This window comes from Heterocephalus glaber, unplaced genomic scaffold, assembly GCF_053883595.1.
Source record: "Heterocephalus glaber isolate CG9 unplaced genomic scaffold, H.glaber_assembly_v1.0 deba00001613, whole genome shotgun sequence".
NCBI classification, from domain to species: domain Eukaryota; kingdom Metazoa; phylum Chordata; class Mammalia; order Rodentia; family Bathyergidae; genus Heterocephalus; species Heterocephalus glaber.
In genome coordinates this window covers 36,069,264-36,341,382 of record NW_028258384.1, presented here as the reverse complement: position 1 = coordinate 36,341,382, position 272,119 = coordinate 36,069,264, and the positions used below count along the sequence as shown (strand labels likewise).

At 37.0% G+C, this 272,119-nt stretch overlaps 1 protein-coding gene and 2 pseudogenes across 1 annotated transcript; 1 reads left to right on the top strand and 2 right to left on the bottom strand.

Annotated features, from left to right (window-relative positions):
* The first annotated feature begins 59,049 nt into the window (after positions 1–59,049).
* Gucy2f (guanylate cyclase 2F, retinal) lies at positions 59,050–259,307 on the top strand. The gene is given in 21 exon segments (XM_087196753.1): positions 59,050–59,406; positions 59,408–59,825; positions 77,190–77,491; positions 124,995–125,349; positions 126,751–126,835; positions 130,734–130,774; positions 130,777–130,829; positions 135,614–135,751; positions 179,263–179,352; positions 212,763–212,951; positions 222,880–223,050; positions 227,997–228,144; positions 231,065–231,213; positions 233,470–233,654; positions 234,422–234,614; positions 240,761–240,935; positions 244,612–244,710; positions 247,880–247,973; positions 259,037–259,073; positions 259,075–259,126; positions 259,219–259,307. Coding segments are annotated over 21 exon segments (3,357 nt in total). The 5' UTR covers positions 59,050–59,112.
* Positions 121,565–122,230, bottom strand: LOC101718970 (eukaryotic translation initiation factor 4E pseudogene; annotated as a pseudogene).
* Positions 178,061–179,069, bottom strand: LOC106010759 (V-type proton ATPase subunit D-like; annotated as a pseudogene).
* Positions 259,308–272,119: the final 12,812 nt, after the last annotated feature.

The following is a 272,119-nucleotide window of genomic DNA, read 5'->3' as shown; positions in this document are numbered from 1 at the left end:
GTAAATTCTATTATTTTATCATCATTGTATTACACCTAAGATGGGATTAACCTGCATAGGTGTTGTCACAAACTAATGGCTTCGCTCCCCTCACCATTCCTCAAAATCTTTTATCTCAAATCCACCAGGGACTTTCAGGCTGTCAAATCAGATATCTATAGTTTGTTTGTATTCTTACTGTGTGTAGCTGGCCCATGGATCCTCATTGTAATAATACTCGTTCCTTCTATGTTATCTTTCTCTGTCTCCCTGAAACCAAATCTCTTCTAAACCTACTCATATTTCTTATTCTTTCTTTGGCTCGCTCAGTGTAGCTTCGCTCTGAGAGTAACGGCTTCTCAGCACTATCCTCTTTCCGCTTCTGCTGTACTGTGCCTGATGTCACTTCTGGGGCGGAGCATAACCCTTCCACCTGATCTCAGTTGCTATTCATATGGGTCACAGTAGTGACCCATTTCCAGCCCCAACCTCTTATCTGAGCTACAATTACACAAACAAATTTTACCAAACATGAACTCTAAAATACACTACAGGTTTCTCAAACTATTAAGTCTATAATTTAAAATCATTATTTCCTGTGCACTTCTCTTTTTTTTTTTGAGACAGGGTCTCACTGTGCAGTTCATGCTGGCTTGAACTCACTATGTAGCCCAGGCTGGCTTCGAACTCAAGGCGATCTTCCTGCCTCATCCTCCAGAGAGCTGGAATTACAGTGAGCCACCACGCCTGGCTTTCCTGTGCACTTCTAACCTTTTGCATTCAATGTCATCTATGTTTGAATTCTTGAAATCTTCTTTTGTCCCCCTCTTCCCTTCCCCACCGTTTATTCCTTCAACAAATATTTATTTTCAATATGTGTTTTGTGTCAGTGTATATTAATTTTGTAAAATATTGGGCTTCATTGTGGCATTTTCTTACATGCCTATAACATACTTTGATCATATTCATTCCCCCTATTATTTTCCCTTCCCCTGCCTCTCCTACTTATTCCCTTTCCTTTATTAATATTCTCCCTCCTAGTATTTTTTTTTTTTTTTGGTACCGACAATCGAACTTGGGACCTGGCACTTGTGAGGCAGGCGCCAGAAACATTGAGCTAAATCCCCGGTCCCTCCCTCCTAGTTTCATGTCATCATGTTTATTTAGGTTCCACATACTAGGGAAAACATGTAATACTTGTCTTTCAGGGTCTGGCTTATTTTGATTAATGTGATGATTGTCAGTTCCATCCATTTTTCCTGAAATTAGATAATTTTGTTCTTTCATGGTGTATATGTAATACATTTTCTTTATCTGATCATCTGCTAATGGGCACCTAGGCTGGTCTCAGATCTTGAATCTTGTCAATTGCACTGAAATAAACATGAGTATGGCGGTATCTTTATAGTAGGTTGATTTTTAGTTCCTTTGGATATTTACTAAGGAGTAGCATAGCTGGATCATATGACAGTTGTATTACTTTATTTATTTTATTTTTGTGGTGCCGGTGATTGAACCAGCGTCTTTTCAGTGAGCTATATACTTAGCCTTTAAGTTTTTTTTTTTTTTTGAGATAGAGTCTTTCTAAGTCACCAAGTTGTCCAGGCTGGGTTTGAATTTGTAATCCTCCTGTCTCAACCTCTCAGAGTGCTGCGATTATTGGCGATGACCACCACACCAGGGTTTTTATTTATAGATATTTGGGGAACCTCCATTCTGGTTTTCATAGTGGCTGTACTAATATACATTCCCAGCATAGAAGGTTTTTTTTTCCCAGTGCACCTTCACTAGCATTTATTGTTTTTTGCATTCTTGATGATATCCACTGTGACAGGGGTGAGATGGCATCTCAGTGGAGTTTTGATTTGCATTTTCCTGAATGCTAAAGATTCGACAAATATTTATTAAACACTTACCATGTGCCAAGCATTGTGTAAGACACTGGATATAGACTGGTGAACATAATAGGATAAATACCCTCATGAAACTGGTAGTGTAACTGGAGTGCCAGACAATAAATGAAACATTAATGAGTTGCAAAGTAATTCCAAATAACTAATTCTAAGTAAATTGCCTAGCTCTGACTATTCTCTAAAACTTTGACTTTAATCACTCTATTCTCCATTAAGTCCCAAATTCTCCTTATCTTTAAATACCTACTTTGGTCTGGTTTCAATTTACTTTTCCAAAGCTTTCTCCCAAATTCAAGAACACTAGCAAAGTTAACTACTATAGTTTGCAAAACATAACTCCCATTTACTGCTGTACTGGCGATTCATTTTCTTCATTAAGAGATGTTTTATATTATTTAATTGAATCCTCAAAACCTCTAGTGTATTAGTCAGCTTTCTGTTGCTGAGACACAATACCTGACATCCAATTTAAAGGAGGAGAGGTTTAATATGGCTCATGGTTGCTGGGGATTCAGTACACGATATGCTTATTCTAAGGCAGAAACATCATGGCAGAAGAGCATAGCAGAGTAAAGCTTCTTAGTTCTTGGTGCCTGGTATGGAGATCAGGGAAACTGTCAGAGAGTAAGGAACGAGGTACCAGACATATACCCAGGGCCACGCCTCCATTACCAATGCACACATACCCAGAAAGATGTTCCATCAATCCTCTGGGTGGATCCCAAAGGCAGTGAAATTTACACTACATCCTAACCAGCACACCCAGAGAGGCACACACTATTAATTCAATTTTCTGCATGTATTTATTTATTATTTTGTAGCACTGGGGATTAAACCCAGGGCCTTCACACTGAGCTACATTTTCAGCCTTATTTATTTATTTTGAGACAGGGTCAGACTAAGTCACTAAGCTGCCCAGACTGGACTCAAACTTGTGATCCTAAACTGAAGTTCAACGAAGTTAACTAAATTGACCAACATAACATAGCTAGCATAGCAGACCGGGGATTACAACCCTAAACTTTCTGATCCTAGACATTCTGTGGCTCATGTGTTTACATATACTTTTCTTATTTACAATGTTTGTTTGTTCCATGAGGGTAGAGTCTCGTCTGTTGTGATGGGTAAACTTGATTCTGTCCAATTAATTGACTTGGGAACCACCCATGGGATTGGTGGGGCACACTTCCGGGTGTGTTGGGTGGCATACCTTAGGTGCTATATCTGGTCCTTGCCCCTTCCTCTCAGGCACTGTTCCCCTGCTGTGCTTCTTGGTGGCCACGAACTAAGCAGCTTTGTACCACCATGCCCTTCCACTATGAAGTTTCTGCCTTGGAGCCTGCTGACCATGTACTGAATTCCCTGAAACTGTGAGCTGAATTAAACCTCTCCTCCTTTAATTTGTGGGTGTTGAGTATTGCGTCCCAGCAACAGAAATGTTAATGCATCTGTGAAGACTTCCTTCATTTCATGTCCCCTAAACTCCAGCAGATGAGACTTTCCTATGGCTCTGGGGGTGCCCATGGTTATGGGCAGTAGTGTTGCAAAATAGGGGATCACTGAGAGTACTAGAAAGGGACAACAAAGTAGAGGTGGAAGGATGGCTGAGAGTTTTGCACTGAATTGTTTTTACAGAATTTTGTGCTACTATATGCAAATTGCTACACAGATATGCTGCAAACCTGGGATTCTTGGTAAACTGAAAATACGAAAACAAATGTTGGGCTCTGATGGTCAGAGCAGTGAATTTCAACCTTGCAAAAACTACTCTGGTTCAGGGGAGGACAAAAGGGAGAATAAGATACAGAGTTACTCTTCACTAAATAACTGAATGTGTATTAAAAGTAGAGAAAGTAACTAGGAAGGGTATAAAAGAACTTTTCTTGAAACAGAGAATGATGTTTTGACTAAGCACATTTATTTTTGGCACCAGTCTGGTTTCAAATGCTAGCCATACTACTGACTAGCTCTGGGACATTTACGAAATTACTTAGCTTCAATCAGGACTCAGCCTTTAAATTCATAAAATGGAAATAATATTAGGATATTTTTCATAACATTGTTGTTAGAATTAAATGAATTACTAATTGCCATATAGTCTCTACTTGCAAAATGTTATTTTCATACCCATAAAGGTAGCAGATGAGATTAGGCTGCTGACTATTTGAGTTTATGAAGGTGGAAGAGATTAGATAATTTGGAAAATACTGAGAAGCATCAGTACAGTTCAAGAAAGAAAGAGTTAGCAACCTTGGAATAATAGACTGTGGGAGGAATAACTTGGGTTGCTTGTGACTTGTATGTGTAGGGCGCTCTCCCAGTCAAGTGTGGATGTAGTAGAACTAAAGTTGTTGGGATTTATCAACATCCTTATCTGAATATTTGTCTTATTCTGGACTTGAGCAGGACTAATCTAAAAACAAGAAAGTGATCTGAGCAATCTGCACTCTTCTTCTCAGGTCTCTAGCAAGCATTTTGTTTATATTAAGTAGTGCTTTTTACAAAACTAGCTGTATTGAGATATGCTTCATATATAGTTAATCCATTTAAAGTATACAGTTCTGTGGTTTTTGGTATAGTTACAGACTTATTCAATCATCAGAAAACTCAAGAACATTTTGAGGAGTTCCTTTTTTATCAGTTAATTCCTATTTCTCTTCTACTCCAACTCCTGAGAACCACCAATTTACTTCCTATCTTTATGGATTTACCTATTCTGGACATTTCAGAAAATAGAATCATACAATCTGTCCTTTGTGTCTGGCTTCCTTTACTTAATAGAATGTTTTCAAGGTTCATTTGTGTTGTAATGTGTATCAGTAATTTTTTTTTGACACAGGGTCTCACTATGTAGTTTAGGCTTGCCTTGAACTCACTATGTAGTCCAGGTTGGCCTTCAACTTACAGCGATCCTCCTGCCTCAGCCTCCTGAGTGCTGGGATTATAGGAATCAGCCGCCATACCCGTTTCTTTTCCTTTTTATGACAAGTAAATTTCCAATTATATGGATGTAACACATTTTATTCATCCATCAGTTAATGGATATTTGAGTTGTTTCCACCTGGTATTTATTATGAATTATGCTTCTATGAACATTTGTGTACAAATTTTTGTGTAGACGTATCTTGTATACCTAGAAATCAAATTGGAGGCTCAATACAGCAGCTTATTTTTAATGTTGTAAGGAACTTCCAGCCTGATTTCCACAGTGATTATGTTTTACATTCCCATATGCAATGCATGCAAGTTCCAAATTTTCTACATCCTCACCAATACTTACATGTATGAAGTAATAATGATTGTGATTTGCATTTCTCTGATGCTTAATGATGTTGAGTACCTTTTCGTGAGCTTAGTGGCCATTTTTATGTCTTCTTTGGAGAAATGTCTATTCAGATCCTTTGTTCACCATATATATATATATAATTTATTTAAACAGATTCATTAAAAGACAAAAATAGTACATATTAATGGGTACATATTAATGGGGTACTAAGTAATGTGATTCATGTAAGCATTGTATAACATTTAAATCAGGTTAAACATATTTATTTCCAACCTTTATCATTTCTTTGTGGTAACAACTTTTAAAATCCTTTCTTCTAGCTTTTTGAAATATACAGTACATCATTATTATCTGTAGTCACTCTACTGTACAGTAGCACACCAGGAATTCTTGTTTCTATCTCCCCATTGATCGTCCTTTCTCCATCCTTCCTCCACTTTTACTCTTCCCACCTTCTGGTCACCACTATTCTACTGTTAATCTCAACTTTTAAATTTGAATAATTTGGCTTTTTATAAGTTAATTTTTTTTTTTGGTACCGGGGATCAAACTCGGGACCTTGCGCTTGCGCAGCAGGAGCCTGAACCACTGAGCTAAATCTCCAGCCCTATAACTTAATTTTAAGTATTCTTTATATATTCTAGTTACAAGCCCTTGATCAGATACATGATCTGCAAATATTTTATCTTATTCTGTGAGTTACTTTTTTTTTTTTTTACCACTGCTGAATTGTGGAGAAGAGTATGGGAGTAGTAAATTAAGTTGCAACACTAAAAGGCCTGTTATCTTCATAGATGTTCAGCAGTTCTTGAGTAAATGCTGCTCAGATATTTGCAAGTATTTGCTTAACTTGTAGAGTTTTGCAAAAGCTCATTTTGACCATTTTTTCAGTGTTTTCATTTCTTTTATGGAAAGGTAAATTTAGAGGTCCTTACTCTCTCTTATCTAGATAGTATTTTTGTACATCTTTTAAAATTAAATTTTATTTTATTTTGTCCCATTCGCCCCTCAAGGCCCCTCCATCGTTAAACAAATATTATTACACACATTCCTTGTTTAATGACCTGGTTCTGTTCCTGTGCTTAGGTCGTTAATAGCTTTGGTTGCTAAATGAGGAATTGTATATAGTATGTACATTAAAATATTCAGAGAAGAGAAATAGTCAAAGGAAACTCCAAATTCACGACTTTGCCTTTATTGCAGAACTCTTACGTGCAGCACTATAATGTGTAAAAGAACATAAAACTATAGTGCTGTACTATACAGTACAATCAGCAAAAATTACAGTAATGTATAAACAAGGTGTACTGTATGAAAAAAGACATTGAGGCTCTACAAACAAGATGTACAGAACTGTACAAAAAAGAGATGTGTCATAAGTCTGAGCAGCGGCTCATAAGTTCAAACAGCACACTTCAATTGTAAGTCCAGACAGTCATTAAACAGGTGGGTCACTAAATGAGGAATATTTGTATATATAGTATTGCAATGAACCTGGGAGTGCAGATAGCTTTATGAGTCAATGATTTTTTTCTCTTGGTATGTGGCAGAATTTACAATAACCAAGATATGAAAACAATCGAGGTATTGATTAGTGGATGAATAGATAGAGAAAATGTTGCGTCTAAGTTCAATGGAATATCACTCAGCTTTAAAAAAAGAAATTCTGCCATTTGCACAGAATGGGTGAATCTGAAGGATATTCTGCTAAGCTAAATAAACTAGAAACAGAAAAATAGTGTATGATATCACTTATATGTGGAATCTATAAAAAGTCAAATATACAGAGAGAATAAAAGAGTAGTTGCTAGGGGTAGGTGATGAAAGTAATGGGGAGATGTAAGTCAAAGGTTACAAACTAGTGAATGTGGGATGAACAAGTCTAGATTGCTAATGTACAGCATGAGGTCTATAGTTACTAGTAGGATATTTACTCAAGGTTTTTTGCTAAATTATAGCTGCTTTTATACAGTGGGAAAATGGGTAACGATATGAGAAGGATATGTTAATTTGATCCAACATATTAACTATTTTACTCTACATATATTTATCTCATAACATCACGCTGTATAGTTAAACATACACAACAGAACTTATTTGAAGAAGATATCATTATGATCTGCCTTTTATTATTTATATACTTATATTTTTATAAGTTTTTGAGTAACATTTGAGTAACATAATATTTTGGGATAACATTATATATTTTCACATAATAAACACTAGCTCAGTGGTTTCGCCACCTGCTGCGCAAGCGCAAGGACCCGAGTTCAATCCCCGGTACCAAAAAAAAAAACCCCAAAAAACACTTACCCAAACTACTGACACTGAGTAAAACTTACACAAAATAAGTGATTAAAATTGAGTGACCAAATAAACTTTCTCCTTCTTTGAGCTTACCCATATCCTCATTCTGAATCCATTCTAAAGGAAGTGAATGTGTGAATTAATTTCCTGTAAAGAGAACTTTTTCTTCCTGTGACATAGAAGTGAGAATAGAATCCATTTTCACCTCATTACATTTCAATTGCCTCCTCTACAGGTGTATTCACAAGTCTTATCTTCAAGGGAGAATAATTATTTCAACTCCCTGATGGAAACTTTTTCTTCAAGTAATTATTTTCAATAGCAAAACATACAATAAAGCTTTGTATTGGTTGAGCTCTCAGGTTTAGTGAAGTCCTACTAAGACTCTGGTTCATTCAGTCTGCAAATTTCTTAGAAAAATAGGATTATGTGAAGACATTGAAATGAAGGGTTCTCACACAGACATACATTTAATTAACAAGATGAGAAAATAAAATCTGCAAGTTTTCTTACCTTACTTGACTGTACTTGTGAAATTTTCATAGTAAACACCTATTTCTTTATCTTGCTCACCCCATCTAGACTCAAACTTCTTCCTACTTCCATGAACTCAGTCAAAACAAAACAAAACAAAATAGCCAAAACAAAACTGACTCCCTACATCTCCCCAAAAAAGAAAATGTTGTTATGAGTTTAATAGAGTGACTCAGCTTTTCTCTATTACCTTTAAGTATATTTTTCTTGTAGTAACATAGCTCTATCACCATATTTTAGCTAGTATTCACCTGATATAATTTTTGCCTATCACTTTACTTTCAATTTTTTGAGTCCTTTTGTTGATGTATTGTCTTCTGTAAATACAGACTATCACCATATTTTAGCTAATATTTGTCTGACATAATTTTTGTCTATCACTTTACTTTTAATCTTTTTGAATCCTTACATTGATGTATTGTCCTTTGTAAGTGGCATAAGTGAATTTTTTAAAGACTGGAATATGCTTTTTTAAAAAAAATGATGAATATTTACCTATAGTAATGTTCAAAAAGTTTAAGTGTATTGCTTGATGGATTATAATGAAGTATATACCCATGTGACCACTAATTACATCAAAACAAGAAAGCTCCTTCCTATGCTCTCTTAGTTAATACTCCCCAAAGGTAACCACTCATAGTGACATCTCTGGTTATTGTTAGTTGTGTCAGCTGTTAAGCTTCATATAAGTAGTATCATATGCTATGTACTCTTTAATATCTGTTTTTTTATTTTCAATTTTTATTTTTAATTATGTGTGGTATATAACAGGGATGGCGAACCTTTTAGAGTTTTCAATGATAACAAATGATCCTCTGTGGCACGTATCCCATGGGTTTGCCATCACTGTTATGTAATATCACGTCTTGATATATATATACATTGTGAAATGATTATATAAAGCTGATTAATATATTTATCATTTCACATTTATCATTTTGTGTGGTGAGAATATTTAACATCTATTCTTTTAGGAATATTGAAATATACAGTACATTATGTATTATTAACTCTTGTCACCTTACTGTGCAACAGATCTTGGAAAACATTTGTACTTTTTTCTTTCAACATTAATGTTAGATTCATCCATGTTGTTGCTTTGTAGTCAATTCATTTTCATTGCTGTGAAATATTTGTTTATATACACATACCACAGTTTATTTGACCATTCTGCAAGTATTAGTCTGTCATTGTTTTCAGATCGAGGATGTTTTAATAAAGATGCTATGAATATTCTCTTTTTTTTTTTGATACCAGGGATTGAACTTAGGACCTTGTGCTTGTGAGGCAGGCGCGACACCACTGAGCTACATCCCTGGCCCACTATGAATATTCTTGTATGTGTCTTCAAGGTGGATAAGAATGCTCATTTCTTTTACACACACACACACACACACACACACAAATACACACACACATATGAATGAAATGCTTGCATTGTAGCATACACATGTGATCAACTTGTTAGATTCTAGCAAATGGTTTTCCAATTGACACTTTCACCAACAACCCATAAAAATTCCACTTATTTAACATTCTTGCCACTGTTTGCTATTGTCAGTACTTTTATTTTTAGCTATTTTAGCAGATGTGTACTTGTATCTCATCATGGTTTTAACTTACCTGTCCTGATAGCTAAAGTGTTAAGTCCCTTATACTTATTGGCCATGCATATTTCCTTTATAGTACAAGGGATGTTTGAGTGTTTTACTTTTAAAAAATGATTTGTCAGTCTTTTTCAGATTGATTTGTAGTACTGTATTCTTTTTATATTCTGGAAATTAGTCTTTTTCATATATATGTATTATGACTTTCTTCTCTACATTTGTGGCTTTTCTTTTATTCAATTAATGGTGTTTTTTGATGGACAGAAGTTTTTAATTTTTGAGAAGTAAAACTTGGCAATTTTTTTATTTTTGAGATAGGGTTTTTTGTGTCTTGATTAAGAAAACTTTGCCTGCATGAAGGTCCTTAAGATATTTTTCTATGTCTTATTACTTCATTTTTATATCCATATTCATTTTAAATAAATTATTTTTGTGCATGGTATGAAACATAGATTAAGTGACCCAGAATCATTTATTGAAAATATCATCCTTTCCCTTAGTAAATTACAGTGCAAGCCTTGTTGCAATTCAGGTAATTATTTTGATGTTTCTCAACTCTCCATTCTTTTCCACTGATTTATTTTTCTGTTTTAGCGTCACATCTTTTTTTTAACTTTATGGTCAGCTGCTTCCAAGGCAGAAACCAGATGGCAGAGATGCATAGGAGAGGATAAGGTGCTCAATACATGGCAGCCAGGAAAGCAGAGAAAGAGAAGGGAGAAGCTGATGACAAGAACACACTCTTCCAAGTCAAGCCCCCAGTTACCCAACTCCAACCTGGACTCACTTCCCAACATCACATTCAGTTACTGAACTCGTCAATGGTTGAATTCACTGATGAGTATAGCACCCCCACTCTCCAATCAACTTTCAAGCACACGAGGCTTTTGGGGTACATTTAGATCTAAACCTAACATCCATTCATCTATTGATGGACACTTGGGTTCTTCCCACATTTTAACTACTATGAATAGTGCTGCTGTGAACATGTATTTCTACGTATTTGTTTAGCAGTAGTTTTCAATTGTTTTCAATATAGTGTGTAGTTTTCCTTTATTCTGATTACTTTGCTGTTGGTATCACAGTAATAACAGCCTCAAAATGAGTTAGGAAGTGTTCCTAGCACTTAGACATCATGGAGAGTTTGGGAAAGATTGGCATTAAATGTTCAAGTGTTCAATATAAGCTTCATCACTGAAACCATGTGCTTCAGAGCTTTTTTATTAAGAAGTTTTTGATTACTGATTCAATCTCTTAACTTTGTACAGGTCTGTTCAGATTTTCTATTTCTTTTTAGTTGGTTTTAGAAATTTGTGTGTTTCTAAGAATTTGTCTATTTTATCTAGGTTATCTAATTTGTTGGACTACAATTGTTCTTAGTACTATCTTATCCTCCATTTTATTTAGTATTATCAATAGAAAGATTTCCCCTTTCATTTCTGATTTTAGCTATTGTATTTTCTCTTTTTACTTTGTCACTCTTGCTAAAAGTTAGTCAGTTCTGCTAATCATTTCAGAATATCAACTTTTTATTTCATTGATGTTCTCAATTACTTTTATTAGCTATTTCATATATCCACTATAATCTTTATTGTTGCCTTGCTGGATTTGGGTTTATTTTGCTCTTCATTTTCTAGTTCCTTAATGTGTAATGTTGTTGATCTCAGATATCTCTTTTTTAATGTAGACATTTACTGGAATAAATTTCACTGCTTTTACTGTATCTCATGTGTTTTAGTACTGGCCATTGAACCCAGGGCCTTCATACTGAACTACATCCTAGCCTATATATATATAGGCTACATGTAAAATTTTGAGACAGGTTCTAGCTAAGTTGTTAAGTTCTCCAGGCTGTGCTCAGACTTGTGATCCTCTTGCCTCATCTTCCCAGAGTTCTGGGATTAGAAACTTGAACCACTGTATCTGGCTCAAGCGTTTTTAAAAAAATATTTATCTCTCAAGTATTTTCTAATTTCCTTTTTGTTTCTTTGTTCTATTGGTTCTTCAAGAGCATGCTGTTTAATTTCCACGTGTTTGTGAATTTTCTAATTTTCCTTCTGCTATTGATTTCTAGCTCCACTATATGGTGGTCAGAGATGACACTTTGTATGACAAAGTTTTAAAAATTTATTAACACAATTTTTGAGGCTTAACAGATAATCTATTTTGGATATGGTTCTGTGTGTTCTTGAGATGATTATATACTCTGTTGTTTGAGTGGAGTGGTCTATGTCCATTAGGTCTAGTTGGTTTATATTGCTGTTGTAGTCCTCTACATTGACCTTCAATCCATATGTTCTTCCTATTATTAAAAGTGGGCTATTGAAATAACCAACTTTTTATTTTATAAAACTATTTCCTCCTTAAATTCTGACAATTTTTATTTCATATATTTTGGGGCCCTGTTGTTCACCCATGTGTTTATAATCACTATATCTTCTTGATAAATTGAACCTTTTCAATGTTTTTCTTTTCTAAAGAAATTCTCTACTCAACTTTTCCTCCCAGGGTTTCAGTGCAATATTATAGGCCCCAACCATAATGTTTCCTCTGGCAGCTGCATGTTGTTCATTTTAAAAAATTTTTCTTAGTACATGTTTTTTATTAGTACATGTACATAGCACTTCTTAACTCCTTTTTTCATCCTCTTCCTGCCTCTCCCTCCCTCCATCTCCTGATCGCCTTTCCAGTTAGGAAAACTCTTTCTCCCTACTTTCTATTATCCATCTTTTATTTTGTTCTTTATTTATATTTTAGGTTTCTCATATGAGAGAAATTATGAGATATTTAAGTTGTGTGTCTGATTTATTTTACTTAACATTATGGTCTCAAGGTGCATCCACTTTCCTACAAATAACTCAAATTTTTCCTTCTTTATGGAAAAGCAGTACTCCACTGTGTGTGTAAATACCACGTTTTTTAAAATCTATTTATCTGTTGATGGACATATAGGTTGCTTCCAAGATTTAGCTATTATGAATTGTGCTGTTATAAACATGGGTATGCATGTATCGCTGTAATATGATGTCTTTCACTCTTTCAGGAAGATGCCTAGAAGGGGAATAGCTGGGTCAAATGGAATTTCTATTTTTAGTTTTTGAGGAATCTCCACATCGATTTCAGTAGTGTATGTATTTTAAAGCTGGATTTTTGTTGTTTCTGTTGATTTGTAGTATATTCCGGATACCTCCTCCTTATCAGATATATGATTTACTAATATTATTTCCTATTTATGGGTTACATTTGATTCTCGTCTTCTCTGCTGTGCAGAAATTTAACATTTTGATATAATGCCTTTTGTCTATTTTTATTCTATTGCCTGTAGTTTTATCCAAGAATTCATTGCTAAATTCAATGTCATGGAAATTTTTACCTATGTTTTTTTCTAGCAATTTCATAATTTTGGATCTTACATTTAAATGCAGATCTTTAATTCATTTTGAGTTATTGTTTATAGTGTAAGGTAAGATTTCACTTTCATTCTTTTGCACATGGGTAGTTTTACCAGCACTGATTGCTGAAGAAACTTTCCTTTCCCCATTGTGTTGCCTTGAAACATTTGACAAAGAAGATTTGGCTATAAGCATGAGGGTTTATTTATGAATTACCTATTCTATTTTTCTGTATGTCTATCCTTATGGCACTACCATATTATTTTGATTATTGAAGCTTTACAATGTATTTTGAAATCAGGAAATATAGTATCACCAACTTTGTTTTTCTTTCTCAAGAATGGTTTGACAATCTGAAGACCTTATGAGTTTTAGGATTTTGGTTTTTCTGAAAAATGCCATTAGGATTTTGATAGAGGTTGCATTAATCTGTAGTTCACTTTTTATAGTGTGGACATTTTAACAATACCAAGTCCTCCAGATTTGAACATTGATCTTTTTCCATTGATTTGTGATTTTTAAGTTTTTTGCAACAATAATGTATTGTTTTCACTGTACAACTCTTTTTCCTCATGGTTTTTTGTTAGTAATTTATTTTCTTTGATGATAATGCAAATGGGATTATTTTCTTAATTTCCTTTTTGAATTGCTTATTATTAGTGTATGCAAGTGCAACTGACTGCTACAAATGTTGCAAATGACAAGATTTCATGGTTTTTATAGCTGAATAGTATATTACATTGTATGCATATACTACATTCTGTTTATCTATTTATCTGATGATGGACTTTTAGGTTGGTTGCAATCCATGGCTATTATGGATAGTAGTGCAAAAAACATGAAAGTGTCTCTCAGACATGCTGTTTTTATTTCTTTTGGGGTACATATCCAGTAGCAGGATTGCTGGATCATACGGTACTAATACATTCAACTTTTTTTTTTCCCCATTGAGTTTATTGGTACATTTTAAGTATAAAATACATTTACATACATCATTGGGATCTTGTACCATTACATGAGTATCTTGGTTCTTATTTTTTTCCCCTTCCCCTGCCCTCCCTTTACCCCCTCCAGCCTTCCCTATTTGCAAAGACTTTGTTTCCATTTATTTCATTTTATCATATTTTTTTCCTTCTTTCCTTTCCCCTACCTTTCCCACTTCCCCTGCTCCTTTAGACCTTTTCTTCCTATTACACAATATCAATTATAAATTTTAAAAATTGAAATATCAAAACCTAGGAGACATTAACACAGAGTTTATAGAATTTAAAAGGATATAGAAAGCATATTTCAAGAATCTGTTTTGAAATAAATTTGACAACTTCTAAGAAGTACCTTGGAAGACAAATTAATGAAACTAACTCTGGAGGAAATATAAAATTTGAATAGCACCTATTAAAGAAAGTATATTCCTAGCTTGAAAACTTACCCATATGACAACAACAGGCTTGTATACATTTTAACTGATAAATTATATCAAACATTTAAAGCAGAATAAAAAGGAACACTTCTCCCCTCATTTTAGGAACTCAACATTGTGCTAATCCTAAAACTGGATAAAGATAATAGAAGAAAAAAGTATGAACATAGATTAAAAATTTGTTTAACAAAACAAACTATTAGAAGTCAGATCTGGCAGGATGTAGAAAGTGGTTTTGTTATAGGGATGGCAGTGTTGGTTCAGTATTGGAAGATCCACCCCCAAAAGTCATCATTTTAACAGAGGAGAGGAAAAAGCCATATGATCCTGTCACTAGTTGGAGAAAAAGTATTGGACTAAATTCTACAGCTATTCATAGTAAAAGCTATCAGGAGACTAGAAGTAGAACAGAACTTTCTCAACAGATTAAAGACATGTACTCCATACTTCCAGGGAGAATGCCTTATATGAATGGAGAAGATACAGTGCTTTCTCCTTAAGGTGAGAAACAAGGACAGATATGCTTACTCTTTATCTGTCCATTAAACTTTGAAACCTAGTCCCCATCAAAACAGTCTGGCAATAAAATGACCCAATTAGGATAGGATTGGCCAGGTAGAAGCTAAATCTTTATATGTAGATGAAATGATCATCTACAGAGAGAATACTAAGAAATCTCTAGGAGCCCCTAGAACTTATATTTGAATTTAGCAGGATTAGAAAACACAAGGAATATATGAAAATTCAGGTCTATGTATACTTGCTATAAATGAAGAATTGGATATTGAAATTTAAAAGTTATGTAGGAGTACAAAGGACCTAGAAAAGTAAAAAGAAAAAAAAAACAGTGCTGGAAGATGTTTAGTACCTAATTTTAAGACTTCTTCTAAAGCTACAGTAATCAAGGCAGTGTTGGTGTAAGGAAAGACATATAGATCATTGGAATAAAATAGAGAATCTAGAAATAGAACCACATATATGGTCCACTGAGTTTTGGAAGATTATTTAACATTAACATTTTATAGAATATAAACTCAGTTCAAGAGCTGAGGAAGAGATAGTGTTTTCAGCGAACAGCACTAGAACACCTGGTACCCATATATAAAAAATTACCCTCAACCCTTTATTTCCATACATGAAAATAACTTGAAAGGATCTATGAACCTAAATAAGAAAGCCTAAAAGTATAAAACTTTAAGAAGAAATTATAAGGGAAAATGTTTATGAATTTAGGGTAGGCAAGAACTACCTAGGATACAAAAAACATGACGTATAAATGAAAAAAATTGATAAATAAGATTCCATCAAAATTTAGAACTTTAAATGACATCATTAAAATGAAAAGTAGTCCTTAAACAGACCATATTTACAATGCCTATAACATATGAGCACAATATATAAAGAACTCATACAGCTCGTTAATAGACAACCCAATTAAAAAGTAGACATAAAAAGATGATAAACAGACAGTACAGCACAAGGAAAGGGGTGCAACGCTAGAATCAGAAAAATACTAATCAGTACAATAATAAGATTGAATTATACACTCATTAGGGAGATGAAGTTAAAAGTTTTCAAAGCCTTGTTATGACTTTTTCTTTTTGTTGGATTCTCCCCCTTTGCATTTAATTTGTCATGCCAAATAGATTCATTCTGCTGAGCTTCTTGGGGTTGTGATCCTCATTTTCTTTTCCTAGGGTATTGTCTAAAATTTTTTGGAGTGCTGGTTTGGTATTCATGAAGGTCCTGAGGTGCTCTTTATCATGAAAGTATCTTATTTCTCCATCAATTTTGAAAGATAGTTTTGCAGGGTACATCAATCTGGGTTGGAGGCTGTTTTCCTTTAGGGCTTGAAATACATCATTCCAAGCTCTTCTTGCCTTGAGGGTTTGCATTGAGAAGTCTGCTGTGATTCTGATGGGCTTTCCTTTGTATGTGATTTGATTCTTTTCTCTCACTGCTTGTAGAATTTTATTCTTCTGTTGGATTTCTGTAATCCTAACTATTATATGCCTATGTGTAGATTTTTTTTGATTAAGGCTAGCTGGAGTCTTATATGCCTCACTTATCTGTATGTCAAGATCTTTCCCCCTGCTTGGGAAGTTTTCTGCCATCACTTCTGTGAACAGTTTTTTTATGTCATCTGCACTCTCTCTTCTTTCTTCATTGACTCCAGTCAGTCTTATGTTATTCTTCTTTGGATCATCTAGCAGCTGCTGGATTGATTTCTCATGTTCCCTTACAATTTTAAAGCAATTTTTCTTTTCCTGGTCACTAATTGCAATCTTATCTTCTATATGTGAAATTCTATCCTCACATTGGTTCATTCTGCTGCACAGACTTTCAATGGAGTTTTTAATCTCCTGGAAATCTGTTTGCATCTGTTTTATGGATTCCATTTGTTTCCTATGTTGGGATTCCATCATATTCCTCAGATCCTCTATTTTTTTAATCTGTGTCCTCTCTAGATTTATTAATCATTTCTTGCACTATGAGCACAATCTTTGCTGTTATCTGAGAAATTATTTCTGATTTCATTTTTCCCAGATCCTCTTTTGTTGCCAGTTCAGAGAGTCCAGGTCGTTGAGTATCAGATTTTTCCATCTTGTTTCCTTTTGGGGTTGCTTTAGGTGATCTGGAAGTCTGTTTTTGAGGCTTGTTTACGTGTCTTCTGATTTCCATGGGGATGGGGCTTGCTTCTGGTGCCCACATGGCTCACCTTCCCTGCCCCAGGAGCATGGAATGGCGGCGGGGGAGCTTCCTTCCGGGTGCTGGGACCAGCTCACCTTCTCTCCATACATTCAACTTTTTGAGAAACCTCCATATTGTTTTCCATAATGTTTGTACTAATTTACATTCTCACCAACAATATATAAGACTTCTTTCTCTGTGGCCTCATGGCATTTGTTACATTTTGTCCTTTTGAGAGTAACTGTTTTAATGAGGTAGTACTCATTGTAGGTTGATTTGGATTTCTAGGGTGATTACTGATCTTAAACATTGTTCCATGCATTTGTTAATTATTCTGAGAAATGTCTCTTTAAGTCTCTAGCCCATTTAAATATTGGATTATTTGGGGATTCTAGCTATTGAGTTGTTTGCATTCCTTATAAATTCTTAATATTAACCCCTTGTCAAATGTAGAGTTTGCACATATTTTTGCCCATAATGAAGGTTGTTTCTGTCCTCTAGTGATGATTTTCCTTTGATGTGCAGAAGCTTTTTACTTTTATATAATATCATTTGTCAATTTTTACTTTCCTTGCCTGTACTCTCAGGGTCATATCTAAAAAATCCTTGCCTATTTTAATGTCCTGAAATGTTTTCTCTATATTTTTTTATTCTCACATGTTTATAGTTTTGGGTCTTATTTTTAATTCTTTAATTCACTTTGAGTTGCTAGTTTTTCAATTTTTATCTTTCACTAGTACATGTTTGTAGTACATAATTTGTAATTGGTGAGAAATAGTGGCCTAATTTCATTTTTCTGCATGTAGCTAGCCAGTTTCCCATTTGTTGAAGAAAGCATCTTTTCCCCACTGTATGTTTTTAGTTCCTTTTTCAAAAACCAGTTGGCTCTAAATGCATGAGATTGTTTTGGGTATAAGTATTCTGTTCCATTGGTCTGTGTCTCTGTTTTTATGCCAGTACTATACTGTTTAGTTATATGTATTATAACATATAAGGATATATACTAGATTTTGGTATGTTTTGTATTCAAGTAGTGTGATAACTACAGCTTTGTCCTTTTTGCTCAAGATTGCTTTGGCTATTCAGGGTATTTTGTCATTCCATATGAATTTAAGGAATAGATTTTCTAATTTATGTGAAGAATGACATTGATATTTTGATGGAAACTGTAGGGAATTTGTAGAATTACTTGGATAAATGGCCATTTTAACAATACTAACTCTTTCAGATCAGGAATACAGAATATCTCTCCATTTATTTGTATCCTTTTTTATTTCTTTCAATAATTTTGTAGTTTTCATAGTAGGGATTCACTGAATTATTTCTTATACTTTGTTTGTGCCAAAAAATTGGTCAAATGGAAAATGGGGCAAGTCAAGAATATACATAAGACTGCAAATAACTCACATCTTGAAATACTTATATAATAAGAGTTTGTTTTTCCTACCAGTTTAAGAACTGTATTTAACCTGGATGCTAGTAGAAGGTAAGAGGTAGAAGGGAAGAATGAAATGGGTAGGAGAAGAAGGCAGGTTTGATTATTTAGGCAAACCACAAAAAATGGAGATTGTAGAAGCTAAATTTGATGTTACCTTCTTTGGTCTTACTTTTAACTCTATTGCCTATGTGAAGAGTTCTACTAGTGACTGTTATTTTAAGTTTTAGGTGGTGATAAAATTGAATTGATATCACTCCATAATCATATAGTAGTTGTTGGTCCTCGTGTGACCTTGTGCTTGGGAAGCAAATGCTTTACTTGGATCAAAGACAAGAGGAACACTGAGAAAGATACAAAGATGGACTGAGTTGAATTTGCTCCTCCAGATCTACTCTCTTTTTTTTTCACCCTGGTCTTATCCTAGAGAGGGTGACCTTTGTGGATTATGCCAACAGGCTCCTTTGTCCTTCAATTAGTTTCTAGTTAAGTTTGTCCATGAGGAAGAGTGAGGTTTGACTATTTATTATCACCAGTTTCTTTTTTGTAGAGTCAACTAGAGCTAATTGTGTTCATTAACAAAAAAAACCCTCAATTCTTTTCAGAGTGGTCTTCTCTACATAACTGGTGGCCACTGTTTTGAGTTCTGGTAAAAAATCACTTCCTTCATTTTTTCCAATCTAGGAGTTTTAATAGTTCTGCTATGCAGTAATATCTCTTGAGGTTTTACTATATCCTACCCACACATTTGTAAATAATTCCTTTATTAAACCTTCCTTGAAAATTTCTCTTTTAAATGTGTATTCTATTTCCTGCTGGGGCTCTAATATATCTCTTTTTGTTCCTTCCTACTCGATGTTGCTCCACTCCTCTTCCAATTTCTTTGACTACAGTCTTATTTAGGGTCTGTTAGTAGAATTTCAATTATTATTTGTAAATCAATAACATCCAAATCTATAGCTTCAGCTCAGCTTTCTCATTTCAGCTTCAACTCTGCTTTTACCACTCCATACCGAACCACTTAAAAGATTTCATTTCCAAAAATATAATTTGTCCCCTCCTCCCCTAGCCTATGTACATCTTGCTGTCTCCCTAAGTTAGTTTTAAAATATCCCAGGCATAAAAGTCTTCTTTTCATGAACAAAAGAGTCCATTATATTCGGGGAAAGACATTTTAAATTTATTTTGTAATTAATTAAATTTACCGACATATTTTAGATACACAGAATGATCATATTCATCATAGGATATCATAGGGTATGGAGGCCTATCAATCCTCTGACTGCCTAGAAAGGCGGACAGCAAAGGCTAAAGAAAAAAACAACAGAGACTTGCATAATTTGAAGGTATATGGAGGGCCTGGAGGTCAGTGCCTCAGAGTGGGCAAAGACAAAGACTCTTCCACCTAGCCATTATTTATTGCGTACACACAATAATTGGAGAGAGTATCGGGTGACTTAGGGGGCAGCTGTGATCCTATATCAATGTGAATGGTGAATCTCATGCCGATGAGGGCAGAAAGGAGAGCATTCCTACAGCAGTAGGTGGGATGAGTTAAGATGATAAGGAATTTGTCTCTCACCAGATGAAAGCTTTCTCTTTTTGTATTACGACGGGTTTTCAGAGAACCAGGATGTCTTCAGCTGATGTAATCTTGCCCTTGAGCACCACAGCATCAGGGGACCATTGAGGCCTCAGCTATGACCGGAGGCGAAACAGAGTTGTTTCTGCATGCCCTAGCTGGCTTGAGGGCAAGGCAACATTAGGCCTTAGACAGCTATAGTCATACTTTAATTATGAAATGATTTCCCCCCAAAGTTATATAGAATGGCTCTTGACAATAGGGAAGTTTTATCTGTACATGATGTATTTTGCTTCTTCTTTTTTTCTCCATTCCCCTCACCTCCTTTCATGCCCTCTTCCCCTCCTTATTTACAAAAGCTTTGTTTGCATTTTTTTCTTCTTTGCTTGTTTTTTTCTTTTTCCTTTCTTTCTCCCTCCCCTCTCTGTAGTTCCCCTTCCCATTTGAACATTTTCCTCCTAGTTCACAATATCTTTTATATGTTTTGGCCCTTATTTACACTTTCAGTTTCTCACACCAGAGAAACAAGGCAATATTTATACATGTGTTTCTGAGATATTTCACTTAAGCATATGACCTAAAGGTGCATCCATTTACATAGAAATGTCTCAAGTTTATCTTTCTTTATGGCTGAGTAGTAATCCACTGCATAAAAAAAATCTTTGTCCATTCATCAGTTGATGGGCATTTGGGCTGTTTCTAAGATTTAGCTGTTACAAACTGTGCTGTTATAAACATGGGTGTGTGGCGAAGCCCAACTGACCTCCATTGCTGCTTGACAAAGTTCCATCTGGGGGAAAGAAAGGGTGGAACACATCGTACCCTCATGTTTTATTTTTTCTTGCCATAATGTTTATAATTGTTACTCTGATCATAGGAGTCATTGTGTTTGTGACTAACAACAAACTCTCCATGAGGCAAATTGGTAATGATATATTGAAATCTGATCTGGCTCACAAGTCCCAAATTCCAGTTTCTCTTAGTTCTATTGCCACAATCCACTTCTAAAGAAACCTCTCCTAAAACCCCCTCTGTTTCCCCACTATTATGACTACCCCTCTTATTGCTGACATTCTTTTCACTAAAGGGGTCTTATGAAGAGATTGAAAGGACAGACTTTAGATGTAAGAAATAGTGGAAAATGGGAAAAAGAAAGAAAGTTAAGACAGGTAAATGCATTAAGGAAGCAAGTTACTCAATATTTCTCAAAGTGCTGTAAATATCTCCTGCTCACGGACAATGAACCCAAATGACATTTAGTTAAGATGAATAGAGGTAAACAAAAACAGAGAGCTAATAGCAAACTATATTAACCATTGTGCAGTTTCTCAAGGGCCAGCTGGTGACCACAAGTTTGACACTTAGTTGATTAAATCTTGCTTGTATCCCCGCTGATATAAAGATTTTGATTAAGTTACCTTCTGTTCTGCTTAGGTGTGGATAAATAAGGGGACAATTGTAATTTTTAAATATGTATTCATGAGGTTCAATGAAATGAAACAGCTTAGAAAAATTGTACTTTGTTTAGCAAAAAATAACCTTTACTTCAATAGAAATTGCTAAGGCAACTTAAAATGTAAACATGTTAGGCCCAATGCCTCGCAGCTATTGCTTAAAGATATAAAAATAAATCAGACCCTGAGACTTATCAGAGGGAACCTGAACATTGCTTGTGAAGGTTCTTTTCTCATCGCCGGCCCAGGACATCTCCCATTCCTACCCTACATCGACATCGACTGCAGCTGGTCTGTCATATGATGCTTTAATTCTTTCAGGAAGATACCAAAAAGGGGAGTAACTATGTAAAATGGAACCTCTAGTTTTAGTTTTCTGAGGAATCTCCACACTGACTTCTACAGTGGTTACTCAAGTGTACACTCCCAGCAACATTGGAAAAGGGTTTCTTTTTTCCCAAACCCTGCCAGCATTTGTTATTGGTTGATTTCTTAATAACAGCCATTCTTTCTGGAGTGAGATAGAATCTCAGCATTGTTTTAATTTGCATCTCTCAAATGACCAGTGAGATTGAGCATTTTTTCATATATTTATTTTCTATTTGTACTTCTTTATCTGAGAAGTATATATATATTTCAGATGCCCATTTTTGGATTGGGTCTTTAAATTTGAGGGGTATGATTTCAATGAAATTGAAGATGTAATTAAAAACCTACCAATAACAAAAAAAGCCCAGGTCCTGATGGATTTCCTGCTGAATTCTACAAGAAATTTAGAGATCTGATGCCACTGGTCCTCAAACTTTTTAATGAAACTGAAAGGGAAACAATTCATTCAACAATTCAACTTCCAAATTCATTCCTGAAAGCAAGTACTACCCTGATACCAAAACCAGAGAAGGATCCAACAGAAAAAGAGAACTACAGGCCAATCTTACTAATGAACATAGATGCAAAAATTCTCAATAAGATACTGGCAAGCACATTGCAGTAAATCATTAAGAAGATCATACATCATGGCCAAGTAGGATTCATCTCAGGGATGCAGGGATGGTTCAACATATGCAAATCAATAAATGTAATACACTATATCAACAGAGCCAAGGACAAAAATCACATGATTATGTCAATAGACACAGAAAAAGCATTTGACAAGTCTAACACCCATTCATGATAAAAACCCTATAGAAAATTGGAATAGATTGCCTTTATCTCAACCTGATAAAAGCCATCTATGATAAACCAACAAGCAACATCATACTAAATGGTCAAAAACTGAAAGCTTTCTGTGTAAAATTAGGAACATGACAAGGATGTCCACTCTCACCACTCCTATTCAAAATAGTTCTGGAAACATTAGCCATAGCAATTAAGCAAGAGAAAGAAATAAAGAGAATAAAGATAGGAAATGAAGATGCTAAATTATCATTAGGTGCAGAGGACATGATACTCTACATAGAAGGCCTCAAAAATTCCACCAAAAGATTTCTAGATTTAATAATCAAAAGAAGTCGTGTAGCTGGAAACAAAGTCAACACTCAAATCTCAATCCTAAAATTCATTTGGAACCAGAAGAGACCTAGAATAGTAAAAACAATTCTGGGCAACACAGGAAAGGCATCGCAATGCCTGACATGAAATTATACTACAAAGCTACTGTGATAAAAACAGCATGGTAATGGCAAAAAATAAACAGGCCTGAGGATCAAGGGAACAGATTGGAAGATACAGAAACAACTTCAAACACCTTCAGCCATCTTCAACAAGAGGGCCAAACACCTTCACTGAAAAAAAGATACTCTCTTTAATAAAAGGTGCTGGATAAACTGGCTTTCAATATCCCAAAGACTAAAACTAGACCCATGTCTCTCACCATGCACTAAACTAAAATCAAAATGGATCAAAGATCTAAATATTAAAACAGAAACACTAAATCTGCTGGATTGTAGAACAGGTAGACGTAGGTATAGGCAAAGACTTTATGAACAAACCCCCAATTGGATGGGAAATATTACAAAGAATCAAGAACTGGGATCTCATCTTATTAAAAAGCTTTTTCCCAGAAAAAGAAATCACCAACAGAGTGAAGAGATAAACCATAATGTGGGGCAAAAATTTGCTAGCTATTCCTCAGACAAAGGATTATATCTGGCATATATAAAGAACTAAAAAAAAAGGGAAAGGATATTTAAAAACACTGCTTTTACTGTCTTCCAATCTTAAATCTCAAAATCATATTTGACTCACAACTCTCCCACACTTTCAATCCAGTGCCATCAAATCAGTTGCTATTGTCAATTCTACCTCTTAATTCTTTAACCCATTATTTCCTGTCTATTTTCATGGTTACTACACTATTCAGCATGGTGGGGAAGGACATATACATTGATCCCAGTCAGACCTGGGACTCAATTCTTTATCTGCTGCTATTTGAATAAGTTCAACCCCTCATTCAATAAATATTTATCAGGTGCCTACTTTGTGTGAGGTTCTATCCTAGACCCTGAGGATTCAGCAACTAACAAGACTAAGTCTATCTACATGAAATGTAGGTTTCAATTCAGAAGGCAGGTTATAAATTAACAAAATAATAAAAACAATACTTTCAGATTGTACACTGGTGAAAATAAATGACATTAGTGAGAACATATGTACAATGGAAGAAAAAAAATCCTTAGATACAGTCATGAGTAGGAGTGTGGTTAGAGAAGAAAAGAAGGTTCTGGACAAGGCCCTGGAACATGGCAAAATTTAGGGGCTGGAAAAAATAATAGTAAATGTGTTTATGGCCCTTAATAAGTGCCAGGCAATGTCCTATGTACATTACATATAGTATCATTTTGATCTTTATCACCATGCTGCTAATAAGAATACTGAAGCATAGTGAAGTTCAGTAACTGCCCAAGGATGTGTAGAAAGCAGACAGTAAAACTGGAATTTGGACATAGATGGTCTTGTTCTGGAATTCATGTTCTTTATGGAATATTACCTTCTAAGGGAAAGGAGAGGAGGGAAAGTCCAAAGCGACTGAGAAGTAATATAATATCCATGATCTTCAGTTTTCTCATCTGTAAAATGTAAGTAAAAATATTGTGTGTTTCAGCAGGTAGTTGTAAAGATAAAATCTTACAATGCTTGCAAAATTCATTTCACAGTGCCTGTCAAATAGTGGCCACTCAATTAATGGTAGCTACTGTTATTATTTCTTAGATTATAATATTATTTTCCTAACTATTTTGTCTAACCATTCTCTCTCTAGCCACCCCTAAACCCAAAACAAACAAGTGGCTTACTCATTCCAGTGAACTCCTATGTAGTGGTATCATTGTAATTTTACATATTGTGCACCTGCTTAATATCTTTCAGTGGATCTAAGTTGCCTAAAGGTGGGATTGATGAGTTTTTCTGCAAAGTTCAGATAGTAAATATGCTTAGGCTTTGTAGACTATCCGTTCTCTGTTGCAATCACTCAATCCTGCCATTGAATACTGGCAGAATCCATAATTAAATAGGCATGAATGTGTTGCAACAAAATTTACTTAAAAACTAAGGGGCAGGCTGGTTTGGCCCACTATGCAGTTTGAGTAGTGTGATGAAATCTTGTGGCATCTTGTTTTGTTCTGCTTCAGACCTGAATGGTCTCATTGTCAAGTGTATCCATTCTATACTTGCTAGTCTCTCCTTAGTCACTTAGTAGCCCTTTAGTTATTACATCAATTGTTACAGTATTACTGTGCTTATATTTAGGTAATGCTTATTTGACTTAATAATAACCCCAAAGTAGGAGAGTAGTGATACTGCTAATTTAATTACAGTAATTATAATTGTTCTATTTTATTGTTAGTTGTTGATAGTATCTCACTGTGACTAATTTACTAATTAAAATTTATCATAAGTATGGATATAGGTAAAATTAGCGTATACTATAAGATTCAGTACTATCTATGATTTCAGGCATCCACTGGGAGTCTTGAAATGTATCCACCATGTTTGGGGAAACTAATGTATGAAAGTTCTCTTCTTTCTGGATAGCAATCTAGATTATATTTCCTGGTCTACCTTTCTACAAAGCACACCCATGTATCTGAGTTTATCCCTGTATCTGGAACGTGAATAGTAGTGATACATATATTTTCAATAAAAACTTACTACATTTGATTCTGTCTGTTGAATGCAGAAGACTCTTAGGACTGAAATTAGAGCCAAAAATGTAATGAGGCTAAGTTCCTGGATAACCATGGAATATAGTCATCCTGATGATCTGCTTTAGATAGGATATGAGAGAATAGACATTATTTGTTTTAAAATGTTTTTATTAGTATATGTTTGCAGTACATGTTTATATTCCTTGTGTGGAGTTGGTACATATATAACACATCTTAGTTACTTTTTTCTTCCTATTTCCCTCCCCTTCCTTCCTCCTTCCTCCATTTCTTGATACCCTTTCTATTTGAGAAAGATCTATCTCCCTACTTCTAGTTATATTTTATTTTGTTCTTTATTTGTAATTCAGTTTTTTTATATACCATGCAACATTTAAATTTGTGTGTCTGATTTATTTAACTTAACATTATGGTCTCAAGTTGATTCTATTTTCCTATAAATAACTCACCCATGTTTGTAGCAGCACAATTCATAACTAAATCTTGGAAGCAGCCTATACGTCAATCAGCATTTGAATGGATAAAGAAAATGTGGTATTTACACACAATGGAATACTACTCTGCCGTATAGACATTGTATTTTTAAGTCAGTGATATTTAGGGATTATACTATTTATTTATTTTTGTACCAGAGATTGAACTCGGGACCTTGCGCTTGCAAGGAGGGGATTGTTTTATTACTTACTCAGACTAATATATTGGCTACCCAAGGATTTATTTGGAAGACAATGAGTTAGTTCACTGAAGGAAAACATAAACCGTGGATCCTCAGGAGACAAAAACTAAGGCATCTTCCAAGACCTCAATAGAGAAAACAAATGGATCACTTTTACAGGGTGTCATTGCACTAAAAAACAACTATGTTTTCCATCTGTGCATTGCATGGGTCAATGTTCAAACTACTAGAATAATACAATTGATTTGGCTAGGACTGTGTACCTACCCTTGATTAGAAGACTGCAAAGCATATTGACTGGCAGTTGCCAAATGTTACACACAATGGAGGAATGCAGTCTTCTAAAGAGTGTAGTATAACTTACACTTGGCATATTATACAAGGTAGTAGTAAATCTCAGGCTTTGTGCTGTCCATCTATTGAACTTGTGATTTCAGCTATTGTATTCTTCAGTTTTAGAGAATCTATTTGAATTTCTTTCCTAGATTCTAGTTTTCTGATGAAAACTGTGTTGTTTTCTGATGAAAACTGTGTTGTTTTCATCACGTTGTCTTTCATTTTCTTTTTTTTCCCCCCTAAGGTCTCAAATTTTATTTTATTTTTTTCCCATTAAGTTTATTGGTACATTTTAGGTATACAATACAGTTACATTCATCATTGGGATCTTGTACCTGTACATAATGCATTATGATTCTTATTTTTTCCCCATCCCCTGCCCTCTCTTCACTTCCTCCACCCTTCCCTGTTTACAAAGATTTTGTTTCCATTTTTTCCTTTTCTCATATTTTTTATTTTCCCTACTTTCCTTTTCCCTGCTCCTCCAATTTTCCCTACCCCTTTAGAGCTTTTCTTCCTATTTCACAATATCAATTATACATTTTGATCCTTATTTACACTTTCAGTTTTTCACACCAGAGAAACTATTCAGTATTTACATGTGTGTCCTATTTATTTATTTATTTATTTATTTTCCCATTAAGTTTACTGGTACATTTTTGGAATAAAATACAGTTACATTCATCATTGGGATCTTGTACCTTTACATGAGTATCTTGGTTCTTGTTTTTTCCCCTTCCCTTGCACTCCCTTCACCCCCTCCGCCCTGCCTTATTTGCAAAGACATTGTTTCCATTTTTTCCTCTTTTCATATTTTTTCCTTTCCCTTTTTTCCCTTCCCCTACCACTCCCAATTCCTCTGCTCTTTTAGACCTTTTCTTCCTGTTACACAATATCAGTTATACATTTTTAAAATTATAATATTAAGATCTAGGAGACATTACCACAGATTTTACAGAATTTAAAAGGATATAGAAAGCATATTACAAAAATCTATTTTGAAATAAATTTGACAACTTCTAAGAAGTACCTTGGAAGACAAATTAATGAAACTAACTCTGGAGGAAATATAAAATTTGAATAGCACTATTAAAGAAAGTATATTCCTAGCTTGAAAACCTACTTGTATGACAACAGCAGGCTCATAAACATTTTAACTGATAAATTATATCAAACATTTAAAGCAGAAAAAAGAAGGAACACTTCTCCCCTCATTTTAGGAACTCAACATTGTGCTAATCCTAAAACTGGATAAAGATAATAGAAGAAAAAAGTATGAACATAGATAGAAATTTGTTTCACAAAACAAACTATTGGAAGTCAGATCTGGCAGGATGTAGAAAGTGGTTTTATTATAGGGCTGGCAGTGTTGGTTCAGCATTGGAAGATCCACCCCCAAAAGTCATCATTTTAACAGAGGAAAGGAAAAAGCCATATGATCCTGTCACTAGTTGGAGAAAAAGTATTGGACTAAATTCTACAGCTATTCATAGTAAAAGCTATCAGGAGACTAGAAGTAGAACAGAACTTTCTCAACAGTTTAAAGACATGTACTCCATACTTCCAGAGAGAATGCCTTATATAAATGGAGAAGATACAATGCTTTCTCCTTAAGGTGGGGAACAAGGGCAGATATGCTTACTCTTTATCTGTCCATTAAACTTTGAAACCTAGTCCCCACCAAAATAGTCTGGCAATAAAATGACACAACTAGAATAGGATTGGCACAGCAGAAGCAAAATCTTTATATGTAGATGAAATGATTATCTACAGAGAAAATACTAAGAAATCTCTAGGAGCCCCTAGAACTTGTACTTGAATTTAGCAGGATTAGAAAACACAAGGTATATATAAAAATTCAGGTCTGTGTATACTTGCTATAAATGAAGAATTGGATATTGAAATCTAAAAGTTATGTAGGAGTACAAAGGAACTGGAAAAGTAAAGAAAACAAAACAAAACTAAACAAAACAAAATGACAGTGTTGGAAGACGTTTAGTACCTAATTTTAAGACTTCTTCTAAAGCTACAGTAAGCAAGGCAGTGTTGGTGTAAGGAAAGACATATAGATCATTTGAATAAAACAGAGAATCTAGAAATAGAACCACATGTATATGGTCCACTGAGTTTTGAAAAGTTATTTAACATTAGCATTTTATAGAATATAAACTCAATTCAAGAGCTGAGGAAGAGATAGTGTTTGCAGCAAACGACACTAGAACACCTGGTATCCGTATATAAAAAACTAACCTCAACCCTTTTTTTGCAAACATGAAAATAACTTGAAGGGATCTGTAAACCTAAATAAGAAAGCGTAAAAGTGTAAAACTTTAAGAAGAAATTATAAGGGAAAATATTTATGAATTCAGGGTAGGCAAGAACTACCTAGGATACAAAAAACATGATGTATAAAAGAAAAACTTGATAAATGGGATTCCATCAAAATTTAGAACTTTAAATGACATCATTAAAATGAAAAGTAGTCCTTAAACAGACCATATTTACAATACATATAACCTATGACCAGAATATATAAAGAATTCTTAGAGCTCATTAATAGACAACCCAATTAAAATGTAGAGGTAAGAAGATGATAAATAGCCAGTAAAGCACAAGGAATGGTGTGCAACTCTAGAATCAGAAAAATACTAATCAGTACAATAATAAGATTGAATTATACACTCATTAGGGAGATGAAGTTAAAAGTTTTAAAAGGCTTGTCATGACTTTTTCTTTTTGTTGAATTCTCCCCCTTTGCATTTAATTTCTTGTCATGCCCAATGAAATCATTCTACTGGGATTCCTGGGGTTGTGATCCTCATTGTCTTTTCCTAGGGTATTGTCTAAAATTTTTTGGAGTGCCGGTTTGATATTCATGAAGGTCCTGAGGTGCTCTTTATCATGAAAGTATCTTATTTCTCCATCAATTTTGAAAGATAGTTTTGCAGGGTACATCAATCTGGGTTGGAGGCTGTTTTCCTTTAGGGCTTGAAATACATCACTCCAAGCTCTTCTTGCCTTGAGGGTTTGCATTGAGAAGTCTGCTGTGATTCGGATGGACTTTCCTTTGTATGTGATTTGTTTCTTTTCTCTCACTGCTTGTAGAATTTTGTTCTTCTGTTGGGTTTCTGGAATCCTAGCTATTATATGTCTATGTGCAGATTTTTTTTGATTAAGGCTAGCTGGAGTCCTATATGCCTCACTTATCTGTATGTCAAGTTCTTTTCCCCTCCTTGGGAAGTTTTCTGCCATCATTTCTGTGAACAGGTTTTTTATGTCATCTACACTCTCTCCTCTTTCTTCATTGACTCCAATCAGTCTTATGTTATTCTTCTTTGGATCATCTAGCAGCTGTTGGATTGATTTCTCGTGTTCCTTTACAATTTTAAAGCAATTTTTCTTTTCCTCCTCACTAATTGCAATCTTATCTTCTATATGTGAAATTCTATCCTCACATTGGTTCATTCTGCTGTGCAGACTTTTGATGGAGTTTTTAATCTCTTGGAAATCTGTTTGTATCTGTTTTATGGATTCCATTTGTTTCCTATGTTGTGATTCCATCATGTTCCTCAGATCCTCTATTTTTTAATTTGTGTCCTCTCTAGATTTATTAATCACGTCTTGCACCATGAGCAAAATCTTTGCTGTTATCTGAGAAATTATTTCTGATTTCATTTTTCCCAGATCCTCTTTTGTTGCCAGTTCTGGGATTCCAGGTGGTTGAGTATCAGAGTGTTCCATCTCGTTTCCCTTTGGGGTTGCTGTAGGTGATCCAGAGGTCTGTTTTTGAGGCTTGTTTATGTGTCTTCTCATTTCCATGGGAGGGGATGCTTCTGGCACCCACATGGCTCACCTTCTCTGCCTTAGGAGCTTGAGATGGCAGCGGGGGAGCTTCCTTTGGGGTTCTGGGACCGGCTGAGCTTCTCTGCCCAGCAGAATTTTAATGTTGAGAAAATATTTAATATGCCATAACATCCTCATTGTTCATCTATGTTGCAACGTGTGTAAGAATTTCATTCCTTTGTAAGCCTTATCCATAAACATTTCCAGAACTTGGTTCCAATATTTATTAAACAGGCTTATCTTAGTACTGATATTCTTCTCTGCCGCTGCACTTCCTTAACTTTGTCCCAAGCTTAGTTTGCCCAAGAAATGCAGGTACCAGAATGGGTCTCTTTTTCTTTGATCTATCACGTATCCCTCATTAACATTTCATATAATATATAACATCATCTCTAGGACTTCAAAAGTTAACCTGGAAATTTCCTTTTTCAATTAACACATCAAATTGAGGGTCAAACATTAAGGCAAAGTTCACAAGCTTTGGGATAAGAAATTGTGGAGTAGCTTTGGAGTTTGATCCAGAAGAGGTAATGAAGAATCTTTGAGGAAAATGTTCTTTATCTTGATCTTGCAGTTGTAGTTGCCTGACTCCCAGGCTGAGGGACGTGGTGGAGGACAGCTGCTCAAAGCATGGTGGACTGGAAGCAGCAGATGGGAAGGGAGAAGCCAGGGAAGATAAACTCTTCCAGGCCACAACCCCTGGGGACAACCTCTTCCAACAATGTGTGTCCTATTTATTTCACTTAAGAGTATGGCCTCAATGTGCATCCACTTAGCCATAAATGTCTCTAGTTTCTCATTCTTTATGGGTGAGTAGTGCTCCATTTTATAAAAAATGGGCTGTTTCCAAGTTTTAGCTATTACAAACAGTGCCACTATAAATATAGGTGAGCATATATCACTGTGGTATGATAATTTTAATTCTTTTTTTTTTGCTTAAATTCTTTTATTGGTACATTTTAGGTATAAAATACATTTACATTTATCAGTGGGTGTTTGTACCTGTACATGATGTATCTTGGTTCTTATTTTTTTCCCATTCCCTGTCCTCCCCTTACGCCCTCCACCCTTCCCTATTTACAAAGACTTTGATTCCTTTTTTTGCCTTTTCTTATAATTTTGCCTTTCCCTTATTTCCTTTCCCCTTAATTCTTTTGGGAAGATACCTAGCAGGGGAATAGCTGGGTCAAATGGGACCTCTAGTCCTAGTTGTTTGAGGTATCTCCATATTGATTTCCACAGTGATTGCACCAGTCTGCACAACAATGGAGAAGGGTTCCTCTTTCTCCACAGCCCCACCATCATTTGTTATTGGTTGATTTCTGGATAGCAGCCATTCTTTCTGGGGTGAAGTGGAATTTCAGTGTTGTTTTCATTTGCATCTCTCGAATGACCAGTGATGTTGAACATTTTTTCCTATGTTTATTTGCTACTTTGTCTTTCATTTTCTTGAATATTTATAGTCCATGCCATACAGTTGTAATAACTTGGTGATTATGAATTTGCTTATATTTCCTGTTTTTAAAATTCATGATTGGTTTCTTCATACTCCAGATAAGTTTTTACTGAGTGCCAGACTATGTCTCTGAAAAAATATATAGATGTTATATAATCTTATTACTCTCAAAAGAGAATTCACACTATTTTCTGCCAGGTAACAGATGTTCAAATAATTTTAACCCATTCAGCCACAGAGCTGACTGAAGGCTGGATTGCATTGTTTGCTAGATTTAGCCTATTTGTAGTTTATTCAATTCCTAGGATATACCTCCTAGGGGGTCCCAAATGATAGCCAGGGGTGGATATTTCCCAGAAGCATTACTCATTGAGATGTTCCAAACTCCAGTGTTTTTCTTCCTCAGCTCTGTGAAACTTCCACAAACTGCACTTTACTTTTAAGCCCCGCTGCTTGGTTTCTAACCTTTTCCCCTGTGCACCTTAACTGAAAATTTCCTAGGAGTGAATGCCTCTGCTGAATATCAAGCTCACTTTTTTCTTCCCTCCCATTTCTTTCCTTCCCTCTCCTTCTCCTCCTCCTCCTCCTCCTCCTCCTCCTCCTCCTCCTCCTCCTCCTCCTCCTCTTCTTCTTCTTCTTCTTCTTCTTCTTCTTCTTCTTCTTCTTCTTCTTTCTTCTTCTTTGAATTTTATTGGTACATTTTAGGTATACAATATAATGACATTCATCATTGGAAATTTGAACCTTTACATAATCTCTCTTGATTCTAATTTTTCCCCATTCCCCTGCCCTCCCTTCAACCCCTCCACCCCCCATCTACAAAGACTTTCTTTCCATTTTTTCTTTTTCTCATATTAATTCCATTCCTTTCTTTCTTTTCCTCTACCTCTCCCACTGCCCCCTCCCCTTTGTACCTTTTCTTCCTATTTCACATTATCCATTTCATCTGTTAGTTCTTATTTACACTTTCAGTTTCTCACACTAGAGAAACTATTCGGTATTTACACATGTGTGTCCAATTTATTTCACTTAAGAGTATTGCCTCAATGTGCACCCTTTTAGCTATAAATGTCTCTAATTTCTCATTTTTGATGGCTGAGTAGTACTCCATTTTATAAAAAAAACACATTCTCTTTATTCAGTCTCCAGTTGATGGGCAATTGGGCTGCTTCCAAGTTTTAGCTATTAGAAATTGTGCTACAATGAGCATGGTTACACATATATCACTGTGGTACGATTCGTTTAATTCTTTGCAGAAGATACCCAGAGGGGAATAGCTAGGCCAAATGGGACTTCCAATCCTAGTTCTTTGAGGTATCTTCATACTGATTTCCACAGTGTTTTCACCAGTCTACACTTCCACCAGCAGTGCAGCAGTGTTCCTCTGTCCCCACAGCCCCACCAGCATTTGTTATTGGTTGATTTCATGATAGCAGCCATTCTTTCTGGGGTGAGGTGGAATCTCAGCATTGTTTTCATTTGCATCTATCAAATGACCAGTGATGTTGAACATATTTTCATATGTTTATTTGCTATTTCTACTTCTTTATCTGAGAAATGTCTGTTCATTTCAGATAGCCATTTTTGGATTGGGTCTTTAAGTTTGGGAGGTCTGATCTTTTTAAGTTCTTTATAGATTCTAGATAGCAGACCTTTGTCTGAGGAAGAGCAGGTGAAAATTTTTTCCGAGATTGTGAGTTGTCTCTTCACATTGTTGGTGGTTTCTCTTGGTGTGCAGAAGCTTTTTCATAAGAAGAGGTCCCACTTGTTGATTGTTTGTGCTAGTTCACGGGCAACTGAGGTTTAGTTCATAAAATCTTTTCCTACACCAATGTCTTCAAGAGTTCTGCCTAACCTCTGTTCCAACTGGTTCAGCATTTCTGCTTTAATATTTAGATCATTAATCCATTTTGATTTTAGTTTAGTGAATGGTGAGAGATACAGGTCTAGTTTTAATCTCTGGCAAGATGAAACCAAATTTTTCCAGCACCATTTATTAAAGAGGCTATTTTTCCTCCTGTGAGGTTGTTTGGCTCCTTTGTCAAAGATGAGCTGACTGAGTGTGTCTGGAGTTGTTTCTGCATTTTTTTTTTGCACTTTATTAAATTCTTCTATTGGTTCATTGTAGGTATACAACACAATTACATTTCTCATTGGGAATTGTACCTTTACATAATGCATCTTGGTTCTTATTTTTTCCCCATTCCTAGCCCTCCCTTCACCCCCTTCACCCTTCCCTATTTGTTTCTGCATCTTCTAATCTGTTCCACAGGTCCTCAGGTCTGTTTATTTGCCAGTATCATGCTGTTTTTTTTTCTTATCACAGTGCCTTTGTAGTATAGTTTGAAGTTGGGGTTCGTGATACCTCCTATTTTGTCTTTATTGCCTAGTATTGCTTTTGCTATTCTAGGTCTCTTGTTGTACCAAATGAATTTTTGGATTGTTTTCTCAAGGTCCATGAAGTATGCTGCTGGAATTTCAAGTGGGATTGCATTGAATCTGTATAGCAGTTTTGGAAATATGGCCATTTTCACTATGCTGATTCTTCCTACCCAGGACCAAGAGTTGTCTTTCCATTTTCTGATATCATGTTCAATTACTCTTTTCAGAGTTATATAGTTTTCAGAGTAGAGGTCTTTGATTTCTTTTGTTAGGTAGATTCCTAGGTATTTCAGTTTCTTAGATGCTATTGTGAAAGGAATTGTTTGCCCTATTTCTCTCTCAGTGAGTCTGTTGTTTGTGTAGAGGAAAGCTATTGATTATTGTGTGTTGACCTTGTATCCAGCTACTTAACTGAATTTGGTTATTAAGTCTAGAAGACTTTTGGTGGAGTTCTTGGGGTCTTTCATATAGAGTATCATGTTATCTGCAATTAATGACAACTTGACTTCTTCATTTCCTAACTTCATTCCTGTTATTTCTTTCTTTTGTTTAATTGTTGTGGCTAATGTTACCAAAACTATACTTAACAGGAGTGGTGATAGTGGACATCCTTGTCTTGTTCCTGATTTTAGTGTGAAAGATTTCAGTTTTTGACCATTTAGTATGATATTGGTTGTTGGTTTTTATAGATGGCTTTTATCAGATTGAGGCAGAGACCATCTATTCCAAGTTGTTGTAGGGTTTTTATCATAAATCTGTGTTGGATTTTGTTGAATGCTTTTTCTGCATCTGTGGAGATGATCATATGGTTTTTGTCCTTGGCTCTATTGATATAGAGTATTACATTTCTTGATTTGCACATGTTGAATCATCTCTGGATCCCTGGGTTGAATCCCACATGGTCAGGGTGTATGCCATTCTTGATGATCTTCTGCATTCTATTTGCCAGAATCTCATTAAGGATTTTTGCATCTATGTTCATTGGTGAGATTGGCCTACAGTTCTCTTTTTCAGTTGGGTCTTTCTCTGCTTTGGGCATCAAGGTGATGCTTGCTTCCAGGAAGGAATTCGGGAGTATTGCTTCCCTTTCAATTTCATTGAAGGGTTTAAACAGTAGTGGCAGTAGTTCCTTTCTAAATGTCTTGAGCATTCAGCAGTGAAGCCATGAGGAACTGGGGTTTTCTTAGGTGGTAAGTATTTAATTACATTTTCAATTTCATTGATTGATATTGAGTTGTTTAGAATTTTAAGGTCTTCTTTGTTCAACTTTGGTAATTCATACATACCTATGAATCTGTCCATTTCTTCTGTGTTTTCCATCTTATGGGTATGTAGATTCTCAAAGCAAGTATTGATGATCCTCTGGATTTCTGCTGGTTCCGTTGTAATTTCATCCTTTTCATTGCTAATTGCATGGGTTTGGGCATGGATTTTTCTGATAAGCTTGGCTAAGGGTTTGTCAATTTTGTTTATTCTTTTGAAGAACCAACTCTTGGCTTCATTGATTTTTTGTATCGTTCTCTTAGTCTCCATTGCATTAATTTCTGCTCTGATGTTTATAATTTCCTCCCTTGTATGAGCTTTGGGTTTGTCCTGCTCTTCTGTTTCTAGAAGCTTGAGCTTTAGCATGAGGTTGTTTAATTGGGGATGTTCTGTTTTCCCAATATGAGTATTCACTGCTGTGAATTTCCCTCACAAGACTGCTTTCATTGTGTCCCATAGATTCTGATATGTTGTATTGTCATCGTCATTGAATTGTAGGAACTGTCTGATTTCTTCTTTAATTTCCTCTGTGACCTATTGTTTATTTGGAAATGTGTTGTTCAATTTTCATGTGTTTATGAAATTCTTGAGGTTTCTTTTGCTATTGATCTCCAATTTCATCACATTATGGCCTGACAATATACAGGGGATAACTTCAATTCCTTTGCACTTACTTAAACATGTTCTATAAGCGAGTATGTGGTCTGTTTTAGGGCACAACCCATGTGCAGCTGAAAAGAATGTGTATTCTGATTTTGTGTGGTGGAACACTGTGCAAACATCTGTTAAGTTCATTTGTTCAAGAGTTTGAGTTTGAGTATTTTGCTGCTTTTTTTTTGTCTAGTTGATCTATCTATTTGTGACAGTGGGCATTGAGGTCCCTTAATAATATTGTATTAGTTCTTATTTGATTTTTCATGTCCATTAGTATTTGTTTTATATAGTTGGGTGCACTAGTGTTTGGTGCATAAATATTAATGATTGTCATTTCTTCTTTTTGGATTGTTCCCTTTATAAGGATGTAGTGTCCTTCTTTGTCTCTCTTAATGAGTGTTGGTTTGAAATCCACTTGATCTGCAAAGAGGATAGCTACTCCTGCTCTTTTTAGGGTCCCTGTCACATGGAGTATTGCATTCCACTCTTTAACTTTCAGTCTATGAGTTTACTTTTGAATTGTGTTTCTTGTATGCAGCATATTGTTGGATCTTGCTTCTTGACCCATCCTGCCAGTCTATTTCTTTTGATTGGTGAATTGAGAGCATTAACATTGTTGATTATAACCGATACATATTGACTTATCATTGTCATGACTTTTTCTTTTTGTTGGATACTTCCCCTTTGCATTTAATTTCTTATCATTCCCAATGGATTCATTCTGCTGGGCTTCATTGGATTGTGATCCCTGTTGTCTTTTCCTAGGATATTGTTTAAAATTTTTTGGAGTGACGGTTTGGTATTCATGAAGTTCCTAAGGTGCTCTCTGTCATCTCTCTATCAATTTTGAAAGATAGTTTTGCAGGGTGCATCAATCTGGGTTGGAGGCTGTTTTCCTTTAGGGCTTGAAATACATCACTCCAAGCTCTTCTTGCCTTGAGTGTTTGCATTGAGAAGTCTGCTGTGATTCTGATGGGCTTTCCTTTGTATGTGATTTGTTTCTTTTCTCTAACTGCTTGTAGAAATTTTTTCTTCTGTTTGGTTTCTGGAATCTTAACTATTATATATCTATGTGTAGATTTTTTTTGATCAAGGCTAGTTGGAGTCCTATATGCCTCACTTATCTATATATCAAGTTCTTTCCCCCTGCTTGGGAGTTTTCTGCCATCACTTCTGTGAACATATTTTTTATGTCATCTGTACTCTCTCCTATTTCTTCATTGACTCTGATCAGTCTTTTGTCATTCTTCTTTGCATTGTCTAGCAACTGCTGGATTGATTTTTCATGGTCTCTTACGATTTTAAAGAAATTTTTCTTTTCCTGGTCACTAAATGCAATCTTATCTTCTATATCTGATATTCTGTCTTCACATTGGTTCATTCTGCTGTGTAAACTTTCAGTGGAGTTTTTAATCTTCTGGAAATCTGTTTGCATCTGTTTTATGGATTCCATTTGTTTCCTTTGTTGGGATTCCATTATGTTCCTCAGCTCCTCTATTTTTTTATCTGTGTGCTCTCTAGATTTACTAATCATGTCTTGCACTATGGGCACAATCTCTGCTGTTATTTGAGAAATTATATCTGATTTCATTTTTTCCAGATCCTCTTTTATTGCCGGTGCAGGGAGACCAGGTTGTTGAGTATCAGATTGTTCCATCTCATTTCCATTTGGGGTTGCTTTAGGTGATCTGGAAGCCTGGTATTAAGACTTATTTACATGGCTTCTCATTTCAAAGGGGTGTGTGTGTGCTGCTGGAACCCTCTGCTCAACTCCTAGGCAGTCGAGGTGGTGGTAAGGTGGCCCAGAAGGCTTCCCTCCTTCTCAGCCCTGGGGGAAGATTTCCAACACAGTCTTGAATAATCAGTGGGTCATAGAAAAAATTAAAGAAGAAATAAGTTGGTTCTGCAACAACTGGGATAAAAGATGCTTCCCTCCACAGGCCCTCCAGCACCCAGTGCCCCAGGGAAACCTCTCCTCTTCCTCTTCCTTCTTCCTCCTCTTCCTCCTTCTTCCTCCTCCTCTTCCTCCTCCTGCTCCTCCTCCTCTTCCTTCTCCTCATTTCTCTCTCTCTCTCTCTCTCTCTCTCTCTCTCTCTGATCATGATTGGTCAAACCCAAGCTGACCTTGGCAGACCTTACACACAAATTTTTGTTCCCTGAGACCTGTTATATTATTAAAAACTCTACAGGTTTTTCTGCCTTTTCAGAACCACTGTCTACCTATGTCTGGGAGAAGAATTGAGAAATATCATGAGGGACAAAACAACTTGGAGATAGTTGGGTTTACTTTGATGAACTTTGTTTCTTTCTGAGTTCTCACCTCTCAAGCCTTAGCTTTCTGGTATTTTAAAAAAGCAATTTTAGGGGGGTATTTGAAGTGTTTTTTCTACTTGTTCTCAGCATCTGCACTGGTCTGCTATAAGTTACTCCACCTCAAAGCAAAAGTCCTTTTTAATAAGTATTAATATTTTAATAAATATTGGACATCTACCAAGATTCATATATATTTATCTTTTTTATGTAGTCCATAACTTGACTGGAAACCAGACCTTTTCAATATCTCAGATATAAAAATTTGATAATGACATTAACAGTAAAGTTTGATGATTATGATGATAGTGTGTGTAGCACTCAGGTTCAAGGTAGGAAACAATCCACTTTGAATATTATAAACAGAAAAGGGTGCCACTTGTCTCTTTAATTACAAAAATGGAAGTGTACAACCTAAGTATTTCATGGCATACTTTTGAGGCAATATATATACAGCCTTTCTTGTTTTCTTTGTTTCTAAAATATTCCAAAATATGAAAGTTCTGTAACAAATTTAATCATTCTCCTACTGGTAGGCATTCAAGTTGTCTCCAGGTTGGTTTCTGTTATTAAAAATAATTATGATAAATGTCTTTGTGACATGAGTATTAGGGATTTTATTTCTGTGAAATATAATTTCCCAAGCAAGATTACTGGGTCAAAGGGGATGTATATTTTAAAACCACAATATATACAATAAAACTTCATTCCAAAAAGTTCATAACAATTTAGATGATGGAATTTAAAACAGAAAAAAATACTTACAGGGTTGGAAGATTTAAAGGAGTAGAATATAGGCTGGAACTATTTTATAATCATAATTCTAGCAAAATATAGAACTGAAACTTCAAAAGAACTATGACATCATCACAGAACTCTGCCAGAATCAATATACTGCAGCTATTTCTAAATATTGAGAGATCTATATGAAGAACAGCCATAGGTGTGATCCCAGAATTACAAACCAGATCAAGAAGCTGTTCTTACTGACTTTGCTGGACATAGCTACTCAATTCCTCTTGATACCCAGCACAACTGAGAGTGAACACTGCAGGAAAACCTCATACATAAGGTAAGAATACTCTAGCTTTTCAGCTGATTTTTGCCTGTCAAATGTACATAAGTGCATCTACTTAGTGATATCTAATTCATATCACAACTCATAGCTATAGGAGATTCTGAGTGGAATGGAATTAGAGTAAATCAATCCATAGAATTATCACAATCTATAGATATTATGTAGTATTTTAACCATATATTCTAAATAAGGATGTGCAAAACACTACTTTGGGAGTATTCCTTGCCTACTCTGGGAACTTTCAAGCAGAGAAAGAGACAAAAGTATGATTTATAAAACAGACAAGTGTTTGGCTTACAAATCATTGTAAAAGAAAATGTAAATTACTCATTAGTAATAAAAATGTACATTAAAACAAAATATCATCTTTTGCTTATAAAGTTGACAAATACAAATTTGAGTCACCCTAAAGCTTGTTATAAGGCAATAAAATGGGCACATTTATTTCATTCATTATCAATAGGAATACAAATTGTTCTAAATATTTTGGAAAATATTTACATCACATATGTTAAGAAACATACTGATGTTCATTCAATTTGTATTAGTCACTTTCCAGTCATTGTGACAAAATACCTGACAACCACAACTTAAAGCAGGAGAGGTTTAATTTGGCTCCTAGTGTGACTGTTAATGCTGATATGTGAAGTTCATTGGATTAAGAAATGCCTAGCAATATGCATCCATTTTGAAAATAATAAATAAAAGATAAAAATGAAGGGCCCCCTTCAGGGTATGTCATTGCTGTCACAATAGACAACATGGGCAGCAGTGTGCAGTTATAAGTCAATGAGTCTCAGTAAGCCAATCACCGACAGGAGAGATTCAGGCAGAATTCTGGCTGTAAGTCTCAAGTTGAGCTCCCTGTTCTCCTGAAGGGTTGAACTCTGCAAGGTTCTATTGCAGGTTCCAGCTGCCCTTCCCCTGAAGGTAGTCCAGGTTCCAGTGGGAGGGGATGATCCCTCCAACTTACCAAGTATGGTGGTCTGGTGTGCCTTTACTGCAGAGATTCTCTTCACTTTTCCAGTGGGCTTCAGTTTTCATCAGGGAGCCTGAGAGAGGCCCTCTCTCTCTTGTTCACTTCTGCAGCTCAGGACAATGGTCTTTATGTCCCCCTGTGCCTCTGTAGTGTGGAACCAAGTAGCTGCCATATTCTTAAGTGAAATAAATAGGACACACATGTGTAAATACCAAATAGTTTCTCTAGTGTGAGAAACTGAAATTGTAAGTAAGGATTAAAAGGATTAAAATGAATAATTGATCATTTGAAATAGCAAGAAAAGGTCCAAAGGGATAGGGGTGGTGGGAGGGGAAGGGGAAAGGAAAGAAGGGAAAAGAAAAATTATGAGAAAAGAAAAGAAATGGAAACAAAGTCTTTGTAAATAGGGAAGGGTGGAGGGGGTGAAGGGTGCACATGTAATGGGGAAAAATAAGAACCAAGATACATCATGTACAGGTACAAACACCCAATTGTAAATGTAAACGAATTGTATACCTAAAATGTACCAATAAAAGAATTTAAGGGAAAAAAAAGAAATGGCTAGCAGATTAGCAAAGTATGTTCCTGCTCCTGGGTGTGTCCAGGTGGCTCATGGAGGCATGACTTTGGGTATTGTATATATGGTCTTTGACCCATTCTTATCTGGCACTGTCCCCCTGCTTTGCTTAACTGCCACCATAAACTAAGCAACTTTCTTCCATCATGCATTTCCACTATGATGTTTCTGCCTTGGGGCCTGTCAACCATGTACTAAATCTCCTGAAATTGTGAGTTAAACTGAAACCTTTTCTCCTTTAAGTTGTAGGTATTGTGTATTGTGTCTCAGCAATGGGAAAGCTGACTAAAATAGCTTCCTCCTCCAAAGGAGTGCTAACTAATACACAGCTGTCAAGAGATTCAGTCTCTTATCAGCTGGCTCCAAGGCAGAAACATGATGGTAGAAGGGGATGGCATAACAAAGCTTTTTAGTTCACGGAAGCCTGTGGGGGGAACAGTGGCAGAGAGGCTAGAGGCCAGGGACATAGACTCCAGGGTCATGCTTCCATGGCCCATTCAGACATATCCAAAAGTGTGCCTTACTAATCTGATAAGCAGTTTTTAATTTAGACAAGCTGACATGTCATGATTCAAAATCACATTATGATGTAGTAATTTCACTTCTGGGAATGTATTCTAAAGTAACCTCCTAAAGAGGTAATATTTAAAGATGTATGTTGGAGCATTGTTTATAATAGAAGAAAATTAGGAACAGCCTTAATATATAATAATAATATTCTATAGCCATAAAAATAATGCATGAGTGACATGATAATAATCTTAGAAGTTTTAATTTCAATTCATCAAGCACCATAGATAATGTCTAAGGCCTATGAACTTTACAAAGACCTACAAAGTTATTTGCTTCAATGCGGAGGACTGTAATATTGATTATGCCCAAAGCAGGCTGTGAAGAGTTAACCCCACAACTGGCTTGTTTATAGGAGTCCAGCTGGAGGCTACGTGCAGAGGTGAGAGTAACTTGCACTCAAATTCTGCTCCGACAACTAAAACCTTCTGACTAGAAGGACAATGTTCTAATTATAACCATATATTTTCTCTAGTCTGTTTCTAATTCGAGAATGCTTTGTCTTATTCTTTATGAGTCTTGTTTACCTTAATTTCCGTAGAAACTGCATGTAGCTTGCCTTTATGCCAATTGATTGCTGATAAAATCAGTGCCTTTCCATGTTCATAGCAGCACAGTTTATGATAGCTAAAACTTGGAAGCAACACAATTGCCCATCAACTGGAGACTGGATAAAGAAAATGTGTTTTTTTAAATAAAATGGAGTATTACTCAGCTATAAAGAATGAGAAACTAGAGACATTTATAGCTAAGTGGATGCACATTGAGGCTATACTCTTAAGTGAAATAAATAGGACACACGTGTAAATACCGAATATTTTCTCTAGTGTGAGAAACTGAAAGTGTAAATAAGGACTAACAGATATAGTGGATAATGTGAAATAGGAAGAAAAGATGCAAAGGGGAGGGAGAAGTGGGAGAGTTAGAGGAAAAGAAAGAAAGGAATGGAATATGAGAAAAAGAAAAAATGGAAAGTCTTTGTAGATAGGGAGGGGTGGAGGGGTTGAAAGGAGGGGAGGGGAATGGGGAAAAAATAAGAGCCAAGATGGATTGTGTAAAGGTGCAAATTTTCAATGATGAATGCCATTATATTGTATACCTAAAATGTACCAATAAAATTAATTTTAAAAAAGTCAGTGCCTGGCACTTGCCAGAGCCTTTGTTGGTTGCACCAGCATTGGTCGTCCTGGCATCCCGCTTTCTCTCTTAGTTCTGTCTCTTAGTGTATTTTTTTTCTCAGGCCTGCATTGTATACTGGGCAAGTGGATACTGGAACTTAACTGCAGTGGTCTCCAGTACTTCAAAATATGAAAATTACTAAAAAATCAAATTCAATGTTTAAATAAATGTCAAATAATGTAACACATCAGTTTTATAATTATTATATTTTGAATTCAGTAAAATTTTAGTATATTGGAAAAACTGTTGGTTAGGTTATATGAGCTTATAAGAATACCTTAGTATACGAAATATATGCTAAGAAGAATAATTTATAATAAATTTCAAAATCAAAGCTTTAATATTACTTCAGATTTTCAGCAAAATATGTATTTAACATAGGATATATATATATAAGATGTGGGATGGGAGCTCCAAAAGCAAAAATGCTGTGAGGGCTTAGCATGGTCCTAAAATGGTCTGGTTAGGGAACTGTGTTTTGATCATCTACTGTGTACTTGTGAATCATGGTAAGCAGATCATCTTCTCTAACACCTACAACCATGCTGAGATGTAGATTTGTTTATCACCCTTTCTTTCATTTGAGGAAACCTAACCTTTAGGAAAATTAATGAAAACAGGGCACACAGCTAAGAAAGTTAGAGCTGGAGTGTGAAAGCAGGTTAATCTGACTCCAAATCCTATGTTGTTAATGAGAACATATGCATGTTATAACGTCACTTTTCTAACATTACAAAACTATACTTGGTTTGACTATTATTTTGGAAAAATCTGTTCAGTGAAAACAAAAATATTTCCTGCTTTTACTATTCTTCATTTAAAATATTCTTACATTGCTCATGCAACACTTGTAATTTAAAAGATTGATTTTAGAGGCATTTGATAATACATAATGGTATAAGAGCGACATCCTGTGGTTATATAAGGTCATTATTGCCTTGGCTTTAATTTCAATTTTGGAGCTGACTGCTAGAAGGCAGCACTGAGTTTTATTTTTGTCATGTTTTCTGAGATGAATATGACAGAAAGCTGGATCAGGATTTCACGTATTCACTTAAAACTGTAAAAAAAAAGCCATTCATAATGGCATAAATATATACATACATATATGTAAATAAAATAATATATAAGTAAATATCTTCTGATAAATTTCTTTGCAACGCAAATATAGCAAAGTTATTAAGTGCCAGGGTGTGGAATTACACTGCCTGAATCTACCGTTTCCTAACTATATAATCTTGGCCAAGTTAAATCCTCAATGGGCTGTATCTTTTTCTCTATATGTAAAATAAGGATAAATATTGTTAGTACTTCTTAGGGTTCCTGAGAGAAATAAATGAAATAATACACTTATAGTGCAAATTGAGAGGAAGTGCTCAGTAGTTGGCCTGTTGCCCCAAACTCTGAACCTTCTAAGTATATATTTCCTGTTGAGCAGAGAGAGAGACAGAGAAGGAGAGACAGAGAGAGAGAGAGAGAGAGAGAGAGAGAGAGAGAGAGAGAGAAAACAGAGAGACACAGAGAGATTTGTTATTACTACTGAATTTGCAAAGGAACTTTCAGTGCGATAGATTTTTAAAAAACATTTGAAAAATGTTAAGAATTGTGGGTCAGAGCCTTCACTAGAAATAGGTAAAATATAGAAATTTGTCTAATAAATCTTATTGTAGTTTTCCTCTTTCATAGTCATTTGACTTCCCCCACCTTCCTTGCTCCACAGGTTTTCACATGGCTTTCTGATTGCAAAGACCTATTTATCTAAGTCACGTTCTGGATAATTAACTAGTAATGCACCATTCTGATCCTATTTTTATAGCACATGCCCAGGCCTGCATATCAGTCTCAAGCGGGATCCCAGATTCATGTCATCTACGGCTTTTCAACTTTCCCATGATCTATGTAAGTGGAGAGTTCTCTGTAATGTTTATTAAGTGTAAAAGGACTCTGCTTTTGTCTTTGCAAGTAAAGTTAAGAGAGAAGCTAGAGTGATGGATCTGTCTTCATAGTATCATGGAAGGAGAGTGCTATTTTGGATTCGTTCATTCTGTAGCTCCTCAGGAAATAATGATCATCCAGACATGCTCAAATTCCAAAAGTTGTTAGACATTGATATTAGGAAGATAGATCATGAACTGATGTCAGTTTCAACAAAATCTAGTAGAATCCCCTAGATACTGTGATGCTATAGGTCAATGAAAATACTGAAGATAATACTTAACCAGACAGTATAGCCAATATTGCTGATATTATGGTTCTAACACATTCTGTAGGAATGTTTCCCAAGTTTGTACTAATATATAGATTTGATACCATATCTCTCTTAAACTGATAAAGACACTGTATGGCTCTGGAATTCTGTTCTGAATTCATCATTAATTATACTGTAATTAACATTTAGAGATACAATGGGAATTATTGAACGTATGGATAAATCCAATGGAGCCCACCAAGTGATTTCTTTGAGAGACAGTAATTTAAAGCTCTGACTCCAAAGCTAGATTATTTGTTATCATGGTGTGACTCCACTATGTATTAGTTGTATGCCCTTGAGCAAGTTATGTAACTTCTCTGTGCCTGAGTTTTCTTATCTATAAAATGTGGGTGATAATCTAGCCAAGAGAACAAATGTAATGATTCAATGTAGTAGTATAAAGACAATAGAATTGTGTCTAGCACATGGTAGACCCTCAGTAACTTTTATATATTATTATTAATACAGAACCAAACTCTTAATCACGTGAAATAAATTCACTTTAGATATTTTATTTGTCTGCTAATTAAGTAGACATTTCCACCTGCAAATTTGGAATTTCATGTCTATTCAGGATTTTGGAGCTTTCCTTGAATGATGTCCCAGCCCCTTATCATTTTAGTCCTCATTTGAATCATCTTGTGAGATACCTGCTAGGATTTACATATGACACCATACATAAGAGGGTAGAAAGTATAGGAGGACCTCAGTTGCACCAGTATTTCCATCAGGTCACCTAAAATCCAATAATTAGACACTGTTTCCTTTGGGTAGTCATTATGTTTTCCTGGAAAATTCATAAAAGTGCCGGCAGATTTTGGAGGGATACCACAAGAGGTGCATTAGTGAAATATAATAAGGATAAGCATGGACTTTGTTGGAACTAAATGGCTTTGGGTTTGAATTCTAACTCCACTACTTACTAGAATCAGATTGGGTTCTAATTTTGACTTCAATTACTAGTTGGCTGAGTGACTTTGGGTAAGTTACTGTAACCTCTTTAGACTTCTGAAAATTCAAGTAGTATCTGCCTCATGGAATTACTGTGAGGATCACAGGAGATAGGGTTTCTGAAAATGCCTATCAATCATCAGCACTAAATGTTACAGCTTATTACCTTATTATCTCAGTGTTGGTATCCTCATTTATAAAATGAGGAGAATATTATCCACTTTCCCGATTGTTATAAATATAAAATGAAATACTGTAAATACAAAAATATCTACCAAACTAAAATAAAAAGACAGAGAGATAATAACAAGCATTGACAGAAATGTGGAGAAGTGAGAATGCTTGTATATCACTTACAGGAACATAAAATGGTGCAATGACTTTATGAAACAGTTTAGCAATTCTAAAATTTTTAGAGTTTTCAATGTGCCCAGGAATTTCCTACGTACACACCCAAGAGAAATGAAAACAAAATGTCCATGCAAAGCTTTTGCTGACAGGCAATGGAAGCATTATTTATAATAGCCCAAAAGTGGAAACAACCCAAATGAATATAAGCAGACAAGTAGATAAAGAAAATATAGTACGGTCAATAAGGTGGAATATTATTTGGCCATAAAAGAGAATGAAGTACTGATGCTTGATAGAACATGCATGAACCTTGAAAATAGTGTGCTAAGTGGAAGAAGTCAGTCACAAAAGACCAAATATTGTATGATTCCATTTACAAGAAATTTTCTGAACAGGGAAATCCATAGAGATAGAAAATAGATTAGTGGTTGCCTGGGGTTAAGAATGAAGTGTGGGGTTGTTTGTTGCTTGTTGCTTGTTGCTTATTGCTGCTGCTGCCGCTGCTGCTGGTTTTCTGCTGCCTGCTCTTCGATGCTCCTCTGCCATGACACCCTGCCTTGGAGCCAGCCAATTATGGACTGGAATCTACAAACTAAATCTTCCATTTCATTTCGCGCTCGTAGGGCAGAGAAGCTGAGCCAGTCCCAGCACTCAGGAGGCTCCCCTGCCGCCATTCCACGCTCCTAGGGCAGAGAAGGTGAGCCAGTCCCAGTGCCCAGGAGGCTGCCCCGCTACCATTCCACGCTCTTAGGGCAGAGAAAGTGAGCCACGTGGTCGCCAGAAGCACTGCCCTCTCTGTGTAAGTAAGCCTCAAAAACAGACTTCCAGATCACCTACAGCAACCCAAAAGGGAAACGAGATGGAACACTCTGTTACTCAACCACCTGGACTCCCTGAACTGGCAACAAAAGAGGTTCTGGAAAAAATGAAATCAGAAATAATTTCTCAGATAACAGCAAAGATTGTACCCATAATGCAAGACATGATTAATAAATCTAGAGAGGACACAGATTAAAAAAATAGAGGATCTGAGGGACATGATGGAATCCCAATATAGGAAACAAAAGGAATCCATAAAACAGATGCAAACAGATTTCTAGGAGATTAAAAACTCCATTGAAAGTCTACACAGCAGAATGAACCAATGTGAGGACAGAATTTCAAATACAGAAGATAAGATTGCAATTAGTGACCAGGAAAAGAAAAATTGCTTTAAAATTGTAAGGGACCACGAGAAATCAATCCAGCAGCTGCTAGACAATGCAAAGAATAACATAAGACTGATTGGAGTCAACAAAGAAACAGGAGAGAGTGCAGATGTCATAAAAAAACTGTTCACAGAAGTGATGGTAGAAAACTTCCCAAGGAGGGGAAAAGAACTTGACATACAGATAAGTGAGGCATATAGGACTCCAAATAGCCTTGATCAAAAAAAATCTACACATAGGCATATAATAGTTAGGATTCCAGAAACCCAACAAAGAACAAAATTCTACAAGCAGGTAGAGAAAAGAAACAAATCACATACAAAGGAAAGCCCATCAGAATCACAGCAGACTTCTCCGTGCAAACCCTCAAGGCAAGAAGAGCTTGGAGTGATGTATTTCAAGCCCTAAAGGAAAACAGCCTCCAACCCAGATTGATGTACCCTGCAAAACTATCTTTCAAAATTGATGGAGAAATAAGATACTTTCATGATAAAGAGCACCTCAGGACCTTCATGAATACCAAACCAGCACTCCAAAAAATTTTAGACTATACCCTAGGAAAAGACAATGAGGATCACAACCCCAGGAAGCCCAGCAGAATGAATCCATTGGATGTGACAAATTAAACGCAAAGGGGGAGAATCCAACAAAAAGAAAAAGTCATGACAAGGCTTTTAAAACTTTTAACTTCATCTCCCTCATGAGTGTATAATTCAATCTTGTTATTGTACTGATTAGTTTTTTTCTGATTCTAGTGTTGCACACCTTTCCTTGTGCTGTATTTATCATCTATTTATCATCTTCTTATGTCTACTTTGTAATTGGATTGTCTATTAATGAGCTGTAAGTTCTTTATATATTCTGGTCATAGGTTATATGCATTGAAAATATGGTCTCTTTAAGGACTACTTTTCATTTTAATGATGTCATTTAAAGTTCTAAATTTTGAGGGAATCTTATTTATCAATTTTTTCTTTTACATATCATGTTTTTTGTATCCTGGGAAGTTCTTGCCTACCCTAAATTCATAAAATTTTATAGTTTTAGTCTTTCATATTTAGGTTCATAGATCCTTTCAAGTTATTTTTATGTATGGAAATAAAGGGTTGAGGTTAATTTTTTATATATGGATGCCAGGTATTCTAGTGCCATTTGCTGAAAACACTATCTTTTCCTCGGTTCTTGAATTGAGTTTATATTCTATAAAATGTTACTGTTAAATAATCTTTCAGAACTCAGTGGACCATCTATGTGTGGTCCTATTTCTAGATTCTCTGTTTTATTCAAATGATCTATATGTCTTTCCTTATACCAACACTGCCTTGATTACTGTAGCTTTAGAGGAAGTCTTAAAATTAGGTACTATACATCTTCCAACACTGTTTTTTTTTTCTTTTTCTTTTTCCTTTTCTGGATCCTTTGTACTCCTACATAACTTTTAAATTTCAATATCCAATTCTTCATTTATAGCAAGTATACACAGACCTGAATTTTTAAATATACCTTGTGTTTTCTAATCTTGCTAAATTCAAATACAAGTTCTAGGGGCTCCTAGAGATTTCTTAATATTTTATCTGTAGAAGATCATTTCATCTACATATAAAGATTTTGCTTCTACCTTGCCAATCCTATCCTAATTGTGTCATTTTATTGCCAGACTATTTTGGTTTGGGCCTAGGTTTCAAAGTTTAATGGACAGATGAAGAGTATGCATATCTGCCCTTGTTCCCCACCTTAGGGAGAAAGCATTGTATCTTCTCCATTCATATAAGGTGGTCTTGTTGGAAGTATGTAGTACATGTCTTTGATCTGTTGAGAAAGTTCTGTTCTACTTCTAGTCTCCTGATAGCTTTTACTATGAATAGCTGTAAAATTTAGTCCAATACTTTTTCTCCAACTAGTGACAGGATCATATGGCTTTTTCTTTCCTCTGTTAAAATGATGACTTTTGGAGGTGGATCTTCCAATGCTGAACCAACACTGCCATCCCTATAATAAAACCACTTTCTGCATCCTGCTAGATCTGACTTCCAATAGTTTGTTTTGTTAAACAAATTTCTATTTATGTTCATACTTTTTTCTTCTATTATCTTTATCCAGTTTTAGGATTAGCACAATGTTGAGTTCCTAAAATGAGGGGAGAAGTGTTCCTTCTTTTTTCTGCTTTAAATATTTGATATAATTTATCAGTTAAAATGTTTGTGAGCCTGCTGTTGTCATATAGGTAAGTTTTCAAGCTAGGAATATACTTTCTTTAATAGGTGCTATTCAAATTTTATATTTCCTCCACAGTTAGTTTCATTAATTTGTCTTCTGAGTTACTTCTTAGAAGTTGTCAAATTTATTTCAAAACAGATTTTTGTAATATGCTTTCTATATCCTTTTAAATGCTGTAAAATCTGTGGTAATATCTCCTAGATCTTGACATTGTAATTTTAAAAAATGTATAATTGATACTGTGTAATAGGAAGTAAAGGTCTAAAGAAGCAGGGGAAGTGGGAGGTGTAGGGGAAAGGAAAGCAGGGAAAAGAAAAAATATGAAAAAAGGAAAAAAATGGAAACAAGTCTTTGCAAATAGGGAAGGGTTGAGGGGGTGAAGGGAGGGCAGGGGAAGGGGAAAAAAGATAAGAACCAAGATACTCATATAATGGTACAAGATCCCAAGGATGTATTTAACTGTATTTTTATACCTAAAATGTACCAATAAACTTAATGGGGGGGGGATTGAATAGTGATTTTTAAACAGGCACAGAATTTCTTTGTGAGTGAAAGTATTCTAGAATTGGAAAGCAGTAATGGTTGTATAACCTTGTGAATATACTAAAAATCTCCAAACTGTACACTTTAGGAAGGTTAATTTTCTGCTAGATAAATTATATCTCAATTATGGTGTTGCAAAAATATCTGCAATATAGTAACCCTCACTTAATAGAAGTCACTTTTAGCCATTAACACCTCAGCTCTTAACATTGGCAGAGCAGGGTCCTGAATAGATGGTACTCAGAACAGATTATAAAGGAAAAAGATAGATCTAAAGTCTGGGTGATGAGAAGGTGTGTGTGTGTGTGTGTGTGTGTGTGTGTGTGTGTGTGTGTGTGTGAGTGTCTGTGCACAGAAGTATGTGGGGGAAGATTGGGGTCTCTCTTGGAAGGAAAGGAAGTGCAGGCACTTAAGATGAATAGAAGAATGAGACAAATTTCATCTCTTTTGAATTTTTCAGAGAGCCAGCCTGGATGATTTTTTATATCCTGGGCTACAATCATAGCTGATGGCATTTACAGCTGTCCAGGAGAAAGGGAGATTTGTGGTATTAGACAGAAGGGAAAAAGGAAGAACACAGAGGCAAAATCCAAAGTTATGTGAGTCTGACTTTGAAAGGTAGAAGGCAGTAGTCTGTGGAGGATAGGTGCATTTAATCTTTGGGTCAACACATTTAGGTCAGCTCTAACTCGGCTACAGGTGGGATCAATTTAAAGGATTAGAAGTGTCACTCTAAATCCTAATCCAGGTCTTGGGCTGGGGATGCTGAAGAGTGATTTTGCAAAGGTTTACTATCCCTCTCAATTATTTGCCATATTAATGGGATTTCTCAACAGACTGGAGTCCTTGGCAGGATCATGACGATTATAGGATGTATGGAAATGGACACACTGAGTAGCTGTGCTAGAGATTTGCATCCACAGGCAGCAAATTGAAGACATTTGAGCGGCAAATTGCATGGTAAGCAGTTGACAGCTCATGTATATAAGAAAGATTGTAATGGGAAGAAAACCATAGCCTATTTGTGAGCTCAGACTCTGACTGAGATACATTAGTTTCACTGCAGTATAAAGTTTTAAAAAAGTTTAAAAGGAATGAAAGAGAACAAAAGGAGGAATGAAAGAAGAAAAAGAGCCTTTCACTTTTAAATCAAGATTTGCTCTTAAAGGCCTTCCTTCAAGCTTTCATTTAGCTTGTCTCGTTATTCTTTTTTTTTTTTTTCTTGATGTCTTACACAAGCAGTTAACTTACTTCAGGCTGTAACTGCAAAGATCAATCTTCCATAGAAGTCCTCCACTTGACAAGATAGGATGAGAAGTCATTTTCCTCAGAGTTATTTGTCATAGTCTTTCTTTGTATATGATTAAAGAAGAGTGTTTTCCTTGTGAAATCAGGCTTTCCACCAGTTTGTGAGAGTTACCTGAAATGAAATGTTGCATCCTTATGCGCTAGCCAATTTCCAATGGAAGGCTGATCCTATGCAGGTGTTCATACCTGAGTTATCTAGGTAATGACCCAGAATAAATGTGGGTGAATAGTATTCTATTTTAAAAATTTCACACCTTCAGATTTCATTTTAGTTATACCTATATTTCTCATTAACCCCAGGGAAACCTTCAGCTGGCATGTTTTGAAGGTAGTACACAATGTCTTTTACACAAGAGCTTTATAATTTTCTCTTTAAATCCATACCAGCAGGTGAAGGCTTAGGAAATCCTTCCTTCCTCCCTCCTTTCCTTCCTTCCTTTTTAAAAAAAGTAAGTTTCCTTCTGTAAAATCTTTGGTTGGGGAATCAAGACTAAATCCTACAGCAACATAGAACTTTCTGATTCTCCAGGGAGTCCTAGCAGAGTTAGAAGTGCCATCTAATGCAGTACATAGAATAAAGAGTGTAAAGCCAAACCCAGCTTGAAGGATTGTTTATCTTGCATTTAACAAAGAAGAGCAATAACAACTGAGAATGAATGCCAAAGGGCATTTTCTTACATACATTTGAGGAAGAACCTATGTAATAAATATGTAAACTTGGGAAATGCTTTTAAAAAGCAAACATTTTAGAATTTGAGATGTGGCTTGCACTGTGCTCTGGAAGAATGACCTGGACTGTAACATTAAAATGCCAGGCTTATACTTAGAATAGACAGCCTATCACTTTGATCTGGGTGGTGTGGTTTAAAAGTCCCTTCATTTTTCTATTCAAAAAATGGCTCCTCTCCCTTGGCCGACCTGTACCTTATACTTGAAATTATTATAATATCAGAAACTAATTATTCTGAAATAAATGTGCCCCTACTCCATTAGAAACAAACACTTTGTTGGGGAGGCATAGAGGAAGGAATATTACCATTCATTTACATTTCAGTGCAGAGCTTTTTTTTTTTTTTTCTACAGTTGTTTTTCACTTCACTGATGAAGAGAGCAGAGAGAACTGGGTAGGCTAGAAGTCTGAAGGCAAACTTTACGTACTGGATAATTTTCTGTACTTTTTTTTTTTTTGGTACCGGGGATCGAACTCGGGTCCTTGTGCTTGCAAGGCAGGTAGCAGAACCACTGAGCTAAATCCCCGGCCCCCTACTGGATAATTTTGCTAGAAGTGCTTCTTGACTAATGCCTAAGATAGAGCCTTTTCAAGAACATAGCAATATAAAAAATTTCACTTATGCTCCACATTTTCTCTTATTTATTCAACAAATATTTATTGAGCCATTACTATGTGTCAGGTACTGTGCAGGGCCCTGTAGATCGAATCATGAGCAAATGCAAGCAGAAGACTTACAAACTTGGACTTGCATATGCATGTACATTGTTGCTTTCTACATGATTGCTTTTTCTGCTGAGTTTTCTTGTCAAAGTCCCTATATTCCCCTTCATTTTTAGTTTCAGTCCTAGCACAAACCAAGTCTTTAATGTGTATTTGTTAATAATGATGATAACTAGTGGCTTTAGCCATACAGGTTTTCAGTATATCATAACTCCAGCATTGAAAGAGAGAGGGGACTTCATATCGTAATTACTTGAAAGTGGATTCTAGATCAAAATTTAAAAAAATCAGGAACTGGATCTTCCAGAGAGGAGTAAATAGAAACCACTTGTGGATATCCAACTCTAGTAAAAAGTTAATTGGAACAGCAAAGATGGGGAAATGTTGAATGAACTCAGAAAGCAGTTTAACAGTACAGAGGTTTAAAAAAGCACTTGCCTAGAATACAGAAGCACAGGATCAATGTATGTCAGAGAAGAAAGAGACTTGCAGATCTTATAGTCCAATTTAGGGGGAACCAAAGTGAGACTGAGAGGAAAGGTCTAAAGTCACAGGGTGAGTCAATAGCAAAGTTTGATCCAGGACCCTAGCTTTCTGATTTCCAATGCAATGTGTCTTCTTTCTAAACAGCAAAGAAGAACTGAAATTTATTAAAAGACTAATATGTGCTTAGCAGTTTTACTTATATAAATCCTTATCTCATAAGGATTAAACTAAACTTACCCCTGCTTTTCAGATTGGGCAATTGAGAATTGGAGATATTTTTGCTAAGGATGTAACTCCAAGACTTGCATTTATATAGAATACAATGTGATTAGTGGCTCCATTTCCAGTTGTGCAAGATGGTGTCAGGGATAAGTGGGCTGTCCCAGGGCTAGGCTTAAACACTACATAGTGGCAAATCCCTTCTAGCTGGATAATGAACTTCTGGTTACTGTTCTAAATTTATTCTGTCCCTCACCTTCTTTACATAATTTATTCTTTTTGTTTTGTTTAATTTAATTAATTTATTTATTTAGTCTTTTAGACAGGGTCTTTCTATATAGCCCAGGCTTGTTTTAAACTCACCATGGAGCCCAGGCAAGCCTTAAACTCATGACAGTCTTCCTGCCTGAGATTATAGGCATGAACCACCACGCCCAGCCATAGTTTGTTCTCTTATGGGCAACAAAGGACTTTTCTCACAACACAACCAAATCATTCAAATTCAATTTGAGTACCATAGAAGATGTAGTAATGATGGTTTCAATAATTTTATAGATTAGAGGCTGTCTACAAACCTCCTAGTACATTGCTCAGTCAGCTGAGGTACAATCCCTATTCTATCATGATGCATCCTCGGGCAAGTTACTTTATCTCTGAGTACCAGTTTCTTCATCTGTTAATAATGATGATAATACCTATGTTTAAGGGCTATGAAGAGTTTTTTAAAATGACAAATCCACATGTATTTCAAGTGTTTTTTCTGTCATATATATTTATTTGAGCTTGTCAACAGAAAAGGTCACATAATGACCAACACAGTAGCAATGATCAACTCTAATGGCCACAATGTACTTTTTTTTTTTTTTAGCAATGGGAATTGAACCCAGGACCTTTAGTCTGAGCTACATTCCTCACCCTTTTTATTTATGTATTTACTTTTTAAATTTTTTATTAGTACATGTTTGCCGTATATAATGTTTCCATTTCTTCTGTGGAGTTGGCACATATACATAACACATCCCAATTTCATTTTTCATCCCTTTTTCTCCCCTTCCTCCTCCTCCCTCCACTTCTTGATTACCTTCCCATTTGAGAAAGATCTATCTCCCTACTTCCTATTATCTATCTTCTATTTTGCTCTTTATTTATAATTTGAATTTCTCATGTAAGCAGAAACCATGTGATATTTAAGCTTGTGTATCTGATTTATTTCATACAAACAGTGTATCTCAGTGTTTGATACATAGCAAGAACTCAGTATATTTTACCCATTGTTTTTTGTTTTTGTTTTTTGAGACAGAGTCTCACTCTGTAGTTTAGGCTGACCTTCAACTCACTATGTAGTAGTATGGCCTCAAACTCATGACAATCCTCCTGCCTCAGCCTCCTGAGTGCTGGGATTACAGCCATGCACCACCACACCCAGCTCATTTTATCCTTTGTTATCCCAAGTGATAATTTATAATTTAAATGTACAGATTCTGGGAAAGAAACTATCAAACTGGTGTATTTAGGGGAGATGAAGGAGTTGATTGACTTCTATTTTAGTCCATCTTACATTGCTGTAACAAAGTAGGGCACTGAGACTGGGTAATTTATAAAGAAAGAGGATTCTTAAGCTCATAGTTTTAGAGGCAGGGAAGTTTGAGGTCACACAACTACATCTGGTGAGAGCCTCATACTACATCATAACACAGCAGATGACATCCCATGGCAGGAACACATGTAAGAGCAAGGAGAGAATGTGTGTGGAAGGGAGGTCACATGAAAAGAGAGACTGAGGAGAGAGGCCAGGCTCACTTAATAAGAACATACACTCTTAAGAAATAATCTATATCTGTGACAGTGAGAAGTCATTCCTTTGAGACAAAAATGTTAATCCTTCTTAAAGGCCTAATACCCCTTAAAGGTCTCACTACTTTCTACTGCCATTTTATTGGAGACCAACTCAACATGAGTTTTGGCAGGCACAAGCCACATCCAAACTATAGCAGCTCATTTGCCTTACTGCTATGAATAGGACTCTGTTACACATATAGATTTTCTGTCATTGTTGCTCATTCCTATGGTTGAAAGACTGAGGTCCTGTGAGGACAGAGATATCATGCAGTTTAATATCTTTGACACACAACAGACCAGAACCATGTCCCTCTCATACTACTCCAGAGAAGAGGTTGCTCCTGGAGTGTTCTGGCTCTCCAATCTTGCTATGACAGAGAAAGATTGGGGCTGGAGGAAGTGAGAAGAGAAGCATGAGGCTCTTGATGATGGCTCAGCTTATAGCCCATACTTTACACTTCATTATGTGTCTTACCTTTGTGCCTTCTACAACACACACAGAATAGATTATTTTTGAAAAAGTTTGGACTTTATTATCTTTGAGAGTATAGGAATAAATTTGAGGTGTTTATGCATATCAGCCCAGAACCACCTTTCTGCTGTGCCCAAAACAAAGTTGGAAGTCCCCCCACTTCCATCGGACACATTCGGTGGCTCATGTTATTTTGTGTGATGTCTCATTTCCCAAGTCTTTCTTGACCCTCATTTAGATCCGCTTTCACCTGTGAATGAATGTAGGCATACTTTTATGATGAGTGTTAAGATCCATCAGGTGTGCTGTAGATTGGTCTCTTAAGCAGCCAGGAAAATCAGGAGTGACAGTCAAGATCACAATAAATAAGGCTGGCCCAGGCAGATATGTTGCTGGCAACAAATAACCAGTTGGGACTGACCAGTGCACACCAGTGCTGATTATTACCTCGAAGAGAGCCATGATATTATTTTGATATTTGATTAGAATTAAAGATTTACTAAGGATTTTTTTCATTAACATCTCTCCCAGGCAAGTAATTATCACTATGTCTACTGAGGTTATTCCTGATGTTGGGTCAACTTGTTATTCACTCATTTCACAAACATTTATTTGATACCTGCTATGTGTTGGACATTTGGTTCTCTAGAGTCTCTAGGGGCTCCCAGTCCACTGGGCTCTTTTCTCCATGGAGAGCTGCCTTCATTCTTGCTCACTTCTTATGGTTGAAAGTATGAGGTTCTATAAATAAGGGATATTGAACAGTTCCGTGTCCTCGTCACAACATAGACCAGAAATAGAGACACTTTATAATCACAACGATACCTTTTCTAGTGAGCATAAATATGAGGCACAGGTGCAGACACAATGAAGTCACCCTGGAGGTGTTAACAGGGGCTGCACAGAGAACATCTCAATTGGGGTTTGAAGGTAGAATTCATCAGCAGGACCTGGAAAAGGAATGTTGGAGGATTGAGGGGGTGTTTCAGGCAGAGGGGATGAAATAGTCCAGCTCTTTGGCTTCACAGATGATGGGGCACATGCTTGAAGAACTACATGAAATTTACTATAGCATGAAGAAAGAATACTGGGAGATGAGATTGTAGAGAATGTCATGAACCAGAAAGGCAAAGCTTTGCTTTTGTCATCTTGAGAAAGTTCTCTACATGTGCTGACTCTGTTTCATTAATTGCTATTTCCTTTTTGCTCATTGTAGTCTATCAACTTGCATCTTACTCTGTGACTCTAAATCAAATGCACACCTCCATAGCTTTAGCTTACTTGGCGTATCAGCAGAGTATCATTTTGAAACACATTTTCCATCTTCAAAATTTCATTTTCCCAAAATTATAAAGTACCAGTATCTTGTGGATTTTGCTATTTTTCTTGGCTTGTCTTTATGATCTCTTTCTCTCTGACTGATCCTTAAGTGTTGTGCATCCTCAGAGTTTGTCCTTGATATTTTTAATCTTGGAGGAATTAATCTTCATTTTCAAGCTCTTCACAGCTACTCTCTTCATCTTTCATTATTTCTCACAAGGATCATTACATCCATATGCACAAAATGCTCTCCTTGCTTCTAGTTTTCCCCCTTCCCATTCTTCACATTGCTGCTACAGTGATCCTTTTAAATGGAAATCTGATAATACCATTTCTTCACTTGAAACCATAAGGATTGAATTGTGGCATATAGAACTCTTGGTGATCTGACCCTTGCCTTGGCTATCACAGACCCAAGTAGAACAAGCGCTTTGCAATTCTGAAAATCTGACATTATATACATAGTTTAATTTCTGAATCTTTCTGAATATTGCTTCTTCTGTCTGGAAGCCTCTTAGCACCAACTCCCCTTGCAACTGAATTCACTTGTCTACCTTTTGTTATTTAATTTTTTATTAGTAAATGTTTGCGATATGTAAAAACTACACTCAACATGAGGAATTGGTGGATATACATATCATATCGTGAACCTTTGTTATCCCCCCACATCTCCTCCATCCCCATATCTCTTTCCCATCTCCACAAAATCTATCTCCATTTCCTATCATCTATTATTTATTTTCCTCTTTGAATTATTTATACCTTTTTCCTAATATTCAATCTAGAGATACCTTCTTCCTCCTCCTCCTCCTCTCTCCTCTCCTTAAATCTAGGTGATTCTTCCCGTTTCTTGCTATCTGGGTTACCTCAATCAGAGCACATTTAACTCTGCATTGCCAGTATCTGTTTACATCTGTCTGTCTCCAGGAAGGCAGTGTGGGGGAGAAAATAATAATGATAATGTGACTAATATAATGCTAATGGCATGGCAGGCCCTGATGGAAGCATTTGCTATATGTTAATTCATGGAATCTTCACAACATACTGGGAAGTAGATAGCTATTACTGAAGTTAAATCAGCAGGAGTTGGTGATGGATTGAATGTGGGGGCAGAGAAGAAGGAGTCTCAGTAGTTCCAAGGTTTCTGATTGTAACAAGTGGGCAAAACAGTGGATAGAAGTGACATCTACTGAGATAAAGAGTACAAGTACAGGAGTTCTAGTTGGAGTGAAAGGAAGGAAATTTTTCAATTTGAAGGCTTGCCTTTCTTTTATAACTGATATTTCCAGAAGCTTCAGAAATAATGTGAGTAACAAACCTTTTCCTCTGATTGACAGGCATTTGGAAACACCACTGTTTGTCTCAGGAGAGCAGAATAACCCTCCAGTGTCTCATTATTGGCTTGCTGGAAACAGGAGGGCTACGTTCATGGGATCTTGCCTTATGCTTCGGTTTGTGATTCCCAGAAGATTTGCAGGATGTCACGGCCTTGCATCTTCCAAACTCCAGTGGTGCTTGTGTCTGCTGACCCTTACATCTCTTCTGCAGCAGGTCTGGACAGTCCCCTACAATATGGGGGTTGTAGGCCCTTGGACTTGTGATCCATTGTTCTCAAAGGCTTTGCCTGAGGTTGCTGCTCGACTAGCAATTGAACGAATCAATCGGGATCCTTGCTTTGACCTCGGTTACTCTTTTGACTATGTTATTCTCAATGAAGACTGGTCAGACTTCAAAGGCTCTCTCCAGTTTCATTTCCCACCACCAGATGGCCTCAGGATTTATTGGACCTGCCAACCCTGGCTACTGCGAGGCAGCCTCGCTCCTGGGAAACAGCTGGGACAAAGAGATTTTCTCTTGGGCTTGTGTGAATTATGAATTAGACAATAAAAACAGCTACCAGACCTTTTCTCTGACACTCCCTGTTCCCATTCGGGTACTCGTAACTGTCATGAAATATTTCCAGTGGGCTCACGCTGGAATCATTTCCTCAGATGAAGATATTTGGGTGCACACAGCCTATCGAGTCGCAAGTGCTCTTCGGAGCCACGGCCTACCTGTAGGGGTCGTCCTGACCGCAGGACAAGACAGCCAAAGCATTCGGAAAGCTCTCCAGCAGATTCGCCAGGCAGACAGAATTCGCAGTGAGTGCTTGTTCGCTCCTGGCTAGGGTTTAAACGTGGCTTCAGTGAAAGATAAGACAACAAAGGTTTTCTGCCCTCACACCTAGGTTAGCACATTCCTCCCTAGTTATTTATGCCTTTACCCTCTTTCACTCACTCTCAAACCCCAAGACTCCCGTTTCCACCCGTTTCCATAGAGCCTTATGGACTCAACAGAGGTACAAATACTCTGTGGCTTATATTGCTTGCTCTCAGCACGGGGATAGGGATGAATGGCATCAGAGTACTTTAGCCACACACCTTCTCTGTTTTTAGGACTGTGATAGTTTCACAGGAGCCAAAGGAGGGTGTTCTTATGGCTTTGTTTTTATCTGTTGTAGTCACTGAGAGATTTGCCTTAGACTTCCTTCTAGGCGCTTTCCTTCATAGGTACCTAGTGCCCTTGTGTTATCACATTTCACTTAGAAACTACCTGCTTTGGACTTTCAAATATTTCCCTTCCTCCAAACCAGGGCTTTTCTCCCTGCAGCATGAAGCTAATTGACAGGGAAGGCACCTAGCTGATAAATGAAAGCATATCAAAATAAGAAGATCACTTAACGATTAACAGGTTTTCTCTTACAAAGTAAATTTTATGATCAAAGATGATTCTTGCAGAGACAATAGGAAATAGAGCAAAGGACCAAGGCAAGCTGGATGGATATTTATCTTTTTGGAGAGGGGAGTTTCTTGCCCTCTGGAATCACATCTTTTTCTTGCACTTACAGCAAGCCCTTGTGATCCTTGGTTTTGATTTCTTTTTCTATTCCAATTTTTAAATCTCCACTTTACCTTGCTCTGGAAGTGGCAGTGATTTGTGGGAACACTGCTCATTCCCCTATTACAGCCACTCCACCACTTTAGGACAGATAGCTCAGAAACTACTTGTCAACTGATTACTTCTAGCATTAGTCTTGGTCCTAGTCATTTCCTTAACATAACAATGGACTTCTTAGAAAATGGCCCAGCTTAGTCCTGGTTTATAACCAGAAGCCTATTTTAAGTTTCAAGTGTCTCCAGTATTGGACCTTAATTATGATCATTATGGGAGGATGAGGGCAAAAGGTTTTAGTTTCATGAGCTACAATAGTCTGCTTCCAGCTCTAGTCTACAAGATTCTATAATGTTAAGCAACCAGTGTGGATTTGATTACTTCATAATAAAGCTTGATATTTTCAACACAGAACACTGAATTATTTTTAAAGTTATAAAACCTTTTCTAAGGAGGAACCCTGCCAGAAACAAGGTAACATATTTAGTATCATAACTTTATAATATGTTACAAAACTTCCTGAAGCCTAATGTCTCTTGCAAGTTTACATTCCATAAATGTTTCACATCCCACCCATTCTAAACAGTATACTTTGCAACCACATTTTGGCCTCTACCGTGAAATGTTAGCTAAATCTAGGCCCTGAAGCTCTTTGGGCTGTCAAACTGAGAGGAATTAGATTATCAGACTGAGAGGAATGAGGACTGAGCACTCACTATCCACAAGTCCTTTGAGGCAGGGAGGTAGCAAACATACATATTATTGCCCTATCATTAGGCATCTATTTATTTAAATCAAGCGTTCTCTAGATGCATCCTGGAATTGCCAGGATGTGTTTCCAAAATGCCTAGTGCCAAAGCACCATTACCAGAAGTTCTGATTGAGTTGGTTTGTAGTGAGGCCCCAGCAAAGTTATTTTAAATAGCTTCTCAGATGCTTTTTAAGTACAGCCAGAGTTGAGGACCACTGCTTTAAGTTAAGGAAAATGTAAACAAATGTCTTTTACTTGAAGTGACCTGTCATTTTTTGTCTTAATATGATTATGGTTAGTTGGATTGTTTTCACTGTAACAGTATGGATCAGTCTACTGAAAAAATGAGAATTTTAAGATTTGGGGGGAAATCCAAAAAAGAATGGTTTTGGAGCATATATATATATATATATATATATATATATCTCCTGAGTAGTGAGGACAGCAAAAGAACATGGAGGAGAGACTCAGAAAGAGACAGAAAGGTAGTTAGAACAAAGCTCTTCAGTCCAGGATTTTTTCTTCTGATTTCTAAACATAAGTGGATTTAGATGAGGCATACTGGGACCTCAGTGACATGAGTCAGAATGTGAGTGGGGATAGGAACAGGGAAGGTGAGTTGTCAGTTGGGCTGTGGACTGAGTATGACCCCAGGCTGCTCAATGTATGATATGTGATTGAAAACTATGGCGAATGTTTAAATTTAAAAAAAAAGAACAGTAAAAGACACATTGTCATTAATCCCCCTCACAATACTCTCCCTTTCTTTGAGCACACTTATCCTATTATTCTTGTCCCTTTCTGAAGCAGTTCAGGAAGTCCTCTTTTGTGTCTTTAGTTGCAGTGTTGTGGCTAACTTGACGTCCTGAATCAATTTAAAATATTTACTTTTGCTAGTCATTTTGACTTTGGGGAAGAGCTAGAAGTTCCACAGTGCCAGAGCCAATGAATAAAGGTGGATGAGGATATACCATAATGTTTTTATGAACCTGCTTTTCTGTTGGATGGCATTTTGGCAGCATTATTCACTGAATTTTTATTATATCTCATAAAGACACTCATGAGGACTTTCAGACTGCTTCAGAAAGTGTCAAGAATGATGTGATAAGTATGTCCAAACTGAGGGGGAGTACTTTGAAGGCATTAGTGGCAATGTCTTTTACTGAAATAAATTTTAAAATTTAAGCATTCATTGTATGTTTTGATCATCCCTTGTACAATTTTCAAAGGAGTGTGTTGGGGCCAGGGATTTATCTCAGTGGTGCCTCCGCCTGCCTTGCAAGGACAAGGTCCTGAGTTCGAGTCCCAGTACCAAAAAAAAAGAGTGTATTATACCCACAATTGGTATATCCAGGTGTTAGTATCTGAGGGGATGCACATTGGTGGGTGAGGTGTGGCAGTACGACCTGTGGAAGGGGAATGAATGTTAAAATAAAATAGTCCTTGTGCTTGTTGTCCATTCGATCATTAATTGAGAACAGTGTCTTAGACAGTGGGAGCATGAGAAGCAGGACCCAGAGAATGAATAAAAATAGAATGATTTGGGCTATAGTCAAGTGGCCTAGGATTCAGAGTGTATCTCTGGTCAAAGTAGAAAACTAGAGATCAGATGTGAAATAACCAGAAGCCAGTGAGTATGGATCAGACCAACTTTGCAGTGAAGAAGGTTGCAACACATCAGACAGAGCACATGCCAGATCAAATCTCTAGCTAACTTTTCAGTTCCTCTCAGCTGGTGGGACTGAGCTTGGCATGTACTCCTGGCTGTTACCTATCTTGACTGAGAAGAACTAAAAAGGCACTGGAATTTTTGTGTGAGCGCAGCTCAGAAGGACTGGTGAAGGCAGAATTTGCCTATTTTGCTGCCTATGAAGCTACTTCTTTTGTTTTTCCCCCATTTACTTTATTGGTACATTTTAGGTATAAAATACAGTTACAGTCATCATTGGGATCTTGTACCATTACATGAGTCTCTTGGTTCTTACTTTTTTTCCCCTTCCCTTGCCCTCCCTTCACCGCCTCCACCCTTCCCTATTTGCAAAGACCTTGTTTCCATTTTTTTCCTCTTCTCATATGTTTTCCTTTACTTTTTTTTCCCTTCCCCTACCCCTTCCAATTCCCCTGCTCTTTTAGACCTTTTCTTCCTGTTACACAATATCAGTTATACATTTTTTAAATTACAATATTAAGATCTAGGAGACATTACCACAGATTTAACAGAATTTAAAAGGATATAGAAAGCATATTTCAAAAGTCTTTTTGGAAATAAATTTGACAACTTCTAAGAAGTAACTCAGAAGACAAATTAATGAAACTAACTCTGGAGGAAATATAAAATTTGAATAGCACTATTAAAGAAAGTATATTCCTAGCTTGAAAACCTAGCTATATGACAACAGCAGGCTCATAAACATTTTAACTGATGAATTATATCAAACATTTAAAGCAGAAAAAAGAAGGAACACTTCTCCCCTCATTTTAGGAACTCAACATTGTGCTAATCCTAAGACTGGATAAAGATAATAGAAGAAAAAAGTATGAACATAGATAGAAATTTGTTTAAAAAACAAACTATTAGAAGTCAGATCTGGCAGTATGTGGAAAGTGGTTTTATTATAGGCATGACAGTGTTGGTTCAGCATTGGAAAATCCACCCCCAAAAGTAATCATGAGGAAAGGAGAAAGCCATATGATCCTGTCACTAGTTGGAGAAAGAGTATTGGACTAAATTCTACAGCTGTTCATGGTAAAAGCTATCAGGACACTAGAAGTAGAACTCCCAATTAAACCTTCAGGAAAGAACTCCATGATATACAGAGTACAGTTTAAAGGGACCCTTTTCTTTAGAGGGGCCTGGGAATATTTGGAAGTAATAGAAATATTTGGAAGTTTGGTTTTGTTGGATCTGTTCACAGTAATGATGGCATTGGCATGTGACAGTAGTAGTGATGATGGTAGTGATGGTGGTGAAAGGGGAGGAAGGGAAGAGAAGATCAGGCCATAACTGGCTGGCCGGCCGGCCACTTCTGTTTTTATAAATTAATGTTTCCAATTAGGAAATATCACTGGTACCTTATTGGTGTTAGAGGCAATGTCTTGCTTTTTTTAAATAGAACAACAAACACCTTTATTACATGATCTATGCCAGGAGAGAGGACTTATTTTGTCTTTTAGGGCCTTGATTTTCCCTAAATAGAACTTCAGCTCCTTGCCCTCTAGCAGAGGTAATGTCTTTCATAGAGATAGATCTAAGAAATGGTTACACAGTATCAAGGCAATGGCAAATTTAATAGTGAAGTAAGAGTAATGATAATAATAATAAATAATAATAATAGCTTCAGACTCCTGGAAGGGACAACAACGGAGGAGTTATTAAATATTATTCAGAGAGACAATAAAAGCAACCATAATACTACTTTACATGTAAACAGCACTCTACAGTTTGTAAGGCATTTACATATCATCACCTATTTCTCAGCATTATCCAGGAGATACATTTTTTCAAGTTTTATAATATGCATGAGTCAGGAAGAAATAGATAGGTGTAGGCATTATTGACACCAAAGAAAGGGGTAAATAAAGTCTCAGAGGAGGGAGATTCAGCGTATTCCAGATTCTCATTTCCCTCGATCCTTGGGAGAGAATGTGGTTATCTTTATATAGAACAAAGGGAAGTAGGAGAGATATTAATCAAACACAAAATCCTCAACTTACAGTCAGGGCTTCTGTGTAGGCTGTGCCCTGCACAGAGGAACTGAACTAAGTGAACATGATATCCAAAGTCCAGTCCATTCTCTGCTCCTCAAACCAGGAATTCTTTCTGACGTTTTTCATCAAACAGCACAAAAGAACATTCTCTCATGGAGCAGAGCAGCTGTAGGATTACATTCTCCTTGGAGGCAATCTTTTCCTCATTTCTGTAAAGGTGGCAGGAGGCCCTAACTATGGCTCTTTAGAGAACTTTTCAAATGGCTATTTCAAACTCTCCTTTTTTCTCCTCACCCTTTTGCCTATCAGCCTTAATCTTTGTTGATTGTGACCTTTTTTGCTGTTGTTGTTCGAGCTTACTTGGCTGTTGGAGTATTTGGGGCTTCCTTTAAATCCTTTCAAATTGAGAACTATACATTACAGTATGACACAGTCAGAACGGCCTTTAGCTCTTCCAAAATTAGATACATCATTGCTTGTATGTTTATTGTCAGAGAGTTGGCTACATTCTTTCCATCAAAGATTCTTGTATACAAAGTAAGAATAATAGCAAAGCAATGATGATAACAGTTAATATTTATTGATAGTTTATTATGTGGTAATCATTTTGCAAGGGATTTGTATGCACAATTTCAATTCTTATATTGCTCCTATAAGTAAGGCCAATTATTGTTTATCAACTTTATGGATTAGAATTCTGGGGCTGAGGAGTTAAATAATATATTCAATGTCACATAGCTACTGAATGGAAAAGCCAGGATATGTATTCATGTTAGTCTAAAGCAGTGATTCTCAAATCTAAGTGTGCACCAGAATCTCCAAAAGGTCTTATTAAGACACAGATCACTGGGACTCTTCCTCAGAGTTCCTGATTCAAGAAAGCTAGGGTTGGGTCCCAGAATGTGCATTTCTAACAAATTCCCAAATGATACTGATGGTCTAGGGACCACACTTTAAGAACTTGTCTAATGAAAGATCTATGGTCTAATGTTTGCTGTCCACTTGAGGTATGATCTTACAGTGTACCTAATAGAGATCCTCTGTTCTTTATATGATGTACAATTCAGTCCTTCTATTTTTCTTGTATTAAATTCTTTTATTGGTAGATTGTAGGTATACAACACAATTACATTTCTCATTGGGAATTGTACCTTTACATAATGCATCTTGGTTCTTATTTTTCCCCATTCCTAGCCCTCCCTTCACGCCCTCCACCCTTCCCTATTTACAAAGACTTTATTTCCATTTTTTCCATTTCTCATCATTTCTTCCTTTCCCTTCTTTCCTTTCCCCTGTGCCTCCCACTACCCCTACTCCTTTGGACCTTTTCTTCCTATTTTATATTATCGATTATTCATTCTAATAATTGGTACATTTTAGGTATACAATATAATGACATTCATCATTGGAAATTTTCACCTTTACATAGTCTCTCTTGGTTCTTGTTTTTCACCTTTGCCCAGCCCTCCCTTCAACCCCTCCAGCCCTCCCTATTTACAAAGATTTTGTTCTTATTTTTCCATTTTCTCATATTAATCCCATTCCCTTCTATCCTTTCCCTTAGCCCTCCCACTTCCTTCCCCTTTGCCCCTTTTCTTCCTATTTCACATGACTTATTATACATTTAATCCTTATTTACACTTTCAGTTTCTCACACCAGAGAAACTATTTGGAATTTATACATGTATGTCCTATTTATTTCACTTAAAAGTATCACCTCAATGTGCATCCACTAAGCTATAAATGTCTCTAATTTCTCATTTTTTATGGCTGAGTAGTACTCCATTTTATAAAAAAACCACATTTTCTTTATCCAGTCTCCAGTTGATGGGCATTTGGGCTGTTTCCAAGTTTTAGCTCTTACAAACTGCGCTGCTATGAACATGGGTGCACATATATCACTGTGGTATGATTCTTTTAATTCTTTGGGGAAGATCCCCAGCAGTGGAATAGGGGGATCAAATGGGACATCCAGTCCTAGTTCTTTGAGGTATCTCCATACTTATTTCCACAGTGGTTGCACAAGTCTACACTCCCACCAGCAGTGGAGCAGGGTTCCTCTTTCCCCACAGCCCCACCAGCATTTGTTATTGGTTGATTTCATGATAGCAGCCATTCTTTCTGGAGTGAAGTGGGATCTCAGCATTGTTTTCATTTGCATCTCTCGAATGACCAGTGATGTTGAATATTTTTTCATGTATTTATTTGCTATTTCTACTTCTTTGTCTGAGAAATGTCTGTTCATTTCAGATGCCCATTTTCGGATTGGTTCTTTAAATTTGGGAGGTCTGATCTTTTTAAGTTCTTTGTAGATTCGAGATAGTAGACCTTTGTCTGAGGAAGAGCAGGTGAAGATTTTTTCCCACATTGTGGGTTGTCTCTTCACACTGCTGGTGGTTTCTCTTGCTGTGCAGAAGCCATTTAATAAGAAGAGATCCCATTTGTTGATTGTTTGTGCTAGTTCACAGGCAGCTGAGGTTTTGTTCATAAAATCTTTTCCTACACCAATGTGTTCAAGGGTTCTACCTAACCTCTGTTCCAACTGGTTCAGAGTTTCTATTTTAATATTTAGATCTTTAATCCATTTTAATTTTAGTTTAGTGCATGGTGAGAGATACAGGTCTAGTTTTAATCTTTGGCAAGTTGAAGCCCAATTTTTCCAGCACCATTTATTAAAGAGGCTATCTTTCCTCCAGTGAGGGTGTTTGGCTCCTTTGTCGAAGATGAGATGGCTGAGTGTGTCTGGCGTTGTTTCAGCATCTTCTAATCTGTTCCACTGGTCCTCAAGCCTGTTTCTTTGCCAGTACCATGCTGTTTTTATCACAGTAGCTTTGTAGTAGAGTTGCAGGTTGGGGATTGTGATACCCCCTGCCATGTCTCTGTTACCTAGAATTGCTTTTGCTATTCTGGGTCTCTTCTTATTCCAAATGAATTTTTGGATTGTTTTCTCGAGGTCTATGAAGTATGCTGCTGGGATCTCAATTGGAATTGCATTAAATCTATATAGCAGTTTTGGAAGTATGGCCATTTTCACTATATTAATCCTTCCTCCCCAGGAGCAGGGGATGTCTGTCCATTTTCTGATATCATCTTCAATCTCTCTTTTCAGAGTGCCATAGTTTTCAGAGAAGAGGTCTTTGATTTCTTTTGTTAGGATGATTCCTAGGTATTTCAGTTTTTTGGATGCTATTGTGAAAGGAATTATTTGCCCTATTTCTCTCTCAGTGAGTCTGTCATTCGTGTAGAGGAAAGCTATTGATTTTTGTGTGTTGACCTTGTAACCAGCTACTTGACTGAATTTGGTTATTAAGTCTAGAAGACTTTTGGTGGAGTTCTTGGGGCTCTTCTATATAGAGTATCATGTCATCTGCAAATAATGACAGTTTGACTTCTTCATTTCCTATCTTTATTCCTTTTATTTCTTTCTCTTGTCTAATTGCCATGGCTAATGTTTCCACAACTATATTGAACAAGAGTGGTGATAGTGAACATCCTTGTCTTGTTCCTGATTTGAATGTGAAGGATTTCAGTTTTTGACCATTTAGTATGATATTGGCTGTTGGTTTTTCATAGATGGCTTCTATCAGTTTGAGGTAGAGACCATCTTTTCCAATTTTTGGTAGGGTTTTTATCATAAATGCATGTTGGATTTTGTCAAATGCTTTTTCTGCATCTATGGAGATAATCATATGGTTTTTGTCCTTGGCTCTATTGATATAGTGTATTACATTAATTGATTTGCATATATTGAACCATCCCTGCATCCCTGGGCTGAATCCCACTTGATCAGGGTGTATGATCTTCTTGATGATCTTCTGCATTCTGTTTGCCAGTATCTTATTAAGGATTTTTGCCTCTATGTTCATTAGTGAGATTGGCCTATAGTTCTCCTTTTCGGTTGGGTCTTTCTCTGCTTTGGGGATCACGGTGATGCTTGTTTCCAGGAATGAATTTGGGAGTATTGCTTCCCTTTCAATTTCATTGAAGAGTTTCAACAGTAGTGGCAGCAGTTCCTCTCTAAATGTCTTGAAGAATTCAGCAGTGAAGCCATCAGGGCCCGGGCTTTTCTTAGGTGATAAGTTTTTACTTACATTTTCAATTTCATTGGTTGATATTGGGTTGTTCAGAATTTTTAGGCCTTCTTCATTCAACTTTGGTAATTCATATGTATCTAGGAATCTGTCCATTTCTTCTGTGTTGTCCATCTTATTGGCGTATAGGTTCTGGAAGTAGGTATTGATGATCATCTGGATTTTGGCTGGGTCTGTTGTATTTTCACCCTTTTCTTTCCTAATTGCATGGATTTGGGCCTTTTCTTTCCTTTTTCTGACAAGGTTGACTAAAGGTTTATCAATTTTGTTGATTTTTTCAAAGAACCAACTCTCGGCTTCATTTATTTTTTGTATCATTCTCTTAGTCTCCATTGCATTGATTTCTCCTCTGATCTTTATAATTTCCTCCCTTGTATGAGCTTTGGGGTTGTCTTGCTCTTCTTTTTCTAGAAGCTTGAGGATCAGCATCAGGTTGTTTAATTGGGCTCATTCTGTTTTCCTAATATGCATATTCACTGCTATGAATTTCCCTCGTAAGACTGCTTTCATTGTGTCCCATAGATTCTGATATGTTGTGTTGTCATTGTCATTTAATTGAAGGAACTGTCTGATTTCTTCTTTAATTTCCTCTGTGACCCATTGGTTATTCTGTAGTGTGTTGTTCAATTTCCACATGTTTATGAAATTTTTTGAGTTTCTTTTGCTATGGATCTCCAATTTCATTGCACTATGGTCTGATAATATACAGGGAATAAGTTCAGTTCCTTTGCACTTACTTAAACATGTTCTATGTGTGAGTATGTGGTCTATTTTGGAGAATGACCCATGTGCAGCTGAGAAGAATGTGTATTCTGATTTTGTGGGGTGGAAGACTCTGTAAACATCTGTTAAGTTCATTTGTTCAAGAGTTCGATTGAGTTGTAGTATTTCATTACTTATTTTTAGTCTAGTTGATCTATCTATTTGTGACAGTGGGGTGTTGAGGTCCCCCACTACAATTGTATTAGTGCGTATATGACTTTTCATGTCTGTTAGTGTTTGTTTTATATAGTTGGGTGCACTAGTGTTTGGTGCATAGATATTTATGATTGTCATCTCTTCCTCTTGGATTCTTCCCTTTACAAGGATGGAGTGTCCTTCTTCATCTCTCTTAATTAGTGTTGGTTTGAAATCTACTTGATCTGCCAAGAGGATAGCTACTCCTGCTTTTTTGGGGGTTCCTGTTGCATGCAGTATTGTTTTCCACCCTTTAACTTTCAGTCTATGAGTTTCTTTTTGAATTAAGTGTGTTTCTTGTATGCAGCATATTGTTGGATTTTGCTTCTTGACCCATTCTGCCAGTCTATTTCTTTTGATTGTTGAATTGAGACCATTAACATTGATGATTATAACTGGAATGTATTGACTTGTCATTGCCATGATTTTTTCTTTTTGTTGGGTTCTCCCCCTTTACATTTAATTTCTTGTCATGCCAGATGGGTTCACTCTGCTTTGCTTCCTGGGGTTGTGATCCTCAATGTCTGTTTCTAGGCTATTGTGTAAAATTCTTTGGAGTGCTGGTTTGGTATTCACGAAGTTCCTAAGGTGCTCTTTGTCATGAAAGTATCTTATTTCTCCATCCATTTTGAAAGATAGTTTTGCAGGGTACATCAATCTGGGTTGGAGGCTGTTTTCTTTTAGGGCTTGGAATATGTCACTCCAAGCTCTTCTTGCCTTGATGGTTTGTGTTGAGAACTCTGCTGTCATTCTGATGGGCTTTCCTTTGTATGTGATTTGTTTCTTTTCTCTGACTGCTTGGAGAACTTTGTTCTTCTGTTGTGTTTCTGGAATCTTAACAATTATATGCCTATGTGTAGATTTTGTTTGATCAAGGCTATTTGGAGTCCTATATGCCTCACTTATCTGTATGTCAAGCTCTTTTCCCCTGCTTGGGAAGTTTTCTGCCATTATTTCTGTGAAGAGATTTTTTATGTCATCTGCACTCTCTCCTGTTTCTTCATTGAGCCCAATCAGTCTTATGTTATTCTTTTTTGCATCATCTAGCAGCTGCTCGATTGATTTCTCATGTTCCCTTATAATTTTGCAGCAATTTTTCTTTTCCTGGTCACTGATTGCAATCTTATCTTCTATATCTGAAATTCTGTCCTCACACTGGCTCATTCTGCTGTGTAGACTTTCAATGGAGTTTTTCATGTCCTGGAAATCTATTTGCATCTGTTTTATGGATTCCATTTGTTTCTTATGTTGGGATTCCATCATGTTCCTCAGCTCCTCTCTAGATTTATTAATCATGTCTTGCACTAAGGGCACAATTTCTCCTGTTATCTGAGAAATTATTTCTGATTTCATTTTTTCCAGATCCCCTTTTGTTGCCAGTTCAGTGGGTCCAGGTGGTTGAGTATCAGAGTGTTCCATCTCATTTCCCTTTGGGGTTGCTCTAGGTGATCTGGAAGTTCTGGTTTTGAGACTTCTTTATGTGTTTTCTCATTTCGACTGGAGCGGGGGGCTGTTAGCGCCTGAGTGGATTACCTCCTCTGAGCTGGGTGAGGTGGGACAGGGGCCGGGAGCAGCGGTAGGGATGGTGACCCAAAAGCCCTTTCCTGTGGCCTGGGAGCAGCCGGAGGGATGGTGGCCAGGAAACCCCTTCCTCTGGGCCAGGAGCAGCGGGACAGAAGGTGGCCCAAAAGCCCTTTCCTCTGGGCTGGGAGCAGAGGGAGGGATGGTGACCAGGAAGCCCCTTCCTCTGGACCAGAAGCAGTGGGACGATGGCTCAGAAGCCCCTACCTCTGGGCAGGGAGCAGCGGGACTCAGTACCTTGGTCCGGTGGTCTGGTGTCCTCTGTGCCTTGGTAATGTGGAATCAGGTGGCTGCCTGTCTGCGGTGGGGTGATTCGGTGTCTTCCGCGTGACTCAGGACCTCGGTAGGGCGTGCACAGACCTGCCTGCCTGCAGCGGGCTGATTCAGCGTGTGTTCCGCGGGACTGGGGACCTCGATAGGGTGTGGGCAGACCTGCCTGTCTGCAGCGGGGTGATTCGGAGTCTTCTGCGTGACCAGTCCTTCTATTTTTCTTCCTTACCTTTTGGCCCTACTGATAAAATTCTTTTAAATGCCACAAGGTGTTATCAGGTGTATTTTTCCACAGTGATGATAATAGCTATACTGATAATACTATGGCCAAGGGCTCATGCTGATAGGAAATTTGGCATAGGGTTTGCTATTGATATATGTAAGTAAATATAAATGGTAAAAGGATGGCTTGCTTTTATGAATGGGTTCACTATCAGTAATGACCGAATAATTGAAGACCCAACATAAGAGGAAACTTCTGAATACTTAGGCTATCTGCACTTAAGAGGTCTTATTAATATAGCAGGTTAGGAAAATCTGGAGAAAACACACATTGTATTTTTTTTTTTTTTTGGTTTTTTGAGACAAGGTCTTGCTCTGTAATTCCAGCTGGCCTCGAACTCACTATGTAGCCCAGGCTGCCTCAGCCTTCCGAGTGCTGGGATTACAGGCCTTTGCCACCACACCTGGCCTATGCATTGTAAATTATGGAGAAATATTTAAAACTTTTTCTCAAGATGGGCCACAATGTTAAAGCACTTGAAATACAAGTTTAGGTATATGTGAAAAAAATGAGTATGGTCTGTTGCAGACAGAATAGTCATTGAATGTATATGTGTCTTCTGTCATGCTGGGCTACTTGGACCAGTTCTACATTGGTAGAAATGAAGTGGTGACTTCAGCACTTAAGGCACAACATTTTCAGGGTTTCCTTAGTGGATAGAAATAACCATCCATCACATTATTGCTTGTATGTTCATTGTTAGAGAGTTGGCTACATTCTTTCCATCAAATATTCTTGTACACAAAATGAGAATAATAAGAAAGCATAGTGTTCTTAAAGTGTATTGACAAATACTTGTAGGTGAGGCCTCCTGTATTGAATCATACTTGGGCATGGGAGCCAGAACACATTCACAGAGCCTCCTGCTCTCTTCTTACACAGCCATTTCATAGACTGGGTTGGAGAAAGCTGAGGGGAAGAGAGTATGAACCTATGCTTCTACAATATGGCCAGGTGGGGTAAATTATGGGGAAATATGAAACTTGGGATAAATCTGTATGTCCTTCACCTTCTCTGATCTGCCATCTCCTTTCAACAATTGTTAAAGTTATAGGTTAAAATAACTGTCAGTTACAGGAACTGTCCAAAGAGTTAAAATGAAAAAGGAGCACAGCAGAATGGGGGTGGGTTTCTGTGCAGTGGGAGCAATATATTAAGGTCTCACAAATATGCATATGGCTCCTAAGGACTTCTTCAGCACTAATTAGTGGAATTATTTCCATCTCATGAGGTGTAAAATTAGATTCAATTTCCTCCATGGAGGCTCTATAGTCAGTAATCTTTGAGGGAGAAAGTGAGCTTTTATATTTGAGAAATGCAGGTCTTCTAGCTCAAGAAATTATTGGCTAGAGTATTTCAATAAGGAATGGGACTTGGAAATTGTTTTTTTCCTGAAGTTTTTTTTTGACATTTCCTGTTGGTAGCATTGAGGGTGAGAGCCCGCTATAGTCAGCCCCACTGTGTGAAGACAGCTGTCAGCTCCAGCGAGATTCAAGTAGCCCAGAAAAAATGCTAATATCATATCCTGGGGAGATGTGATCTTAGGAGGGTGTATTTCTTGGTCCTTGTTTTGGCTATAGAATGGCTTGACTTGTTAACAATCATAATGGAAACTTACAAATTAGTATTATTTGGTGACTATCTGTTGACCCAGGCCTTATCTAAGATTTAAGGTTTCTGTATACAGATTCTTTGCTGACAACAACTTACAGGTCAAATCACATTTTAATGAATGTAATTTTAAGATAATAAAGCTATTTAGCAAAATCATTTTGTAGAATAGATGTGTCCATAAATCCCTGTTCATAAAACATTCAATCTATTAAATTAAGATGTTGTTTTTTGAATTCAGTATTTATGCTTTCTACTTTGTATTTAATGGCAAGGTCTTGTCATGAAAGATTAGAGAATCTTGTGATCATTCCCTTTCCAACTTCCACTTTTTTCATCTAAAACATGAGGAGGACAAGTTGTGCTAGATGATATAGAGGTATCTGTTTGGTTATACCAATTTGGACCCTTTATATGAAATGTCATCAGTGTGGACAAATGAAAGGAAAAAGAAGAGGATGAAATCAGGCTGAGGAGTAAGGTCTTGGGACAGTTAATGACCCTAGGCATTAAAGAGAAGCCTGGTAGTGTCTACCTGCCAAGGAGTGTCATTTCCAATTATTCCTTCATTTTAACAATCCAAATATGGTTATATCTTACGTCTCAAGGAACCCATGAAGAATACACAAGTGCACACCTACTCCTCCCCAAAAATCTGTTAGTATGGAAACATTCATCTAAACAACAATCACTGTGTACATAATATATACCAGGACACAGAGATAAATAAGACACAGTTTCTCACCACAAGAAACCTACAGTTTCATAGTAGAAGCTGACACAAGTAATAAGGGCAATAAATCTTATAAGTGCCATGATGAGTCAGTTTCAGGTAGAGCAGGAGCTCTAATCCTTTATCATAGGTCAGTTTCCCTGGAAAACAATCTGTCAGATGGAGCTTTGAGTGGAGGAAGCTTATTGGGTGAGTGTTTTCAAGGATAATACTGCCAGGGGAAAAGAAAGGATGGGGTTGGGCAGAGATATTTGAACAGCACTGCAATCAACAAAAAGCTCATGCAGTCTTGAGGCATGCTCTGGTGCTAGGATAACCCTCAGTATTGTCCAGGATTGAAATAAGTCTGGAATGTTCTACCTCCATGTTGACCAGTCATTAGGTGCATGCTAACTCAGAAAAAAGGCTACAATGTGATAAAGATTGCTAAGAACCATCTCACCAGCAAAAAAATACCTCATTTGTTGTGTTTGCTGATTTTCATAGTGTAATCTTTCCTGCTTTATGGCCAATTTCAAGCTACCAACATGACATTCATTCCTTATCGAAAATTTAAACATAGGCTCATGTGGTTCAGCCCAGGCCAGCTATCTCCAGCACACTGCCAAAGGGATGTAACCTTGGGAGAGGTAGATCTCAACTGAGGACAATTATCAATGAGGGATTAGTTATTGTTTGGTAACATTCCCAGCAAGTAGGGGAATGAGTGCTTCATTCTTGAAGGGTGTACTGTATCTTGGTGGCACAGCATAATAGCACCTGCTACATCCACTAAAGTATTTGTTGTACTTCACCCAACACAGAACACTTAGTTCTAGTCAACATTTTCCATGCAGCAGAGTCATTTTAATGTTCCTTAAGGAAATCAAATGGAATTGTATTGCATAACCTTGATCAAATCATTTAATCTCTGTGTAGAAGAAAGATGCTAATACTTACTTGCCTGGAATACTGTTGAATGAAATGGCTGATTAGCTGAAGCACATGATTTAGCTAATTTTTTCCCCTCTCAAGAGACCTGCATCTGTATTATTTTGACCAAACTGGTTCATGTTTAATGGTGTAGGCAAATATAGAAAAGGTGATGCCTTCAATTCTAGTTTCTGTTTCTAACTCTTGCCTTGTCAATCTTCTCTGGTACTGTATCTTTCCATTTTACAATGTGGGATTATGAACAGTTGAGGCTGAATTCCTTGTGTTGCTCATGAAGTACCTCCAAAGAATCTTGAAATAATTCTACAGAAGAACTGAGCATCAGAATACATGTAGCTACTCAGGGTAATTATTTTGAAGGAGCTAATTTTCATTTGAAAACTGAAATGATGCTGTATTGTGTGTGTGTGTGGGTGGTATGGTATCTTTAAATCAACTTCGTAACTTACTAGTTACACTTTTAAAATGAAGGATATCAACTGTAATTTGGAAGGGAAACTTTCTGGGGATATTTAACAAGTTTAAAGAGGCATTTGAAAATAGATGAAGCAATATGTAAATGCCAAAGACCAGTCATTGAACATAGTTAAGCACACTTAGTTCCTGAGATTAAAGGTTCCGTATAAGCATGTGTAATTAATATTTACTAAGGCAATAGGATTTTTGCCTTTCTTCAAGGAGCTCAGACTACTTGCCAAGCATTATCTAATTAAACTATTCAGTGTACCTGTAAAATGCATTGGAATCTACATTTTAAAGATATAGGCATTGAAGCACAAATGGGCTTAAACTAAACTCATTTAGCATGTCAAGGATGAAATTGGATATGGCTTTCAGTCTCATGGTCTACCCACTATTCTTCAAACATGGCTCCCTTTAATCCACACTATTGTAGCATAGCCTTGCCAAACAACATAGTTTCATAAGTCTAGGAAGTATCAAATTGAGTGCAAAGTAATTCCAATTATAACAAAGTTAGATTTAAAAAGTTGAATGTATCACCTATAATTTTAGCATTTATAGATGAATCTGTGTTAGTGGCATTCATTGTGTATAATGGCCTTGGTAAAGGGGAGAATAGTTGGTCAAAATGGACTGGAGTACATGTTTGTAGGAGTTGGACAAAAAAAAATGGCTGTGGAAATATCTCCCATCCCCTCCTTCTAGTCTTTTTATTCTTAGGTATGAGAGTAACTACTGTTTATTGAGGACTATGTACTAAACCAATTATATGAGTTGTCTCCTTCAATCATCACTACTTCTCCATGAAGTGCATATTGTTACCTCTGCTTTGTGGATGAGACAGAGTGAGGTTAAGTAATTTACCCAAAGGCGTACAGCTCATAACTGTCAGGATATAAACCTATCACTTCCAACTCCAAAGTTTCTTTGTGATGCTGTCTCCTTTTTATTATGGTACTTCTTATTCCTGTCTTACATTAGGCTCTTTAGCCTGTAGGTAAATCGCTCTTGTCCCTGCACCCAGTCCAAAGCCCTGCACATATCCTAGCCTTAGCTCAGGACCTCAGTATCTCGCTCATCTGGTAGTTATAGGAAAGAAATCACTTACAAATTCATTAGAACACATTTATGTTTGTCTCTCTCATCTATAGTTTTTGGTACTATATTTTATTAACCTAGCTTTGTTTGTTTCAGTAATCATCATGTGTATGCATTCAGCCTTGATTGGAGGAGAGACCCAGATGCACTTCTTGGAATGGGCTCATGATCTGAAAATGACAGAAGGAATTTATGTCTTTGTTCCTTATGATGCCCTACTTTACAGCTTACCTTATAAGCACGCCCAATACCAGGTCCTGAGGAACAACCCAAAGCTCCAGGAAGCTTATGATATGGTGTTGACTATTACAATGGAGTCCCAAGAAAAGACCTTCTATCAAGCCTATACAGAAGCAGCAGCCAGAGGTGAAATTCCTGAGAAACTGGAATCTGATCAAGTAAGTGCAGATTAACAAGTTTTTCTTGAGCTGAGAATCTCAAAATTGGATAAAGTAAATGTTTTATTACCTATCAATAACTCCTACTCCATAAGAAACCAACAGTAGGCAATCCCACATAAATTTAAAACACCTTTTGTTTGCAGAAAACACCATAAAACAAAGACACATTGTTGAGATTTTCTTTTGCAAATGTAAGCAACTCACAATAACAGCATACAGTCATGAAGAATAAATACACATTTAAGAACAGGGAAGCAAAACTTTAATATATGCCAGTGCTGTTCAAAGAGGCCTAATAAAACAGAAGTTTTATATATTATCTAAATTCTAAACTAATGTGACAATAAGACAAAATAGCTGGCATAGAAGAAAATATCATCATCATTATTAACAATGTTAGTATTAGAGGAAGTGGATTCTATCTGTAGGCATTTGAGCTTCTAAATACTGAACCTGAGGATTAAACAGATTTATTTGCATAGTCACTAGCATTGCTGGACCACTGGACTTCTGCTTCATGAGACAGGGCTTTTGTAACATGTATAGTCTGAAGGAACATAGCAGAACACATGCTTCCTGTTGATAACCCACTCCAAAGCAGAAAGAAGATAGGAGAAGCTGACATATACATACTTAGTTCTCCTCCAAAATAACCAGTTAGATTAAGTCATCCTTCCTTTATGGAGAATGAGTAAGTGAGTGAAGAGAGAGGCCAGGAGTTTTTTTGCTGGTAAGGCCATCCTTATATGAAAGGAATAATTTGGAATGGGAAAGAAGTCTTCCTTTTTAACTTACAAGGAATTAAATTTATACATGTATAGATGCATGTATGCATAGGCATATTTCAGGTTCAAATAATAGCCACATAAAGCCCAAAATAAGAGTGGGGAGGGGAAGAAAGCAAAGAAAAGAATGGAGAACAAAGACAAAAGCAAGTAGGAAGAATACAAGGAAGAAAAGCAATTTAAGAGGAAGATGGGGAGGTAAAAGGAGTCAGTTAAATTAGAAAAAAGACATATGGACATTTCTATAGAGTTCTGATGTAGACAGTAGATACTTTTAGAAGTATTTAGAATTACACACAAATAAGTTTAAAAATTCAAACATTTGCTGTCATACTCTACCAATACAATTTATTCTGGTTATAAGTAACAGATAACCCAGTACAAATTAGCCTAAATAAAATTCAATTTGAAAGTGTGAAGCTGGGGAACCTGGGTCAGTTAATTCACCAGCACAATGATGTTATCAATGAACTAGGTTCTTTTAATATTTACAGTTTACAGGCCACAGTATGCTAGCTTTCTCTCATGAGCTGATTCCTATTCTGATCTCAAGATGGCTACTACCATTCCTGACATTACATAAAGGTGAAAATGTCCAGAGGTGAAAATGGGAATGTATCTCTCTTGTGTCTCTGTCAAAGAGTAAGGAAATTTTTATCAGAGGTTCCTGAACCACATTTCTCCCCCACACCTTCTTGGTCACAATTGTATCCCATGCTCATACCTAAATGAATATTCTTGAAAGAGGAATGAAACCACTGTCATTATGTCTATAGCTCCTGGAAAACTGAGATTCTGTTAGCAAGGAAGAAGGCTGCCAGGTAGGCAACAAATTGTATCTAATACTCTCACAATTCATAGTGTTCTCCTTTCTATCTACCCTTTATTTCTTCATGCTGTGGGTTGCTTCTTTCTCTGAATAAGGAACTTAGATGAAACTTATGTATGCAAACATCTCTTCCTGACTTAATAGGAGTGACTTTGTTGATTCTAGTTCTAGTAAGAAAAGTGACTCACAGAGATATTAACAATACTACGTTTGAACTTTATTACCAATGATATGTCTATATAAGTCTCTCTTTTTGGACACATGCACACATATAAATGAAAACAACTATTTAATTTAGTTGAGAATTGCAAAAGTTCATCAAGTTGCTAAGAATAGTTAGTCAAACTGGTGTTTGTGTTGTATTTGTAGGCAAGCAATCAGGTGGTGAATTTTTGTACATTTTATCTGATGATATGACATCACATACATATAATCTAAGTCATTTTTCTGCTTTAATCATAGAATGGAGGGAAGGAGGTGTATCTGTGTGTGTATGTATGACAGATATATTGATATAAAAAGTTCAGACCTTGTCCTCTTGATATTTGATTCAGTCCCTTTGAGATTGTAGAAAACATAAGGTAATTAAGGCAAAAAAAGGATGCCATTAGCTTGGTTGCTAGGCAGCCTGCATTCTGCTTTAGACAAGGAAATAGGGAGAGCTACAACGAAGAACACAGAGCTTGTTTTTAAAAAAGCCAGCTTGGATGAATTTCTATCCCTACTTGGAAGGTGCCTAGGCTAGACCTTCATAACCAAAGAATGATAGAAGGTGAGACAATTATCTTCATTATCTTCATGTCTCTGGTAAACAAAATTCTCATTTTTCTAAATTACTCTGCTCAAACCTATTTTTGAGAGCAGCTGGTACAGCAGAAAAGCGTATGATAAGGAGTTAGACAAAATTAAGTTTAAATTCTAGCTGTCTGGGGAAATATTGATCAATGGGTGCTAACTTACAGTTATATAGAAGGAAGATGTTCTGGTGAGCTAGTGCACAGCAGAATGGCTAAAGATAGCAATTATGTACTGTACATTTGCAAAACGTAGGGGAAAGAACTTTAAATGTTTTCATCATTAAGAAATGATGGATATTGAAGCTATAGATATATTTACCCTGATTAAAATTGTACAATGTATGCATGTATCAGAATATCACATAGTACCTGAAGAAATGTATAATTTTATGTTTTATGAATCAGTTAAAAGTAAGTTAAAAAAGTAAATCCTTGCTCTTAGTCTTACTAGTTTGTATAAATTGCTTGGAGTTATTTCTTATTTTCCTCATCTGTAAAATGGGAAGCTATATCTTCTGCAATTATTGTGAAGATTAAACAAATTAGTATGTATAAAATAACTAGCAGAGTACCCTGGACAGCTACCTTCTTTTCCACTTATTCTCCCTTGAGGCCAGGATGACTTTCTTGGTTTGATGGTGACCCAGCATCTAAGTTACAATATGATTTCAGCTCACTATAGTCTTGTCTTCTGATTACTGTCAGAGGGTCTCTTAAAATTTCCAGTTTTCAAAATTATTTTGCTTTCAGAATTTTAAATATTTTTTTCAAATGAAATTATATCACCCCATATTTTCTTATCCCCAGTTTCTGTTTTTTTTCCTTTTCAGTGAGCAGGTAAAAACCTATTTATTGAGCATCTGTCATGTGCTAAGGCACTATGCTAAACTCCAGATAGAAGAGTAAACAAGACAGACAAATTTTCTGTCAGTGGTATACTGGATTCAATTCACAAAAGCCATTGAGGGAATATTTTACCAACTTTGCACTCAACGATGTCATCCTACTAGCTTGAAATCACACATGGTAGGAGTATATATGTGACTGAAATTGGCAAATACTAGAAAAATGAGCTTTTCTCCTGTCCATAGAGGCATTCCTAAACATTTACTAGTACACCACTTGTTCCTGCACTTTATGGGGCAAGAGAGATAGATAATAAACAAATAAGCAAATGTATTACCAAAATGGCTGCATTATTCTCTTGCCCAATAACTTTCAAAGAAAAATTGAAATTTCTATGTATAGACAACATTGCCTACAGCACTGATTTGTAACCTATCTTAATTTATATGCTTGCTTCTTTAAAAAGTAAAAAGAAACCAAAGAAACACACAAAGAACCCATTAAAAAGATGCATGCACCACGTAATTTTAAAAGTCAAGAAATGCTGAAAGGTTTATATCAACAACAGAGCAGTCTCCAGGTCTCCCTCCAACCCTTTTGCAAAAACATCTGTTTTCATGTCTTTTAGCTCTTTATTCTAATATTTACCTATATGTTTCTAAATACAACATTCCTATCAGTATATCTTGATGAATTAATTTTGGACATTTCAGAAGAAATTTTATTTATTTCATTGCCCTCCTTCAAACCCTCAATATGATTATGTCACAATTTAGAGTTAAATTAATATCGAATATTTTAACAGTGCTATTTAAGTATCATTCAGTACTGATCCATGCAGTGAATTATGATTATAATTTATGTTACATATACCTTTTGATTTTTTTATATCCTTTTATTGGTACATTTTAGTTGTACAATATAATGACATTCATCATTGGAGATATGCACCTTTACATACTCTCTTGGTTCTTATTTTTTTCCCCCTTCCGCTGCCCTCCCTTCAACTCCTCCATCCCTCCCTATTTACAAAGACTTTGTTTCCATTGTTTCATTTTCTCATATTAATTCCATTCCCTTCTTTCCTTTCCCCTACCCCTCCCACTTCCCCCTCCCTTTTGTCCCTTTTCTTCCTATTTCACATTATCTATTATACCTTTTAGTCCTTACTTACACTTTCAGTTTCTCACACTAGAGAAAATATTCGGTATTTACACATGTGTGTCCTATTTATTTCACTTAAGAGTATTGCCTCAATGTGCATCCATTTAGCAATAAATGTCTCTAATTTCTCATTTTTGATGGCTGAGAGGTACTCCATTTTATTAAAAAACCCCCACATTTTCTTGATCCAGTCGCCAGTTGATGGGCATTTGGGCTTTTTCCAAGTTTTAGCTATTACAAACTGTGCTGCTATGAACATGGGTGCACATATATCACTGGGGTATGATTCTTTTAATTCTTTGGGGAAGATACCCAGCAGGGGAATAGCTGAGTCAAGTGGGACTTCTGGTCCTAGTTCTTTGAGGTATCTCCATACTGATTTCCACAGTGGTTGCACCAGTCTACACTGCCACCAGCAGTGCATCAGTGTTCCTCTTTCCCCACAGCCCTGCCAGCATTTGTTGTTGGTTGATTGCATGATGGCAGCCATTCTTTCTGGAGTGAGATGGAATCTCAGCATTGTTTTCATTTGCATCTCTCAAATGACAGTGATATTGAACATTTTTTCATATGTTTATTTGCCATGTCTACTTCTTTGTGTGAGAAATGTCTGTTCATTTCAGATGCCCATTTTTGGATTGGGTCTTTAAATTTGGGAGGTCTGATTTTTGTAAGTTCTTCATAGATTTGAGATAGTAGACCTTTGTCTGAGGGATCGCTGGTGAAAATTTTTTCCCACATTGTGGGTTGTCTCTTCACACTGCTGGTGGTTTCTCTTGCTGTGCAGAAACATTTTAATAAAAAGAGATCCCAATTGTTGATTTGACTAGTTCACGGGCGACTGAGGTTTTGTTCATAAAGTCTTTTCCTACCCCAATGTCTTCAAGATTTCGACCTTACCTCTGTTCCAGCTGGTTCAGTGTTTCTGTTTTTATATTTAGATCTTTAATCCATTTCAATTTTAGCTTAGTGCATGGTGAGAAATAGAGGTCTAGTTTTAGTCTTTGGCAAGTTGAAACCCAATTTCTCCAGCACCATTTATTAAAGAGACTATCTTTCCTCCAGCAAGGGTGTTTGGCTCCTTTGTTAAAGATGAGACGGCTGAGTGTGTCTGGCATTGTTTCTGCATCTTCTAATCTGTTCCACTGGTCTTCAGGTCTGTTTCTTTGCCAGTACCATGCTGTTTTTATCACAGTAGCTTTGTAGTAGAGTTGCAGGTTGGGATTGTGATACCCCCTCCCATGTCTCTGTTACCTAGAATTGCTTTTGCCATTCTGGGTCTCTTCTTGTTCCAAATGAATTTTTGAATTGTTTTCTCAAGGTCTATGAAGTATGTGGATTGGATTTCAATTGGGATTGCATTGAATACATATAGCAATTTTGGATGCATAGCCATTTTCACTATGTTGATCCTTCCTACTCAGGAGCAAGGGATGTCTTTCCATTTTCTGATATCATCTTCAATCTCTATTTTCAGAGTGCTATAGTTTTCAGAGAAGAGGTCTTTGATTTCTTTTGTTAGGTTGATTCCTACGTACTTCGGTTTTTTGGATGCTATTGTGAAAGGAATGGTTTGCCCTATTTCTCTCTCAGTGTCTCTGTTGTTCATGTAGAGGTAGAGGAAAGCTATTGATTTTTGTGTGTTAATCTTGTATCCAGCTACTCTACTGAATTTGGTTATTAAGTCTAGAAGACTTTTGGTGGAGTTCTTGGGGTCTTCTATATAGAGTATCATGGCATCTGCAAATAATGACAATTTGACTTCTTCATTTCCTATCTTTATTCCTTTTATTTCTTTCTCTTGTCTAATTGTCATGGTTAATGTTTCCAAAACTATATTGAAAAGGAGTGGTGATAGTGGACATCTTTGTCTTGTTCCTGATTTTAGTATGAAGGCTTTCAGTTTTTGACCTTTTAGTACGATATTGGCTGTTGCTTTTTCATAGATGGCTTTTATCAGATTGAGGCAGAGACCATCTATTCTGATTTTTTGTAGGGTTTTTATCATAAATGCATGTTGGATTTTGTCAAATGATTTTTCTGCGTCTATTGAGATGATCATATGGTTTTTGTCCCTGGCTCTATTGATATAGTGTATTACATTGATTGATTTGCGTATGTTGAACCATCCCTGCATCCCTGGGATGAATCCCACTTGTTCAGGGTTTATGATCTTCTTGATGATCTTCTGCATTCTGTTTGTCAATATCTTATTAAGGATTTTTGCATCTATGTTCATTAGTGAGATTGGTCTATAGCTCTCTTTTTCGTTTGGGTCTTTCTCTGCTTTGGGGATCAAGGTGATGTTTGTTTCCAGGAATAATGTTCGGAGTATAGTGCTTCCCTTTCAATTCCGTTGAAGAGTGTAAACAGTAGTGGCAGTAGTTCCTCTCTAAATGTCTTATAGAGTTCAGTGGTGAAGCCATTAGGACCTGGGCTTTTCTTGGTTGGTAAGGTTTTAATTATGCTTTCAATTTCATTGATTGATATTGGGTTGTTTAGAATTTTTAGGTCTTCTTCATTCAACTTTGGTAATTCATACATGTCTAGTAATCTGTCTGTCCATTTCTTCTGTGTTTTCCATCTTATTGGCATATAGGTTCTGGAAGTAGGTATTGATGATCCCCTGGATTTCTGCTGGGTCTGTTGTAGTTTCACCCTTTTCATTCCTAATTGCCTGGATTTGGGCCTTTTCTTTCCTTTTTCTGATAAGGTTGGCTAAGGGTTTGTCCATTTTTTTGATTCTTTCGAAGAACCAACTCTTGGCTTCATTGATTTTTTTTGTATCATTCTGTTAGTCTCCATTGCATTGATTTCTGCCCTGATCTTTATAATTTCCTCCCTTGTGTGAGCTTTGGGTTTGTCCTTCTCTTCTCTTTCTAGAATCTTCAGGTTCAGCATCAGGTTGTTAATTGGGCTCGCTCTGTTTTCCTAATTTGATTACTCACTGCTATGAATTTCCCTTGTAAGACTGCTTTCATTGTGTCCCATAGATTCTGATATGTTGTATTGTCATTGTCATTTATTTGAAGGAACTGTCTGATTTCTTCTTTAATTTTCTGTGTGATCCATTGGTTATTCAGAAGTGTGTTGTTCAATTTCCATGTGTTTATACAGTTTTTGTGTAACTTTTGCTGTTGATCTCCAATTTCATTGCACTATGGTCTGATAATATATAGGGGATAACTTCTATTCCTTTGAACTTACCTAAATATTTTCTATGAGTGAGTATGTGGTCTATTTGGGAGAATGACCCATGTGCAGCCGAAAAGAATGTGTTTTCTGATTTTGTGGGGTGGAACACTCTGTAAACATCTGTTAGGTTCATATGTTCAAGAGTTTCATTGAGTTCTAGGATTTCATTGCTTGTTTTTTGTCTAGTTGATCTATCTATCTGTGACAATGGGGTATTGAGGTCCCCCACTACTATTGTATTAGTGTTTATATGGTTTTTCATGTCCATTAGTATTTGTTTTATATATTTGGGTGCACTAGTGTTTGGTGCATAGATATTTATGATTGTCATCTCTTCCTCTTGGATTGTTCCCTTTACAAGGATATAGTGTCCTTCTTTGTCTCTCTTAATCAGTATGTTTTTGAAATCCATTTTTTCTGCAAAGAGGATAGCTACTCCTGCTTTCTTTTGGGTTCCCCTTGCATGAAGTATTTTTTTCCACCCTTTAACTTTCAGTCTATGAGTTTCTTTTTCAGTTAAGTGTGTTTCTTGTATGCAACACATTGTTGGATCTTGCTTCTTGACCCATTCTGCCAGTCTATTTCTTTTGATTGGTGAGTTGAGACCATTAACATTGATGGTTATAACTGATATGTATTGGCTTATTGTTGTCATGACGTTTTCTTTTTGTTTGATCCTCCCCCTTTGCTTTTATTTCTTGTCATGCCTGGTGGATTCATTCTGCTGGGCTTCCTGGGGTTGTGATCCTCATTGTCTTTTCCTAGGATTTTGTCTAAAATTTTTTTGGAGTGCTGGTTTGGTATTCATGAAGTTCCTAAGATGCTCTTTGTAATGCAAGTATCTTATTTCACCATGAATTTTGAAAGATAGTTTTGCAGGGTACATCAATCTAGGTTGGATGTTGTTTTCCTTTAGGGCTTGAAACACATCACTCCAAGCTCTTCTTGCCTTGATGGTTTGCACTGAGAAGTCTGTTGTGATTCTGATGGGCTTTCCTTTGTATGTGATCTGTTTCTTTTCTCTAACTGCTTGCAGAACTTTGTTCTTCTGTTGGGTTTCTGGAATCTTAACAATTATATGCCTATGTGTAGATTTTTTTTGATCAAGGCTATTTGGAGTCCTATATGCCTCACTTATCTGTATGTCAAATTCTTTCCCCCTTCTTGGGAAGTTTTCTGCCATCACTTCTGTAAACAGTTCTTTTATATCATCTGCACTCTCTCTTGTTTCTTCATTGACTCCAATCAGTCTTATGTTATTCTTCTTTGCATCGTCTAGCAGCTGCTGGATTGATTTCTCATGGTCCCTTAAAATTTTAAAGAATTTTTTCATTTCCTGGTCACTATTGGCAATCTTATCTTCTATACCTGAAATTCTGTCTTCACATTGGTTCATTCTGCTGCATAGACTTTTAATGGAGTTTTTAATCTCCTGGAAATCTGTTTGCATCTGTTTTATGGATTCCTTTTGTTTCCTATGTTGCCATTCCATCATGTTCCTCAGCTCCTCTATTTTCTTATCTGTATCCTCTCTAGATTTATTAATCATGTCTTGCACTATGGGCACAATCTTTGCTGTTATGTGAGAAATTATTTCTGGTTTCATTTTTTCCTGATCCTCTTGAGTTGCTAGTTCAGGGAGTCCAGGTGGTTGAGTATCAGAGTGTTCCATGTCGTTTCCCTTCGGGGTTGCTGTAGGTGATCTGGAAGTCTGGTTCTGTGGCTTGTTTGCCTGTCTTCTCATTTTGACGCTGGTGTGGGGGGGTGTTCCTGGCACCTGCCTGGCTCACCTCCTCTGTGCTGGGAGCCACGGCATGCCTACCCAGAAGCCTTCTCTTGCCTGGGAGCCATGGCACTCCGATCTGGAGGTCTCCTCTTGGCTGGGAACTGTGGCATGCCTACCCGGAAGCTTCCTCCTGCCTGGGAGCTGTGGCACGCTGATCTGGAGGTCTCTCAGGATGCTTTCTCTCTTACTGTCTCCTGAAACAGGAGAGCCCAGAGTGGATGTGATGCTCCTAGTATCAATCCTCTGAAAATTCCTTAAGAGTCCCCTGCCTCCCCTGAAACCAGAACTAGAGAGCTGCTCCTTGATCTCTTCTCTGTGCCTACCTCTTGATTTTATTAGTTCATAATTGCTTTATTTTTAAATTTGTTCACTTTAATTTCAGTTTCTAAATTTACCTATATTTTTGAAGAAATCTATAAAATCCCTTCAAAAATTTTATGAATAATACAACTTGTTACATCCGTTTTCGATTTTGTTTTTGCCAAGGCTCTCTGCATTCCTCTTTCAATCTAAACTTGCTTTCTTTTAAGACTGTTGCACAACTGTTATGCTGGGTTCTCCATTTTCATCATTATGGAAATTCCTCTCCTGTACTGGATCCTCTATTCTGTGACTCTCATGACTCCCATTTTTCTTGAATTATTCTGTTGTTTTGCAGTGCAAATCCTCTAGTATCTTGTGAGAAAGGTACACAGTAGGTAAATTTTTGACATTTTGAATGTCTGAAAAGTCATTTTACTATCTTCACTATCTACAGTATAGCTAAGTATATAAATCTAGATGGAAATTTATTTTTCCTCAATCCTTGAAGACATGGCACATTGTCTTCTAATTTCCACTATTGGAATTGAATATACCATTGTGATTTTTATTCCTAATCCTTTAATTAAATCTGTTTTAATTTCTCTTCATCCCCCAAGAAGTTTTAAAGTTGTTTTTCTTTATTTCTCATGCTATGAAATGTCATGTTGATGTTTGTTTTGACACAGTTCACACTGTACACTTGGTGTGCCTTTTGATCAAAAGCTCATTACGTGTGAAAAATTTTCGTGTATTACTTATTTCATAATTTCTTTAATTACTTGCCTTCATTATTTTGTTTGTACTATTAGATGTAAGAGTTCCCAAGTTTATCCTTTTATTTTCCTATTATTTCTCTTGTATTGTCCTTATCTTTGTTCTAAGTTTCCCTTCCTTCCTGAGTTTCTTGACTTTATGCTCTAAATCCTCTACTAATTAAAAAATTAACTATCACAATTTTAATATGAGTCTATTCCATGGCACCCTGCATTTGTTACATCAATATAGTTCAGGTGTTCCACTTAATTTGTAAGACACTGATTTCAGGAATCCCCCACCCCCTGCAAGATACCAAAATCCATGGATACTCAAGTCCCTTAGGTAAAATGGTGTAGCATTTGCATGTAACCTATGTGAATCTCCCATATGTTTTAAATCATCTCAAGATAACTTATAATATATAATACAATAAACATAGCATGCAAATAGTTGTATTTTTTGGAATTAATGACAAGAAAGGCAACTCGGTACATGTTCAGTACAGAGAATTTTTTTCCACAAATATTTTTGATCTGTAATTGATTGAATCCATGGATGTGGAACCTGCACATATAGAGGGATGACTACATTTTCTCTTATTTCCCTGAAGATAGTCATAGTAGATTATTTACTTTGAATTTTTAAAATTTTTATTTTTCTATTAGTATATGTTTGCAATATATAATGATTACAATCCTTGTAGGGGGTTGGTACATATACATAACAGATCTTAGTTATTTTTTTATCACATTTACCTCCCATCCACCCCCTCCGTCTCTTAGTCCCCTTCCCTTTTGTGAAAGATCTATTTCTGTATTTCCTATTATCTGTCTTTTATTTTGCTCTCCGTTTATATTTGGGTTTCTCACATAAAAGAAACTGTGTGATATTTAAGCTTGTGTGTCTGATTTAATTCACTTAACTTTATTGTCTCAAGATGAAATCATTTTACTATAATTGACTCAAGTTTCTCCAATTTTATCGCAGAGTAGTACTCCACCATGTACAAATTACCACACTTTATCCTTTTATCTGCTGATGGACACAGGCTGCCTCCAAGATTTAGCTATTATGAGTTGTGCTACTACAAATATGTGCGTGCATGTATCACTGTAACGTGATATCATTAACTCTTTCAGGAAGATACCTAGAAGGGGAATAGCTGGGCCAAATGGAATTTCTATTTTTAGTTCTTTCAGAAACCTCCATACTGATTTTTGCTATGGTCGTGCTAGATTACACTGGATTTCTAGTAAACATATAGAAGGATTCTTTTTTTTCTTTCAGCCTCTGCACGATTTGTTATTATTTGATTGCTTGAGGATAGCCATTCTCTCTGGAGTAAGATGGAATCTCAATGTTGATTTAATGTGGATTTCTTTAGTGGCCAGAGATATTGAATATGTTTTCATCTTCACTTCTGAGAAGTGTCTATTCACTTCAGTCACCTATTTTTTGATTGGGTTTTTATTTTTGGTGCTCTAATGTTTTTGAAGTCTTTCTATATTCTAGATATTAGTCCTTTGTCTGAGGAATAGTGGCAAAATATTTTTTCCATTTTGCAGGTTGTCTCTTCCCTCTATTGGTTGTTTCCTTTGCTGTGCAGAAGCTTTTAATTTGATATGATTCCATTTGTTGATTCTTGATGTTATTTCTTGTGCAATTGGGGTTGTGTTTAGAAAGTCCTTGCCTGCACCTATGTCTTCAAGAATTTTACCTATTTTATCTCCCAGTGGACTTTTTCTTTTTTAATATTTAGATTTTTGATCCATTTATATTTTAGTTTAGTACATGATGAGAGATAGAGTTCTAGATTCAGTCTTCCACATGTGGATGTCAATTTTCCAGGAACATTTGATAAAGATGCTATACAGCATATATTCTTGGCTCTTTTGTCAAAATAAGATAGCTGAATGTGCCTGCAGTTGTTTCTGCAACCTCTATTCTGTTCCATTGATATACATATCTGTTTTTGTGCCAGTGCCATGATGTTTATATCATGTAATTTTGTAATATAATTTGAAGTCTGGGATTGTGATGCCTCCTGTTTTGCTCTTGTTGCCCAGGATTTCTCTTGCTATTCTGGGTCTCTTCTGATTTCCATAATTTTTAGGACTGTTCTCTCAAATTCTGTGAGAAATGCTATTCATATTTTGATGGGGATTGTGTTAAATTTGTATACCAGTTTTGGAATTGCAGCCATTTTGACAATACTGGTTGTACCTATTCTGGAACAAGGGATATCATTCCATTTTCTGATATCTTCTTCAATCTCCTTTTCAGAGTATTACAGTTTCAGAGCATTATAGTTGCTTGGTTAGGTTAATTCCTAAGTATTTTATTTTTCTTGATGCTACTGTGCATGGTATTGTTTTCCTAATTTTGTTCTAGGAGAGTTCATTAGGGTGTACAGGAATGCTATTAATTTTTATGTGTTGATTTTTTTTTCTTTTTTCATTTCTGAGTCAGGATTTCACTATGTAGTTCAGGCTGGCCTTGAACTAAGTACATAGCCTAGGCTGGTCTCAAACTCTCAGTAATCTTCTTGCCTCAGCCTCCCATGTGCTGGGATTACAGGCATGCAATTCAACACCTGGCTGCTTGTGTATTGATTTTGTATCCTACTACAGTATTGAATTTGGTTATTAATTCTAGGAATCTTTTGGCATAATTTTTGGGCCTTCTATGTGGAGGATCATGCTATTTACCAATAATGATAATATGACTTTCCTTTCCTATACATATCTGTTTATTTTGTTCTCTGGACAGATTGCTCTGGCTATCTTGAGTACCATATTGAATAGGAGTGTTGACAGTGGACATCTTTGTCTTGTTCCTGATTTTATTTTTTGTTTTGTATTTTTATTGTGTGTTTTAAAAAACTAATTCTATTGGCACACTTTAGATATACATAATGATCACATTCACCATAGGGAATTAGTACCTGGACATAATATATTTTGATTCTTCTTTTCTCACCAACCATCTCCCCTACCTTCAAGCCCTCTCCTCTTCCTTATTTATAAAAACCTTATTTCCATTTTTCTATTTGCTCTTTTTGTCTTTTCCTTTACTTCCTCCCCTACTTGTTCTCCTTCTCACTTGAATATTTTTTTTCCTATTTTCTAACATCTATTATATATTTTAATTCTCATTTACACTTTTGCTTCCTCACACCAGAGAAACAATATGATATTTAAACATGTATGTCCAATTCATTTCACTTAAGAGTATGGTCTCAAAGTGCACCCATTTACCTAGAAATGTCTCAAGTTTATCTTTCTTAATGGCAGAGTAATACTCCATTGTATAAAAAACCACATCTTCTTTATCCATTCATCTGTTTATGGGCATTTGGCTTTTCCCAAGATTTAGCTATTACAAACCGTGCTCCTATAAACATGGGTGTACATATATCATTGTGGTATCATTGTGGTATGATGCTTTTAATTCTTTTGGGGAGATATCAAAAAAGAAAATAGAAATAGAAAAAGAGCCTGGACAAATGGAACCTCTAGGTTTAGTTTTTTGAAAAATCTGCACACTGAAATACATAGTACATCAGTCTACACTTTCAGCAACAGTGGAGAAGGGTTCCTTTTTCCCCACAGCCCTTGTAGCATTGGTTATTGGTTGATTTCTTGATAATAGCCATTCTTTCTGAAGTGAGATCAAATCTCAGTGTTGCTTTAATTTGCAACTCTTTATTTATTTATTTATTTATTTATTTATTTATTTATTTTTTCCCCCATTAAATTTATTGGTACATTTTAGGTATAAAATACAGTTACAGTCATCATTGGGATCTTGTACCATTACATGAGTCTCTTGGTTCTTATTTTTTTTACCCCTTCCCTTGCACTCCCTTCACCCCCTCCACCCTTCCCTATTTGCAAAGACCTTCTTTCCATTTTTTTCCTCTTCTCATATTTTTTCCTTTCCCTTTTTTCCCTTCCCTACCCCTCCCAATTCCCTGGTCTTTTAGACCTTTTCTTCCTGTTACACAATATCAGTTATACATTTTTAAAATTGCAATATTAAGATCTAGGAGACATTACCACAGATTTAACAGAATTTAAAAGGATATAGAAAGCATATTACAAAAATCTTTTTGGAAATAAATTTGACAACTTCTAAGAAGTAACTCAGAAGACAAATTAATGAAACTAACTGTGGAGGAAATATAAAATTTGAATAGCACCTATTAAAGAAAGTATATTCCTAGCTTGAAAACCTACCTATGTGACAACAGCAGGCTCATAAACATCTTAACTGATGAATTATATCAAACAATTAAAGCAGAAAAAAGAAGGAACACTTCTCCCCTCATTTTAGGAACTCAACATTGTGCTAATCCTAAAACTGGATAAAGATAAGAGAAGAAAAAAGTATGAACATAGATAGAAATTTGTTTAACAAATACTATTAGAAGTCAGATCTGGCAGGATGTAGAAAGTGGTTTTGTAATAGGGCTGGCAGTGTTGGTTCAGCATTGGAAGATCCACCTCCAAAAGTCAGCATTTTAACAGAGGAAAGGAAAAAGCCATATGATCTTTTCCCTAGTTGGAGAAAAAGTATTGGACCAAATTCTACAGCTGTTCATGATAAAAGGTATCAGGACACTAGAAGTAGAACAGAAACTTCTCTACAAATTAAAGACATGTACTCCATACTTCCAGTGAGAACCCCTTGTATGAATGGAGAAGATACAATGCTTTCTCCTTAAGGTGGGGAACAAGGACAGATATGCTTACTCTTTATCTGTCCATTAAACTTTGAAACCTAGCCCTCACCAAAATAGTCTGGCAATAAAATGACACAACTAGAATAGGATTGGCACGGCAGAAGCAAAATCTTTATATGGAGATGAAATGATCATCTACAGAGAAAATACTAAGAAATCTCTAGGAGCCCCTAGAACTTGTACTTGAATTTAGCAGGATTAGAAAACACAAGGTATATATAAAAATTCAGGTCTGTGTATACTTGCTATAAATGAAGAACTGGATATTGAAATCTAAAAGTTATGTAGGAGTACAAAGGACTCAGAAAAGCCAAAAACAAAAACAAAAACAGAAACAAAAACAGTGTTGTAAGACGTTTAGCACCCAATTTTAAGACATCCTCTAAAGCTACAGTAATCAAGGCAGTGTTGGTGTAAGGAAAGACATATAGATCATTGGACTAAAACAGAGAATCTAGAAATAGAACCACACATATATGGTCCACTGAGTTTTGAAAGATTATTTAATCTTAGCATTTTATAGAATATAAACTCGATTCAAGAGCCGAGGAAGAGATAGTGTCTTCAGCAAATGCCAATAGAACACCTGGTATCCGAATATAAAAAATTAACCTCAACCCTTTATTTCCATACATGAAAATAACTTGAAGGGATCTATGAACCTAAATAAGAAAGCCTAAAAGTATAAAACTTTAAGAAGAAATTATAAGGGGAAATATTTTTGAATTCAGGGTAGGCAAGAACTACCTAGGATACAAAAAACATGATGTATAAAAGAAAAAAATTGATAAATGGGATTCCGTCAAAATTTAGAACTTTAAATGACATCATTAAAATGAAAAGTAGTCCTTAAACAGACCATATTTACAATGCATATAACCTATGAGCTGAATATATAAAGAATTCTTAGAGCTCATTAATAGACAACCCAATTAAAATGTAGACATAAGAAGATGATAAATAGCCAGTATAGCACAAGGAATGGTGTGCAACTCTAGAATCAGAAAAATACTAATCAGTACGATTGAATATATAAGATTGAATTATACACTCATTAGGGAGATGAAGTCAAAAGTTTTAAAAGCCTCGTCATGACTTTTTCTTTTTGTTGGATTCTCCCCCTTTGCGTTTAATTTGTCACGCCCAATGGATTCATTCTGCTGGGTTTCCTGGGGTTGTGATCCTCATTGTCTTTTCCTAGGGTATTGTCTAAAATTTTTTGGAGTGCCGGTTTGGTATTCATGAAGTTCCTGAGGTACTCTTTATCATGAAAGTATCGTATTTCTCCATCAATTCTGAACGATAGTTTTGCAGGGTACATCAATCTGGGTTGGAGGCTGTTTTCCTTTAGGGCTCAAAATACATCACTCCAAGCTCTTCTTGCCTTGAGGGTTTGCATTGAGAAGTCTGCTGCGATTCTGATGGACTTTCCTTTGTATGTGATTTGTTTCTTTTCTCTCACTGCTTGTAGAATTTTATTCTTCTGTTGGATTTCTGTAATCCTAACTATTATATACCTATGTGTAGATTTTTTTTGATTGAGGCTAGCTGGAGTCCTATATGCCTCACTTATCTGTATGTCAAGGTCTTTTCTCCTGCTTGGGAAGTTTTCTGCCATCACTTCTGTGAACAGTTTTTTTATGTCATCTGCACTCTCTCCTGTTTCTTCATTGACTCCAATCAGTCTTATGTTATTCTTTGCATCATCTAGCAGCTGCTGGATTGATTTCTCATGTTCCCTTACAATTTTAAAGCAATTTTTCTTTTCCTCCTCACTAATTGCAATCTTATCTTCTATATCTGAAATTCTATCCTCACATTGGTTCATTTTGCAGCGCAGACTTTTGATGGAGTTTTTAATCTCTTGGAAATCTATGTGTATCTGTTTTATGGATTCCATTTGTTTCCTATGTTGGGATTCCATCATATTCCTCAGATCCTCTATTTTTTTAATCTGTGTCCTCTCTAGATTTATTAATCATGTCTTGCACCATGAGCAAAATCTTTGCTGTTACCTGAGTAATTATTTCTGATTTCATTTTTCCCAGATCCTCTTTTGTTGCCAGTTCAGAGAATCCAGGTGGTTGAGTATCAGATTGTTCCATCTCGTTTCCCTTTGGGGTTGCTGTAGTTGATCTGGAAGTCTGTTTTTGAGGCTTATGTGTCTTCTCATTTCCACGGGGGGTGGGTGCTTCTGGTGCCCATGTGGCTCACCTTCTCTGCCTTAGGAGCTTGGGATGGCAGCGGGGGAGCTTGCTTTCGGGTGCTGGGACCAGCTCAGCTTCTCTGCCCTAGGAGCTTGGGATGGTGGCAGGGGAGCTTCCTTCCGGTTGCTGGGACCGGTTGAGCTTCACTGCCCTAGGAGCCTGGGATGGCTGTGGGGGAGCTTCCTTCCGGGCCAATTTGCAACTCTTGAATGACCAGTGATGTTGAACATTTTTTTCATGTTTATTGGCTATTTGTACTTCCTACTCTGAGAAGTGTCTATTCATTTCAGGTACCCACTTTTGGATTGGGTCTTTAAATTTGGAGAGTCTGATTTTTTTTGAGTTCTTTATATATTCTAGATAGTAGTCCTTTGTCTGAGGAACAGCTGGTAAAATATTTTTCCACTCTATGGCTTGTATTTCCATTTTGTTGGTGGTTTATTTTGCTGTGCAAAAGCTTTTTAATAAGATGAGGCCCCACTTGTTGCTTCTTTGTAATATTTCCTTTGAGATTGAGGTTTTGTTCATAAATTCTTGGTCTACACCTATGTCTTCAAGAGTTCTACCTCTTATATCTTCCAGCAGATTTAGTGTTTCTGTTTTAATATTTGGACCTTTGATCTATTTCAATTTTAGTTTAGCATGTGGTGAGAGATATGGGTCTAGGTTTAATCTTTGGCATGTGCAAAGACAGGTTGCCCAGCGCTACATATTAAAGAGGCCATCTTTCTTCCAGTGAAGGTGTTTGGCCCCTTTGTCAAAGATAAGGTGGCTGAGTACATTTCGAGTTACTTCCACATCTTCTGAGCTGTTTCACTGATCCTCAGGTCTGCTTTGTTTTGTTTTAGGTTTTTTGCCAGTATCATGTTTTTAATCAAGGTAGCTTTGTAGTATAATTTGAAGTCAGAGATTGTGATGTCCTCTGCCTTGTCTTTGTTGCCCAGAATTACTTTTGTTATTCTAGGTCTCTTCTGGTTCCAAATGCATTTTAGGATTGTTTTCTCTAATTCTATGAGGTATGCTATTGGTATTTTGATTGGGATTGCATTAAATTTGTATAATAATTTTGGGAGTATGACTATTTTCAGTATATTTGTTCTTTTTACTCAAGAACAAAGGACATTTTTCCATTTTCTGATACTGTCTTCAATCTCCTTTTTCAGATTACTGTAGTTTGCAATGTAAAGATCTTTTACGTCCTTAGATTGATTGCTAAGTATTTCCTTTTTTTGGTTGCTATGGTGAAAGATGTGGTTTCCCTAATTTCTCTCTCAGTGAGTTTGTTATTTGTGTACAGGAATGCTATTGATTTTTGAGTGTTGACTTTGTATCCAGCTACACTACTGAATTGGGTTATTAAATCAAGAAGTCTTTTGGTGGAGTTTTTGGGGTCTTCTATGTAGAGTATCATGTCATCCACAAATAATGATAATTTAACTTCTTTTCCTACACTTATTCCTTTTATTTCTTTCTGTTGTCCAACTGCTCTGGCTCATTTTTCCAATTAAGAGTGGTGATAGTGGGCATCCATGTCTTGTTCTGATTTTAGAGTGAAAGGTTCCAGTTTTCGACCATTTATTATGATGTTGAATGTTGGTGTGTCATAGATAGATTCTATGAAGTTGAGATAAAGACCTTCTATTACAATTTTCTGTAGGGTTTTTTATTTTAATTTTCTTTTTTTGCCATGAATGGGTGTTGGATTTTGTTAAATGCTTTTTCTGTGTCTATTGAGATGATCATGTGGTTTTTGTCCTTGGTTCTGTAAATATGGCGTATTACACTTATTAATTTGTGTATGTTGAACCATCCCTGCATCCCTGGAAGGAATCCCATTTGGTCATGTTGTATGATCTTTTTGATGATTTGCTGCAATCTGTTGGCCAGTGTCTTATTGAGGAGTTTTGCATTTATGTTCATTAGGGAGATTGGCCCGTAGTTCTCTTTTTTGGTGGATCCTTCTCTGGTTACAGTATTAGGGTAATGCTTGCTTTCAGGAATGAATTTGGAAGTGTTGCTTTCCCTTCAATTTTATTAAAGAATTTGAGGAGTAGTCACCTTAGACCTTCTCTAAATTTCTTTGTAGAGTTCAACAGTCAATCCATCAAGACTTGGGCAAAAAAAAAAAGAAAAAAAGATGGGCTTTTCTTTGTTGGTAGGTTTTTAATTACACCTTCAAATTCATTGGCAAATATTGGGTTATTTAGAATTTTTATATCATCTTGATTCAGCTTTGGTAATTCATATGTATCTGGGACTCTGTCTATTTCTTCTGGGTTTTCCATCTTATTAGAATACAAGTTCTCGAAGCAGGTATTGATGATCTTCTGGATTTCTGCAGGATATGTTGTGCTTTCACCTTTTTCTTTCCTTATTGCATGGAACTGAGTCTTTTCTTTCCTTTTTTTGATAAGGTTGGCTAAGGGTTTATTTATTTTATTTAATCTTTTAAAGAAGCAACTCTTTGATTCATTGATTTCTTGTATTGTTGTTTTCTTACTTTCAATTGCATCAGTTTCTGCTCCGATTTTTATAATTTCATCCCTCATACATGTTTTGGGTTTAATTTGCTCTTCTATTACTATTATGTTGTGGTTCAACATTAGGTTCTTTATTGGAGCTCACTCTGTTTTTCTGATGGAATTTTCCACTCTAAATTTTCCTCATAAAACTGCTTTCATTGTGTCTCATAAGTTCTGGTATGCTGTATTGGCATTATCATTTAATTATACAAACTGTCTAATTTCTCCTTTAATTTTATCTGTGGCCCATTGGTTGTTCAGGAGGGTGTAATTTACTTTCCATGTGTTTATTCAGGTTTTGTGGTGTCTTTTGCCATTGATTTCCAATTTCATTACACTATAGTCTGATAATATGCATAGGATAATTTCAGTTCCTTTGCATTTACTTAAGAATGTTCTATGAGCTAGCATGTGGTATGTTTTGGAGAAAGTTCCACATGCAGCTGAGAATCTGTATTCTGATGTTATGAGGTGGATCACTCTGTAAACATCTATTGTTCCTGATTTTAGAGGAAAAACTTTTAGTTTTTGCCTTTGAATATGATGTTCCCGGTAGGTTTGTCATAACTAGCTTTCATCAAATTGAGATAAGGACCTTCTGTACCTATTTTTTTCAGGGCTTTTATCATGAATTGGTAGTGGATTTCATCAAAGGCTTTTTCTGCATCTATTGAAATTGGCCTGTAGTTTTGATGGGTCCATGTCTGATGTTTGGAATCAGGATAATAATTTCCCGGAATGAATTTGGGAGTGCTCTTTCAATTTCAATTTCATTAATGAGTTTGAAGAGTATTGGCATTATGTAGTCCCAGAAAGTTTTGCAGAATTCAGAGGTGAATCCATCAGATCCTTGGCTTTTCTTAGTTGGTAGGTGTTTTTATATTATTTTACTAATATACATTTGTAATTCAAGCAGCTTTTAATCATATTGAGCAGTGTTTATATATACATTCTACAGCTTGTTTTTTTAATCCCCTTCCCTGTCCTTCCTTCCTCCTCCTATGGTTCCTCAATCTCTTTTTTTGTACCTGTTGATGCTATTTGTTTTAGCACATGTTATGGCTTATAATGCTTACATTGATTATGATTATTAAGTTTCTGTACAAGTCATATCTTTATTCCTCTCATTTTCCCTTACTGTACCCCTTCTACCTTTCCTTGTTCTGGTGGTCCACTACCCTATTGGATGAGCTCTATCTATCCCCTTGTCCCTCCTGATCCATCTTTTATCATTTTCTTTGTACTATGCCTCACTCAAATGAGGGATACCATACGGTATTCATGCTTGTGTGTCTGATGTATTTCTCTCAGGATTATATTTTCTAGGTGTATCCATTTTCCTAAAAATGCCTCAAATTTGTCATTCTTTATAGATGAGTAGCATTCCATTATATTTAGATACCACATTTTGTTTATCCAGTCATTTGTTAATGAGTGTACAGGCTGCTTCCAGGATTTAGCTATTTTTTTTTTCATAATGCACCTTGGCTCTTATTTTTTCCCCTTTCCTAGGCCTCCCTTCACCCCCTCCACCCTTCCAGATTTACAAAGACTTTATTTCCATTTTTTCCATTTCTCACCATTTTTCCTTTCCCTGCTTTCTTTTCCCCTGCCCCTCCCACTACCCCTACCCCATTGGACCTTTTCTTCCTATTTTCCATTATTGATTATTAATTCTAATCATTGGTACATTTTAGGTATACAGTATAATGACATTCATCATTGGAAATTTGCACCTTTACATAGTCTCTCTTGGTTCTTATTTTTCACCCTTGCCCAGCCCTCCCTTCAACCCCTCCAGTCCTCCCTATTTACAAAGATTTTGCTCCTATTTTTCCATTTTCTCATCTTAATCCCATTCCCTTCTATCCTTTCCCCTAGCCCTCCCACTTCCTTCCCCTTTGCCCCTTTTCTTCCTATTTCACATTACCTATTATACATTTAGTCCTTATTTACACTTTCAGTTTCTCCCACCAGAGAAACTATTTGGTATTTACACATGTGTGTCCTATTTATTTCACTTAAGAGTATTGCCTCAATGTGCATCCACTTAGCTATAAATGTCTCTAATTTCTCATCCTTTATGGCTGAGTAGAACTCCATTTTATAAAAAAACCCACATTTTCTTTATCCAGTCTCCAGTTGATGGGCATTTGGGCTGTTTCCAAGGTTGAGCTATCACAAAGTGTGCTGCTGTGAACATGGGCGAACATATATCTCTGTGGTATGATTCTTTTAATTCTTTGGGGAAGATCCCCAGCAGTGGAATAGCGTGGTCAAATGGGACATCCAGTTCTAGTTCTTTGAGGCATCCCCATACTGATTTTCACCGTCGTTGCACCAGTCTACACTCCCACCAGCAGTGGAGCAGGGTTCCTCTTTCCCCACAGCCCCACCAGCATTTGTTATTGGTTGATTTCATGATAGCAGCCATTCTTTCTGGAGTGAAGTGGGATCTCAGCGTTGTTTTCTTTTGCAACTCTCGAATGACCAGTGATGTTGAAAAATTTTTCATGTATTTATTTGCTATTTCTACTTCTTTGTCTGAGAAATGTCTGTTCATTTCAGATGCCCATTTTCGGATTGGGTCTTTAAATTTGGGAAGTCTTATCTTTTTAAGTTCTTTATAGATTCGAGATAGTAGACCTCTGTCTGAGGAAGAGCCAGTGAATACTTTTTCCCACATTGTGGGTTGTCTCTTCACACTGCTGGTGGTTTCTCTTGCTGTGCAGAAGCCTTTTAATAAGAAGAGATCCTACTTGTTGATTTGGCTGGTTGACGGGCAACTTAGGTTTTGTTCATAAAATCTTTTCGTACACCAATGTGTTCAAGGGTTCTACCTAACCTCTCTTCCAACTGGTTCAGAGTTTCTATTTTAATATTTAGATCTTTAATCCATTTTGATTTTAGTTTAGTGCATCGCGAGAGATACAGGTCTAGTTTTAATCTTTGGCAAGTTGAAGCCCAATTTTTCCAGCCCCATTTATTAAAGGGGCTATCTTTCCTCCAGTGAGGGTGTTTGGCTTCTTTGTCAAAGATGAGAGGGCTGAGTGTGTCTGGCATTGTTTCTGCATCTTCTAATCTGTTCCACTGGTCCTCAAGCCTGTTTCTTTGCCAGTACCATGCTGTTTTTTTCACAGTAGCTTTGTAGTAGTGCTGCAGGTTGGGGATTGTGATACCCCCTGCCATGTCTCTGTTACCTAGAATTGCTTTTGCTATTCTGGGTCTTTTCTTGTTCCAAATGAATTTTTCGTTTGTTTTCTCGAGGTCTATGAGGTATGCTGCTGGGATCTCAATTGGAATTGCATTAAATCTATATAGCAGTTTTGCAAGTATGGCCACTTTCACTATATTAATCCTTCCTCCCCAGGAGCAGGGGATGTCTGTCCATTTTCTGATATCATCTTCAATCTCTCTTTTCAGAGTGCCATAGTTTTCAGAGAAGAGGTCTTTGATTTCTTTCGTTAGGATGATTCCTAGGTGTTTCAGTTTTTTGGATGCTATTGTGAAAGGAATTATTTGCCCTATTTCTCTCTCAGTGAGTCTGTCATTCGTGTAGAGGAAAGCTATTAATTTTTGTGTGTTGACCTTATAACCAGCTACTTGACTGAATTTGGTTATTAAGTCTAGAAGACTTTTGGTGGAGTTCTTGAGGTCTTCTATATATGGTATCATGTCATCTGCAAATAATGACAATTTGACTTCTTCATTACCTATCTTTATTCCTTGTATTTCTTTCTCTTGTCTAAATTTCATGGCTAATGTTTCCACAACTATATTGCACAAGAGTGGTGATAGTGGACATCCTTGTCTTGTTCCTGATTTGAGTTTGAAGGATTTCAGTTTTTGACCATTTAGTATGATATTGGCTCTTGGTTTTTCATAGATAGCTTTTATCAGATTGAGGTAGAGACCATCTATTCAATTTTTTGTATTGTTTTTATCATAAATGCATGTTGGATTTTGTCAAATGCTTTTTCTGTGTCTATGGAGATAATCATATGTTTTTTTTCCTTGGCTCTATTGATATAGTGTATTACATTGATTGATTTGCATATATTGAAACACCCCTGCATCCCTGGGATGAATCCCACTTGATCAGGTTGTATGATCTTCTTGATGATCTTCTGCATTCTATTCGCCCATATCTTATTAAGGATTTTTGCATCTACGTTCATTAGTGAGATTGGCCTATAGTTCTCTTTTTCGGTTGGGTCTTTCTCTGCTTTGGGGATCAAGGTGATGCTTGCTTCCAGGACCGAATTTGGGAGTATTGCTTCCCTTTCAATTTCATTGAAGAGTTTAAACAGCACTGGCAGCAGTTCCTCTCTAAATGTCTTGTAGATTTTGGCAGTGAAATCATCAGTAACCAGGCTTTTCTTAGTTGGTAAGTTTTTAATTACATTTTCAATTGCACTGATTGATATTGAATTGTTGAGAATTTTTAGGTCTTCTTCGGTCAACTTTGGTAATTTACATGTAATTAGGAATCTGTCCATTTCTTCTGTGTTGCCCATCTTATTGGTATATAGATTCTGGAAGTAGGTATTGATGATCCTCTGGATTTCTGCTGGGTCTGTTGTAATTTCACCCTTTTCATTCCTAATTGCATGGATTTGGACCTTTTCTTTCCTTTTTCTCATAAGGTTAGCTAAGGGTTTGTCAATTTTGTTGATTCTTTCGAAGAACCAACTCTTGACTTCATCGATTTTTTTGTATCATTCTCTTAGTCTCCATTGCATTGATTTCTCCTCTGATCTTTATAATTTCCTCCCTTGTATGAGCTTTGGGGTTGTCCTGCTCTTTTCCTAGAAGCTTGAGGTTCAGCATCAGGTTGTTTAATTGGGCTCATTCTGTTTCCTAATATGCATATTCACTGCTATGAATTTCCCTCGTAAGACTGCTTTCATTGTGTCCCATAGATTCTGATACATTGTTTTGGCATTGTCATTTAATTGAAGGAACTGTCTGATTTCTTCTTTAATTTCCTCTGTGACCCATTGGTTATTCAGAAGTGTGTTGTTCAATTTCCATATGTTTATGAAATTTTTTGAGTTTCTTTTGCTATGGATGTCCAATTTCATTGCACTGTGGTCTGATAATATACAGGGGATAACTTCAATTCCTTTGCACTTACTTAAACATGTTCTATGTGTGAGTATGTGGTCTATTTTGGAGAATGACCCATGTGCAGCTGAGAAGAATATGTATTCTGCTTTTGTGGGGTAGAAGACTCTGTAAACATCTGTTAAGTTCATTTGTTCAAGAGTTTGATGGAGTTCTAGTATTTCATTGCTTATTCTTTGTCTAGTTGATCTATCTATTCGTGACAGTGGGGTGTTGAGGTCCCCCACTACAATTGTATTAGTGCATATATGACTTTTCATGCCTGTTAGTATTTGTTTTATATGGTTGGGTGCAGTAGTGTTTGGTACATAGATATTTCTGATTGTCATCTCTTCCTCTTGGATTGTTCCCTTTACAAGGATGTAGTGTCCTTCTTCATCTCTCTTAATCAGTGTTGGTTTGAAATCTACTTGATCTGCAATGGGATAGCTACTTCTGCTTTTTTTCAGTTTCCCGTCACATGGAGTATTGTTTTCCACCCTTTAACTTTCAGTCTATGAGTTTCCTTTTGAATTAAGTGTGTTTCTTGTATGCAGCATATTGTTGGATTTTGCTTCTTGCTCCATTCTCCCAGTCTATTCCTTTTGATTCATGGATTGAGACCATTAACATTGATGGTTATTACTGAAATGTATTGACTTGTCATTGCCATGACTTTTTCTTTTTGTTGGGTTCTCCCCCTTTACATTTAATTTCTTGTCATGCCAGATGGGTTCATTCTGCTTTGCTTCCTGGGGTAGTGATCCTCAATATCTGTTCCTAGGCTATTGTGTAAAATTCATTCCAGTGCTGGTTTTGTATTCACGAAGTTCCTAATGTGTTCTTTGTCATGAAAATATGTTATTTCTCCATCAATTTTGGAAGACAGGTTTGCAGGGTATATCAATCTAGGTTGAAGGCTGTTTTCTTTCAGGGCAGGAATATGTCACTCCAAGCTCTTCTTGCCTTGATGATTTGTGTTGAGAAGTCTTCTGTGATTCTCATGGGCTTTCCTTTGTATGTGATTTGTTTCTTTTCTCTAACTGCTTGCAGAACTTTGTTCTTCTGTTGAGTTTCTTTAATCTTAACAATTATATGCCTATGTGTAGATTTTTTTTGATCAAGGCTATTTGGAGTCCTATATGCGTCACTTATCTGTATGTCAAGCTCTTTTCCCCTGCTTGGGAAGTTTTCTGCCATTATTTCTGTGAAGAGATTGTTTATGTCATCTGCACTCTGTCCTCTTTTTTCATTTACTCCAATCAGTCTTCTGTTATTCTTATTTGCATCATCTAGCAGCTGCTTGATTGATTTCTCATGTTTCCTTATAATTTTGAAGCAATTTTTCTTTTCCTGGTCACTAATTGCAATCTTATCTTGTATATCTGAAATTCTGTCCTCACATTGGCTCATTCTGCTTTGGAGACTTTCAATGGAGTTTTTCATCTCCTGGAAATCTATTTGCATCTCTTTTATGGATTCCATTTGTTTCCTATGTTGGGATTCCATTATGTTCCTGAGCCCCTCTCTAGAGTTATTAATCATGTCTTGCACTAGGAGCACAATTTCTCCTGTTATCTGAGAAATTATTTCTGATGTCATTTTTTCCAGATCCCCTTTTGTTTCCAGTTCAGTGGGTTCAGTTGGTTGAGTATCAGAGTGTTCCATCTCATTTCCCTTTGGTGTTGCTAGGTCATCTGGAAGGCCGGTTTTGAGACTTATTTACATGTTTTCTCATTTCGACTGGTGGGGGGTGCTCTTGTTGCCTGCACGGATTACCTTCTCTGAGCTGGGAGAGGTGGGACAGGGGCCAGGAACAGTGGTAGGGATGGTGACCCAAAAGCCCTTTCCTGTGGGCTGGGAGCAGCGGGAAGGATGGTGGGCAGGCAGCCCCTTCCTCTGGACCAGGAGCAGTGGGATGAAGGCTCAGAAGCCCCTACCTCTGGGCCTGGAGCAGCGGGACTCAGTACCATGGTCTGGAGGTCCGGTGTCCTCTCTGTCTTTGTAGTGTAGAACCAGGTGGCTGTACAGAGAAGCCGGGGTGGGGGGATCCAGTCTATTGTTGCCAGGGCCTCTGCTGATTCGGTGTGTTCCCGTGACTCGCCACCTCAGTAGGGCGTGTGCAGACCTGCCTGTCTGCAGTGGGCTCATTTGGTATGTTCCGCATGATTCGGGACCTCGGTAGGGCATGCTCAGCATTTAGCTGTTATAAATTGTGCTGCTATGAACATTGGTATTCAAAAGTACAGTGATGGTTGCTGTAGTATGATGACTTAAGTTATTTGGGGAAGATACCTAGCAGGGGCATAGCTGGGTCCTAAGTAATTTCTAATTTCAGTTCTCTGAGGAATTTCCATACTTATTTCCACAGTGGTTGTACTAGTTTGCATTCCCACCAACAATGTAGAAGAGTTCCTTTTTAGCCACAGCCAGGTCAGCATTTGTTATTGCTTGATTTTCTAATGATTGCCATCTTTCTGGAATAAGATAGAATCTTAGTGTTGTTTTAATATGCATTTCTTTAATAGCCAGAAATGTTCAACCTTTTTCATATATTTGTTATCCGTGTGTATTTCTTCCTCTGTGAAGTGTCTGTTCATTTCTGTAGCCCATTTATTGACTGTCTTGAATTTTAGGTGGTTTAAAAATTTTTTTTAGGTGGTTTAATGTTTTGTATATTCTAGATATTAGTCCTCTGTCTGAGGAGTAGCTGGCAAATTTTCTTCCCATTCTGTAGGTTGCCTTTTCACTTCACTGATTGATTTCTTTGCTGTACAGAAGCTTTTTAATCTGACATAGTAGCATTTGTTGATTCTTGCAGCTATTTCCTGTGCAGTTGATGTTCTGTTTAGAAAATCCTTCCCTATTCCTATGTCTTCAAGTGTTTTACCTAGTTTGTCTTCCAGAAGGTTTAATGTTTCTGTCTTCATGTTTAGATCTTTGATCCATTTTGATTTTAATTTAGTATATGGTGAGGGATAAGGATCCAGTTTCATCCTTCTACAGATAACCAGTTTTCCCAGCACCACTTGTTGAATATGTCTAGGGAGGTTTCCATATCCTCACTTCTGTTCCATTGATCTACATGTCTGTTTTTGTTCCAGCACCATTCTGTTTTTGCAGTATAGCTTGAAGTCTGGTATTGCTATAACACTTGCTTTGCTCCTATTGCCCAAAATTACTTTTGCTATTCGTGGTCTCTTCTGGTTCCATATGAATTTATAATTGGTTTCTCTAGATCTGTAAAGTATGCTGTTGGTATTTTGGTTGGAACTGTACTGAATTTGTATAACAGTTTTGGAAGTATGGCCATTTTGACAATATTGGTTCTGCCTATCCAGAAGCAAGGGACATCTTTCCATTTTCTGATGTCCTTTGTATTCTTCTTTGGAGTATTGTATTTTTCTTTGCAGAGGTCTTTCCCTTCTTTGGTTAGGTCTATTACTAAGTATTTCATTTTTCTTGAAGCAACTATGAATGGTATTGTCTTCATAATTTCCTTCTCATCTCATTAATTGTTGATATACACAATTGCTAATGATTTTTGTGTGTTGATCTTGTATCCCACTACTTTGTTGAAATTGGTTATTAACTCTAAGAGTTACTTTGTGGAGTTCTTTGGGTCTTCCATGTAGAGTATCATGCCATGTGCAACTAGTGATAATTTTAGTTCTTACTTTCCTATATGTATTGCTTTTATTTCTTTCTCTTGTCTAATTGGTCTGGTTAATATATTGCATACTATGTAGAATAGCAGAGGTGATAGTGGACATCCTTGTCTTGTTCCTGATTTTAGGGGGAGTGCTTTTAGTTTTTCCCCATTTAATATAATGCTAGCTATTGCTCTTGTTACAGGTAGCTTTTATCATATTCAGATATGGTCCTTCTATTCCTTTTTTTTAAGGGTTTTTATCATGAAGGTGTGTTAGATTTTGTTAAAAGCCTTTTCTGCATCTATTGGTATCATCATATGGTTGTTGACCTTGCTCCTGTTTATTTGCTGTTACATTTATGGACTTATGTAAGTTGAATCATCCTTGAATCTCTGGGATGAAACCTACTTGATCACGGTATATTAGATTTTATATTATATGCTGCATCCTGTTTATTACTATCTTTATGAGGATTTTTGCATCTATATGAATTAAAGACATTAGCTTATACTTCTTTTTAAGTTGGGTATTTATCTGGTTTTGTGATCAGCCTGATAGTGGATTTCCTAAATGAATTTGGTAGCACTCTTTCCCTTTCAATTTCTTTCAACAGCTTGAGGAGTATTGGTGATATAACATATTTAAAGTTTTTGTAGAATTCAGCTGTGACTCCATCAGGACCTGGCCTTTTTTTATTTGGTAGATTCTTTATTATTGTATCAATTTTGTTACTTGTGTTTGGGTTGTTAAATATATTTGTGTATTCTCAGGTTAGTTTTGGTAGTTTATATGTGTCTAGGAATCTGTTCATTTCTTCAAAATTTGCTAATTTGTTGGAATATAATTTTTCAAAGTAGTTACTATCTGAAAATATCTTTCTTTTGAAAATATCTGTTTTGATTTCAGCTTTGACTTTTTTTTTTTGTACCGGGGATCAGACTCGGGACCTCGTGCTTGCCTGGCAGGCAGCAGAACAACTGAGCTAAACACCCGGCCCCCACCTTTGACATTCTTAATTGCATTTATGTGAGTCTTTTCTCTCTGTTAGTGAGTCTTGTTAAGGACTTGCCTATTTATTCTTTTTTTATTCATTAAGTTTATTGGTACATTTTAAGTATACAATATGATGACATTCATCATTGGAAATTTGTGACTTTACATGATATATCTTGGTTCTTATTTTTTTTACAATTCTGCTGCCCTTTCTTCAACCCCTTCACACCTCCATGTTTACAAAGACGTTTTTCCATTTCTTCCTTTTCTCATATTTACTACTTTCCCTTCTTTCATTTCCTCTACCCCTCCAATGTCCACTTCCCCTTTGGACCCTTTCTTCCCATTTCACATTATCTGTTATACATTTTTATTTTTATTTATACTTTCAGTTTCTCACACCAGAGAAACTACTCAGTATTTACACATGTGTCCTAATTATTTCACTAAAGAGTATGGTCTTGGGGCCGCCATTCCACTGCTCCTAGCCCAGAGGAAGGGACTTCTGGGCTGCTGTTCCACCTCTCCCAGCAAAGAGAAGGTGAGCCACACAGGCACTAACAGCAGCCCCCCCCCCCGAAATAAGAAGACACACAAATAAGTCTCAAAACCAGACTTCCAGATCACCTACAGCAACCCCAAAGGGAAATGAGATGGAACAATCTAATACTCAACCACTGAGACTCCCTGAACTGGCAGCAAAAGAGGATCTGGAAAAAATGAAATCAGAAATAATTTCTCAGATAACATCAGAGATTGTGTTCATAGTGCAAGACATGATTGATACATCTAGAGAGGAGCTGAGGAATATGATGGAATCCCAACATAGGAAACAAATGGAATCCATAAAACAGATGCAAACAGATTTCCAGGAGATTAAAAACTCCACTGAAAGTCTGTGCAGCAGAATGAACCAATGTGAGGAAAGAATTTCAGATATGGAAGAAAAGATTGCGATTAGTGACCAGGAAAAGAAAAATTGCTTTAAAATCGTAAGGGAACATGAGAAATCAATCCAACAGCTGCTAGATGATGCAAAGAAGAATAGCATAAGACTGATTGTGGTCAACAAATAAACAGGAGAGAGTGCAGATGACATAAAAAAACCGTTCACAGAAGTGATGGCAGAAAACTTCCCAAGCAGGGGAAAAGAGCTTGACATACAGATAAGTGAGGCATATAGGACTCCAAATAGCCTTGATCAAACAAAATCTACACATAGACATATAATTGTTAAGATTCCAGAAACCCAACAGAAGAACAAAGTTCTCCAAGCAGTCAGAGAAAAGAAACAAATCACATACAAAGGAAAGCCCATCAGAATGACAGCAGACGTCTCAACACAAACCATCAAGGCAAGAAGAGCTTGGAGTGATGCATTCCAAACCCTAAAGGAAAACAGCCTCCAACCCAGATTGATGTACACTGCAAAACTATGTTTCAAAGTTGATGGAGAAATAAGATACTTTCATGACAAAGAGCATTTTAGGAACTTCGTGAATACAAAACCAGAACTCCAAAAAATTTTAGACAATATCCTTGGAAAAGACAATGAGGATCACAACCCCAGGAAGCACAGCAGAATGAATTCCTTGGGTGCAACAAAAAATTAAATGTCAAGGGGGAGAATCCAACAAAAAGAAAAAAAAAGTCATGACAATGACAAGTGAATACATATCAGTTATAACCATCAATGTTAATGGTCTCAACTCACCAATCAAAAGAAAGAGACTGGCAGCATGGGTCAAGAAGCAAGATCTAACAATGTGCTGCATACAAGAAACATACTTTATTGAAAAAGAAACTCATAGACTGAAAGTTAAGGGGTGGAAAACAATAACCCATGTGATGGGAACCTGAAAAAAAGCAGGAGTAGTTATCCTCTTTGCAGATCAAGTGGATTTCAAAACAACACTGATTAAGAGAGGCAAAGAAGGACACTTCATCCTTGTAAAGGGAAGAATCCAAGAGGAAGACATGGCAATCATAAATATCTATGCAACAAATGCTATTTCGCCCAACTATATAAAACAAATACTAACAGAAATGAAAAGTCGTTTATGCACTAATACAATAGTAGTGGGAGATCTCAGTACTCCACTGTCACAAATAGATAGATCAACTACACAAAAAATAAGCAATGAAATACTAGAACTCAATCAAAATCTTGAACAAATGAACTTAACAGATGTTTACAGAGTGTTCCATCCCACAAAATCAGAATACACATGCTTTTCAGCTGCACATGTGTCCTTCTCCAAAATAGACCACCCACTTGCTCATAGAACATGTCTATATAAGTGCAAAGGAATTGACGTTATCCCCTGTATATTATCAGGCCATAGTGCGATGAAATTGGAGATCAATAGCAAAATAAACCACAAGAATTTTATAAACACATGGAAATTGAAAAACATACTTCTGAATAACCAATGGGTCACAGAGGAAATTAAAGAAGAAATTAGATTGTTCCTTCAATTAAATGACAATGACAATACAATACTGCAATCTATGGGACACAATGAAAGCAGCCTTATGAGGGAAATTCATAGGAGTGAATATTCATATTAGGAAAACAGAATGAGCCCACTTAAACAACCTGATGCTGAACCTCAACCTTCTAGAAAAAGAAGAGCACAAAAAACCCGAAGCACATACAAGGGAAGAAATTATAAAGATGAGAGCAGAAATTAATGCAATGGAGACTAAGAGAAGGATACAAAAAATTAATGAAGCCAAGAGTTGGTTCTTTGAAAGAATAATACAAAATTGACAAACCCTTAGCTAACCTTATCAGAAAAAGGAAAGAAAAGGCCCAAATCCATGCAATTAGGAAGGAAAGGGTGAAATTACAACAGACCCAGAAGAAATACAGGGGATCATTCATACCTGCCTTGAGAACCTATATGGCCAATAAGATGGAAAACACAGAAGAAATGGACAGATTAATAGCTATGTATGAATTATCAAAGTTGAATGGAGAAGACCTAAAAATTTTGAATGACCCAATATCAACCAATGAAATTGAAAATGTAATTAAAAACTTACCAACTAAGAAAAGCCCAGGTGCTGATGGCTTCACTGCTGAATTCTACAAGACATTTAGAAAGGAAGTACTGCCACTGCTGTTTAAACTCTTCAATGAAATTGAAAGGGAAGCAATCCTCCTGAATTCATTCCTAGAAGCAAGTACCTCCTTGATCCCCAAAGCAGAGAAAGACCCAACCGAAAAGGAGAACTATAGGCCAATCTCACTAATGAACATAGATGCAAAAATCCTTAGTAAGATACGACAAACACAATGCAGAAGATCATCAAGAAGATCATAAACCCTGAACAAGTGGGATTCATCCCAGGGATGCAGGGGTGGTTCAACATACGCAAATCAATCAATGTAACACACTATATCAATAGAGCCAAGGACAAAACCATATGATCATCTCGGTAGATACAGATAAAGCATTTGACAAAATCCAACATGCATTTATGATAAAAACAATACAAAAAATTGGAATAGATGGTCTCTACCTCAATCTGATAAAAGCTATCTATGAAAAACCAACAGCCAATATCATACTAAATGGTCAAAAACTGAAATCCTTCACACTAAAATCAGGAATAAGACAAGGATGTCCACTATCACCACTCCTGTTCAATATAGCTTTGGAAACATTAACCATGGCAATTAGACAAGAGAAAGAAATAAAAGGAATAAAGATAGGAAATGGAAAAGTCAAATTGTCATTATTTGCAGATGACACAATACTCTATACCGAAGGCCCCAAGAACTCCACCAAAAGTCTTCTAGACTTAATAACCAAATTCAATGCAGCAGCTGGATACAAGATCAACACACAAAAATCAATAGCTTTCCTGTACACAAGCAATAGACACACTGAGAAAGAAATAGGGCAAACAATTCCTTTCAAAATAGCATCCAAGAAACTGAAATACCTATGAATCAATGTAACAAAAGAAATCAAAGACCTCTTCTCTGAAAACTATAGCACTCTGAAAAGAGAGATTGAAGATGATATCAGAAAATGGAAAGACATCCTCTGCTCCTGGGTAGGAAGGATGAACACAGAGAAAATGGCCATACTTCCATAACTGCTATATAGAGTCAATAAAATCCCAATTGAAATCACAGCACCATACTTTATGCACATTGAGAAAACAGTCCAACAATTCATTTGGGAAAGGAAGAGACCCAGAATAGCAAAAGCAATTCTAGGTAACAGAGGCATGGCAGGGGGTATCACATCCCCCAACTTGAAACTATACTACAAAGCTACTTTGATAAAACAGCATGGTACTGGGAAAGAAACAGACCTGAGGACCAGTGGAACAGATTAGAAGATGCAGAAACAACTCCAGACACACTCAGCCATCTCATCTTCGATAAAGGAGCCAAACTCCCTCACTGGAAGAAAGATAGCCTCTTTGATAAATGGTGCTGGAAAAATTGGGTTTCAACTTTTCAAAGATTAAAACTAGACCTATATCTCTCACCATACACTAAACTAAAATCGAAGTGAATTAAAGATCTAAATATTAAAATAGAAATCCTGAATCAGCTGGAACAGAGGTTAGGTAGAACTCTTGAAGACATTGGTGTAGGAAAAGATTTTATGAACTAAACCTCAGTTGCCCATGAACTAGCACAAACCATCAACAAGTGGATTCTCTTCTCATTAAAATCTTTCTGCTCAGCAAGGGAACCACCACCAGTGTGAAGAGATAACTCACAATGTGGGAAAAAATCTTCACCTGATGTTTCTCAGACAAAGGTCTACTATCTCGAATCTATAAAGAACTTAACAAAATCAGACTCCTATAATTTAAAGAAACAATCAAAAATGGTCATCTGAAATGAACAGACATTTCTCAGACAAAGAAGTAGAAATAGCAAATAAATACATGAAAAAATGTTCAACATCACTGGTCATTTGAGAGATGCAAATGAAAACAATGCTGAGATTCCACTTCACTCCAGAAAGAATGGCTGCTATCCTGAAATCAATCAATAAAAAATGCTAGTGGGGCTGTGGGGAAAGAGTAACCCTTCTCCACTGCTGTTGGCAGTGTAGTCTGGTGAAACCTCTGTGGAAATCAATATGGAGATATCTCAAAGAACTAGGACTGGAAGTCCCATTTAACTCAGCTATTTCCCTGCTGGGGATCTTCCTCAAAGAATTAAAAGAATCATACCACAGTGATACATGTGCACCCATGTTCATAGCAGCATATTTTATAATAGCTAAAACTTGGAAGGAGCCCAAATGCCTATCAACTGGAGTCTGTTTTTTTGCCAGTACCACGCTGTTTTTATCACAGGAGCTTTGTAGTATAGTTGCAGGTTGGGGATTGTGATACCCCCTGCCATGTCTCTGTTACCCAGAATTGCTTTTGCTATTTTGGGTCTCTTCTTGCTCCAAATGAATTTTTGGATTTTTTTCTCGAGGTCTATGAAGTATGCTGCTGGGATCTCAATTGAAATTGCATTAAATCTATATAGCAGTTTTGGAAGTATGGCCATTTTCACTATATTAATCCTTCCTACCCAGGAACAGGGGCTGTCTGTCCATTTTCTGATATCATTTTCAATCTCTCTTTTCAGAGTGCCATAGATTTCAGGGAAGAGGTCTTTGATTTCTTCCATTAGGATGATTCCTAGGTATTTCAGTTTTTTGGATGCTATTGTGAAAGGAATTATTTGCCCTATTTCTTTCTCAGTGAGTCTGTCATTGGTGTAGAGGAAAGCTATTGATTTTTGTGTGTTGACCTTGTAACCAACTACTTGACTGAATTTGGTTATTAAGTCTAGAAGACTTTTGGTGGAGTTCTTGGGGGTCTTCTATATAGAGTATCATGTCATCTGCAAATAATGACAATTTGACTTCTTCATTTCCTATCTTTACTTCTTTTATTTCTTTCTCTTGTCTAATTGCCATGGCTAATGTTTCCAGAACTATATTGAACAAGAGTCATGATAGTGGACCTCCTTGTCTTGTTCCTGATTTTAGTATGAAGGATTTCAGTTTTTGACCATTTAGTATGATATTGGCTGTTGGTTTTTCATAGATGGATTCTACCACTTTGAGGTAGAGACCATCTATTCCAATTTTTTGTATTGTTTTTATCATAAATGCATGTTGGATTTTGTCAAATGCTTTTTCTGCATCTATGGAGATAATCATATGGTTTTTGTCCTTGGTTCTATTGCTATAGTGTGTTACATTGATTGATTTGCATATATTGAACCATCCCTGCATCCCTGGGATGAATCTCACTTGATCAGGGTGTATGATTTTGTTGATGATCTTCTGCATTCTATTTGCCAGTATCTTATTAAGGATTTTTGCATCTATGTTCATTAGTGAGATTGACCTATAGTTCTCTTTTTCTGTTGGGTCTTTCTCTGCTTTGGGGATCAAGGTAATGCTTGCTTCCAGGAATGAATTTGGGAGTATTGCTTCCCTTTGAATTTCACTGAGGATTTTCAACAGTAGTGGCAGCAGTTCCTCTCTTACTGTCTTGTAGAATTCAGCAGTGAAGCCATCAGGGCCCGAGTTTTTCTTAGTTGATAAGTTTTTAATTACATTTTCAATTTCATTGGTTGATATTGGGTTGTTCAGAATTTTTAGGTCTTCTCCATTCAACTTGGGTCATTCATATGTATCTAGGAATCTGTCCATTTCTTCTGTGTTGTCCATCTTATTGGTGTATAGGTTCTGGAAGTAGGTATTGATGATCATCTGGATTTCTGCTGGGTCTGTTGTAATTTCACCCTTTTCATTCCTAATTGCATGGATTTGGGCCTTTTCTTTCCTTTTTCTGACAAGGTTGACTAAAGGTTTATCAATTTTGTTGATTTTTTCAAAGAACCAACTCTCGGCTTCATTTATTTTTTGTATCATTCTCTTAGTCTCCATTGCATTGATTTCTCCTCTGATCTTTATAATTTCCTCCCTTGTATGATCTTTGGGGTTGTCCTGCTCTTCTTTTCCTAGAAGCTTGAGGTTCAGCATCATGTTCTTTAATTATTCTTGTTCTGTTTTCCTAATAAGCGTATTCACCGTTATGTATTTCCCTCATAAGACAGCTTTCATTGTGTCCCATAGATTCTGATATGTTGCATTGTCATTGTTATTTAATTGAAGGAACTGTCTGATTTCTTCTTTAATTTCCTCTGTGACCCATTGGTTATTCAGAAGTGTGTTGTTCAATTTCCATGTGTTTATGAAATTTTTTGAGTTTCTTTTTGTATGGATCTCCAATTTCATCGCACTATGGTCTGGTAATATACAGGGGATAACTTCAATTCCTTTGCACTTACTTTAACATGTTCTATGTGTGAGTATGTGGTTTATTTTGGAGAATGATCCATGTTCAGCTGAGAAGAATGTGTATTCTGATTTTGTGGGGTGGAAAACTCTGTAAACATCTGTTAAGTTCATTTGTTCAAGAGTTCGATTGAGTTGTAGTATTTCATTACTTATTTTTAGTCTAGTTGATCTATCTATTTGTGAGAGTAGGGTGTTGAGGTCCCCCACTACAATTGTATTAGTGCATATATGACTTTTCATATCTGTTAGTATTTGTTTTATATAGTTGGGTACACTAGTGTTTGGTGCATAGATATTTCTGATTGTCATCTCTTCCTCTTGGATTCTTCCCTTTACAAGGATGTAGTGTCCTTCTTCATCTCTGTTAATCAGTGTTGGTTTGAAATCTACTTGATCTGCCAAGAGGATAGCTACTCCTGCTTTTTTGAGGGGTTCCTGTCCCATGGAGTATTGTTTTCCACCCTTTAACTTTCAGTCTATGAGTTTCCTTTTGAATTAAGTGTGTTTCTTGTATGCAGCATATTGTTGGATTTTGCTTCTTGCCTCATTCTGCCTGTCTATTTCTTTTGATTGTTGAATTGAGACCATTAACATTGATGGTTATAACTGAAATATATTGACTTGTCATTTTCATGACTTTTTCTTTTTGTTGGATTCTCCCCCTTTACATTTAATTTCTTGTCATGCCAGATGGGTTCATTCTGCTTTGCTTCCTGGGGTTGTGATCCTCAATGTCTGTTCCTAGGATATTGTGTCAAATTCTTTGGAGTGCTGGTTTGGTATTCAAGAAGTTCCTAAGGTGCTCTTTGTCATGAAAGTATCTTATTTCTCCATCCATTTTGAAAAGTAGTTTTTCAGGGTACATCAATCTGGGTTGGAGGCTGTTTTCTTGTAGGGCTTGGAATATGTCACTCCAAGCTCTTCTTGCCTTGATGGTTTGTGTTGAGAACTCTGCTGTGAATCCGATGGGCTTTCCCTTGTGTGTGATTTGTTTCTTTTCTCTGACTGCTTGGAGAACTTTGTTCTTCTGTTGTGTTTCTGGAATCTTAACAATTATATGCCTATGTGTAGATTTTGTTTGATCAAGGCTATTTGGAGTCCTATATGCCTCACTTATCTGTATGTCAAGCTCTTTTCCCCTGCTTGGGAAGTTTTCTGCCATTATTTCTGTGAAGAGATTTTTTTATGTCATCTCCACTCTCTCCTGTTTCCTCATTGACTCCAATTAGTCTTATGTTATTCTTCTTTGCCTCATCTAGCAGCTGTTGGATTGATTTCTCATGTTCCCTTAGAATTTTGAAGCCATTTTTCTTTTCCTGGTCACTGATTGCAACCTTATCTTCTATATCTGAAATTCTGTCCTCACACTGGCCCATTCTGCTTTGTAGACTTTCAGTGGAGTTTTTCATGTCCTGGAAATCTATTTGCATCTGTTTTATGGATTCCATTTGTTTCTTATGTTGGGATTCCATCATGTTCCTGAGCTCCTCTCTAGATGTATTAATCATGTCTTCCACTAGGGGCACAATTTCCCCTATTATCCGAGAAATTATTTCTGATTTCATTTTTTCCAGATCCCCTTTTGTTGCCAGTTCAGTGGGTCCAGGTGTTTGAGTATCACAGTATTCCATCTCATTTCCCTTTGGGGTTGCTGGAGGTGATCTGGAAGTCTGGTTTTGAGACTTAATTATGTGTTTTCTCATTTTGACTGTGGCGGGGGGCTGTTAGCACCTGCATGGATTACCTCCTCTGAGCTGGGAGAGGTGGGACAGTGGCCGGGAGCAGCAGGGATTTTGGCCCAAAAGCCCCTTCCTGTGGGCTGGGAGAAGCAGGAGTGATTGTGGCCGGGACACCCCTTCCTCTGGAACAGGAGCAGTGGGATGGTGGCTCAGAAGCCCCTCCCTCTGGGCTGGGAATGGAGGGAGGGATGGTGACCTGGAAGCCCCTTCCTCTGGGCCAGGAGCAGCGGGATAGAAGGTGGCCCAAAAGCCCTTTCCTCTGGGCTGGGAGCAGCGGGAGGGATGGTGACCAGGAAGCCCCTTCCTCTGGACTAGGACTAGTGGGATGGTGTCTCAGGAACCCCTATCTCTGGGCCGGGAGCAATGGACTCAGTACCTTGGTCTGGTGGTCTGGTGTCCTCTGCATCTTTGTAGTGTGGAACCAGGTGGCTGCCTGTCTGCAGTGGGGTGATTTGGCGTCTTCCGTTCAACTCGGGACCTCGGTAGGGCATGCACAGACCTGCTTGTCTGTAGCAGGCTGATTCAGCGTGGTCCGTGTGACTCAGGACCTCTGTAGGGCGTGGGCAGACCTGCCTGTCTGAAATGGGGTGATTGAGCATCTTCTGCAGGACTCGGGACCTCAGTAGGGCATGCACAGATCTGCCTGTCTGCAGCGGGCCGATTCAGCATGTTCCGTGTGACTTGGGACTTCAGTAGGGTGTGTACAGACCTGCCTGTCTGCAGTGGGGTGATTTGATTTGTTTCTTTTCTCTAACTGCTTGTAGAATTTTGTTCTTCTGTTGGGTTTCTGGGATTTTGACTATTATATGTCTAGATGTAGTTTTTTTTTTTTGATCATGGGTAGTTGGAGTGTTATATATCTCACTTATCTGTATGTCCAATTCTCTACCTCTGTCTGGGAAGTTTTCCACTATTATTTCTGTGAACAGTTTTTTTTTATGTCAATTGTACTTTCTCCTGTTTTTTCATGGACTCCTATCAGTCTTTTGTTATTCTTCTTTGCATCATCTAGCAGCTACTGGGTTGATTTCTCGTGGTCCCTTACTGTTTTTAGAAATCTCTGTTTTCATGGTCCTTAACTGCAATCCTGTCTTCTATATCTGATATTCTATCTTCAGATTCCCTTAATCTGCTGTGGATACTTTCAATGGAGTTTTTAAACTCCTGAATATGTGTTTGAATCTGTTTCATGGATTCCATTTCTTTCTTGTGCTGGGCAATCATGGTTTCCATTTCTTTCTTATGCTGGGTATTCATGGCTTCTAGCATGATTCTGAGCTCATCTATTTTTTTTATCTGTTTCTGTTCTAGATCCTCTAATCATGTCTTTCACTCTACTCACCATCTCTGTAGATATCTGGGAGATTATTTGTGCTTTGAATTTATCTAGAGCCTCAGTCATCTGTTTTGTTACTTCCTATACTATTAGTTCAGGGTGTGCAGGTGGTTGATTATCAGACTTTTCTACCTCGTTTCCCCCAGGGTTTACCCTTGGTGGTGTGGAAGTCTGAGTTTGTGCCTTGCTTAAATGTCTTCTCATTTTTGTTTTTGGTACTGTCCTTGGTTTAACTCCTGTGTTGATACTTTGAAATTGCTTAATGTAAGTAACTTTGTTGCTTGTAATTAGAACCCTTATGGAATGATTGCTTCTCAGGGGTGTCTTCCAGATATAGCTGGTCTTTTAAGTTTTGAGTCTTTAATGACTCTGAGGCTATCTCATTTTCATTACACCAGGAAAGACCACTGACTAGATCAATAATAACACCTTAGTCCAAGTAATACAATCTGCAGCACCATAGCATCAGTACATCTAAAAAATGACAAGTTGTGGTAGTTATTAATCTATCACCTTTGATTGTGAATTAAATCAAAATCGATGACCAACCCAACATATGTTTATAATGAATTAACTCTTCAATATAGCAACTTTACCTTTTGGAATGGGGAGTTAAAAGGAGTTGTGGAGGGAGGGATAGATAGGTAGAAGGATAGGGTAATGTTAGCAGTGAGATAGAGGACACAGGCAAGAGAAGGAAAAAGAGAATAATAGAAAAATAAAGAAGAAATGCAAATGAGGGCCAGAACAGGAACAAAAAGGGAGATGAACAATGTGGGACAGCAAGAGAGTGAGTGTAAGAAAGAGAGAAAGGAAAGAGAAAAGAAAGAAGAAAAAAAAGGAGAAAACCCCCAAAATTTGCAAAGAGTAGGAAAAAAATTAATGATAAGAGGAGAGAAAAAACCAACCAATAATACTAATTTTGGAAATAAAAAATAAAAATGAAAATGAAGGTCCTCCTTCAGGATATCTCTCTGTTGTCACAATAGATAATATGGATAATAGTGTGCAGTTATAAGTGAATGAATCTCAGCAAGCCAGTCACAGACCCATGAGATTCAGGCAGATTTTTGGCTGCAAGTCCCAAGTTGAGCTCCTTGTCCCCTGTAGGGTTGAACTCTGCAGGGTTGTAGTACAGGTTCTAGGTGCCTTTCCCCTGAAGATAGTCCCAGTTCCAATGGGAGGTGATGATCCCTCCAACTTACCCAATACAGTGGTCTGGTGGTCTGTTGTTCCCTGTGTTTTTGTAGTGTGGAGCCAGGTGGCAGTACAACCAAGAGGCCACAGGAGCGGGGGCGAGGGGGAGGGGTCCTGCAGGTGCCTGCGTGGCTAAGTGGATCACTGCCGGGGGTGCAGGCTGGATGGAACAGTTTCCCTTTGACCAGGGACCCCCTCTGTGGCATCCATGGATGTTCCTGTTGTCACAGGCTGGATGGGGTGTGTTCCCTGAGACCAGGAACCCCTCTGTGGCATCTATGGATGTGCCTGGCTGACCCAGGCTGGATTGGACAGGTTCCCTGTGATTTCGGACCCCTCTGTGGCATCCGCAGATGTGCCTGGCTGGTACGGGATGGATGGGGCAGGTTCCCTGGGACTGAGGCCCCTCCCTGGTCACTAATTTCAATCCTTTTTTCTATATCTGATATTCTGTCCTCACATTGGCTCATTCTGCTCCATAAACTCTCAGTGGAGTTTTCAATCCCCTGGACAATCCTTTCTTCTATATCTGATATTCTGTCCTCACATTGGCTCATTAGGCTCCATAAACTATCAGTGGAGTTTTCAATCCCCTGGACATCTGTTTGCATCTGTTTTATGGATTTCATTTTTTTCCTATGTTGGCATTCCATCAGTTCTTCAGCTTCTCTATTTTTTCTTTTTTTTCATAATAGACTCTAGTCTCATTCATTGTCAACAAACCACCATCACTTTTACCAAGCTACTGAAATATTCACAACTGTACATATCAACAGACAATCAGCTGACATCATCACCCAAATGTAGAATAAACATTAGTTACAGAACATTGACATTATAAACACGAGTCCATATTTCTAGAATACTGAACAAGAGGTATTCATGGCTTGACAGTACTCAGACAGAGTAATCTGTGGCATCCTTTAAAAACTATTTTATATTTCTACAATTAAACTAAGATATTAATTTCATGTTTATTTTATAAGAATCTTTCTCAAGATTATTAGTTTGAAACTGATCAAATCATAACTACTCCTTAAATTTTTCTCTCAACTAATGATTTACATTCTACTAACTTTGATTCAATTTACCCTTTATTCTATGATAGCCAGAGCTTATTCCGCAGGATCTGATCTATACACATGTATTAGAGACAAAATATTTTCATTTTTGTTTTTAAATGATATTCTACAAAGAATATATGAAGTTTTCAAGTGTACAGAAACTCATACTACAACTGAGCATATAATTCACCCATATAAATGCCTTAACAGTTGTTTATTCTCTTGTTTAAATAACACTAATAAAAGTCTTAATGCATATGCCCACCACCTGTTTTTCCCTGTGCTATCCTTCTGACCCTTAATAAGAACATCTCAACTCCATAACCAAATTTTACAACCCCTGTTATGTCAATCACATGGTAATGAACCAAAATCCCAATTTCTTAAATTTTAACATATTGGAAGTACATTTATTTATCTAATACTGAAGAACTGTGCCTTACTTTAGTAAAAACCACATCAGTTTAATTCCATACTACCTATTAAATTTATTAGAAATTGTAGTAAACATAATAAACTACTGCTCCAAATGTATGCTATTCAGGTGGAAGACACTACAAGAGAAGACACAATAGAGACTGCCTTGCAATGAAAAGTACAAATTCCTTCTCCAGCGATGGAGAAATACAAGGAAAAATCTAGATGTCTAAAAGACAATTCACTGTACATATTTTATTTACAGTTTTGCACACTGTTTGAATGTGAATAAGACCACTTTTCTACTTCAGCCATTTTTAACCAAAGCAAAATAACCTAAGTAATTCAAAGTGCTGAAATAAAGCATATGCATACAAAAACAGACAAAATAATTCTAGTTAGGAATGTAATTATGATTTTTTTAATAATCCACAATGGTGTTTAGGATTCCATACAAACATAGATCACTGATTTGAATGAAATGCATAAGTTTGTAGCAAAGCTTCGTAGTTATAAAAAAATTACCAAAGAATGCACAAAATTCATGATTATTCCACCCTTGTGTCATATTCCTGGATCCTTTACCAATGTCTTTTTTTGGTACTGGGGATCAAACTCAGGACCTTGCACTTTCGAGGCAGGCTCTGGAACCACTGAGCTAAATCCCCAGCCCACTTACCAATGTTACATGAGGAAAAACCAAAAGCAAAACAATTAAAAAACTGAAATCAGAATCACTAATGTTATCAAGTAGGGAAACAAATAAATTAAAATCTAGCAACCATCAGCAAGAGTACAGCAAAGATAATGCTGTCAAAAGAAACAAAGAAAATTGCTAGAAAACTATGCATCATACTCTTTCAAACCAGCAAAATATACTCCTGGATACAGTGGAATGTAATGATTTTCTTCCTGTTAAGGTATAGAAATACAAGCTCTTTTTTGAATATTGTAAATGGGTGAAATGTGTTTGTAATGGTAATTCTACTAAGCTATTACAGAGTGGACCAGGAACACATTTATGGATTCTAGGGATGCTGGGTACTATAATTCTTTGATTGGGATGGTGGATACTCTAGCAAAAATTAAAAAACCAAAACAAAAACCACAGAAGTAACAAGTACAAGACAAAGGTGAATGAGACTTCTCTTATATCTTAGCAACATTTAGATGGAATCAAATTTAGATGCAGTCCACTCTGCTTTTAAAGAGGCTTTGGTTCAGCTCCCAAATCTCAATAGCTTGACACAGTCTCCTATAAAAATACTCAGAAGGTGTCTTCTTAAACAACAAACCTATTTTTAGTGGTGGAACCACTCTTAGTAGCTATGTCAGCTACTAAGGGACTGATAACCAATCACTATTTTTGGAGGAAGTCCTGACCTTTCCTTGTATACTCTCCTTATATGTTGAACAGCCTCTCTGTTCTCACATTCAGTAGTCCATATTGCTATCTTATCAATTTTAGCTCCAACATTAACAACAGCTCCACACACATAATTACTGTGGTCATCAAATGATTCTCCAAAAAGACACAGCAGTCTCTAGCCAAAAGCAATTGAGGTCATTTCATCTCTGTTGTTTGTTCAATGTGATTAGCCATCGTCCTCTGCAGTTATTTTTCTCATCTTCCTACACGGGCTCAATACCATGCTTAAAAAGTGAGTAGTCACAGCCGGGCATTAAATTACTAGACAACTGGATATGGTTGTACAGAGCCCAAAAGTCTTCAACAGTATCAAACTTAGAGATCAGTCGAAGGTTTGCTTGCCAAGTTTTACTTTTATCATTTTTTAAAAAACAGAGTGCCCATCTATTCTGAAGAGGATGTTTAATATAGTTTTCTGGGTTAGCAACCTCCTGGTTAGATTCTGTTTCCTCCTCTTCTGCAGGTGGAGGATTAGGAGTAGGGGTGGTTTCTGGTTCCACAGTCACCATCTTAGATCGATCTGATGGCACCATCTTAGATCCATCTGATCGCACCTCTATTTTTTCATCAGTGTCTGTGCTAGAATTCTTAATCATTTCTTGCACTATAGACACAATGTCTGTTATTATCTGAGAAATTATTTCTGATTTCATTTTTTCCAGATCCTCTTTTGTTGCCAGTTCAGGGAGTCCAGGTAGATGAATATCAGATTGTTCCATCTCATTGCCCTTTGGGGTTGTCTTAGGTAATCTGGAAGTGTGGTTTTGAGACTTGTTTGTCTTCTCATTTCAACAGATCCAGCCTGCTGTGCCTTTGTTGAGGCAACTTTTTGTTTACCCAGTGGTCTTCAGTTTTCAGCAAGCCACTGAGAGGTCTTTTCTCTGCTGCTCACCACCGTGCCAATTTCTGGGTTCAGAATGGTGGCCTTCTGGTTCCCTGGATTGCCTTGTTGTCCTGGCACAGTTCTGGCTGGGGTCTTTGCACACTTGAGATGTTATCTGTGTGTATCTCTGGCTAGGGCCTGACCCCCTACATAGCTGTTGTATGGGAGGGCCTTTGGCTGGGGGCCATGAGCCTATGTCACTGTTGTCTGAGCAGGCTCCTGGCTTGGGTCTGCATGCACTTACCAATTGTATCTGGGTGGTCTGTGGCTGTTGTTTGCCCACCTGTGTAGCTCTTTTCCATTTGGTCCTTTGGCTGGGGCTTGTGTGCACAAGCTGGTGGTGTCTGTTTGGGGCCCTGGCTGGACCCTGAGAGCACCTGTTCAGCTCTGATCCATGTAGGCTTCTTGCTGGGATCTGTGCCCACTTACATATGGAATCTGGCTGGAGCTCTGGCTGTTGCATGTGCAACTGTGCAGCTCTTTTCAGGGCAGAACCTTGCCTCGGATCTGAGCTCCTCCATGCAGCTCTGGTCCACATGGGCTTCTGGCTGGGATCTGCACGCACTTCTCAGTTATTGGTTTATTTTTATTTTTATCTTTTGGTTCTGGGGATCAAACTCAGGACCTTGCACTTGCAAGGCAGGCATGGTGCCACTGAGCTAAATTCCTGGTCCCTGAGTAATTGTTTTTTGATATCAACCCTATCATCTGGCTTTGACACTGTCCTCACTTTGGTTTCTCTTGCTACCCATACTTTCAATATAATTTTTTAATATCCTGGATCTGTTTGTTACCTTTTCATAGACTCTAATTTTTTACCAATCTGGTCATTCATGTTTTTTATTATTGTGTTTAGCCCAGCTAGATTTTTATTAGTGCCTTTTGCAAACTCACTGATCATTTTGTTTATGAAGTCTTTTATCTGTTTAGTTATATTTTCTTTGAACTCACAGAACGCCTTATTCATCTGTTTTTCTTTTATCTCCTCTGTTATCCTTCTAAAGACTTCTACTGTACAGCTTTTTATTTCTTTCCCCTTGATGCATGGATAAGATTTGGGGAAGTTGGAAGTTTTTAAAGACATTTTGTTTTCTTGTCTTTTCATGTTTTTATTTTTGTGTGTGTATGATGAATTTTATGTGTCTCATTTTGTTGGGCTGGGGTGGATTTGGCATTCCTATTTTTGACTTTCCTCAGGTAATTCTGATGTGTAGTGAGGGTTGAAAACCCCCTGCTCAATATTAAGAAGCCATGGCAGTGTCTTGCTAGTTGTACACCATTTTGCATCTTAACTTGCATTTCTAACACAAAAATGATTCACTGAATTTTAAATCCTTTTTTACCGATGAAGGTTGTTACAGGAAGCTAGCTTTCTAGAATTTGGGAAACCAAAGGAGCAAATATCAGGTTTCTTTGAAGCTTGGTAAAATAATATGACCATTGCTTCCTTGAGCTCCGTCCTAGAAATGAAATATTATGGAAAACCATGACGGTATGGGTATGTGTGTGGGGCTGGGTAGGGTGAGGAGAGGAGGGGTTGTTTGCTCTTACTCTATACCTTTTAGGAAAAACATACAAGGTTTATTCCAAAAACAAACTTACAAAGTGAATGAGTAGTGCACCAGATATAATATTACAAATATTGTTGCTTTTACCATATGTATACTCATGTGATCTGTTGTAGCAGCCTTACCAGTTTACAGCAGCTTCTCACCAAAGCCGTATCACTTTGCACACCAATAGGATTTAAAATTTCTGTATTAAACCCATACTCTATATACACTACAAAATTTGCCTCAGTATGTGTGTGTGTGCATATGTGTGTGTGTGTGTATGTGAATGTGTAAGTGTGTTCAAAACTGGGCTCTAGTGTTCACTTTCTCTGGGGAGCATGAGTCTAGGAGAATAGCCAGGTTGAACTAAGACAGGACACAGACATGGACTGTGGAGACATAATATTTACAATCTTTCCACACATACCTACTACTCAACTTGTGCCACAGAATGATTTTGCTATGCATAATGCATCAGTAATTAAACTGGTAAGTTTTCTTTGAACACCTCTTGTCTCTTCCATACTTGTTTTTTTGTAAAGTGACCTTTAAAACACTAAATCACTTTTTTTAGTTTAGATGTAACAATATATTGTGTATGACTTGGTTTGTTCATAAAATTGTCATATTTGATATATTTAAAGATGTGATGGCCTTGGGAGAGAAACAGAAAAATTCAGGGGAGAAACCAAGCGACTCCTCAGAAAAAAATTTTTTTCCCTTTGGGTCTTCATAGCTCTCCTCCACTCAGATGTGCAGCACATAATAATGAACACAGGCTTGGAACATACTCCGAGATTGCTCTAGCGCAACTAGGGCTCAAGATAATTGTAATTTTTAAAAATAGGTTTCACCACTGTTTAGAACCATCTACAATTCAATTTACTTTATTGCACAAGCCACGAATAATGCTGTGAAAGAAAATGGACGGGCTAGTGCTGCCAAGCTGGTTCAGCATTCCAGAAACATGCACTTCTATGGATTCAACCAGTTGATAAGGACAGATTCAAATGGAAATGGAATTTCAGAATATGTAATCCTGGATACCAACAGGAAAGAATGGGAACTCCATAGCACCTACACTGTGGACATGGAAACGGAGCTCCTACAGTTTCAAGGGATCCCTATTCACCTCCCTGGTGGCAGGCCCCCTAGAGCAGATGCAAAATCCTGGTTTACAGAAGGGAAGATCTGCCAAGGAGGTAAGGAATGGAAAATCAATAGTAGTTATTTAACTCAACTGGGATTAACAGGGAAACACTTTAGGAAAAGGCATATTTTAGTATTGAAGCAGTCATAAAGTCAATCATTTCCACTCAGGTGACAAAAACATCTTGGCATTTTATCTATTTAATTTAAAGTAATAAGAAGAACAAGAAGTACTTTTACAGTCCTAAATAATCACCCACAATTTAAAAGCCTCCCCACCACTCATTTTTAAAAAAAGATCCCACTCTTTCCTAAACAGGTTACTCTATTAAGAGGAAGGAATTTGCCTTCTCCTTAGTCCTTTGTAATCTGTGACCTGTGATTGATTCCCCTGCTATAAATGTCACCTGTCTATCCCTTGATCTATCCAAATCCTGCCACTCAGGTCCTACCACAGAAATACCATATCTACACTGTCTCGTCTCTGAACTCCCATTATACTAAAAGTCTGTACCTTATATAGTACAAAATTGATTTTCAGTTGTTTTTTGTGTGTTTGTTGTGTATCCCCACTTTCCAAATATACTGTTACTTGAGGGCAAGGACCAAAGCTAATAATTCGTATGCCCCCCCCAAATGCCCACACAGTAGGCATCCAGTAAATACTTGCAGTTTAAGTTACTAGTTGGATTCCTCTAGCTTATGGAAGAGGGGAAACTTCATCAAACCTCTGAAAGCCAAAGGAGACCTTTGGAAGGACCCATATTATTTTAATGCAAGTGTATACTACACCCTTCCAAAACCAAGTGGATCTATTTGAAGTAGGGTTTGATTTCTATTTTGCTTTAGTATGGCATATCCAAATTCCACTCTATTTACATCATTATATATTTTCCTCTGAAATCTTAGTAATCTATTCAACTATTTAGATTTTACAGAGACTATTTTACTTGCTGATAAAAACACTAATTACCAAAACCAGATTCACTGTCTCCCTTGAAGGACGAGTACTATGATTTTCGTCTGTAACCCATGTGGTCTTGGGCTTGGGTGAATTAAGTGTCTTTTATTTTATGAAGGCAACAATACTCACTCTTCACAGGTGAGATAACATATTTGTTCCCAAGAACTTTATTGCTGTCCAGCTTAAATTAAGGTACTCAAAGTTTTCCATTCGTGGACCTTTTCCTCCAAAGGAACACTCCAGTCAGCCTTAATTCATGTGATTTGTTATTGTCAGAGTGGTGAGTGGTTTTGCTTCAGAACAGTGAAATTGCTTTCTGTGTCCGTAAAGTCAACAAGACAGACTGTGCTGTAGAAAAATGGAATTAGGTTAGGTAGATGTGGCTTGATTTTAGAGTTACCGGAAAGCATGAGGAGTTGCTCTGTGGGGCTTTTTATTTACTATCTTTTTCTGATAATGCTATTCTTCCTCTTCCTCTCATTCTCTGCAGGCATCAACCCTGCCTTTGCCATGATGGTCTGCCTTGCTTTGTTTATGGCCCTGCTATTTATTAGTGGATTTGCTTACTTTATAAGGTACATGTTTTTGTTGTTTTTGTATACACAAAATACAAGTCCATAATAGCTTTGTTAATATTGATTTCCAGGAAATCATGTTTTGGTACAATTGCCTCATTAAATCATCCACTGATTTTCTTTTTTCCATAGTGACTTACCATTCCTTACCAGCCCCATTTAAAATGAAGTGTTTTCATGATGGCAAGAATAACTTCCTCAGCTGTGTTGTCAGTATTATTGCCTATGAGTAGATTTGGCTCTAAACACAATGCTGAAATAAGCAAACTAATACTTCAAGGTCTGTCTATTCCTTATTTGTACTCCTTTTTGCCCACCAGTGTTTTCTATTTTCATTTCCTTCGCAAAATGGGAAATGGAGGTGTGGTAGTTTAATGAGTTCTAAAAATAAAATAGAACTTGACTAAATCCAAACTCTAAGAATAGTGGTACTAACTCATAGGATTGTAGTGGAGATTAAATAAAGTAAGTGAAAAACTTAGAACAGTACCTGACTTATAGTAGGTATTTAATAAATAGTCAATATCAAATTCTTCTCAGGAATAGGGGACTGTCTTGATAATTGTTGAGAGCCCAAGACCCTCATTTTGACATCCCTGCCTTTTGTCTAAGATATCATGATCCAGATTTCCACTGTTTTTCTTCCTTGGACAAAAACTATCCTATCTAATTATCATCAGCATCATTTTTTTTTTGGTACTTGGGATCGAACTCGGGACCTTGCACTTGCGAAGCAGGCAGCGGCACCAGTGAGATCAATCCCTGGGCCAGCATCATCATTTTGATCAAGTCTTTATCTTTCTTCTTCAGGTCCCCTGATAGGTCACCACCTAATCTGATAAACTATTTTAGGACTAGAGATAAGTGGCAGAAAATGGTTTAACATGACACTGCTGTTTTATCATCTTTGCATTTTAAGAGTTGTACCCTCTCTGTGCTATGACAGTTTGAGATTGTGAAATAAATCACAATCCTCCTTCTTTGCCATGAAGACCATACCTTTGTCACCTCTTTTTATGTGTAGTCCTGACAACAGTGTGGCAAGGACTAGTAGGGAATAGAGTGGAGCTATTTTGGTGAGTTCCAAGAAAAATGTTTAGAGTATATTCAATAGTCATGTACCTTGGACAAGCCATTTAACCTCTCGGTGAGAATTTTCTCAATTGTACAGTGAAGGAATTGAATTAGATAATGCTAAGAGTACTTCTAGCTTTGATATTTTAATGACACTGTGAGATCCTAAATTGAAACCATAACAGATTTTACTTTTAGTGTTTAATGTGTTGGTATCACAGGGAAAACCTGATATCATCTAATATTCCCAATAGAAAATTAATACAGACACAAAGAATAGTAAGCAGCTTAGTAATTGTTAAAACACACTTGATAAAGACATTAGTTCAAAGGAAGTTTTCCTTCTAATTTCTGGGACTGTGACATATATCTGCTAAGAACATAATTTTCATGTATTTGGCTTTTTTAGCTTTAATATTTATTTAACATCTTTAGATACTTAGCAAAAATAAACAGCACCCATTCAAAACACTTCCCCCCTCTAGAGAGATTTGAGGGTTAATAGATTGCTGACCCAGTGCTGAAACATCCCATGCCAAGGTGGAAAATGGAATCACACTCAGTTGCTTATGTTACTTGTCAGTCTCCCAAATGATAGTTCTCCCTAGTTTTCCCCACTGAATCAACTGGTTCTTTGGGCTTTGAGTAAGCCCAGACTGCAATTTTTGAGAAGAGAAGGTGGAGGCAGAAAAAACCTGCAGGGTTGGTGGGTTTGTTTGGAAATTGTGGAATGAAGGGCAAAGAAGACTGGAGAGGAAAATGATTGGAGAGGGACATGATTAGAGAGGAAAATGATTGGAGAGGAAAATGAGTTTGAGACAATTGCTACTTCAAGTGGTCACAAAAAACTCAGAGATGGGAGAGAGGTACATCATTTTCCAGAGTCACTTGCTTCTTGGTTCTTCAGCTAACAAAGCACAAAAGATGCCCCCTCTTTGCTCCCTTCCTCCCTCTCTCTGCCCACCACGGCTGCAATCAGAAGAACTGAGCTGCTGATGAGTTTCTGTAATAGATGGTGATTACTTGCAGGAGAGTGACTCTCTGTTCCTTCCTTTTCTGTGTGTTTTGATTGTTTAAGTTTTTTTTTCAGAAAGAAAGACGTACAAAGAACCCAACCACCCCAAAACAAAGAATTCTTTGAACTCCTCTTTTCTCCCTACTCCTCTGAACTAGATTGCATTGCCTTTGTATAAAGCTCTCCCATGCTTTGTAATACTAATGATGATAATGATAATAATGAGCCCTTATACTTTCATAGTGCTTCATGCTTTTCAGAGCATTTTCACATATATTATCTTATTTGATTTTCAAAACAACTCCATGAAACAGGTAATGCAAGGACTATTATCCAGCTAGAAAGGAGACACTGAGTCATGAAGAGGTTAAATCATTTATCTAAGGTCACCTTCACTTGGCTAATTACTGGCAGACTCTGCACTGTCCCTCATCTCTGGATTGGGAGTCCAATTCACTTTCTACTAGAATCTATTTTGTAGCATGCTCATTTTTACAGGTGTGAATGCTTTAAGACAATTCACCACCATATGAAACAAATAAGTTAGGAAGTAATGTATTACTTGCCAAAAGATGCATGTGCTCCACACAATAATTCACTGCAGGGTTCTTTTAATTTTCTCTGCAGGGTAGCATCTCCCACTGTGATAAGGGACACATTTGTTGGCAGACAATTAGCAACACATTAATTATTTGTTTACAAACCAGTGAAATCACTAAAAAAATTGACTGGGTTGCTAATACTTAAAGCTACATTGACATTGTAGACTTCTCCTTAGACCAATTTGACTAAGCATTTTGAGTTAGTGGTTTCTTTCTCCATTCTGGCTCGTGACTTTAACACATTCCACAGAATGATCATTATGGGGTTGTAGAAAATACAAAGACTTAATCTAGATGTCAGTACCTCCAGGACAAAAACAAAAACAGAAACAAAAATCAAAACAACCACAGACTAACTCAAAGCTTCTTTCAGGTCCTCAGGTTTCCTGGTCAGACCTGCCTGTGTGAGTAGATGTCATAAACTGTTTTATGTCAGTAATTGAGTTTTAGAAAATGATTACATTCACCGGGAATTAATGGGCACATTTGGAGAGAATCTTGTTTTAACTGTGTCTATGTAATGCTCAGATGAGACCGATTCAGTAAAAGGAAAAAAATAAACCCAGTCAGCCTACTTGTTTGGAATCATGTAGACAAAGCAACCAGCTGACTGATTTTTTTTGCTTTTCAACCTGTTGCTTTGGCAACACATAGTTGCAACTTTGTAAGACAAGTGGTCTTATGGGTAGAAATCCAGGCCTATAGCCAGGGACCAAGGATTCAAGTTCCAGTTCTGCCTAAGGCTAGGGAATTTCACACAATTTGCTTAATTTTGTTTTGTTACCTTAACGTGTTTTGTCTATAAAATGAAGATTGATAAATCTTGGCCCTGGTATTTTTAGGAGAAATACTATGCCATATGAGAAAGTATATTGAGTTCTTTAAAAGTATTCAGAGGTGTTGTTTTGAATGTGCCCTTGATATGGGATCACCATTTTATTAGTCTGAGATACTATCTCCATGAAGTGCACTCATCCCTCTCTTTTAATGCCTCGACAAAAGCATTTTAATTTTTCTCTTTTGGTCTTTTTAACTTTACAGGTTGTGAGGATTGTTGCCTGCCTTTGCTGTGGGTATTATGGTAAACATCTATGTGCGGTTTTCTTCCCAATTATCTTGTATATTCTTTAACTACGACCTTAGCAAATCAACCTTGCCTTTGCACAAACATCCATTCCCTGACCTTCTGATTTCATGTTTGTTTTAGGCATCGTATAAATAAAATCCAGTTGATTAAAGGACCCAACAGAATTTACTAACGTTGGAGGATGTAACATTTATTAATCCCCACTCTGGCAGTAAGGTAAGAAATAACTTCTTTTCTTGCTGCACTGTCCAATATTGTAGCCACAAGCCACAAATTAAGCACCTGGCATGTGTTTAGTCTGAATTTTAATGTGTTGTAAAAGTAAAATACATATTGAATTTAGAAGACTTAGTACCAAAATATGTAAAATATCTCATTAGGATGTAAAAATATTGATTACATGTCAAAATAATATTTAGATATATTAGGTTAAATAAAACACATTAAGGCTAATTTCCCTTATTTCTTTTTATATTTTTCAAAGTGACAAAATTATATCTGTTGCATGGAATATTATTCAGCCACAAAAAGAATGAAATCTTGTCATTTGCAGCACCATGGATAGAACTGGATACCATTATGTTAAGTGAAATAAGTCAGGCACAGAAAGATAAGTGCCACATGTACTCACTCATGTGTGGAACTTAAAAAAGTTCACTTCAAAGAAATAGACAGTACAGTAGTGGTCCCTGTAGAATAGGAAATGTAGGGGTCAGGGAGATAGATGAAGGTTGGGGAGCTGCTACTAAAATATACTTAGACAAGAAGAATAAGTTCTAGTGTCCAACACCACAGTAGGGGGATTATAATTTACAAGAACTTACCATATGTTTTATAAAAAAACTGCAAGAGAGGAAGGAGTTCAAAGGTTCCCAGCATAAAAAAATAATAGAAATGATAGATTTAAAGAGGTAGAAATACTAATTACCCCGATTTGATCATTACACATTGTATAAAGACATAAAATTATTACATTTTACTCCAATAAATATGTACAGTTTTAAAATGTTAATTGAAATCTATGTAATGTGACTCATATTACATTTTAGTTACATACTACTAAAAGAGCAGTGTTATGAAATAAATACAGTACACTTTGGGGAATAGTTTAGCTTTGACTTCATATAGCCGTTTTTTGTATACTTGGGCTCAACATTTGACGATTTGTTCCTCCAGGGCAGAGGTATGATTTTGTAATATTAGCCTATAAAAACTGACATGATGCTTATAATGTAACAGGTTCTTGTAAAACTTGGTGAACAAAAGACCTAGTAAAAAAGAGCTGAATTTCAACAAGGAGCTGTGGTTGTGTTTGTGTTGTAATAAGTGATCTTCATTAAGGTCCTGTTACTATGCCCTGAACATGGGCTAGGCTTTCTGAGAGATGGCATATAGACCTTGCAATCAAGGGAATTACAGTCAAGTTAAAGAGACAAATCATATCACACAAGTGAGTTGATAGATGCCATATTACACAAAAGAAATTAGAAAATACAGCGGGACTCCAAAGGAGAAAAATCAGTGGAGGGAAGCTTTTCAGAGACCCAGAACCAAAGCTGAATCTTAAACAAGGAAGGATAGAATCTGTCTAGGTAACAGATTAGAGACTGGTCATCTCTTTTGTTTGATCCTCATCCTCATAGCTTTAAAAAATAGTAGCCAGAATTTTAAAATTATGAAATTACACATAAAAATCTGGATCTCTGGGTTTTCTTTAGAAGTTGGGTGGTGGTGGTGTTCTATTACATAATCATGATTATAGATAACAATATTGTATTGTATAATCCAAAATAGAAGAGAGGATTTTGAATATGCTTATCATACAGAAATGATAAATGTTCGAGAAGCGGTAAAACCTAAGTAATCTTAAGTGATCAATGCGCAATGTATAAGTATGCCCAAATATCACACTGTATCCCATAAAGATATAGAATTGTTGTCAGTAAAAGCAATTTTTAAAGTTGAAAGGTCTGTCAACCTTAGTTCTCATTGCAGCAATTGAAAGAAACTCAATAGTAGGTCTCCTTTTTGGAAGAGGAAGTTTCTATGCAGTTTGATAGTTTCCATTACTCTATATTGCCCTATACTCAGACTATTTCACCTATTTATAGTATCTTCCTATCTCCTATAGGCATCCTAAGCAGAGGGAACTGCATAAACAGTAGCTTAGAGAAAAGAATATGTGGAGAAGAGTTTGGCCAAAGGTAGCCAGTGTGTTTACTGTTAGTCTATACTAGTCTTTGCAAATTCTTGTTGTGGCAGGATGTAAGGAGAGAATGCAAACATATCACATCATTTCCATGTGGCATTTACTATTGCTATACTACTGTGGCAAATTTGAGAATTATCTCAGTGACCAAATTGGTCATTTCCTTAAACGTGATATGGAAAGGTATATTTAATTAGTTGGCAGGAAGACAATGGATTTACATGGTACTATCTTATGCAGGGAAAGTCAAGTGAATTGTTGAGCTGTTTACACTAATTCTCATTTACAGCCCTAATTCTTAATTTTTAGAATCATCATATCTCTTTGTAAGATTGATATAATGTTCCTTGAAATGTATTGACAAAAGCCAAAACTATCACTGTGGCTGAGCTACATTCCACTCTCATGCCACAAAAGCTTGCTGATGTTTGTCTTCATTTTTAAAACTACTAGAGGACACTAGGACTTGTGATGGAATTTGTCTGTATTTGTCATATTCAATATAGCTGGGATGAAAATTTCTGTCTCAAGTAGTAGAAAGTGTAAATGATGAAGGACAAGCTCTGAAGCAATCCCAATATATAACTCAGCACTAAGAAAAAAGTGATTCTGTGACAAGATATTTTATTCAGAAATGAGTGATAAGTAGTAGAAGTCATTGTCTAAATGTTGTAAAATATAGTAAAGTTTTGGTCAAAAGAAATACCCTATTTTTAAAAATCCCTACTTCTTCCTTATCCATGTCAAAATGGCAGACATGTCAATTGCCTAGATATTTGGTTTTAAAGTCTCAAAACAATGAATATAGCTGAATTTTTGACTGAATTAGTTTTTCTTTGTATAGGCTTTGCAATATCTAGTAAAGTTTAGAAAATCTTTGCCTATACCTTTTCTTTTTTGTACTAAAACTTAAACTATATTTGTGTGACTAAAGCACGCCAGTTCTCATCAAATCCTCATAAGTAGCAGAGAAGTGCTAAAGACAGGTTTTAAAATCTTCCTCGTGATGGTAGATTTTTTTCACTTATGCACAAATTTTGACACAATGAAAATTTAAAAAAATGAATCATCACCAAGTTTTACCACATGAGTGAGAAGAATAAGTAGCAATAGGAATTGATATCTTTATAAGGAATGTTTTTTTTTGTTTTAATATTTTGGTCCATGTGAAAAACAATGGGATTACCCTAGAAGAACATAGATTTTGGCCTCAAGATGCCTTATGGCATTTGGCTTGTAACAAGGATTCTGATGGGAAAAGATGGGGGTAGCATACATTTTTCTTAATTGCTGTGTAGTCACAGACTTGCAGCTGGCTGTATCTAATCAGTCAAGAAACCAAGCCAAGAATTCCATCCAAAAGGAATGTTTGAAAGGGTAAACTCTTGAAGAACATAAAATTAATTCAGTCTAGAAAAATTGGCAGGTCAGGAGAAGTCAAGTTAGGAAAGGAAGTTTTTAGAAGAAAGTGAAGCTGAAGTCCAAATATATGTGGATTTTGGCAGGTTCTATCACTTTATCCCTTGCCCTTCATGGAGAGGTGTATGACTTATTATATAGATCTAGGTGTTCCTGATGAGATATAAAAATAAACAATGAAAGGCAAGTAGATTCCTCCCTGACATTGCTGTGTTGGAGAGAGTGCAGGTTGATACAAGGGTTATGTGAAGAGTCAAGTTTTACAACTTGTCTGAATCTTCAGCTGTTGGAATTTTATAACTGTACAGATTGAATATAGTTTAACGTTGTCTTAGAACTTTGTAATAGTCTTAATGTAAAAGGGGTTGAACTCGGGGCTAAGTCAACTAATGATTGTCAGTGGATCAAAGATCATTAAGGGAAGTGTTGGAAAGCAATTAAGATTAAATTTATTGGCAAGTAAGAATGATACAAAACATGATGTGGTGGAAAGAGCACAGGGCCAGGAAATTTAACACCAAGAGTCTTGTTCCAGCTCGTGTGTACTTCTCTAGGTCTCTGTTTCTTTATTGTGAAAATGAAGGTGTTGGGGTTGGAGGTGTGAGCTGAACTATCCAATACTAAATGTAAATGGTAGTTCTGAGTTGCTACAATTCTTACAAAGACACATTTGGAGATATGGAGAACAATAATGAAGAACCTGTTGATTTATTGTATCTTCATTTGAAATATGTCTACTGGTTCAGTTGAAGGTATAGAAGTTCTATTTTAAAGATCAACATATATTACATATAACTTTTTAACTTATCATTTAACTATGAAGTTCTCAGCCATCTTTTACAACACTTATGTGTGCAAGTTAACAAATCAAGGAATAGAGAATTTTGCCTACTTAAATATCAGACTCACAAATCATGGGCAGATGATTTGCCTACTTTCTACCATCTTATTGCCTTTGGGGATACCGTCTGCCATTAATCTTACCTCCACAAAGAAGGATGCCTTTCAGTATGTTATAACAAAAAGAACCAATCCCAAGAGTCAGAAAGGTGGGATTCTGTCTTATTTCTACAATTTTTAAGATGTTAGATTTTTATAAACAACACTTATTGTAACTAAACCTTTGATTATATAATATTGGGAAACTCATTTCCCTTTTTTAATCTCAATTTCTTGTCTATAAAAAGTTTCTCGATTTAAAAAGTTCTGAAGGATATGAAAATTTAATCAGTTTAATGTAGACCCACAAATAGTTACTTTCTTATGAATAGAAAAGAAAAAAATATAAGCATAGTACTTATACCATAGCTCAGTGTTCTGTCTTAAATCACAAAAAATGTGTTTATAGCATTTTTTCTTAATCTTTACACAGAGAGCAAGTTGTGCCAGTGTAAGCTTCCAGATCATCTCCAAGATTCAAAGTGGGAGGTTCCCAAGGCCCTCTTTCTCTTCGGGGAGTCTAACTCCAGCTACCTATGAAAATTCCAACATACAATTTATGAGGTAAAATGTCCAATAGCTATCTAGCATGCTGTCTTCTTGTGTTGTAAAATGCAGCAATGATTTAGAACTTAGTGTCTGGGTAAAAATATTGAGGAAAATCTTCCATGTTTCTTTGTCTGTGTCCACTTATAAACTTATTTGGTTGACATTATTTGACAATGATTTTCCTCAGTAATTAATCTTAGTTATAACCCCATTGATATTTCAACTCAATGTATTTACAATGCATGTGGAAAAAAGTCTTTGAGACCCAAACACTTAAACATTTCTTTCATCCTACAAGCGTATATGTAAGAGAAGAAATAGAAGACTGTATTAATAGAATAAAAGACTCCATGAGCTGTTTGGGATGAGATGTCAAGAGGCATGCTTGTGCTGGGTAGGGTTTGAGGTATTCCTTCTCTTTAAATTTTAGTTGTTACTACACTTGTTATCCTCTGATGTTATTGAAACTTTAAAAAATCATTTATTTCTCTTTCTTCACTTGTGCTGCCTCTTTGAGTAACAGGTTACTTTCTGTTGCATAAAATAATTTTTTTTAAAATTTCACTGAAGTTTCTGTCTTTCAAGTTTTAAGAAGCCACCTTCTATCCTTTGTTATAAGGTACTAGAATTTGGCAAACAACAAATATTGAATCAGTTGGAGAGATGAACTGTTTCTTCTCAGCAGGAAAGAGTTAAGTAGGGGTAAAAGGGAAACTACACTGTCCTTCTGTCCCTCCTAAGTGATGCCTTCCCAGTATGGTTTCCTTGTTTTGTTTGAAGGTACTCCCAAGAGCAGCAAACACTCTCAACTTCAACAGTAACTACAAAGAAAGTTCTAAGCAAGAAAGAATGAGTTTTTATATTGTTTACCTTGAATTTTCCAAATTAATGTTCTCCGTCGATGTAATTTATGGGGACCTTGCTATGGTTGGAATGTGTTACCTCCAAAATTCACGTGTTGAAATTTAATGGTCAATGTGACATTATTAAATGGGGCTTCTACAAGGTATTAGGTCATGAGGGCTTACTCCTCTCAGAAGAATAGGATTAAGGCTCTTATAAAAGAGGTTTTGTGCAGCATATGGTACCTTCCCTTTCCACTTTCTGCCATGTGAGGACAAAATATTCCTCCTGTTCAGAGGAGGGAGAACAAGAAACCACCATGGAAGTACAGAGCATCCCTCACCAGACAACCAAACTTGCTGTGCTTTGACTTTGGACTTCTTATCCTCCATAAATTACCCAGCCTCACAAATGGACTAAGACAGATCTACAGTAATGGTATTGACATGGCATATATATATTTTTCATTATACCATAGCAAGAAACCTCTGGATCTTACCTTGGACTTAAATTAATCAAAAAGATTTGCTTCAAATATAAACTTGAAGTATTGAAGAATTGGCTCTTCTACTCTTTCAAAGATAAAAGATCAAGCAATCAGATAGCTTTTGAATATCAAATGGAAGGGTTCAAGGCTTTACACCTAAAGATTCTGAGACGAATCTCAATAACTTTTGAGTGCGATCTGCAACATGAGGAGTTGAGCTAAGTTCTTAATCCTGCTCACTAGAATCTCCTTGGGAAACACAAAAATATACTGATTCCAAGGTTCCCACCCCTAGTAATTCTGATTCAGTTGGTATGGCTTTAGGTCCAAGCATTAGTATTATTTTAAGTTCCTTGTTATGTGCATCCATATTTCATAACTTCAAGATTAAGATACCTCTAAAGGCCTCTTCTGGCATGGATATACTATAATTCTCTGATTCTGCAGAAGAATTTACATGTTGAATTGTGGTATGTTTTATTAGGTGAGGTTGGAAGGTTGGAGTGTAGAATTGAGATGGGAAAAAAATAAACATCTGTATGTAACTAGTCTTTTTTTTTTTTTGTATGTTACTAGTCTTTAAGACTGTGTCAGATATTTTCTCATTTTGAAAGGAGGCAGGGAGCAAAGTTAGTTCTCAGATTGTTACCCAGGTCATGAGTGGGGACTTTTGTATTTACAAAAGGCACATGATAGTAAGAATAACCCCACACAGTGGAGTCAAGATCAAGCTGATGGCAGGGTGTGAAGGAAGACATTAAGACTAGAAAACTGCTTGGCTAGGACTAAAGAGAACTCTGAGGGGAGCCTAAATCCATTGAGCCTACAGATCAAACAAAGAAGTCCCATGTGCCTTTTTGAATTAGGAGTGTTTTAGAGAAGACTAATTCTCTAGATTCTGTTTAAAATAAATTAAATTTTCATAAGAATTCTTTTTGGAAGTCATGGGATTATCAGACAACATGCCAGATAATGTTCAGAGTACCAGATACCTGACAGCAAAGGATGGTTTCTCATTGATGCACCATGAGTCTAGTACCCTGAAAACACCAATTCATGCTTTGATTGTGTACACAGATGCATAAACATCAGAACTGTACAGTCATATCAGTCCTTATTTCACAGATGTCCTTTGAAATGTGGAAAAGAAACCGGATAAACTGACTGCTAAGCAGAAATGTGAATGACAAATGCAGTGAGGACATGTCATGGTATGCCTTAATAGCCATAGTCTAGGGAAGTGGGGGTCAAGGGTGAAGCACTGTAGTCCTGACACACTCAGGGAGAAACCACTGAATTCATCTTCCCTTTTCATTTTCTGACTTTTGCCTCTCAGTCTCTACCTATGTTTTCCTCTTTGTCTCACTTTTCTTTTTCTCTCACTCATCTCCCCTTCTCATAGCCTTGTTTCTCTCTCCTCACATCCCTTATAGAGCTCTCTCTACCCCTTTCCTTTCCACCAAGTTCTCTCTCTCTCTCTCTCTCTCTCTCTCTCTCTCTCTCTCCATGGAATCACAGATCATAAAAGCTGAAAAAGACCTAAGACATCATTTAGCACATTTAGTAAGTGCAGCTCTATAGGTAGGGAAACAGAAGCTCAGGCTCATTAAGTGGCTATGATAAAGACCACCCTTGAGTTGAAGCAGCCTGTTTCTTGCTTCTTAGTTAATATACCATGGCCTTAGCACAAAACCGATGGACTTTAAATTACTTCTAAAAACTTTATCGAATAGTTTGATGTCTCTTTCTCTTAATTAAAAAGTGAGTGATGAGTGAAGTATTTCATCATTCTCTCTTATTTTAAAAGAACAAAACAAAATGAATAGTGCATGTGTGGTGAAGATAAATCTGCTCATTTCCTCTCCTTTCCTCATTACTCATGAAGTAGGATGCACGCAGACTCAATACAAATTTGCTTACAAAGTTTGTGATAGTTGTTTAAATCTTAAACACACACAAATTCCCTAAGAAACAGGAATCCCAATAAGGGGAAAGAGCAACAAAATAGGAAGTGGAAGACTTTGGTTCAGTTCCAGCTGTGTTACAAACTAGTCTTCAGAACTTAGACAAGCCAGTCTCTTCTGCGTTTAGTGTCTTTATCACCAAATGAAGGGTTGAGTTAGGGCTACCTAAAACTCTTTCCGACTCTCAGATTTAGGGATGTGTCATGAAAAAACTATGCTTAGCTACTCATGGCAGTTCATAATCTAGGGAGAAGGCCAAGCTATGCCTGTAACAGGCCTAACTCCAGGACGAAAGTATCAGATACTACCAGCTATAAGGCAGAATTAGGGCTACTAGTACTGATGTTCAGATAGTGCACTGCAGAAAGACATCATATCTAAAAGAGTTCTATTCCTGGTAAATACATATACGAACTTATATGAGAGTACTGCAGGAGTTTGGCACAGAGATTCTGGCCTCCCAGCATAGTACTAGAATGGTATAGGATGCCGAGTCTTCTGCATATGCACTATCTTGATTATGCCCCAGAAATTTCTTGAGTTTGCATTTCCTCCTTGCATAATTCTTGGAGTCCCAAATCCAGCTTTTCATTCACAGCCCTATACCCTGACTCCAAACCTAACAAAGAGGTCTCATAAGATAGTTAGAGCTTGGTCATGGGCAGATTATCCATGCTGCTAGTAGAATGTTTTCCTTTCTGCCTGTGGGTTGAGTGAGTAAGTGTAAGTGTGGAACATGAATGTACCGGTATATATATAGTCAAAGCTGTTGTTTAATACACAAGATGGACAGATGCTGTACAAGAATATACTCATATAATTAGTTGTTTTTTGCTTGCAAGAAAACACCATTTTCTAATTAATACAAAGTTGTGATAGCAGCTAGTTGTGACTCTGGGCCAAGTAATATAGCTGTAAAGTTCTGGGAGGGGTTTTTTGTTGTTGTTCACTATTATATCCCACTCACAGGATTATTTTGTCAAAATCCAAATTTTTATTCACTTAAGCTTGAAGCTAGCTTTTGATTATCTAAAATGTGAAGTCCTCTCAAGGGTAAAACCATCGGCCTGTGTTGTGCCCTCCTGAGTTCAGTGAATGAGATTTAGATGCCTGACTGAGGACTGATTTTAAAGAGAAAAACTTAGTGACAGGTAAATGTAGAGGGTATGAGTGAGGGGAGCACCACAGAGATGAGGCAAAGGGAAAGGCTGGAAACATACATCTCAAACTTTCACATGTATCCAAGTTACATGCAGGGCTTGATAAAACAGATTCCTAGCTTCACCTCCCACAAGTTTTGATTCCATAAGTGTTGAGTAATACTTGAGAAATGGTCTTTCTAAGTAGTTTCCAGGTAGTACTGATGCATCTGGTCCAGGGTCACACTTGGAGAATTGCTGGATAGAGTGGTTTGAACATTTTAGTACAGGCAGGCACTGATCCTAGATTGCCCTTCTGAACTCTGTGGGCAGTGAACATAGCTGGTGTAGTTTTGTTCAGCTGCTAACGATCTCTTGAAGCCATCCCTAGTCAAAGGACTTTGAGCTCTTTGGCTGGAAGATGTTTTCTAACACAGAGTAGAGGCAAGTAACTCAGATGCTTGCATCTTCCATTTGCCTTTGCCTCTGGCAGTTTCCAGATGCAGTGCTACAGCTGGATATGTTTCTTAATAAGAGAGTGGCTACACTTTCTCATTCTCAGAATTCGATTGCACAGGGCTCTCTGCCTTACTATTTCTGCATGATGACAAGTTAGTGCAGCCTGAAATGGAATCTCCAGGCTATAGGTAATAGATGTGAAGGTACTTTGAAGAGTAGAGAGCACTGTGAAAATGTAAGGCATTATTATTATTATTGAGAAAAAGGAATCTATATTTATATTGCTCTTCCTCTAAGATTTGAGTTGGACAAAACTAAATAGGGCTTGATGACTGATGAATTCTTGAGGCTATGCATGTAGAATAAAATTGTCTATCATGTACTGATGTTGAAGTGAAGACAAAAATAATTGTTGAATTGAACAGCAGCCTTAGAAATAGCAATTCTGTACTTTAAAAGTAAAAAAATGCTAGTTACACAGATTTGATCAATACACATTTATTGTATACATGTATCAAGTTATCACTGTATTCTATAAAAATGTAAAATTAAAAACTTAAAATAAATTTGAATGAACAAGTCAGAAATAGACTTTTGAAAATGTCTAGATTAATTATGTTGGTATGGTAGTCATTTGTGCATCAAAATAAAAATATTAATCTACTTTTAGACCAATATACTTATTACTAAAGCATCAGAGCCCCTCTCCCCCAATGACCTGTACCACAAGAGAAAAATGGGTTAAGGTAAATGCAAGAAATATTTACTGTAGTTCATCTCCCACCTTACATTTTCCACCACTGATGCCTCAAGGGAGTGGGAAAATGTAACCACCAACTATTACCAATAATTGCAGAAAACCTGGTGCTATATCACTTAGCTACAATAAGTGAAATGACCTAACATTATCTGCAGTTAGTTAAGGAAGACATTGCAGAGAGTAGTATTCTTTTTCTGGTGTTTTCTTTTTATTTATTTTTCAATCATTTTACTCTGTGTATAATATAGTCATATTTTTTTGGGGGGGTTGTACAGTAGAGATTTTTTAAAATTTAATTTTATGGGTACATTTTAGGTATACAATAAAATAACATTCATCATTGGAAATTTGCACCTTTACATAATCTCTCTTGGTTCTTATTTTTCTCCCTTCCCCTCCCCAACAGTCAACCCTCCATCCCTGCCTATTTACAAAGACTTTGTTTCCATTTTTTCATTTTCTCATATTAATTCCATTCCCTTCTTTCTTTCCCCTATCCCTCCCACTTCTTCTTCCCCTTTGCCCTTTTTCTTCCTATTTCACATTATCTATTATACCTTTTAGTCCTTATTTACACTTTCAGTTTCTCACACTAGAGAAACTCTTCAGTATTTATACATGTGTGTCCTATTTATTTCACTTAAGAATATTGCCTCAATGTGCACCCACTCAGCTATAAATATCTTTAATTTCTCATTTTTTATGGCTGAGTAGTACTCCATTTATAAAAAAAACACCACATTTTTTTTATGCAGTCTCCAGTTGATGGGCATTTGGGCTGTTTCCAAGTTTTAGCTATTACAAACTGTGCTGCTATGAACATGGGTGCACATATGTAACTGTGGCATGATTCTTTTAATTCTTTGGGGAAGATAAACAGCAGGGGAATAGCTGGGTCAAATGGGACTTCCAGTCCTAGTTCTTTGAGGTATCTCCATACGGATTTCCACAGTGGTTCCACCAGTTGACACTCTGACCAGCAGTGGAGTAGAGTTCCTCTTTTGTCACAGCCCCTCCAGCATTTGTTATTGGTTGATTTCATGATAGCAGATATTCTTTCTGGGGGGCATTGTAATTTCAGCATTGTTTTCTTCTGGATCTCTTGAATGAACAGTGATGTTGAACATTTTTTCATATGTTTATTTGCTATTTCTATTTCTTCATCTGAGAAATGTCTGTTCACTTCAGATGCCCATTTTTGGATTGGGTCTTTAAATTTGGGAGGTTTTGATTTTTTAAAGTTCTTTATAGATTCTAGATAGTAGACCTTTGTCTGAGGGATCGCTGGTGAAAATTTTTTCCCACATTGTGGGTTGTCTCTTCACACTGCTGGTGGTTTCTCTTGCTGTGCAGAAGCATTTTAATAAAAAGAGATCCCACTTGTTGATTTGGCTAGTTCATGGGCGACTGAGGTTTTGTTCATAAAGTCTTTTCCTACCCCAATGTCTTCAAGATTTCGACCTTACCTCTGTTCCAGCTGGTTCAGTGTTTCTGTTTTTATATTTAGATCTTTAATCCATTTCAATTTTAGCTTAGTGCATGGTGAGAAATAGAGGTCTAGTTTTAGTCTTTGGCAAGTTGAAACCCAATTTCTCCAGCACCATTTATTAAAGAGACTATCTTTCCTCCAGCAAGGGTGTTTGGCTCCTTTGTTAAAGATGAGACGGCTGAGTGTGTCTGGCATTGTTTCTGCATCTTCTAATCTGTTCCACTGGTCTTCAGGTCTGTTTCTTTGCCAGTACCATGCTGTTTTTATCACAGTAGCTTTGTAGTAGAGTTGCAGGTTGGGATTGTGATACCCCCTCCCATGTCTCTGTTACCTAGAATTGCTTTTGCCATTCTGGGTCTCTTCTTGTTCCAAATGAATTTTTGAATTGTTTTCTCAAGGTCTATGAAGTATGTGGATTGGATTTCAATTGGGATTGCATTGAATACATATAGCAATTTTGGATGCATAGCCATTTTCACTATGTTGATCCTTCCTACTCAGGAGCAAGGGATGTCTTTCCATTTTCTGATATCATCTTCAATCTCTATTTTCAGAGTGCTATAGTTTTCAGAGAAGAGGTCTTTGATTTCTTTTGTTAGGTTGATTCCTACGTACTTCGGTTTTTTGGATGCTATTGTGAAAGGAATGGTTTGCCCTATTTCTCTCTCAGTGTCTCTGTTGTTCATGTAGAGGTAGAGGAAAGCTATTGATTTTTGTGTGTTAATCTTGTATCCAGCTACTCTACTGAATTTGGTTATTAAGTCTAGAAGACTTTTGGTGGAGTTCTTGGGGTCTTCTATATAGAGTATCATGGCATCTGCAAATAATGACAATTTGACTTCTTCATTTCCTATCTTTATTCCTTTTATTTCTTTCTCTTGTCTAATTGTCATGGTTAATGTTTCCAAAACTATATTGAAAAGGAGTGGTGATAGTGGACATCTTTGTCTTGTTCCTGATTTTAGTATGAAGGCTTTCAGTTTTTGACCTTTTAGTACGATATTGGCTGTTGCTTTTTCATAGATGGCTTTTATCAGATTGAGGCAGAGACCATCTATTCTGATTTTTTGTAGGGTTTTTATCATAAATGCATGTTGGATTTTGTCAAATGATTTTTCTGCGTCTATTGAGATGATCATATGGTTTTTGTCCCTGGCTCTATTGATATAGTGTATTACATTGATTGATTTGCGTATGTTGAACCATCCCTGCATCCCTGGGATGAATCCCACTTGTTCAGGGTTTATGATCTTCTTGATGATCTTCTGCATTCTGTTTGTCAATATCTTATTAAGGATTTTTGCATCTATGTTCATTAGTGAGATTGGTCTATAGCTCTCTTTTTCGTTTGGGTCTTTCTCTGCTTTGGGGATCAAGGTGATGTTTGTTTCCAGGAATAATGTTCGGAGTATAGTGCTTCCCTTTCAATTCCGTTGAAGAGTGTAAACAGTAGTGGCAGTAGTTCCTCTCTAAATGTCTTATAGAGTTCAGTGGTGAAGCCATTAGGACCTGGGCTTTTCTTGGTTGGTAAGGTTTTAATTATGCTTTCAATTTCATTGATTGATATTGGGTTGTTTAGAATTTTTAGGTCTTCTTCATTCAACTTTGGTAATTCATACATGTCTAGTAATCTGTCTGTCCATTTCTTCTGTGTTTTCCATCTTATTGGCATATAGGTTCTGGAAGTAGGTATTGATGATCCCCTGGATTTCTGCTGGGTCTGTTGTAGTTTCACCCTTTTCATTCCTAATTGCCTGGATTTGGGCCTTTTCTTTCCTTTTTCTGATAAGGTTGGCTAAGGGTTTGTCCATTTTTTTGATTCTTTCGAAGAACCAACTCTTGGCTTCATTGATTTTTTTTGTATCATTCTGTTAGTCTCCATTGCATTGATTTCTGCCCTGATCTTTATAATTTCCTCCCTTGTGTGAGCTTTGGGTTTGTCCTTCTCTTCTCTTTCTAGAATCTTCAGGTTCAGCATCAGGTTGTTAATTGGGCTCGCTCTGTTTTCCTAATTTGATTACTCACTGCTATGAATTTCCCTTGTAAGACTGCTTTCATTGTGTCCCATAGATTCTGATATGTTGTATTGTCATTGTCATTTATTTGAAGGAACTGTCTGATTTCTTCTTTAATTTTCTGTGTGATCCATTGGTTATTCAGAAGTGTGTTGTTCAATTTCCATGTGTTTATACAGTTTTTGTGTAACTTTTGCTGTTGATCTCCAATTTCATTGCACTATGGTCTGATAATATATAGGGGATAACTTCTATTCCTTTGAACTTACCTAAATATTTTCTATGAGTGAGTATGTGGTCTATTTGGGAGAATGACCCATGTGCAGCCGAAAAGAATGTGTTTTCTGATTTTGTGGGGTGGAACACTCTGTAAACATCTGTTAGGTTCATATGTTCAAGAGTTTCATTGAGTTCTAGGATTTCATTGCTTGTTTTTTGTCTAGTTGATCTATCTATCTGTGACAATGGGGTATTGAGGTCCCCCACTACTATTGTATTAGTGTTTATATGGTTTTTCATGTCCATTAGTATTTGTTTTATATATTTGGGTGCACTAGTGTTTGGTGCATAGATATTTATGATTGTCATCTCTTCCTCTTGGATTGTTCCCTTTACAAGGATATAGTGTCCTTCTTTGTCTCTCTTAATCAGTATGTTTTTGAAATCCATTTTTTCTGCAAAGAGGATAGCTACTCCTGCTTTCTTTTGGGTTCCCCTTGCATGAAGTATTTTTTTCCACCCTTTAACTTTCAGTCTATGAGTTTCTTTTTCAGTTAAGTGTGTTTCTTGTATGCAACACATTGTTGGATCTTGCTTCTTGACCCATTCTGCCAGTCTATTTCTTTTGATTGGTGAGTTGAGACCATTAACATTGATGGTTATAACTGATATGTATTGGCTTATTGTTGTCATGACGTTTTCTTTTTGTTTGATCCTCCCCCTTTGCTTTTATTTCTTGTCATGCCTGGTGGATTCATTCTGCTGGGCTTCCTGGGGTTGTGATCCTCATTGTCTTTTCCTAGGATTTTGTCTAAAATTTTTTTGGAGTGCTGGTTTGGTATTCATGAAGTTCCTAAGATGCTCTTTGTAATGCAAGTATCTTATTTCACCATGAATTTTGAAAGATAGTTTTGCAGGGTACATCAATCTAGGTTGGATGTTGTTTTCCTTTAGGGCTTGAAACACATCACTCCAAGCTCTTCTTGCCTTGATGGTTTGCACTGAGAAGTCTGTTGTGATTCTGATGGGCTTTCCTTTGTATGTGATCTGTTTCTTTTCTCTAACTGCTTGCAGAACTTTGTTCTTCTGTTGGGTTTCTGGAATCTTAACAATTATATGCCTATGTGTAGATTTTTTTTGATCAAGGCTATTTGGAGTCCTATATGCCTCACTTATCTGTATGTCAAATTCTTTCCCCCTTCTTGGGAAGTTTTCTGCCATCACTTCTGTAAACAGTTCTTTTATATCATCTGCACTCTCTCTTGTTTCTTCATTGACTCCAATCAGTCTTATGTTATTCTTCTTTGCATCGTCTAGCAGCTGCTGGATTGATTTCTCATGGTCCCTTAAAATTTTAAAGAATTTTTTCATTTCCTGGTCACTATTGGCAATCTTATCTTCTATACCTGAAATTCTGTCTTCACATTGGTTCATTCTGCTGCATAGACTTTTAATGGAGTTTTTAATCTCCTGGAAATCTGTTTGCATCTGTTTTATGGATTCCTTTTGTTTCCTATGTTGCCATTCCATCATGTTCCTCAGCTCCTCTATTTTCTTATCTGTATCCTCTCTAGATTTATTAATCATGTCTTGCACTATGGGCACAATCTTTGCTGTTATGTGAGAAATTATTTCTGGTTTCATTTTTTCCTGATCCTCTTGAGTTGCTAGTTCAGGGAGTCCAGGTGGTTGAGTATCAGAGTGTTCCATGTCGTTTCCCTTCGGGGTTGCTGTAGGTGATCTGGAAGTCTGGTTCTGTGGCTTGTTTGCCTGTCTTCTCATTTTGACGCTGGTGTGGGGGGGTGTTCCTGGCACCTGCCTGGCTCACCTCCTCTGTGCTGGGAGCCACGGCATGCCTACCCAGAAGCCTTCTCTTGCCTGGGAGCCATGGCACTCCGATCTGGAGGTCTCCTCTTGGCTGGGAACTGTGGCATGCCTACCCGGAAGCTTCCTCCTGCCTGGGAGCTGTGGCACGCTGATCTGGAGGTCTCTCAGGATGCTTTCTCTCTTACTGTCTCCTGAAACAGGAGAGCCCAGAGTGGATGTGATGCTCCTAGTATCAATCCTCTGAAAATTCCTTAAGAGTCCCCTGCCTCCCCTGAAACCAGAACTAGAGAGCTGCTCCTTGATCTCTTCTCTGTGCCTACCTCTTGATTTTATTAGTTCATAATTGCTTTATTTTTAAATTTGTTCACTTTAATTTCAGTTTCTAAATTTACCTATATTTTTGAAGAAATCTATAAAATCCCTTCAAAAATTTTATGAATAATACAACTTGTTACATCCGTTTTCGATTTTGTTTTTGCCAAGGCTCTCTGCATTCCTCTTTCAATCTAAACTTGCTTTCTTTTAAGACTGTTGCACAACTGTTATGCTGGGTTCTCCATTTTCATCATTATGGAAATTCCTCTCCTGTACTGGATCCTCTATTCTGTGACTCTCATGACTCCCATTTTTCTTGAATTATTCTGTTGTTTTGCAGTGCAAATCCTCTAGTATCTTGTGAGAAAGGTACACAGTAGGTAAATTTTTGACATTTTGAATGTCTGAAAAGTCATTTTACTATCTTCACTATCTACAGTATAGCTAAGTATATAAATCTAGATGGAAATTTATTTTTCCTCAATCCTTGAAGACATGGCACATTGTCTTCTAATTTCCACTATTGGAATTGAATATACCATTGTGATTTTTATTCCTAATCCTTTAATTAAATCTGTTTTAATTTCTCTTCATCCCCCAAGAAGTTTTAAAGTTGTTTTTCTTTATTTCTCATGCTATGAAATGTCATGTTGATGTTTGTTTTGACACAGTTCACACTGTACACTTGGTGTGCCTTTTGATCAAAAGCTCATTACGTGTGAAAAATTTTCGTGTATTACTTATTTCATAATTTCTTTAATTACTTGCCTTCATTATTTTGTTTGTACTATTAGATGTAAGAGTTCCCAAGTTTATCCTTTTATTTTCCTATTATTTCTCTTGTATTGTCCTTATCTTTGTTCTAAGTTTCCCTTCCTTCCTGAGTTTCTTGACTTTATGCTCTAAATCCTCTACTAATTAAAAAATTAACTATCACAATTTTAATATGAGTCTATTCCATGGCACCCTGCATTTGTTACATCAATATAGTTCAGGTGTTCCACTTAATTTGTAAGACACTGATTTCAGGAATCCCCCACCCCCTGCAAGATACCAAAATCCATGGATACTCAAGTCCCTTAGGTAAAATGGTGTAGCATTTGCATGTAACCTATGTGAATCTCCCATATGTTTTAAATCATCTCAAGATAACTTATAATATATAATACAATAAACATAGCATGCAAATAGTTGTATTTTTTGGAATTAATGACAAGAAAGGCAACTCGGTACATGTTCAGTACAGAGAATTTTTTTCCACAAATATTTTTGATCTGTAATTGATTGAATCCATGGATGTGGAACCTGCACATATAGAGGGATGACTACATTTTCTCTTATTTCCCTGAAGATAGTCATAGTAGATTATTTACTTTGAATTTTTAAAATTTTTATTTTTCTATTAGTATATGTTTGCAATATATAATGATTACAATCCTTGTAGGGGGTTGGTACATATACATAACAGATCTTAGTTATTTTTTTATCACATTTACCTCCCATCCACCCCCTCCGTCTCTTAGTCCCCTTCCCTTTTGTGAAAGATCTATTTCTGTATTTCCTATTATCTGTCTTTTATTTTGCTCTCCGTTTATATTTGGGTTTCTCACATAAAAGAAACTGTGTGATATTTAAGCTTGTGTGTCTGATTTAATTCACTTAACTTTATTGTCTCAAGATGAAATCATTTTACTATAATTGACTCAAGTTTCTCCAATTTTATCGCAGAGTAGTACTCCACCATGTACAAATTACCACACTTTATCCTTTTATCTGCTGATGGACACAGGCTGCCTCCAAGATTTAGCTATTATGAGTTGTGCTACTACAAATATGTGCGTGCATGTATCACTGTAACGTGATATCATTAACTCTTTCAGGAAGATACCTAGAAGGGGAATAGCTGGGCCAAATGGAATTTCTATTTTTAGTTCTTTCAGAAACCTCCATACTGATTTTTGCTATGGTCGTGCTAGATTACACTGGATTTCTAGTAAACATATAGAAGGATTCTTTTTTTTCTTTCAGCCTCTGCACGATTTGTTATTATTTGATTGCTTGAGGATAGCCATTCTCTCTGGAGTAAGATGGAATCTCAATGTTGATTTAATGTGGATTTCTTTAGTGGCCAGAGATATTGAATATGTTTTCATCTTCACTTCTGAGAAGTGTCTATTCACTTCAGTCACCTATTTTTTGATTGGGTTTTTATTTTTGGTGCTCTAATGTTTTTGAAGTCTTTCTATATTCTAGATATTAGTCCTTTGTCTGAGGAATAGTGGCAAAATATTTTTTCCATTTTGCAGGTTGTCTCTTCCCTCTATTGGTTGTTTCCTTTGCTGTGCAGAAGCTTTTAATTTGATATGATTCCATTTGTTGATTCTTGATGTTATTTCTTGTGCAATTGGGGTTGTGTTTAGAAAGTCCTTGCCTGCACCTATGTCTTCAAGAATTTTACCTATTTTATCTCCCAGTGGACTTTTTCTTTTTTAATATTTAGATTTTTGATCCATTTATATTTTAGTTTAGTACATGATGAGAGATAGAGTTCTAGATTCAGTCTTCCACATGTGGATGTCAATTTTCCAGGAACATTTGATAAAGATGCTATACAGCATATATTCTTGGCTCTTTTGTCAAAATAAGATAGCTGAATGTGCCTGCAGTTGTTTCTGCAACCTCTATTCTGTTCCATTGATATACATATCTGTTTTTGTGCCAGTGCCATGATGTTTATATCATGTAATTTTGTAATATAATTTGAAGTCTGGGATTGTGATGCCTCCTGTTTTGCTCTTGTTGCCCAGGATTTCTCTTGCTATTCTGGGTCTCTTCTGATTTCCATAATTTTTAGGACTGTTCTCTCAAATTCTGTGAGAAATGCTATTCATATTTTGATGGGGATTGTGTTAAATTTGTATACCAGTTTTGGAATTGCAGCCATTTTGACAATACTGGTTGTACCTATTCTGGAACAAGGGATATCATTCCATTTTCTGATATCTTCTTCAATCTCCTTTTCAGAGTATTACAGTTTCAGAGCATTATAGTTGCTTGGTTAGGTTAATTCCTAAGTATTTTATTTTTCTTGATGCTACTGTGCATGGTATTGTTTTCCTAATTTTGTTCTAGGAGAGTTCATTAGGGTGTACAGGAATGCTATTAATTTTTATGTGTTGATTTTTTTTTCTTTTTTCATTTCTGAGTCAGGATTTCACTATGTAGTTCAGGCTGGCCTTGAACTAAGTACATAGCCTAGGCTGGTCTCAAACTCTCAGTAATCTTCTTGCCTCAGCCTCCCATGTGCTGGGATTACAGGCATGCAATTCAACACCTGGCTGCTTGTGTATTGATTTTGTATCCTACTACAGTATTGAATTTGGTTATTAATTCTAGGAATCTTTTGGCATAATTTTTGGGCCTTCTATGTGGAGGATCATGCTATTTACCAATAATGATAATATGACTTTCCTTTCCTATACATATCTGTTTATTTTGTTCTCTGGACAGATTGCTCTGGCTATCTTGAGTACCATATTGAATAGGAGTGTTGACAGTGGACATCTTTGTCTTGTTCCTGATTTTATTTTTTGTTTTGTATTTTTATTGTGTGTTTTAAAAAACTAATTCTATTGGCACACTTTAGATATACATAATGATCACATTCACCATAGGGAATTAGTACCTGGACATAATATATTTTGATTCTTCTTTTCTCACCAACCATCTCCCCTACCTTCAAGCCCTCTCCTCTTCCTTATTTATAAAAACCTTATTTCCATTTTTCTATTTGCTCTTTTTGTCTTTTCCTTTACTTCCTCCCCTACTTGTTCTCCTTCTCACTTGAATATTTTTTTTCCTATTTTCTAACATCTATTATATATTTTAATTCTCATTTACACTTTTGCTTCCTCACACCAGAGAAACAATATGATATTTAAACATGTATGTCCAATTCATTTCACTTAAGAGTATGGTCTCAAAGTGCACCCATTTACCTAGAAATGTCTCAAGTTTATCTTTCTTAATGGCAGAGTAATACTCCATTGTATAAAAAACCACATCTTCTTTATCCATTCATCTGTTTATGGGCATTTGGCTTTTCCCAAGATTTAGCTATTACAAACCGTGCTCCTATAAACATGGGTGTACATATATCATTGTGGTATCATTGTGGTATGATGCTTTTAATTCTTTTGGGGAGATATCAAAAAAGAAAATAGAAATAGAAAAAGAGCCTGGACAAATGGAACCTCTAGGTTTAGTTTTTTGAAAAATCTGCACACTGAAATACATAGTACATCAGTCTACACTTTCAGCAACAGTGGAGAAGGGTTCCTTTTTCCCCACAGCCCTTGTAGCATTGGTTATTGGTTGATTTCTTGATAATAGCCATTCTTTCTGAAGTGAGATCAAATCTCAGTGTTGCTTTAATTTGCAACTCTTTATTTATTTATTTATTTATTTATTTATTTATTTATTTTTTCCCCCATTAAATTTATTGGTACATTTTAGGTATAAAATACAGTTACAGTCATCATTGGGATCTTGTACCATTACATGAGTCTCTTGGTTCTTATTTTTTTTACCCCTTCCCTTGCACTCCCTTCACCCCCTCCACCCTTCCCTATTTGCAAAGACCTTCTTTCCATTTTTTTCCTCTTCTCATATTTTTTCCTTTCCCTTTTTTCCCTTCCCTACCCCTCCCAATTCCCCTGGTCTTTTAGACCTTTTCTTCCTGTTACACAATATCAGTTATACATTTTTAAAATTGCAATATTAAGATCTAGGAGACATTACCACAGATTTAACAGAATTTAAAAGGATATAGAAAGCATATTACAAAAATCTTTTTGGAAATAAATTTGACAACTTCTAAGAAGTAACTCAGAAGACAAATTAATGAAACTAACTGTGGAGGAAATATAAAATTTGAATAGCACCTATTAAAGAAAGTATATTCCTAGCTTGAAAACCTACCTATGTGACAACAGCAGGCTCATAAACATCTTAACTGATGAATTATATCAAACAATTAAAGCAGAAAAAAGAAGGAACACTTCTCCCCTCATTTTAGGAACTCAACATTGTGCTAATCCTAAAACTGGATAAAGATAAGAGAAGAAAAAAGTATGAACATAGATAGAAATTTGTTTAACAAATACTATTAGAAGTCAGATCTGGCAGGATGTAGAAAGTGGTTTTGTAATAGGGCTGGCAGTGTTGGTTCAGCATTGGAAGATCCACCTCCAAAAGTCAGCATTTTAACAGAGGAAAGGAAAAAGCCATATGATCTTTTCCCTAGTTGGAGAAAAAGTATTGGACCAAATTCTACAGCTGTTCATGATAAAAGGTATCAGGACACTAGAAGTAGAACAGAAACTTCTCTACAAATTAAAGACATGTACTCCATACTTCCAGTGAGAACCCCTTGTATGAATGGAGAAGATACAATGCTTTCTCCTTAAGGTGGGGAACAAGGACAGATATGCTTACTCTTTATCTGTCCATTAAACTTTGAAACCTAGCCCTCACCAAAATAGTCTGGCAATAAAATGACACAACTAGAATAGGATTGGCACGGCAGAAGCAAAATCTTTATATGGAGATGAAATGATCATCTACAGAGAAAATACTAAGAAATCTCTAGGAGCCCCTAGAACTTGTACTTGAATTTAGCAGGATTAGAAAACACAAGGTATATATAAAAATTCAGGTCTGTGTATACTTGCTATAAATGAAGAACTGGATATTGAAATCTAAAAGTTATGTAGGAGTACAAAGGACTCAGAAAAGCCAAAAACAAAAACAAAAACAGAAACAAAAACAGTGTTGTAAGACGTTTAGCACCCAATTTTAAGACATCCTCTAAAGCTACAGTAATCAAGGCAGTGTTGGTGTAAGGAAAGACATATAGATCATTGGACTAAAACAGAGAATCTAGAAATAGAACCACACATATATGGTCCACTGAGTTTTGAAAGATTATTTAATCTTAGCATTTTATAGAATATAAACTCGATTCAAGAGCCGAGGAAGAGATAGTGTCTTCAGCAAATGCCAATAGAACACCTGGTATCCGAATATAAAAAATTAACCTCAACCCTTTATTTCCATACATGAAAATAACTTGAAGGGATCTATGAACCTAAATAAGAAAGCCTAAAAGTATAAAACTTTAAGAAGAAATTATAAGGGGAAATATTTTTGAATTCAGGGTAGGCAAGAACTACCTAGGATACAAAAAACATGATGTATAAAAGAAAAAAATTGATAAATGGGATTCCGTCAAAATTTAGAACTTTAAATGACATCATTAAAATGAAAAGTAGTCCTTAAACAGACCATATTTACAATGCATATAACCTATGAGCTGAATATATAAAGAATTCTTAGAGCTCATTAATAGACAACCCAATTAAAATGTAGACATAAGAAGATGATAAATAGCCAGTATAGCACAAGGAATGGTGTGCAACTCTAGAATCAGAAAAATACTAATCAGTACGATTGAATATATAAGATTGAATTATACACTCATTAGGGAGATGAAGTCAAAAGTTTTAAAAGCCTCGTCATGACTTTTTCTTTTTGTTGGATTCTCCCCCTTTGCGTTTAATTTGTCACGCCCAATGGATTCATTCTGCTGGGTTTCCTGGGGTTGTGATCCTCATTGTCTTTTCCTAGGGTATTGTCTAAAATTTTTTGGAGTGCCGGTTTGGTATTCATGAAGTTCCTGAGGTACTCTTTATCATGAAAGTATCGTATTTCTCCATCAATTCTGAACGATAGTTTTGCAGGGTACATCAATCTGGGTTGGAGGCTGTTTTCCTTTAGGGCTCAAAATACATCACTCCAAGCTCTTCTTGCCTTGAGGGTTTGCATTGAGAAGTCTGCTGCGATTCTGATGGACTTTCCTTTGTATGTGATTTGTTTCTTTTCTCTCACTGCTTGTAGAATTTTATTCTTCTGTTGGATTTCTGTAATCCTAACTATTATATACCTATGTGTAGATTTTTTTTGATTGAGGCTAGCTGGAGTCCTATATGCCTCACTTATCTGTATGTCAAGGTCTTTTCTCCTGCTTGGGAAGTTTTCTGCCATCACTTCTGTGAACAGTTTTTTTATGTCATCTGCACTCTCTCCTGTTTCTTCATTGACTCCAATCAGTCTTATGTTATTCTTTGCATCATCTAGCAGCTGCTGGATTGATTTCTCATGTTCCCTTACAATTTTAAAGCAATTTTTCTTTTCCTCCTCACTAATTGCAATCTTATCTTCTATATCTGAAATTCTATCCTCACATTGGTTCATTTTGCAGCGCAGACTTTTGATGGAGTTTTTAATCTCTTGGAAATCTATGTGTATCTGTTTTATGGATTCCATTTGTTTCCTATGTTGGGATTCCATCATATTCCTCAGATCCTCTATTTTTTTAATCTGTGTCCTCTCTAGATTTATTAATCATGTCTTGCACCATGAGCAAAATCTTTGCTGTTACCTGAGTAATTATTTCTGATTTCATTTTTCCCAGATCCTCTTTTGTTGCCAGTTCAGAGAATCCAGGTGGTTGAGTATCAGATTGTTCCATCTCGTTTCCCTTTGGGGTTGCTGTAGTTGATCTGGAAGTCTGTTTTTGAGGCTTATGTGTCTTCTCATTTCCACGGGGGTGGGTGCTTCTGGTGCCCATGTGGCTCACCTTCTCTGCCTTAGGAGCTTGGGATGGCAGCGGGGGAGCTTGCTTTCGGGTGCTGGGACCAGCTCAGCTTCTCTGCCCTAGGAGCTTGGGATGGTGGCAGGGGAGCTTCCTTCCGGTTGCTGGGACCGGTTGAGCTTCACTGCCCTAGGAGCCTGGGATGGCTGTGGGGGAGCTTCCTTCCGGGCCAATTTGCAACTCTTGAATGACCAGTGATGTTGAACATTTTTTTCATGTTTATTGGCTATTTGTACTTCCTACTCTGAGAAGTGTCTATTCATTTCAGGTACCCACTTTTGGATTGGGTCTTTAAATTTGGAGAGTCTGATTTTTTTTGAGTTCTTTATATATTCTAGATAGTAGTCCTTTGTCTGAGGAACAGCTGGTAAAATATTTTTCCACTCTATGGCTTGTATTTCCATTTTGTTGGTGGTTTATTTTGCTGTGCAAAAGCTTTTTAATAAGATGAGGCCCCACTTGTTGCTTCTTTGTAATATTTCCTTTGAGATTGAGGTTTTGTTCATAAATTCTTGGTCTACACCTATGTCTTCAAGAGTTCTACCTCTTATATCTTCCAGCAGATTTAGTGTTTCTGTTTTAATATTTGGACCTTTGATCTATTTCAATTTTAGTTTAGCATGTGGTGAGAGATATGGGTCTAGGTTTAATCTTTGGCATGTGCAAAGACAGGTTGCCCAGCGCTACATATTAAAGAGGCCATCTTTCTTCCAGTGAAGGTGTTTGGCCCCTTTGTCAAAGATAAGGTGGCTGAGTACATTTCGAGTTACTTCCACATCTTCTGAGCTGTTTCACTGATCCTCAGGTCTGCTTTGTTTTGTTTTAGGTTTTTTGCCAGTATCATGTTTTTAATCAAGGTAGCTTTGTAGTATAATTTGAAGTCAGAGATTGTGATGTCCTCTGCCTTGTCTTTGTTGCCCAGAATTACTTTTGTTATTCTAGGTCTCTTCTGGTTCCAAATGCATTTTAGGATTGTTTTCTCTAATTCTATGAGGTATGCTATTGGTATTTTGATTGGGATTGCATTAAATTTGTATAATAATTTTGGGAGTATGACTATTTTCAGTATATTTGTTCTTTTTACTCAAGAACAAAGGACATTTTTCCATTTTCTGATACTGTCTTCAATCTCCTTTTTCAGATTACTGTAGTTTGCAATGTAAAGATCTTTTACGTCCTTAGATTGATTGCTAAGTATTTCCTTTTTTTGGTTGCTATGGTGAAAGATGTGGTTTCCCTAATTTCTCTCTCAGTGAGTTTGTTATTTGTGTACAGGAATGCTATTGATTTTTGAGTGTTGACTTTGTATCCAGCTACACTACTGAATTGGGTTATTAAATCAAGAAGTCTTTTGGTGGAGTTTTTGGGGTCTTCTATGTAGAGTATCATGTCATCCACAAATAATGATAATTTAACTTCTTTTCCTACACTTATTCCTTTTATTTCTTTCTGTTGTCCAACTGCTCTGGCTCATTTTTCCAATTAAGAGTGGTGATAGTGGGCATCCATGTCTTGTTCTGATTTTAGAGTGAAAGGTTCCAGTTTTCGACCATTTATTATGATGTTGAATGTTGGTGTGTCATAGATAGATTCTATGAAGTTGAGATAAAGACCTTCTATTACAATTTTCTGTAGGGTTTTTTATTTTAATTTTCTTTTTTTGCCATGAATGGGTGTTGGATTTTGTTAAATGCTTTTTCTGTGTCTATTGAGATGATCATGTGGTTTTTGTCCTTGGTTCTGTAAATATGGCGTATTACACTTATTAATTTGTGTATGTTGAACCATCCCTGCATCCCTGGAAGGAATCCCATTTGGTCATGTTGTATGATCTTTTTGATGATTTGCTGCAATCTGTTGGCCAGTGTCTTATTGAGGAGTTTTGCATTTATGTTCATTAGGGAGATTGGCCCGTAGTTCTCTTTTTTGGTGGATCCTTCTCTGGTTACAGTATTAGGGTAATGCTTGCTTTCAGGAATGAATTTGGAAGTGTTGCTTTCCCTTCAATTTTATTAAAGAATTTGAGGAGTAGTCACCTTAGACCTTCTCTAAATTTCTTTGTAGAGTTCAACAGTCAATCCATCAAGACTTGGGCAAAAAAAAAAAGAAAAAAAAGATGGGCTTTTCTTTGTTGGTAGGTTTTTAATTACACCTTCAAATTCATTGGCAAATATTGGGTTATTTAGAATTTTTATATCATCTTGATTCAGCTTTGGTAATTCATATGTATCTGGGACTCTGTCTATTTCTTCTGGGTTTTCCATCTTATTAGAATACAAGTTCTCGAAGCAGGTATTGATGATCTTCTGGATTTCTGCAGGATATGTTGTGCTTTCACCTTTTTCTTTCCTTATTGCATGGAACTGAGTCTTTTCTTTCCTTTTTTTGATAAGGTTGGCTAAGGGTTTATTTATTTTATTTAATCTTTTAAAGAAGCAACTCTTTGATTCATTGATTTCTTGTATTGTTGTTTTCTTACTTTCAATTGCATCAGTTTCTGCTCCGATTTTTATAATTTCATCCCTCATACATGTTTTGGGTTTAATTTGCTCTTCTATTACTATTATGTTGTGGTTCAACATTAGGTTCTTTATTGGAGCTCACTCTGTTTTTCTGATGGAATTTTCCACTCTAAATTTTCCTCATAAAACTGCTTTCATTGTGTCTCATAAGTTCTGGTATGCTGTATTGGCATTATCATTTAATTATACAAACTGTCTAATTTCTCCTTTAATTTTATCTGTGGCCCATTGGTTGTTCAGGAGGGTGTAATTTACTTTCCATGTGTTTATTCAGGTTTTGTGGTGTCTTTTGCCATTGATTTCTAATTTCATTACACTATAGTCTGATAATATGCATAGGATAATTTCAGTTCCTTTGCATTTACTTAAGAATGTTCTATGAGCTAGCATGTGGTATGTTTTGGAGAAAGTTCCACATGCAGCTGAGAATCTGTATTCTGATGTTATGAGGTGGATCACTCTGTAAACATCTATTGTTCCTGATTTTAGAGGAAAAACTTTTAGTTTTTGCCTTTGAATATGATGTTCCCGGTAGGTTTGTCATAACTAGCTTTCATCAAATTGAGATAAGGACCTTCTGTACCTATTTTTTTCAGGGCTTTTATCATGAATTGGTAGTGGATTTCATCAAAGGCTTTTTCTGCATCTATTGAAATTGGCCTGTAGTTTTGATGGGTCCATGTCTGATGTTTGGAATCAGGATAATAATTTCCCGGAATGAATTTGGGAGTGCTCTTTCAATTTCAATTTCATTAATGAGTTTGAAGAGTATTGGCATTATGTAGTCCCAGAAAGTTTTGCAGAATTCAGAGGTGAATCCATCAGATCCTTGGCTTTTCTTAGTTGGTAGGTGTTTTTATATTATTTTACTAATATACATTTGTAATTCAAGCAGCTTTTAATCATATTGAGCAGTGTTTATATATACATTCTACAGCTTGTTTTTTTAATCCCCTTCCCTGTCCTTCCTTCCTCCTCCTATGGTTCCTCAATCTCTTTTTTTGTACCTGTTGATGCTATTTGTTTTAGCACATGTTATGGCTTATAATGCTTACATTGATTATGATTATTAAGTTTCTGTACAAGTCATATCTTTATTCCTCTCATTTTCCCTTACTGTACCCCTTCTACCTTTCCTTGTTCTGGTGGTCCACTACCCTATTGGATGAGCTCTATCTATCCCCTTGTCCCTCCTGATCCATCTTTTATCATTTTCTTTGTACTATGCCTCACTCAAATGAGGGATACCATACGGTATTCATGCTTGTGTGTCTGATGTATTTCTCTCAGGATTATATTTTCTAGGTGTATCCATTTTCCTAAAAATGCCTCAAATTTGTCATTCTTTATAGATGAGTAGCATTCCATTATATTTAGATACCACATTTTGTTTATCCAGTCATTTGTTAATGAGTGTGCAGGCTGCTTCCAGGATTTAGCTATTTTTTTTTTCATAATGCACCTTGGCTCTTATTTTTTCCCCTTTCCTAGGCCTCCCTTCACCCCCTCCACCCTTCCAGATTTACAAAGACTTTATTTCCATTTTTTCCATTTCTCACCATTTTTCCTTTCCCTGCTTTCTTTTCCCCTGCCCCTCCCACTACCCCTACCCCATTGGACCTTTTCTTCCTATTTTCCATTATTGATTATTAATTCTAATCATTGGTACATTTTAGGTATACAGTATAATGACATTCATCATTGGAAATTTGCACCTTTACATAATCTCTCTTGGTTCTTATTTTTCACCCTTGCCCAGCCCTCCCTTCAACCCCTCCAGTCCTCCCTATTTACAAAGATTTTGCTCCTATTTTTCCATTTTCTCATCTTAATCCCATTCCCTTCTATCCTTTCCCCTAGCCCTCCCACTTCCTTCCCCTTTGCCCCTTTTCTTCCTATTTCACATTACCTATTATACATTTAGTCCTTATTTACACTTTCAGTTTCTCCCACCAGAGAAACTATTTGGTATTTACACATGTGTGTCCTATTTATTTCACTTAAGAGTATTGCCTCAATGTGCATCCACTTAGCTATAAATGTCTCTAATTTCTCATCCTTTATGGCTGAGTAGAACTCCATTTTATAAAAAAACCCACATTTTCTTTATCCAGTCTCCAGTTGATGGGCATTTGGGCTGTTTCCAAGGTTGAGCTATCACAAAGTGTGCTGCTGTGAACATGGGCGAACATATATCTCTGTGGTATGATTCTTTTAATTCTTTGGGGAAGATCCCCAGCAGTGGAATAGCGTGGTCAAATGGGACATCCAGTTCTAGTTCTTTGAGGCATCCCCATACTGATTTTCACCGTCGTTGCACCAGTCTACACTCCCACCAGCAGTGGAGCAGGGTTCCTCTTTCCCCACAGCCCCACCAGCATTTGTTATTGGTTGATTTCATGATAGCAGCCATTCTTTCTGGAGTGAAGTGGGATCTCAGCGTTGTTTTCTTTTGCAACTCTCGAATGACCAGTGATGTTGAAAAATTTTTCATGTATTTATTTGCTATTTCTACTTCTTTGTCTGAGAAATGTCTGTTCATTTCAGATGCCCATTTTCGGATTGGGTCTTTAAATTTGGGAAGTCTTATCTTTTTAAGTTCTTTATAGATTCGAGATAGTAGACCTCTGTCTGAGGAAGAGCCAGTGAATACTTTTTCCCACATTGTGGGTTGTCTCTTCACACTGCTGGTGGTTTCTCTTGCTGTGCAGAAGCCTTTTAATAAGAAGAGATCCCACTTGTTGATTTGGCTGGTTGACGGGCAACTTAGGTTTTGTTCATAAAATCTTTTCGTACACCAATGTGTTCAAGGGTTCTACCTAACCTCTCTTCCAACTGGTTCAGAATTTCTATTTTAATATTTAGATCTTTAATCCATTTTGATTTTAGTTTAGTGCATCGCGAGAGATACAGGTCTAGTTTTAATCTTTGGCAAGTTGAAGCCCAATTTTTCCAGCCCCATTTATTAAAGGGGCTATCTTTCCTCCAGTGAGGGTGTTTGGCTCCTTTGTCAAAGATGAGAGGGCTGAGTGTGTCTGGCATTGTTTCTGCATCTTCTAATCTGTTCCACTGGTCCTCAAGCCTGTTTCTTTGCCAGTACCATGTTGTTTTTTTCACAGTAGCTTTGTAGTAGTGCTGCAGGTTGGGGATTGTGATACCCCCTGCCATGTCTCTGTTACCTAGAATTGCTTTTGCTATTCTGGGTCTTTTCTTGTTCCAAATGAATTTTTCGTTTGTTTTCTCGAGGTCTATGAGGTATGCTGCTGGGATCTCAATTGGAATTGCGTTAAATCTATATAGCAGTTTTGCAAGTATGGCCACTTTCACTATATTAATCCTTCCTCCCCAGGAGCAGGGGATGTCTGTGCATTTTCTGATATCATCTTCAATCTCTCTTTTCAGAGTGCCATAGTTTTCAGAGAAGAGGTCTTTGATTTCTTTCGTTAGGATGATTCCTAGGTGTTTCAGTTTTTTGGATGCTATTGTGAAAGGAATTATTTGCCCTATTTCTCTCTCAGTGAGTCTGTCATTCGTGTAGAGGAAAGCTATTAATTTTTGTGTGTTGACCTTATAACCAGCTACTTGACTGAATTTGGTTATTAAGTCTAGAAGACTTTTGGTGGAGTTCTTGAGGTCTTCTATATATGGTATCATGTCATCTGCAAATAATGACAATTTGACTTCTTCATTACCTATCTTTATTCCTTGTATTTCTTTCTCTTGTCTAAATTTCATGGCTAATGTTTCCACAACTATATTGCACAAGAGTGGTGATAGTGGACATCCTTGTCTTGTTCCTGATTTGAGTTTGAAGGATTTCAGTTTTTGACCATTTAGTATGATATTGGCTCTTGGTTTTTCATAGATAGCTTTTATCAGATTGAGGTAGAGACCATCTATTCAATTTTTTGTATTGTTTTTATCATAAATGCATGTTGGATTTTGTCAAATGCTTTTTTCTGTGTCTATGGAGATAATCATATGTTTTTTTTTCCTTGGCTCTATTGATATAGTGTATTACATTGATTGATTTGCATATATTGAAACACCCCTGCATCCCTGGGATGAATCCCACTTGATCAGGTTGTATGATCTTCTTGATGATCTTCTGCATTCTATTCGCCCATATCTTATTAAGGATTTTTGCATCTACGTTCATTAGTGAGATTGGCCTATAGTTCTCTTTTTCGGTTGGGTCTTTCTCTGCTTTGGGGATCAAGGTGATGCTTGCTTCCAGGACCGAATTTGGGAGTATTGCTTCCCTTTCAATTTCATTGAAGAGTTTAAACAGCACTGGCAGCAGTTCCTCTCTAAATGTCTTGTAGATTTTGGCAGTGAAATCATCAGTAACCAGGCTTTTCTTAGTTGGTAAGTTTTTAATTACATTTTCAATTGCACTGATTGATATTGAATTGTTGAGAATTTTTAGGTCTTCTTCGGTCAACTTTGGTAATTTACATGTAATTAGGAATCTGTCCATTTCTTCTGTGTTGCCCATCTTATTGGCATATAGATTCTGGAAGTAGGTATTGATGATCCTCTGGATTTCTGCTGGGACCATTTTAATTTCACCCCTTTCATTCCTAATTATATAGATTTGAGTATTTTCTTTCCTTTTCTTAATAATTTTTTCTAAGTGTTTGTCAATTTTGTTAATTCTTTCGGAGAAAGAACTCTTAGCTTCATTGATTTTTTTTAAAGTACTTTTATTGGTACATTTTAGGTGTACAAGTCATTTACATTTATCATTGGGTGTTTGTACCTGTACATGGTGTGTCTTGGTTACTTTTTTTGCCCATTACCTGTGCACCCTTCACCCCCTCTACACTTCCCTATTTACATAGACATCACTTTTTTTCCTTTCCCTCCCTGCCTATCCCCTTCCCCTCCCTTCACCCCTTTATCTTTGGACCTTTTTTCCAATTTCAAATTATCAATTATTCATTTTAATTATTTTACCCCTTGTTTACACTATCAGTTTCTCACACTAGTGAAACTATTTGGCATTTACACATGTGTGTCCTATTTATTTCACTTAAGAGTATGGCCTCATTATGCATCCATTTAGCTATAAATGTCTCTTGGTTTTCATTCTGTATGGCTGAGTAGTACTCCATTTTATAAAAAAACCCCGCATCTTCTTTATCCAGTTTCCAGTTGATGGGCACTTGGGCTGCTTTCAAGCTTTAAGCATTACAAACTGTTCCGCTATGAACATGGGTGTGGTATATATCGCCATGGTATGATTCTTTTAATTCTTTTGGGAAGATACCCATCAGGGGAATAGCTGGGTCAAAGGGGACCTCTAGTCCTAGTTCTTTGAGGTATCTCCATACTGATTTCCACAGTGGTTTCACCAATCTACACTCCCACTAGCACTGCAGAAGGGTTCCCTTCTCTCCACACCCCCACCAGCATTTGTTATTGGTTGGTTTCTTGATAGCAGCCATTTTTTCTGGGGTCAGGTTGAACCTCAGTGTTGTTTTCATCTGCATCTCTCAAATGACCAGTGATGTTGAACATTTTTTCATATATTTATTTGCTGCTTTTACTTCTTTGTCTGAGAAATGTCTGTTCATTTCAGATGCCCATTTTTGAATTGGGTCTTTGAATTTGGGGAGTCTGATTTTTTTCAATTCTTTATATATTCTAGATAGTAGTCCTTTGTTTGAGGTACAGCTGCTAAAATTTTTTCCCATATTGTAGGTTGTCTGTTAGCTCTTTTGATGATTTCTTTTGCAGTGCAGAAGCTTTTTAATAAGATGAGATCCCATTTGTGGATTCTTCGTGCTAGGTCCCGTGCTACTGAGGTTTTGTTCATAAAGTCTTTTCCTATGCCAGTGTATTCAAGAGTTCTACCTAACTTTTCTTCCAGCAAGTTTAGTGTTTCTGTTTTAATTTTTAGATCTTTAATCGTCTTTGACCTTAATTTAGTGCATGGTGATAGGTATGGGTCTAGTTTTAATCTTTGGGAGGTTGAAATCCAGTTTTTCCAACACCATTTATTAAAGAGGCTACCTTTCCTCCAATGAGGGTGGTTGGCTCCTTTGTCAAAGATGAGGTGGCTGAGTATGTCTGGAGTTGTTCCTGCATCTTCTAATCTATTCCACTGACCCTTGGGTCTGTTCTTTTTTTTTTTTTTTGGATCTTTTATTGGTACATTTTAGGTATACAATTGTTTACATTTATCATTGGGTGTTTGTACCTGTACATGGTATATCTTGGTTCTTATTTTCTTCCCCCATTACCTGTGCACCTTTCACCCCCCCACCCTTCCCTATTTACATATATTTCATTTCCTTTTTTTTCTTTTCTCATAGTTTTTCCTTTCCCTCTTTTCCTTTCCCCTTCCCCTCCCTTCACTCCTTTGTCTTTGGATCTTTTTTCCTATTTCAAATTATCAATTATTCATTTTAATCATTTTAACCCTTGTTTACACTATCAATTTCTCACACTAGTGAAACTATTCAGTATTTGCACATGTGTGTCCTATTTATTTCACTTAAGAGTATGACCTCAATATGCATCCATTTAGCTATAAATGACTCTAGTCTGTTCTTTTGCCAGTACCATGCTGTTTTTATCACAGTAGCTTTGTAGTATAGTTTCATGTTGGGGATTGTGATGCTCCCAGCTATGTCTCTGTTGCTTAGAGTTGCTTTAGTTATTTTTTGTCTCTTCTGGTTTCAAATGAATTTTTGGATTGTTTTTTCTAGTTCTTTGAAGTATATTGTTGGAATTTCAATTGGCATTGCATTGAATCTATATAGTAGTTTTGGAAATATGGACATTTTCATTATATTGGTTCTTCCTACCCAGGAGCAAGGGATATCTTTCCATTTTCTTGTATCCTCTTCGATCTCTTTTTCCAGAGTGCTGTAGTTTTCAGGGTAGAGTTCTTTTGCTTCCTTTGTTAGATTGATTCCTAGATATTTCATTTTTTTGGATGCTATTGTAAAAGGAATTGTTTCCTGAATTTCTCTCTCAGTGAGTCTGTAATTTGTGTACAAGGAGGCTATTGTTTTTTGAGTGTTGACCTTGTATCCAGCTACTCCACTGAATCTGTCAATTAAGTCTAGAAGTCTTTTGGCGGAGTTTTTTGGGTCTTCTATGTTAAGTATCATATCATCAGCAAATAATGAGAGTTTAACTTCTTCCTTTCCTATCTTTATTCATTTTATTTCTTTCTCTTTTCTAATTGCTGTGGCTAATGTTTCCAGAACTATATTGAACAGGAGTGGTGATAATGGGCATCCTTGTCTTGTTCCTGATTTTAGCATGAAAGTTTTAAGTTTTTGACCATTTAGTATGATGTTGGCTGTTGGTTTTTCATAGATAGCCTTAATGAGGTTGAGATAAAGACCTTCTATTCCAATTTTCTGTAGGGTTTTTATCATGAATGGGTGTTGGATTTTTGTGGAATGTCTTTTCTGCATCTATTGAGATGATCATATGGTTTTTGTCCTTGAGTCTGCTAATATAGTGTGTTACATTTGTTGATTTACAAATGTTGAACCATCCTTGCATCCCTGGGATAAATCCGACTTGGTGAGGTTGTATGATCTTCTTGATGACCCTCTGCATTCTGCTTGCCAGTATCTTGTTGAGGATTTTTGCATCTATGTTCATTAGGGAGATTGGTCAGTAGCTCTCTTTTTGGGTTGGGCCTTTCCCTGGTTTTGGAATCAAAGTAACACTTGCTTCCAGGAATGAATTTGGAAGTGTTGGTTCCCTTTCAATTTCCTTGATGAGTTTAAAGAATAATGGCGATAGTTCTTTAAATGTCTTGTAGAATTGAGTAGTGAAGCCATCAAGACCTGGGCTTTTCTTCGTTGGTAAATTTTTTATTACGTTTTCAATTTCACTCATTGTAATTGGGGTATTTAGAATTTCTATATCTTCTTCTTTTAACTTTGGCAATTCGTATGTATCTAGGAATCTGCCCATTTATTCTGTGTTTTCCATTTTATTGGAGTACAGGTTCTCAAATTAGGTGTTGATGATCCTCTGGATTTCTGGTGGATCTGTTGTATTTCACCTTTTTCATTCTTAATTGCATGGATTTGTGCCTTTTCTTTCCTTTTTTTGATAAGGTTGGCTAAAGTTTTATCAATTTTATATATTCTTTCAAAAAACCAACTCTTTGATTCATTGATTTTTTTGTATTGTTCTCTTAGTCTCCATTGCATTGATTTCTGCTCTGATCTTCATAATTTCCTGTCTTGTACAAGCTTTGGCTTTGTCATGCTCTTCTTTTTCTAGCAGCTTGAGGTTCTCCATTAGGTTATTTATCTGAGTTTTCTCTGTTTTCCTAATATAGGCATTCACTGCTATGAATTTCCCACGTAGATCTGCTTTCTTTGTGTCCCATAGATTCCTGTATGTTGTACTGGCATTTTCATTTACTTTTAGAAACTGTTTAATTTCTTCTTTAATTTCTTCTGTGACCCATTGGTTGTCCAAGGGGGTGTTATTCAGTTTCCATGTGTTTGTGGGAGTTTTGAGCTTTCTTATGTTACTGATGTCCAATTTCATTGCACTATGGTCTCATAATATACAGGGGTAACTTCAATTCTTTTATATTTACTTAGACATATCCTATGAGCTGGCATGTGGTCTATTCTGGAGAATGAACTGTGTGCAGCCGAAAAGAATGTGTATTCCAATTTTGTGGGGTGGAACAATCTGTAATCATCTATTAAGTCCATTTGTTCAATAACTTCATTCACTTCTAGAATTTCCTTGTTAACTTTTTGTCTAGATATTTTGTCTATTTGTGATAGTGGGGTATTGAGGTCCCCCACTACAATTGTGTTAGTGTTTCTTTGGTTTTTCATGTCCATTAATATTTGTTTTGTATAGTTGGGGGCATTCATATTTGGTGCATATATATTTAGGATTGTCATCTCTTCCTCTTGGATTGTTCCCTTCACAAGGATGTAGTGACCATCTTTGTCTCTCTTAATTAGTTTTGGTTTGAAATCCACTTTGTCTGCAAATAAGATTGCTACCCCTGCATTCTTCTGGGTTCTTGTGGCATGGAGAACTGTTTTCCATCCTTTTACTTTCAGTCTATGAGTTTCTTTCTGAGTTACGTATGTTTCTTGTATATAGCATGTTGTTGGATTTTGCTACCTAATCCATTCTGCCATTCTATTTCTTTTGATTGGAGAATTGAGGCCATTAACATTAATGGTTATAATTGTTAGATGTTGATTCATCCATGTAATGATATTTTACTTTTGTTCGCTCTTTTATTCCTTAGTTTTCCCCCTTTCACTTTAGTGTCTTACCTTGCCTGGTGGCTTCCCTCTGTTGGGCCTCATGGAGTTGTGACCTTCATTGTTTTTTTCTAGGATATTTTTTAGAATTATTTGGAGTGCTGGTTTGGTGTTCATGAAATTCCTCATGTTTTCTTTGTTGTGGAAGTATCTAATTTCCTCAACAATTTTGAAAGACAATTTTGCAGGATGCAACAGTCTAGGTTGGAAATTATTTTCCTTTAGGGCTTGAAGTACTTCACTGTAGGCTCTCCTAGACTTGAGGGTTTGTGTTGAGAAGTCTGCTTTGATTCTAATGGGCTTTCCTTTGTAGGTGATTTGTTTCTTTTTTCTAACTGCCTGTAGGATTTGGTTCTTCTGCTGGGTTTCTGGGATCTTGACTATTATATGTCTAGATATAGATTTTTTTTTGATCATGGCTCGTTGAAGTGTTATATGCCTCACTCATCTGTATGTCCAATTCTCTTCCTGTGTCTGGGAATTTTTCCACTATTACTTCTGTGAACAGTTTTTTTTTAAAATTTCAATTGTACTTTCTCCTGTTTTTTCATGGACTCCTATCAGTCTTTTGTTATTCTTTTTTGCATCGCCTAGCAGCTGCTGGATTGATTTCTCATGTTACCTTACTGTTTTTAAGAAATTTCTATTTTCATGGTCTTTAACCTCAATCCTGTCTTCTATACCTGATATTCTATCTTCAGATTCCCTTAATTGGCTGTGTATACTTTCAATGGAGTTTTTAATCTCCTGAATATCTGTTTGAATCTCTTTCATGGATTCCAGTTCTTTCTTATGTTGGGTGATCATGGTTTCCATGTTTTGTTATGGTGGGTATCCATGGCTTCGAGCATGTTTCTGAGCTCATCTATTTTTTTATCTGTTTCTGTTCGAGATCCTCTAATCATGTCTTTCACTCTGCTCACCATCTCTGTAGATATCTGGGAGATTATTTCTGCTTTGAATTTTTCTAGAGCCTCATTTATCTGTTTTGTTACTTCCTGTGATATCAGTTCAGGGTGTGAGGTGGTTGGTTATTGGACTTTTCCACCTCATTTCCCCCAGGGTTTACCCTTGGTGTGGTGGAAGTCTGAGTTTGTGCCTTGCTTAAATGTCTTCTCATTTTTGTTTTTGGAACTGTCCTTGGTTTAACTCCTGTGTTGATACTTTGAAATTGCTTATTGTAAGTATCTTTGTTGCTTGTAATTAGAACCCTTATGGAATGATTGCTTCTCAGAGGTGTCTTCCACATATAGATGGTCTTTAAGTTTTGAGTCTTTAATGACTCTGAGGCTATCTCATTTTCATTACACCAGGAAGGACCACTGACTAGATCAATAACAACACCTTAGCCCAAGTGATACAATCAGTAACACCATTGCATCAAGTACATCTTAGAAAATGACAATTTGTGGTAGTTATTAATCTATCACCTTTAGCTGTGTGAATTAAATCAAAATCGAGGACCAACCCAACATATAGTGAATAAACTCTTCAATATAATAACTTTACCCTTTGGAATCGGGAGTTAGAACAAGTTGGGGAAGGAGGGATAGATAGGTAGAAGGATAGAGGAAGGTTAGCAGTGAGGCCAGAGGACACAGGAGAGGGAAGGAAAAAGAAAATAATAGAAAAATAAAGAAGAACTCAGGATGAGGGCCTGAACAGGGCAAAAGGGAGATGAACAATGTGGGAGACCAAGAAATTGAGTATGAGAGAAAGGAAAGAGAAAAGAAAGAAGAAAAGAAAAAAAGGAGTGAAAAACAAATATTTGCAAAGAGTGGGAAAAAATTAAAGATAAGAGGAGAGCAGACAGGCAGGTCTGTGCACGCCCTACCGAGGTTCTGAGTCACTCGGAAGACGCTGAATCACCCCACTGCAGACAGGAAGCCACCTGATTCCACATTACCAAGGCACAGAGGACACCAGACCACCAGACAGAGGTACTGAATCCCACTGTTCCTGGCCCAGAGGTAGGGGCTTCTGAGCCACCATCTCTCCCACTGCTCCCAGCCCAGAGGAAAGGGCTTTTGGGCCACCTTCTGTCCCTCTGCTCCTGGCCCAGAAGAAGGGGCTTCTGGGCCACCATCCCTCCCACCGCTCCTGGCCCAGAGGGAGGGGCTTCTGAGCCACCATCCCACTGCTCCTGGTCCAGAGGAAGGGGTTTCCTGGCCACCATCCCTCCGGCTGCTCCCAGGCCACAGGAAAGGGCTTTTGGGTCACCATCCCTACCGCTGCTCCCGGCCCCTGTCACACCTCACCCAGCTCAGAGGAGGTAATCCGTGCAGGCGCTAACAGACCCCGCCCCAGTCGAAATGAGAAAATACATAAATAAGTCTCAAAACCAGACTTCCAGATCACCTACAGCAACCGCAAAGGGAAATGAGATGGAGGACTCTGACACTCAACCACCTGGACCCACTGAACTGGCAACAAAAGGGGATCTGGAAAAAATGAAATCAGAAGGAATTTCTCAGATAACATGAGAAATTGTGCCCTTAGTGCAAGACATGATTAATAAATCTAGAGAGGAGCTGAGGAACATGATGGAATCCCAACATAAGAAACAAATGGAATCCATAAAACAGATGCAAATAGATTTCCAGGACATGAAAAACTCCATTGAAAGTCTACACAGCAGAATGAGCCAGTGTGAGGACAGAATTTCAGATATAGAAGATAAGGTTGCAATTAGTGACATGAAAAAGAAAAATTGCTTCAAAATTATAAGGTAACATGAGAAATCAATCCAGCAGCTGCTAGATGATGCAAAAAAGAATAACATAAGACTGATTGGGCTCAATGAAGAAACAGGAGAGAGTGCAGATGACATAAAAAAATCTCTTCACAGAAATAATGGCAGAAAACTTCCCAAGCAGGGGAAAAGAGGTTGACATACAGATAAATGAGGCATATAGGACTCCAAATAGCCTTGATCAAACAAAATCTACACATAGGCATATAATTGTTAAGATTCCAGAAACACAACAGAAGAACAAAGTTCTCCAAGCAGTCAGAGAAAAGAAACAAATCACATCCAAAGGAAAGCCCATCAGAATCACAGCAGACTTCTCAACACAAACCCTCAAGGCAAGAAGAGCTTGGAGTGACATATTCCAAGCCCTAAAAGAAAACAGCCTCCAACCCAGATTGATGTACCCTGCAAAACTATCTTTCAAAATGGATGGAGAAATAAGATACTTTCATGACAAAGAGCACCTTAGAAACTTCATGAATACCAAACCAGCACTCCAAAGAATTTTACACAATAGCCTAAGAACAGACATTGAGGATCACAACCCCAGGAAGCAAAGCAGAATGAACCCATCTGGCATGAAAAGAAATTAAATGTAAAGGGGGAGAACCCAACAAAAAGAAAAAATCATGGCAATGACAAGTCAATACATTTCAGTTATAATCATCAATGTTAATGGTCTCAATTCACCAATCAAAAGAAACAGACTGGCAGAATGGGCCAAGAAGCAAAATCCAACAATATGCTGCATACAAGAAACACACTTAATTCAAAAGGAAACCCATAGACTGAAAGTTAAAGGGTGGAAAACAATACTGCATGCAACAGGAACCCCCAAAAAAGCAGGAGTAGCTACCCTCTTGGCAGATCAAGTAGATTTCAAACCAACACTAATTAAGAGAGATGAAGAAGGACACTCCATCCTTATAAAGGGAAGAATCCAAGAGGAAGAGATGACAATCATAAATATCTATGCACCAAACACTAGGGCACCCACCTATATAAAACAAATACTAACGGACATGAAAAGCCATATATGCACTAATACAATTGTAGTGGGGGACCACAACACCCCACTGTCACAAATAGATAGATCAACTAGACTAAAAATAAGTACTGAAATACTAGAACTCAATCGAACTCTTGAACAAATGAACTTAACAGATGTTTACAGAGTCTTCCACCCCACAAAATCAGAATACACATTCTTTTCAGCTGCACATGGGTCATTCTCCAAAATAGACCACATACTCACACATAGAACATGTTTAAGTAAGTGCAAAGGAATTGAAGTTATCCCCTGTATATTATCAGACCACAGTGCAATGAAATTGGACATCCATAGCAAAAGAAACTCAAAAAATTTCATAAACATGTGGAAATTGAACAACACACTTCTGAATAACCAATGGGTCACAGAGGAAATTAAAGAAGAAATCAGACAGTTCCTTCAATTAAATGACAATGACAATACAACATATCAGAATCTATGGGACACAATGAAAGCAGTCTTACGAGCGAAATTCATAGCAGTGAAAATGCATATTAGGAAACAGAACGAGCCCAATTAAACAACCTGATGCTGAACCTCAAGCTTCTAGGAAAAGAAGAGCAGGACAACCCCAAAGATCATACAAGGGAGGAAATTATAAAGATCAGAGGAGAAATCAATGCAATGGAGACTAAGAGAATGATACAAAAAAATCAATGAAGCCAAGAGTTGGTTCTTCGGAAGAATCAACAAAATTGACAAACCCTTAGCTAACCTTATGAGAAAAAGGAAAGAAAAGGCCCAAATCCATGCAATTAGGAATGAAAAGGGTGAAATTACAACAGACCCAGCAGAAATCCAGAGGATCATCAATACCTACTTCCAGAACCTATACGCCAATAAGATGGACAACACAGAAGAAATGGACAGATTCCTAGATACATATGAATTAGCAAAGTTGAATGAAGACCTAAAAGTTCTGAACAACCCAATATCAACCAATGAAATTGAAAATGTAATTAAAAACTTATCACCTAAGAAAAGCCCGGGTCCTGATGGCTTCACTGCTGAATTCTACAAGACATTTAGAGAGGAACTGCTGCCACTACTGTTCAAACTCTTCAATGAAATTGAAAGGGAAGCAATACTCCCAAATTCATTCCTGGAAGCAAGCATCACCTTGATCCCCAAAGCAGAGAAAGACCCAACCGAAAAAGAGAACTATAGGCCAATCTCACTAATGAACATAGATGCAAAAATCCTTAATAAGATATGGGCGAATAGAATGCAGAAGATCATCAAGAAGATCATACACCGTGATCAAGTGGGATTCACCCCAGGGATGCAGGGATGGTTCAATATATGAAAATCAATTAATGTAATACACTATATCAATAGAGCCAAGGAAAAAAACCATATGATTATTGGAAAAAACCATATGATTATCTCTATAGATGCAGAAAAAGCATTTGACAAAATCCAACATGCATTTATTTTAAAAACCCAACAAAAAATTGGAATAGATGGTCTCTACCTCAAACTGATAGAAGCCATCTATGAAAAACCAAGAGCCAATATCATACTAAGTGGTCAAAAACTGAAATCCTTCACACTAAAATCAGGAACAAGACAAGGATGTCCACTATCACCACTCTTGTTCAATATAGTTCTGGAAACTTTAGCCACGGCAATCAGACAAGAGAAAGAAATAAAAGGAATAAAGACAGGAAATGAAGAAGTCAAATTGTCATTATTTGCAGATGACATGATACTCTATATAGAAGACCCCAAGAACTCCACCAAAAGTCTTCTAGACTTAATAACCAAATTCAGTCCAGTAGCTGGTTACAAGGTCAGCACACAAAAATCAATAGCTTTCCTCTACACCAATGACAGACTCACTGAGAGAGAAATAGGGCAAATAATTCCTTTCACAATAGCATCCAAAAATTGAAATACCTAGGAATCATCCTAACAAAAGAAATCAAAGACCTCTTCTCTGAAAACTATGGCACTCTGAAAAGAGAGATTGAAGATGATACCAGAAAATGGACAGACATCCCCTGCTCCTGGGGAGGAAGGATTAACATAGTGAAAATGGCCATACTTCCAAAACTGCTATATAGATTTAATGCAATTCCAATTGAGATCCCAGCAGCATACTTCATAGACCTCGAGAAAACAATACAAAAATTCTTTTGGAGCAAGAAGAGACCCAGAATAGCAAAAGCAATTCTAGGTAACAGAGACATGGCAGGGGGTATCACAATCCCCAACCTGCAACTCTACTACACAGCTACTGTGATAAAAACAGCATGGTACTGGCAAAGAAACAGGCTTGAGGACCAGTGGAACAGATTAGAAGATGCAGAAACAACGCCAGACACACTTAGCCATCTCATCTTTGATAAAGGAGCCAAACACCCTCACTGGAGGAAAGATAGCCTCTTTAATAAATGGTGCTGGAAAAATTGGGCTTCAACTTGCCAAAGATTAAAACTAGACCTGTATCTCTCACCATGCACTAAACTAAAATCAAAATGGATGAAAGATCTAAATATTAAAATAGAAACTCTGAACCAGTTGGAACAGAGTTTAGGTAGAACCCTTGAAGACATCGGTGTAGGAAAAGATTTTATGAACAAAACTTCAGTTGCCCATGAACTAGCACAGACTATCAACAAATGAGATCTCTTCTTATTAAAAAGCTTCTGCACAGCAAGAGAAACCACCAGCAGTGTGAAGAGACAATCCACAATGTGGGAAAAGATCTTCACCTGCTCTTCCTCAGACAAAGGTCTACTATCTTGAATCTACAAAGAACTTAAAAAGATCAGACCTCCCAAATTTAAAGACCCAATCTGAAAATGGGCATCTGAAATGATCAGACATTTCTCAGACAAAGAAGTAGAAATAGCAAATAAATACATGAAAAAATGTTCAACATCACTGGTCATTCAAGAGATGCAAATGAAAACAACGCTGAGATTCTACTTCACTCCAGAAAGAATGGCTGCTATCATGAAATCAACCAATAACAAATGCTGGTGGGGCTGTGGGGAAAGAGGAACCCTGCTCCACTGCTGGTGGGAGTGTAGACTGGTGCAAGCACTGTGGAAATTAGTATGGAGATACCTCAAAGAACTAGGACTGGAAGTCCCATTTGACCCAGCTATTCCATTGCTGGGGATCTTCCCCAAAGAATTAAAAGAATCATACCACAGTGATATATGTGCACCCATGTTCATAGCAGTGCAGTTTGTGATAGCTAAAACTTGGAAACAGCCCAAATGCCCATCCACTGGAGACTGGATAAAGAAAATGTGTTTTTTTTAAAAATAAAATGGAGTACTACTCAGCCATAAAGAATGAGAAATTAGAGACATTTATAGCTAAGTGGGTGCACATTGAGGCAATACTCTTAAGTGAAATAAATAGGACACAAATGTGTAAATACCGAATAGTTTCTCTGCTGTGAGAAACTGAAAGTGTAAATAAGGACTAAATGTATAATAGGTCATGTGAAATAGGAAGAATAGGGGCAAAGGGGAAGCAAATGGGAGGGCTAAGGGAAAGTATAGAATGGAATGGGACTAATATGAGAAAATGGAAAAATAGGAACAAAATTTTTGTAAATAGGGGTGGAGGGGTTGAAGGGAGGGCTGGGCAAGGGTGAAAAACAAGAACCAAGAGAGACTACGTAAAAGTGCAAATTTCCAATGATGAATGTCATTATATTGTATACCTAAAATGTACCAATTATTAGAATGAATAATCGATAATGTAAAATTGGAATAAAAGGTCCAAAGGGGTAGGGGTAGTGGGAGGCACAGGGGAAAGGAAAGAAGGGAAAGGAAAAAATGATGAGAAATGGAAAAAATGGAAATAAAGTCTTTGTAAACAGGGAAGGGTGGAGGGTGTGAAGGGAGGGCTAGGAATGGGGAAAAAATAAGAACCTAGATGCATTATATAAAGGTACAATTCCCAATGAGAAATGTAATTGTGTTGTATACCTACAATGTACCAATAAAAGAATTTAATACAAAAAAAAAGATAAGAGGAGAAAAAGAAAAGAAAAGATAAAAAAACCCCAAACCAATAATAGTAATTTTGGAAATAAAAAATAAAAATGAAAATGAAGAGCCTCTTTCAGGGTATGTCTCTGTTGTCACAAAAAAACAATGTGGGGAGCAGTGTGCAGATATAAGTCAATGAGTCTCAGCAAGCCAGTCACAGACTTGTGAGATTCAGGGAGATTTCTGGCTGCAGTTCCCAAGTTGAGCTCCCTGTTCTCTTGTAGGGTTGAGCTCTGTAGGCTTGTACTGCAGGTTCCAGCTGCCCTTCCCCTGAAGATAGTCCCGGTTCCAATGGGAGGTGATGATCGGTCTAACTTACCCAGTACAGTGGTCTGGTGGTCCAGTGTCCTCTGTGTCTTTGTAGTGTGGAACCAGGTGGCACTACTGCCAAGAGGCCAGAGGAGCGGGGTGGTGGTGGTGGTGGTGGTGGTGGTGGTGGTGGTGTGTCCAGTGGATTGTTGCCAGGGTGCTGGCTGGATCTGCATGTTCCGTGCAGCTGGGGACCCTGCTACATTGTCCGCAGACTTGCCTGTCTGAAATAGGCTGGATCAGCATGTTCTGCATGGCCCGGGACCCTGCTACAGAGTCCACAGACTTGCGTGTCTGAAATGGGCTGGATCAGCGTGTTCTGCTCGTCCAGGGACTCTGCTACAGTGTCCGCAGACTTGCTTGTCTGACTGCTCCATTGATTTTTTGTATTATTCTCTTAGTCTCCACTGCATTGACTCCTGCTCAGATCTTTATAATTTCCTACCTTATATGAGTTTTGGGTTTGTCCTGCTCTTCTTTTTCTAGAAGCTTGAGGTTCAGCATCAGGTTGTTTAATTGGGCTCGTTCTGTTTTCCTAATGTGAATATTCACTGCTGTGAATTTCCCTCATAAGACTGGTTTCATTGTGTCCCATAGATTCCGATATGTTGTATTGTGATTGTCATTTAATTGAAGGAACTGTCTGATTTCTTCTTTAATTTCCTCTGAGACCTATTGGTTATTCAGAAGTGTGTTTTTCAATTTCTATATGTTTATGAATTTTTTGCAGTTTCTTTTGCTATTCATCTCCAGTTTCATCGCACTATGGTCTGATAATATACAGGGGATAACTTCAATTCCTTTGCACTTACTTAAACATGTTCTATGAATGAGTATGTGGTCTATTTTGGAGAACAACCTATTTGCAGCTGAAAATAATGTGTATTCTGATTTTGTGGGGTGGAACATTCTGTAAACATCTGTTATGTTCATTTGTTCCCGAGTTTGGTTGAGTTCTAGTATTTTGCTGTTTATTTTTTGTCTAGTTGATCTATCTATTTGTGACAGTGGGGTATTGAGTTCCCCCACTACTATTGTATTAGTGCTTATGTGATTTTTCATGTCTGTTAGTATTTCTTTTATATAGTTGGGCACACTCATGTTTGGTGAATACATATTTATTATTGTTATCTCTTGCTCTTGGATTGCTCCCTTTATAAGGATGTAGTGTCCTTCTTTGTCTCTTTTAATTAGTGTTGGTTTTGAAAACCACTTGATCTGCAAAGAGGATAGCTACTCCTGCTTTTTTTTTGGTTCCTGTTGTATAGAGTATTGTTTTCCACCTTTTAACTTTCAGTCTATGAGTTTCTTTTTGAATTAAGTGTGTTTCTTGTATGCAGCATATTGTTGGATCTTGCTTCTTGACCCATTCTGCCAGTCTATTTCTTTTGATTGGTGAGTTGAGACCATTAACATCAATGGTTATAACTGATACGTACTGACTTGTCATTGTCATGATTTTTTCTTTTTGTTGGATTCTCCCCCTTTGTGTTTAATATCTTGTTGTGCCCGATGGATTCATTCTGCTTGGCTTGTGTTCCTTGTTGCCTTTTCCTAGGATATTGTCTAAAATTTTTTGGAGTGCTGGTTTGGTATTCATGAAGTTCCCAAGGTGCTCTTTGTCATGAAAGCATCTTATTTCTCCATCGATTTTGAAAAATAGTTGTGCAGGGTACATCATTCTGGGTTGGAGGCTTTTTTCCTTTAGGGCTTGGAATACATCACTCCAAGCTCTTCTTGCCTTGAGGGTTTGCATTGAGAAGTCTGCAGTGATTCTGATGGGCTTTCTTTTGTATGTGATTTGTTTCTTTTCTCTAACTGTTTGTAGAGTTTTGTTTTCTGTTGGATTTCTGGAGTCTTAACTATTATATGCCTATGTGTAGATGCTTTTTTTTGATCAAGACTATTTGGAGTCCTATATGTCTCACTTATCTGTATGTCAAGTTCTTTCCCCCTGCTTGGGAAGTTTTCTGCCATCACTTCTGTGAACAGTTTTTTTCTTTTCATGTCGTCTGTACTCTCTTCTTTTTCTTTATTGACTCTGTTCTGCCTTATGTCATTCTTCTTTGCATCATCTTGAAGCTGCTGGATCGATTTCTTGTGGTCCCTTACAATTTTAAAGACATTTTTCTTTTCCTGGTCACTAAATTGTGATCTTATCTTCTATGTCTGAAATTCTGTCATTACATTGGCTCATTCTGCTGTGTAGACTTTCAGTGGAGTTTTTAATCTCCTGGAAATCTGTTTGGATCTGTTTCATGGATTCCATTTGTTTCCTATGTTAGGATTCTATCATGTTCCTCAGCTCCTCTATTTTTTTTAATCTGTGTCCTCTGTGGATTTATTAATCATGTCTTGCACTGTGGGCACAATCTCTGCTGTTATGTGAGAAATTATCTCTGATTTCATTTTTTTTTGCAGATCCTCTTTTGTTGCCAGTTCAGGGAGTCCAGGCAGTTTAGTATCAGAGTGTTCCATCTTGTTTCCCTTTGGGGTTGCTGTACGTGATCTGGAAGTCTGGTTTTGAGGGTTGTTTTCATGTCTTCTCATTTTGAAGGGGGGTGTGTATGGTGCTGGTGCCCACACTGCTCACCTCCTTGGTGCTGGGGGCAATGTTATGGTGGCTAGGAAGCCTCCTCCTCTGAGCTGGGAGTGGTGCTCAACATGGTTATATTTAAATTGGCAAAACTGCTCCCAAGACAAGACAGATGTCAGGCAAGGGGAAAAATCACATATTTTCACAAAGCTTGAGAAGTACCATAGTGACACAGATTGCTGTGGCATCTCAGTTACATGCCAAGGTTTCCAAGTGGGTAGAAATGAAAGTTTTCACAGCAGCTGGCCTGAGACCACTAACATTTCCTAAAGAGTATTTCTTAAAATGCTTGGTCAATGTGTCACATGTGACACAGATATAAGCAGAGCTATGTGACACTCCAGCAAGTGAAGCCTGAGAGCATGGAGCAACTTCTACAAACCTGATTCACCTGTGATTAATGTTTACTGAATCATGATTCTGCAAAAGTAGTCTCATAAATAGACATCCAGGTAAATTTTACAATTGGTGAAATTCTTAGGCCAAAATACAAATAGCCACACATACCAAACCTACACACTGATTTTAAATGGAGCCACAGTGTGGAGTTTCCAAAAGTAGTAGATCAGAAGACTATTCAAACAGAAGATCTTCATCCTTCTCCTCGGCCAGAAGTTTAGCAGGCTCCATCACCTCACCAGCTGCTCTCTATTGCTCCAAGTCCTTCTCAGATTTTTCCTTGAGAATCTTTTTCTTCTCCTGTATTTTCTTTTTCTTTTTCTTTCTTTCTTTTTTTTTTTTTTTTGTACTGGGGATCGAACTCGGGTCCTTATGCTTGCGAGGCAAGCGGCGGAGCCACTGAGCTAAATCCCCGGCCCTTCTCTTGTCTTTTCTTTAACCTATAGAATTCTTCTCACTCTCTCTCATTGTGCTCTGTGATGATGTAAACAAGTATATGTTCAATAGAGGTATAATAATGTGCTTGATGGCATTTATATGCCTATTGGTTATCTTAATAGCTTTATCCAGAGTAACAAAGGAAGTCTGCAGCAAAGTGAGTTCCACCAGGAGCTCCATTGCTTTGGCATAATTCCTCTTCAGTTTAGCCAACTGTTCCCCACCTCTGGCTAAGCCATTCAGTACATAATTGTCAGTTCCTTCATGGTAATGTTCAAACACTGGCAAAGTAACATCTGCCACATTATCTTTCTTCACATGAATCTCCAGTTGGGCTTCATTTGCGTTTTGGATAACTGTGGTGCTGAAGTCCCCTGCTGTGAACTTGGCCTTGGTGAGGGAGAAGGCAGCTTCTCTCATCACTTTGCTCATCAACCTCTTGGTCTTTATTATCTTCTTTAGGATCTGTTGAAGTCAAAGAGTTAAGGCATCAGATTTTTTCTTCAGGAAGTTTTGACCTGTCTGTGATCCTTTCAAACAAGCCTTCATGATGGTCTGTGCAATTTGAGCGGGGAAGATTTCAATCCAGTCTTTGCCTAACAATCTGACAATGACTATTCAGCTCAGGTCCCTGGCTGGGTAATAGTGGCTGCAACAGTTCTAACACTGGCTGCCACCATCCCTTTCTCTCTTTTCTGTTGTTTTCACACCTGCAATTGTTCTCCTGTATTGAGTTAATTGGCATTTTTAACTTTAAGTTTCTTATACAAACTCATTTTAACCCAGAATACAGAATTTCTAGGGGATAGGGGATGGGATAGGAGGAAAAATCTGTTTGGGCTTGTAAATATCACTGTAAACCTGTCATGTGGAAAGGAGATTACTCTAAAGCTACTGGCAACTAAGTCTCATTACTATTCTCTACCTTTTCTTTCCAGGGCAACTGGGTGTGGTTGAAAAAGTTCCCCCCTGGAGATTTTGGAGACATTAAGTTCATCAAATTAAGTGCAAGTGATGTGTTTGAAATGGTATGAGAAACTTCCATTTATTCACAGTCTTACTAAAAACCAGTCCTTTCTTCAAAGTAACTAAAACCAGTTGTTTAGCATGACCCTTTTAATAAGTGCAGGGAAAGTATAGGGATGTTAGTAGCTGGTTACGATCATGTGATGCAATTTCAAAAGTATAGGCTTTTCTTGTCCCACGGGCGCAAGAACCCGAGTTCAATCTCCAGTACCAAAAAAAAAAAGTATAGGCTTTTCAAATTGAAGAAACATGAAAGTGTTAAATCCCAGCTCTGCTATTTTGCATCTTTATTTAGTCGAGCAAGTCACTCTTGAAACTTAATTATCTTATTCATCAAAAGAACATATTAATGTTTACTTTCTACTTCCTTCCTTATTAGGTTGGGATGAAAATTAAAAGAGACAATACATATAAAGTTTCTTGTACATTTCCTGGCACATAATTTCTTTGTAAAATGCTAGATATTATGATTATTATCAATTAACTATGCCATAAGAATACAAATCCCCATTTCTTTTTTATTTTTATTTTTATATTTTTCCCCATTAACTTTATTGGTACATTTTAGGTATAAAATACAGTTACATTCATCATTGGGATCTTGTACTATTACATGAATCTCTTGGTTCTTATTTTTTTTCCCCTTCCCTTGCCCTCCCTTCCCTATTTGCAAAGACCTTGTTTCCATTTTTTTCCTCTTCTCATATTTTTTCCTTTCCCTTTTTTCCTTTCTCCTACCCCTCCCAATTCCCCTGGTCTTTTAGACCTTTTCTTCCTGTTACACAATATCAGTTATACATTTTTAAAATTACAATATTAAGATGTAGGAGACATTACCACAGATTTTACAGAATTTAAAAGGATATAGAAAGCATATTACAAAAATCTTTTTGGAAATAAATTTTATTAAGAAGTAACTTAGAAGACAAATTAATGAAACTAACTCTGGAGGAAACATAAAATTTGAATAGCAACTATTAAAGAAAGTATATTCCTAGCTTGAAAACTTACCTATATGACAACAGCAGGCTCATAAACATCTTAACTGATGAATTATATCAAACAATTAAAGCAGAAAAAAGAAGGAACACTTCTCCCCTCATTTTAGGAAATCAACATTGTGCTAATCCTAAGACTGGATAAAGATAATAGAAGAAAAAAGTATGAACATAGATAGAAATTTGTTTAACAAAACAAACTATTGGAAGTCAGATCGGGCAGTATGTAGAAAGTGGTTTTGTTACAGGGATGGCAGTGTTGGCTCAGCATTGGAATATCCACCCCCAAAAGTCATCATTTTAACAGAGGAAAGGAGAAATGATCCTGTCACTAGTTGGAGAAAGAGTATTGGACTAAATTCCACAGTTCATGGTAAAAGCTATCAGAAGACTAGATGTAGAACAGAACCTTCTCAGCAGATCAAAGACATGCACTCCATACTTCCAACAAAAACTCCTTCTGTGAATGGAGACAATACAATGCTTTCTCCTTAAAGTGGGGAACAAGGGCATATATGCCTACTGTTCATCTGTCCATTAGACTTTGAAACCTAGTCCCCACCAAAATAGTCTGGCAATAAAATGACACAACTAGTGTAGGATTGGCACGGCAGAAGCAAAATCTTTATATGTAGATGAAATGATCATCTACAGAGAAAATACTAAGAAATCTCTAGGAGCCCCTAGAACTTGTACTTGAATTTAGCAGGATTAGAAAACACACGGTATATATAAAAATTCAGGACTGTGTATACTTGCTATAAATGATGAACTGGATATCGAAATTTTAAAGTTATGTAGGAGTACAAAGGACTCAGAAAAGCCAAAAACAAAAACAAAAACAGTGTTGTAAGATGTTTAGCACCCAATTTTAAGACTTCTTCTAAAGCTACAGTAATCAAGGCAGTGTTGGTGTAAAGAAAGACGTATAGATCATTTGAATAAAACAGAGAATCTAGACATAGAACCACACATATATGGTCCACTGAGTTTTGCAAGATTATTTAACATTAGCATTTTATAGAATATAAACTTGATTCAAGAGCCGAGGAAGAGACAGTGTCTTCAGCAAATGCCACTAGAACACCTGGTATCTGTATGTAAAAAATTAATCTCAACCCTTTTTTTCCATGCATGAAAATAACTTGAAGGGATCTATGAACTTAAATAAGAAAGCCTAAAAGTATAAAACTTTAAGAAGAAATTATAAGGGAAAATATTTATGAATTCAGGGTAAGCAAGAACTACCTAGGATACAAAAAACATGATGTATAAAAGAAAAAAAATTGATAAATGATATTCCATCAAAATTTAGAACTTTAAATGACATCATTAAAATGAAAAATAGTCTTTAAACAGACCACATTTACAATGCATATAACCTATGACCAGAATATATAAAGAATTCTTAGAGCTCATTAATAGACAACCTAATTAAAATGTAGACATAAGAAGATGATAAATAGCCAGTACAGCACAAGGAATGGTGTGCAATTCTAGAATCAGAAAAATACTAATCAGTACAATAATAAGATTGAATTATACACTCATTAGGGAGATGAAGTCAAAAGTTTTAAAAGCCTTGTCATGACTTTTTCTTTTTGTTGGATTCTCCCCCTTTGCGTTTAATTAGTCATGCCCAATGGATTCATTCTGTTGGGTTTCCTGGGGTTGTGATCCTCATTGTCTTTTCCTAGGATATTGTCTAAAATTTTTTGGAGTGCTGGTTTGGTATTCATGAAGTTCCTGAGGTGCTCTTTGTCATGAAGGTATCTTATTTCTCCATCAATTTTGAAGGATAATTTTGCAGGGTACATCATTCTGGGTTGGAGGCTGTTTTCCTTTAGGGCTCGAAATACATCACTCCAAGCTCTTCTTGCCTTGAGGGTTTGCACGGAGAAGTCTGCTGTGATTCTGATGGGCTTTCCTTTGTATGTGATTTGTTTCTTTTCTCTCACTGCTTGTAGAATTTTATTCTTCTGTTGGATTTCTGGAATCCTAACTATTATATGCCTATGTGTAGATTTTTTTTGATTAAGGCTAGCTGGAGTCCTATATGCCTCACTTATTTGTATGTCAAGTTCTTTTCCCCTCCTTGGAAAGTTTTCTGCCATCACTTCTGTGAAGAGTTTTTTTTATATCATCTGCACTCTCTCTTCTTTCTTCATTGACTCCAGTCAGTCTTATGTTATTCTTCTTTGCATCGTCTATCAGCTGCTGGATTGATTTCCCATGTTCCCTTACAATTTTAAAGCAATTTTTCTTTTCCTCCTAATTGCAATCTTATCTTCTATAAGTGAAATTCTATCCTCACATTGGTTCATTCTGCTGCACAGACTTTCGATGGAGTTTTTAATCTCTTGGAAATCTGTTTGTATTTGTTTTATGGATTCCATTTGTTTCCTATGTTGGGATTCCATCATGTTCCTCAGATCCTCTATTTTTTTATCTGTGTCCTCTCTAGATTTATTAATCATGTCTGCACTATGAGCGTAATCTTTGCTGTTACCTGAGTAATTATTTCTGATTTCATTTTTCTCAGATCCTTTTTTGTTGCCTGTTCAGAGTCCAGGTGGTTGAGTATCAGAGTGTTCCATCTCGTTTCCCTTTGGGGTTTCTGTAGGTGACATGGAAGTCTGTTTTTGAGGCTTGCGTATGTGTCTTCTCATTTCCACGGGGTGGGGGGTGCTTGTGTCACCCACGCGGCTCACCTTGTCTGCCGTAGGAGCTTGGAATCGCAGTGGGGGAGCTTCCTTCCCGGTGCTCGGACCGGCTGAGCTTCACTGCCCTAGGAGCCTGGGATGGAGGTCGGGAGCTCACAAATCCCCATTTCTCAGACCTGGAAAAGCTACATGCTAATTTCTGTTCAAAAAATAGTTGTTTGCCTAAATCCTATAATTATGTTTTAAAAATTCTTGGATGTTTTACTTAACGACACAACATGTAGATAATACAGGAATGATAATTTCTAAACCTTTTAAAATCTTAACTTCTCCTTGTTGGTTGAGCCCGTAAAAGATTTGTGGACATTGGCTTAGGTTTCTTTCTGATTTTAAGAATGGGCTTGTAGAATATAACCATAGATTTCTCCATATTTATGAAGGAAGCAATTTCAAATCATTCCAAGAGATCTGAATGAGGCACCTGGTGCATCCAGAGCACTGTACAAGTGAGAAAATATAGGAAGCAGAAGAGACGTGTCCCATGGGGGAAAGGTTGCACTCTAAGGGTTAGAAGCAAATGTTATCATTTGGTATGTCACTTACATGTGATTTTGGTGCCTGGAACTGAAGGGTAAATAATGAGAGATAAATTTAGAACAAAGACCTAAGTCAGCTAAAATAAGTCATTTCACAGTGGTTTGATAATTCAGGATGCTGAACAGAAAGCTATATCCAAAAGTGTGGGATAAAAACCAAACCAAACCTAGAGAAGCTGATAAACTGGAAATTTGGGAATAAGCTGATAGGTATTAATCCAAGATAGAGTATGTCCATGACTCTTTTTAGGTAGCTTTTAATTTTGATATGATTTCAAATTTACAGAAAAGTTTCAAGAATAATTCAAGGAACTCTGGTGCCCTATCCAGATAGCAATTGCTATCATTTTGCCCAGTTTTTTTCATTAACTACTTATACATTATGAACCATTTGAAAGTAACTTGTAGACATTATGCTCTTTTACCTCTAAATACTTCAGTATGTATTTCTTAAAACCAAGGACGTTCTTGTTATGTGACTACAGTAAGATCAAAATCAGAAAATTTAACATCAATACAACATTGTTATCTAGCTTACTGTGTATGTACTAATTTTATCAATGGTCTTAATGCAATATAGATAATTTCTTTCAAGTCAGTTTCCAATCTAAGTTTACACACTGTAGTTGGTTGTAATGTCTCTTTAGTTGCCTTTAATTTGAAATAATTTCTCAGAGCTCTTTTTCTTCACTGCAATAGTTTTGAAGAATTAAAGTGAGGTATTTAGCAGATGTCTCTCAATCTGGGTTTGCTCAGTGTTCCTTATCATGATATTTAGATTATGTAGCTTTAGCCAAAATACTACAGAAGTGATGTTGTGTGCTTTACAGTGCACTTTATAGGCGACACACATCATCAATCATTCCATTATTGTTGATGTAAACTTTGACTAATTGGTTGAGGTGATGTTTAAAAAGTTTTTCCACTGAAGAGTTTGTTTTTTCCCATTGAAATTAATGCATAATTTGGAAGCTACTTTGAATTTATGTAAATATTCTATTCTTAATCAATACTTTAGTAATTTTAGTATCCATTGATGATTTCCTGATTCCAGGATTCCTTCCATGTTTATTGATTGACATTTTATAATATGGAAGAGCCTATTTATTTATATCAGTATGCATGTATAGGTTATTTTTCTATCTGGTTGGTTAGCTTCGGTATTAGTCAGCTTTCCATCACTATGAAAAAATACCTAAGAATAACTATCTAAAGTAGGAAAGATTTATTTTGGCTCATAGTTTCCAAGATTTGAGTCCATTGTCAGCTAGCATGGTTGCTTTTAGGGCCATGGCAAGGCAGAAATGTTATGACAGTATGGCATGGCAGAGAAAAGCCACTCACCTTGTGTCAGACAGGAAACAGAGAGGGAAGAATCAGGAATGGGGAACAAGATTTCTTCTCAAAAGACATGCAATGACTCACTTTCTCCAACTAGGCCTCACCTCCTAATATTTCCACCCCTCCCCCATAGTGCTATCAAGCTTTCAACACTTAAACTTTTGGGGGACAATAAGATCCAAACCATAATTGTTAGAATTTATAACTACCAATCAATTTACTGGTCATCTACTTAAAACCATAATTCATGTTAATTCTAATTGAAATACACAGCATTCATTTTGATTTTTCCCTTTTTCATATTTGTAATTTCCTTCTCTACCAGTGAGAAAACTACCTCCCATTATTCTCACGATATCTTTTTAAGTGTTCACTTCACTAACTTTTGTGGTCATGTCAGGTACAGAAAATAGTTCTTCCATAAGAAGAAGCCCAAGATTTTCCATAATTCACCATGCAAGAGTCCTTAATTTCTTTCTAATGCTTTTATGAAAAGGAAGTGGATCTGACTATATTATCACTGTGAGTCCAGAACTACCTTAATTACTTATATACATTAATGATCTTCAAATATTGAAACTAGTACCAGAGGGTAGACTGGAAAGCAGATCTTGATGAGCCAGGTACAGAAAGGAGCAGAGCACAATGGGGTAGATGTTCATGAAAGGCAAGATCTGGTTGTATTTCCTAGTCTTATGTTCTTTCCTATCATTTGGAACTGATTGGCTGCTCCTGGAGCTCTTTCTGTGAGATTCTCAGTTCTTTGGTGTTTGATCTCTCTTTCGGGAATGTAAAAAAGGAGAGAACTGTATTGTGAAAAAAAAGTGTAAAAGTGTTTACTTTGTGAAAAATGTTTTGGGGTCAATTTAGCACTTGTTATGAGTATACTGTCTTTCCAATAGCCATTTTTTCTCCAATAGTGGCTGTTACTAAACTTCAGTAGCTCAAGAACACATGATGGAATTTTATTTCTTGTTCACTAAGGATGCTTTCCAAACAGTGAGCCCCTTCCCTTTGTTAAACACACACACACACACACACACACACACACACGCACACACACACACCCCTTGCTTTTGAGACTAGTGCCATGCAGTTATAGCACTCTTTTCACCACCACCATTACTGTCATCTACTCCTTCTAATTCACTGCTCCTTAATTGTTCAATATTTTGGGATCTGGTTCGTGTTCTTCCTTTCTATTCTAAGACTTTCCATTATGGTGATGACATTACTGTCCATTAGATATCCAAATATCTTGTTTATTTAGTTCCTGGCCATATTACCTGGGATAATCTTCTCTCCCATTGTATTTTGACCAACCACTGCTACCACCACGCCTTGGGATTTTTTAGTATCTATAACTCCTATTAAAAATAATTTACCTCCCTAACCATAAAATTAAACATTATCCTGTCTTTCTACAACCTCCTTTTCTTCCAGCTTTGCCAATATTTGACTATGCTGGTCTTCTAGTCTACTGACCTCCATTTTCTTCACCCCCTAGGCCTGTCTTCTACTTACTGTCTTTTCCAACCTAGATTTCATAATCTATCATTTGAGTCTATTCTTGTTTATGCTTTTTTGGTCAGACACATCTGCAAAATTTCAATTCTATATGATCTCAACTCTTAAGTTATTTGTGCCTGTACTTAAGTAGCCAAAATTTGACATAGAAAACCATGCAACAAAGTACATTTCTTTCCATGGTAAATTTATGGTTTCTTATATTAGGATGTCACTTAACACTGTCATGTAGGGTCATAATTTTCTATCACTCACACTTTTTTTGAGACAAGGTCTTTCTATGTATTTCAGACTAGCCATCCACTCATTATGTAGCACAGTCTCGCCTAGAACCCATGACAATCTTCCTGCCTCATTCTCCCAAGTGCTGGGATTATAGGCCTATGCCATGGTACCTGGCTTAAAACCCATGGTTTAAAGCTTCTCCATTCATCTTAAACTTCCAATGCCTTTCTCTTTCTCTATTTTTCTAATTTTTATCTTGGTCCAAGCAGCCATCATCTTCCACTAGAGCTACCACAATCATCATTTTTTTATTTTAATAGATTTTATTTTTCAGAGTACTATAGTTTTAAGTTCATAGCAAAATTGAGTAGAAAGTAGAGCATTCCCACATATCTCCTGCCTACACATTTACCATTTTCTCCGTTGTCAATAGAATAGTATTTTTGTTATAATTAGCTTACATTGACACATCATTATTACTCCAAGTCAATAGTTTACATTGTGGCTCACTCTTGGTATTGTATATTCTATAGAGTTTGACAAATGTATTGTCTTAGTTACTTTTCTCCTTGCTGAGACAAAATACGTAACACTCAAAGTTAAAGAAGGAAAGATTTATTTCAACTTGTACTTTATGTAAGTTTTAATTCATAGTCAGCTGGCCCCCAGGTGGCATGGCAGAGGGGACATAACAGAGGAGAAACAGTTCATGGCAGGCAGAAGACAGCAAAAGCAAGGAACAAACTACAAGTAATTGCAAGTATGAGCAGCAAGCCTCTTTCCATCCCTTATACTGTATCCAGGCTACCCGCCCTTAGGGCAAATAGTACTCACACCCTAAATCCTAGTACCTTTAATCCTAGCATTGCACCATGAATCAATCACACATTCTAGATCTAGTCACCTCTGAAAAAAGCATCACCTACGACTTTATGGGGCTTTGGGAGGACATCTAGACAGAAGCCATAACATGTATAATGGCATGTATTCACCATTATAGCATCATATAGAACTGTTTCACCACCCTCAAAATCTGTGGTCTTCCTGTTCATAGCTTCCTGGTCCCCAAAGACTTATGTACATTTCTTTATGTTAATGACATTTAGTCCATCTTTAGGAATTGCTAAAGTTCCAACAGTTTCAGCATTGAGGACTAATCCAAGTTCAAAATCTCCTCAGATTTAGGGCAAACTCTTAGCTACAAGCCCCTGTACAAATGAAAAGAAAGTTAAACACTTTCAATATACAATGGCATGAGAGATAGACATTACCATTCCAAAACGTACAAACAAGGGTATATAAAGGAACAGAATTGAAGCAAGTCCAAAATCTAGCAAGGCAAATATTAAGTCCTGTACTTTTATGTCTAGCATTCGAGGGAATCTGTGGCAAGATATGAACACCAAAGGGCTTGGGTGGCTCCACCCCTACAGCCCTGCTGGTGCTTGTAGCTCCCACAACTCCTTTCTTTGGCCAGTTTTGATCACTCCTTGCAGCTTTCCTCAGATGATCCACACTCCTGGATTCTCCAACCTTTTGGGGTCTCCACTGAACTTTTGCCTTCACACTCACAGCTTCACACATTGCCCCTTCAAGGGCACACTGCCTGGGCTCCTAGGCCTTCTTCTGAAAAATGGGTGGAAGCCTTACTGACTCCACAAATCTTGCATTCTGCATGCACCTAAAACCAACACCACATGAATGATGCCAGGGTCAGCTGTCAACCTGAGCAGTAGCCAGGATTCCTTCTCTCTTGGCTGTAGGGCTCGAGTACCTGGATTGCTGAGCATTCTGAACATAATCCCAAGGGGCAAATTCTCTAGGCCACCTCCATTCTGGAACATGGTGCTCTAGGGCTCTGTTCTCAAAGCAAAGTTTTTCACCTTTGCAATTCTGAGGCTGCAAAGTCCTGCTGCTTCCTGTCATGTCCCAAGGCTATCTTTTCTGTTGTTTTCTTCTGAAATACTTGACTTTTTCTTGCTAGTCTTTTCCGTGACCAATTTCTCCTCAGTTCCATTTTCGCAGGCTGCAACTTTACTGGAGGTTCCTTTCTGGCCAAACTAACATTTTGAATCATTTTCCTGGGTTCTTTGTTCTTGACTCTAAACTTAAATCTGGTTTAAAGCCTCCAACAATAGCCATGTCAGCGCTTCAACATTAGACTGCCTTGAAATTTCTTCTGCAAGATTCATTAGTCTGCCACCATTAATCTCAGTCTCAGGCAAAATCTCTGAACAGTAGCAAAATTCAGTCAATCTTTCTGCCAAGCCATTACACACATCCTAGCATTGCATCATGAATCAATCACACACTCTAGATCCAGCCACCTCTGAAAAAAGCCCCACCTATGACTGCTTGAGGCTTTGGAGGGACATCTAAACACAAGCCATAACATGTATAATGACATGTATTCACCATTATAGCATCATACAGAAGTTTCGCCACCCTAAAAATCCTCTGTGCTTTTCCTGTTCATAGCTTCCTCCTCACAACCCCTGGAAACCACTGGCAATTGTCTTTTAACTACCTTTTTGACATCCAATTTTATCACTTAAATCTATTCTATACATTGATATCAGTGTACTCTTTTCAAAATAGAATCAAATCTTGTCATTCTTTGTTTAAATATCATTAATAGAGTCCTATTCCCTTCTTTGTGAAGAGATTTTAAACTACAGATTGAATATCTTTAGTAGATGTTAGACCAAACTTTCTACTTCCTTTTATAACAGTGTTGGTAAGTAATGACTTTAAAGGAAGCTGTCCATTTCATACATGCTGTCAACCTTATGGGTATAAAGAACAAAAATACAATCATGCTGTCTTTTAGATATCCTTAGGATCTGCTATGAAACCACCTTTCCAATCTTGATCCCAATAATATATGTTTGTTTTTTTTCTTGATCTGTTTTGCTAGAGGATAATTAATTTTATTAATCTTTTTAAAAATTCAACTTTTGGCTTTATTGATTTTATGCCTGCTTTCTATTTCATTATATTCTTCCTTCTGTCTGTGTATAATTTGTTGTTATTTTTATTTTTTGAGTTTGAAGATTTTATAATTGACTTTAACTTCATTTATATTTATAATATATTTATCTACAGCTAGAAAATCCCTTTAAAGCACTATTCCACTTATATCCCAGAAGGTTATCTTTAAAAGCTTTTTATTATTTGAAGTGAAATATATGCAAATGAACAGAATAATGTAATAACATCCATGTGTTCCACATTTACCTTCAACAGTTTTGAACAATCTATAATTATTATTTCATCTGTGATTCCATCCATTTCCTACATCCCTAATTTTGTGAATATTATTTTTATTATTTTGTAACCTTTATTTTTAAAATGCCCATAACTGTTCTCTAACATTGCAATAAAAGAATATGACCATATAGAATCTAGATTTCTATCATGTTGCAGAGTAGGAATTAGCAAACTATGGCCCATAGCCTGTTTCTTACAGGCAGAAAGCAAAGAGTGTATTTTATATTTTCTAAAGTTTTATAAAAAGAAAAGATTTTGCAAGAAAAGCTCTATATGGCTAGCAGAGCCTAAAGTGTTTATTATCTGTACATTTAGGGAAAAAGACTACTGACTCCTGGTATAGAACAATGTCTTCTCTACAGAGTTTCCTAGTATCTTTAATAAATTTGTGCCTCCCACAACCACAGGCAACCATGTCTCTTTTTTTGATTGTTTACCTTACATTAATTTTTTATTCTATAATTTCATTTAAGTGGAATAATCCAATATAAAGAATTTGAGATTTTATGTTATTACATGTTTAGATAGATCATTTAGATAGATTCCTTTTTGTTGCTGAGTAATATTATATTTTACAACTGTAGCCCAATTTAGTTATCCATTTTCTTGCAGATGAGCATTTGGGATAATTCTAATTCTCATTATTGGGAATAAAGGTGCTATGTACATTTTTTTACAAATGCTTTCATGGACACACATTTCAATTTTTCTTCAGTAAATACCTAGGAGTGGAAATTTTAGATTAAAGTGCAGTGTCTATTTAACTTTATAAAATGCAGTCAAACCTTTTCCCATTTTGCTTTCTTGTATGCAAGTTATGAGAGTTTCAAGTCCTCTATATCATTGTCAATATTTTATGTTGTCAGGGTTTTTTCAGTGCTGGACATGGAACTCAGGGCCTCATGCTTGTTTGGCAAGTGCTCTGCCACTGAACTACACCCCAGCCTTATCTTTTGACTTCTGTCCATTGTAAAGGATTTATAGGATTTTTGTCATTTTGGTGTTTTAAACTTTTAACTGTGTTAAAACTATATAACATAAAATTTAACATTTTGAAAATTATAGTTCATTAGTGTTAATAATATTTACATTGCTTTGCAATGGCTGTGCAGGACTTTTCTTTATCTTGTGAAACTGAAAATCTATACCTATTTTACAACTCCTCATTTCTCCCTCCCCTCCACAGCCCCTTATAAATACCTTACTATTTTATGTTTCTTTTTTCTTTTTGACATTTATTAGTACATGTTGACAGTACATAATGACTACATTCATTGTAGGGAATTGGTACATGTATATAATGCATTTCAATTCTTTTTTCCCCTTCTTTCCACCTCTCTTTTATTTTGCCAGTATCAGATTCATTTATTTATCTTATAAGACCTTATAAAGTTAATTATCATATATATAGATTTAAAAACAGACGAATAGGCCAAAATCAAATAAAACATGTAAGACAATTGTACTAAGTCAAGGTGCACTTTTAGATACATTATCCGCACTGGGTTACAATAACTTTTCTCTCTTTTTTTTTCTATCATCTGCTTTTTATTTTGTACTTTATTTATAATATGAAGTTTCTTGTATAAGAGAAACCATGTGATATTTAAACTTGTGTGCCTGATTTACTTCACTTAGCATCATGGTCTCAAGGTGCATCTAGTTTTCTACAAATGACTCAAGTTTATCTTTCTTTATGGAAGAGTAATACTTCATTGTGTGTAAATACCATATTTTTTTATCTATTCATCTGTTGATGGACATATGGGCTGTTTCCAAGATTTAGCTGCTATGAATTGTTCCACTGTCAACATGATTATGCATACATCAAAGTGGTGTAATGTCTTTAACACTTTCAGAAGATACCTAGAAGGGAAATAGCTAGTCAAATGGAATTTTTATTTTTAGTTTTTTGAAGATTCTCCATACTGATTTCTGTAGTGGTTGTATCAGTTTACAGTCTCACCAACGAGGAAGGGTTCCTTTCTCCCCACAGCCTCACCATCATTTTTTATTGGCTGATTTCTTGATGGTGGCCATTCTTTCTGGAGTGAGATGGAATCTCAGTGTTATTTTAATTAGCATTTCTCAAATGGCCAAAGACGTTGAACATTTTTTCATATATTTATTGGCCATTTGTATTTCTTTATCTAAGAAGTATCTATTCATTTCTCATGCCTATTTTTGGATTGGGTTTTTAATTTGAAAGATGTAATTTTTTTTTGCATTCTTTATATATTTTAGATATTAGTTCTTTGAGGACTAGTCGGCAAATTTTTTCCCATTCTATAGGTTGTTTCTTCACTCTGTTGGTGGTTTCCTTCACTGTGTGGAAGTTTTTAAATTTGATATGATCTCATTTGTTGATTCTTGGTACTATTTCTTGTGCAACCAGGATTTTGTCTGCAAAGTCTTTGCCTAAACCTATGCCTTGAAGAGTTTTCCTGTTTTGTATTCCAGCAGATTAAATGTTTATTTTGTAGCATTTAGATCATTAATCTATTTTGACTTTGTTTAGTGCATGGTGAAAGATATGGTTCTGCATTCGATCTTTGGCATATGGATAGCCAGTTTCCTCAACACTATTTGTTAAAGAGGCTAGCTTTCTTCAAGCAAAGGGATTTGGCCCCTTTGTCAAAGATAACATAGTTGATTGTGCCTGGAGCTGTTTCTGTATCTTCTATTCTGTTCCATTGAAACAAAAGTCTGTTTTTTTTCTTTGCCAATACCATTCTGTTATTTTTTAGTACAAATTCTTAAAATTTATAATAGAACATTAAAATAATCTTGTAATAAATTCAGCCTTAAGTATAAGGAATCTAAATTCTATTGTTGCATATACTTCTAAGTAAATATCTTTGATCTATAACCATTGAAAATATTAGTTTGTGGTGATGTGATAGAGACAAGTCAAACAGTATTATTATAAGTGAAAATGAAACATCAATTTAAAAGTAAACAAGACTAAAAACACACAGAACTGAAATTATAGAAAATCAAAACACTAAGTACATAATAATTAAATATCTAGCATTGGGATAACCAAATACATGCTCAGCAACACACTTTCAACTATATAAAAAGCCATTTAAATTTTATATATCTACATAAATATGCAAAAGCACAAAGGGAGATACTGTACCAGCCAGTAACAACTAGAATTCAATGTCTGCCTTTTTCTCTCAAATGAACCTAACAGAAAAACAGGAAATAATGATCACTTGCTGAAAAACTATAATTCATGTTTTTAAATGCTGTCTACAATATAAAAAAGTCAAAGCAAGGCTTCCCAAATATTAGACCACTGTACCTTAAATAAGGAATGGCCACCTGACAGATTTAAACAAAAACTAGACATTTGCCTATTTAAGGTATCACCGAATTTCTGCTTAATGACCCCACTATCTCGACTAAATCAAGCCCATGATATGAATGCACAATCAAAGCATCTGAATACATGATCTGTGAATACTGAATTATATATGATGATTTACGTTCACTTGCCAATGTACTGCTTTACTTTACATAAGACCAGAATTAAAACATATATAGCAGGAATTATATCTTATTTATTATGTTCATATTCTGGTTTTTAGATTCTTAGAGCATAATAGGTGCTCAATAAGTGTTTGCTGAATTGAGTCCAGCATTCATCATTTCAGGAAGCTGTGAATCCATGATGAAACTGTGGTCTGAGACTTGGGGAGAGCTCTTTAATTTGTTTCAGGGCTGTGATTAATTTCTCCCCACCCAATCAAGTTAATTGCCACATATCTGTCACAGTTTTTCATTTCAGGGCCAACATTTTTATAGTTCATCTATTCCACAATTGAGCTTTCTTCAAAGATTTACGCCTGCACATCATAGTAAAGTTAAAAGAAAAAAGATAATCTTTGTTATTCTATGTTGGATATTTGTTTCAGATAATTGCTTAAAGCACACACACACAGAGAAATGGAGAACAGAAACTTGAAATAACGCAAGAAGCCTAAACTACACAGCTCTCAAAGTTAACTAAAAATAACATTGAAATCATAAATTAACCATTGTTGGTTACAAACTTATTGAATAATGGTTGGAAGCAATGCCTAAGGATTGAGAGATGTAAACCAGAAGTGTCCTTTCACTTTAAGCTTGAAAAAGTAGCTAGAAATAGTGCATTTCCAAGATCACCCTGCATATTCCACTCAGTGTACTCATTACACTGGAAAGCAGTGAGGAGGAGATGAATATACTAGCTCCTCAAAGACCACTCCCACAGTCCACAATGCTTACATCAATATTTGCCTTATTATGTGGGTTATTCTGAGAAAGTTCCTCTGGTTGCCACTTAAAAAGTAGCTGTTTCTGATGTCCTTGGGTCCTTGCTGGGGGAAAAGGGGGAATGTATATGCAACACTTACTGGCATGTATATTTATTTCCCTATATTTGGGGGAATTTTCTGCCATTATTTCTGTGAACAATTTTTTGTGCCATTTTGTTTTTCTCTAATTTTTCACTTATTCTAATTATTCATAGCCTTCTTTGCATTCTCTATCAGTTGTTTGGCCTACTTTTCATGTTCTTTTGTTTGTTTTATGGTATCTTTGAGTAGTTAGCCTTTGAAGACATTCTTCCTTTCTACTTTTGAAATTCTATCTTTACATTAGTCAGTTCATTTGCCCATATTTTCAATATGAGTTTTCATAGCCAAGATTTCTAATTGAAAACTTTTATGGACTCTAATTCTTTGATAAACTGGTGATTCATGTTTTATATCATTTTGCTTCACTCCTGTAGCTTTTTATCAGTGTCTTCTTAGAGCCCCTGAAACTTTTTAGATATTACTTCCATTATCTACTTAATCATAGTTTTTGTAATCCTGCTGAATGTCTCTTTTAGCTATTTTCTAACCTCCTCTGTTATCCTTTTGAGTAATTAGATGTGTTGCTTATATTATTGTGCTGCTTGACGCCCCCTTGATTGGCTTCAGGTGACTTGCAAATTTTGGGTGGTGTTTTGTTTGCCTTTTCTTCTTATGTTTCTGTTGTTTTTGTTTTGTTTTCTGTTAAAGTTTATGGATGGTTACAGTCTGAGACTTTGTTGGTAATATAATGAACTCTTTAGTTGCTTTTGAGTGTTGTAGTTTTGGCATGGCTAACCGTAATCCATTGCCACAGCCCCAAGATTCAACTACCTTGGTTATTTTGAGAGGGGAAGATGCAGTATAGTTAGCCCTGCAGCCAACTTCTGTGGGAATGTATGCTAGTGTTGTTATTGTCACAAAGGCAATCTGAGTATTGGCTTACATATAAATAGCAACAGTTATGTGACCCTGTTGATATCAAGCAAGTCAGCTACAGTTGTATCACCCAAGCCAAGTTAGATATTAACATACCATAAGAATCAATTATGTACCTCCCCAAAACCTAGAGAAAAAATAGGCAATTATGATGTAAACATTAAGGCAACCTAAGTACTGACTTACAGATAATATATACTAACTGTAACAGCTATATTTGTGCAAATGGTAGAAAAGAATTCAACAGTAATTTTACAGAGTTAAGTATCAAAAGATTAACAAAGCTTTATGGTTATACTAATGAAGATATAGGGTTTTTGCAATGGGGAAATGCAAAAGGAAAACTTCAAAATCTTAAACTCTATAATATGAGAAAGAGAAGAAAAAAGTGGTACAAAGGATCTTATTGAGGAGTAGAAGGACATCTACAGAATTATGTAAAGGAAGAACAAAAACTAGCAAGAAATAGAAGATAAAATAAAAAGGGGATGAAAAAAGAAATTATATAGAGAATAAAAATGAGAGAAATGCTTAAGGGGAGAAAAATTTAAGGGAGAAGAGAAAAAATAGAGAAAAAAAAGAAGAAAAAGACAGCAGCAAGGCAGAAGCACAAAGGAAAATCACCCAAGCACCAGGATACTGGTGAAGAAAATAGGAAGGAAAGAAGAGAAAAAGAAAAGAAAAAACAAGACAAAAACCTGAAAACAATGCTCACCATCACAACAACAACAACAACAACAACAACAACAACAATAAAAAGCAAAAAGAAAGAAAAAATTCAATGTGATTTTGAATGTGTAGTTATTTTGTGAGTCTACAGTTTTGGGACAGTGTCCAATTCAACATGTGTCCCTGCTTTCACTGGTGACCAAGGCAGTCAGAGGCTAGATCCATGCTGGGATATCATCAACAGCAAGCAGGTAGGATTAGGGCAGGGGTGTCAATTCTGGGGCTTTCAAATTCACAGAGATTCAGGCTGAATCTGGCCTCTGGCCTTGGGAGTGGGGCCTGGGGCATTTAGCTTAAAATAGTCTGGGTGTCTCTAGCCAACCTGACCTCCTCAGCTCCCTGACCACAGATGTCTCCCAGGGATGTCCCTTACCCAGTCACTGTGGGAGTACACAGTACAAGCCTTGAAATGAAGCCAACCTGCAGTTGCTTTGAGTCCTGTGTTCAGTTGGCCCCTACCTGGAATGGGATCCAACCACTGACTCCAGAAAATATGGTAGGTGCTTGGACTGGAGTCACTCACCAGCTGTTGCAGCACACAACATCTGCTGGTCCATTCCACTGCTGTGTTTCTCCTTGAAGACTTCTGGAATCACCCACTTTTACTGTGTCTTTATAGATTCAGGCTTCTTTTCTCACAAGCCAAGAGCCAGTAGCCAGGGAGAAAATGCAGATTGCCCTGTCCTTTTTCTGCATTATGTTGTTTCTTCGTTTTCTCTGTAGGTTCCAATTTTCCTGTTAGAACTTTCCTGGGTCCTAGGGATCCACCTCTCTCTTTTTCTTTCCCAAGATGTTATTTCCCACTGTCTGGATTCCAAATCTTGGAGAGGCTGATTTGTTGTTGCTTACCACTCTGCCATCCTCCCGCAAGTCCTTCTATTTTATGTTTCTTTGAAATCGACTATTTTAGCTATCTTATGTAAGTGGAATCATTCATTTGTATTTTGTGACTGTTTTATTTCACTTTGCATGATGTCTCATTCATTTTTTAAAAATACGTTTTATTCAGTATAATTAACATAAAATAAATGTGCCTATTTTAGGCATTCTGTTAAATGAATTTTGACAATTGCATATACCTATGTAACCATTCCCCAAGCAAGATACATAATATGTCCATCAGCCCAGAAAAATTTCTTTTTACCCATTTCAACGATTTCTCCTACTCCAGTGGCAACTATTGTTCTAATTTCTATCACCATAAATTAGTAATTTTCTTTTTCTTGGATTTCATACAGACAGAATAATGAAATATCTTTTGTATCTGGTTTCTTTCTTTCAGCATAATGTATTTTAAGATTTAATCCATAATTTTGCATGCATCAATAGTTAATTTTTAAATTGTCTAGTAGTATTTTATCTTATGAATATTTTACAATATATTTGTCATTTTCATTTTGATGAACTTTTGGCTTTTTCAAGTTTTTTTGGTATTATAATAAAACTATAAACCCTCATTTTGTAGTAGAAAAACAAAATTTATGTCTTAACCATTTTGAATTGTACAGTTCAGTAGCGTTAAGCATATTCATATCATTGTGAAATAAATCTTTGGAAGTTTCTCATTCACCTTGTAAGTCTTATATCATTCTGGGAATCAAATTTTGTGTCAGACTGCTTGATGTTGTCCTCTTAATTGATCCCTGAGTTTCTATTAATATTTTCTCAATCCTTTTCTCTTTACTCTTCAGATTGGAATATTTTTATTAACTTATCCTCAGGTGCATTTTCATGTCATTTCCCAATCCCAGTGAATGAATTTTTCACTGTTGTAATTTCCAACTATAGAATTTACATGTGGTTTATATTTAGTTTCTGTTCCTCTGCAGATGATCCATACCTGTATAGTTATTTTGCATATATTGTCCTTCAAGTCCTCAAATATATTTATAATATCTATGTTAATGTCTTTTCCAGCCAACTGCAGCATTTGTATTATTTCAGGGTTTATTTTCGCTGACTGTTGTCTCTCCTTGAGTATGGGTTACATTTTCCTGTTTTTTTTCTTATCATATCTAAGGCCTTTTGGTTAGTTACTGAACATTATTAATGATGCATTTTAGACAATCTGAATTCTGTTATGTTGATTTGAAGAACTGTGTTTTGTTCTTGAAGGAAAACACAGCTTTTACTTGTTGTAGTTTCAATTATAGCTTCACTCTCCACTGCCTCCAAACTTGTTTTTAAGATATGGCCCACATTTTATAGTTTTTGTCTATTTAATTATTAAAAAACATTGCTTCATGCCTTTTATTTCTTTTGCTTATGCTTTTTCAAATATCTAGTGATTTTTAATCTTTGTTGTATGTTACACATTTTATGTCATGAAAGAGTGCTGAAGCCAATATGTTCTATTAGCAAAGGTTTTCTGTTTGTATCTGTTAGATAGACAGTGTAAGGGATTAGTCACATTAATCAGAAACTGAGCTGGACTGAAGTTATGAGTATATTGCATGTTTAGTTAGATTTGCTGCACCTTTTTTTCTACTATGTTTTTCAGACATATCCCTCCAAGAGCATGCAGGTTCCACTTGAAAGATTGGAGTGGACCATATATGTGTGGTTCTATTTCTAGATTCTCTATTTTATTCCAATGATCTATATGTCTTTCCTTACACCAACACTGCTTTGGTTACTGTAGCTTTAGAAGAAGTCTTAAAATTAGGTACTAAACGTCTTCCAACACTTTTTTTTTTAACTTTTGTAGGTCCTTTGTACTCCTACATAACTTTTAAATTGCAATATCCAATTCTTCATTTATGGCAAGTATACACAGACCTGAATTTTTATATATACCTTGTGTTTTCTAATCCTGCTAAATTCAAATACAAGTTCTAGGGACTCCTAGAGATTTCTTAGTATTTTCTCTGTAGAGGATCATTTCATCTACATATAAAGATTTTGCTTCTACCTTACCAATGCTATCCTAGTTGTGTCATTTTATTGCCAGACTATTTTGGTGGGGACTGGGTTTCAAAGTTTAATGGACAGATGAAGAGTAAGCATATCTGCCCTTGTTCCCCACCTTAAGGAGAAAACATTGTATCTTCTCCATTCATATATGTCCTTCTCACTGTAAGTATGGAGTACATGTCTTTAATCTGTTGAGAAGACTCTGTTCTACTTCTAGTCTCCTGATAGCTTTTACCATGAACAGCTGTAGAATTTAGTCCAATACTTTTTCTCCAACTAGTGACAGGATCATATTGCTTTTTCCTTTCCTCTGTTAAAATGATGACTTTTGGGGATGGATCTTCCAAACCTGAACCAACACTGCCATCCCTATCACAAAACCACTTTCTACATACTGCCCTATCTGACTTCTAATAGTTTGTTTTGTTAAACAACTTTCTATCTATGTTCATACTTTTTTCTTCTATTATCTTTATCCAGTTTTAGGATTAGCACAATGCTGATTTCCTAAAATGAGGGGAGAAGTGTTCCTTTTTTTTCTGCTTTAATTGTTTGATATAATTTATCAGTTAAAATGTATACAAGCCTGCTGTTGTCATATAGGTAGGTTTTCAAGCTAGGAATATACTTTCTTTAATAGGTGCTATTCAAGTTTTATATTTCCTCCAGAGTTAGTTTCATTAATTTGTCTTCCAAGGTACTTCTTAGAAGTTGTCAAATTTATTTCAAAATAGATTTTTGAAATATGCTTTCTATATCCTTTTAAATTCTGTAAAATCTGTGGTAATGTCTTCTAGATCTTGATAATGTAATTTAAAAAATGTATAATTGATATTGTGTAATAGGAAGAAAAAGTCTAAAGGAGCAGGGGAAGTGGGAGGGGTAAGGGAAAGGAAAGAAGGGAAAAGAAAAAATATGAGAAAAGGAAAAAATGGAAACAAAATCTTTGCAAATAAGGAAGGGTGGAGGGGGTGAAGGGAGGGCAAGGGAAGGGGAAAAATAAGAATCAAGATACTCATGTAATGGTACAAGATCCCAATGATGAATGTAACTGTATTTTATACCTAAAATGTACCAATAAACTTAATGGGAAAAAAAAGAAAGATTGGAATACAGTGGTTCATGAACTGTTTTGTTTGTGAACAATTTGGTTTGCAAACAGAAGCAATTGGCAATTTTTTTTTTGTTTGTGAACTCTGCATCAGTGATGAACATGACCACAGCCATCTCTTCTGCATGAACAGGAATGTGGCCATCTTTTACAGAATCTTGAGATGAATTAAGTTCATAAACCGAAGTACCACTGTGTTCCAACTGTGCTTTACATCCTTAAGTCTTTACTCTTTTGCTTTGACTCTCAACCTATGCTGCTTCTAAATTTGGCAGATACCTTGAGGAAGAGACCAATAATTCACCAATTGAAACTTTGTTTTCTAAATATTAGGAGTCAATGTTTCAGACCATCTTGTATAAGATTCCTAGTCTCCTCTGTAACTCCCAAACTCAAAATATACTGTTGGAGAAAACTAGTTTACATTTAGATCTTCTGAAATTTATTATTTGTGATGTCAATCCTCCATAATTGCTGAAAGCATCGCTGATTTATCCTCCAGCAAAATCCTTCTGCTGGGCTAAGCCTTATCTTCAGCTTGTGCTAAGATCAGAAACTCTCTCTAGGGAAGCAAATGACTGATAACAATCTGCTTATCTATGAAAGGCTCTTGCCTCTTTGCATTTTTTCTTTTATTAGTACATGTTTGCAATACAAGATGTTTACATTCATCTTGGAGAGTGGATACATGCACATAACACTGCTTGTTTTTTTTCAGTACCTTTCCCCTTCCCACCCAACTCCCTCCCTCTGCCTCTAAATCCCTTCCCCATTTTTATTCTTGTTATTATTATTCTTAGCTCATGTTTATGACATACTGTATAATGTTTACATCATTAAGGTTATTATGTCCCTAAATGTGGAATATCTTTTTTAAAATTCATTAATTTTATTGGTACATTTTAGGTATACAATATGCTGACATTCATTATTGGGAGTTTGTACCTTTACATAATACACCTTGGTTCTTATTTTTTCCCCATTCCCCTGCCCTCCATACAATCCCTCCACCCTCCCAACTTACAAAGACTTTGTTTCTATTTTTTCCTTTTCTCATATTTATGGAATATCTTAATTCTACTTACTTCCCTTCTCCCTCTCCCTTCATCTTGGGTGTTTCCAGGATTTAGCTACTATGAACTGTATTGCAGTAAACATTGGTATCTATATCACTGCAGTATGATGTATTTAGCTCTTTGGGGAAGACACCTAGAAGGCGAATAGTTGGATAATATTGAATTTCTAATTTAGTTCTTTGAGAAATCTCCATACTGATTTCCATAATGGTTGTACTAGTTTATATTTCCACCAACAAAGTAGGAAGGTTCCCTTTTCACCACAGCCATACCAGTATTTGTTATTCTTTGACTTCTTGAAAGTTTCCATTCTTTCTGGTGTAAGATAGCATCTTAGTGTTGTTTTAATTTTTATTTCTTTAATGAACAGAGATGTTGGACATTTTTTCATATATTTGTTGGCCATTTGTACTTCTTTTTTTGAAAAGTGTCCATTCATTTCACTTGCCCATTTATTGACTGAATCTTTTATTTTAGGTGGTCTAATTTTTTAGTTTGTTATATGTTGAAGATATTAGTCATCTTTGAGGAATTGCTGGCAAAATTTTTTCCATTCATGCTACTAGTTTATTCCTTTTCTGTGCAGAACCTTTTTAATTTGATGTAATATCATTTGTTGCTTCTTACTGGTACTTTTTAGGAAATTGGTGTTCTGTTTAAAAAATCCTTTCCTAGACCTATGACTTCAAGTGTTTTTCTATTTTGTCTTCCAGTCAGTTTGATATTTCTGCCTAAATGTTTAGGTTTTGATCCATTTTAGATTAGTACATTTAGAGAGATACGGGTTGATTCAATCTTCTGCAAACAGATATCCAGTTTTCCCAGCACCATTTGTTAAATAGGCTACCTTTTCCACCGTCACATGCTTTCAGCAACCTTGTGAGAGATTAAATAGTTGACTGTCTCTGGGGACATTTCTGTATACTCTATTTGGTTCCATTGAGTCACATGTCTGTTTTTGTGCCATATCATGCTTTTTTTAAAAATTACTGTTACTTTTTAGTATTGCTTTAAATCTATTATTGTGATGCCTCCTGCTTTACTCTTGTTGCCCATGATAGCCTTTGCTATTCAGGGTTTCTTCTAGTTCCATACTAATTTTAGGATTATTTTCTCTAGATCTGTGAAGTATACTGCTGGTATCTTGGTTGGGATTGCATTGAATCTGTATAATAGTTTTGGGAATATTGCCATTTTCATAATACTTGTTCTGCCTATCCAGAAGCAGGAGACGTCTTTCAATTCTCTGATGTCCTCTTCAACCTTTGTTTTCAAAGTACCTTAATATTCTTTTTGGAGCTTTTTCATTTCCTTGGTTAGGTTAATTCCTAGGTATTTAATTTTTATTGATGCTACTGTAAATGGCATTGTTTTTATGGTTTATTTCTCATTGAGTTAATTATTGGTGTACACAAGTGCTATTAATTTTTATGTGTTGATTTCATACCCTGGTATATTGCTGAGGTTGGTTACTAATTCTAAGAGCTTTTTGGTGGAGCTCTTTTGGTATTCTAAGTAGAGTACTATGTCATCTGCAAATAATGGTAATTTGAGCTCTTCCTTTCCTATATGTATCTCTTTTATTTCTTTCTCTTGTCTGATTGCTCTAATATTTTGAGCACTATGTTGAATAAAAGTGTTGATAGTGGTCATCCTTGTCTCTTCCCTGATTTTACAGAGAATGCTTTTAGTTTTCCCCATTTAATATGATATTAGCCATTGGTTTGTCAAAAATAGCTTTTACAAAATTCAAGTATTTTCTTTAGTGTTCTTATCCTGAAAGGTTGTTGGATTTTGTCAAAAGCATTTTCTACATTTATTGATAATTATCATGTGGTTTTTGTCCTTACTTCTATTTATATGGTATATTACATTTATTGATTAGTGTATGTGGAACCATTCTTGCATCTCTGGGATAAAGCCTTCTTGATCATGGTATTATGATTTTTTTGATGATATTTTGCATTCTGTTGTCAGTATTTTATTGAGGATTTTTGGATGTATGTTCATTAAGAAGACTGGCCTGTAGTTCTCTCTTTTAGCTGTACTTTTATCTGCTTTGGGGATCATAGTGATACTGGCTTCCTTAAATGAATTTGCAAGCACTTCATCCCTTTCAATTTCTTTGAAGAACTTGAGGAATATTGGTGATATAGCAAATTTAAAGGTTTTGTAGAATTCAGCAGTGAATCTGTCAGGTCCCTGGCTTTTTTTAATTGGTAAATTTTTTATTACTGTCAGTTGTTCAGCAGTTTTGTGACTTCTCGATTAGCTTTGTTAATTTGTATGTGCCTAGGGATCTGTCTACTTCTTCAAGATTTTCCAATTTATTTGAATAGAATTTTTCATAGTAGTTCCTTTCTTCTGGATTTCAGTGGTGTCTTGTGATTTTCTCATTTTCATTTCTAATTGCATTGATGTATTTTCTCTCTTTTGGTAAGTTTGGCTTAAAGTTTATCTACTTTATTTTTTCAAAGAACTAGCTCTTTGATTTGTTAATTCTTTGAATTTTTTACTCACAATTTCATTGATTTCTGCTTTAATCTTTATGATTTTCCTCCTTATTTTTGGTCTGGGCCTGTATTGTTGTTGTTTCTCAAGCATCTTAAGGTTCCTCTTAAGGTTATTTATTTGAATTCACTTCGTTTTTTAAAAAATATGAGCATTGATTGTACCAAATTTCCCTCTTAGGACTGCTTTCATTGTGTCCCAGAGTTTCTGTTGTGCTGTGCAAGCATTGTCATTAACCTCCAGAAATTGTTCAATCTCTTCTTTTATTTCTCCTGGTTGTTCAGGGGTGAGTTATCAAATTTCCTCATGCTTCTAAATTTTCTGTGATTTCTTCTATGGTTGATTTCTATTGTCATTTCACATTGGTCTGATCATAAACATTTTGATTCTTTTATATTTATGTAAGTAGGTTTTGTGGACTGGTATGTGAACTGTTTTAGAGAAAGTAGTGTGTGCTGCAAAATAGAATGTATACTCTTGTACTTGGGTAGAATACATTGTAGTTATCTGTTAAGACTATATGTTTAAAGGTGTGGTTCAATTCTGATATTTCTTTATTGAATTTTTGATTAGTTGATCTGTCTCTTTGCAAAAGTGGGATATTAAGATCCCACACTATCATTGTGTTAGTATTTATTTGATATTTTATGTATAGTAATATTTGTTTTATGAAGATAGGTGCCCCAGTATTTGATGCATAAATTTTTTTTTGTATTAAATTCTTTTATTGGTACATTAAAGGTATACAACACAATTACATTTCTCATTGGGAATTGTACCTTTATATAGTGCATGTTGGTTCTTATTTTTTCCCCATTCCTAGCCCTCCCTTCACGCCCTCCACCCTTCCCTATTTACAAAGACTTTATTTTCATTTTTTCCATTTCTCATCATTTTTTCCTTTCCCTTTTTTCCTTTCCCCTGTGTCTCCCACTACCCCTACCCCTTTGGACCTTTTATTCCAATTTTACATTATCAATTATTCATTCTAATAATTGGTACATTTTAGGTATACAATATAATGACATTCATCATTGGAAATTTGCACCTTTACATAGTCTCTCTTGGTTCTTGTTTTTCACCTTTGCCCAGCCCTCCCTTCAACCCCTCCAGCCCTCCCTATTTACAAAGATTTTGTTCCTATTTTTCCATTTTCTCATATTAATCCCATTCCCTTCTATCCTTTCCCCTAGCCCTCCCACTTCCTTCCCCTTTGCCCCTTTTCTTCCTATTTCACATTACCTATTATAAATTTAGTCCTTATTTACACTTTCAGTTTCTCACACCAGAGAAACTATTTGGTATTTACACATTTGTGTCCTATTTATTTCACTTAAGAGTATTGCCTCAATGTGCATCCACTTAGCTATAAATGTCTCTAATTTCTCATTTTTTATGGCTGAGTAGTACTCCATTTTATAAAAAACCACATTTTCTTTATCCAGTCTCCAGTGGATGGGAATTTGGGCTGTTTCCAAGTTTTAGCTATTACAAACTGTGCTGCTATGAACATGACTGCACATATATCACTGTGGTATGATTCTTTTAATTCTTTGGGGAAGATCTCCAGCAGGGGAATAGTGGGGTCAAATGGGACTTCCAGTCCTAGTTTTTGAGGTATCTCCATACTGATTTCCACAGTGCTTGCACCAGTCTACACTCCCACCAGCAGTGGAGCAGGGTTCCTCTTTCCCCACAGCCCCACCAGCATTTGTTATTGGTTGATTTCATGATAGCAGACATTCTTTCTGGAGTGAAGTGGAATCTCAGCATTGTTTTCATTTCCATCTCTCGAATGACCAGTGATGTTGAACATTTTTTCATGTATTTATTTGCTATTTCTACTTCTTTGTCTGAGAAATGTCTGTTCATTTCAGATGCCCATTTTCATATTGGGTCTTTAAATTTTGGAGGTCTGATCTTTTTAAGTTCTTTATAGATTCGAGATAGTAGACCTTTGTCTGAGGAAGAGCAGGTGAAGACTTTTTCCCACATTGTGCATTGTCTCTTCACACTGCTGGTGGTTTCTCTTGCTGTGCAGAAGCTTTTTAATAAGAAGAGATCCCACTTGTTGATAGTTTGTGCTAGTTCATGGGCAACTGAGGGTTTATTCATAAAATCTTTTCCTAAACCGATGTCTTCAAGGGTTCTACCTAACCTCTGTTCCAACTGGTTCAGAGCTTCTATTTTAATATTGAGATCTTTAATCCATTTTGATTTTAGTTTAGTGCATGGTGAGGGATATAGGTCTAGTTTTAATCTTTGGCAAGTTGAAGCCCAATTTTTCCAGCACCATTTATTAAAGAGGCTATCTTTCCTCCAGTGAGGGTGTTTGGCTCCTTTATCGAAGATGAGATGGCTGAGTGTGTCTGGCGTTGTTTCTGCATCTTCTAATCTGTTCCACTGGTCCTCAAGCCTGTTTCTTTGCCAGTACCATGCTGTTTTTATCACAGTAGCTTTGTAGTAGAGTTGCAGGTTGGGGATTTTGGTACCCCCACCATGTCTCTGTTACCTAGAATTGCTTTTGCTATTCTGGGTCTCTTCTTATTCCAAATGAATTTTTGGATTGTTTTCTCGAGGTCTATGAAGTATGCTGCTGGGATCTCAATTGGAATTGCATTAAATCTATATAGCAGTTTTGGAAGAATGGCCATTTTCACTATATTAATCCTTCCTCCCCAGGAGCAGGGGATGTCTGTCCATTTTCTGATATCATCTTCAATCTCTCTTTTCAGAGTGCCATAGTTTTCAGAGAAGAGGTCTTTGATTTCTTTTGTTAGGATGATTCCTGGGTATTTCAGTTTTTTGGATGCTATTGTGAAAGGAATTATTTGTCCAATTTCTCTCTCAGTGAGTCTGTCATTTGCATAGAGGAAAGCTATTGATTTTTGTGTGTTGACCTTGTAACCAGCTACTTGACTGAATTTGGTTATTAAGTCTAGAAGACTTTTGGTGGAATTCTTGTGGTCTTCTATATAGAGTGTCAGGTTATCAGAAATAATGACAATTTGACTTCGTCATTACCTATCTTTATTCCTTTTATTTCTTTCTCTTGTCAAATTGCCATGGCTAATGTTTCCACAACTATATTGAACAAGAGTGGTGATAGTGGACATCCTTGTCTTGTTCCTGATTTTAGTGTGAAGGATTTCAGTTTTTGACCATTTAGTATGATACTGGCTCTTGGTTTTTCATAGATGGCTTCTATCAGTTTAAGGTAGAGACCATCTTTTCCAAATTTTTGTAGGGTTTTTATCATAAATGCAAGTTGGATTTTGTCAAATGCTTTTTCTGCATCTATGGAGATAATCATATGGTTTTTTTCCTTGGCTCTATTGATATAGTGTATTACATTAATTGATTTTCATATATTGTACCATCCCTGCATCCCTGGGATGAATCCCACTTGATCATGGTGTATGATCTTCTTGATGATCTTCTGCTTCTGTTTGCCAGTATCTTATTAAGGATTTTTGCATCTATGTTCATTAGTGAGATTGGTCTATAGTTCTCTTTTTCAGTTAGGTCTTTCTCTGCTTTGGGGATCAAGGTGATGCTTGCTTCCAGGAATGAATTTGGGAGTACTGCTTCCCTTTCAATTTCATTGAAGAGTTTAAACAGTAGTGGCAGCAGTTCCTCTCTAAATGTCTTGTAGAATTCATCAGTGAAGCCATCAGGACCAGGGCTTTTCTTAGGTGATAAGTTTTTAATTACATTTTCAATTTCATTGGTTGATATTGGGTTGTTCAGAATTTTTAGGTCTTCTTTATTCAACTTTGGTAATTCATATGTATTTAGGAATCTGTCCATTTCTTCTGTGTTGTCCATTTTATTGGCGTATAGGTTCTGGAAGTAGGTATTGATGATCCTCTGGATTTCTGCTGGGTCCGTTGTAGTTTCACCCTTTTCATTCCTAATTGCATGGATTTGGGCCTTTTCTTTCCTTTTTCTGACAAGGATGACTAAAGGTTTATCAATTTTGTTGATTCTTTCAAAGAACCAACTCTTGGCTTCATTGATTTTTTTGTATCATTTTCTTAGTCTCCATTGCATTGATTTCTCCTCTGATCTTTATAATTTCTTCCCTTGTATGAGCTTTGGGGGTGTCCTGCTCTTCTTTTTCTAGAAGCTTGAGGTTCAGCATCAGGTTGTTGAATTGGGCTCGTTCTGTTTTCCTAATATGCATATTCACTGCTATGAATTTCTCTCGTAAGACTGCTTTCATTGTGTCCCATAGATTCTGATATGTTGTATTGTCATTGTCATTTAATTGAAGGAACTGTCTGATTTCTTCTTTAATTTCCTCTGTGACCCATTGGTTATTCAGAAGTGTGTTGTTCAATTTCCACATGTTTATGAAATTTTTTGAGTTTCTTTTGCTATGGATCTCCAATTTCATTGCACTATGGTCTGATAATATACAGGGGATAACTTCAATTCCTTTGCACTTACTTAAACATGTTCTATGTGTGAGTATGTGGTCTATTTTGGAGAATGACCCATGTGCAGCTGAGAAGAATGTGTATTCTGATTTTGTGGGGTGGAAGACTCTGTAAACATCTGTTAAGTTCATTTGTTCAAGAGTTCGATTGAGTTCTAGTATTTCAGTACTTATTTTTAGTCTAGTTGATCTATCTATTTGTGACAGTGGGGTGTTGAGGTCCCCCACTACAATTGTATTAGTGCATATATGGCTTTTCATGTCCGTTAGTATTTGTTTTATATAGTTGGGTGCACAAGTGTTTGGTGCATAGATATTTATGATTGTCATCTCTTCCTCTTGGATTCTTCCCTTTACAAGGATGGAGTGTCCTTCTTCATCTCTCTTAATTAGTGTTGGTTTGAAATCTACTTGATCTGCCAAGAGGATAGCTAGTCCTACTTTTTTTCAGGTTCCTGTCCCATGCAGTATTGTTTTCCACCCTTTAACATTCAGTCTATGGGTTTCCTTTTGAATTAAGTGTGTTTCTTGTATGCAGCATATTGTTGGATTTTGCTTCTTGACCCATTCTGCCAGTCTATTTCTTTTGATTGGTGAATTGAGACCATTAACGGTGATGGTTATAACTGAAATATATTGACTTGTCATTGCCATGACTTTTTCTTTTTGTTGGGTTCTCCCCCTTTACATTTAATTTCTTGTCATGCCAGATGGGTTCATTCTGCTTTGCTTCCTGGGGTTGTGATCCTCAACGTCTGTTCCTAGGCTATTGTGTCAAATTCTTTGGAGTGCTGGTTTGGTATTCATGAAGTTCCTAAGGTGCTCTTTGTCATGAAAGTATCTTATTTCTCCATCCATTTTGAAAGATAGTTTTGCAGGGTACATCAATCTGGGTTGGAGGCTGTTTTCTTTGAGGGCTTGAAATATGTCACTCCAAGCTCTTCTTGCCTTGATGGTTTGCATTGAGAAGTCTGCTGTGATTCTGATGGGCTTTCCTTTGTATGTGATTTGTTTCTTTTCTCTGACTGCTTGGAGAACTTTGTTCTTCTGTTGTGTTTCTGGAAGCTTAACAATTATATGCCTATGTGTAGATTTTTTTTGATCAAGGCTATTTGGAGTCCTATATGCCTCACTTATCTGTATGTCAAGTTCTTTTCCCCTGCTTAGAAAGTTTTATGCCATTATTTCTGTGAAGAGATTTTTTATGTCATCTGCACTCTCTCCTGTTTCTTCATTGAGCCCAATCAGTCTTATGTTATTCTTTTTTGCATCATCTAGCAGCTGCTGGATTGATTTCTCATGTTCCCTTATAATTTTACAGCAATTTTTCTTTTCCTGGTCACAGATTGCAATCTTATCTTGTATATCTGAAATTCTGTCCTCACATTGGATCATTCTGCTGTGTAGACTTTCAATGGAGTTTTTCATGTCCTGGAAATCTATTTGCATCTGTTTTATGGATTCCATTTGTTTCTTATGTTGGGATTCCATCATGTTCCTCAGCTCCTCTCTAGATGTAGTAATCATGTCTTGCACTAGGGGCACAATTTCTCCTGTTATCTGAGAAATTATTTCTGATTTCATTTTTTCCAGATCCTCTTTTGTTGCCAGTTCAGTGGGTCCAGGTGGTTGAGTATCAGAGTGTTCCATCTCTTTTCCATTTGGGGCTGCTGTAGGTGATCTGGAAGTCTGGTTTTGAGACTTATTTACGTGTTTTCTCATTTCGACTGGGGCAGGGGACTGTCAGCGCCTGCATGGATTACCTCTTCTGAGCTGGGTGAGATGGGGGCAGGGGCCGGGAGCATTGGTAGGAATGTTGACCCAAAAGCCCTTTCCTGTGGGCTGGGAGCAGCGGGAGGGATGGTGACCGGGAAGCCCATTCCTCTGGACCAGGAGCAGTGGGACGATGGCTCAGAAGCCCCTACCTCTGGGCCAGGAACAGTGGGACTCAGTACCTTGGTCTGGTGTTCTGGTGTTCTCTGCGTCTTTGTAGTGTGGAATCAGGTGGCTGCCTGTCTGCAGCGGTGTGATCTGGTGTTTTCTGTGTGACTCATGACCTCGGTAGGGCGTGCACAGACCTGCCTGTCTGCAGAGGCCTGATTCGGCCTGTGTTCCGCGCGACTGGGGCCCTCGGTAGGGCCTGGGCAGACCTGCCTGTCTGCAGTGGGGTGATTCAGAGTGTTTTGTGCTACTCAGTACCTGTCTGTCTGCAGTGGGCTGATAAGGCGTGTGTTCCGCGGGACTGGGGACCTTGGTAGGGTCAGTTAATCTTTTCGTAATGATCAAATTCACCAGATACTTTTCCTGAAATACTTGACCTCTCTGGTATTTCATCACACTTTTCTGAAATTCTTTCTGCTATTTATTTCATGTTCCTGAAGCTTGTCCTGTGGTGTTAAAAATGTTGTGCTAAAAAAGCTTTTTTCTATTTCTCTGACCACCCTTCTAAGTCTTTATGTAGCTATTCTTCATTTTTATACCATTTAAATGTTTATGTACTTCTTTTTTCTCTTTTTTATTATATGTACCTTCCTTGGGAAACCTCATCCATTCTCATTGATTTTAATCTATTATTTACTTGTTTATGATTTCCAAGTCTATTTATTCAGATCAGACCTCTCTCCTGAGCTCCAAACCCTGAAAATCAAGTGTCTGAAATAGTTCCACCTTAATGTTCCACATATTTTCAATATATCCCAGACTGAATTTATCCACCTTCCTCACCATCAAATTTGCTTTCCCATGTGCCATAGGCTGGACTTTCTAAAGGCTGAGCCCAAGATGGAAATTCCTGTTCAAATTACTTATTAAGTGACTAGTCTCAATGGAAAAGAGTAAGAGAAGCAAAATAGGGCAGAGATAAAAGCTAAGAAATATTGGATTCCAGCTGGAGACTAACTATGGCATGATCTCATAAGGAAATGATGGAGCACGCATTGAACCATGAGTTCCACCTTGAGGTTAAGAAGTTAAGCTTTTGTACTGTCACCAGCCAATCACTGCCTGAGGTCTATGAGTAGGGGTTAGCCTCATCGGTAAGGTGGTTCATCTTTGGACTGGAGCCTAGGACAGTTTTCCTGAGAGTAGGCTAACTCTTATCAGGCAACATTCATAGCAGCTGAGGAATGTATATTAAAAGGGGTATGGTTGGGGCACCAACACATCCACTACTATACTGTCCCTGAATCCCCTCTATTTATATATAGCATCACCATCTACTCAGGAATCCAAGTGGAAGTCTGAAAGTGACTATAAAGCTGTTTTTCCCTCTTACCTCCCATTTAATAAAAATAATAGATAACAATTAGTCAGTGCCTATAATGTAAATTTCAAATTCCATAGCATGTTTCTCAAAGCCCCACAAGATGAGGCTCATGTCTATTTCTCTGGCTTTGTATTTTATATTCTTACTATTGCACTCTTTTCTGGGCATGCCAAACCTGTTGAAGTTTCCTCAATAAGACACACTATCACTATCAGTGCCTTCATCATGTCACTTTCACTTTGCCAACTCTTTATTGTCTTTCAGTACAGTCTAGATATTACTTCCTTAAGAAAATTTTCTCTGACCCCCTTGGATGAACTAGATTTTTAACATCTGAGCTCTCTTGGCATCTCATGTCCTATTCCTTCAGAACACATTTGATGGTGAAATAAAATTGTCAGATTGTTTGACTATTGCCTCTCATTGAATGTGAGCTCTTTCAGGACAGTGATTGAATCTTATTTATTTCTGTTTCTCTAGCATGTAATTCCATGTTTTGGACAATGCGAGCACATACTATATGATTCTAACATTAGTGATAAAAAATGAATAGGTAGGTACAAAAGGAAAATGTGATCAAAATTCCAGAGGTTTATTCTGGCACAAGTCTTGGAAGCTCTACCCTACAAGAATTGTATAGGGAAATTATTTTAATAGTTTCTGAGTAGACAAATATTCATAGAAAGACAACCTATTCTACCTTTTACTGTCCTGGCTCTCTTTATTCCTCTTGGGTTACTGATCTGCATTCCTGATAGTCCCAAAGGAGTCAGAAAGAACACCCAAGCTCCAGTGATTACTTGTAAGTATGCTAAAAGAGATCCCTCACTGAAATTTCCCTTATTGATACTTGCATTCATTTTCCTATTGCTGTTATAACAAATTAGCACAAACTCAGTGGCTTAAAGCAACACCAATTTATTATCTCACAGTTCTATAAATCAGAACTCTAAACAGATTTAGCTAGGTGTTCTGGTTAGCATCTCACAAGTGTGAAATCAAGATGTCAGTTACACTGAGTCTTCATCTGGATGTTTGAGTAGGGTAACCCATTTCTTGGCTTGTTCAGTTTGTTGGGAGAAATTAGTTCAGTGCAGTTGTAGGACTGAGGTCCCCATTTCTTCACTGGCCATAAACTGAAGGTTGTTCGTGGTTTGCAGAGGCTGCATACATTTCTTTGCAATAGCCTTCTTCCTTCATTATCAAATGAGTAAGAGTACTTTGACTCCCTCTGTTGCTCTCCTCTTCTGCTTTTAAGGGCTTGTATAATAGATTATGCCTACCCTGTTAATCTCCTTTTTGCCTAGCACACTAACAGGAATATAGCAATTGGAAACCATGAGGGCCAAAATTTTGCCTAACACAGCCACCAATCAGAAGGATGAAGGAAAGGTAGTATGTCCTCAATTCTGATTCCTAGTTGAGAGAAGACAGCTGTGATACTTCTTTCCCTTCTGTTTCCAGATGAAAGACCTGCAGCATGAGAATATTAACCCTTTATTGGGCTTCTTCTATGATTCAGGGATGTTTGCTATTGTGACAGAATTCTGTTCCCGAAGGAGCCTAGAAGACATACATCAGTATGGATATAATAATAAGGATGTGAAACTTGATTGGATGTTTAAATCATCACTCCTTCTGGATCTCATCAAGGTTAATGGAAATACTGAGCAAATATTGGAATCCCCCTGTGGACTAGAACTTTAATTTTTGGGGGGTGTTTTATGTTTCCTCAGATCAGTGTGATCACTTCACTCCTCCACCCTTCTTCCAAGGTCTGTCCCTCAACCTTTCTCATGGTCTTTTTGCCAATCTGTTATAAAAATCAGATGCAGAAAGTATTTGCCTGACCCTTTCTCAATTTGTTTTAAAAGTAGGAAAAATTTATTGGGAGAAAGAAAGCTTCTGCCTAAGAGAGACAGAAGGGCAACTGGAAAGTGGATTGCCCAGCCACCCCAAGTTTCAAAGATGTTTTATACAGCAAAGCCATGTGGTGAGGTGGGTACAAAGTGGGACAAAACTATAAGACCCAATGGAAATTTACAAGGTAAGCATGAAGTGGGACAAAACCATGACCAACCAATAAGATTACAAGTACAGTCACCTAGATGATATTGATTAAATGGGGATCAAATGGGAAGACAAATCACATATAAGGAATTTCCCATTTAGAATATCAATCACTGCTATCTATCTCTAAGGGAAGTAGTACTTCTTTTCCTTTTTATAATGCTAACCAGTGAATGTGCCTCAATTGCTCTCCATATTAGCTCCTTACTGTGTTGGCTCCTGGAGGGCTGGTCCCATCTAACTGCACACAGATATCTAATTAACTTACCTATTTGCAATATTCCCTCCTCTTAAGAAGTACCCCTAACTGCTGTGAGGGGAAAAGGCTGAAGACCTTTCTGGCTATTTCCAGCTAAAGAGGGTTGTAGTTGTCATCAGCAGTTAGAGTTACTCTAAAGAGAGTCTATCTAAAGGCCCTCAATAGGCACCAGGCATTGTCATCTTGATAGCCATATAGCTTTGAGTCTGGAGGAGACAAAGCCAAAGAAACAGTTAATACATGGAACAAATTATAAGGTCAGCAGGATTGCCATGAATATAACCAACAAGGGTTTCCACTGGGAGGAACAACAAGGAGGATAAGGAGAAGGTCCACAGGACTTCAGAATCCCAACATACAAGTCATATTGTATAGTATAGCAGTTATAAGCTGTTTACAAGGTTGATCTGGTGGATCCCAGTAAAAGAAGTCTAGCACATTTGTCATTGGTTCCATTTGTATGACTGCTTGGAGTTTAGCAGCCTCTAGGCAAGAATAAACAAAACTTTTAAGAAATTAGAGCATGTAAAATCTAAGCATGAGCACACTAGAATGAGAGGGGAGGTTGGGGAGAAATTCACACTTAGAAATTGAAATAGTGATTATAACCTGCTGGCTCTTAGATACTTTCATTGATAAAGGTTATCTATAACTCTGATACTTTGTCATAAATCTCTCTAGTTTTAGCTGGAAGAAGATAAGAGACAATTTGAAGAACAAATTTCACTAAGAAATATAAAACTCTAGCTGAGCTCTTATAGCTTCTACCATAGCTTTTCCTAATGGTCCATAACCATGGTCAGTTACTGGTGTAGCTGGGAATTGCCAGAAGGGGTCAGTGACTGAAGCTCCTTTTTATATCTAGCTTTATTACTATGACATTATTTTATACCTCTTTTGGTTATTCTTTTCTCTTGGGTGTTTAAGACCAAATTAAAGAGAGACCTTTGTCAAATCAGTATGAATTTCTTGCTATCTATCAAGGTCAGTTAAGTCTCCTCAGGCATTACTTTGGAACCATGCATAGAACCTTTCAGCTCCTCTGTCAGTGTCAGCCATCAGGATGGGCCATGGCCTTGCTTGACCATGTTCCTTTCAGTGAAAGCATGGGAGATCTTTCCTCTTTGTGACCCTCCTTTGGCACATGGTACATTTGTCCTCTGGTGCCCAGCAATCTCCCTGCTCAGGAGGTAGAGTGACTTACCAAAGATGTAAGATCCTGTAGGAAAGGATCCTTTGTGTCCTCTATCTTTGTTGACCTTAAGGGGCCAGGGCCAAAATATTGGCTGTCCTAATAATACAGTTATCTTTCTAGTTTTGGTCTCCAAACTTTAGTTGTTGAACACCCAGAAGAGAATATCAGTGACATAAATATTTCAGTAGGAGCAATGAGCTTAACTATTACAATAGTTAAAACATCAAACACTTTTGAAGTATAAAGCACAATTAGAGGGCTGTTATTTTACCAACCATGGTTGTTTTAGTAGTTGAATCCCTGCAGAATGTTAACAGACAACAGTTATATATTATAGAGAAATAAGATTAAGAGCTGCACATAGTATTTTAGCATGGCAATCATGATGACATTTGCTTTGTGACACTTACATGTCCATCTTAGTATGGAATAGTCTTTCAGTCAAACACCTCCATCTGGCCACAAGACATTAAATGACATAAAGAAAACTCTTATTTGTTATCCTTTAGTAGGATGTCATCTAAACAGAACATAAATATTTGCCTATAAATGTACCTTAGGAGTTCATAATATCTAGCCTCTAATTTTAGTGTGTGACATTGTTTCAACTGTTTGGTGACTGAACATCCCTAAGTGTGGTGACACATATAACATACATCACATGAGTTTTTAAGAAAACTGTTATTTGACTGGTTTTCTCATGCTGGCTTGACATGTACCTCTTATCACAAGTAGCTGGAGTCCAAGAGAAAGGCAGATATCCGAGTCAAAAAAGATCATTACCATAAACAATATCCTAGGTGATTTGTACACCCGGAGGGCATGAATGTATACAACATGAAATAACATGAGTATCAGTTACATGAAACCCTTTGTCCCTTAATTTCATTTTGTACCAAGAGCATTTTAAATAAAACCTTGTTTTCACAGATAACTTAGACCAATGTATACATATCACAATGATATGTTTAACGATGTATTTCCCACAAGGCTATGGAAATTATTGGGGTCCCCTTTATGAACAAAGGCTGGAATAAATTTTTTTTCAGGCAGCTGCTCCTTTATTTACCAAGGGGAGTCCTGTCCTGTAGTTTTCCTAAGCCCAAGAGTCTTTATTTAATTATTTTAACAAATTTTTAGATGACCTATGAGAGCCAGATCATAACAATTAACACATTATTTTTGACCAATGAAAGATTCCTGAGATATTATACATCTTAAAAAATTCAAAATGCGAAAAGAAAAAAGTTCAACCAAAACAGCTGTATGTGTTTTAACAAATTGAACAGATAGACAGACACACACTTAAGACAACTTGTTTATAAACAAGAGTGCACTCAGATGTATTTGGCCAAGTTGAATTATAATAACTTTTATAATTTTTAGATTTATAACTATAAAAAGACTAGTCAGAACTTTGTAGATTAATTAACAGAGATCTCCCGTAATAAGAATCAAAAGGAATAAAAATCTTCTACACCTGTGAAAGTAAAAATGGTTTTAAGATGGGCCCTAACCTGACAGTTTATCTGACTGGAATACCCAGCTACACAGGGTTCTCATGGTTGCTTTGATAGCCAGTTATTTGACAGCCACATGTAATTGTTCCCTCTAAAGGGACGGATCATTAAAGGTAATTTTAATTATCTCCAGTGGGGTCCGCTCAGGCCAGGTTTGCAGGAAGAAGAGACTAGGTGACACTCTTTGGAGCTAACTATGAATTCTATGCAGTGAGGGAAGAAGGTCTGGCAAAGATCCAACCTGCTGTGCTATAGATGTCTACCTATGACAGATTTTCCCACTTTGAAAACAAAACAGAACAAAGGAAAAGAATGCATCCCTGTCTATACCTCTTGTTCTCTGCCCAATCTAAGGCGCTCCTTAGACTTTATCTCATCCAGTGCCAGTGATGGCAGACAAGAGGTGCAAGGAAGTGGCCAGAGCCAGGTTAGCTGTTCTTACCATTCTCTAATTTTACCTGAAGGCTGAAAGATAAATCTGGAAAACTTTTATATTTATTTCTTGAGAGTTTCGGGTTTAAACCTAGACCAGTTTTCTATATGGCCCAGAGATAAATGAAGGTCAGCTTCCAGGGAGGGGAAACTCACCATTCTGGAAGCTTTGTCTTGAAATCCAGCAGCCACAGAAGAGGGAAGTACCTTGAATCAAACTGCGTTATTTCTCAGGAGCAGGGCAATGGAGAAGGGACAGAAGAGTGTCTTTAAGTATGGCACAAGAACTAAATCTTAACCATCTCAGGGGTAGAAGGACAATTAAGATGAGGAGCTTTACCAGAGTGGATCTGTAATACTTAGCAAAACATGTCTCCAGAGACAAAAGCTATGATTGACTCCCACTGAATTGCCACGCAGAAACATCAAACCAATAATCAAAGAACCCAAATGGCTGCTCTTTGCCTCTTGAAAGGGAACAAAAGTGTTCTCTCTCTCTCTCTCTCTCTCTCTCTCTCTCTCTATATATATATATATATATATATATATATATATAGTTTAGGGCTTACCTATTTAATGAATCTATAATGTCTAATTTATGACTGAAATACCCTACAGGCTGTAGAGCAGGTCCCTGATGTTGTAGAAACACTCCCAAAGGCATGTCTCACCTTTTAATAAGGTACAAACTGAAACAGTGTCCTGTAGTTAGGCACTTGGAAGTGCTTGTTTGAACTTCTGGAATGCGGTCTTGGAACCAGGTTCCCAGGTTAAAATATGGCTGTCTTTGGGGTTTTTCTATAAGCTGGTACATGAGCCACACAATATCATATCCTGCCATCTAAAGGTGACAAAAGCCTGTAATTTCCAGAAATCTCCTTAGCTGTTTTAGAGTCTTGGGCTGTGGAAAGGAAAGAACTGGTTTAATTCTTTCTTCCCCCAGTCTTTGGGTTCCCTTACATATTATAAGGCCTAAATGTTTTACCTCAAGGCTTCAAAGTTGTGCTTTAGATCTAGAAACATTATAACCCCTGTCTGTTAGAAAATTTAGCTAGAAAGCTCTTCTGAGGGGGCACATAACATTATACCATCTACATATTGCAAGACTGTGACTTGGGAAAAACTATAGTATTTCCTTTTATCAAATAAGGATCTAAGGATGGCCTCATCTTTTACCTGGTAAATAGTTGACAATTTAAAATAACTGAAGGGCTTAGTTCTTATCTTTCTTAGATCTTCAAGAGTACATGCCTGAAAATGTCTTCTATTTCATCTCCCATCTGATTGGTGGGCCAGTGGGGGTCTTGTATAGGAACTGCTTGTGTTCCAGTAGGAACCAGTTATTCCCTTGGCTGCCTGACATTTGAGCTTTCAAAATTAAGATATCTGTCTCTATATGTAGTAGCAGCTTGTAATACTACTTGTCTCTCATTAGAAATCTATGTTTAATTTAAGAGCAACATTACATCTTTGTAGTCTAGCCCATAGGTCTGAGTAAGTCCTCTAAAGACCTCAATGTTCATATCAGGGTCATCTGAAAACTTTTAAGTCTTATTTGATCTGTCTAAGATTACTGAGAGAAAAAGACACATGAACACAGGTAGTTCCATATATGCCATTTACTTCCTCAAGGGATATTGTCTTTGAGGGACCTCAACAACTTAGCTCAGGATGGATATAGCCTCATGGAGATTAATTATAGGTGGCCTAGAAATTCCACCCTCAGCCCCTGGTGGTTAGGGTAAGAAGTAGCCTTAGGCTTAGAGGTACTGAATGCCTTAAGGATGAGGTGTCTCTCATTTTTCTATGACCCACATTTATATTTGAACACAAACAAGAATTACTTCTTAATGTAAAGAAAATCTCAACATAAGATTATTTTGACCATTTTCTCTCTTTCACAGTGTAATTCTAATTGTGAGATAGCATCATAGTACTTTCCTCTGTGTACTTGGCTTTAGGAAGTAGGCACACCACATGCGGGTGTAGAAAAATACTAAATTGCTCCTTAATATATTCCAAGGAGTAAGAGGTTCAGATTTAGAGTCCCAATTTGAAAGAAGAGAAACAAATATGGTGTCCCATAAATCTCTGCTTGATTCCTGTGCCCCCTAGGGCATCCCCAGGGTGTCCCCCAAGGTTTATACCACTCCAGGGTAGGTAGCTTCCATCTGGAGAGAGGACCAGAAAATAAAACCCAACTGGACTATCTACCATTTACCAGCATGCAATCTTATCTTCCTCAGGTAACTCATATCCTTATTTCAGTAGGTACTCTTAAAGTGCAAGTTACAATTGACTTCAGCCATAACAATCATGTTTAGAGAAGGAAGCATTGCTAGCAAACCAAGAGATTTAAACCACTGCTTTCTAGTTCCTTGAAAGAGAGAGGGGAATAGGTCAACAGTCAAGTTAGGGCACTTTTCCTGCAGAAGAGATTACCTTCAGAGATGGTAAGTCAGAGATTCTGTCCTGGGGTCTAGGGCAGAGAAAGCTCTGAGAGATTTCTGTTGTCTATCCAGTCATTTAGGCAACTTTTATTAGCAAGAGAAGGGTACTCCTTTAAGGTCCATTTAAAATTCCCTAAGTATTTGAAACTCATAGATCTTTCTAGCAGCCACAATCTACAATAGTAAAGGCACCTTTATCAACTTCCTAGGCACACATGAAGGAAGAGAAAGGCTGACCAAAATAGTCCCATATTCTAGTTAGCATGTTAAAACACAAATGCAAGTTACTCATTGCTATTTTCCCTACTGTAAGACAAAACAGTTGTTGCAAGTTGCCTTTCTGGAAGGAGAAGTGGTCTGATTACAAGGCATTCTCAAATGAACTCCCAACAAGTTGGAGAAAAGTTTAAAGGGAGTTTTTAGCTCAGTAGCAGAGAGAAAAAGTGCAAATAATGCTCAAGCTGGTTAAACATCCAAAAATCACCATATAGCACTCTTATGAGTCCACAGTCAATGTTCCAAAGTCCACACCCTATTGAAAAAGGCATTTTTCTCCCCTACACACATAAATGAAGAACATGCCTAGGAGGGGCAGAGAAGGTTCAGGTAGTTCTTAATCTATCAAAGATTCATTTTCTACATTTGTCTAGAGGTCTTACTAGTGGTAGAGAAAGCAGTCCAAACCTGTAGCTCAACTCTTAACGGAGGCTTCAGAAAGGGCTCTGATGGCATTGTTTCAGATCACTCTGAGACAGAAGATATCTGGTGATCACTGACAGAGTTCCTCTTTCACCTCACTGAGGAGTCCAGATAGGGACAAGATGTAGACATTTTCTGCTGATTACCTGGACTAGCTATTGGGAGCTATATTCTTCTGAGGGACATTTTGGTATCCACCAGAGAGTAGCCCTGGCCATGACCCCTCAGTTGTCACCTCAGTTTCTACTAGTTCCACACAATCAGAGATCTGTCTCCAAAAGGAACCCATTTGCCTATCTGGTCAATGTTCCACCTGCCACTGGTGTCAATGGGAGTGGGGATTCACCAGAGGGCAACTGAAGAAACCTGTCCTCTGCTTTGAGACTGGCAGCTGCCCTAAAGGCAATTACTGGCTGGCAGAGTAACCACTGTTTGTCATTCTACAAGGGACAGATAAAAGCCTGAACTGTTTTTATCTGAGATGATTTCATAAGAGACCCATTTTACAACATTTTTAAGCAACTATGTCCAAATGCAACACATACAAAACAAAAACAAAATGGAATTTTAACAAAAGACAATGCATAAGAAAAACAAGAAATTTGCAAACATTTAAAACACACAACTTAAAACTAAGACACTTTTGAAACAAAAGCCAAAACAAAGGCCAGAATTTATATGAAACAAAACCCAGAATTTATGAAACAAATAGTGAGAGCCTATGAAACAAAAGTTACAATCTATGAAGCAAAAAGACCAAAGTTAGAACCTATGGAACACAAGTAAACTCTTACCTCTGACCAGTAATCTTGGTGGAAGACCTCCAAAATGATATAGGGGGAAGAGATGTAACTCCCAAACCTACTAGATATCCGAAACACTAGTTTGTGTTCTCTAAAATTGAAGAATGAATTCTAGGAACAATGGAGGTTAAAAGTAGGAAAAATTTATTGGGAGAAAGAAAGATTCTGCTTAAGAGAGACATAAGGGGGACCAGAAAGTGGGTTGTCCCCTTTTCCCAATTTGAGGTCCAGAGTTTTCTGTAGTTCCTGTTCATCAAACACTGTTCTGCCTTAGCCAATTCTTCCATCAATTTCTCTGCTTTCTGTATGTGGAAATCTTTGGTGTTACTTAGCCCCACTTAAGTGGCTCACTCAAGAACTAGGTGATGGATCTTTGCATACGATACATGTGGATATGGAGCTCAATGTTACTGGCAAACCCAATACCCCTGGTTCTATAAGACAGCACTTCTATTATATGTGCCAAAGACTACTAACAACCAACAGGGTTCATGGATGGACTTCTGTGGAGCACATGAGCTCTATGAAATTATATGCAAGTTGTGTATGTATGCTTTTATGGTGTGATCTGCATCACCAACTGTTAGTTGAGTTTCCTGTATATTGATCACAATCTTGTTTTTTTGTGTAGTGGGCTAAATCTTTTCAAGGAAACTTGGAAGGGGAAGACATTTTGTCATTCTCATTCTCTGTAAGATGTGTGTGACTGACTTTCTCTTATAGAGGCTCTGAGACACTTTGTCATGTACTATCTGACACACATATTAGGAGCTTAATAAATATCAGCTAACTATTAAGGGGTAGAGCTAATGACAGAATTCAAATCTCCTGATTCTTACTCTAGTACTCTACTCATCCTGTAAGCAAAGCCCAGGGAGTTACAGAGAGGCCTCTAAATGTTAGTCCTCTTGAGGCTGCAATGAATGAAAACCAAATTTTAGGCAACCTGGGGGAAATCTTGTCTGTTGTAGAATCTGCTTGGAAATAATGGGCAGGGCAGACTTTCTGAGAGCACAAAATGTAAAGCATCCAATTACAAAAGGATGTCATACTGCAAAACAGAGCCAGATAGCTAAAAGGAGTCAGCACAAACAGTTCTGGGATGACTACATCATAATATGAATGTATTTATATGCAGAATGATTAAACTCATCTGATGGTCTTGGAGGATCACATTTGAATGTCATGTAATGGCTGCCAAGCAAGTATAGAGATCAGTAACATTAAACTTTCTCCTTTTTATATTGTCTGTTTCATCTACAAAATAATATATTAGACTAACATTTAAAATCATTTGGTATAAATATATATGGGGAAAATACTGACATTTACTCAAACCTGTTTCTTCATAGCCTACCCAAAGTTAACCACTGCTAGAAATTTTGTGATTAGACTTATAATTCATTTAATGTGCATTTAAGTACATTATAGATGGCTTTTTGTTGTTAATACACCTTATTGTCTCATAGTTCTGTAACTTACTATTGTTTCACTTACTTTATGGCTTAGAGTTATATTGATGTCAGTACATAGAAATATATCTTATTCTTTTTGAATGCTGCAGAGTATTCAAGGATGTACCATAAATATGGTCAGTCCTTTATGGATATTTTCTGTATTTCTAATTACATAGTAATATAAAAGCAAAGCTGCAATGAACATCCTTCTGTCTCTTTGTCCATATATGCAAGTATTTCTGTGGAGGAAAAGTAGATTCATGAGCCACAGAGTATGAATATTTTTCTTTTTTATAGATATTTCCAAATTGCCCACCAAAAGCTGTATCAGTTTCTACTCCTGCCAATAATGGATGAAAATTGTATTAGACCTGTTGAGGAAAATCATAATTTTCAAATTATTGACAATTATATTTATATGTGTATGGATCTGTCATGTGTCTGAAATGTCAATAAATCTCCCAGTAACACATAATTCTCTATAAATACAAGATACAATCCTTCATAAAAGTATACCATTTTAGAGCTATAAGGGACCCCAAAACCTCATCAAAATTGTACTTTGCCTGCATATAATAGAAAAAAGCTAAATTCTGGATCACGATAGCTCATACCATTAACAATCTCAGAGAGTGATCCTAAAAGCACAAAATAGTTAAATAAGCCACTAAATAAATTCTGTTGTATCATTTATAGGGCATAAAATACTTACACCACAGAGAATTTGTTCATGGGAGACTAAAATCTTGGAACTGTGTGGTAGATGGGCGTTTTGTACTAAAAATGACAGGTTATGGCTTTAATGACATCTTAGAAATGCTAAGACCCTCCGAAGAGGAACCTTCTGCAGAAGATAAGCAATGAATTGTACCCTTTGATGCATACAAGGTAATGCTAAAGTTCAAATAAAAATATCCACTGAATTAAAGCCTCAGGCCGATTTCAACTCCCGACTTTTGTTGAAAATCCAGCCTCATTTCCAAGCCAGGGGACTTGAATGAAGTCTGCATGCTGTAACTTCAGCCCAGCCTATACTTCTGAACAAAGCCAGTGAAATAATGTTCAGTTCCTGCTGTGGTAGGATTAGGCTGCATTGTTTAGTGATCCCAGCAGTCCCTGGAGAATCTTGCCAAGTGCTAGGCACACAGTAGGTGCTCAATAAATACTTGTCAGATTGAATAGAGGGTAATTGGGAAGCTGGACTCCCACAAAGCACATTCTAGAATGGGATGTCACTAAAGCATACCAGTGCTGTGTCTGTCAGAGAGGAAGAAGCAAGGAGGGGATCCCAGCAAATAAATGCTCTATGAGTGGGAGGGCTTCAGATAGAACCACAGCCTTCTAATATATAAGTAGGCGTGCCTGTGATATCTATTTTAAGTTTTTGTCTTCTGTCTAATGTATCATTAGCAGCACTAAGCAATGTCAGTAGAAGTCACAACAGATCAAAGAAATAGGAGAAATCTGAGGTGAGGAGTAGGTGAGAACCAGAGGAGACAACTGACAGAAAAGAAGGAGAAAGAAAGAGAAAGTAGGAAAAGAAGGATGGACAGAGTTAAAAACATGCAGAAAACTTGGGCATTAAAAATTTTAATGTTGTTAGGATGAGGAGGAGAGATAGTAACACAAAAACACAGAGAAATAGACACTCCCCAAAAGGCAAAGATAGAAAATTACAATGTATGTTCATATTCTTAAGAGTATTTTTTGGCATTTTAAGTTGTATAACTGCTGACTTACTACCCAGGAGAAAAAAGATGAAAGGCACAGAGAGAGAGAAAGACACGTGCACAGGTAGAGATAGGCAATCTAGACATCACTGGCATTATCTTTGACTTCCAGGATTTGTGGAATACTAAGCTTTAGCAAGTTATCTAGTCCAACTCTTTCATTTTACAGATGACACAATTGAGGGTTCATGATTTTCTCAAATCTTGAAGGTTCTTAGCAATAGTTCTAGGACTTCCATTCAGGTCTTCTGAAGCCTATCTTTTACAATGAACCAAACAAAACTTTATAATTTCCTCTTTGGCCATTCATGCATTAGAAGAGTTAAAACTCCTGATAATCACAATGAAAGACTGACATTGCCATTCTCTCTTCTTCTTTGTGAGTCTCTTCTTGTTCCTGACTTAGGTGTGTGGTTATTATTTGGCTAGTTCTAATGTGAAACATTGGAGTAGTTTCCTTGTGTTCGCTTTAGGATAGAGGTGTCAAATACTTAGCACTCTGTCAAAATTAGTCATATATGAAAGATAAAGTGCTATACCTACCTTCTCAGAGTTCCATTTAATTCACAGACTGGCAACTTTCAAACTTATGGATATCTGGTCATAGAGGAGTAAGGCATACCTGCAGTGTGTATGTGTGTGTGTGTGTGTGTGTGTGTGAGAGAGAGAGAGAGAGAGAGAGAGAGAGAGAGAGAGACTTTTTTTCTGCTTATATTTCCCTCTCCAAATTGCAGTTTCTTCACACATTGCTGCGAGAGGGCACTCTTTAAACTCCAAATCTGATTATGTTATAGCTATGCCTAAATCCACTGTATGGCTTCCTATTGCTGTTGGGATAATGTTCCCATTCTTTTATATGGCTTAAGAGTCCTGCATGGTCTGGATCTTGCTGAAGTCTCATGCTTAACCTTTCCTTCCCTGTCAATACATTCCAGCCACACTGAACTTTTTCCAGTTGTGTCTCTACATCTGACTTTCTACTTCTAGACTTCACACATGCTGTGCCCACTGCCTGAGACACTCTTCTCTCCCACTCTGTCATGCACTCACCTGGATCTGACTAAATGCCACTCTTCCTGTAGAATTCAAGTACCACTATAGGGAGAAGTTTTCCATGCCTCATCACACTTTGTAAGTTGCCCTCTTCATGATCTTTAGGGCCCCCAAATTTTCTAACCACACTTTGTTAGAAAATAACTAATTGAATCAACTTTCTTCTACCTGCACCCAAACTATAAGCTCTGTGAAGGCAGGAGATAGGTTTGCCTCTGTCAGTACCTTTATAGTACCTGGAAGAATAAATAGCTGTTGAATGAATTAATTAATGAAATAAAATGAAATGACAGATCTTAGTTCCCTGCCTTAAATGACAAGGTTAATGGAGTCTTATAATTGGAAAGCCTTTGGAAGTCATCTAGCTCAAATTTCATTTTATAGATGGAAATATTGAGACTTGGAAAGGTAAACTAATTGGTGACTAAGCTGAGATTTTGAACTCAGGTCTCTTGACTTCTAGTTCTGTGTTTTTTATGCTAAACAATCTTGGTTCTCTCAGACTGATTTTATTACCACAGCAAGGCTCTGAATTAGTACTGGCTCTACTTGGTACAAAACAAGCCAAAGTTATTTTTCTAGTTTTCCTGAGAGTTCAAGTCTAATGGCTAGAGCTAGTGGCTCTTATTTGGTTCTGGAAATGGGGATGAGGAAATGGTGTTAGATTGTAAGTGTATTCATTACTGGTCATTTTCAATATACAAGTAATAGTGCAGATAAAGCCTCATTTTAGCCATTAACAACACACATGTCAGTGCTCTCTGAAAATACTATTTGGTGATGATTGTATTTAATCACCCAGCTTTTATAAGAGTTTTGTCCTCCTTTCCCTTCTTGTGCTTATAAAAGTACAAAGAGAGAAGATGCCAGGAAGAAGCAGCCATGTACGATTTTCCATGCTCGGAAATATCCAACGTTGCCCTCCCCACCTAAAAACATGTTGCTTGAAATCCCACAGTTAGAAATGTATTCCTTTGATTAAAGTAGCATTCAGTTTTATTTGTACATATCAGTCCTCAAAAGGCAGGGAGGCAAGAAGGCAAACCCAGTATACTGAATGTGTTTGAGAGGTTTATTGTGGTGGGCAGGTGGTAGGTAGGAAAGCAAAAGGGCTGGTGGAGATACAAAACCTGAATGGCAAAGAGAGAATATGGGTATGTGGTAAGGAATGAGGCTGGAATATCTTGTTCCTTCATTTTGATTAGGGTTGGCTGAAAGCAAGAGTTTCCACAGTGGGTTTCTCTTTCCTGGATTTCACTAAAACAACAAAATAATCTCTTGCCTTTACTCACCTTCTTGCTTCATAGAGATTTGTTCCTTTGGACTACCTCCCTAAGACCACAAATTTAACAAAATGAAAACTTAGGGTCTTGACATTTTTCTCTTTACACATCCAATCAGGCATTCTTCTCCAATCTCCCAATCTCTGGTTGTTGACCTGCAGTTTGTTCCAAAGCATAGTAAGCCTATCCGCAGCCCTGTCACTTCTCCATTGTAGCCTTCCAATGTATCTTGTTCCCCATCCTGCTGCTCTCACCCCACCCCCATTCAGGCCCCATTCACCTCTGTGCAGGCTCCTACTGCAATAATTTTTTATCTGGCCTCCCTGATTCCAGCCTCTCTTCTTCAAGCCAGCTTGTGAGGGTTACCAGATTAATCTTTCCGAACACGGCTTTCATCAAATCCCTCTCCAGCTCTAGCACCCCTACTGCCTTTTGTATTTATTCCAAATGCCTTCATTTGGCTCTCAGGGCCTCTCACCTTCTGCCCCTATTCTTCCAGCCACCCTCCCTCCCCCACTTCATCAACCCTATTTCTCTTTTCTCATTATTCCTTAACAGAGCCCTTCTCTTCAGCCAAGCTAATCTTCTTACCACCCTCCAACCACCCGCAATTTGCTCCTTTCTGCCTCTTGTTCTTGTGCACATACTGTTCTTTCTCCCTGCAAACTCCCCTCTCAGCTCCAGAAAGCTGCATCCTTGACCTTCTTAGCAAAAGCATTTAAGATTTAACTTTTCCAGGAAGCCTTCCTGGATTAATTTGGTCTATTCAGTTTTCATTAGTGTGAACTTGATGAAATTGACAATATTCAACTATTTCAATCCACAGAAATTACAATTTTATGTGATTTAACCCTAAAGCATACCTCCCAACTTTGACTACTCTTTTTATATTATCAGATTATATTCCTTTATATATTTATTCAAATAAAAATTGTTGGACTAACATAAACTCTGAAAGCAGTGGTAATCTTTTGTCCTCATGGGGTCTGAAATGCAGCAAGAAACTCAGTGGGCATTCAAATTTGGCTGTTAATAGATTCATTTCCCTGTACCATATAGTAGCCTCCACCATTATCTCTCTTTTATTGCAGTTAGGGGTGCACATGGGTGTCTTGCTCAGTGACCTGGGAACTCTTTGAGGGCAAAGAAGAGGGCTGATTCATCTGTGATACTGTCCCTGTACCTAATTGTGCCTGGCACATGGTAGACCCTCAATAAATATTTGCAGACCTGAGTACAACTGCTGCACCTTTTGCTCTACAAGGAACAGAATAGTCCTGAAGACACTCTAATCTTTTTAGAGAAGACCTGGAGAAAACAACTTGTGAATCCCTGAGCCCCAGCACAATCAAATTACCAGACACATATAGATCTTAGCAAACAGCAAATCCATGGCAACCAGTCTGGCAGTGCACTTGTCTTTCCCTGAAAACCTGCCAACTGCTACTTGAAAGCTCAAGAGAGCAAGAAAACAAGTGTCAGATAGTGTCTCTACTTCAAGCTTCTTGTCTTCCCCACATCTCTGTTGTGTCTGCTTGCATGGCCCTGGGATACTGAGAGTAGTATGTTTTCTCTGTGTATAATTCTTTAGAATAGTAGACTCAGAACCAGCACGGGGGGGGTAGCATGCCATTCTGTCTAATAAAAATATAAAGTAGTCAATAACACAGCATCTTCAGAGCCCAAGGGCATTGCAGATGTCAGTTAGTCCTCTATGCATTCATTCCATAATGCTTTCTTTACAGAGTTGCTTTGGACAGCCCCTGAATTGTTGAGAGCCCCAAGGGGCAGCAGATTAGGTTCTTCTGCAGGAGACATCTATAGTTTTGCCATTATCATCCAAGAAGTGATGGTCTGAGGCACCCCATTCTGCATGATGGATCTGCCTGCCAAAGGTAAGCAGACGGTGAGAAAAATGTCACTAGAAGTCCCACTGTTACCCAGGCCAAGCCAGGCCATCGTGATTTGCTAAAAGAGTATTTGTGCTAACAGCCTGCTAGTCTGCAAGCATCCAGTGTTATATTCAGGTGAGACACAGAGTCAGACAGCTTTAGGGATCTGAAAGAAATTCCAGCACTCAGGAAGCTGGTTCTTTTTCAAATGTGACATAATCTAAGCACCTACAAGACCTATGTCAAGCCTTTTGTACATTTTTTACAACCTACTCTTTTGAGATACCTTTTGCTCAGTATTTCAGTACCCTTTTCCTGAATATCAGTCTTTCCCTGTGACATGTTACAAGTTTTCATCCCCATCTCCCATCAAAACACATGGATATCAGGCAGGATACATGAATGGATGGTAAAACAGTGGGGAAAAATTTTAGGGGAAACAAGATATCTCCATGCACTCAAAATGTGAACCCACAAGATAGAAATCACAAATGGAAAACTTGTAACTGTATAAGTAGAAGATCTTGCAGACAGAACCTTAACCCAATGATCAAAGGTGCCATTAACAATAGGTACAATTGACACTATGCTCTAAGGGCACAATGTAGATTCTGTGGTATTTTTGCAAAAAATGTGCATAACTGCAGTCTAATCATGAGAAACTTCAGACAGACTCTGGTTAAGAGACATTCTAGAAAATACCTGGCCAGTACTCTTTGAAAGTTTATACAGTAAGTCACAAAAGACAGGAAAAAGATGAACTGTGGCAGATTTTGAAAAGATGAAGACACAACAATTAGATGCATTCAATCTTCAGCTCCATAAAACCCAACAACAAAACAGTTCCATGTAGGATGAGATCTGGAATTGGACTGTAGATCAGAAAAAAGACATTAGGTGAAAACAGATGAAATTCAAATAAGGACTCCAGTAATAATAGTATCATACAAATGCTAATTTTCTTTGTACTATGATTTTAAAAGTTATTAACATTAGGATAAACTGAGTGAAGGGTATAAAGGCAATCATTGTACTATCTTCACAACTTTTCTGGAAGTCCAAATTTATTTCAAACTAAAGCTTTTAAAAGAAAAAAAATCCCATTTAGCTATACTTTGCCATATATGAAGTCTCACATCACTCCTTTACTTAAACAGTCCTCCATTGCTCCCTATCACTTGTTAAATGAAGCCCAGGCTCCTTACATGACATATAAGGCCTTTTGCAATCTATCCACTTTCCACTTCTTTAGGTTTGTCTTCTGTCACTCTCCATACTCTAACTAAACCACATGCTTGGCAGTACCCTGAAAGTGTTTCTCCCATGGTTTCTCCCACTTTAGTGCCTTTGCATGCGCTGTTCATCATAGATGGAATTTTCCAATCTTCTCCCCATCTTGTCTTGTCTACCTCCTGTTAATTGCTCTAGGAAGGTTTCTTTGACTTCTTCACTATGGAGCCAATACCCTCTCTGTGTTTACCTGTACCTATCTCTGCTAAAGCATGTGTATTGTTTATCTCAATTGGATTGTGAAATTCTCAAGGGCATGAATCATTCTGGCCCTAAAAAAAGAGGTGACCTATTCAACTGGATGATGTTCTGAGAAAGGGACGACTCCTTCTGCCCGGAAATGAATGGAGCAGTCTCATTCCAGGTGGTTCATTCCCACAAAGTCTATTATACTGAGAGCAGAATGTTGCAATGGAGCTGCTCTTGGTTAAAGGAGCATAAGGTGTGATTTTACAAAGAGCTGAGAAGTCAGAGGCAACAGCTGAACTTCTTCAGAGGCAGGGGCACATATTAGGGTATGGAGTAGCACTGTTAGAATGTAGCAGGCAATGCAAACGTGGGGAGGACATGCTGGTGTGGCAAGCAAAAGTTTGTTCATAGTGTGGAGGTTAAAAGTTGGGGTAGCAGGGAGAGGACTAGGGATGAGAAATGAGTTTGAAAAGATAGTCAGGGGCCATGTTAAAGAGCTTGGATTTTATTTTGTGGGTAATGAGAGCCATGAAAGGATTTCTAGCAAGATAGTGACATGGCCATATTTGTGTTTTAGGAGTGGTTTGGAAAAGTCAAGACTGGAACCAGAGAGATCTCTTTGAGGCCCAGTGTGGGTTGAGGGCTAATTATTTTCTCTTAATGCCAGGGAGTTTTCTTCCTTTATAAAATGGTCTGGACCTTTGGTCCCTAATGGCTTTTGAGTCTAAATAGGAAAGTAGTTGAGGTCTGAGATGTTTGGAAATAAGAAAATTGGGGTAAATTATGATTGTCTGGGTTCCAATTTGAACTCTGTCACTAGCTATGTGACTTTGGGCAAGTTACATACTCCCCAGCTTCAGTTTCTCAATATGTAAAATTAAAATAAATGTGCTTACCTCATCTGTTTATGGTGAAAATCCTAAGAAATAATGCGTGCAAAGTACTCAGCTCATAGTCTGATATATAGTCTATGTTCCACTGAAAGTGGGGTTCGTTGACCAGCAACAAAAAAAGACTCTAACTAAACTAGTTACTGCCGTTCTCAATACCCTTTGCTTAGAGACCAATCAGAGCCCAAAGCCTGGGTGTGAGATAGGCCTGGAACAGCAGGTAGCCCTAACTGGGTTTATTGTGGAGAAGAGAGTAGGTCATTGAAGTTACATTGTTAGAATAGACATCAGATAAGATGCATGTACAACCTAGCAGAAACAGGATAAAACTGCCTGAAATATACCAATAGTTCAATTGACTAATTTATCACTCCCTTTCCAAAGATCTGATATAGGATTTGCTCAGATATGATCAATATTCAAGCTACCCAAGGAGAAAACAAAAGAGTCCTATGCTTCCTCCTGAGCAATTCCTTTCTTGGCAAAACCTGAGCTACCTTTGCTGAATCTTGGTGCTTTGATTTATAAACCTTTCTCATCTTGTATGTGAGCAGAAATCATAAAGAAGCTTAAGAAGCCTCCTCCTGTATACAGACCAGTGGTTTCTCCTGAGTATGCCCCTTCAGAATGTCTGCAGCTGATGAAGCAGTGCTGGGCTGAGGCTGCAGAACAAGGGCCAACTTTTGATGACATATTTAATCAGGTAAAGACTCTATGAATCTTATCACTACCAGAAGCCAACCTCAAGCCAGCTTATCCAAGGCTAATTCATTGGGCCTTTATCAGGAACTCCTTGCAAGGGAAAGGAACACTCCCTTTGAGGAAACCACCTGTGGTGTGGCTGCTCTGAAGAATTTGGTGGTAAGGCATCACCTCCAAAAGCCCAAGGGTTGGTTATTGTGATCTTCTGTGTCTGAATCTCTGTCCCAGGCTATCCACAATCTGGCCTAAACAACCTTTCAATGATGGAAGTGAATCACCAGGAATCTGCAAGGTTTGGGATTAGGACTGCTAGAGAATGAGTATCTGGAATAGATGGGGCTCCTCACAGAATCATGTTTGCTTTGTAGGTCCCAAGGAATTCTGATGAGTATACCATTTATATGATTTCATATTGTTTTTGGAGGGTCAGGAGAAAGATGTGGTATTCGAAAAGGTATTCAAAAGGGATAAAAGTGTAAATGTGGAATGCAAAAGTAGGAGATTCCTTTGGTTCCAAGGGAACTACTTGAGGAAAGAGGTATGTGAAAGCTATAAGCCCCTCTTTTTAAGATATTAAATTTCTAAAGTGGTTGATACTTTCCCAAAAGGAGAGGATGGGATGAAGGAAAAGACAGACTGAGCACTGCTAGGAAAGCTAAAGTTCAGGTCTTCTGTTGGAGCATGCAGTTTAGAGCTTTGTTGAAATTACAAGATACTAAAACTGATGGTCTTCTCCAGGAGTGTCCTATCAGCCCTGAAAAAGAGGCTTTTAGAGCCTGGCTAGAGTACAGCACTGAGATGCTTTATGAGTGGTAAGTTTTTGAGGCAGAAGGAGACAGGAATTGGATTGGAAGCCTGAGTGGTCCTGTTTATGAAGTCATGCATGTCCTCAGTTAACAATGGCTCCATTAGCCCAGGTGAGTTTCTTGAGGATACTCAAACAGGTATTCGATAGTATGGAAAAAGCAAAAGAACATAAATGTCAAATTTCTAAAAAATAAAGATGAGACAAGACAAAACATATTTGCCCTTGTGCTAATGCTAGAGATGTTATTTCAGAAAGCAGCAGAAAAGCCAGTGATGGATAGGAGAATTATATACCATTCAACTTTCAAATAAGACATTGCTGAAGCTACCCTCACTAAAATGCTTCAGTGGAAGTTTAGCCTATCTGATGACGAGGCTATCTTCCCAACATTGTGCAATCAATATCACTTTAATGAAAAGAGAAGTAAGTTCCCTAAATTAGGCAATAGAAGCCCATAGGATCTGATCTGGCTGCTGACATTACCTTCAATACCTTGGTAGTCATACAGATGTGGACTAGGCTCAGAAGGAAACTCCTAATGTTCACCGTGGAGCATTAGGTACCACACAAAGTGTGAGTGGCCTAGCTGTATAAGAAAGTACTTTGCATAGAGACCTGGAAATTAGCTCAGCAAAACTACCTCTAGTTTTTTATTGTGAACACAGCCACGTGCTTTCTGAATATAACAGCTTGGAAGGGGCTACCCATTATGATTTTAATACTATGCCAAGGTCCTTGAAATTGATAAGGTCCTAAAAGGTGTACTAAAATTTTGTGGCCTGTAGCCACCACTCAGCAATAAGGTATAGGATGAATAGAGACCTGTTGAATTTTTACATGTCTCTGAATGACATAAAGGGCAGGTGTTAAGAGACATTATTATTCTTAGACCCTATGGTAAAAAATCAGGGTAGATCTTAACATACAAACCTTCAGCTTCTTCTAGTCATCAAAGAAACTCTTACTGTCTGAGAAGTGGCATCATAGTAGCTTTGAGAACAAGGAAATATTCACTGTCCCAAGAACTGACATCATAGTAGCTTTGAGAATAAGGATAATTTAGTATGCCAGTGATCTAGAGGGGTAGATCACTTTCTGCCCTCTTTCCCCTTACCTCACTGGCACCACATCTGGTCTCAAGACCAAATCCTGTTGCTGTTGAAGTGGTTACTATTCTTGTGACATCATTTCAGAATTAAAAGGGCTTGCCCAGAGCATCTTTGCTCAGAACCAGAAGAACAGGGAAAGAGCTACTTGGGGATGGGGAAAGAGTCCTGTGAATGGGCTAGGGTGGCAATAAAGGTGGTTGATGTCTTTTCCTCTTCACAGCTGAACTCATCTCTCTTCCCCTGACATTTTCAGAGGAAAAGATTTGTGATAAGGAGTCCTGCATCATCTGAGTTCCAGGAGTCAGCATTCCCTGGTTACTTTTTCTGTTTTTGCTTCTAGTTTAAAACTTTCAATAAAGGGAAGAATACTAATGTCATTGATTCTATGCTTCAGATGTTGGAGCAATATTCTAGCAACTTGGAAGATTTGATCCAGGAGTGGACTGAAGAGCTAGAAATTGAAAAACAGAAAACAGAAAAGCTTCTAACACAGATGCTACCGCCATATGTGCGAACACCCGAGGAGTGTGAATCCTTTTAATAGTGTGTCCTATTTAAAAAGAACAGAAATTACCCATCAACTAACTTCTCCCTCTCCCTGTTTGGCACCCTTTCTATTCCTAGTGGGTTTGAATCACACTTTCAAATCAAGGTAGAATTGGAAAACAAGGGAGCAAAGCACACATCCTAATTTTCCACTGCCTGCAGATTATGCTGGTCATTTAAGTTTGTGATACCTGTTTTTCTATATGTTACTTTGTGACTTTGTCAAAAGGATGATTTAAAAAAGGCATCTTTTTGAGCTCCTAGAGGAAAGTGGCAGGGTTGTTTTTCCAGTTGTTTTTTTTTTCCTCCCAGATAAGTTGAAAACCTTTTCTGTTGCTTCAATTTCCAAATTTTCCCAAGCACTTTATCATTTATAACATGATCTTCTAGGAGAAAATTTGAGACTATTCATCTCATGAAAAGGCAACCACCTGAGAACATTCAGAGGGGTTGGGGAGGGTATTGAAGTAGAAGTATTGAGAACTGAAAAAAAAAACCCACTAAGGCACAGAAGAATCTGCCTGTTCAGTGCTATATTCCAGCATCCAGCACAATGCCTGGCACATTGTAAGCACTCAGTATATATTTGTAGAATAAGTGTATATGGTAATATTTTTATCCAAGTGACTGTTTCTTTCTGATCATTTACTTAGCAGTGTTTTCTGAAGAGGTTGTGTTTTAACAGGTTTACGTAGCATAGAGGGAGTCTAGTGTCTTCTTAGGAACTGTCTATGTCTGCTTTTCAGATCAGTTGCTGAATCCCTCAAAAAGGGCTGCACAGTTGAACCTGAAGGCTTTGACTTGGTCACATTATACTTCAGTGACATTGTGGGCTTCACCACCATCTCAGCCTTGAGTGAGCCTATTGAGGTAGTTGATCTTCTAAACGAAATCTACACACTCTTTGATGCAATCATTGGCAGTCATGATGTCTACAAGGTATGTTAATTAGAAAAGAAATACATTTCAGAGTGAAATTTTTGTATGTGACTCTTCTATGTATATTTTAAACTTGAAGGATGCAGTTTTATAGAATGTTGTTATTTAGGAATGAAACTATAAGCAGTACACCCCTTCCATTGGTATCCCATTGAAAATGAAGGCTAGATAGAATGCATATCATTTCGCATTGTACAGAATAACAACTCTCAACCTAGCAAGAGATTTTCAGATGGGTTCCTTTGGAACTATTTTTTAGAATTGGCACTAAGAAGAAGTTGAGTCCGAGAAAGTTATTGCAATTAAGTGGCTGAGTTCCCACAGTGTAGCAGCATTGCTTTAGGCATCGAGGAGGACACAGAACTATTGGTGTTTTGCCTGTAGTTGTTGGCTGCTACTGAGATCATCTTGGTAAAATTTGTGTAGATCTAATGCCTGGTATGAAAATTTGATCCCCCTTTAAATATTGTTCTTATATAGGAAAGGACTTGGCTTTATACCAGAAAGCTATTAGACTTGAGGCTCTTTGGAACTTTTACAGGGTAACCGAAAGCCCACATATTGGTCAGTAGCCTGGGGAAGTGATTAATCATGAGGATACAAGCCCTTGCTTCTACCTTCTCTTAAGCCTTCAGCCTACCAGTTTCTACTCTTTCTGTCAAAGGTTACAGATGAGTGGAGAACAGATGACTACATTCACTCATTTGGTGCCATGCTTCCTTACTCTTGTTTTCATTTGTTGTTTCTAGGCAGAAAATGAGTAAAAGTCTCATAGCTATGCAGGGGTATTTCTATGTGGTCTGCAACATGGATACTTGTCTTATTGATGGAGAAAGAGGCCCCAGGCATCTCAAGGTTTAGACAGCTCCTCTGTCCCAGGAATCAAGGTAGAGCTGAAGAAAGAATAGCTCCATTCATTGAATCCAGTTTGAAATGTTCCAGCTCTCAAATCACACACAAGGCAGTGTGTTTATCTCAGATTAGACAGGGCCCTTTCAGGTCAGGTAGAAAGCCTCAGGCCTAGACCAAGCTACCTAAATAGGGCTCAGAAATAGACATCATACCTGCCAATCAGCAGGAGCTGCAAGCTAATCAAGAAGCACGTATTGAAACCACAGTGAAGGAAAAAATCCATGGAATCAGGCTACCTATCTTAACTTGTTGACCTTAAGCAGCCTGAAGAGAAAAACAAATCACTGAAAAATAATTCAGTTGAAACTAAAATCAAAGATGATTCAGCATGTAACACAATCACTGGTTTAATAAATCCAGCTGATTCTGTTCAGACAACTGTTGGGGGTCTTAAGAGTGAGGCCATTAGCTATTTTTAGTCCTCTGTGGCTGTAGTAGGGAGCTATTGGGCTGTTCCCAAGAGAGAGCAGGGCTATATCAATCCAAAAGTGGAATTTAATTTTCAGTCCTGTTTATTTAAAAAAAAGACTGCAAAAGAAATAAAAATTGAACTAGCAGTGAATCACCAAACTTCTTTGTATTTATTTTCATTTCTTACCTGTAAAATTGGAATCACTTACCCAACACTTAATAATCTAACATGGAAGTGAGAAGGCTACTGCACAATCGTGAAGTTGGTGATTTGTTTTCACTTTCAGTTCTCCTACAACCACCCCATTTCAACCAGACCCTTTTCTGTACCTTCTCTTCCCTTTCAGTGTTCTTATGCTGGCTGATACAACCCCTAATTTCCCATCACAATCTTCATGTCCAGGCTCTCTGGTCTTTTAAACTCCTCACCCATATCCTTGGAGCCTCCCAGGTGACTGACTTATCAAAGCTGCAGAGTCAACTATCAGAATGTAATTGCCAGGCTTTGAATTTCCACTCTTATATAACAGCTGCATTATAATTCTTCCTTCCTCTGTGGAGGTAAGCATGCTTATATGAGAGAAGAAATACTCTTGTCAAACTGTAGCAGATTAGGGAAACCCTGGAGGGAACCATGGTGAGATACAAAGTTCTATAGGTGCAAACCATCTTTGTTATTGGCTATATAGGAAGTCACGAGGCAGGGCCTATTATTGATTGTTAAGCATTTTCGTTTGGAGCTGAATTATAGCTACAGTCCAAAGGCTGGTTTTCAAATCATACTCATTTGGTGATGATGATGGCAATGGCTTACACTTAATATATATTATCATGTTCCAGGCAGGTTTTAAGTGCTTTGAAGCATATAAGTTATTTGGTCCTTAGATAACTCTATGAAATAGCTACTGTCCATATCCCTATTCTGTAGATAAGGATTCTGAAGCATAGAGAGATTAAATGATTTGCCCCAGGATTGTAAGTTACGAATCTTGGATTTTAACCAAGGCAATATAACTTCATATTTTGGTAATATAACTTCAGAGATAGATGAACTTAACTATTGAATTCTGTGAGTATAATTGTCTAGGAAAACATGGATTTTAATTGGACTCAAATTTGTACCAATTCAGCCTAATATTTCATAGAAGTCCTTTTATCTTACTTATCTATTTGTCTCTCAAAGTACTTTTATTTTATTTTATTGCTTAAATTCTTTTATTGGTACATTTTGGGTATGCAATACATTTACATTTATCACTGGGTGCTTGTAACTGTACCTGATGTATCTTGGTTCTTATTTTTTCCCCATTCCCTGTGCTCCCTTCACCCCCTCAACCCTTCTCAATTTACAAAGACTTTGTTTCCATTTTTTCTCTTTTTTTAATTAAATTCTTTTATTGGTACATTGTAGGTATACAACACAATTACATTTCTCATTGGGAATTGTACTTTTACATAATGCATCTTGGTTCTTATTTTTTTCCCCATTCCTAGCCCTCCCTTCACGCCCTCCACCCTTCTCTATTTACAAAGACTTTATTTTCATTTTTTCCATTTCTCATCATTTTTTCCTTTCTCTTCTTTCCTTTCCCCTGCCCCTCCCACTACCCCTACCCCTTTGGACCTTTTCTATTTTCCATTATCGATTATTCATTCTAATAATTGGTACATTTTAGGTATACAATATTATGACATTCATCATTGCAAATTTGCACCTTTACATAGTCTCTCTTGGTTCTTATTTTTCACCCTTGCCCAACCCTCCCTTCAACCCCTCCAGTCCTCCCTTATTTGGTTTTTAATGTCCATTAATATTTGCTTTGTGCAGTTTGAGGCATTAATATTTGGTGCATATATATTTGTGATTGTCATCTCTTCCTTTTGGATTGTTCCCTTCACAAGGATGTAGTGACCATCTTTGTCTCTTTTAATTAGTTTTGGTTTGAAATCTACTTTGTCTACAAATAAATTTCTACCTCTGCTCTTTTCCGGGTTTCTGTTGCATGGAGAATTGTTTTCTATCCTTTTATTTTCAGTCTATGACTTTCTTTTTGAGTTAGGTGTGTTTCTTGTATATAGCATATTGTTGTATTTTGCTTCTTAATCCATTCTGCCAGTCTGTTTATTTTGATTGGTGAATTGAGGCCATTAACATTGATGGTTATAACTGATAGATATTTACTCATCCTTGTCATGATGTTTCACTGTTGTTGGCCCTTTTATTTCTCATTTTCCCCCTTTCTCTTTAGTTTCTTGCCTTTCCTGGTGGCTTCACTTTGTTGGGCCTCATGGAGTTGTTATCTTCATTGTCTTTTTCTAGGATATTGTTTAGTATTGTTTGGAGTGCTGGTTTGGTGTTCACGAAATTTTTCAGGTGTTCTTTGTCATGGAAGTATCTAATTTCCCCATCAATTTTGAAAGATGATTTTGCAGGATATAGCAGTCTAGGTTAGAAGTAATTTTCTTTTAGTACTTGAAATACTTCACTCCAGTCTCTCGTTGACTTGAGGGTTTGTGTGGAGAAGTCTGCTGTGATTCTGATGTGCTTTCCTTTGTAGGTGATTTGTTTCTTCTCTCTAAGTGCTTATAAAATTTTGTTCTTCTGTTGGGTTTCTGGGATCTTGACTATTATATGTCTAGGTGTAGATTTTTTTTGATCATGGCTAGTTGGAGTTCTATATGCCTCACTTATCTGTATGTCCAATTCTCTACCTCTGTCTGAGAAGTTTTCTACTATTACTTCTGTGAACAGTTTTTTATGTCAAATGTACTTTCCCCTGTTTTTTCGTGAACTCCTATCAGTCTTATGTTATTCTTCTTTATATCATCTAGCAGCTGCTGGATTGATTTCTCATGGTCCCTTACTGTTTTTAAAAAATCTCTGTTTTCATGGTCCTTCACCTCAATCCTGTCTTCTATATCTGATATTCTCTCTTCACACTCCCTTAATCTGCTGTGCATACTTTCAATGGAATTTTTAATCTCCTGGATATCTGTTTGAATCTCTTTCATGGTTTCCATTTCTTTCTTATGCTGGGCATTCATAGCTTCCAGCCTGTTTCTGAATTCATCTATTTTTTTATGTTTTTCTGTTCTAGAGCCTCTAATTATGTCTTTCACTCTGCTCACCATCTCTGTAGTTATCTGGAAAATTATTTCTGTTTTGAATTTTTCTAGAGCCTCATTCATCTGTTTTGTTACTTCCTGTACTATCAATTCAGGGTATCCAGGTGGTTCCTTAACAGACTTTTCCACATTGTTTCCCCAGAATTTGCCTTTGGTAGGGTGGAAGCCTGAGTTTGTGCCTTGCTTAAATGCCGTCTCATTTTTGTTTTTGTTACTGTTCTTGTTTTAATTCCTGGGTTAATACTTCAAAATTGCTTATTGTAAGTATCTTTGTTGCTTGTATTTAGAATCCTTATGGAATGATTGCTTCTCAGAGGTGTCTTTCAGATATAGCTGGTCTTTAAGTTTTGAGTCTCTAATGACTCTGAGGCTATCTCATTTTCACTATACTAGGAAGGACAATTGATTAGATCAATTACAACACCTTAGCCCAAGTGATACTATCAGCAACACCACAGCATCAAGTACATCTTAGGAAATGACATTTTGTGGTAGTTATTAATCTATCACATTTAACTGTGTGAATTAAATCAAAATCAAGGACCAACCCAACATATGTTCATAGTGAATATACTCTTCAATATAGCAACTTTACCCTTCAGGTTGGGGAGTTAGAAGGAGTCGGGGAGGGAGGGATAGATAAGTAGAAGGATAGGGTAATGTTCGCAGTGAGGCCAGAAGACACAGGCAAGAGAAGGAAAAAGAGAAGAAAAGAAAAACAAAGAAGAAATGCAAATTAGGGCCAGATCAGTAAGAAAAAGGGAGATGAAGAACAATGTGGGACAGCAAGAGAGCGAATGAGAGACAGAAAGAAAAGAGAAAAGAAAGACCAAAAGAAGAGAAACATAAAAATTTGAAAAGAGTAGAAAAAAAAGACTAAAAATAAGAGCAAAAATTAATAATAATTTGAAAATAACAAATGAAAAATAAAAATGAAGGGCCTCCTTCAGGGTATGTCACTGCTGTCACAATAGACAATGTGTGCAGCAGTTTGCAGATGTAAGTCAATGAGTCTCAGCAAGCCAGTCACAGACCCGTGAGATTCAGGCAGATTTCTGGCTGCAAGTCCCAAGTTGAGCTCCCTGTCCTCCTGTAGGGTTGAACTCTGCAGGGCTCTACTGCAGGTTCCAGCTGCCCTTCCCCTGTAGATAGTCCAGGTTCCGGTGGGAGGTGATGATCCCTCCAACTTACCAAGTAAGGTGGTCTGATGTGCCTTTATTGCAGAGATTCTCTTCACTTTTCCAGAGGGCTTCATTTTTCATCAAGGAGTCTGAGAGAGGCCCTCTATCTGTTGTTCACTTCTGCTCTATTTTCTGGTGCTCAGGACAATGGCCTTTATGCCCCCCTGTGCCTTTGTAGTGTGGAACCAGGTAGGGGCACAGCCAGGAGGCCAGAGGTGGGGTGGGCTGCAGGTGCCCGCATGGCTTAGTTGGTCACTGTGGGTGTGGCAAGGGTTTCTCACAGTCCTGTCCGGTTACTTATCTATTTTCTATGTACTCGAAGAACTTCAACTTACTAGTTGGCTAAAATAGTGACCACACTTCTGTGGTGGAAGATGAGGATCACAGATTTGCTTTCATTTCCAAGTTTTCGGCTCTCATTGTCCCCTGCAAAGCACTTGTAGACTAGGATTGCTGCCCCTCAGGAAGACAAACATACTAATGTTGCCTCCTAATTCCAGTTCCCCTGGTTTCTAGGTAGAGACCATTGGAGATGCCTACATGGTGGCTTCAGGACTCCCAAAGAGGAATGCTAGTAGGCATGCAGCTGAGATTGCAAACATGTCCCTGGATATCCTGAGCTCTGTGGGCACCTTCAAGATGCGGCATATGCCAGAGGTGCCAGTCCGAATTCAAATGGGCCTGCACTCAGGTAAGAATACCCATTTAAAGCAAGATAAAATATTCCTATGTATGTGAAGGAAGACTATAAAAGGAAGGAAGAAGTGATATCTCTCCTCTGATTCTTGGCAGCTGGATTAGCACGGGTCTAGGGCTGCATAATTCCCTTATGCCTGCTCAAGTTTACACTCTTCCTAGCACCTGCTCCACCAGAGTGGGCAGCAGTCCATGTTCTAGGTCCCAAATGCTTTCAGCCTACCCTTCTAAGTTAGAACCAATATTTCTATGTTTGATTATGTTATAAGATCACCAGGTATATGCTGTATTTAGTCCAATTAAATTAATCAATTAATTAACATCTCAACTCTCGAAATATTTTTTCCCACACTCATCCCCTCTTGCTTGAATAAATTCAAGCTCTCCCCCTTGATTGCATCTTTCCCATTTAACTTCACAATTCACAGGTATCTTGACAGACGTCTCACTTGACATCACAGACATGGTCCCTACTAGCCCTTCTTGCGGGGCTCTACATACCCCACCTCTTTCTCTTTGCTTTGATTTTCTAGGCTCCCTTTCTTCACTCATTCCAACCAAACTTTTTAAAACAATGAATACCACTCACTATGCTATAGTGAACATACACTCCACTCCCTCTTTAGTCTCTTTGCAATCCGGCTTCAGTCCTCATTGCTTTCCCCAGTCCTTGTCTGCTCTTACCTCTTTGTAACTGGGTATTCATGACAATCCTCCCTAAAACTTCCCTTCCCAGTCTTCAAATGCTGCTTCTCTGCTGCAATTTTTGGTTCTTTCAAGTCTTCCTGTTATCTACCATTTTCTGCAGAGCTTTCAGCATGATGATCCCCTTGCTTTCTATACATCCTTACCTCTAATTTATTTTTTTTAATTTTAATTTTATTTTTTTGGTACCAGGGATTGAACTCAGGACCTTGCACTTGCAAAGCAGGCATGGTGCCACAGAATGACATCCCCAGCCCAACCTCTAATTTGCTTTTTTAACTGGACTTCACCCAGGGAGCTAGGATTTCATTTTCTTTTTTTAAAAAATTAATTTTATTGGTACATTTTAGGTATACAATATAATGACATTCATCATTGGAGATTTGTACCTTTACAGAATATATCTTAATTCTTATTTTTCCCCATTCCCCTGCCCTCCTTTCAACCCCTTCACTCCTCTCTATTTACAAAGTCTTTGTAAATAGGTTTTCATTTTCTACTACCACATTCTGGCTTTTACTTTCTAGCACTGTCTTATAATTCCTTTTGTCACTATCTGTCCCTTAAATATTGGTATTCCCCAGGATCTTGTCTTTATCCACTATTTTATGCCCCATGTACCCTTCTGGGTAATCTCATTCTTGTGTACCATTTAACTACCATTTGTATGTTGATGGTCCTTAACTCCACAGCTTCAGTCTTAACTTTAGTCTTGTGCATCAAACTTTCTGCTAATATTTCCATCTGAACTTTCTACATGGTCCTCAGACTCAATATATCCAAAACAGAATTACTTTTTCCCTGTACAATCTTCCTTCTCAGGAAACTGAATTATTTATTGCAGTTGGTGTTACCACTATTGACTCAATTATCCCATTTAGTCTTCAGCGTCATTCTTAAGTCCTCTCTCTCTCTCTCTGGCTTTCAACTTTCAACTAATTACTAAGTCTTGAACATTTTACCTTTTTGAACATTTCTAGAATCTGTCTTGTTTCTTTTTCACTTTCACTACCCAGACCACCAGAATCCCTGGCCTGGATCACTTCAATAGCATCATTTTATTTCCATCCTTGGGCTATTTCTATCCATGCTTCTCAGTGCAATCTGTCTCTGTCTCTGTCTCTGTCTCTGTCTCTCTCTCTCTCCTCTCTTCTCCTTCCTTATTTTCCTCTCTGTTTTAGTCTGTTCTTCCATTAGACTTTGCAGCAAACCGTATCTTATTTTATTTTGTATCTTAAGTGCTTATTACATAGCAGATGTTCAGTATTTTTCATTCAGAGAAAATCCCTCATCTTTCATTCATGCTCCAGTTTGAGAACTCCAACACTCCTTCAGCACACCTCTGCTTGAATGATTCACAATTATTTCAAATTTAACATGTTAAAAATTTCAAGCCATTGTGTTTGACAAATCAGCATAAACTTCAAAGCTGATAATAATTTTTCTTATGGTAATCAATCAAAGAGCCAGCAAGTCTGTTGGTCCTCCTGTCTGTCATTTATTAGCCCCTTTTGGCAACACATTTCCCAGAATTACCTCCTTTCTAAAGCCTTGTGTTTGGATTATTACAAAAACCATTTAACAAGTTTGTCTAATTTTATTTTTCCCTTTTCTATAATTCTATACACCAACATTAGAAGAAAAGAAATTTTTATCATTTAACTCCCTACTCAAATTTATCTATTAGTTAACCATCCTCCATGTTGTACAATCAACGTAATCCAACATTATATCCAGTTTCTCCCCAGCTGCCTAAACTGGTATAGACTGCTTCCTTTAAGAGCTTCCCAAAACTCTGTGCATGCTAATCCCAAACACAAATCTTTAACTTATGTGCATTTTTGCCAATTGAAATCCTACTCACCCATCAAGACCCAAATGAAATCCTATCTTCTTTAATGGACCCTTTTTGACTGAGTCGAGTACTTATAAATACCTCTTCCCATTTTCTAGACTATTATAGGACTTCTGTCTGTACTATTTATCTTTTCTTGACTATACTTTGTCTTGTGTTGCTGCTTATTTGCTTCCTATTTGGTAGTCTCTTCTCTTCAATTATATTTTAAACTCCTGGAGAACTGAGACCATAGATTACATTTGCTCCCCTTGGTACCTAGCTCAGTGCTTTATGTTTGCTTTGCAATGACAAAGAAGTGAATTAAAATGAGAAATATGCATGGTAGTTATTTTTATTCTCATAAGAAAGAATGTTTTGAAGCAAAACAATTACTTTCTTTAACTGAACAAACAGTAAAAATATGCTAAAAAATTTAAACATAGAAACAGGAGAGACTAGAAAAGAGAAGGTGGAGGACTTTTTAGATATTGCTAAAGTGAATTTTCAGCATGGCTGTTGACTTTTTTTCAATTGCCCTGAACCCTTAAACCAGCCATATTAAAATTTAAGAACAAAAATCATTCCAAGAGCAAATAGAAAAATTCTTGGATTATCTATGTATACTGCTCTTCCACATTGCTAACACAGATAATTGAAAGTCAGCACTACTTGTTTTCAGATTTTCCAATTATTTTATCAGTAATTCTTGATAGGCACAGTGTGGTACACAGGGAGATCTATGAGAATATTTTTTCCAACCATAAGGCACATGAGTCTCATTTTTCCTTGAAAAAAACATGTTTGGATCCTGAGTCCCTGCCCATGCTTTTCTGGTTTGATTTGATGCTTACTTGTCCTTGTTGACAGAGAAAAGCAACTTAGGTATAAGTGTTACTTGGAACTGAGATATGAATCAGGAAAGCAGTCATATCTGCATCTTTATAAATTTACTTTCTCTTAGAGCAAATAGTTTATTATTCAATTGTGAGTTTACCTTCCTATTTCCAGAAATATTTGATGGCAACTTTTATTTTTTTACACAGCTACATTCTTTCCCTTTGCAGTTCTCTTCTATTATTGTTGAGTGCATATCTGTTGACTGTAATTCCAACTTCCTGCTACTCTATAGGGCCAGTTGTTGCTGGAGTGGTGGGCCTCACTATGCCCAGATACTGCTTGTTTGGAGATACTGTGAACACAGCTTCTTGGATGAAATCAGTGGGGTTACATGAGTACCTGCAGATGGATGAAATGGTACCATCCAAATATTGGGAAAGTGATTCTTCTTTAAGAGAGGAGGAAGAGAGTGAAGCAGTTTATGTTTTAATGTTTTAAAGCAAAATAAAAGATAATCTGAAAAGATTAAAATTTATCATACATTTTCCTGGTGTCTAATAGCAAACCAGTAGGGGGTGATGTTGGACTGAACATGTACCTTTCTTGTTAGAGAACTGAAGCTGTAGTTAGTGACACTGAAACAGGCAGTCAATTTGATCAAAAGAACTTTAAAAAGTCTTTTGGGTAAAGGAAAGAATTGACCAACCTGGTATGTGTAGGGGAGTCATGTTGAGAAAAGAACTAGGTAAGAGACTGACATTTTCCATTTTTCAACTAGTTTGTGAAAACACACTTATACCAATTGCCTCCTGGCTGGCGGCTGTTTGCTGTTCCAGTCATCTTTTTGAATTAGATAGGACCCCCAGGAATTCTGGCTTCATCAAAGAGTCCTCTAGAATTTAGCTAGCAATAATCCCTCAGCCTAAGGTGTTTGGAATTCTGCAATAATTAATTCCAACTTCCCTGCATATAAAACCCTTAGCTTCTTTCCAAACAGGGATAGTATCAAAGATACCATGTCTTTCTCCCTTCTTTGAGAATAAAACTATAGAAACAGCTGTGCGATTTTTCTGTTGGTGGCAAGATGCTCTCTCAACCCTTTCTTGGTGATTTACTGCCACTATTGAGATAATGTTTTATAATGTGCTTTTTACCTATATCATGGTTGAGCAAAGCAATTTTCCATGCTATTATAAGAAAATCTAGTGAATGACATTAAATTCTATATATAGTTTTACAGATTTTGTTTTCAAAAGAAAGAAGCCCCTTAAGTTCCTAGCAGTGCTGGCTCTGGCAGCTACTAGGCAAGACAAGCTCTTTCCCAAATTCAGCAATATGCTCAAACTAGTCAGTGATGATGGGGTGGCCTATATCACAGTGGATGGTACCCTGTCTGAGCCCACTCTCCATCACTCGTGTGCAGAAACTGGTTTACACAATGGGTCCAGTCTTATTTAATTTCTCTCATGCAACCATGATTATGGAGGCAGTAAGGAACTTAGAAGCTATTGTCAGAATATATTTTTTTGACATTTTGGAAAGTGTTTAAACTCCATAGATATGGCAGAGACCATGAAAATAGTCATTCAGAAACTCCTGCACAAATATAACTTTGTATATGACTGCTCTTGAAATGCAACCCAAGATGAAGTGAAATTGATCATGGAACCACAATGCAGGTTTGGCACCATACTCTGGACTGATGTAAGCTTGTAGAAGGCTGAAGTCATATTCATGTCTGCACTAGGGAAAGCCATACATTTCACATTGGAAATATTTGAATCAAGAACAGAAATTGAATTTTGAGATTTAAACAGCATTTTGTTCAGTGATCAGGTAAGAGGAAGGAAATGGAGTGAATCACTCACAGCAGGGATTTATTAAGCACTAGCTATGCAAGGAAAGCATTGTGAAGCATACAAAGAAGCATATATGTGTGATATTTTCACTACAAGAGCTGGTTATTGTGCTTTTCTAAGAGCTAATGACTGTGAACCAAATATGACATTAAGCTCCACAACTGACTGAAGATCTCTAAAGAGGTAGCATCTAACCTCATGTTGGATATGAGTCTAGGATGTGCAATATGTCTATTAACAAAAAATCAATTTAACCAGTATCTTCTTTATGTCCAGTTGAATCTTCTAAGATTTTGGAATGAAAGTGACTAGTGACCTAGCCCTGGAGTAATTCTCCTCATCATATAGTTGGATAGTGGTTAGAATCAGCAATCTCTCTTTCCACACCAGCAGGATCACCCTACTGAAAAGCTACCTGAAGATGCTGGTGTGTTGGCACACATTGGATTGGCAAGGGATATACTGGATGGACATGTGGCTTTTAGGAATAGGAAAACCTTTTTGGGCTTTGGGTGGCCATAAGACAATAAGAAAGACTCAAACAAGAGTATAGTAGTGAGTGAGCTATTCAGAGAAGAAAATAATATACACAGTAAAATTGTGAATATACATAGTAAAAATTGCTTGCAGACTGGGTATGTTGGTATATATCCATAATGCCAGCACCCTGGGAGGCTGGAGCAGGAGAACTGCAAGTTCCAAACTAGCCTGGCCAATTTAGTTACATAGTGAGATCCTGTCTCAAAATACAAAAACAAAAAAGGCTGTATTTGTAGCTCACTGCCAAGGCCCCGTGTTCAGTCTCCAGTACTGCACAACAAAATAAAACAAAACAATTTTGCAGTTTGCAACCATGCCTTCCTACTCAAATTGTAATCTGCTTCTAAAAACATGTTTTTCTTTCAAGTGTGTGTGTGAGACAAATCTTAGACTTTTATTTAAGACTTAACCTGAACAAGGTGTCACTTCAAAGAGTGACAGTTTTTAGGAAGGTCAAAACCTTGCCTCAATTAACAAGTGATTGTTCTTCATTACAGGATTACACTTAGGTTCTAAACAAATTTTCAAAGTTGTAGTTTCCCATGTAAAGCACTTACTCTATGTTGGTTGGAAAAGAATACATTCATGTGTGTATACAACTAGAGGAACCCACTCAAAGGACAGCAATGAATGTCTAGTCTTCACAAAATGTTTGTGGACGTAGGTCTTGAGATTTTTCACATTAATGTTTTATTTTAAGTACAGCACTATTGAGAGATAGTTTTAAGGATATATATGGAAAAGACAACCTTTTGCCACTTAAATAGGATTATATAAAGCTTGGGAATTCAGCCAAGAGAAGCTGCTGAAGCCAGACTTCCCTTAGAGAAGATCACATTTCAGCTGACAGCACAATGGTGGTTGCTGGTTTCTCCATCTCAACTTTCAAGTTATATTAACGCCTTTCTATTGCATGCCCTTTCATCTGAGATAGTGTCTAGGAGGCTGATAGGTGCTACAGGTAGCGCCTTATTTGAACCTAGTGAGAAGGCCGTCACTCCCCCTTCTCCTCCTGTGAAACCATAACTATGGCTTACTCTCTCTCAGGATTTAGCTTAGGGTCTAGTAAACTTTGAATTTGGGGCATCTGTTATATTGATAATTCCTCCATGATTTTAGCAATAACAATGAGTTAAAGTTATATCTTTCCTTCTTTTACAGCTTATCACATTCATGTCAGTCTTAGCCCTGTTACAATTCTTCGAACTCTGAGTGAGGGCTATGAAGTAGAGCTTTGAGGCAGAATAGAGCTCAAGGTATAATATCCTTTTGCTTTTGCAAAAAAGTCCTTGGACATACCTCCTAGGGAGGTCATGGTCTGTGGAAAGAATTTACCTGGGAATCTGAGATTCATAGCAATAATTTATATAGAATCTCCAGCTTTATTCGGGCTTCCAAAAAGATTGGTGCTTTGTGCCTCAGTCTTTTACTCTTTAAAATATAGCTTAAATGGGGAGGATCATTGAGACACATTATGCTTTTTCTCAGACTCTAAGTTGTATCTTTCTTTCCTAAAGCACTACCTGGAATTTGGCTTTACAGTGAGCTGAGGTATTATTTTTGTTATCTAACTCTGCTTTTGTTCATCTTTGGCAGTGCTGGACATTGTTCAATAAGCCACAGTACTGGTGAGTTTTGGTTTCTGTTTGCCTGCTCAGTGGTCGTTCTTTCTGACTTATCAGTCATATTATTGGTCTGCTGTTTACGGAGAAACTTTAAGTCTTTCTCCAAGGACAAGGAGGAAGAAAGTCAAATTCCACGAAAACCAGACATTTTGTAGCACCTTTTCTCTCTGTTGGGGAAATTACTTGACCTGAGAATCAAGATTAGATTAATTTTCCTTTTTTTTTTTTTTTTTTTTTTTTTTACTATTTTCAAAGGATTCTTCTCATCTTCTTTTGCATGATTTCAGAACCACTGGCTGAAGAAGCCCTGAGGATCTGAAGATATAACTTCTAGGTGTAAGAAACCCCCGAGGATTTGATAATATAACTTCTTCATTTTCATATAAAGAATCAAGGCCCAGAGAAGTGAAGCAATTTGAGCAGAGTTACACAGTCAGTTGATAGCAGAATCAGACCAAAACTCAGGAAGCCTAACTTGATTCCGTGACACCATACTGCATTGGTTGCCTTAGCATTTATCCTTGGACAAAACCAAAGAAATAAAATTGTCCAAGGCTTTTGTGATGCCTCCATACAGTCTGGTTTTTCTCAGCAGAAGAAAAGAAAGGCAACTTGGTTTCCCTGAAGCACTCTATATTGCTGGACACAGAATTTTCATTTAAAAGCTAGAGGTGCCACTTTTTAAACAGGAAAAGAAAAGATATAAATTCTCGTCAAGAGCACTTGTATCTTTAGAAATTTCAAGTACAAAAGTAAAACTTACTTTAATAGGGCCTTTTTCATTTTCATGTTTTCACCCACTCCAGGATATTTGAGGACATTCAACAAGTTGGGAAGAAAGTCTTTTCATAATGCAATTTTGGGTCTTGGTTATTAGGGTTGCAGAGGCCTCATAGGGAAGAGAGACTGAAAGGAAGATACTGAGAGAGAAGAGGAGAGGAGGGCACCAGAAGAAGGGACAATGAGAAAAAATAAGAGAAGAGGAAGACTCAAAGAAGAAGAGGAAAATATCTTTTTGTTTCTCCACCTTCCATCTCCCCACCAGAGGGAGGAATCACACATTGCATAGTAGTGGTTGGGGGACAGAGATCCTAGTCTACTGGCCACATGATGTATATCCCCAATAAATATCACCAGCACACTTCAGACATTCTGATTCAATATTCCCATTTTTCACCCATTCTGTGCTGCTGGAAGCAAGAGTTATCCCAATACATGGGGTAGAAAAACAGCACATTTGATGGCTAGTCTGGTATGATTTCGAAGTCGATAATTAGAAACATTTTTTCCTTCTAGCTGGCTGCTGCTTGAAATTACTCACCTTTAATTGAATAATTTTTCAAGCCTCTTTTCTTGGGCTCAATCTTTGGATCCAGTAACAAACTTCTTCCCCCACCTCATCTTCTTCACTGGCGTAATGACACTTTATAACTTACTTCTCTTAAGAATTAAATATGTGGATTGGATTGGGTGAAAGAAGAGAACATTAGGTACCCAAAGTAACTGAATGAGAAGGGAACATAAAGAAAGAGACCAAAATGAGGTAGTTTAGGCTCTCTGGGGAAGGAATCAGTTAGAGATGAGAAAATTGGCTCTGCTGGGGAGTTGTCCTACTGCCCATGTGAAGCCCCTCTGGTACTGTATTGGCAATAAATTGTCAGTGGCTCACTGGCCAATTCTGCTTTATAAATATCTTTCTTCTGATGAAATAATGGTAAGTCATTTTATTACCTCTTCTCTTACCTGAGTCCTTTTTCAAGGACTGTTTTCATGACAAATTTGGAGCTCCTTGCTGAGATTTTTTTTTGTATATATGTAGGCTAATCAATTATACTGTCTAAGGACTTGTAGGTAGATTTACGTTCTGGAAATACTTTCCCAAATTGTTCTCAATCAGTTTATGTTGTTATCGATAGAGGTGGACACTTTCTGATTTTGTCTCTGAATTCTGGAGTTAAACAGTATTTGACTCTTAGGTCCATAACAATTAGTACAGTTTTGTGATTTTTTTTCTTCCCTCAATCTATTCTACCCATACCCTTAATCCTACACACACACACACACACACACACACACACACACACACACACACACACGCAGTGGAGCTAAGAAATACAGAGGTTGTATTAACAGAATCATGAAGGCTTGGTCTCGAATTCTTGTTTCATTAATGACTCAGCATGTGACATTGGACAAATAACTTCATCATCTCTGAGCTTCTGTCTACCTTGATTCCTTTTTGACTTATGATTATCAGGAAGCTCATTAAAATCTCCAACAGTTCTTCTTGGCCTCTAGACTTGTCCTTGACTCTAGTGTGTTGGAGAAGCTATGTAGTGTAGAGGGAAGAACATTTAAAGTTTCCAGTCTAGTGTACTTGGGTTCAAGTCCCAGCTATTCCTGTTTATACAAGCCATTTAATTTCCATGAACCTCAGTGTTTCCACTTGAAGCATGAGATTAATAATAAAACTACATTCTAGGGTTTTTGTGAAAATTGAATAAGACAAGAGGTGCCCAATTTTCTTAAAAATATCATGCTTGTCAAGTGTGGTGACTCACAAGTTTGAGCATGGGCAATTTGTAACTTAGTGAGACTCTGTCTCAAGGTACAAAACAAAAAGGTCTGGGGATATATGTAGCTCAATGTCAAGGCCCTTGGTTTAATTCATTGCACTACCAAAGAATAATTTCATGCCAAAGCAAGATGCTATTATTTGGAGAGATTTCTGAGACTTCCCAGAAATTCATAAGTGGTCATGAAGTTTGCTTTAGGCTTTGTTGTTACCATACTCATTTCCCCTCTCTTCTTGTCTTTTGCAGAATTATGGAAGTGGGGTGGGTAAACAAAGAGCTAAAATTCTGGATGATCTCCAAAGCCGCATAAAGCCTCTGGAGCTCCCCTGAATACTCTTTGATTTGGAAGCTTGTCTGAGCCTATAACACTCTCATCCTCTTTTACAACCATTTGTTTTGGCATCCTAGTATGTCACAGGACCCACCCAAATCTCTGGTTAATCCTGATATCTACAAAGCTCTCTTGGCAACTGGCACACTGTCCTAGTGACCTTTAGATCTCAAGGCAAACAATCAAATATGGCTGGGGGTGGGGTCCTCAAATTTGAGGTTTAACAGTATATTTTACCAAAATGAGATCCAATGAGTCTTAAGTTTTACAAGTTCTCAATGGTTGAGAATTCCAGTTAGTGAAACTATCTGATTATTTACTGAGCAACTGTCTGTACAAGACTCTTTAGTCAGTACTGTGAGGAAAAGAAATAGTTTTGGAGGCAGATTTGGGCTTAATGTATTTAGAACCCAAGAGATGGCTTGTTTTGTTTTACTGTACTGCAAGCCATCTCTATATTCCCATCCCTAGTAGAGGAAGGGTAAAATAAATGTAAGAATTAGTCATGGAGTGTATTCTCAAGTTTTTCAACTCTTCCCCAAATAGTCCAATTATTTGAGGTTTAAGGTGAGTTGGTTGCCAGTTAATGGAAGTTGGGCTATATTGGCATGCTTTTCTTGTTTCATGGAGGGCTTGTTCAGAGCCTTGAACCAAATATTTGCAAAATGCTTTGAGATTCTCCAATTAAATGTGCCAGTTAGTATTATGATTGTTATTATTATTATTATGAGATGGATATATGTGATGTAAAATAGAAAAGAGTGAATTAATTATCCTTATAAAAGGAGCAAACTTAATTGGAATTTATAAGTTAAACAATTTAGAACTGTTCGAAATGAGAGCTACTGAGAGTGAGACCATACTTAAGATGAATGAGTTGGAATCATCACATTACTTTTCTAAGTCTTAATAAATGCATTATTCTTATGGATTAGAGGAAATGGGAAGAGAGTCAAAAGAGAATTAAAATGACGAGGGAGAAGCATATTCAGAAGGTTTACTAGAAAGAAGGGAGGGTAGAGAGAGGCAAAAAATTGGCTCCTCTAAGATCACCATTTTGGCCTTAGGGTGACCAACTTGCATTTATGCTTCTTTTCTCTTCTCAGACCTATGATTCTTGAAAACCAACTAACTAGGATATAGATGGAATTCTCTTTGGGTTCTTGCCTTACCTATAACTCCTTAAGAGGAAGAAAAGAATTCTGCAGAAATGTAGATTTCTCAAAACAATCAGGAAGTCTTGCATTTAAAAACAAAATTGAACTCCCTGTTTTCTCTTTTTGTTCCCTTTTTTGGGTGCTGTGAAAACTATTGGATGGCAGTGTGTGGAGAAAGGCAGACACTCAAGGCATGTGTGCTAGATAGACAATGGGTTGCCTGATGCCAAAATATCATGATGAAAATTACAACGGTCTTCAATTGAGCATCCAGATATTTGGTTACTATGAAGTCAAACATCCATTATAAGGATAGAACTGTGTGGTAATGGGTAGACAAAACATCTACATAATAGTTTAATATATTCACTTTTTTAAAAATTCTTTTATTGGTACATTTTAGGTATACAACACAATTACATTTCTCATTGGGAACTTGTACCTTTACATGATGCATCTTGGTTCTTATTTTTTCCCCTTTCCTAGCCCTCCCTTCTCCCCCCTCCACCCTTCCCTATTTACAAAGACTTTATTTCCATTTTTTCCATTTCTCAGCATTTTTCCTTTCCCTTCTTTCTTTTCCCCTGCCCCTCCCACTACCCCTACCCTTTTGGACCTTTTCTTCCTATTTTGCATTATCAATTATTCATTTTAATCATTGGTATATTTTAAGTATGCAATATAATGACATTCATTATTGGAAATTTGCAACTTTATATAATCTCTCTTGGTTCCTATTTTTCACCCTTGCCTAGCCCTCCCTTCAACGCCTCCATCCCTCCCTATTTACAAAGATTTTGTTCCTATTTTTCCATTTTCTCATATTAATTCCATTCCCTTCTATCCTTTCCCCTAGCCCTCCCACTTCCTTCCCCTTTGCCCCTTTTCTTCCTATTTCACATTACCTATTATACGTTTTAGTCCTTATTTACACTTTCAGTTTCTCACACCAGAGAAACTATTCGGTATTTACACGTCTGTCCTATTTACTTCACTTAAGAGTATTGCCTCAATGTACATCCACTTAGCTATAAATGTCTCTAATTTCTCATTTTTTATGGCTGAGTAGTACTCCATTTTTTTAAAAAACCCCACATTTTCTTTATCCAGTCTCCAGTTGATGGGCATTTGGGCTGTTTCCAAGTTTTAGCTATCACAAACTGTGCTGCTATGAACATGGGCACACATATTTCACTGTGGTATGATTCTTTTAATTTTGGGGGGAAGATCCCCAGCAGTGGAATAGCTGGGTCAAATGGGACTTCCAGTCCTAGTTCTTTGAGGTATCTCCATGCTGATTTCCACAGTGGTTGCACCAGTCTACACTCCCACCAGCAGTGGAGCAGGGTTCCTCTTTCCCCACAGCCCCACCAGCATTTGTTATTGGTTGATTTCATGATAGCAGCCATTCTTTCTGGAGTGAAGTGGAATCTCAGCGTTGTTTTCATTTGCATCTCTCTAATGACAAGTGAGATTGAACATTTTTTCATGTATTTATTTGCTATTTCTACTTTTTTGTCTGAGAAAAGTCTGTTCATTTCAGATGCCCATTTTCAGATTGGGTCTTTAAATTTGGGAGGTCTGATGTTTTTAAGCTCTTTATAGATTCGAGATAGTAGACCTTTGTCTGAGGAAAAGCAGGTGAAGATTTTTTCCCACATTGTGAGTTGTCTCTTCACACTATTGGTTTCTCTTCTTGTGCACAAACTTTTTAATAAGAAGAGATCCCACTTGTTGATTGTTTGTGCTAGTTCACGGGCAACTGAGGTTTTGTTCATAAAATCTGTTCCTACAAGGATGGCTTCAAGAGTTCTACCTAACCTCTGTTCCAACGGGTTCAGCGTTTCTATTCTAATATTTAGATGTTTAATCCATTTCGATTTTAGTTCAGTGCATGGCGAGAGATATAGGTCTAGTTTTAATCTTTGGCAAGTTGAAGCCCAAGTTTTCCAGCACTATTTATTAAAGAGGTTATCTTTTCTCCAGTGAGGATGTTTAGCTCCTTTATGGAAGATGAGATGGCTGAGTGTGTCTGATGTTGTTTCTGCATCTTCTAATATGTTCCACTGGTCCTCAGGTCTGTTTCTTTGCCAGTGCCATGCTGTTTTTATCACAGTAGCTTTGTAGTAGAGTTGCAGGTTGGGGATTGTGATACCCCTGCCATGTCTCTGTTACCTAGAATTGCTTTTGCTATTCTGGGTCTCTTCTTGTTCCAAATGAATCTTTGGATTGTTTTCTCAAGGTCTATGAAGTATGCTGCTGGGATCTCAATTGGAATTGCATTGAATCTATATAACAATTTTGGAAGTATGGCCATTTTCATTATATCAATCCTTCTTACCCAGGAGCAGGGGATGTCTGTCCATTTTCTGATACCATCTTCAATCTCTCTTTTCAGAGTGCCATAGTTTTCAGAGAAGAGGTCTTTGATTTCTTTCATTAGGTTGATTCCTAGGTATTTCAGTTTTTTGGATCCTATTGTGAAAGGAATTACTTGCCCTATTTCTCTCTCAGTGAGTCAGTCATTCGTGTAGAGGAAAGCTATTGATTTTTTGTGTTGACCTTGTAACCAGCTACTTGACTGAATTTGCATATTAAGTCTAGAAGACTTTTGGTGGAGTTCTTGTGGTCTTCTATATACAGTATCATGTCATCTGCAAATAATGACAATTTGACTTCTTCCTTTCCTATCTTTATTCCTTTTATTTCTTTCTCTTGTCTAATTGCCATGGCTAATGTTTCCAGAACTGAGAGGGGTGATAGTGAACATCCTTGTCTTGTTCCTGATTTTAGTGTGAAGGATTTCAGTTTTTGGCCATTTAGTATGGTATTAGCTGTTGGTTTTTCATAGATGGCTTTTATCAGTTTGAGGTAGAGACCATCTATTCCAATGTTTTGCAGGGTTTTTTTTTTTATCATAAATGCATGTTGGATTTTGTCAAATGCTTTTTCTGCATCTATGGAGATAGTCATATGGTTTCTGTCCTTGGCTCTATTGATATAGTGTATTACATTGATTGATTTGTGTATATTGAACCATCCCTGAATCCCTGGGATGAATCCCACTTGAACAGGGTGTACGATCTTCTTGATGATCTTCTGCATTCTATTTGCCAGTATCTTATTAAGGATTTTTGCATCTATATTCATTAGTGAGATTGGCCTATAATTCTCCTTTTTGGTTGGTTCTTTCTCTACTTTGGGGATCAAGGTGATGCTTGCTTCCAGGAATGAATTTGGGAGTATTGCTTCCCTTTCAATTTCATTGAAGAGTTTAAACAGTAGTGGCAGCAGTTCCTCTCTAAATGTCTTGTAGAATTCAGCAGTGAAGCTGTCAGGGCTTGGGCTTTTCTTAGTTGATAAGATTTTAATTACATTTTCGATTTCATTGATTGATATTGGGTTGTTTAGAATTTTTAGGTCTTCTTTGTTCAACTTTGGTAATTTATATGTACCTAGGAATCTGTCCATTTCTTCTGTGTTTTCCATCTTATTGGCATATAGGTTCTGGAAGTAGGTATTGATGATCCTCTGAATTTCTGTTGGGTCTGTTGTAATTTCACCCTTTTCTTTCCTAATGGCATGGATTTGGGCCTTTTCTTTCCTTTTTCTGACAAGGTTGGCTAAAGGTTTGTCAATTTTGTTGATTCTTCCGAAGAACCAACTCTTGGCTTCATTGATTTTTTTGTATCGTTCTCTTAGTCTCCATTGCATTGATTTCTCCTCTGATCTTTATAATTTCCTCCCTTGTATGAGCTTTGGGTTTGTCCTGCTCTTCTTTTTCTAGAAGCTTGAGGTTCAGCATCAGGTTGTTGAATTGGGCTCGTTCTGTTTTCCTAATATGCGTATTCACTGCTATGAATTTCCCTCATAAGACTGCTTTCATTGTGTCCCACAGATTCCAATATGTTGTATTGTCATTGTCATTTAATTAAAGGAACTGTCTGATTTCTTGTTTAATTTCCCCTGTGACCCATTGGTTATTCAGAATTGTGTTGTTCAATTTCCACCTGTTTATGAAATTTTTTGAGTTTCCTTTGCTATGGATCTCCAATTTCATCACACTATGGTCTGATAATATACAGGGGATAACTTCAATTCCTTTGCACTTCCTTAAACATGTTCGATGTGTGAGTATGTGGTCTATTTTGGAGAATGATCCATGTGCAGCTGAGAAGAATGTGTATTCTGATTTTGTGGGGTGGAAGACTCTGTAAACATCTGTTAAGTTCACTTGTTCAAGAGTTCAATTGAGTTCTAGTATTTCATTCCTTTTTTTTAGTCTAGTTGATCTATCTATTTGTGACAGTGGGGTGTTGAGGTCCCCCACTACAATTGTATTAGTGCATATATGACTTTTGATGTCTGTCAGTATTTGTTTTATATAGTTGGGCACACTAGTGTTTGGCACATAGGTATTTATGATTGTCATCTCTTCCTCTTGGATTCTTCCCTTTACAAGGATGGAGTGTCCTTCTTCATCTCTCTTAATCAGTGTTGGTTTAAAATCTACTTGATCTGCAAAGAGGATAGCTACTCCTTCTTTTTTTGGGGTTCCTGTCCCATGGAGTATTGTTTTCCACTCATTAACTTTCAGTCTATGAGTTTCCTTTTCAATTAAGTGTGTTTCTTGTATGCAGCATATTGTTGGATTTTGCTTCTTGACCCATTCTGCCAGTCTATTTCTTTTGATTGGTGAATTGAGACCATTAACATTGATGGTTATAACTGAAATATATTGACTTGTCATTGCCATGACTTTTTCTTTTTGTTGGGTTCTCCCCCTTTACATTTAATTTCTTGTCATGCCAGATAGGTTCATTCTGCTTTGCTTCCTGGCATTGTGTTCCTCAATGTCTGTTCCTAGGCTATTTTTGTAAAATTCTTTGCAGTGCTGGTTTGATATTCACGAAGTTCCTAAGGTGCTCTTTGTCATGAAAGTATCTTATTTCTCCATCAATTTTGAAAGATAGTTTTGCAGGGTACATCAATCTGGGTTGGAGGCTGTTTTCTTTGAGGGCTTGGAATATGTCACTCCAAGCTCTTCTTGCCTTGAGGGTTTGTGTTGAGAAGTCTGCTGTGATTCTGATGGGCTTTCCTTTGTATGTGATTTGTTTCTTTTCTCTGACTGCTTGTAGAACTTTGTTCTTCTGTTGAGTTTCTGGAATCTTATCAATTATATGCATATGTGTAGATTTTTTTGATCAAGGCTATTTGGAGTCCTATATGCCTCGCTTATCTGTATGTCAGGTTCTTTTCCCCTGCTTGGGAAGTTTTCTGCCATTACTTCTGTGAAGAGTTTTTTTTATGTCGTCTGCACTCTGTTCTGTTTCTTCATTGACTCCAATCAGTCTTATGTTATTCTTCTTTGCATCGTCTAGCTGCTGCTGGATTGATTTTTCATGGCCCCTTATAGTTTTGAAGCAATTTTTCTTTTCATGGTCACTAATTGCAAGCTTACCTCATATATCTGAAATTCTGTCCTCACATTGGCTCATTCTGCTGTGTAGACTTTCAGTGGAGTTTTTCATGTCCTGGAAATCCATTTGCATCTGTTTTACAGATTCCATTTGTTTCCTATGTTGGGATTCCATCATGTTCCTCAGCTCCTCTCTGGATTTATTAATCATTTCTTGCACTAGGAGCACAATCTCTGCTGTTATCTGAGAAATTAGTTCTGATTTCATTTTTTCCAGATTCCCTTTTGTTGCCAGTTCAGTGGGTCCAGGTGGTTGAGTATCAGTGTTCCATCTCATTTCCCTTTGGGGTTGCTGTAGGTGATCTGGAAGTCTGGTTTTGAGACTTATTTATGTGTTTTCTCATTTTGACTGGGGGGGCAGGAGGGTGCTGTTCGCGCCTACACAGCTCACCTCCTCTGAGCTGGGAGAGTTGGGACAGGTTCTGGGAGCGGATGTAGGGATTGTGGCCAGGAAGCCCCTTCCTCTGGGCTCGGAGTGGCAGGACAGAAGGGGGCCCAAAAGCCCTTTCCTCTGGGCTGGGAGCAGCAAAAGGGATGGTTGCCATGAAGCCCCTTCCTCTGGACCAGGAGCAGTGGGACGGCGGTTCAGAAGGCCCTATCTCTGGGCCGGGAGCGGTGGGAGGGATGGTGGCTGGGAAACCCCTTCCTTTGGACCAGGAGCAGTGGGACAGAACCTCAGAAGCCTCTACCTCTGGGCTGGGAGCAGCGGGATGGATGATAGCCCAGAAGTCCCTTCTTCTGGGCTGGGAGCGGCAGGATGGATGGCAGCCCCAATGCCCTTTCCTCTGGGCTAGGAGTGCCGGGAGGTATGGTGGCCTGGAGGCCCGTTCCTCTGGAACAGGAGCAGTGGGACTGCAGCTCAGAAGCCCCTACCTCTGGGCCAGAAGTGACGGGATGAATGGCAGCCCGGAAGCCCCTCATAGTATTCACTTTTAATCTGGCTTCTCTGGCATTCTACAGAGCTTGCCTGAGCCTCAGGTACATATGATGAGGAAGCTTTGTGGAAAGGAAGATTCCAGGGAATAGTGACAAAGGGAAAATTCTAAGCAAGTTTTAAGCCAGACTGAGGGCTTATAGGCTACTAAACAGAGGGACCTCTCTAGAAAAATTTGTTGTAGAGTGGTTAAGGTTTTCTATATTTTCTATAATTGGGCAAAGGCACAGAGGGGACCTTCTGGCTGGTGGGAAAAAAAAAGCTTCACAAAGTCCCTACCTGTGCCTCCACCAGTGGGAAAAGATGGATAAGTGGAATTCACAATTAATCAGAGTCTTCCTATGCCCTTCTCTGCCACACTCTCTTCACTACCTTTATTGGTGTCTCCCTGCCCTGCAGGCAATTGGGTCATGGCCTGCAACCAGCAGAGATTGCAGCATTCCAAAGAAGCAAAGCAGAAAGGCAATTGGTGAGAAACAAGCCATAAGGTAATGGCCAGCAGGAAAACAGAGCACAGGAGCTTGCACATTTTTCAAAGCTGGGCCTCCCTTTGGCATGTGTGCCAGTCTCAGCCTTTACTCTGATGGCAGAATGTGACAGAGCTGGTGAACTTCCAAGCTTCACTGAGTTGGACAAAAACCTTGTTGTGGGAAGGCCTGTTGCAGCAAAAGGAATACTTGAGGGGTTGACTTCCCTGGCCAGAGAGACCCTTGCCTTCTCTACTGATAACATATTTGAATACTAACAAGGCTGGCCTTGTTACTCAGTTATCAGTCAGCTGCACCTGTCTCTTTCATTGGTGAGCACGTAGGCCACATGGTGAACCACTTAAGGTCTTTAGAAACTTACATCTAAATCAGCAACACTGCAATATTGCTACTACCTCCTCTTCCTGGGATCTATTTACACAATCATCTTGATGGGGATTCTTATGTTATTTCCACTTGAGGCACTTTCTGATCCCTTCCAAGACTGGGACTGCCAACCAAAATAGACTGGCTATTATTTGAATACTTGGCTTGGATTCAGGACGATTTTCCCCATTCTTCCTCCCTTACTAGGATGAATGATTCTGAAGCAGCAACACCAAGCAAATTATCAATTAATCTCACCAAGTATTTATCTCTGAGAAATCTATTACTTTCTTGTGCTCCGCTTAGCACCTCTTCTTTTCTTTACCTTGATTACTTATTCTCTTTTTTCTTGGAGATTCTGACCCTAAAGACCATTGCTCCCTCCATATATCCTTGGAAGTCACAAGATTCTAAAATAAACATTAGGGCTTCCCCACGCATTCCTACTACTTTGTTCTCTAGCATGCTCCAGAATAATCACAATTCTAGCAGCAACTACCGAAGGCATCCACACATTTCCTATTCTCCCTCTAGTCTCTGTCGACTTTGTCAACTTTCTGTGTTGTTTTTCTCTTAAGAAAACCCCACTACATCTTCACTTTCTGCAATGATCACGGGTACCCTGTGCTAGTCATAAACATTTCTGCTTTAGAAAATCTTCTGTATTGAGCAAACAGCTCATCTACAGTCTTCTACATCATCTGCTTACTTCTTGCCAGGTCTGGCATCTGGCTCTGTTCTTTCCTGCTCACCAAAAGAAGCAGAGAAGCAGCTGGGGCACACAGTCATCCAATTCCTAGAAACTTTCTTTCCTATGAGTAAGGACACACAAGGACACCTTCAGTTACAGATATAGTCTACTGTTCTCTCTCTCTCTCTTTCTCTCTCTTTCTCTCTCTCTCTCTCTCTCTCTCTCTCTCTCTCTGCAGGAAGATGTTTGGAAGCTCTTGAAAACTCTTTGACAGACTGCTGTAGATATTGGAGGTGCTGTATAAGAAGCTATCCATTCCTAAAAATGTGCTGGAGTTTACAGCAGAATATACTGCAGCTGACTCCCAGAGGCTGGCTGTGTGCTTAGTAGTACTTTCCTGGCATGCAAATGAATGTAGCTTAGGCCACTTATAAACTTATCCATCGGGATCACCTTGACAGAAAGCCAGCTTCTGAGAACTGTGCTAATAGGAAACATTGAAACCACTGGCCCAAGAGGGAACTGAATCTCTGATTCTGACCTCATTATTACTTGTGCTTTAAATTAGCAGGCTAATTGACCACAATGGCCTTGGTGGCCTGTGTAAATCACAAAAATATCCAAGAAGGATAGCCTTGGAAAATTTCAGAAGGCTTAACCTAACTCCAAAAGCTCTTGGACACCTCATTTATCTCTTTATTCTTGTCACTCAGCACCACCACCTATTCCAGATTTCCAACTTTCTGTGAATTTACAGGCCTATTTTTACTAAGATGGGGCCAACTTACAAAAGACTCATAGTATCTATGAAGGCCTCTGAGGTATTGCTGCTATCTTGAGTGATATTGGGGGAAAACTGAAACCTTTAGTGTCCTATCATGTTAGACAGGGGAAAGAAAACATGTTGTGAAAGAAGGCACAGATTTGGTGAACTGATTACAGGGCCTGCCTCTCAGGCAGAGCCTGCTGTTGGCCTAGTAGCTCTTATTTCATGTCTCTAAATAGCCATCACTTCTCAAACATGTATTTCACTTCATCTATTTATTTTTCATAAATTTCACCAACTGTGGTTAATTTGAGGCTGATAAGTCACCTCTTTTAATCATAAATATTCTTTTTGGAGGATAAGAAATGTCTAATCACCCATATCACAATGAAGGTGAACTAAGCTAGCTAGTCAGGAGGACTTGTGAGTTTCATTTTTATTAGGACAAGAAGAAATGAAGAATTTGGCACTTTTGCGGAACGGAGAGTCACGGTGGTAGATTTGAGAGAACATATGAGCAATCGATCCCTGGGAGATCAGAGAACGGGAAAATAAGTACTATGGTGGAAAAGTCAATTTAGATTCTACTTCTTATGTGGTTTGTGTCCTTTGAATATACAGAATGAGTAGAAAGCACACTTTTCCTTCTGCTCTCAGGACCCAAGATCCTCACCAAAACTCTGAGTTAAATCAGAGGATGTGAACCCTTAAGAATAGTAGTGAACCACCTCCAAGTTTAGTCATTCCAAAATAGCAGGCTCAACTTGGAACTATGATAAGGTCTCTATTTTCACGGAAAAAAAGCAGGAGGCAGGTTGTTTTCTTTTTCACTTTATTTCATTTCATTCAAATACTTACAGAAAGTACTTGGTGAGCATAATTTATATCTTAGATACTAGGAGATTTGTGCCAGGAAAGAAATCTTCCAGCAAATGTACATTTGAATCCCAGACCACAGTGACCACAGTTGGTTGGAAGGCAGAGGGAATAGGGGGAGGAAAATAATCTGGCTAATCATGTTGTTTGGGTAACTGAAGAATAAGAAGTATTTTCATTGTTTTTTATTGTGTATTGCTCAAAATCTTTCCAAAACTATCATGGTCTCTTTTTCCATCTAATTGAAGAGAATCTGGGCAATGTAATTGAATTGTCCTTGCTAGGTGAGTTCCTCACTGGGCTTTCAGAGCCATATTCTGAACATGATAGAATAAATATAGGAGAAATTGTCAGGGTAAAGGATATAGAACTCATAGATCCAACTGAAATATTCTCTTAATAGTTTGGATTTTCCTTCTCTTGTCTTGCCCACCTTGCCTTTCAACCCATGACCCCTGTCCCTAAAACGAATCCCTTTTAACATTTGTTTTTACTTTTTCTTTAGCTTTCCAGATTTCACTTTCAAGGGGTTACTGGCAGTAGCTTGCCACAGTCACATGGACCAAAGCAATAAGACTTAAGTCATAGGCATGTTTAAAATAGTTGTTAAACAAGTTTTTCTTCCCTTTCATTATGAAATAATCTCTTTATTAAAACACCTGAACCCAAATATATACATATATATATATACATATATATATATACACATATATATATGTAAAAGCAGTTAATTATTTCATAGCAACCTTTTTAAACAAAAGAAAAATGCTTAAAGTATAATTTGTTACCTTTCTCACTACTATTTAATTTTCCCATTATTGACTCCCTCTGAATCTGAGCTTAGAGAAAAAAGCACTTCCTGGTAGTTTCTCTCAGTCTTCAGAGTACACTTGTATTACTCTCTCTTAACTTCTCAGACTCAGGTGCTCTATTTACTATGCCAATGCTGTTCAAGAGGTTGCAGAAAAGCTGACATTGCTTTTCAACTTTCTTAAGCTGAGTTTTTAGTTCATTTTTGATATCTGGTAGAGAAGATGGAGATCTAAAGCATTATCCTTGAAGACATGGTGGTGCATACTTATAATCCCAGCTATTTATTCAGGAGGTTAAGGTAGGAGGATCCTGAGCTCTATGCCAGCCTGAATAACTTAAAGGGAAAGAGAGAGAGAGAGAGAGAGAGAGAGAGAGAGAGAGAGAGAGAGAGAGAGAGAGAGACAATATTCTACTTATGTAAAAGACTCAGCCAAAAGCTGAGCTTTTAAGACTTAACTTCTAGAGAGAGGCACAAACCTAAGAAACAGGGCCTTCACTTCCTCCAGAGGAGGTAGCATTACCCTCTAGTATGAATAGGGAAGGATCATTGTAGGTGAGGGAGTGTAATTGTGTCCATAGCTACAAGGCTCCATGGATCAGGATTCTCCAAGATGGTCCAGTTCTTTAGAGCTAGGAGCTATAACCCCAGGTTTGGGCCTGCAAAGAAACACTGCCCAACTAGGATATTTATTGAGCAATGAGATTAATCTCTAGGCATGTATTTGATCTTATCGCTTATTCCCCTCCTTCTTATTTCATCCTGGTAGTCCAGCATGTAAACCAACCTTATCATGTTTAGCCTGCTAATCCTGTCTTGTTCATGATTACATCTTGTTTGGATGATTTTTCTTGGACCATTATGTAAAACTGGTCCATCCATTCTTGGATTCTTTTTCATTAATGCCTTCTTTATTGACCAAAACTAAGCTTTCTTCAGTTTGCTGTGGTGTTTTAATAATTTGAGAATAAGAAAAACTCATTTGATTTAATTAGTGGAGTATAGCCTGATTCTTACATACAACTAATTATTTCTCTCTCAGTCTGATGCTACTAGCACAGTGAATTGAGTTGTCTTTGTACCTGTTTTCTTAAGTGGCTTATATCCCTTCTATAAGACAAAATATTTAGAAACAATTTAAACAGTTTTCAAACAAAGATTTAATTTCATCATATCCCTTATATTTTCATCATATCCCTTATATTTTCTTGTAATTTACCTCTCTCAAAATGAATTACTGGAAAAAGAAACTCAAATGCTAATGAACTGCAAGTTGGGTTCTGTTTATTTGAGATTTTACTATAATTTGCAAACATAATTTAATATGGTGGGCATCCCAAGAGGGTTAAATCCTTTAGATTTTTTCCCTCCAGATCTCAACAGAAATATGTTTGTTACAAAAAGTTTAGAAAACACAAAAAGGCACAAAAGAAGTTAGAATTACTCAAAGTTTCTTTAGATTCTTTATTCTATTTTATCCTTCTTTGGGTTTACTTCATAGATTATTTTGTGTTATTATATCATGTAACTAGACAAAGAATATATTAAGTCAGCTGATTCTCAAATTAATCTATTTTGCTTTTATTTTATTGTTTGCAATATTGCTCATATTTTTGTTGGCAGAGGTTGAATCTGTTTAGATTGAGAGCAGCTTTCAGTGATCCACTTGCTCATTTCATGTAGCATAGCAAAGCAGAAGGAGACAGCAGATGTTTACCTACCATATAGACAGAGGATCAAAACTTCGTTTACTGCATAAAGCTACTCTATCAAGAAATATTGTACCAAAGACTCCTGTTCTGCCTACCTTGTCCTAGACTACATATTAACAAATTTATTATCAAACTACTCATCATCATATTTTTTCCTTAATCTAAAAAGAATCAACTTACAAAGAGTAGGAGTTGGAAAACGCCAAGCAATAAGACGTTATGCACTAGATGGTCACAACTATGTGATATTAAACAATTGATTGTAACAAACTTTCAGTTAAATCAAATAAGCATTAATTAGCCGAAAGCCCACAATGATTTGACCATTTCACTTTAACTTCTTCTCCAGCCAAAGCTGGGATATCCAACCAAGGATATTTTCCATCTGGGTGATTGAAAATAATGGAGTCTGTGCAATAGAATTCCCTCAGTCTTCTTTGGTCCATGCCTTCTCAGGTCAAGCTGATTGATAAGTAGACCAAAGACATAGACACAAATTACCTTTTACAAGACATGACATGTCTGTTATTTTTATGTTGTTTGGGTTTCCCCTAACATGTTTTGTAAAAACCCTTTCATCATACCTCTTTTCCAATTTGGATTTTGTGTAGGACATTAATGGATCTCTTTCAAAGAGAAACTGAGAACAAAGGTGATGATAAATCTGTATACTCTCTTTAACTCACTGCAAACAGTGTGACTCTAGATGTCACTAAGAATTTGTCAAATGTTACTAATCCCAAGCAAATTAATAAACATATATAATTATGGAGTTCCCAGAGCCTCAGCTTTAAGAGACTATCAACTCCATCACAGTATGGGAGAGAATATTGGGTGCAGAAAGGAGAAGCCATCTTCTAAGGTCATTATCTAGTTAATAGATGGGCAACTGCTTTTACTGAGTCAAAAAGAGTTCTGAGTTACCAACGACAATCCCTGACCTTTAGGAACACTTTTTAAAGATCCTGTGGTAAGATCCCTAACTCTTTATCATGAAGATGGGATCTTATTCATAGCCATACAAGTTCCTAAATTGATTTGGCCCAGTGGATTAACAGTAAACCTTCAATTTTGCTAGTCTTATGAATTCATTCATAGTTTATAGCACATGGCCTCAGTCCTATAGAGATAAACTCCAAGAAAACTTGAGGAGATGACTGGCCTTAGAGAACATCAGCAATATTTTCAATTTGTTCATCAGCCAAATGGTAGTTCCATATGTAGTGAGGGAAGTCAGAGGAGAACTAAGCCTGCAAATGCCAAAGCAAGATAAGACCTGAGTCTGATTACTACATCTTGATGCCATTTTTTTCCTCTAGAGCCATGAAATATCCTACGTTGTGGGTAAAATTGTGTATCCAGTGAGTATAGGTTGGCCAGAGAAGGATTTTCCCCCTGTGTTCACTGACCCCAACTGCCTCAACTTCTCATGACCATGAATTTCTAGAATGAGAAGTCTAAGGAAAAGCAATTGCTCCAAGTAGAATTAGCAATCAAAAGAAAACATCTATGGAACTAGTTGATGAAGCTAGATTCTTTACAAGTAACTTAACATTGGGAGTCTTTGGTGTGGTTCAGAATCAAGACCAGAGTGTTCTTTTGTACATTTCTTGGTCCAGGAACAATCTAGAGAGTGAGTTTGTAAGTATGGTTATAAATCTGTAGAACCTGCTTCATTGGTAATATTTGGGGAGACTTAGTTCCTGACCACACAGGGCAAACTTTAACACGAAATATTCTTATTTATGCCTACAATTTGAAAGTACAACACTAAGTGTATTGCAAGATAGTTATGTGACTCCAGAGAAGTATTTTCCGCTTAGTGTGAATATCTGTCTGTATTTCAATATATTTCTCTGAGATTAAAATTCAAACCTTGTCATGTTCCACCTCCAAAAATGTCATTTCCTCTATTTTATAACTTCCTTATGTTCCAACCTAGTTTTCCATAACTTCCTCCTTACAGTTTATTCTCTAGCCTACACCTATTCCTCACTCTTTCCCTAGACTTTCTTCTAATTTAATGCCTTTTTTCAAACTGTTCCTTTTATCTGAATTTTTTTCTCTGCCTCTCACCACCACATATCCAAATTCTACCTATTGTTCAAAGTCTAGTCAAGTATCACTTCCTCAATAAAGCTTTCCTTACTATTTCTAATTATATTCCCTAATTTCTGAATTCCTAAAATAATTTTACCTGTATTTCTTTAATGTTTATATGATACTAATTTGTTTTGTAGCTGTTTGTATGCTTGCTTTGTTATCCCTACTGTACTTTAATCTATAAAACAAATGTTATAAGCAGGAGCCATGACTGGTTCATTTTTGTACTCTATCTAGTGCCTGATACATTTAAGAGGCACTCAAGCTTTTTAATAAGAAGAGATCCCACTTGTTGATTGTTTGTGCTAGTTCATGGGCAACTGAAGTTTTGTTCATAAAATCTTTTCCTACAATGATGTCTTCAAGAGTTCTACCTAATCTCTGTTCCAACTGATTCAGAGTTTCTACTTTAATATTTAGATCTTTAATCCATTTTGATTTTAGTTTAGTGCATAGTGAGAGATATAGGTCTAGTTTTAATCTTTGGCGAGTTGAAGCCCAATTTTTCCAGCACCATTTATTAAAGAGGCTATCTTTCCTCCAGTGAGAGTATTTGGCTCCTTTATCGAAGATGAGAGGGCTGAGTGGGTCTGGCATTGTTTCTGCATCTTCTAATCTGTTCCATTGGTCCTCAGGTCTGTTTCTTTGCCAGTACCATGCTGTTTTTATCACAGGAGCTTTGTAGTATAGTTGTAGGTTGGGGATTGTGATACCCCCTGCCATGTCTCTGTTACCTAGAATTACTTTTGATATTCTGGGTTTCTTCTTGTACCAGATGAATTTTTGGATTGTTTTCTCCAGGTGTGTGAAGTCTGCTGCTGGGATCTCAATTGGAATTGCATTAAATCTATATAGCAGTTTTGGAAGTATGGCCATTTTCACTATATTAATCCTTCCTCCCCAGGAGCAGGGGATGTCTGTCCATTTTCTGATATCATCTTCAATCTCCCTTTTCAGAGTGCCATAGTTTTCAGAGAAGAGGTCTTTGATTTCTTTTGTTATGTTGATTCCTGGGTATTTCAGTTTTTTGGATGCTATTGTGAAAGGAATTATTTGCCCTATTTCTCTCTCAGTGAGTCTGTCATTCGTGTAGAGGAAAGCTATTGATTTTTGTGTGTTGACCTTGTAACCAGCTACTTGATTGAATTTGGTTATTAAGTCTAGAAGACTTTTGGTGGAGTTCTTGTGGTCTTCTATATACAGTATCATGTCATCTGCAAATAATGACAATTTGACTTCTTCATTTCCTATCTTTATTCCTTTTATTTCTTCTTTTCTAATTGCCATGGCTAATGTTTCCAGAACTATATTGAACAAGAGTGGTGATAGTGGACATCCTTGTCTTGTTCCTGATTTTAGCGTGAAGGATTTCAGTTTTTGACCATTTAGTATGATATTGGCTGTTGGTTTTTCATAGAAGGCTTCTATCAGTTTGAGGTAGAGACCATCTATTCCAATTTTTTGTAGGGTTTTTATCATAAATGCATGTTGGATTTTGTCAAATGCTTTTTCTGCATCTATGGAGATAATCATATGGTTTTTTTCCTTGGCTCTATTGATATAGTGTATTACATTGATTGATTTTCATATATTGAACCATCCCTGCATCCCTGGGATGAATCCCACTTGATCAGGGTGTGCGATCTTCTTGATGATCTTCTGCATTGTGTTTGTCAGTATCTTACTAAGGATTTTTGCATCTGTGTTCATTAGTGAGATTGGCCTATAGTTCTCCTTTTCTAAAAAGCTTCTGCACAGAAAGAGAAACCACCAGCAGTGTGAAGAGACAACCCACAATGTGGGAAAAAAATCTTCACCTGCTCCTCTTCAGACAAAGGTCTACTATCTCGAATCTATAAAGAACTTAAAAAGATCAGATCTCCCAAATTTAAAGACCCAATCTGAAAATGGGCATCTGAAATGAACAGACTTTTCTCAGACAAAGAAGAAGAGATAGCAAATAAATACATGAAAAAATGTTCAATATCACTGGTCATTTGAGAGATGCAAATGAAAACAATGCTGAGATTCCACCTCACTCCAGAAAGAATGGCTGCTATCATGAAATCAACCAAAAACAAATGCTGGCAGGGCTGTGGGGAAAGAGGAACCCTGCTCCACTGCTGGTGGGAGTGTAGACTGGTGCAAGCACTGTGGAAATCAGTATAGAGATACCTCAAAGAACTAGGACTGGAAGTCCCATTTGACCCCACTATTCCCCTGCTGGGGATCTTCCCCAAAGAATTAAAGGAATCATATCACAGTGCTATATGTGCACCCATGTTCATAGCAGCACAGTTTGTGATAGCTAAAACTTGGAAACAGCCCAAATGCCCATCAACTGGAGACTGGATAAAGAAAATGTGGGTTTTTTTTTAATAAAATGGAGTACTACTCAGCCATAAAAAATGAGAAATTAGAGACATTTATAGCCAAGTGGATGCACATTGAGATGATACTCTTAAGTGAAATAAATAGGACATACTTGTATAAATTCCAAATAGTTTCTCTGGTGTGAGAAACTGAAAGTGTAAATAAGGATTAAATGTATAATAGGTCATGTGAAATAGGAAGAAAAGGGGCAAAGGGGAAGGAAGTGGGAGCCTAGGGGAAAGGATAGAAGGGAATGGGATTAATATGAGAAAATGGAAAAATAGGAACAAAATCTTTGTAAATAGGGAGTACTGGAGGGATTGAAGGGAGGGCTGGGCAAGGGTGAAAAAAAAGAACCAAGAGAGATTATGTAAAGGTGCAAATTTCCAATGATGAATGTCATTATATTGTATACCTAAAATGCACCAATGATTAGAATGAATAATAAATAATGGAAAATAGGAAGAAAAGGTCCAAAGGGGTAGTGGTAGTGGGAGGGGCACTGGAAAGGAAAGCAGGGAAAGGAAAAATGTTGAGAAATGGAAAAAATGGAAATAAAGTCTTTGTAAATAGGGAAGGGTGGAGGGCATGAAGGGAGGGCTAGGAATGGGGAAAAAATAAGAACCAAGATGCATTATGTAAAAGTACAATTCCCAATGAGAAATGTAATTGTGTTGTATACCTAAAATGTACCAATAAAAGAATTTAACCCCCCCCCCAAAAAAGAAAGAAAGCCCTGGGTTTAATCCCAAGTAGTAAAAGGGGGGAAAAAGTTCTGGGATAAATAAACTAACTGGAAGTAAAAAAAAAAGAGGCACTCAAATATATATTAAATGAATGAATGTATATTGCAATGTCTTTCTGTGTATGTATCTTTTCTCTGTGCATTTTTATCTTTTATATTTTTACTTAATATTTTTCTTGCGTTTCCATCTATGTGTTGGTTTACCATCACCTCATTTCCTACCACCATTATAAGTATATATGCTTATATATTATATATTGAATACATATATGTATGTATTTCATAGCTATTATCTGAAAACAAAGTATATTTTGTATTGTGTGTATTGGAGGTTAAATACCTTGCTCTTTTTCTAAAAAGCAGTAAAGTGTTTTTATATACTCCTCATAAAATTTCAAACAGTCAAATTAGGTCACATTTTTGTTATGTCATAGTTGGTTATCTTTTCTTCTTAGTAGTCAGTGCACTGTGAGAGCAAAAACATTCCTCACTCATAAATTGAAAAGAACCCAGTCATTGCTATGATTTTCACTTGTGGCATTAAAGGAAGCCAATTTTCGGAACTATAATACTTAGCCAATGTAAATGGACACTAAAAGACAAAGAGAGGGTATGAGAGCTCTCTTTATATAGAGTAAGGAATAACATGGGGGACAAGGCTTCACTGTATTTTATGTAGCTTTAGAACATAGAATCTGAGTCAAATGATGAAAGCTGTGAACATAAGTAAAACTTTTTATTAGTCAGAAATATCAAAAAATGAGTGCTTTAGCATTAAATATAATGAGTCTTTTTTTACTCAAGATATTGAAACCAAAGGAAAATGAGATAAGTAGATAATAATTCAAGTGCTGTATGTGGAGTTGGCATAAATGATCATTTAAGACCCCTTTCCACTCAGAGTTTTTGATTCTATGATTCCCTTCCATGCTTTCTTAAAATAAATTTAAGCAGTTTGTAAATGTTAAAGACACATCAAAACAGGTCAGTTCAAACAAAAATCAGAAAATAGTGTTATAAGAAACAGAATAGAAGATTCAGACAACCTGATAAATTACTGTATTTGACCACTAAATTTAACTCTGTGTTTCTTGGCAGTTAAAGCAGATGGAAAGAAAACAATGAAAATTGACTTACATGGTCATATGTTGAGTAAAAACAATGTCTGTGAGGTCATCTTCCCTGAAAGATTTCTTTTCTCTGCCACCAAATTCTAGATAGAATTTATCATGTGAATCCTTATATAATAGACACTATTTTTTAAAATAATAGACAATGTTGTTTTACAAAAGATATTGACATAATCTTCAATTGGAAATGTCTTTTCTTTCTCTTCAAAAAGATAAGAAAGATTCTTTTTTTCCCCCAGAAAACTAAGGTACTATGGTTCAAGTAAGTTGCACTCTGTCCTCTAGCATAAATAAAGTCTAGGAATAGAAACTCTAGAAGAATGGACAGTTAACATGACCCTTATCTGGCTCTCCAGTATCTTCTGTATAAAGTAATCTTTCGTATTACAGACAATTCATTGCTGAACTCTATGAGGGTTGTCTCCAGAAGGACTGAGATCAGGAACCAAAGATCTGTGATCTCTGTGAATAACTTGTTGGTAAAGGACAAGAGAAATCTGTATCCTGATCTTTTCTACTTTTTAGGGATGCCATGAGAATGCAAGAAGAGAAAATTGATGTCAAAACACTGGAGAAAGTTGCAATTTCTAACCAAATGTCAGGGATGATGGATATTGTGATTGCTAACAGACTGTACCTCACCAGGGCTCAGGCTTCAGGGAAGGCATTATTACATAGCTACTAGGAAATCCAATCTGTCAGTTCCCCTATGAAATGTTATTGTATATCTACAGGCAAATGACACAACCTCAGAGAAAGATGATTTTATGAAATTAATGATCTTCTTATGGAGTAAAGACTCTTTGACCAGTGTCAGAATAGTATTTTAGTCAAAGGCATAGTCTGGCAATCATAAGTAATTTAAAAATAATTTGAAGTTCTACACTAACCAACAGCTATAAGGAGGACTCAGAACTACTTACTGAAGTCCCATTTTCTCTCCTGCTTTTGTCTCCATCATATGCTACAGGTTTTCTTTATTTCAATTCATCACCACTCTCTAACTTTTCTTAGACCTCCAGGCTAAGTAATTCTCTTTTCTCAATACTCTCCTCTCTTTGAACTTCATTATGTATATTGGCTTACATTGTATCCTAATCACTCCCACCCCAGCTCTCACATGTTCTTGTTCTCTTTTCTTGATTCTGTGTCACTAAAGGTCAAGGATAAATGTTGCCAGAGATAGGAGGTAGAAGTTAGAATGGGGATAATATGAAAACCAAAAACCAATCTCTCAA